Raw genomic sequence first — 262,209 nt, 5'->3', positions numbered from 1 at the left:
TGGCTGAAACTCTGAACTTAGGCATGACCGATGGGAAGAAAAATAACCCATGGGTTTCAGAGTGTTCGCTAATTTAACTTTTCCAAAGTAGCTTTTTCCTTTGGTTGGCCTTTGCCTCGGTACCAGGGACGCCCCATAAACCTAATGTGGTCTCAATCACTGATCATACATTTGATTAATGCTGAAAAGAAAGACTCATTGCCGATATTTTAAATTCATTCTCCAAACCCACGACCATTTCCATTGAGAAGGACAAGGGCAGCAGATACATGGGAACACCGCCACCTACAAGTTCCCCTCCAAGCCACTCACCATCCTGACATGGAAATATATCGCCATTCCTTCGTAGTCGCTGGGTCAAAATCCTGGAATTCCCTCCCCAATGGCATTGTGGGTCAACCCACAGCATGTGGACTGCAGCGATTCAAGAAGGCAGCTCAGCACCACCTTCTCAAGGGCAATTAGTGATGGACAATAAATACTGGCCCAGCCCGCGACGCCCATGTCCCACAAATGAATTTTTAAAAAATTCTCAGGAGGTGGGCATTGCCAACAATCATCAGCCACCCCTAATCCTGAGGCGCTGATAGGGAGCAGTTTGAACATTATCCAAAGGAGGGGCCAATGAGCAATAAACATTTATTCAATTATCTCCACATCCTGGTAATATGTGATGTAATATCGATTATTTGCTGAAAAAGGGTAGGACTGTTTGATTCAACATTCCTTTTTCCTGTGTCCCAGGAGCTCCGTATTTTCGACCAACAAGCCAGTAGAATCAGATTCCCTCTCCTCCTCTGCTGGGACGTGAGGGAAAAGCTTACTGACATGATTCCCAGACTCTTGGCATTCCTGAGGGTCCCGCAACCTGTTCAGAACCCGGTACTGATTGACGCTGGAGAAGGGATTGAAGGGGTGCTTCTTCCAATGCTTCTCACACTGTGCTGATGACTGAGAGGCAATGGCTTCAGGCTTCTCCTGGAATGGTCGGTGTTGAGTCCAACACTGTCGGGATGGCAGTTGGATTCATCAAGGCAGTTGCTGTTAGCCGGCTCCCTCACCCTTGTCGCTTCTCAGTGATAGTCTATCTGCTGTGTGCTCCCCGTTTCAGCATTCACAGCTGAATAGATATTTTTCGGACCTTGCTGGTTATGCCAGTTGATGAAATATTCCACCTGGCACTGCGGGCACTTCAATTTGATGTTAGTCCTCCTGATCTTTCTCAATGAAACAGGTCTCGCACACAATGTGCTCGCAGGGTAAGAGGTATTGGTCGATGTGAGACTTTGCACAGCCGATGCAGATGGGCATCTGGCAGGAAGTTAATTTTGTCTCTCTTAACTTGTCCACAAGCTTCAAGTAATCATCAGAGCTGTAAGAAACAAGACTTAGGTTAAAAGGTACTCAAAGCACACATACTGACCAAAAATAGGACAATATTATTTTTCTCACCCATAGGATCCCTACAGTGCAAAAGAATCATAGAATTCTAAATGGAGGTCGGTCACCAGTCGAGTGCCCCAGGGATCTGTTCTGGGACCCTTGCTGTTTGTCATTTTCATAAATGACCTGGATGAGGAAGCGGAGGGATGGGTTGGTAAGTTTGCCGACGACACGAAGGTTGGTGGGGTTGTGGATACTCTGGAGGGATGTCAGAAGTTACAGAGGGACATAGATAGGATGCAAGACTGGGCGGAGAAGTGGCAGATGGACTTCAACCCAGATAAATGCGTAGTGGTCCATTTTGGCAGGTCAAATGGGATGAAGGAGTACAATACAAAGGGAAAGATTCTTAGTACTGTAGAGGATCAGAAGGACCTTGGGGTCCGGGTCCATAGGATTCTAAAATCGGCCCGGCAGGTGGAGGAGGTGGTTAAGAAGGCGTATGGTGTGCTGGCCTTTATCAATCGAGGGATTGAGTTTAGGAGTCCGGGGATAATGATGCAGCTATATAAGACCCTCGTCAGACCCCACTTGGCGTACTGTGCTCAGTTCTGGTCGCCTCATTACAGGAAGGATGTGGAAAAGATTGAAAGGGTGCAGAGAAGATTTACAAGGATGTTGCCTGGATTGAGTGGCATGCCTTATGAGGTTAGGCTGAGGGAGCTCGGTCTTTTCTCCTTGGAGAGACGTAGGATGAGAGGAGACCTAATAGAGGTATATAAGATGTTGAGAGGCATAGATCGGGTGGACTTTCAGAGGCTTTTTCCCAGGGTGGAAATGGCTGCTACGAGAGGTCACAGGTTTAAGGTGCTGGGGGGTAGGTACAGGGGAAATGTTAGGGGGAAGTTTTTCACACAGAGCGTGGTGGGCGAGTGGAATTGGCTGCCATCAGTGGTGGCAAACTCAATAGGGTCTTTTAAGAGACTCCTGGATGAGTACATGGGACTTAATAGGATGGAGGGTTATAGGTAGGCCTAAAAGGTAGGGATATGTTTGGCACAACTTGTGGGGCCGAAGGGCCCGTTTTGTGCTGTAGTTTTTCTATGTTTCTATGTTCTATGTTCTAATTCCTACAGTGCAAAAGGAGACCATTCGGCCCATCGAGTCTGTACCGACCACAATCCCACCCAGGCCCTATTCCCATAACCCTCATTTACCCTGTTAATCCCCCTGACACTAGGGTCAATTTAGCACAGCCAATCAACCTAACCCGCACATCTTTGGACTGTGGGAGGAAACCGGAGCATCCGGGGGAAACCCACGCAGACACGGGGAGAATGTACAAGCTCCACACAGACAGTGACCCGAGGCCGGAATTGAACACGGGTCCCTGGCGCTGTGAGGCAGCAGTGCTAACCCACTGTGCCACCCTAAAGTAGGCCAGACGGCCCATTGAGCCCGCATCAACTCTCAGAGAGCATCCCACCCAGTCCGCTCCCATAACCCCACACATTTACCATGGCTCACTTACCTAACCTGTACATCTTTGGGCACTAAGGGACAATTTAGCATGGCCAATCCACCTAACCTGTACATCTTTGGACAATAAGGGACAATTCAACATGGCCAATCCACTTAACTGGCACATCTTTGGACAATGGGAGGAAACTGGAGCACCCGGAGGAAACCCACACAGACACAGGGAGAACGTGCAGACTCCACGCAGACAGTGACCCAAGCCGGGAATCGAACCCGGTTCCCTAACGCTGTGAGGCAGCAGTGCTAACCACTGTGCCACCCTCCGATTAATTATCAATGACTTAGATAAAGAATGACCCCCTCCTATGATTGTCTGCTATTTCCATTTGAAGTTACTGACTTACAGGCTTCTATTGCTCCCATTGTGCATTGTTCTGCGGGAGACAACACAACTGAGACCAAAAGGAAGCTTATGGTTGGTGTCTGTGCTGAGGAGGCTTGTTTTCTCCCCTCTCTTTCACCTTAAGATAGTGTGGCTCGGGTAGTGTCAAAGCCCTAGAGGAGAGCTGCTTTCTCAGTAAGATGAGGGAACTCTGGCACCTTCTGACTCAGCATTGGTTGGTTCAATGCCAACATAAACATCCTCATTAAATACGTGATCAAAATTCCAAATGTGATGATTACTGGAACAATGGCTTCTCTTTCTGCCCCTATACTGTTACCCTGAGAGCCTCCAAGGTTTCTTCCACTCCTTCCTCATTTCAGCTTACCATCAGCAGGCTTGAGGACAATGACATCCAGGTTTACATCATCACTTTCTGTTCTACTGCTTTTCCGACATCCAATTGTGGATGAATCACAATATCCTTTCATTGAACATTGGGAAGATTGGGACCATCATCATCTTCTACCCTGCTCATTAATACTTCCCAGGAATTCCATCCCCAAAACCAGCCACTGTCCCAACAGCAAACTGCTCACTAAAAGTCCTAATCAACCTGGAACTGACCTCTTTACCCTATATTCTCTACAGTGGAAAGACCAGCTAGCTCTACCTCCATAACACCTCCATAACAAGCCTCTCTGCACCTACACTGGTCAGTTTGCTGCTGAAAGATTCATCCATGACGTTGTCACCTCCAATGTCGATTCCAATGTTAATTGAACAACCTCCTATCTTCTTCTGAACTCTTCACTTCATCATTATCCATACCCTAACTCAAACTGATCCACTACCCCACCTTCCCACTCCCACTCCCTTTCCTCATCGACACACATTGGCCCCAGGCTCTGAACTCCTCCATCCCAGATCTTGGCCTTTTGTTCAATTCCCCCCACTTCAGCCCACCATTTATGGTGGTGTCCTCAGATACCTTGGTCCAAAGTTCCTGAATTTAGTCACTAAACCTTTCTCCCTCATGCCTCCCCTCCTCTTCCTTCATGATCCTTTGGTCCCCTCTCCTGGTATCTCCATCCTGGACTCGGTGTCTGTTTTGTGCTTCTGTGAAGTACCTTGGGATGCCTTTTTCCACCAAAGCTGCTATTTAAATGCGAAGGTAGTTGTTATTGCTGTGGAATTCTGTAAATGTCATTTTTTCCATATGATGGCATGAAATAATTTGGGCCCTAACGTCCGAGCTCCAGGGCAGTGTGGAGATGGATACCCCCACTTTCACCCCCCACCCTCCCACTCCCCCCGCAACCACCACACAGTTTCCCAGGTAAAGATTACATAATCACCTTGGAAATTTAAACTTCCATCGAGCAATTGCCCTGCATTGAGAACCAACCAAAAATGTGATTTTAATCGCAAACTTTTTAAGTTTATTTGTTCGTCACAACTAGGCTCACATTAACATTGCAATGAAGTTACTATGAAAATCCAATAGTCGCCACACTCCAGCGCCTATTCGAGTACACTGAGGGAGAATTTAGCATGGCCAATCCACCTAACCAGCATGTCTTTCAGACTGTGGGAGGAAACCCACGCAGACATGGGGAGAACATGCAGACTCCACAGAGATAGTGACCCAAGACAGGAATCAGCTTTGGATAGTTCCAACTATCTTATAGCAATAGTTACCCAGAAAAAATAAGAAGAATTAAAAACATTTCTAGTTTCTGGGTGCCATGATGTGGAGATGTCGGCATTGGACTGGGGTGGGCACAGTAAGAAGTCTCCCAACACCAGGTTAAAGTCCAACAGGTTTATCTGGAAGCACGAGCTTTCGCAGCGCTGCTCCTTCATCAGGTGAGTGAGTTTCTACCTGACGAAGGAGCAGCACAGCGAAAGCTCGTGTTTCCAAATAAACCTGTTGGACTTTCACCTGCCCAGCGTCTGGGTGACTATAACACTGACCCATCCTGGATCCACCAAGGGACTCCCACCAGCTGCACCCCTGCTGGCCTGACCCAAGCCCCCCCACCCCCTCCCTACTTTGCCTGGCCCACTCTGAAATGATCTGAACCGGGTGGGAGGCATCACGGCTGCACTGATTACCATCTCCAGTTACACTGCGTACACTCGGAACCAAATCCACAGTCCGGGCTCAGTATTGTGTGAAGGGCAGATTGCGGAAGGCTGGCTCATTCTTCCCCTAAAGGACATTGCTTTTCTGGAATGCAAACTCAACAGCTTCTCGTGGGTCAATATCAGACGTAAGTTTACAATTGGCCGGACTTACTGAACACAATTTCATGACTTTCACACCTTGTGAATCTGAAGAGGGCGGAAAGTAAATCACTAGGTTGGCATGGGCACCCAACTGCCCATTTTATACCCACTTACTCCACTGAAGTGAATGGAGGGTAAAACTGGGCAGGGCGTAAAGGAAGGCTAATGCCCGATCCCAGTGGGTGAGAGGGATTAAAACTTACCCCCATGTGTCCAGTTATAACTGGAGTTGGGGGGGGGGTGGGGGGAGGGGGGGGCAGGGGGGGCTTCGCAATATCTCAACAACAACAAATTGCATCTAGATAATGGCCAGAATTCTCCGACCTCGCCCACGGCTGGGATTCTCCAGTCCCGCTGCACTAAATGGTGTTTTGGCTGAGTGCCAAGTTCTTCATTCTCGCTGGCAGCAGGGGCAGGGCGAATGAGATTGGGGAATCTTGGCACATGTCCTTAACATAACAAAATATTCCAGGGTGCTTCACAGGAATATAATCCAACAGAATTTGACACTGAGATACATTAAAGGACATTACGGCAGGTGATCAAAAGGTCAGACAAAGAGGTTGTTTTTTAAGAAGTGATCTCGAGTGACAACGTTGAAATGCAGGTCTAGTTTCAGAGTGAACTGAGAGGAGTTGATGCTCAGTGAAGTCTGTGTTTAGGAGTTGGGTTCTTCCCCCATAGCGGAGTTGAACAGCATTGAGGGCAGAGAGATCTTGGGGTTCAAGTCCATAGCTCCCTGAAAGTGGCCACACAAGTAGATAGGGTGGTGAAGAAGGCATATGGCCTGCTTGCCTTTATTGGTCAGAGCATTGAGTCAGGGTGACGTGTTGCAGCTTTATAAAACTTGGGTTAGGCCGCACTTAGAGTATTGCGTTCAATTCTGGTCGCCACATGACAGGAAGGATGTGGAGCTTTGGAGAGGGTGCAGAAGAGGTTTACAAAGATGCTGCCTGGATTAGAGGGTATGAGCTATAAGAAGAGGATGGATAGACTAGCGTTGCACTTAAGGTGAGGGGGGGAAAGTTCACAGGAGATGTGAGGGGCAAGTCTTTTACACAGAGAATGGTAAGTGTCTGGAACACGCTGCCAAGGGTGGTGGTGCAGGCAGATACAAAGGGGCATTTAAGGGGCTTTTAAATATGCAAGGAATAGAGGAATATGGAGCAAGGGCAGGCAGAAGGGATTAGTTTAATTTGGTGTCATGTTTGGCACAACATCGTGGGCCGACGGGCCTGTTCCTGTGCTGCACTGTTCTGTGTTTTATGTTCTATGCTTCTGGACAGGGAGAGAATTGAGAAGAGAAATGTGGAAACGAGTATTTGTGCTGAGTAATCGTATCACATTATGAATGTCTGTCGCTGCCTAATCCGGTAATATTCAGCTGTTTAATATAGAGCAGGAGTGGGAGGTGCAGAAATGTTTAGTGAAGATATTCCAGAGAAGACACAGTCACCAATGGTGAAGCGAAATGCATCAAAGCAGTTTTTTCAAATAAACTCTGCCAATTCCGTCCTGATGTTACGGCAGCAGAGACTGCTCGCTACTGATAGCCAAAGTCTTTGGCCGGGATTTTCTGGTCGTGCGCGCCCCAAGACCAGAAATTCTCACCCGAGGTCAACGAACCTTTAAATGGTCCTCTGAATTTTTTGTCTCCCCCGCTACGATTCCCACGGCAGGCGGGAAGGGAGATTTCCAGCCTTTCAAACTCGTTACTTTCAGAAATCCTAGGTCGAAGAGAGGAGGCTCGTAACAACAGAGGGAAAGAGACAAAATGGATCTGGAAGTCACGATTAGGTTATAACCCCGAGCACTGCTGCCTCACAGCGCCAGGGACCTGGGTTTGATTCCCGGCTTGGGCCACTGTCTGTGCGGAGTCTACACATTCTCCCCGTGTCTGCGTGGATTTCCTCCGGGTGCTCCGGTTTCCTCCCACAGTCCGAAAGACGCACAGGTTAAGTGCATTGGCCATGCTAAATTCTCCTTCAGTGTACCCAAACAGGCGCCGGAGTGCGGCGACTAGGGGATTTTCACAGTAACTTCATTGCAGTGTTAATGTAAGCCTACTTGTGACACAAATAGATAAACGTAAAAGCCCCAGTCTCTGGGAGTTTCAAAGCTTCAGAAATTGCAGGAGGAGTTGCAATTATGGGCCCTATTTTACCGTTTTGATTCTAAGTGCTGGGAGGACTTGAAACTGGGAGATCCAACTTTTAGACCTTTTCTGAGGAGTTCCCATATACACTTTTCCTGCAAAAATATCAGCGATTCCAAATCGCGCTGCACAAGCCTGTGGCCGGGGCTTAATGCGCCCGAAATCCTGCAGCTCCGATCGGCGCTTCCAACTGCGCATGCACAGAAATAAATGATAGAATGCTGCTCCCCTGCCACATCTCTCCTGGGCCGGCTAATGGCCCCCCACAGACATTGCCCCACCCCCACAACATTACTGACCCCTTATCCCCCCCACACCCCTGCCAGACTGATTGCGGGCCCCTTCACCCTTCCCTCTCACCGACCTCAGGCGGAGTGGCAGCGACCCCCTCCTTTCACCCCACTGATATCAGGCAGAGTGGCAACAGACCTCCCCTTCCCCCTCACTCATCTCAGGCAGAGTGGCAGCAGACCCCCGCCCCCCCCCCCCCCCCGCACCCCGACAACTGATCTCAAGCAGAGAGCCATCGGACGCGCGGCACTTACCTCCTCACTAACCCTCATAGGTGGAGTGCCCGAATCAGACTTTTGTGGAGCATGTCTGTTCTACGCCGATTCCGGTTGGGCGAACGCGGTGGTAAAAGAAGGAAGTGCTGGTAAAGCTGGGCATGCAGCTCATTAAGTCAATTTAAATGCATGCAGATGCATCGGAATGGTTGTTGTGCCGGTTTTGGGCGAGGTCTCGATCATGGCCATTTTCAGGCTTTGTTAAAGGGGGAACCGGTACGGAGGTGGTTGCAGATCACGCTACTCGCCTCACGCCTGACTTTACCAAGTTTTTACGATGGAAAACAGGCGCAACACGATGGTAAAATTGGGCCCTATTATATCACCTTCCACGGCCTCAGTCTGTCTCCAAACCTTTTGGCTGGAACTTTCCAACCGCCCCCCCTCCCAAACCTAGCCCCCACTGGCAAGCCATTGAAATCTCCATTCACATCAACAGGACTGGAAGATCCCACTGGAATGAAAGGCTGCAAAATTTTGTTTTTTCAGTCAGTGAGGTACTTTTAAGTATACCTTACCCACTACCTCCTAGCTATCTTATTCTGGAGTTTGAGATTGTGTGGAGTTGTTCAGCATCTCTCAGCCCTTAGTTCAGCTGGTTGGACTCGTGTGTCTGAACCAAAGGGTTGTGGGTTCAAGTCTCGCTCTAGAAACTTGAGAACAAAAATCTCGGCTGACACTCACATGGGGCTGCAGCACTGTTGGAAGGGCCGTCAATCAGACGTGATGATAAAGCAAGGTTATATTTGCTCTCCAGGATGAGCATAGCACAACCCATGGCACTGCTTTAAAGAGGGGCTGAATCCCGGCCAACATTTGTCCCTCCACCATTATCAATGAAAATAAACATCAAATAGTCAGATAGGTATGTTTTGATAGGTATGTCCCTGTCAGGCAGGGAGGAAATGGCCGAGTGAGGGAACCATGGTTCACGAAAGAGGTGGAATGTCTTGTGAAAAGGAAGAGGGAAGCTTATGTAGGGATGAGGAAACAAGGTTCAGTTGGCTCGATTGAGGGTTACAAGTTAGCAAGGAATGAGCTGAAAAAGGGGCTTAGGAGAGCTAGGAGGGGACACGAGAAGTCCTTGGCGGGTCGGATCAAGGAAAACCCCAAGGCTTTTTACTCTTATGTGAGGAATAAAAGAATGACCAGGGTGAGGTTAGGGCCGGTCAAGGACAGTAGTGGGAACTTGTGTATGGAGTCAGTAGAGATAGGCGAGGTGATGAATGAATACTTTTCTTCAGTGTTCACCAAGGAGAGGGGCCATGTTTTTGAGGAAGAGAAGGTGTTACAGGCTAATAGGCTGGAGGAAATAGATGTTCGGAGGGAGGATGTCCTGGCAGTTTTGAATAAACTGAAGGTCGATAAGTCCCCTGGCACTGATGAAATGTATCCTAGGATTCTTTGGGAGGCAAGGGATGAGATTGCAGAGCCTTTGGCTTTGATCTTTGGGTCCTCGCTGTCCACGGGGATGGTGCCAGAGGACTGGAGAGTGGCGAATGTTGTTCCTCTGTTTAAGAAAGGGAATAGAAATTACCCTGGTAATTATAGACCGGTTAGTCTTACTTCAGTGGTTGGTAAATTGATGGAAAAGGTCCTGAGAGATGGGATTTACGACCATTTAGAAAGATGCGGATTAATCCGGGATAGTTAGCACGGATTCGTGAAGGGCAAGTCGTGCCTCACAAATTTGATAGAATTTTTTTGAGGAGGTAACTAAGTGTGTTGATGAAGGTAGGGCAGTTGATGTCATATACATGAATTTTAGTAAGGCGTTTGATAAGGTCCCCCATGGTCGGCTTATGATGAAAGTGAGGAGGTGTGGGATAGAGGGAAAGTTGGCCGATTGGATAGGTAACTGGCTGTCTGATCGAAGACAGAGGGTGGTGGTCGATGGAAAATTTTCAGATTGGAGGCAGGTTGCTAGCGGAGTGCCGCAGGGATCAGTGCTTGGTCCTCTGCTCTTTGTGATTTTTATTAATGACTTAGAGGAGGGGGCTGAAGGGTGGATCAGTAAATTTGCTGATGACACCAAGATTGGTGGAGTAGTGGATGAGGTGGAGGGCTGTTGTAGGCTGCAAAGAGACATAGATAGGATGCAAAGCTGGGCTGAAAAATGGCAAATGGAGTTTAACCCTGATAAATGTGAGGTGATCCATTTTGGTAGGGCTAATTTAAATGTGGATTACAGGGTCAAAGGTAGGGTTCTGAAGACTGTGGAGGAACAGAGAGATCTTGGGGTTCATATCCACAGATCTCGAAAGGTTGCCACTCAAGTGGATAGAGCTGTGAAGAAGGCCTATAGTGTGTTAGCTTTTATTAACAGGGGGTTGGAGTTTAAGAGCCGTGGGGTTATGCTGCAACTGTACAGGACCTTGGTGAGACTGTGGTGAACCATCGTTGGTTCCCACTGGATAGTGCTGAGCCTGGGGCTGGCCAGTACTACAAGGATGTACATATGTTACTGTTGGATTGTGCTATTGTTGCTGTTGGGGTTAGGGTGGGGTTGTTACACCTTTGTATTGTAGTGTTGTGGCACAACCCAGTCGGGCTCCGCCTCCTGGGAGAGGTATAAGAGTCCCTGCTCTGGCCAGGACCCCTTCAGTCTGGGATAGTGTATATAAGTTCTGGTAGCTTCGTTAACAGTAAATAAAAGCCTTTCATTTACTGAGCTTCAAGCCTCGTGTCTGAATAGCGCATCAATTTTATTTACTGTCGTTAAACTCTCGTCGAGAAAAAAAAAGAGAGAGAGTATGGAGCAAATTCTGAAGCCGGAACGCCTTACGCTAGATCCACGTGCGGTGGGCGCTTCTAACACCTTCGACCACTGGCTGAAGTGTTTTGAAGATTACCTGGCAGCCTCCGCAGCGGTCACCACAGATGATGACAGACTCCGGGTCCTCCATGCGAGGGTAAGCGACACTGTCTACCTCGCGATCCGTGCGGCCACCAATTATCCTAAGGCCCTTGAGCTTCTAAAGAAGCACTATACCAAACCACCTAATGAGATACACGCTCGTTACCTCCTAGCCACTCGACGACGGCAGTCTGGCAATACGATGGAGGACTATGCGAATGAGCTCCTACAGCTAGCCAGGGGCTGTGACTGCAAAGCTGTGTCGGCAGAGCAGAGCATGTACGACCTCGCCCGAGATGCGTTTGTGGCCGGGGTCGGATCGTCATACATTCGACTTAAACTGTTGGAGAAGGGTAACCTTGATCTTACCCAGGCAATCGAGCTAGCAGAGATGCTTGAGTCGGCCTCCAAAAGCTTAGTTTTATATCCGGAGGACCATGTGGAGACAACGTGGCAGGAGCAGTCGCAAATCCCTCCTTGTCCCTCGGGTTCGAAATGCTGTGTAATGGCGTGCTCCCATTCGGGCCAGACGACGGCAGCAGCCCCGGGCGGCCCGCGGTGCTATTTCTGTGGAAGAGCGAAGCATACTCGGCAAAAGTGTCCCGCTAAAGCTGTGTTGTGCACCGCATGCGGTAAAAAAGGGCATTATTCAAAAGTGTGCCGATCTAAACCCAAGAACAGCAGTGCGGCCTGCGATTCTTCAGAGCTCGGGTCTTCGTCATCGAAGTCGTCGCGGGGTTCGTCCACGTGCGAGACCAGGACGACGCCATTACGGTCGACGGAGTCGGAGGAGTATGACCACCAGGGGTCGCTGAGTTTGGCACCCTCACCCACGTGCGATACATGGGGGCAGCCATGTTGGTCGACACTGACCACGAACGACCAGCAGGGGTCCTCCTCATCGACTTCAGCTGCCTGCAGTGGCGCTCATGAACCAACCGTGGCGTCGATCATCCTGGACCAGGCCAAGCCCCATAGACTTGACAAATCTATGATGAATATCCAGGTAAATGACCACGTGATTTATTGTCTGTTTGACAGCAGGAGCACTGAGAGCTTTATCCACCCAGACACTGTGAAGCGGTGTGGACTCCAGATGCAACCTGCCAAACAGACAATCTCTATGGCATCAAGGTCCCGGTCTGTTGCCGTGCTAGGGAGTTGCGTGGTAACCTTGAAGGTGCAAGGCACAGTTTACGAGCGTTTCAAGCTCCTTGTGTTGCCGTATCTTTGCGCGCCAATACTTCTCAGACTAAACTTCATGGTCCACTTGAGGAGTGTAATCCTACAGTACGGTGGGCCACTCCCTTCACTGGCAGTGGGAAAACAGCAGCAGCCTCCAAATTGCCCAACGCGCCCCGCCTGTAGCCTCTCGACGCTGAAGATCACCACACCCTCCTTGTTCCAGAATCTTGTGCCAGGCTGCAAGCCCATCGCGACTAAAAGTAGGCGTTACAGCACTGAGGATCGGATCTTCCTTAGATCTGAGGTTCAGCGGCTCCTCAAAGAAAGGATCATACAACCCAGTGCTAGTCCGTGGAGAGCACAGGTCGTGGTGGTCAAGAGCGGGAACAAACCCCGGATGGTCGTTGACTACAGTCAGACCATTAACCGATATACGCAGCTGGATGCGTATCCTCTCCCGCGCATATCTGTCATGGTCAATCAGATTGCGCAGTACCGGGTGTTCTCCACCATAGACCTCAAGTCTGCCTACCACCAACTCCCCATTCACCCAGAGGACCGACAATACACGGCTTTTGAGGCGGATGGTCGCTTGTATCACTTTCTCAGGGTTCCCTTTGGTGTCACCAATGGGGTCTCGGTCTTCCAGCGTGCTATGGACCGAATGGTGGACCAGAACGGGCTGCGGGCTACCTTCCCGTACCTGGATAATGTCACCATCTGCAGCCATGACCAGCAGGACCACGACACAAACCTCCTGAACTTCTTACGCACTGCATCTCGCCTGAACTTGACCTACAACAGGGAGAAGTGTGTGTTTCGTACGCGCCGTTTAGCCATCCTAGGATACGTGGTGGAAAACGGGGTCATTGGCCCTGATCCAGACCGTATGCGCCCCCTTTCTGAACTTCCCTTACCTGCTAGTGCAAAAGCACTAAGAAGATGCTTAGGCTTCTTCTCTTATTATGCGCAGTGGGTTCCCAACTACGCGGATAAAGCCCGTCCGCTCATTAAGTCCACGACTTTTCCCTTAACGCCAGAGGCCCGATTGGCCTTCGATAAATTGAAAGCCGACATCGCGAAAGCTACGATGCACGCTGTAGACGAGTCCATCCCCTTTCAGGTGGAAAGCGATGCATCTGATTTCGCCCTGGCCACCACACTGAACCAGGCGGGCAGGCCCGTCGCATTTTTTTCCCGCACCCTCCAAGGCCCCGAAATTCGGCATTCAGCGGTGGAAAAGGAGGCCCAGGCCATTGTGGAGGCCGTCAGGCACTGGCGCCATTACTTGGCGGGAAAATGGTTCACCCTGATCACGGACCAGCGATCCGTGGCGTTCATGTTTAACAACACGCAGAGGGGCAAGATCAAGAATGACAAGATCTTGCGGTGGAGAATTGAACTCTCCACCTATAACTACGACATCATGTATCGTCCAGGGAAACTCAATGAGCCCTCGGATGCCCTCTCGCGTGGAACATGCGCTAGTATACAGGAGGACCGTTTGCACGCCCTCCATAATGACCTGTGCCATCCTGGGGTCACGCGGCTCTACCACTTTATAAAAGCCCGCAACCTGCCTTACTCGGTGGAGGACGTCAGGTCAGTAACAAGGAGCTGTCGGGTTTGCGCGGAATGCAAACCGCGCTTTTACCGACCTGACCGGGCACATTTAGTCAAGGCCACTCGTCCCTTCGAGAGACTGAGTGTCGATTTTAAGGGCCCCCTTCCCTCAACAGATCGGAATGTGTACTTCCTTAACATCATTGACGAGTACTCTCGATTCCCTTTTGTTGTTCCCTGCTCTGATACATCCGCTGCCACGGTTATCAAGGCATTCCGTGATCTTTTTACCCTGTTCGGGTACCCCGGCTACATTCACAGTGACAGGGGCTCGTCGTTCATGAGCGATGACTTGAGGCAATTCCTGCTCTCATACGGGATTGCCTCTAGTAGGACCATGAGCTACAACCCTAGGGGTAATGGACAGGTGGAACGCGAGAATGCTACAGTCTGGAAGGCTGTCTTACTAGCGTTGAAGTCAAAAGGTCTTCCAGTCTCCCGTTGGCAAGAGGTGCTCCCTGATGCGCTCCATTCTATTTGCTCGCTCCTGTGTACGGCAACCAATGCTACTCCCCACGAGAGGATGTTCTCATTCCCTCAGAAGTCTTCCTCGGGGACCTCATTACCGTCTTGGTTGACGTACTCACGACCCGTCCTCCTGCGGCGACATGTAAGGGCCCGCAAGTCCGACCCGTTGGTTGAACAGGTCCATCTCCTCCACGCCAACCGTCAGTATGCCTATGTGGCATACTCTGACGGGTGAGAGGACACGGTCTCGATCCGAGACCTGGCGCCAGCAGGGGACGTAGCAACCCCTGTCGCTCCCATACCCCCTGTAACAAACCCTTTACCTCTTGTTTCTTCCCCGGACACGGCGCGGGCAGCATCGGGACCATTGCTTAACCATTTTACTCCCATGTACAGCTTGCCTGAGCCCAGAAGATGGTCGCCACCGCAGGGCGTGTCAGGATCCCCTGGACTACCATCACCTCAGGGTCAACCGGCCTGTGAGTCCGTGGAAGAACAGCTGGACGCCGCTTTGGGGAGAACGCCACCGCAAGTGCCTACTCCGGTGTCACCGCCGGTATTGAGGAGGTCACAACGATGGTGCGGTCCCCCTGACTGTCTGAACTTATAGACTGCTGACACTTTATTCTGTTTTTTTGTACCCCGCCGGCCTTTGTTCTCAAAGGAGGGGTGAATGTGGTGAACCATCGTTGGTTCCCACTGGATAGTGCTGAGCCAGGGGCTGGCCAGTACTACAAGGATGTACATATGTTACTGTTGGATTGTGCTATTGTTGCTGTTGGGGTTAGGGTGGGGTTGTTACACCTTTGTACTGTAGTGTTGTGGCACATCCCAGTCGGGCTCCGCCTCCTGGGAGAGGTATAAGAGTCCCTGCTCTGGCCGGGACCCCTTCAGTCTGGGATAGTGTATATAAGTTCTGGTAGCTTCGTTAACAGTAAATAAAAGCCTTTCATTTACTGAGCTTCAAGCCTCGTGTCTGAATAGCGCATCAGCGACCACATTTGGAATATTGTGTGCAGTTCTGGTCACCTCACTATAAGAAGGATGTGGAAGCGCTGGAAAGAGTGCAGAGGAGATTTACCAGAATGCTGCCTGGTTTGGAGGGTAGGTCTTATGAGGAAAGGTTGAGGGAGCTAGGGCTGTTCTCTCTGGAGCGGAGGAGGCTGAGGGGAGACTTAATAGAGGTTTATAAAATGATGAAGGGGATAGATAGAGTGAACGTTCAAAGACTATTTCCTCGGGTGGATGGAGCTATTACAAGGGGGCATAACTATAGGGTTCGTGGTGGGAGATACAGGAAGGATATCAGAGGTAGGTTCTTTACGCAGAAAGTGGTTGGGGTGTGGAATGGACTGTCTGCAGTGATAGTGGAGTCAGACACTTTAGGAACATTTAAGCGGTTATTGGATAGGCACATGGAGCACACCAGGATGATAGGGAGTGGGATAGCTTGATCTTGGTTTCAGATAAAGCTCGGCACAACATCGTGGGCCGAAGGGCCTGTTCTGTGCTGTACTGTTCTATTAACTATTAAAAAGCAAATTATTGCGGATGCTGGATTCCGAAACCAAAATAGAAAATGCTGGAAAGTCTCAGCAGGTCTGACAGCATCTGTGGAGAGAGAGAATAGAGCCAACGTTTCGAGACTGGATGACCCTTCATTATTATATAGTCATGTTGCTGTTTATGGAATCTTTCTGTGTGCAAGCACAGGCGGCACGGTGGCACTGTGGCTAGCACTGCTGCCTCACAGCTCAGGGACCCGGGTTCGATTCCCGGCTTGGTTGACTGCCTGTGTGGAGATTGCACATTCTCCCCATGTCTGTGTGGGTTTCCTCTGGGTTCTCCGGTTTCCTCCCACAGTTCAAAGATGTGCACGTTAGGCGGATTGGCCATGCTAAATTCTCCCTTAGTGTCTCAATATGTGTAGGTTAGATGGCCATGGGAAATGTGTGTGCGGGGTTACAGGCTGAAGAGGGCCTAGGTAAAGATATTCTGTCCGAGAGTCAGTGTAGATGGGCCAAATGTCCTCTTCTGTACTGTAGGGATTCTATTTGATTGGTTGCTGCATTTCCTACATTAGCACAGTTCAAAGATACTGAAGTTATAAAACACTTTGAGGTTTGCCTTGGGCCTGTGAAAGGTCAATAATTAGGGCTGGCCCTTCCTTTCTTGTGCTTTGAGGGGAGAGGGCAGAGATAGCCATTTGTGAAATGCGGGTGGAACTGATCACTATCATTCTCCATTCTTTTTAGCTCATTTAAAGCAAAAGTCACCCGGTTTGAATAGTTTTGTGAATGGTGCGGATTGGATAGTGGAGGATGAAAAGAACAGAATTCTGTGGAGAATAGCGATCGATGGGAAATACAGACAGCATTCGGGATCATTTCATGCTTAAACAATGAAGACATCATTCACCCATCTTCTGTCTTATTTTTCGACCATTTGCAGATCCTCGTGAAAATAGAAGAGAATTCTCCTGATTAAGTTACTCTTCTTGGATTGGCTCTCTGTTTGAACCATCCTGTCGAAATATGTAACTTCCTAATCCCCGCCAATGTTAATCACGCCTTCTCTTTATATTCTCGCCAAACTATTGCAGCCTGTTACCAGGGCAACCAGTTACTGCGGTGTCACACAGGGATGACACATTCAGAGGGTGTGAGGGGCGGTCTGGCTCATTTATATTCAGGGTTTGAGAGATTCATAAACTGAAACTTCACAACCGAAGACTGAGAAAATGGAAAACCTCGACTGCTGCGCTGGTGGCGTTGATAATTTGATACTTTTGCAATGTGAGCTTGCTTAAAGTGCCCCTTTTCAGCAAATAAGTTCTGATCCAGTTCCTGATTAATGTTCAGCATTGAGAGCAACCCTCATTCATGCTCTGGCAAAGGTTAATGAACTGCCTACTTTCAGTACTGTTAACCGGCAGAACAAAACCAATGCCTTCTTCTACTAACTGAGAAATATTAAATATTTGAGTTGTTTTGATGACAATTCAGACAGGAGCACTTTGCTGATAGTACTGAGTTCACAGACACTGTATGTTAGGTTTCCCATGAGATATCCATGATGTCATAGGATGTTGCAACATGAGAGTTTCCAAGGGAACAAGTATGAGGCGATAAATCATAGAATCCCCACAGTGCAGAAGAGGCCATTCGGCCCATTGAATCTGCACCGACAACAATCCCACCCAGGCCCTATTCCCATAACCCCATGTATTTACCCTAGCTAGTCCCCCTGACACTAAGGGGCCATTTAGCATGGCCAATCCACCTAACCTGCACATATTTGGAGAGTGGGAGGAAACCGGAGCACCCGGAGGAAACCCACGCCGACACGGGGAGAACGTGCAAACTTCACACAGACAGTGACCCAAGGGCCAGGGTCAAACACAGGTCCCTGATGCTGTGAGGCAGCAGTGCTAACCACTGAGCCACCGTGCCGCCCCACAGGTCGCAGACTGTCATATGGGATTACACAGCAGACCTATCAGCCCCTGTCAGGAGATTTGTGTCTTCGTCAGAACTGACAGAGCTTCAGGAAATGCCCTCAGCATTAACCTGCCATTTCTCTTGCAGATGCTGGTGTGACAAGGGGAGATTTGCATTTGAAATTGTGGGCAGGTTTTAGCTAAACTTGCCCAGTGGAAAACTGACGAGATTGGATTATCCGCCTGCTTTATCCGCCATGAAATTAAGAGACGGGGAAGTGACCTTCTTTCCAAATTGAAATTGCTCTCAACTCAAATTCATTATGTCATTATCCATTTAAACTCTTCCCCCTGTAGTCCACATTATTCTACTTTTTAAAGTAATTTTCTCTGAGGTACATTATTGGCCATTTTATAGGAGGCTGTAAAAGATTTAGGGTGGCACGGTGGCACAGTGGTTAGCACGGCTACCTCACAGCACCAGGGACCCGGGATCAATTCTGGCTTGGGTGCCTGTCTGTGTGGAGTTCGCATGTTCTCCCCGTGTCTGCTTGAGTTTCCGCTGAGTGCTCCGGTTTCCTCCCACACTCCAATGATGTGCAGGTTAGATGGATTGGCCATGCTAAATTGCCCCCCACCCCCTCCCCCAAGTGTCCCAAGATGTGTAGGTAAGGGGGACGGGTAAATGTGTGGGGATAGGGCTGGAGTGTGGGCCTGGCTAAGATGCTCTGTCAGAGAATCAGTGCAGACTAGATGGGCTGAGTGGCCTCCTTCTGCACTGTAGGGATTCTAAGTTTAAGTTTATTTATTTGTGTCATAAGTAGGCTTACATTAACTGCAATGAAGTCACTGTGAAAATCCCCGAGTCACCACAATCTGGCACCTGTTCGGGTACACTGAGGGAGAATTTAGCACGGCCAATGCACCTAACCAGTATGTGTTTCGGACTGTGGGAGGAAACCGGAGCACCCAAAGGGAACCCACGCAGACACGGGGAGAACATGCAGACTCCGCACAGACAGTGACCCAAGTGGGAATCGAACCCGGGTCCCTGGCGCTGTGAGGCAACAGTGCTAACCAATGTGCCACTACCATCAACCGATATCACTAAAATAGATCAGATTGCAATTCATTTCCTTGTTGTTTATGAGGCCTTTCTGTGGGCTGATTGGATGCTGCGTTTCCCTCTGTTCCATCATTGGCTGTTCCACTTTGGGACATCCTGGTGCCAGGAAAAGCACTTTAAAAATGTAAGTTCTTTCTTTACGTCACCCTCGGCTCAGCTCAGATTAACAGATCCCTGCTTAACAAACTGTGACATCCCCATTTCACACCCCAAACTATTCTTGCAGCTGCTGAGGCTGAGGATGCTAAAATGGGGGCAATTCTGTAACCCCCTAGCTATACAAAACTGGATCAGGATTTCTCAAACATAAGTCACCCACCGCCAGCTGATAGAGGCAACTTACATCCCAACAGTGCTGGCCGGATTCCGACCCAAATCTCAAAGTGTTATAACCCAATGCATCGGATTAACATAACTCTGCAATTTCTCTACTTTGTGAGCAAGCCTTTCCAGATATTGCATAACCTCTAGCAACAGAGCACATGAATGCAGTTTAAATTTAAGTTTATTTATTAGTGTCACAAGTAGGCTAATATTAACACTGCAATGAAGTCACTTTGAGAATCCCCTAGTTGCCACACTCTGGTGCCTGTTCGGGTACACTGAGGGAGAATTTAGCATGGCCAATGCACCTAACCAGCACGTCTTTCGGACTGTGGGAGGAAACCGGAGCACCCGGAGGAAACCCACACAGACAGAGGGAGAGCGTGCAGACTCTGCACAGACACTGGCACTGTGAGGAAACCGTGCTAACAACTGTGCCAACCCAATTCTGGGGTTGTTTGTTGAAGTGTGCATGTTTATCCTTTCAAATGAAATTTGTTGATTTTTATTCCCATCACCATGCTTGGTTTTGCCTTAGCCATTGTCACCAAGGTGCATTTAGGTGTGCCTGATTAGGTGAAATCTTACCGACCGGATTCAGCATTCCCGAATTCAGCATTCCCATAAAGCACTGAAGCTCCGTGAGATTGCGAGCTGGCGAAAAATCCTCCACTGCCTTGGTTTTCAGCACTGATGTCTGCTGCATGAACAATGTGTCCCTGAAATGTAATGGCTGGATACAAGAAGGGTGGCACGGTGGCACGGTGGTTAGCACTGCTGTCTCACAGTGCCAGGGACCCGGGTTCAATTCTGGCCTTGGGTGACTGTGTGTTTGGAGTTTGTATGTTCTCCCCGTGTCTGCGTGGGTTTCCTCCGGGTGCTCCGGTTTCCTCTCACAGTGCAAAGATAAAGTTTATTTATTAATCATAGGTAGGCTTACGTTCACAGTGCAATGAAGTTACTGTGAAAATCCCCTGTAAGGGGATTGATGTGCGGGTTAGGTTGTTTGGCCATGCTAAATTGCCCCTTAGTATCAGGGAGATTAGTAGGGTAAATACGTGGGGTTATGGGGATAGGACCTGGGTGGGATTGTTGTTGGTGCAGACTCGATGGGCTGAATGGCCTCCTTCTGCACTGTAGGGATTCTATGATTCCATGAAGAACTCACATTTACTAGTAAGGGTTAGCCCAGCTTCTCACAAACATTGTGACACCGCTCTCACTCTGGCTTTGCTCTCAGATGTTATGGGCCAGTGAATCAGGAAGTCACCCATGTGACGGATTTCCCCTTCTAGTCTTTCTAAAATACTCGTCACCATCCTCTGAAAATATTCTAATGTTGATGTAATGTCAAAGGTAATGTGATTGAAGCAATCCCTCCCAAACGGCGTGAGGAATCTTGGATTACTAATCCAAAAGTCATTGCCGAAAGCCACCGTTTGCACCGAGTTTGGTAAAAATTGTGCTTTTTGCTAACTTTGCCAGACTGTCATCCACAGACACTCTCCAGTGGATCTCCCCTTCCACAGCTTTGTTTCACAGTAAGAAGTCGCGTAACACCAGGTTAAAGTCCAACAGGTTTATTTGGTAGCACAAGCTTTCGGAGCGCTGCTCCTTCACTCACCTGATGAAGGAACAGCGCTCCGAAAGCTCGTGACTCCAAATAAACCTGTTGGACTTTAACCTGGTGTTGTACGACTTCTTACTGTGCCCACCCCAGTCCAACGCCAGCAACTCCACATCTTGTTTAACTGTGTGAGGTTAACACCAATTGTCAGTGAGCCATTTGCTTTCAGTACTGGAATCATATCTAAACAGCAACCGGCCAGTTTCACCGTGGGTGAGGTGACTCCCTGATGCGCCATTGACTCAATATCATGTTGCACCTGTTGTAAAAGTGGGCCTGGAACTTTCCGAGGGGTGAGCTAGCAGACTGGTTTGGCAATGTGATCTCAGTGTGATGACAGGAACTGTTTTCACCTTCTCGGGACCTCTGAATATGTTTGGAAATTCTGTTCTGAGTTCCTTTGGCTTGTCTTGGTTCCCAATTTGTCTACTTTATTGATGAGTTGTAGATCTGTGCAAGCTTTTAAGCTTAACAATGGACACTCTTGGTTTTGGATCTCATACTAAGGGCAGGATTTTCCCATCCCACTTGCCACTGGAATTGTCCAGTTTGCCAAAAGTCAATAAACCTTTGGCTAGGCCTTCAAAACTTCTAATCGTTAATTCCACAATGGGACCAGAAAAGTCCAGCCTAAGTTTCTTCCTTTTACTGAAATTTTCCTTTGACCTTCAATTAAATGGTTCGATTCCCAGCTTGGGTCACTGTCTGTGTGGAGTCTGCATGTTCTCCCTCTGTCTGCGTGGGTTTCCACCGGGTGCTCTGGTTTCCTCCCACAGTCCGAAAGATGTACATGTTAGGTTCATTGGCCATGCTAATTTGCCAGTGTCCCGGAATGCGTAGGTTAGAGGGATTAGTGGGATAAATATGTGGGGTTATGGGGATAGGGCCTAGATGGAATTGTTGTCGGTGCAGACTTGCTCGGCTGAATGGCCTCCTTCTGCACTGTAGTGATTCTATGATTCGATGAATAATAAAAGAACTTAAAATGCCTCCTGGACCATGGAGCTTCATGACTGATGGCTGGAGGAAGTCTTGCTTTAGTTACTGTTCTGAAAGGACTGAAACCCCTGCTCCAGTGTCTAATTTGGAGAGTGTTTTATGTCCATTGACATAAAATTGCGCACCAATTGTTCCCACTAGAACCTGTAATTTCTCCCAACACGGGACTTCATTGCCTTTTACATCTTCAATTTTTATGCTTTATTTGGATTCTCTTTGCATTTCTGAGTTAGTTTTTTTTTGCAGTAGAATACAGTTTTAGAACATTCTATCATCTTACAGGAATGGCACTCTGCATCTTTGACTGGACATTCTTTGTGCAGATGCAGCCTTTTCCCACCACAGTAAGAACACTGAGTAATGGTGGCTCTTGCAGCCCCTTCACTCTTCCCCAGTTTTTGAGTCAACATGCTGCTACTTCTGTGTCCTACAAACTGCAGTGTGTCAGTCAATTTTATCCATGAAATCTCTCTACACTAGTCTAACTTATAAATTGCATCCTTGTGTGTGCGAATGTGGGTCATGAAAGTTTGAGAAGCCAAAATTTACTTAATGTACTTTGCTATCTTTACCTGGGTGGGTTTTGAACTCAATAAAATTCTTTTTAATTTAAACCTCAATGGTTAAACACAGACATTAAGTAAAGCATGTTCTTCCTCCTAAATCTTTCAACAGACCCTATTACAGAATTTGGGTGGTAAGATAAGGTAGTCATGTTTTACCTGTCCTCATACAGCTATAACAGTACATCTATTGAACTCTGCCCTTTCCATGATGGTGTTCCCTCTAAGGCTAAAATGTGTATCAAAACTTTTTATATGTCATTGTTTCTTCATTTATGCCCTATCTGAACATTATGTCATTTGCACTACTGCCTACGGTGTAGAGAAGAGTACTGACCTCATCCTAGCTAGGCTTGTCTGCTAGTCACAAAGCAGTTCACAAACAACTCCAGTTCTTCCTCTTCTCAACTTGATCCAGTGGGTCACTGTTTAAAAATAAGGGGGTCACCCATTTAAAATGGAGATGAGAGGTTAAGGGGTTAATTTCCTATGATCTTGGCCGTTTGAAAAACTTAACTACATCTTGTTGTTTTGAACAAATTGTGAACAATCAGCACATATTCCCTATTCTGAACTCCTCCTGATCTTGTAGATAAACTCCTGCTCGAATAGACCGGTCTAGCCTGGACTCTGCTAATGTGTCCTTGTTTGAAGGAGATAACATTCGCTTTATGTGCAAAGTAGCGTCCCAAGATATATGGGAAATGGTTGCTATCTCACACTCGGGCAATGGTGGATGTGCAGTCTCGATGGCAACGGGGGATGGGTTTTCGACATTTTTACTCACATACTGTCTTTGTATTTACTGTTGCTAAGCACGTGATCTGGGTGAAGTTATACTGTGTACATGACTAATTGCTGTAAAAAGAGTATAAAAGGGTTGAACTCCCCCCTGTTCGGAGGAGTATCACTCGGCTAAACTCAGAACACTGTGCTGAGTTAGAAAAGCGATTCTCCAAAAAGCTTGTACTTGCTTGAAAATAAAGGACTGGGTTTTCTTATAAAGATCAGTGTCTTGCTCTTGCATCAAGTACGTAAGGGTCTCTGAAAACGAAATTGACAGAGATGAGGCAAAAACTTTCTCTGAGGTTCAGGAATCTTTGGATCTCTCTACCTGAAAAAGTGGTGGAAGTGGAGTCTTTGAATATTTTTAAGGCAGGGGTGGATAGATTTGGGGTGGATAGATTCTTGGTAATCATAGATTCCTACAGTGCAGAAGGAGGCCATTTGGCCCATCGAGTCTGAACTGAACACAATCCCACCCAGGCCCTATCCCCATAACCCCATGCGTTTACCCTAGCTAGTCCTCCTGACACCAAGGGGCAATTTAGCATGGCCAATCCACTGAACTCAAGGCAATGATAGGTAGGCAGGATGCAGATTTGAGGTTACTATCAGAACAGTCATGATCCTATTAAATGGCAGAACAGGCTTGAGGGGCTGATTGGCTACTCCTTGTTTGTATGTTGTACGATCTGGGCCATCCACGTATTCAAAGCACTCTTGTAAGGATAAGATTTTCTCTACAGCTTATTTCCACTCTTACCTTTCTTTGAGTTCTGTTGGCATTTTCTATGCAATATCCTTTCCTCACAATTATTTTGCTTGCTGTTTTTTCAGTCGCTGGCCCTTTTCCCCTTGGTCGCTGGTCTTGCGGGGGTTTTGATGATTTTGCCATTGTTGTTACTGCTGCCACCATCTGTTATCATCATTGTGGGTCTTAGCCTGGGTTACCCTCGGTTAGGACCCACTAACCCCTCTAACCTATGCATCCCGGGACACTAAGGGGCAATTTAGAATGGCCAATCAACGTAGCCCGCACATCTTTGGACTGTGGGAGGAAACCCACGCAGACACGGGGAGAATGTGCAAACTCCACACAGACAGTTCTGCCATTTAAGAACAAAAAATAAAGAAAAGTACAGCACAGGAACAGGCCCTTCGGCCCTCCAAGCCTGTGCCGATAATGATGCCCTAACTAAACTAAAAAAACCTTCTGCCCTTACTCGGACACATATCCCTCTATTCCTTCCCTATTCATGTACCCATCCAGATGCCTCTTTAATGTACTTGCTTCCACCACCCCCTCTGGCCAGCGCGTTCCAGGCACCCACCATTCTCTGCATGAAAAATAGTTCACACATCTCCCTTAAACTTTCCCCCTCTGACCTTGAACCTGTGACCCCTTGCAATTGACACTTCCATCTTGGGAAAATGCCTTATGGCCAATATGGATTTGAACTCCACATACCCACCTTTGGTTCTGTAACCTTCATAACTTTGCCCAACAAAAATTAATCAATCCCAGTTTCGAAATTTTCAGTTGGCCTCATCGGCTTTTTGGGGAAGGAAATTCCCATTTTCTACCATCCCTACGGGGAAGAAGTACTTCTTACTACTGCCATAGAATGATCTTACTTGAATTTAAGGTTATTCCTCCTTCTTCTAGATTCCCGCAGCAGAAATAGCATCTATCTATCAAAACTGTAATGAACCAATGAACTGATTTGACAGAGGAGATGGTTTGGTTGCAGCTGAGGTACCTGCCTGCGAGTGGGAAGGGAAACTTAACCGAAACCAGAATTCCCTGGATGACAAAGAAGATGGCGGTATGGAACAGACAAAGGGTGCACAATACAGATGTCAGGTTAATTTTACAGGCAAGAACTAGGCTGGATGTAGAAAGTTCAGAGAAATAGTAAAAAGGGAAATGAGGGAGGCAAAGAGAGAGCATGAGAAGTTACTGGAAATTAACATAAAGAGACTCGTAGAAGAATAGAAAACAGGAGCAGGAGGAGGCCATTCGGCCCTTCGAGCCTGCTTCGCCATTCACTATGATCATGGCTGATCATCCAACTCAATAATCTGATCTCACCTTCGCCCTTAATCCTTCTATCCCCTTCGCTCCAAGCGCTAACTCCTTCTTGAAAACATAAAGGGCCGAATTTTCCCATCCGGCCTGCCATGGGAGAGGGGGAGGGGGGGGGGGAGGGGGGTGAGGGGGAGTGTGTGCGGGGGAGTGGTTTCCAGAAAGGCTGCCGATACTTAAAGTAAAAACCGAATGAAATGCATCCAAGTAAAGGGGGAAATTGCAGAGGCACTGGCAAATCTTCCAGTCCTCATTAATTACAAAGGGGGTGTCAAAAGAATTAGAAATATTACAAGCTTTGTTCCAAAAAGGGTGTAAGGAACTGCATTAATTGCAAGTCGTGAACAGGCAGACACGTGGCAGATTCAATTTATGATGTGGAGATGCCGGCGTTGGACTGGGGTAAATACAGTAAGAGTTTTAACAACACCAGGTTAATGTCCAACAGGTTTATTTGGTAGCAAATGCAAACTTGATGGCAAATGCCATCAAGTTTCTACAATGGCAGTTGCCAACAAATAAACCTGTTGGACTTTAACCTGGTGTTGTTACAACTCTTACTGAGATTAAATTTAATGCAGGGAAATGTGAAGTGATACATTTTGGTCGGAAAAGCGAGGAGAGGTGAGTTAAAAAAAAAGGATACAATGCTCAAGGGAACAAGAGAAAACAATTTCCAGCGGAGGTGGGGAGGGAGATGGGTGAAGGGGCGGGTTGCTGGGCAAGGGGGGTGGGGGGGGGGGGGGGAGGGGGGGTGTGGGGTTGTAAAAGTGCATAAATTGTTGAAGGTGGCAAGTTGTTAAAAGGGCCCTCAGGATCTCAGGCTTTATAAGTCGAGGCAGAGAGTGCAAAAGCAAGGATGTTTTAATAAAACACTGGTTTGGGCTCAGCTGAAGCCTTGTGTCTAATTCTGGGCATTACATCTGAGGAGTAGGTGTAGTGATTTGCTTTAGGGAGGATATAGCAAAATGATTTATGAGAATGATGCGAGGATAGTTGGAGGAGCTTGAGTTGTTCTCGTGAGGGAAACGTGAGAGGACATTTAATAGAGATGTTAAAAAATCATGAATGGTCAAGACAGGGTAGATAGAGGGAGAGACACTGGCCGGAATCTTACTGCCTCGCCCGCCCCAGAATCAGGGTGGGCGAGGCTCGCGGAAAGGCATTCTCCATTGGCCTCTGGCGGGATCTTGCGAGCCTCGGGCAGGTGAGGTGGTAAAATTCTGGTAACTATTTCCATTAGCAGAAACGTCAAAAACCAGAGAATGCCGATTTAAAGTGATTTGCAAAAGAGCCAATAGTGACATGAGGAAAGCGCCTTTTACACAGTAAGTGGTTAGGATGTGGAGTTCACTTCCTGAAAGGCAACATTGGAGGCAAATTCAGTCGTGACTTTCAAAAGAAAATTGGATAAACACAAGAAGGGAAATAATTTGGCGGGACATAGGGAGGGAGCAGAGGAGTGGGAGGAGCTAGTGCTGGCATAGGCTGGATTAGCCAAATTGATGCTGTTACCATTCTATGATTCTATGATCTATTCTGTCAAATGCTTTAATCAGATTTATACATTACCTTCTGGACATTCCAAAACAGCCAAAGAAGTATCTCTTTTGAAATAAGAACATAAGAACATAAGAACTAGGAGCAGGAGTAGGCCATCTGGCCCCTCGAGCCTGCTCCGCCATTCAATAAGATCATGGCTGATCTTTTTGTGGACTCAACTCCACTTACCCGCCCGCTCACCATAACCCTTAATTCCTTTACTGTTCAAAAATTTATCTATCCTTGCCTTAAAAACATTCAATGAGGTAGCCTCAACTGCTTCACTGGGCAGAGAATTCCACAGATTCACAACCCTTTGTGTGAAGAAGTTCCTCCTCAACTCAGTCCTAAATCTGCTTTCTCTTATTTTGAGGCTATGCCCCCTAGTTCTAGTTTCACCCGCCAGTGGAAACAACTTCCCTGCTTCTATCTTATCTATTCTCTTCATAATCCTATATGTTTCTGTAAGATCTCCCCTCATTCTTCTGAATTCCAATGAATATAGCCCCAGTCTACTCAGTCTCTCCTCATAAGTCTGCCCTCTCAACTCTGGAATCAACCTAATGAATCTCCTCTGCACCCCCTCCAGTGCCAGTATATCCTTTCTCAAGTAAGGAGACCAAAACTGTACACAGTACTCCAGGTGTGGCCTCACCAGCATCTTATACAGCTGCAATATAATCTCGCTATTTTTAAACTCCATCCCTCTAGCGATGAAAGACAAAATTCTATTTGCCTTCTTAATTACCTGCTGCACCTGCAAACCAACTCCTTGAGATTCCTGCACAAGGACATCCAGTTCCCTCTGCACAGCAGCATGCTGCAATTTTTTACCATTTAAATAATAGTCCATTTTGCTGTTATTCCTACCAAAATGGATGAACTCACATTTACCAACATTGTACTCCATCTGCCAGACCCTCGCCCATTCACTTAGATTATCTATATCCCTTTGCAGACTTTCAGCGTCCTCTGCACATTTTGCTCTTCCATCCATCTTAGTGTCATCTGCGAATTTTGACACACTACACTTGGTCCCCAACTCCAAATCATCTATGTAAATCATAAACAACTGCGGTCCCAATACTGATCTCACTAGTCACTGATCGCCAACCAGAAAAACACCCATTTACCCCCACTCTTTGCTTTCTGTTAGTTAACCAATCCTCTATCCATGCTAATACATTACCCGTAACAGCATGCACCTTTATCTTATGTAGCAGTCTTTGGTGCGGCACCTTGTCAAATGCCTTCTGGAAATCCAGATACACCACATCCACTGGTTCCCCATTGTCCACTGCACACATAATGTTCTCAAAGAATTCTACCAAATTAGTCAAACATGACCTGCCCTTCATGACCCCATGCTACATCTTACCAATGAGACAGTTTATATCCAGATATCCAAATGTTTTCACTGCATGGGAAAAGAAACCTAGTGGTAGCTTCCCACATACAGCACCCCCTCAGCTGATGCATAGAAACATAGATGTGGAGATGCCGGCGTTGGACTGGGGTAAGCACAGTAAGAAGTCTCACAACACCAGGTTAAAGTCCAACAGGTTTATTTGGTAGCAAATACCATAAGCTTTCGGAGCTCAGCTCCTTCGTCAGATGGAGTGGATATCTGTTCTCCAACAGTGCACAGACACAGAAATCAAGTTACAGAATACTAATTAGAATGCAAATCTCTACAGCCAGCCAGGTCTTAAAGGTACAGACAATGTGGGTGGAGGGAGCATTCAACACAGGTTAAAGAGATGTGTATTGTCTCCAGACAGAACAGCGAGTGAGATTCTGCAAGATCAGGGGGAAAGCTGTGGGGGTTACTGATAATGTGACATAAATCCAACATCCCGGTTTAGGCCGTCCTCATGTGTGCGGAACTTGGCTATCAGTTTCTGCTCAGCGACTCTGCGCTGTCGTGTGTTGTGAAGGCCACCTTGGAGAACGCTTACGCTGAATGCCCGTGACTGCTGAAGTGCTCCCCCACAGGAAGAGAACAGTTTTGCCTGGTGATTGTCGAGCGGTGTTCATTCATCCGTTGTCGTAGCGTCTGCATGGTTTCCCCAATGTACCATGCCTCGGGACATCCTTTCCTGCAGCGTATCAGGTAGACAACGTTGGCCGAGTTGCAAGAGTATGTACCGTGTACCTGGTGGATGGTGTTCTCACGTGAGATGATGGCATCCGTGTCGATGATCTGGCATGTCTTGCAGAGGTTGCTGTGGCAGGGTTGTGTGGTGTCTTGGTCACTGTTCTCCTGAAGGCTGGGTAGTTTGCTGCGGACAATGGTCTGTTTGAGGTTGTGTGGTTGTTTGAAGGCAAGAAGTGGGGGTGTGGGGATGGCTTTGGCGAGATGTTCGTCTTCATCAATGACATGTTGAAGGCTCCGGAGGAGATGCCGTAGCTTCTCCGCTCCGGGGAAGTACTGGACGATGAAGGTTACTCTGTCCACCGTGTCCCGTGTTTGTCTTCTGAGGAGGTCGGTGCGGTTTTTCGCTGTGGCGAGTCGGAACTGTTGATCGATGAGTCGAGCGCCATATCCTGTTCTTATGAGGGCATCTTCCAGCGTCTGGAGGTGTCTGTTGCGATCCTCCTCATCCGAGCAGATCCTGTGTATTCGGAGGGCTTGTCCGTAGGGGATGGCTTCTTTTACGTGTTTAGGGTGGAAGCTGGAGAAGTGGAGCCTCGTGAGGTTATCTGTGGGCTTGCGGTACAGTGAGGTGCTGAGGTGACCGTCCTTAATGGAGATGCGTGTGTCCAAGAATGCAACCGATTCCGAAGAGTAGTCTATGGTGAGCCTGATGGTGGGCTGGAACTTGTTGATGTCATCATAGAGTTGTTTCAGTGATTGCTCACCATGACTCCAAAGGAAGAAAATGTCATCGATGTATCTAGTGTATAGCATCGGTTGAAGGTCCCGTGCGGTGAAGAAGTCTTGTTCGAACCTGTGCATGAAGATGTTGGCATATTGAGGTGCGAATTTTGTCCCCATGGCTGTTCCGTGTGTCTGGTTGTTGAAGGTGAAGATATTGTGGTCCAGAATAAAGCGGATGAGTTGTAAAATTGCATCTGGAAACTGGCAGTTGATGGCATTGAGTACCGAGGCCGTTGCAGCAATGCCATCCTCGTGGGGGATGTAGAAACATAGAAACATGGAAATTAGAAGCAAGAGTAGGCCATTCAGCCCTTTGAGCCTGTTCTGCCATTCATTTTGATCATGAGTGTTCATCGAATTCAATATCCTGATCCTCCTTGTGAAGCTAAGGGGGAGAGTAAAGGAGTATTGTAATATAATCCAATTTTTCCATGTTCAGTGAATGGTTTTCCTTGCTGTTAAAACTAATTAGCAATCCTGAGACTCTGTTGAAGAAAGAAAGTACAGCACAGGAACAGGTCCTTCAGCCTTTCGAGCCCATGCTGTTCCTCCACCTTTCATTAAAAAGAGTAAAAGTTACAGGCTTCCGTTCTGGAATCTTCAAGTCCAGTTATAAGATCAACTGGGATTGTAACTAAAAACAATTGATTTGGAAGTGAGGGTGTAACTCAGCCACAGCAATCACAAGCAAGGTGAAACTCTAGTGACACTTGTAGGTGGGAAAAATGAGGAGAGGCAACATAAACAAAATAGTCCAATTCGAAAGTGGGTGCACAATCTATAGAATCCTCTCTGAAGGTGGCAAGACAAATTGATAAGACTGTTTAAAAAAGGGATTGGCGTCCTTGGCTTTATTAATAGAGCAACACGTGGCACAGTGGTTAGCACTGCTGCTTTGCAGTGGCAGGGACCCGGGCTCAAATCCCGTCTTGCGTCACTATCTGTGTGGAGTTTGCACGTTCTCCCCGTGTCTGCATGGGTTTTCTCTCACACTCCAAAGTTGTGCAAGTGAGGTGTCTTGGCCATGCTAAATTTCCCCTTAAAATGTCCCAAGATGTGTAGGTGAGGGGGAATTAGCTGGATAATTATGTGGGGTTACAGGGATAGTGCCTGGGTGGGATGCTCTGTTGGAGAGTCGGTGCAGACTCCACAGGCCTCCTTCTGCACGCTGGGGATTCTATGAAAAAAGTCAACTCTGAACACGGTGCAGCAACAGGGAAGTTATGGTAAACATTTATAAAGTGCTCAGCCCCGCCTGGAGTATTGTGTTCAATATTTCTGCAGGGCACCACACTTTAGTAGGGATATTGCTCCCTTGGAGAGAGGGTACAGGACAGACTTACCAAGGGTGATGCCAGGAATGAGGGGAGGCTGAGGTTTTGTGGGAATGCTGAGGTTCTTCTTAGAAGAGAGAAAGTTAAGAGGAGAGTCTGGGAAAGGTGTTCAAATCCTGAATAGTTTGGATTGAGTAAATAAGGAGAAGCTGTTTCCAGTTAGAGAGGTGTCAGCAGCTATCGGACACAGATTTCAGATGATCTGTGAATTAATCAGTGGCAACACGAGGAAGGATATTTTTCCACAATGTATTGCTGAGATCACAAATGCACTCTGAGAGGGGGGAGTGCAGTGTGTGTGAGAGGGGGGGAGTGCAGTGTGTGAGAGGGGGGAGTGCAGTGTGTGAGAGGGGGGAGTGCAGTGTGCGTGAGGGGGTGCAGTGTGTGAGAGGGGGGAGTGCAGTGTGTGAGGGGGGGGAGTGCAGTGTGTGAGAGGGGGGGAGTGCAGTGTGTGTGAGAGGGGGGAGTGCAGTGTGTGAGAGGGGGGCCGTGTGTGAGGGGTGGGAGTGCAGTGTGTGAGAGGGGGGCCGTGTGTGAGGGGTGGGAGTGCAGTGTGTGGGGGGGGGGGAGTGCAGTGTGTGAGGGGGGGCAGTGTGTGTGAGAGCGGGGCAGTGTGTGAGGGGGGGCAGTGTGTGTGAGAGCGGAGCAGTGTGTGAGGGGGGGGCAGTGTGTTAGGGGGGGCAGTGTGTGAGGGGGGGCAGTGTGTGAGAGGGGGCAGTGTGTGCAGGGGGGCAGTGTGTGTGAGGGAGGGCAGTGTGTGAAGGGGGGCAGTGTGTGAAGGAGGCAGTGTGTGAAGGGGGGCAGTGTGTGAGGGGGGGCAGTGTGTGAGGGGGGGAGTGCAGTGTGTGAGAGGGGGGGAGTGCAGTGTGTGAGAGGGGGGCAGTGTGTGAGGGGGGCAGTGTGTGAAGGGGGGCAGTGTGTGAGGGAGGGCAGTGTGTGAGGGGGGGCAGTGTGTGAAGGAGGCAGTGTGTGAAGGGGGGCAGTGTGTGAGGGGGGGCAGTGTGTGAGGGGGGGGAGTGCAGTGTGTGAGAGGGGGGGAGTGCAGTGTGAGAGAGGGGGGCAGTGTGTGGGGGGGCATTGTGTGAGAGGGGGGGCAGTGTGTGAGGGGGGGCAGTGTGTGAGAGGGGGGAGTGCAGTGTGTGAGAGGGGGGGAGTGCAGTGTGTGAGAGGGGGGGAGTGCAGTGTGTGAGGGGGGCAGTGTGTGAGGGGGGAGGAGTGCAGTGTGTGAGAGGGGGGGAGTGCAGTGTGTGAGAGGGGGGCAGTGTGTGGGGGGGGCATTGTGTGAGAGGGGGGCAGTGTGTGGGGGGGGCAGTGTGTGAAGAGGGGGGCAGTGTGACGGGGGGGGGGGGCAGTGTGTGAGGGGGGGGCAGTGTGTGAGGGGGAGCAGTGTGTGAAGGGGGGCAGTGTGTGAGGGGGGCAGTGTGTGAAGGGGGGCAGTGTGTGAGGGGGGCAGTGTGTGAAGGGGGGCAGTGTGTGAGGGGGGCAGTGTGTGTGAGGGGGGGCAGTGTGACGGGGGGGGGGGCAGTGTGTGAGGGGGGGGCAGTGTGTGAGGGGGGGGCAGTGTGTGAAGGGGGGCAGTGTGTGAGGGGGGCAGTGTGTGTGAAGGGGGGCAGTGTGTGTGAGGGGGGAGTGCAGTGTGTGTGAAGGGGGGCAGTGTGTGAGGGGGGGGCAGTGTGTGAAGGGGGGGCAGTGTGTGAGGGAGGGCAGTGTGTGAGGGGGGGGCAGTGTGTGAGGGGGGGGCAGTGTGTGAGGGGGGCAGTGTGAGAGGGGGGGGTCAGTGTCTGAGGGGGGGCAGTGTGTGAGGGGGGCAGTGTGTGAGGGTGGGGGAAGTGTGTGTGAGGGGGGGGGCAGTGTGTGAGGGGGGCAGTGTGTGAGGGTGGGGGAAGTGTGTGTGAGGGGGGGGGCAGTGTGTGAGGGGGGCAGTGTGTGAGGGTGGGGGAAGTGTGTGAAGGGGGGGCAGTGTGAGGGGGGGGGCAGTGTGTGAGGGGGGGCAGTGTGTGAGGGGGGGGCAGTGTGTGAGGGGGGCAGTGTGTGAGGGGGGGCAGTGTGAGAGGGGGGGGTGCCGTGTGTGAGGGCGGGGCAGTGTGTGAGAGGGGGCAGTGTGTGAAGGGGGGGGCAGTGTGAGGGGGGGGCAGTGTGTGAGAGGGGGGGCAGTGTGTGAAGAGGGGGGGCACTGTGTGGGGGGGGCAGTGTGTGAGGGGGGGCAGTGTGTGAAGGGGGGGCAGTGTGTGAGGGGGGCAGTGTGTGAAGGGGGGCAGTGTGTGAAGAGGGGGGGCAGTGTGAGAGGGGGGGCAGTGTGAGAGGGGGGGCAGTGTGTGAAGAGGGGGGGCAGTGTGAGAGGGGGGGCAGTGTGTGAAGAGGGGGGGCAGTGTGTGAGAGGGGGCAGTGTGTGAGAGGGGGGGCAGTGTGAGAGGGGGGGCAGTGTGTGAGGGGGGGCAGTGTGTGAGGGGGGCAGTGTGTGAGGGGGGGCAGTGTGAGAGGGGGGGGTGCCGTGTGTGAGGGCGGGGCAGTGTGTGAGAGGGGGCAGTGTGTGAAGGGGGGGGCAGTGTGAGGGGGGGGCAGTGTGTGAGAGGGGGGGCAGTGTGTGAAGAGGGGGGGCACTGTGTGGGGGGGGCAGTGTGTGAAGAGGGGGGGCAGTGTGTGAAGAGGGGCAGTGTGTGAAGGGGGGGCAGTGTGTGAAGGGGGGGCAGTGTGTGAAGAGGGGGAGGCAGTGTGAGAGGGGGGGCAGTGTGTGAAGAGGGGGGGCACTGTGTGGGGGGGGCAGTGTGTGAAGGGGGGGCAGTGTGTGAGGGGGGGCAGTGTGTGAAGGGGGGGCAGTGTGTGAGGGGGGCAGTGTGTGAAGGGGGGCAGTGTGTGAAGAGGGGGAGGCAGTGTGAGAGGGGGGGCAGTGTGTGAAGAGGGGGGGCAGTGTGAGAGGGGGGGCAGTGTGTGAGGGGGGGGCAGTGTGTGAAGAGGGGGGGCAGTGTGAGAGGGGGGGCAGTGTGTGAAGAGGGGGGGCAGTGTGTGAGAGGGGGCAGTGTGTGAGAGGGGGGGCAGTGTGAGAGGGGGGGCAGTGTGTGAGGGGGGGCAGTGTGTGAAGAGGGGGGGCAGTGTGAGAGGGGGGGCAGTGTGTGAGGGGGGGCAGTGTGTGAAGAGGGGGGGCAGTGTGTGAGAGGGGGGGCAGTGTGTGAGAGGGGGGGCAGTGTGTGAGAGGGGGGGCAGTGTGAGAGGGGGGGCAGTGTGTGAGAGGGGGGGCAGTGTGAGAGGGGGGGCAGTGTGTGAGAGGGGGGGCAGTGTGTGAGAGGGGGCAGTGTGTGAAGAGGGGGGGCAGTGTGAGAGGGGGGGCAGTGTGTGAAGAGGGGGGGCAGTGTGTGAAGAGGGGGAGGCAGTGTGTGAAGAGGGGGGGCAGTGTGTGAGGGGGGGCAGTGTGTGAAGAGGGGGGGCAGTGTGAGAGGGGGGGCAGTGTGTGAGGGGGGGCAGTGTGTGAAGGGGGGGCAGTGTGTGAGGGGGGGCAGTGTGTGAAGGGGGGGCAGTGTGTGAAGAGGGGGAGGCAGTGTGTGAAGGGGGGGCAGTGTGTGAGGGGGGGCAGTGTGTGAAGAGGGGGGGCAGTGTGTGAAGGGGGGGCAGTGTGTGAGGGGGGGCAGTGTGTGAAGGGGGGGCAGTGTGTGAAGAGGGGGAGGCAGTGTGTGAAGAGGGGGGGCAGTGTGTGAGAGGGGGCAGTGTGTGAAGAGGGGGAGGCAGTGTGAGGGGGGGCAGTGTGTGAGGGGGGGCAGTGTGTGAGTGGGGCAGCGTGTGAGGGGGGGCAGTGTGTCGGGGGGGGCAGTGTGAGAGGGGGGCAGTGTGTGAGGGGGGGGCAGTGTGTGAGGGGGGCAGTGTGTGAGGGGGGCAGTCTGTGAGGGGGGGCAGTGTGTGAAAGGGGGCAGTGTGTGAGGGGGGGGCAGTGTGTGAGGGGGGGGCAGTGTGTGAGTGGGGCAGTGTGTGAGGGGGGGGGCAGTGTGTGAGGGTAGCAGTGTGTGGGGGGGGGCAGTGTGAGGGGGGGGGGCAGTGTGAGAGGGGGGGGGGGTAGTGTGTGAGGGTGCACAGCCAGGATTGGATAAACACGGATGATTGCATTTGGACGGTATGGGGGATTAAACCCCATAGCAAAGACTGACAGGATTATGGGAAGAGAGCAAGGAGATGAGACTAATTACAATTGGACAGCCTTTTCACGGTGCTATCATAAGCACTATGGATCTAATGGCCTCTATACATGCTCTGTGACTCTTCCGCTTGAGTCATTCTCTGGGTTGAGAGGTTTTGCCTCATTTATGTCCCCTAGTTTAGGATTCCCCGACAAACAGGAACATGTTCCCTGTGCTGACCCTATCAAACTCCATCATAATCTTGAAGACCTGTGGAGGTTACCCTCTCAGCCTCCTACTCTTGAGAGGAAAGAACTGCAGTCTTTTAGAAGAAATTATAATGAGGTACTGCAGCTGAACGAGGCAGCGTCTCTGGTGGAGCTCTGGTTCTCCCCATACTCTGAGCACTACCCACCTGTCTATGAATATCAGGACCTTATTTTCCAAACAGTAAATGACCTCCTTATTCCTCCACCAGGCGGCAATGTAAGCACACAGTTTGCAATCATGTCGGCTTGGTTATTTTTCTGCTTTGTGAATGGGAATAATTAATTGATTTGTAAAACTGATGACTCCTTGTTTTTTTGTAATGTTTTGTGAGTCTTTTTTTGATGAAGGCTTTGTTTGCATCCTCACAAAATTGCCCCAGGGGACCTGGGTTCAATTCCGGCCTTGGGTTACTGTCTGTGTGGAGTTTGCACGTTCTCCCCATGTCTGCGTGGGTTTCCTCAGGGTGCTCCAGTTTCCTCCCACAGTCCAAAGATAAGCGGGTTAGGTTGATTGGCTGTGCTAAATTGACCCTAGTGTCAGGGTTTCAGCAGGGCAAATATGTGGGGTTACAGGAATAGGGTCTGGGTGTGATTGTGGTTGGTGCAGACTCGATGGGCTGAATGGCCTCTATCTTCACTGTGGGGATTCTATGAAAATAAAATATCAGACCAAGCGAATGGGGAAAGGTTTTCTTTTTATTCATTCACAGGGTGTGGGTGTCGCTGGCTGGACTGGCATTTATTGCCACTCCCTACCTGCCCTCCATTTCAGAGGGCATTTGAGAATCAACCAGATTGCTGTGGGCCTGGAGTTACACAGGCCAGGGAAGGACGGCAGACTTTAACAAAGAACGAGAGGGAACCAGGTGGGCTTTTCCGACAATCGACAATGATTTCAAGGTCATCCTAGACTTTTAATTCCAGATTTTCATTGAATTCAAATTTCATCATCTGCTGTGGTGGGATTTGAAACCTCGTCCCCAGATCTTGCCCTGAGTCACTGGATTACTGGGCCACTGACTGTACCGCGCCATCAACACCTCCCTTTAAGGTATGTTACGATATGTTGCAGTTGGTTCTGATATGGTCTCTGAAAGATGCATTGCAGCAACAATACTACATCCGTGTGACTCGCCTTTCCGATGCTGATTCACCATGCAAAACATTCCCACTCAATGATCCCCTTTGCCCAAGCAATGTATTTGAGGCTGATTCCCAAAGTGAGGTGGATTAGTACTTGGTGTGGGCACGTTTATTATTCAATGTGTGCAGGATGAGTTCGGAGACGCAGTGAAAGAACAAGCGATGCTTAGTGAGTTTGGATCGATACTCAGTGTGAGAGGATCAGTATTCAGTGAGTTTGGATCGATACTCAGTGTGAGAGGATCAGTATTCAGTGAGTGTAGGATCGATACTCAGTGAGAGAGGATCAGTATTCAGTGAGTGTAGGATCGATACTCAGTGAGAGAGGATCAGTATTCAGTGAGTGTAGGATCGATACTCAGTGAGGGAGGATCAGTATTCAGTGAGTGAAGGATCGATACTCAGTGAGAGAGGATCAGTATTCAGTGAGTGTAGGATCGATAACCAGTGAGAGAGGATCAGTGAGAGAGGATCAGTATTCAGTGAGTGAGGGATCGATACTCAGTGAGAGAGGGTCAGTATTCAGTGATTGTCAGATCGATACTCAGTGAGAGAGGATCAGTATTCAGTGAGTGAAGGAAGATACTCAGTGAAAGAGGAGTAGTATTCAGTGAGTGTAGGATCGATACTCAGTGAAAGAGGATCAGTATTCAGTGAGTGTAGGATCGATAACCAGTGAGAGAGGATCAGTGAGAGAGGATCAGTATTCAGTGAGTGAAGGATCGATACTCAGTGAGAGAGGGTCAGTATTCAGTGAGTGTAGGATCGATAATCAGTGAGAGAGGATCAGTATTCAGTGAGTGAAGGATCGATACTCAGTGAGAGAGGATCAGTGTTCAGTGAGTGAAGGATCGATACTCAGTGAGAGAGGATCAGTATTCAGTGAGGGTAGGATCGATACTCCGTGAGGGACAATCAATGCTCAATAATTGCTTGATCATCTACTGTGTGAGCTTGTTATTGATGCTTGACTTGGTTTCTTTACTGTTTCTCTAAAGCAGACACTGTTCTGGTCATCCAGGACTGGCTGGTTTAACTATCATTTCCCCACAGGTACACACCTCGGCTTTCGGGAAATAATCATCCACATTCTGAATCTGCTCCTTCACTTCCATCGTATTCCAACTGTGCTGATTTCAGTAACTTAGTTGTAAAATATTTTTGTACATATTTTTCCTTCTTCTCTGCTTGTGGGCGGCACGGTGGCACCGTGGTTAGCACTGCTGCCTCACAGTGCCAGGGACCCGGGTTGGATTCCTGGCTTGGGTCACTGTCCGGGTGGAGTCTGCACATTCTCTCTGTGTGCCCTGGTGCTCCAGTTTCCTCCCACAGTCCAGAGATTGGATAGGTGGATTGGCCATTCTAAATTATGCCTTAGTGTCAGGGTCTAGCTCGGGTAAATGCATGGGGTTATGGGGATAGGGCCTGGGTGGGTTTGTTGTTGGTGCAGACTCGATGGGCCGAATGGCCTCCTTCTGCACTGTAGGATTCTATGATTCTATGCTCATGTTATTTTTCTTATCCTTCCCCCATGATAGATTGAGGACTACCTTTGGAACATTTTCTTGCAGAGATCTGTCGCAGCTGGGTCATTAAGTTTGTTCAAGGCTGAGAGACAGATTTTTTAACCAGTTTGGAATCAAACGTTAGGAGGATAAGGTGGGAAAGTGGAGTTGAGGATTATATCAGATCAGCCATGTTCTCATTGAATGGCGGAGCAGACACGATGGGCTGAATGGCCTACTTCTCCTCCCATGTCTTCTGGACTTCCACTAAAAGGGCAAAGGATGATGACAGGAGGGTTGTTTGGATTTGTGCTTCTTTGCCACATACGCCTATTGGAGCAAAGGAACATCATTCAGAAGAATTATGGGTTGAGATGGTAGTTTGGTGATATTGTCACTGTGTTGGCAATCCAGAGGCCCAGGTTAATGATCTGGGGACATGGGTTTAAATCCCACCATGGCAGCTGGTGGAACTTTGCGTGGGATTTTCCAGCCGCACACGCCCCAAGACTGGAAATTCCTGTCTGACTTCAACGGACCTTTAAATGGTCCCACTGAATTTTGTTCTCCACCTGTTATGATTCCTGCAGTGGGCAGGACCAGAAAATCTCACCCTTAAACTCAATTAGTAAAATCTGATTTGAAGGCTTGTTTCAATAATGGAGACCAAACAATCATTGATTGTGGTAAAAATACATCTATTCACTCATGTCCTTTAAGGAATGAAATCATAGAATAGAATAGAATCCCTAGAAACAGTACAGAAGGAGGCCATTCGGCCCATCAAGCCTGAACTGACAACAATCCCATCTGAGCCCCACAACCTCATGTATTTACCCAGCTAATTCCCCCTGACACTAAGGGGCAATTTAGCACGGCCAATCAACCTAACCCGCACATCTTTGCACTGTGGGAAGAAACCGGAGCACCCGGAGGAAACCCAACCAAACACGGGGAGAATGTACAAACTCGACTCAGACAGGCCGGAATTGAACCTGGATCCCTGGAGTTATGAAGCAGCAATGCTGTGCTTACCTGGTCTGACCTACCTGTGACTCCAGATCCACAGCAATGTGCTTGACTCTTAACTGCCTCTGAAATAGACTAGCCAAGCCAATTAGGGATGAGCAACAAATGCTGGCCTTGCCATTGATGCCCACCTTCCATCAAAGAATGAAAAAAAGGGCAAGTTGATAAGTTGTTAAAAAAAGATTGAAGGGCAATAGATTAAGACTCAGGCAAGTTGATTCATTTAATGAACTGGCATCAGATTCCTTCGGCTGCACTTTCCAAACCCACAACCACTCCCATCTAGAAGGACAAGAGCAGCAGATACCTGGGAACACCACCACCTGGAGCATCCCCTCCAAATCATGCACCATGCTGACTTGGAAATATATCACCGTTCCTTCATTGTCGCTGGGTCCTGGAATTCCCTTCCTAACAGCACTGTGGGTGTACCTACACCACAGGAACTGCAGCGGTTCAAAAAGGCAGCTCCTGAAGGATGGGCAATAAATGCTGGCCTAGCCAGTGACACCCACATCCTATAAATGAATATGTAAAAAATCAGCATAGGCCTGATGGAATGAATGGCCTTATTTCTGTGGTAGATGTTGTATAATTCACTGACCAAAAGAGAAAATGCTGGAAAGGCAAAGGGTGATCTGGACTCGAAACGTCAGCTCTTTTCTCTCCTTACAGACGCTGCCAGACCTGCTGAGATTTTCCAGCATTTTCTCTTTTAGTTTCAGATTCCAGCATCCGCAGTAACTTGCTTTTATCCAGTGTATAATTCAATGATTGTGCGGTGTATTGATAAACGGAACTGAAACCCACTCTAACAACTGTTGGAGGCAATAATGACTCTTTCAAGCAGATGGGCCTTTGCCATGATGATTCTTCAGTAAATGCACTGTATGTTTCATACTGAATGAACCAGAATGGAAGGCTGATTGCTCTTAGTCTATCTTGTGTTAGGTTACTGGAATGGATATATGATATGATATAGATATGATGCCACCATTGGCATCAATGTTCCTCGGCTAGTGAAGGGAGTGGTAAATAATGGGGAGTCTACCTGCTCCTGTCATCTGTGTTGATAAAATGGGGTCAGATTTGGCTGTCCAGACTCCCAGCACTCAGTGTTCAGACTCTTGAATGAAGAGTAGCTACCAGGCCACAGGACGGGGAATTCTCACTGTTCCATGCACCTTACGTATTGGGGAGGTTAAGGTGGAATGATAATGTCTGCAGCCAATTCTGTTTCACCCAGACACATGACCCATTCCGACATGAACATGTGCAGCCTTTTTCGGTCAAAGTCAGGATGGTCAGAATCCAAAATCCACTTCAGACAGTTCCGGTGAAATTTGGCTTGACATCCAGTGGAATTACCCTCTGTGGGTGTTCATCAAACTCTCTTGCCCCATAGGATTAACCGACCTTTTTGCAGGTAAACAGCAAAAGAAGCAATGGTGGCATGAGGAAAACCATTTTCCACTCAGCGAGTGGTTACCATGTGGAATGCACTGCCTGAGAGAGGGGGTGGAGGGAGTTGGGTGGGGGAGGGGGAGAGGGGGGGAGACAGCTTCGATCCAAGTTAGAATTGGATTATTGTGGGGGAAGGCAAGGGAGTGGCGCTGGGTGAATTGCTCTGTCAGAGAACCAGCACAGGCTCGATCGCCCAAATGGCCTCCTCCTGTGTTGTAACCATTCTATTGGCTACTCTAAAGATGGCCAGATTCCAGAGAAGGAGTCTGGGAGGCTTTTTTTAAATTCATTCGTGGGATATGGGCAGCATTTGTTGCCCATCTCTAGCTGCCCTTGTTCAGAGGGCCATTGAGAGTCAACCACATTGCTGTGGCTCTGGAGTCACATGTAGGCCAGGCCAGGTAAGGACGACAGGTTTCAGAGAATCATAGAATCGCTACAGTGTAGAAGGAGGCCATTCGGCCCATTGAGCCTGCGCCAACAACAATCCCACCCTATCACGATAACCCCACGTATTTTACCCTGCTAGTCCCCCTGACACTAAGGGGCAATTGAGCATGGCCAATTAACCTAACCCGCACATCTTTGGAGTGTGGGAGGAAACCGGAGTACCCGGAGGAAACCCACGCAGACACGGGGCAAACATGCAAACTCCACACAGACAGTGATCTGAGGCCGGAATCAAACCCGGGTCCCTGGCATTGTGAGGCAGCAGTGCTAACCACTGTGCCCTTCCCTAAAGGACATCAGTGAATCAGATGGGTTTTCCCAACAATCGACAATGATTTCATGGTCATCAGTAGATTTCTAATTCCAGATATATATATAGAATTCAAATTCCACCATCTGCCTTGGCGGAATTCGAACACAGGTCTCCGGAACATTAGCTGAGTTTCTGCATTATTAGTCAAGCGATAATACCACTAGGCCATTGCTTTCCACTGATTCAATCTGTTCTTAAAGGGAGTAATGCCAAGATAGGAAAACAATGACCAGGCTATCCTGTCGGCTTGTCAATCCTTCCCTTACCTCAAGAGCTTGATTTTTCTTCTGCTGCTACAATAAACGTGGTTTTAGACGGGCATGCCGAATGTAATTACAGATGGCAGACAGGGTACATATTTTGAGGGGGTTGGGTGGGGATGGGGGAGTGGCGGAGGATTTGTGGTGGCCAAAGAGTGGAGGGAGATATGCAGTTGAACCAAAGAACAGGATCCAAACAGCAGTGATGGCTTCTTGGGCTTGGAGTCGGCGGAGGGAAGAAGAGCCTTTAAATTATTCTCTGCGGCTTCACCTCGTGGCTCCTCCCTTTCCCAACCACTCCTCCGGCCATCTGCCCTATAGCCATTCCTCCCCGAGAGGCTTCTGCACAAACATTAGCTCATAGCATTCCTTAATCCGTGATAAATGTTGGGAAAAATGCCTGTACGTGTGGTGAAAGGACAACCAGCTTGGGTAAAAAGAACTTAATGAGTCAGTGCCAATCCTATTAGTTCCGGCCTGTGTGTCTGGATAGGACCGTAACTGTGTTTTTAAAAGAGCAATTTGAATGGCAGCCCCCTCAGAAACAGGATAGGAGCCGGGACGCACTCAGCTGTACCATCTAACTCCAATCTATTTATTTGTTGTCTCCCTTGCATATTGAAGGGGAAAGAAACTTTTCTTTGAGCGCATTTTCCTTCAGTAGGCCTCTCGTTCACTTCTCTGCCTGAAGGTAAAAACAACTTGTCTCTGGACACTCTCCTACTGTTGAGTGACTTCCGATGAAGGAACAAAGGTCCCTCAGGACATCCCCTAAGGAGGGAAATAGTCAACAAGATAGGGTCAATCCAACTGTGACAAGGTGACACTGAGCAGGTTTTTTTCTAAGCAACTTTAACATTGTAGCAAGATGGGGTTGCCCGAGACGGGTAATGGATTTTATGGCCTCGAGGTTCCAGGATTGGAATAGGAGTTGGGGCTTGACTGTAACAGGTCAAAAATGTAAAAAGAACAAAGAATATGCATGGGCGACAAGAGAATCCTATCAGTGAAGCACTGCGATTGGCCAGATCAGAAACAAAGCAGGATGGGTAAAGCAGTCGATGTCCATTTCTCCCACCCCTGTACTCCCATGAGACAATGGCTGGCCCTTGTCAAGATGGTGCCTGGGGGGAAAGCCATAGGAACCTCAGAACAAAGGATTCAGGAGCAGGGAGAGGCCATTAAGCCCCACGTACCTACTCTGCTGTTCAATAGGATCATGGTTGATATGGTTGAGGGCTCAACTCCACTTTCCTGTCTGCACCTCACCCCTCCCAAAAACAAACCTTTGACTCCCTTGTTTATCAAAGATTTATCCAACTCAGCCTTGAATGAATTCAACGACCTAGTCTCCGCTGCTTTCTAGGGAAGGGAGCTCCGCAGAGAAAGAGTGGCTTGTTTACTGCGGTGCTACACTCTCTGACAATCTGAAAAATGTACAGGCTTATACTCTATTAAACATCGCAGGCCCCAAGGCTGTCAAAACATGTGAGTCATTTGTTTTCCAGATGGAGGAGGAAGAAGCGCGCCCTGAAATAATCCTAAGAAAGTTTGAGAATATCTGCTCCTGGTAAAAAACATAATCCTTGATAGACATACGTTCAATTCAACAAATTGTAGAGTGGCACGGTGGCACAGTGGTTAGCACTGCTGCCTTACAAACCAGGGACCCGGGTTCAATTCCAGCCTCGGGTCACTGTCTGTGTGGAGTTTGCTCGTTCTCCCTGTGTCTGCGTGGGTTTCCTCCGGATGCTCCAGTTTCTTCCCACAGTCCAAAGATGTGCTGGTTAGGTTGATTGGCCATGATGAATTGACCCTAGTATCAGGGGGATTGGCAGAGCAAGTATGTGGGGTTACGGGAATATGGCCTGGGTCGGATTGTGGTCGGTGCAGACTCGATGGGCCGAATGGCCTCCTCCTACACTGTCGGGATTCTATGATTCTATGAAATCAAAGAGAGGATGAATCAATAGAATCTTACACGGCCATCCTGAAAAGAAATGTGTATTTGGATCTCTCACTGAAGAACTAATCAGGGATTGAATAGTTTGTGGAATTCATAGTGATTTAGTCCGCAAGCAGCTGCTACGGGAAAAAGACCTAATGTTACAAACAGCCATTAGTATCTGCATGTTAAACAAGCAATCGGAAAAAAAGCAGGGATTTTAAATGGGAGATGGAAGTATTCACAGTAGAGGGCGCACCGTGCGCTAAGTGCAGCACCCAGCACCCTCCAAACAGAACAGCTTGTTTTGCATATGGTACAAGATGCAACAAATGTGGGAGATGGAATGACTTTGCTAAATGCCGCTGATCCAAAGCACAGCAGCCTTCCCCTGCCATCAGCAACATGGCAGCTGTTCGATCCTCCACGGGTAAGTGTGTCAGTAAAGTGAATCAATTATACTCAGCCAAAGCAGCAAAGCTACAGAGCCTTCAACAGCATTCTACAGCGAGAGTGTCAACACCATCACAGGAAAGGATGAGGTCCTCACCGCCCTCAACATAATTGGCAGTGCGTGATTTGATTTGATTTGTTGTTGTCACATGTATTAATATACCGTGAAAAGTATTGTTTTTTGTGCGCTATACAGATAGAGCATACTGTTCATAGAGAAGGAAAGGAGACGGTGCAGAATGTAGTGCTACAGTCATAGCTAGGGTGTAGAGAAAGAGCAACTTAATACAAGGTAGGTCTTTTCAGAAGTCTGATGGCAGCAAGGAAGAAGATGTTCTTGAGTCGGTTGGTATGGGACCTCAGATTTTTGTATCTTTTTCCCAATGGAAGAAGGTGGAAGTGAGTATGTCCGGGGTGCGTGGGGTCCTTGATTATGCTGGCTGCTTTTCCAAGGCAGTAGGAAGTGTAGATGGTATCAATGGATGGGAGGCTGGTTTACGTGATGGACTGGGCTTCATTCACGATTCTTTGTAGTTTCTTGAGGTCTTGGACAGAGCAGGAGCCATACCAAGCTGTGATGCAACCAAACAGAATGCTTTCTAAGGTGCATCTGTAAAAGTTGGTGAGCCATAGCGGACATGCCAAATTTCCTTTGTCTTCTGAGAAAGTAGAGGCATTGATGGGCTTTCTTAACTATAGCATCAGTGTGGAGGGACCAGAACAGGTTGTTGGCGGTCTGGATACCTAGAAACCTGAAGCTCTCGACCATTTCCACTTTGGCCCATTGATGTAGACAGGGGCATGTCTCCACAATGCTTCCTGAAGTCGATGATTATCTCCTTTGTTTTGTTGACATTGAAGGACAGATTATTTTTGTCACACCAGTTCACCAGATTCTCTATCTCTTTCCTGTACTCAGTCTCTTCATTGTTTGAGATCAGACCCACTTGAAAATTGAGTTGGAGGGGAATTTGGCCACACAGTCATAGGTGTCTCAGGAGTATAGTAAAGGGCTGAGGACACAGCCTTGTGGGGCACTGGTGTTGAGTATAATCATGGAGGAGGGTTGTTGCCTATCTTTAATGATTGTGGTCTGTGGGTTAGGAAGTCTAGGAACCAGTCACAGAGGAAGGAGCTGAGCCCCAAGCCACGGAGTTTGGAGATGAGTTTTGGCGGTATAATGGTGTTGAAGACTGAGCTGCCATCAAATAGGAGTCTGACATAGGTGTCGTTGTGATCCAGGTGTTCCAGGGTTGAGTGCAGGGCCAGGGAGGTGGCATCTGCTGTGGAGCTATTGTGGTGATAGGCGAACTATAGTGGATCCAGGCAATCCGGGAGGCTGGAATTGATTCGTGCCATGACTAACCTTTTGAAGTACTTCATAATGATGGATTTCAGAGCCATCGGATGATCGTCATTAAGGCACACTGCCTGGTACAGGGATGATGGCCGTATTCTTGAACCAGATAAGGACCTCAGATTGGTGCAAAGAGAAGTGAAAGATGTCTGTGAATTTTGCCGCAGAAGGCTGTGGAGGCCAGGTCATAGAGTGTCTTTAAGACAGAGATAGATAGGTTCTTGATTAATAACCCCTCATAACCCCTGATCCCGTTATTAGAGTCATAGAAGAATCATAGAAACCCTACAGTGCAGAAGAAGGCCATTCGGCCCATCGAGTCTGCACCGACCACAATCCCACAATCCCTGCCCCCACATATTTACCCGCTAATCCCTCTAACCTACGCACCTCAAGACTCTAAGGGGCAATTTTTAACCTGGCCAATCAACCTAACCCGCACATCTTTGGATTGTGGGAGGAAACCGGAGCACCCGGAGGAAACCCACGCAGACACGAGGAGAATGTGCAAACTCCACACAGACAGTGACCCAAGCCGGGAATCGAACCCAGGTCCCTGGAGCTGTGAAGCAGCAGTGCTAACCACTGTGCTACCGTGCCGCCCATAAGATTGACATTGGAGCAAAATGTAACATAATATCCAGCTGAATGCTATGTGAATTAGACCCGTATGCAGCATTGGACCCCAGGGCCCAGGCAGACATCGTGGCTAATAACGGACAAACCACCTGCACCGAAGATGTAGCCTTTCTCCACTCCACACAAGGAAATGTCAAGTTTCATGTAGTTGACCAGAATGTACAAATGTAGGGACAGCATTATTTTGGGGCTTATTCAATTTGGTCCAGAAGTGCATGCTCAACAACACCAAGTCTGAGAGATGACAGCGTATAGAGACCTCTTCAACTGTAACATCATTGGTGAGCTTACACCACACGAGACTAGATGACTCGATACCATCAATACTCTGTGCTTTGGGAAGAATACAAGCAGCCATAAAGCAGAAAGTAGTTAACGAGCTGCATCGGATGCTTCACTTGGTGTCGTACCTCCTACAGGTGAGGCCACAGAATGGGTTTCAGCAATGGTGGCTGGAGTGAAGACAGCCAACACGGTCAGGATATGCATCGACCCAGTGAACCTGAACAAGGAGCTGCTCAGGCCTCATCACCCGGTGGGTCAGGTGATAGCAGACATGCCAAATGCTAAGGTGCTCAGCATTCTTAATGCAAAATGTGGGTTCTGGGAGGTTTCGTTAGATGAGGAATCCTCACAACTAACCACATTCATGTCTCTGGTCAACCAGGTTCTTGACATGGGCCACTTCCTCACAGCTGATGAGGATCATAGAATCATAAAATCTTACAGTGAAGAAGGAGGCCATTCAGCCCATTGTGTCTGCATCGTCCACAATTCCACCCAGGCCCTATCCCCATAACCCCATGCATTTATCCTAGCTGGTCCCCCTAACAGAAAGGGGCAATTTAGCATAGCCAATCCACCTAACCAGCACATCTTTGGACCGGAGCACCTGGGGGAAACCCATGCAGACACGGGGAGAATGTGCAAACTCCGCACAGACAGTCACCCAAGGCCAGAATTGAACCCAGGTCCCTGGTGCTGTGAGGCAGCAGTGCCAACCATTGTGCCACCATGCTGCCTGAGTCCAATTCAGGCAACAAAACCATGGCTATGTGACTGATGGCCATTCCTGTGAACTAGCACGTCTTATAAAGCTTTCTTGAGATGACAAATTATCTTTCTAGGTTTATCCCATGTTATAATGAGGTCACTAAACTTCTTTGTTAACTCTCCACCAAGATGTAGAATGGTGTTGTTTGGAGAAGAATACAGCGGTCTTCAACAGACTCAAACAGGCGTGCACTCCCACTGTTGCGAGAATACTTTGATGTTGAACACCCCTACTCATATCAGCTGGTGTCTCCCCGCATGGACTTGGCACAGTATGCACCCAGAATGACAGATCAATAGCCTTCACATCAAAGACTCTCAATGACACGGAGAGCCCGATTTTACCATCGTGTTGTGCCTGTTTTTGGGTACGAGAACTTGGTACAGTTGTGTGTGAGGCAAGTAGCACGATTGCATGCATTTAAATTGACTTAATGGGCTGCACGCCCATTACTGGCACTTCCCCCTTTACCACCGCATTTTGCCATCCAGAATTGGCGCGAAACAGACATGCTCTACTGAAGTCTGATTCGGGCACTCCAGTTAGTGAGGAGGTAAGTGCCGAGCTTCCGATGCCACTCTGCTTGAGATCAGTGGCAAGGCGGGGGGGAAGGGGGGTCCGCTGCCACTCTGCCTGAGATCAGTGGGGGCGAATGGAGCCCACCGCCATTCTGCCTGAGATCAGTGAAGGGGAAGTCCGCCGCCGCTCTGCCTGAGATCAGTGGGGGAAAGGGGGGAGGGGCCTGCGATCGGTCTGGGTGGTGGGGGATAGGGGGATAAGGGGGTTAGTAATGTTGTGGGGGTGGGGCAATGTCTGTGAGGACAGGGAAAGGCGTTATCCAGCCCGGGAGGGATGTGGCAGGGGAGCAGCATTCTATTATTTTTTTCTGCACATGCGCAGTTGGAGGCACCGATCAGAGCTGCAGGGTTTGGGCATGGTAAGCCCTGTCCACAGGCCTTGTGCAGCGTGATTCAGAATCACTGATATTTTTACAGGCAGATTGCGTATGGCGGCGCCTGAGAATGGATCTAAAAGTCAGATCTGAAACACTCCCAGTTTAAAGTCTATCCAGCACTTAGAATCAAAATGGTAAAATAGGGCCCTGCGACTCATTAAGCACTGGTCAAAAAGGAACTCCTCACTTTAGGCTTCACCTGTCGGAACTGTCATGACTTCATATCCGGTCATCCTGCAACTATTGAAGCATCACCAGCCACTCATTAATCTTAATGAATCTTCTTCACACTGCGCCTGCTTGGCTGCAACGCATGATGCTAAAGCTGCAACGTTACAATCTCAGCATCGTCTACAATTGTGGCAAGGAGCTGTACTTGGCCGATGCCCTTTCCAGAGCCTTGTTACCCACAACTGACCAGGCAGATCATAAGCAAGGCATTGACATCATGACAATAGAGATGTTGTCCTCTCATAGCCTTGGATTCTCCCAGTCCGCTGCGCCACTTGAGTAGAGCAACGGGCCGAGGGCCTTTAACGAGATTCGCGACAGGCCAAATATGAGTCTCTGAGGCCCTTTTTTTAGTGCCTGAAATCGACACGGAGCTGATTATCATATATATGCAAATTACGCAGACATGGAGAGGGAAATCTCCATGTATGCTTCACTCAAACCGCATCAAGCTAAAGAACCACTGTAATGATATGAAACCCTGGAGCTCCCAGGGTCATTCACAGCTAACTGAATGGAATGGTAAACACCATCTAGTCTTAATTGATTTGTATTCCAGGAGGCTTGAACTCAACTACCAGCTAAACATGATGAGTAACACCAACATCATCAAACTCAAGAGACACTTTGCCACACATGGCATCCCGCAGAGATTCATGACAGATACGCTTGCCAATTCATCTCCATGGAATTTCCCTACTTTGTGCACACATGGGCCTTTGAATATATCACAGAGCAGCCCCCAATATCCACAGCCAAACAGTCTGCCGGAATGGATGGTTCGCTCAGCCAAGCATCTTCCAGAGAAATGTGCCCTGGATTGCACAGATTACTATACTGCAGTGTTTTATTTTTGTTTTAGTGTTTTATCCAATGCCATTTCCCTTCCAGGAATGACCCCTTGAAGAAATTGGGTTCTGTCCAACAGGATTTCCGTTTGTCTCGATTGTCTGATTCACCTTTACTAATTTTGCTTCATGTGTTTGACTCACTCTGGCAGCCGCATCTCCTCCAACTGTCTCCGGTTCAGACTTATTCCTTCTGCATTCTGTCTGAAATCTACCTTTCATGTTCCTGATTCCGGTTGAGAAGCTGCTTCCAGGAGCTCCATCGAATGAGGTGAACCAAGGAAGCAGGAGGCCTCATCATCAGGAGGCCTCACAGCCTTGTCTGGCTGGTAGCCCTACAGGGAGAGATGGGCAATGCTGAAGCAGGCACAAGACCACAAGGGACTCTCAAAATGGAGGCACTCTCTGCCGCGTTGTGAAAAATTAAAACATTCCTCTTGGTCACAGCTGTCGGGGTCTAATTGTGAAGTGGGAAACAACTCCACAGGATGGCTTGTGGTTGCTGGGACATGGGAAAGGAGATCTGCCCCGAGCCTGTGTCCAGTCCCATTCCAGGCTCCAGCCTCAGCGGGAATCCCAGTAATCTCTGGGAAGATCTCTGCACTGGGAATGTATCTCCTCCAAGTAATCCACTAATGGGTGTAATTGGCATCCCCAAAATTGGCTCCCCAAAACTTCTGTAGAAATCCCTTGTAATTAAAAATAGAATTCGATTTTACTCAGTCTGGTAAACCAGTGACCCTGTTGGCACTGGAAGACAAATGGTCTGAGACTGGTTAACTGAAAAGTGAACCTCAGGCCTCATCTCTATTACAGCACCAAATAATGGACACTCAATTGCCCCAGTCTTGGCCTTAGCATGAACCAGCCATGCTAAAAGTGAACTGGCCTACATGTTGGTCCTGGGAGGGGAAATTAAATGTTGGGGGAGTCAGAGTGGTGAGTCAAGACCTTCAATGATCCACAGTATTGATATGGAGTCAACGGGAGCACTTTAAGACAAGTGAGCTTACCATTGTGCCTACACCCACATGGTCCCTTTAAGTCATAGAGTCAGAGAGGTTTAGAGCATGGAAACAGGCCCTTCGGCCCAACTTGTCCATGCCATCCTTTTTTTTAACCACTAAGCTAGTCCCACTTGCCCGCATTTGGCCCATATCCCTCTATACCCATCTTACCCATGCAACTGTCTAAATGCTTTTTAAAAGGCAAAATTGTACCCGCCTCTACTACTACCTCTGGCAGCTTGTTCCAGACACGCACCACCCTTTGTGTGATAAAATTGCCCCTCTGGACCCTTTTGTATCTCTCCCCTCTCACCTTAAACCTATGCCCTCTAGTTTTAGACTCCCCTACCTTTGGGAAAAGATAGTGACTATCTAGCTGATCTATGCTCATCTCTATAAGATCACCCCTAAGTCCCTACGCTGCAGAGAAAAAAGTCCCAGTCTATCCAGCCTCTCCTTATAACTCAATCCATCCGGTAGCATCCTGGTAAATCTTTTCTGCACTCTTTCTAGTTTAATAATATCCTTTCGATAATAGGGTGACCAGAACTGTACACAGTATTCTAAGTGTGGCCTTACCAATGTCTTGTACAACTTCAACAAAAATTCCCAACTCCCGTATTCAATATTCTGACCAATGAAACCAAGCATGCCAAATACCGTCTTCACCACTCTGTCCACCTGTGACTCCACTTTCAAGGAGCTATGAACCTGTACCCCTAGATCTCTTTGTTGTATAACTCTCCCCAACACCCTACCATTAACTGAGTAAGTCCTGCTCTGGTTCAATCTACCAAAATGCATCACCCCTCGCACTTATCTGAATTAAACTCCATCTGCCATTGTTCATCAGCCCACTGCCCCAATTGATCACGATCCCATTGCAATCCTAGATAACTTTCTTCACTGTAGTAGTCCTGGTTAGGCCTGGTTATGGTAGATCCATAAAGCGCAGGAGCATGTGCGTCATGTTTCCATGGACAACAGAATCCAAAAACAGGCGTTAGACCCTGCGTAATAAATTCAAGTGGCTGCCCGGGACACTCAACAATGGGCATCTTCCACTTTGCCATCTTCAATGGAGCATTGGGCATCGGAAACCACCCTTAAAAATTAATTCTCCAGACATTCATTTAAAACCCAAAATCAGCAAGGACATGGAACCATTTTCTCCGTTTTTCACCGAACTACTCGATGGGCAACTTAAAGCTGATCTGATCTGCAGGGAACCTGTGCAGCATGAGCAGGAACTGGGAGGGTCGGGTCACGTACCCAATAGTTTATCGAACTCTTTAATCTGTTTGCCTTTGGGAAAATTGTGCTAAAGTTCCACATTCTGGAATCACCACGAAAACAAAAACAAGGCCTCTTACTAGGACCAGATGGCAAGCTATCTGCTAATAGACATGTCGGCAGAAATGTTCCTCTCTGATCATACATTCTGGTGAAATTGTAAAGCTTCATGAGACAAAACGTTCCAATGGTGTTAAAAAAAACCTGACAAACAAAGAAAATGATGTGCCTGCAGCGTGTGCGATGTCAGTAGCATATAGTGATCAGAGGGAGACTTCTGTCGTATGAATATTTAGGTTTAGAGATCGCAAAATAATTAAAATGCTGTAGGATTGAAATTCTACTCAGGCTGTTTTGAATGCAAATTAACAAGCTTCCTTTGCATTTCCTGCAATCAGTAAGGACAGGTAACAACACCTCCTCCATTATCATCCTCAACACCGGTGCCCCACAGTGCTGTGTCCTCAGCCCCCTACTATACTCTGTGGCCAAATTCCCCTCCAACTCAATTTTCAAGTTTGCTGATGACATCACCATAGTGGGTCTGATCTCAAACTATGATGAGACGGAGTACAGGAAAGAGATAGAGAATCTGGTGAACTGGTGCGACAACAATAATCTCTCCCTCAATGTCAACAAAACGAAGGAGATATTCACTGACATCAGGAAGCGTAGTGGAGGACATGCCCCTGTCTACATCAATGGGGATGAAGTGGAATTGGTCGAGAGCTTCAAGTTTCTAGGTGTCCAGATCACCAACAACCTGTCCTGGTCCCTCCACGCCAATGCTATAGTTAAAAAAGCCCACCAAAGCTTCTACTTTCTCAGGAGGCTAAAGAAATTTGGCACATCTGCTACGACGACTCTCACCAACTTTTATAGATGCACCATAGAAAGCTTTCTTTCTGGTTGCATCATAGCTTGGTATGGCTCCTGCTCTGTCCAAGACCACAAAAAAACTACAATGGTCGTGAACGAAGCCCAGTCCATCACGCAAACTAGCTTCCCATCCACTGTCTACGCTTCCTGCTGCTTTGAAAAAGCAGCCAGCATAATCAAGGACCCCCCACACCCCGGGCATACTCTCTCCCACCTTCTTCTGTCGGGAAAAAGATACAAAAGTCTGAGGTCACGTACCAACCGACTCAAGAACAGCTTTTTCCCTGCTGCCATCAGACGTTTGAATGGACCTACCTTGTATTAAGTTGATCTTTCTCTACATCCTAGCTATGACTGTAACACTACATTCTGCACTCTCTCCTTTGCTTCTCTATGTACGGTATGCTTTGTCTGTATAGTGCACAAGAAACGATACTTTTCACTGTATACTAATACATGTGACAATAATGAATCAAATCAAATCAAAAGAGAGTACTGCTTTCCAGAATATCAGTTAGTTCCTGTAAAAATATACAGACATGGCACATACATGTTCAGTGTTTACTGATCAGAACTTATACCTTTTTTTATTCATTCGTAGGACATAAGCGTCGCTGGCTGGCCAACATTTATTGCCCATCCCTAGTTGCCCTTGTCCAGAGGGCAGTTGAGAGTCAACCACATTGCTGCGGCTCTCGAGTCACATGTAGGCCAGACCAGGTAAGGGCGGCAGATTTCCTTCCCTCAAAGACATTAGTGAACCAGATCGGTTTTTCCAACAATCATCAATGGCTTCACGGCCTTAATTCCAGATTTTCTTTTTAGTGAATTTGAATTCTACCATCTGCTGTGATGGGATTCGAACCTGGGTCATGAGGGATGATATACAGTATGTAGTCCTCTCAAGTGAAAGAACAAGTGTGAATAATAGAAATCTGACATAAAAGCAGAATGTTTTAGTGTTGTGTCCAATGAAGGCATGTCGTATCCATTACCCTAAAACACAAAAGTTTGAAAACTTCCAGAGCTGATCTTTTCTAAAAAAGGGACATTAACAGATGGACAAGATGACTGATGGGGGTCAGGTGACTTTTTAAATTTAAATTCCTGATTGAATAACCATAAGAAAAGGCCACCCCCTTTGAAGTGACGCACCGAATGGATTTACACCTAGCTATTGCTTTTGGTTACCCAAAACCATAGACTCCTAAACTGGCTCTGAGCTCAATATTTAATAAAAGACAGCTGCAGAAACCAGTTAATCACAAATGGTGTGAATGGCCACCGTCAATTTCCTATTGTGTAACAATGACTCCGGAGTTCCAAACTATTCTGCATTAACCAGCTTCCAACCACAAATCCTTTTATCCCAAGAACCAGAGAGAAACTCATCAGTCCACACTGAACACCAGCTGTAGGATATCAACGGAAAAGGGCAGTAGACTCATGCCTTTTTAAACTTGGAGACTGCTACTTCTTAAAAGCCTCAGGGCCTCCTTGCTATTCCAAGTCCACCTGTACAGAAACTTGACCTCCTGGTAAGAAAACCACAAATAACCAACTTTGAGTCTGTTGGAAAAGTCCAACTCTTCAAGGGATTCCTGAAACAACTCTGACATGTGACTTGAAGCTATCAAGGTAACACTTCAGGAGTGAGCCAAACACCTATTATTTTGTTTATAATGTGCAAAACTACACAATTCTCTCAAACTATAATTTATCCCTTACGTGCTTGTGTGTGTATGTGTGTGTGTTTGTGTGTGTGTGTGTGTGTGTGTGTGCATGATGAGTGATTGTCTGAATAAATAACCCTCTATATCTAAACCCACAAAAGCTTGCTGCTGTTGTTAAAAATGACAACACACTCAAGGGTTGAGAAACATAAATGTTTTCCTTTCCAAAAACACACTGATTACAGACAATAAAGGAAGGGAATTAAGGGTTCAGTTCTCTCTCACCCTGCTTGTAACAATTAGTGAAAAATAAGTTAATACCTTATGATGTAATTATTATCATGATCTCATTGCCATTCTTTCCTTCGTTGGGACATTCCCCACGACCTCCCTTTTGGATCAACATTTTTATCATTGACTTTAACAGCTTCTCCCTGGGCTGAATGGCAGTGTTGTTTGATTATGCACCTAAGTACCTAGGATGATTTTCTATATTAAAATTAGTGTTGCTATTGTAGAATCAAATTTAGGAAAATCCGAAACTTCCCCTTTCTCTCAGTCTAGCTCTCTTTCTAATTCAATTTTAACAGCTTTTACCATTAGTTTTACATTAATAGGTCCCTAGTTTTAGCTCAGACAGAACAGATTAAGATCCAGCTGGAATACCAACATGCAAGTGGGATTCTCCCAAAAAGATTGTCAGTGCCCAATTCAAGTAAAACCTGGAGGAACTCCTGTTGGTTTTTTCAATGGGATTTTCAAAATGAATCTTCCACACTCTGTGCACTGCAGAGTGCCCTAGTGTGAATCTCATTAAAAATCATAGGGCAGGGCCTATTCCCGCTGGAGAGGCCGGCAGCATAGTGCTGAGTGGGCCACTGCGCTGCGTTGATCTGTCATAGCGGAGATTGGCGCATGCGCAGTAGGCCCAGTCTGCTGGTCTCCCAATTGCTGGCCAACTCAATCGCTGGCCATGCAACCCCCCCCCCCCCCCCCCATCCACCGATTGCTGGGCATCCGGGCCAGTCCCGACCCCTTTCCCCCAACCCCCCCACCCCCAGCCCATCTCGACCTCCTCCCCACGCCCCCAGCAATCACGGTCTCCCGATCCTCCCCCTCTCCCCTCCCCCACCTAGCAGCGCAGCGGGCTGGGAGAAACGCCCCCGTGATTTTTTTTTAATGAATGCCCATTTTTTTCCAACCTTGTGTCTCATTGGGGGGGAATTTAAATTCCCCAAAACAGGTGTGTCTGGGTGAAGTTGGATGAAAATTTTAAACTCCAACCCAACCCGCATTGAACCTGTCCACTTCTGGTTTTAATTGAGGCAAGACGCTGGGAGGGTACTAAACTACTCCCAGGAGGTCAATCACTCATTTAACAAAGAGGGGAAAGATTCCCCGGCCTCCCAGCCACATGTTTCCCACCGGTGGGAGGTGGCGCGTTGTTTGCTAGTGGCGGAATTCTCTGATCCTGCTGCTGTGAATGGGAATTCCCATTGACGTTATCCCACGCTGGTGGGAAACCCACGGACAGGCCTGCACTGCGAACGGGACCAGAGAATCCCGCCGGCGTGAATGGCCGGAGAATTCCGGCCAAGATTTTCTTTCTCTTAATCAGTTTTACTGCTGGCTGGTTTGGTTTCCTAGGCCTTGGGAAACAATACAGTTAAAGTGAGCCAATGATGTGAAAGGTAAGTGGTTTTCCAGCAGTGCTTGTGGGTCAGGAGAAGTGGGAAAGCTTTGCTGGCAAACCTCCCCAGTGAATAAACCTCTCCTACTGATGACCTGTTGACCTTCTGATGTCCAGAATGGCTCCTCCACAATCATCTGTCCTCCACACCCGAACTCCCCAGCCTCACGTCAACTTCTAATAATCTCCCTGGGTTCCCTATTGATGTACCATCTCCTCCCCAACCCCCATCTCTCCACTGTGCTCCTTGACTGTGCCTAATGTTGAAGGCCTACCCACTTGATAACCAGTCAGCCTCTCAATCTGGCCAATGGATTTCAATAACAGTAACCGTAAGAATATAAGCAATAGAGGCAAGGCCGAAACAGAGCCTTGAGCCCGTTCCACCGTTCAATAAGATCATTGCTGATTGTCACTCTCTCTGCTGTCCCCAATGACCGCTGACTCCCGCAACACGGTTCAAAAATTTGTCTATCTCAACCCCGAATATATTCAATGACCCAGTCTCCACAGTTTTTTTGGGGAAGAGAATTCCAAAGATTCATGACCCTCTGACAGAAGAAACCTCTCCTCATCTCCATTTTAAATTGGTGGCCCCCTCGGTCGGACCTGAGGGAAACCCACTCTTTGCTGAACTTAACAATCACTCCTGACTCATCCTACGCTGGTTACGAAGGTTTTCAGCTCATTTCATCTGCAGGAAAATAACCTGAGCAAATCCATGTAGGTATAGTTCACAAGACCGAGGCATAGGGTTTGAGGATCTTGTCTTCGTGCAGTCTAAGCACAGCTTAATCGTTGTGATATGTCCCTTTCGTTGGGTGCGACAAATTGAACTTCATACGATGTGAAGGAATTCTACTCGCACAAATCAATTAAAACTTGCACAAAAGGTTAGAATGATCAGGCTCATCGAAAATAAAGGCAAAAACTCAGTATAACAGCACACTAGCACGACACACTAGCACCACAGCTAAAACTCCATTCCACAAAAAGAGCTTTCACGGCAGGACAATGGGCCTAACCATCGACTCAATTTCATTTTGCATGGGTCTCAATTATCTTGACGAGCACCCGGGACAATGGCTCATTAATCGGAGCGGATCGAGTTTACGAAATGAATGGCCTGTTCGCGTTACAGAGGGTTTTTTAACCAGCGTCCTGGGGTACAACAGAAGATTTCGGTGCTTGATGCAGCGAGATTCTATCCAACGCTAACAAGGGGACTCAGCAGGAGAATTCCAGCAACCCTCATTGGGAGGTAAAGAGCTTAGGTTCCCCTCTCCCCCCCACCCCACACCCCCCTGCCTCCCCCCTTCATCCCTAGGAGAAAGTTGTACTGTGTAGCACATTGAATAGGAATGTGGGAGATTTGGAATGGGGAGGTGGTGCAGGGGGGGACGTGACACATGGTTTAAAAAAAATCGGGTCATTAGTGAGCTGAGTGTTGCCATGGCGATATAGTAACTACATCCTCAGTGTTTTCTGTGGCAATTCACTGACAGCTAAATTTGTAATTGTTATTTTCCCAGCTTCAGCTAAAATCTCGCAGCAGTTATGATGCTTTTTACCGAATGTGCTGAAAGAGTGTGGAGTTCATTCCTGTGGATTCATCAAGTTGATTAGGGTTAGAAGACACATATAATAGGGTGTGGATTGGCAAACTAATGCCAGTAAAATTTAAAGTAAAAGTTTATCATCACAAGTAGGTTTACATTAACACTGCAATGAAGTGACTGTGAAAATCTCCTAGTCGCCACACTCCAGCACCTGTTCGGGTACACTGAGGGAGAATTAAGCATGGCCAATGCACCTAACCAGCGCGTCTTTCAGACTGTGGGAGGAAACTGGAGCGCCCACACAGACATGGGGAGAACGTGCAGACAAGTGAACCAAGCCGGGAATTGAACTCGAGTCCCTGGCGCTGTGAGGCAGCAGAGTTAACCACTGTGCCACTGTGCTGCCCTAAAGCAACTGAATCCTTTGCTTCTCTGCTATCTCTCTGGCTATGCACCTTATCTAGTATTGTGCTCAGCCAGATAGACCAGCTAGAACGCGAGTTCAATCTCTTGAGTTATGCTAAATTAGGTAATCTCACCTGGCCCGTGGTGAGGGGGAGAGATGGGGGCACAACCACAAGTAGCCCGAGTATCAACTTAGGTATAAGGGAAAATTGAAAATTCTGCCTTTTTGCGGTTAGTATTGGATGAACCCTGCTGGAATAAAAATGTGTTCGGATTGCTGGGTAGAAACTCGGATCGTGATCAGCTGTGTTGCGCCCTCTGGACAAATATATTTTTGAATCAAAAAAGTTAGAAGCTGTGGTTAATGCAAGATTGGCTGCAAAATCTAAGTTTAAAGTTTATTTATTGGTGTCACGAGTGGGCTTACATTAACACTGCAATGAAGTTACTGCGAAAATCCCCTGGTCACCACACTCCGGTACCTGTTCGGGTACACTGAAGAAAAATTTAGCACCTAACCAGCACATCTTTCGGACTGTGGGAGGAAACCGGAGCACCCGGAGGAAACCCATACAGACACAGGGAGAACATGCAGACTCCACACAGTGAACCAAGCCAGGAATCAAACCCACCCAGGCCCCTGGTGCTGTGAGGCAGCAGTGCTAACTTTACTAACCAATATATCAGCCAGGGCAGCATAGGGATAGGCAATTCCATTTGGCTGGTACAGGGATCGAACCCATGGCCTGGGGCATTATTAGCACCACGCTCTAACCATCTGAGCTAACCGGCCACCACGGTCACAGCTCATCACTTGGCTAAGTGATGAGACTCTTGTCTCAGAGTCAAAACATTGTTGGTCCGGGCTGCCACTCCAGTGAAGTATGATCGAAGTGCTGCATTGTCATGTAAGATGCTAACCCAAGGCCCTGCCTTCCCACTCACTGATCCCAGAACAACGAGAGAGAAGGGAATTTTCCATGGTGTCCTGACCACTACTTACCCCTCAACATCGCTAACTGATTATCTGGTCATTATCACATTGCTGTCTGTGGAAGCTTGTTGTGCACAAATTGGCTGCTGTGTTTCCCACATTACAATAGTCGCTACACTTTATTGTAAAGTGCTTTGAGATGTCCTGTAATTGTGAAAGGTGCTATATAAATGCAAGTCCTTTTTAGTTGCTTGGTGAGATGTTGGGGGTCACCAGGATACAGACAGCTGTACCCCAGTATGAGTGGGCGAGTCATCGATTTTAGTGGTAGTCTGCTCCAGATACCCATGACAATATGGAGACAAATTCCACCCACTAGTTGTATCTAGATTCTTCTCATCATTGTATGCTCATTCTCTCCTTGCAGTCCAAGCTAAACAGGTGACTTACATCCACAATACCTTGTGTTTATATAGCAATTCTAATAGAGTAAAGTGGTCCAGGGTATCAGAGAGTCTGTGCGACGGTGGAATATTAAGGTGCCGTGACCAAAAACATTATTGAAGAGGAAGATTCATGGAAGCAATGGGACTTTGTAGCAAAATGTCAGGGAGAGTGAGTTTCAACCCTATCCCAGGAACACCACATATCTACCCTAACTAGTCCCCCTGGCACTAATGGTCAATTTAGCACGGCCAATCAATCTAACCTGTACATCTTTGGACTGTGGGAGGAAACTGGAGCACCCGGGGGAAACACACGCAGACACGGGGAGAACTGCAAACTCCACCTAGACAGCCACCCAAGCCAGGAATCAAACCCAGGCCCCAGTTGCTGTGAGGCAGCAGTGCTAACCACTGTGCCACCGCGCCGTCCCAAACATCTCCTTCAAACTATTTCCTCCATTGAAGCTAGCTTCAGCTATCTGACAAGAGTTTTAATAATATAAAGTTGTAAGTCACAGGTTAGTCCTTGTCATTTATTTGAACTGCCCCCAATGCACTGATATCCACTTGTGTTTAATATTGCATCAGTCATTATCTTATCGAATGGCAGAGCAGCCTGAAGGGGCCGAGTGGTCTACTCCTGCCCTGATTCGTATGATCACATTTTAAAATGTAGGATTATTGTAGGCTTTGCTGATGTCTCAGGGAGCTTATATGGAGAATAGTTGATCTGTACAGAACAGGTTTGATTTTTTGTTTGTTCCGGGTCATCTGATTTCAGTTAACAGTCGGGACTAGTTAGGAATGCAGTAGTATAGTGATTATGGGTTGGATTTTACACTTGCTCATTGCCAGGTTTGAAGTGGTGAATTTTTACTTTGCAGGGGAACATAAAATCCAACAATTTGTCTTCTTGCCATCCACACCCCCACCCCTGACTGTCTGAAATTTTACAGGATGCGGGGAGGGTTTGAGTGACTGCCCCTGGGCCTTTTGACGTCCTTAAGTGGCTCATCAATGGACAATTAAGGACTTCATTCTGCCCCTCCCTACGCACCCTCCCTTGCTGAGATGCCCATCCTGAACTTATTTGGGCTCCTTGGCATGTTAGGCCTGTAATTCCGGCAGTAGTCTCCACTCCAGTCTGGTGATGCTGAGACTAAGGGGCGGTACGGCGGCACAGTGGTTAGCACTGCTGCCTCACAGAGGACCCGGGTTCAACTCCCAGCGTGGGTCACTGTCTGTGCGGAGTCTGCACATTCTCCCCGTGCCTGCCTGAGTTTCCTCTGGGTGCTCTGGTTTCCTCCCACAGTCCAAAAGACATGCTGGTTAGGTGCATTGGCCATACTAAATTCTCCCTCAGTGTACCTGAACAGACGCCAGAGTGTGGCAATTAGGGGATTTTCACAGTAACTTCATTGCAGTGTTAATGTAAGCCGACTTGTGACATTGATAAATAAACTTTTTAAAGAGCGTCAGGCCATCTGATTGGCTGTCCGCTGCCTAAGGTAGGGCTTCCTCCCAAAAAAGGCTGCAAGTCACACCTTTGGAATTCTCAAACTCAGGAGTGTTGTGGGTGCACCATCGTTGAATATATTTACAGCTGATGTTGACAGATTTTTGGTCTTTCATGGAATCAAAGGATATAGGGAATGGACAGAAAAGTGGACCTGAATTCAAAGATAAGCCATTGAATGAGGGAGCAGGTTGGATGTGTCATATGGACTATTGTTCCTATTCCTCATGCTCTTATCATGACGAGGAGAATAGACAGGTTCTTGCCACAATTCTATTCCATGTTTAAGTAATTTTTCCATGGTTTCTGTGGCAGTGGATATGAGGACACAATCCCTTCGAGATTCAGTCCCCTGATCCTCAGTTAGACTTTTATTTTTAGTTCTTTCCACTTTACCTAATTTTCTCTCTGTGAGACTTCCTTCTCTTTCTCTCACTACTTCTATCTCAACAACTGCCGCTAAACTATAAAGGGTTGTGAACGTAGCCCAGTCTGTCACGCAAACCAGCCTCCCATCCATTGACTCCATCTACACTTCCCGCTGCCTCAGGAAAGCAGCCAGCATAATCAAGAACCCTACACGCCCTGGATATACTCACTTCCACCTTCCTGAAAAAGATACAAAAGTCTGAGGTCGCGTATCAACAGACTCAAGAACAACTTCTTCCATGCTGCCATCAGACTTTTGAACGGTCCTATCATATATTAAGCTGATCTTTCTTTACACCATACCTGTATCTGCAACATTATATTCTGCACACTATCCTTTTCCTTTTCCCCTATGTACTCTATGAACATTTTATTGTCTGTATAGCGCGAAGAAACAATCCTTTTTATTGTATCCCAGTACATGTGGCAATAAATCAAATCAATCAATCATCCTCTTTCTCACCTTCCTCCCACTATCTCACTGAACTTCACACCAATCATTCAAATTGGCCTGTTCCAATTGATATTCGAGTCTCCTGAAGGTTTATCTTTTTGGATAGATCCAGCCTGTTGACAGTTTCATGCTTGTTTTTATATCGATGGCAAATATATGTTGTCATCTTGGACTCCTGAAGCATGGATATCAGTCAACCTCGAGAATTTCCGACGTTCAGCAAGTCCACCGTCCAGGTAAACTCACTTTCTGACACAGCTATTGTGTGAATACATGGTCAACAGTCACAATCTAATCATTTTGGAGTTTGATGCACTGCCAATTTGATGCCAATTCCATTTGTGCTGAATTATGTCCAGTTTTCTACAATTGTGCCTGCTAAAGCCTGTATTGGAAATCATTTCATTCCGTGCTTGGACTCTTAACAGTCATTAATGAGGGAAGACTTTCATCTATTTGGGCTACTTCTGCAAGGCTGCAGAACTAAAAGTACAATTCCCTACTCTATCCCATCCCTCCCTTTCAACTGCCTTAGCTTTGTGTCTTAAACAAACCAAGGGGGACTATCTCCTGCAGAATCAGGAGCCAATGGAAAATAACATTGAGATGTGAAATATATAAAATACTCAATGGGATTGATAAAGTAAATGTTCACCAAATGTTCCCCTTTCTAGAACAGTCTAGGACAAGAGGTCCTAGAGTAAGAGGAGGGATGTTCAAGACAGAGATAAGGAGAAGCTACTTCTCACTTCTCACAGTGAGAAGCTACTTCTCACTGCCCCAGAGTGCAGTGAATGCAGAATCAATCAATAGATTCAAGAAAAGGATAGATAAATATTTGACCAAAAGCGGGATAAAGAGCTATGTGGAAAAGACAGGGAAGAGGAGTTAGGATGAGATGGATGATCATATAGAATGCCGGAGCGGGTTCGAAGGGCCGAATTGCCCACTCTCACTCCTAATTCCTTTGTTCCTGCGAAATGCTTTGAACAACTCCCAGTTTTAGGATTTGCACTTCTCACAAGTCTCAGAAACACCTCAAGTGTCTTTGTATAGAGCAAATGTGCAGTTGCTGTTGATATGTGGACAAGCTTCGCTGTGTGAATGTTAACAAAGTTGCGGTTGCTTTCCAAACTCTGCCTCTAATGGTGTATTGAGGCACTGGATAGAGTTCAGAGAGAAGGCAAAAGAGAGATTTTTTAAAAAGCGTGCCCACTGTGGTGAACCCAGGAGATCCCAAGGAAATAAGAAATAGGAGCCTTGTTGTAACTCTATTCAGGCTTTTTTTTGAGCAGTTTAAAACGTGCCAACCTCTTCTAGAGAGATTCTCATCGCTGACACCTCACAAGAGTGCTGTTTATTGTAAACATTGTGACAGATTTTCACATCACTTGCAAAGCGGAGACTGTTGACAACAAAGTACGTTCAGAAGATTGTCACTCACTGCAGAAGGTCAACTGCACTGTTGTGCTGATCAGACACTGGAGTCTCAACACATTGAATTGCTGTTTCTGTAGCTGCAGTAACAATGTTTGAGATTCACAACTGCAGACACTCTACTAACCAGCATCGCAACTGACCTGGCCTTGGAATATTAAACTCAATGAAGCATTACAAAAACTGGCAACTCCACAATCAAGCTAGACGTCTTTATAAGTATTTACAGAAGAGTATTAATTGTAATCAAGCTTTAAAAACAGTGGCTTATTTTTCTTTCTCTTTTGAAATCCAGCTATGTTCATGAACAAGCATAATATTGCCTCTATTATAATCTGAATGAGATTCAGGCAGTCACTGTGACATGAAGGGGCAGATATAGACAACAAATTTAGCCACAGCTTACTTTGTTTAAAGCAGATTAGCAGAAGAGTTTTTCTGTACAACAAAATAAATTGTAAACACATTTTGTTAACGTTTATTTATTCATGTCACAAGTAGGCTTACATTAACACAGCAACGAAATGACTGTGAAAATCCCCTAGTTGCCACACTCTGGCGCTTGTTCGGGTACACTAAGGGAGAATTTAGCATGGCCAATGCACCTAACCAGCACGTCTTTCGGACTGTGGAAGGAAACTGGAGCACCTGGAGGAAACCCACGCAGACACGGGGTGAATGTACAGACTCTGCACAGAGAGTGACCCAAGCCAGGAATTGAATCCAGGTTCTGGTGCTGTGAGGCAGCAGTGCTAACCACTGTGCCACTGTGCCACCCACATTTACATCAAGAACGATTGTCCTTGCCTATTCTGGGATGTCTTTTTTCAGGAACCTCATTACAAATGAAGATGGTAGCGTCATAATACATGTGCCAGCCCCTTATGTCATCACTTCCACAACAACTTGCGTTCATATAGCACCTTTAACAGGTAAAACTTCTCAATGTACTTCACAGGAGCATTAGCGAACAGAATGTTACCCTGAGATAATAGCACAGGTGAGTCAAAGCGAGCATTTCATAGAAAGAGCGAGAGAGAGAAACATTGAGGGGCAGAGAGATTTAGGGATGGAATTTCAGAGCTTGGGGCTTGACAAACCAATGTCTACACACCAATGCTGGGGGGTCAACCACTATTGCCTGAATTTGAATAGATAAGTTACCTGACTGGTGGGCAACAAAGGAAGATCTGCTGAACTTTTTTTTACAGTGCAGAAGGAGGCCATTCGGCCCATCGAGTCTGCACTGACCACAATCCCACCCAGGCCCTATCCCCATAAGCTCATACATTTACTCTAGCTAATCTCCCTGAGGCTAGGGTCAATTTTTGCATGGTCAATCCACCTAACCTGCACATCTTTGGAGTGTGGGAGGAAACCGGAGCACCTGGAGGAAACCCAAGCAGACACGGGGAGAATGTGCAAACTCCACACAGACAGTGACCCAAGCCGGGAATCGAACACGGGTCCCTGGCGCTGTGAGGTGGCAGTGCTAACCACTGTGCCACCGTGTTGCCGTGAACTTGGGTCCCATGCAGTCCCAGTTTCACACTCTATTCTCCATGAGGTAATCGTCTGAATTGCACTTGGAGTAAAATCATTGTTGCCCATGAAATACAGGAGTTAGCTATACCCTCACACTTGTATGTTGAAAGATATAGGCCCCAAATTTGCTGCCTGCTTTTGCTGACTTTCTGGCAGTTTTGGAGACATTTCTAGGGCATGGTCCATCAATGCCAAGCTTCCGTCCGCTAGCGGTTGTCCTGTAACTTGCTTGTTAACACTAGGCCTCACAACCAAACACTAGGCTTCTCTTGTCCTAGGCTCCGCCCCCCCCACGCCCCACCCACCTCATGTTGTATTGAAGAGGCGGCACAAAGAGAATTAGATAGAGAGAAATCATTGAGCACTGGGTGGCATTTGATGAACATTAATAAAACTTTTGGGACATATAAGACAAACGGAGAAAGAGCCCATGATCTGGAACGAGGCCAATAGCATTGCAGGTCAGAGGTAAAGCGGCAGCAAATTTATCGGAGACGCAAAACAAAAAAGCCACCCTCTATCAGAAATCGAAGCAGAATAAATGTTGGAAATATCCAACAGGTCTGGCAGCATCTGTGGAATGAAACAGAGCTAATGTTCCAGGTCGATGGGCTTTTGTCAGTCATTAGTTTAGTTGAAAGGCCATGACGTGCGGCTTCACATTTCCTATGGAATCCTCTTGGCTCCAGCCACTATGGCACACCGGGTGGCATGGTGGCACAGTGGTTAGCACTGCTGCCTCACAGCGCCAAGGACCTGGGTTCGATTCCCGGCTTGGGTCACTGTCTGTGTGGAGTTGACATATTCTCCCGTGTCTGGATGCTCCGGTTTCCTCCCACAGTCCGAAAAATGTGCTGGTTAGATGCATTGGCCGTGCTAAATTCTCCCTCAGTGTACCCGAACAGGCGCCGGAGTGTGGCGACTAGGGGATTTTCACAGTAACTTCATTGCAATGTTAATGTAAGCCTACTTGTGACACAAATAAAATAAACTTAAAAAAAAACTTAAACAACCTCCTCTTCAGAGGGCATCTTTATGAAAAGTGATGTCCAAACCTCTCTTATTGCAGATCTTCCTTCTCACCCTTTGCCAATCAGGGCAGCATTCTGGCATAGCGGCACGGGGGCACAGTGGTTAGCACCACTGCCTCAAGGGGCTAGGGAGCTGGGTTCAATTCCAGGCTTGGGTGACTGTGTGGAGTTTGCACGTTCTCCCCGTGTCTGCGTGGGTTTCCTCTGGGTGCTCCAGTTTCCTCCCACACTCCAAAGATAGAATCATTGAATCATAGAAACCCTGCAGTGCAGAAGGAGGCCATTCGGCCCATCGAGTCTGCACCGACAACAATTCCACTCAGACCCTATCCCCGTAATCCCACATGTTTACCCTGCTAATCCCTCTAACCTACGCATCCCGGGACACTAAGGGGCAATTTAGCATGGCCAATACACCTAACCCATACGGAGATGTGCGGGTTAGGTGCATTGGCCATGCTAAATTGCCCCTTTGTGTCAGAGGGACAAGGTAAATGCATGGGGTTTAGGGGATTGGGCCTGGGTGGGATTGTTGTCGGTGCAGGCTCGATGGGCTGAATGGTCTCCTTCTGCACTGTAGGATTCCATGAATTATTGAGATCCTGTAAATATTGAAACAATCCTGAAGATTCTCAGTCCTAGCTTCTCAGAGCGGGTGTTGATTAACTAAAGGTCATCACTGCAAAATTTATTTTATATATATGGCAGGTATAATGTGCTGGTAAATCAGCAAATATAGAAAGCTGGAGGGTTGACTTTGGGGATTGACTCAGTAATTGTAATTGATTCTGCACTCTGTCAGAGGCCCCTTGAAATCTGAATTTCCATGAAAGTAAAGTAAACATTTACAATATAAAATATTTATAAATTCAAACCTCTTAAAGCACTTAAGAAAAATTCATTATTCAACTCTAGCAACAGTGTGAAAGAAAGTGTGACACAAGCAATAGCTTGCAAAAAAAACAGCCACAATTCAGCAAAGACCATAAGACTATAGGATATAGGAGCAGAATTAGGCCATTCAGCCCATCGAGTCTGCTCCGCCATTCAATCACAGCTGATATGATTCTCATCCCCATTCTCCTGCCTTCTCCCCGTCACTCTTGATCCCCTTATTGATCAAGAACCTATCTATCTCTTGATCCACTTTCGAGTCCTAGGTTCTGTGATGTGCAGTTGGTTAGCCAGCATTACAACAAATCTGGAATATGGAAGGGATATATTTCAGCCAGACGTCCCAATGGTTCTCATGGTTCCTGATGGGAGCTGGAGGTATAAAAATGTATCAGACCGGAATCAGGCTCAGCTTTGTTGGCTGACTTTTAGGGGTCAACTAACACTCTCAGGTGGGACACATATTGCCCAGCTATAGACAGCAGCAGGGAGACTGGGCTGATTTTAACAGACATTCTCATTTGTACAGCTCTTTGAGAATGAAAGCATCTCATGTTGAAGTTGCAGATCAGTCCCAATCATATCATCACTGCGCACTTCAAAGGGACAGGAAGATAGTTTCATAGAACAGAATCATAGAATCCCTACAGTGCAGAAGGAGGCCATTCGGCCCATCGAGTCTGCACTGACTCTCTGACAGAGAATATTACTCAGGCACACACCCTGCCCTATCGCTGTGACGCCACACATTTATCCCTCTAATCCCCCTTACCTACACATCTTGGGGGTCAATTTATCCAACCTGCACATCTTTGGACGTGGGAGGAAACCGGAGCACCCGGGGAAACTCATGCAGACACGGGGAGAACATGCAGACTCCGCACAGTCACCCGGAATTGAACCCGGGTCCCTGGCGCTGTGAAGCAGCAGTGCTAACCACTGTGCCACCGTGCTACCCTTTTTATTTACATTTTCATTTACATAAAAGCTTTAGGACCTCAGATATCCCAAAGCACTTTACAGCCAATGAAACATTTTTTACAGTATAGTTCCAGCTGTTCTGTAGGAAATGCAACAGCCAATTTGCTCTCAGAAAGATCCCATGCACAACAATATGATAATGATCAGATCATTTGTTTCCTTGTTGATGTGGGTTGGTTAAAGATTGACCAGGACATTTTGGAGAACTCCCCTGCTTTCCTTTGGAATAGTGCCATGGAGTCTTTGACATCTGGCTGAGAGGGTAGACAGGGCCTTAGTTAATCTCGGCTGAAAGAAAGCACCTTCCTCAGTCCTGAACTGAAGTTTTAGCTGGACTTTGTGCTCCCTAGAGGGATTTGAACCGAGAAAATCCTGGCTCACAAGTGTGGGTGTTACCACTGAGCTGTCACAAATAATGGAAGGAGGTTCCCCGCTCCATTTTACCTGCTCCCTCTGCCTGTTTTGTCAGGTGGGTGAAGTTAAATTTGCCCCCCTCAGTGTCTAGGGTTGAATATGCAGAATGGCAATTTGAATAAGGTAACAGGGACTGACCACGGCCAATGGAACCATTCCTCCACAGTAGTATGTGCCTTCAAGAGGATAGATAGAGTTGGAGGGAATGAACACCCCTATCAAATCTCCCCTTAACCACTGCTGCCTCACTGCACCATGGACTCGGGTTCGATTCCCGGCTTGGGTCACTGTCTATGTGGAGTTTGCACGTTCTCCCCATGTCTGTGTGGGTTTCCTCTAGGTGCTCCAGTTTCCTCCCACAGTCCAAAGATGTGCAGGTTAGGTGGATTGGCCATGCTAAATTGCCCCTTAGATCCAAAGGTGTGTGGGTTGGGGGGATTAGTGGGGTAGATGTATGGGGTTACAGGGATAGGGCCTGGGTAAGATATTCTTTTGGAGAATCAGTGCAGACTCAATGGGTCAGATGTGCTCCTTCTGCACTGCAGGGACTCGATGATTCTCTACTCTAAGGAGAACAATCCCAGCTTCTTCAGTCTTTCCAAATAATTAGGTTCCTCATCCCTGGTGCAATTCTACTAAATCACTTCTGCAGTCTCTCCAAGATTTTGATATCCTTCCTAAAAGGTGGGACCCAGAACTGAAAGGTGATTTACAAAGGTTGAGCATAACTCCCTTGCTTTCCTACCTGATTTATAAAGTCAATGATCTCATATGCATTTAACAGCTTTATCAACTTGTGCTGCCACCCTTAAAGATTTGTGTACATGATCTCTATAAAACTGTTCCATTTAGTTCACATTGCCCTTCCTCAATTTCCCACCTAAATACTCAGGATGGAATTTTCCCGTCCCACCCGCCACGGGAATCATAGCGGGATATGGATCATGCAAAGGTTGGTTGACCTCGGGCAGGATTTTCCCATCTTGGGGCAAGCGTGGCCGGAAAATCTGGCCCACAATTTCAGATATCTCTCCCCAGTGTATCTTCCTATTTCACCAGTCTGTCTATGTCCGTCTGAAGTCTGTCACTATTCTTTCAGCTATTTACTACATTCCTGAGTTTCATATCAACTGCACACTTTAAAATTAGGCCTTGTAGGTCGAAGCCCAAGTCATTAATATATAGGAGTGGTCCCAACATCAACCCCTGGGGAACACCATTGTCTCCTTCCCTCCTATCCAAAATAACAATTGTTAGCGCTACTCTCTGCTTTCTACCCCTTAGACTTTATATATTTGTGGGACATGGGCATCGCTGGCTGGCCAGCATTTATTGCCCATCCTAATTGCTCTCATTTAGAGGAACAGTTGAGAGTCAACCACATTGCTGTGGCTCTGGAGTCACACGTAGGCCAGACCAGGTAAGGATGGCAGATTTCCTTCAAATAGACAATGTTGTTTTTATGCTTCCATTGTCCCTTTCATCCCATGGGTTTTACTGTCGCTCACAAGTCTAAAGAATTTCCAGCACACTGCTGTGAGAAATATCGTACGTGTACTAAAAGAGATGCTGTGAACAATGTTTATTTGTCATGAAAATTTTGGAAATGGAAAAAAATGTTTGATTGGTAATCAAAAAATCATCTAATCAGGGAACTTCACTTTCTGATTGGCGTAGACAGCCTGTGCACCATGAGGATGGACATGTCAGCCAACCAATGGTGGAAGTGTAGAGGCGGAGCACTTGGAGGCAGGTGATCATGTGATTACACCTCCAGGAAGATGTCTAACCACAGTTAGCAACCCTAGTCTGGCACTGATTGGCTGCATTAAGAATGTGCTACTCTAATGCATTTGCTACACTATATCAACATTTTCAGGGTGGATGGAGTGAGTACTAAATCAAATATTTTTTGTTGCTCTTTCTTTGATTGACAAGTTGTGTTCTTTTCAGCCCTTATCCATCCACTGATGTTCTTCCGATCCTTATTTTGAGAATGCTGATTGCATTGAAATATGGGACTTTGGTGTCGTGTGGCCCTCTTATCTCACCCCTGTGTAAGCTTAGAGAGTGGTTGCATTGAGTCGATTAGGATAGTGTCCTAGGCCCATATGCACATGCCCACAATGGGACAGCACGATGGCACAGTGGTTAGCACTGCTGCCTCACAGCACCAGGGACCCGGGTTCGATTCCCAGCTTGGGTCACTGTCTGTGTAGAGTTTGCACGTTCACCTGTAGATTTCCTCCGGGTGCTCTGGTTTCCTTCCACAGTCTGAAAGGCGTGCATTAGGTGCGTGGTTAGGTGCATTGGCTGTGCTAAATTCTCCCTCAGCGTACCCGACTAGGTGCTGGAATGTGGCGTCTAGGGGATTTTCACAGTAACTTCATAATGTAAGCCTACTTGTGACACTAATAAATAAACTTTAAAACTTTATACCTTTTACTGGTGACAAATATTTATTTACTCATAGTCCCTCTAGGCCAAAGCAGTCGACTTGATTGGCATCCCTTCCACAAAATTCACTCCCTCCATCACTACCGCACAGTGGCAGTTTCATAGAATCCCTATAGAACAGAAGGAGGCCATTCGGGCCATCGAGCCAGCACTAACAACAATCCGATCCAGGCCCTATCCCCGTAACCCCATGTATTTATCCTCCTAATCCCCCTGACACTAAGGGTAAATTTATCATGGCCAATCAATCTAACCCACATATCTTCAGACTGTGGGAGGCAACCGGAGCACCCAGAAGAAACCCACACAGATACGGGGAAGACGTGCAAAGTCCACAGTTCAAGCCACCACCTTCTCAAGGCTGATTAGTGAGGGGCACTAAATGATCAGTCCCAATCATAGCATAAGAGCCAATTTTGCACACTTCCAGAAAGTAAGAAGATATTTTCATTTCGGAGCTCAGGATGTCCCAAAGCACTTTATAGCTAATGAAATGATACTAACTGGAAATGTAAGAAATGGCAGCAAGAGTTTCTACAGGTATTTAAAAAGGAAAGCAGTAAGTTAAGTGAGTGTTGGGCCCCCAGAGAGTGAAAATGGGGAGTTAATATTAGAGAATAAGTTCATTTATTCTTCGCCGTTAATCATATTGAATTTTATTTTAATGAACCCGACAGTGTTTTACGAGATTTTCCTCGGACAGATTGCAGCGAAGCGTTGAATTGTGTGATGGCATGTGTCCAGGCTTATAAAAAGGGTTCAGCTAGAATGGACAGCTAACGTTTTTCTAATGAGTGAGACTGACTCTGAATTGGCAGGGGAGAGGAGTGTTTCAGTTCAGTTTGTTCCAGTTGCAGTAATATTTCATTAGGGATTTGTTTAAGTGGCAGTGACTTGTGCTAATTTGCCGAGACGATTCCTGTGTTGGAGCATGAAAGGAAGACTGTCCATCAGGCCAGGCGCCAGTGCTGCAGCTATTGGAACTGGCGCATGCTCAGAATGAAACAGCCCCCTGGTTTTTTTCTTCCTCTCTTTTTTTTTTGAGCATCACACGCTTCTGAGGGATCTTGCCTAATCAAGGCTTCCCTTCCTTCTGAGCAGCCACTTTCTCCCATAGTGGGAAAATAATTGAAACAAAACAAGGCTTCAGCGGCATGTCATTTCCAATCCAGAGCGGCCTCTTTGTGGACAGCCAGCTGGACCCTGTCTCAATGAGAGTGCAACCCAGGGCTGGGGCCACTTCCATTGAGCTCCAGTCAGGCAGAAGTCCATCATAGCCCAGCAGCCCTTTGTCCCAGTACAAAAAACACTTTCAGGGTCTCACATTTCCAATGTGCCTCCTTTTCTTTGCGGCTCGCCGGAGTAGGATGCACTCTGAAATTAACTAACTCGCAAAAACATCCAGGGACTCCATCCTCGATTCAGCCGGGGAGAAAAAAAAAAACCGGAGAGGTCTAGGGGGAAGGATGCCTGTACCTTGGATTTGTAAGGGAGGGTTGTGTGTGGTCCGGCACTCTGAACGCTCACCTGCCGAGAGGCAGCATAAAGGTTTTCCACTGGGGCCCCCTGACTCACTCCATTTCACACATTGTCAGCGCCAGGCCTGTCAGGTTCCATGTTGGATTGGCGGAGTCCCGCGGTTCAGGAAAATGGCAGCCCATAAGCAGGGGGGATTACAAAGTGCTGTTCCCCTACGGGGATGATTAGGGTCTAATTTAAAGGTCAAATCGCGAGAAAATGGACCCCCGCGGCTCGGGCCTGCTCCTGAACTACCTGACAGACAGACCAGAACGTGTCAATGCTGCCCCTGCTGCGCACAGGCCTGCAGGTGAAGGATCAGCCCAAACAATAGGCCGCCTGCAATCCCTGTCTCCCAGCCTGAAACAGTTCACTATAGCTGAGACGCCAACTTCCTTCAGGAAGTATTTATATTCATTCCGCAGTCATCTGTGAGCGGCACATACGTCATCCTAATCCTCTGCCTGTGGGGTTGAATCCTGAGACCTGCCAGAGCCTTCAATCCACTTTTATTGGTGAACGGTCAAAAGCGAGAATTGCATTTGCATAGCACCTTTTATGACCTAATTTACATCCCAAAACACTTTGTAGCCAATTAAAATACTTTTATGATGTGTAGTCACTGTTGGAAATCTGGCAGCCATTTTTCCACACAGTAAGATCCCATAACCAGCACAGAGAGCATGGACATAGAACATAGAATCAGAATCCTACTGTGCAAAAGGAGGCCGTTCGGCCCATCGAGTCTGCACCGATCACAATCCCAACCAGGCCCTAACCCCATAACCCCATGCATTTACACTGATAATCTATCATCTATGGATGATATTGGAATAGTGTAGATTAGAGGGGCTTTAGATTGGTTCCACTGGTCGGCGCAACATCGAGGGCCGAAGGGCCTGTACTGCGCTGTAATGTTCTATGTTCTATGTTCTAATCCCCCTGACACTAGTAATTTAGCATGGCCAATCAACCTAACCCGCACATCGTTGGACTGAGGGAGGAAACCGGAGCGCCCGGAGGAAACCCACGCAGGCACAGGGAGAATAATGGATGGCCAATCTGCTTTTAGTTTGTTGAAGGATGATCAGGACACCAGGGAAAACACCCTTGATCTTCTTAAAAAATGGTGCCGGGGCATCTTTTACAGCCACCCAGGAGGGCTAATGGGGCCCTGGTTGAATCAATGTGGGATCATACTTCTGTGGGTGCTACACTCCCTCAAGCCCTTGGAGTGGGACTTGAATCTCCAAATTTCTCATCGTGATAATGAGCAGGAAGAGCTCCCAAATTTCCTTCAGGCATGTAATTAAAGCTAATTCAGCACCGACTGGGGACTGAACCTGGCTTCCTTGTTGTCTGCATGGCTCACACTAGATGCCCATTGAGAAAACCAGGCATGTCCACTTCAATAATATCAAATGTTATGGGCCCTTGAGTTTAAGTGCTGCCTTTGCTGAGTTAATGGCAGCACAGGCTGTTTTGGAACTGAGTCCCAGGGCAGAGCCCATTTCCTCAGAGTTGAAGGTCCCGGAGTGTCTACGCGGTTACCTGTGGCTCCATCTGGGGTTCATGTGCTCACTGATGTTGCTGGGAACTCAAAAATTACAATGAGGTGACCTGCTCTCATAGGCATAGGCTGGAATTGTACCGCCTCGCCCGCCCCGATTCCGGGAAGGGTGAGGCTCGCAGAACGGAAATCTCTGTTGGCCTCGGGCGGGATTTCACGATCTCATCCGAGTGAGGTTCATAAAATCCCACCCATCGTGTTTGACTGGCTGGTCCAGTTGAATTTCTGGTCAATGAGGCAGAACAGAATTGGAATGTCCATGTGTTCCACTGTAACCGAGGATTTTTAAAGTCAGTCCTGGGATATGGGAAGCTATGGAAAGGTCCCTATTCCTAGTTGCCCTTGAGAAGCTGGTAATGAGCCTTCATCTGAGATCACTGCAGTCCATGCTATGCAGATACTGTTTGGTAGGGACCTGCAGGATTTTGATCGAGTGATAAGGAAGGAACAATGATACATGCCCAAATCAGGACTGGGTGTGACTCGGAGGAGAACTTGGAAGTGCTGGTGATCCCATCCCCCTGCTGTTCTTGTCTTTGAATAATTGTGTTGTACAAATACTTGTTTGGCAGTGCGGAACTTGAGTATTGCTGAAAAAAGACATTATGTCGAAGCTTTTCATCTTGCACTCATCAGGACAATTGCAAGAATACTAATGTCAGGGAAAACAACAATGTTATATTGTATGACAAGAGAGTGCTGATTGGTTGGCAATCAGCACTACCAATCAGAATCACTTGCTAATCAATCAGCTCTCTCTTCTCATACAATGGGATTCTTGCAAAGTGTTCTGATGGGTGCAAGATGAAAAGTTTCGACATGTCTTTTATTTTAGCAATGGTGCTGTAAAGGTTCTGTAAGATGAAGGATAGATGAATGTTTAAGGTGATAGATGGGGTTGCCAATAAAACGGAATTCTTTGTTCTACATGAGTGCTCCTTGAGTATTGTTGCAGTTCCGCTCATCCAGGTTGGCAAAGAACATCCCATCACACTCCTGATTTGTGTCCATTAGATGGTGGAAAGGCACTGGGGAGTGCCCAGTCTGACCTGCTCTTGTAGCCACAGTGTTTATGTGGCTGGTCAAGTTGAGTCAATGGTGACACCCAGAATGCTGTTGGTGGGCAATTAAGTCATAGTAATGCCACTGAATGTCAAGGTTGCGTGGATTGGATCTTTTTGTTGAAGTTGTCCATTGCCTGGTCCTTGTGTGGCATGAATGTTACTCACCGCACATTGTATCTACTCTACTAACCTCACACGATCTGAAAGAGGTGGAACTTTTGCTAATAGGAGCCAAACTAGGGGGCATTAGGAGGGATGACAAAAAGCTAAGTGAAAGAAATGGGTTTTAAGGGAGAGAGGGATATAATTTTAGAATGGGAATTCTAAAAGTAGATCCTGGCAGCTGAAGGCGCAGAACAATTACCTCAGCAAGTACCACAGCACTTCCTAAAAATACTAAGATTCTCCAGTTTTTCTCTTTTCTGGTAATAGTGATCAGCCTTGTGGTTTCTCTCTCAATCAGTTAAAGGTTTGAATGGGCAGCACAGTGGCACAGTGGTTAGCACTGCTGCCTCACAGTGCCAGGGACACCGGTTCGTTTCCGGCTTTGGATGATTGTGTGGAGTTTGCACATTTGCCCATGTCTGAATGAGTTTCCTCCGGGTGCTCTGGTTTCCTCCCACAGTCCAAAGATGTGCTGGTTAGATGGATGGCCATGGTAAACTGCCCCTTAGTGTCAGAGGGATTAGTAGGGTAAATACATGGGTTAAGGGATAGGGCCTGGGTGGGAATGTTGAGGGTGCAGGCTTGATGGGCCAAATGGTCTCCTTCTGCACACCCAAAAGCCACACAAACTGAACTGAACCCAGTTCCCTGGTGCTGTGAGGTAGCAGTGCTAACCACTGTGCCACCATGCCACCCATTTGAATATGTAATCCTGTCTGACACTCTAGTGCGGTACTGAGGGAGTACAGGACTGTGGGAGATGCGGTCTTTCAGATAAGACATTAAGCCGACGCTTTGTTCTCTCGAGTGGAGGAAAGATCCCAAGACATTGTTTTGAAGAAGGGAAAGATGTTCTCCTTGGAGTTCTGACCTGGCCAATATTTATCCCTCAAGCAACATCATCACATCAGATTATCTGATTTTTACCTCGCTGGTGCGACCTTTCCGTGTTATCCACTACGTTTCCTCCTTTACACCTTGGACCACATTTCAATATGTACAGGTTGAGTATCCTTTATCTGAAACACTCGTGACCGATTTGCATTTGGGATTTCAGATCATTTTGGATACTGCGTATAAACTTACATTACAATAGCTGAAGATTAGATTAGCTTTAGGAATAAAATGGTTAGAAAAATGATTTGCAGCACTAAATAATAGATACAGGGCAGCTGTAATAAGTTTTGTTTTGACAGCTTCACCACAAAATTATTTTTTTAAAAAATTCATTTGTGGACATTGGTTTCTTTGGCTGCCCAGCATTTATTGCCCATCCCTAATTGCCCTTGGAGGGCAGTTGAGAGTCAACCACATTGCTGTGGCTCTGGACTCACATGTAGGCCAGAACAAGTAAGGACGGCAGATTTCCATTCCCTAAAGGACATTAGTGAACCAGATGGGTTTTTCTGACAATCGACAATGGTTTCATGGTTATCAGTAGAATCTAAAGTCCAGATATTTTTTATTGAATTCAAATTCCATCATCTGCCGTGGCGGGATTCGAACCCTGGTCCCCAGAACATTAGCTGAGGTAGACAGCTTAGACAAACATCTAAGCTTCCCGAGCTAAAGTTCAATGAGGTTCAAAAAAAGTACGGCTTTTGGATATATTTGGTTTTCAGATAAGGAATACACGACATTAACTTCTTTGGCTGCCAGGCAGTTTAAGGTATCCTCGAAAGTTCATAGAATCCCTACAGTGCAGAAGGAGACCATTCGGCCCATCAAGTCTGCACCAACCACAATCCCACCCACGCTCTATTCCCGTAAACCTCACACATTTATCCTGCTAATCTCCCTGACATTAGGGTCAATTTAGCATGGTCAATCAACCTAACCCACACATCTTTGGACTGTGGGAGGAAACCCGAACACCCGGAGGAAACACACGCAGACACGGGGAGAACGTGCAAACTCCACACAGACAGTGACCCGGGGCCAGAATTAAACCCAGGTCCCCAGCGCTGTGAGGCAGTGGTGCTAACTACTGCTAACAACATGCCACACTGTGTAGGTTATGAAAGGTGTTATATAAATGCAGGGCCTTTCTGCAGTGATACTCTATGCACAAAGGGGAGAGTTGGGAAGGAAGGAAACTGGTAACAAATTGCTGATTGTGTCTCCTATTTCATAAGTGATTGGAATATAAACAGCTCCCCGTGTTTATTAGAATACTTGCTGCACAGCTGAATTTTAAGAACAAACTCCAGCATTTGTGCTTGACTCAGATTTTTTGTAAGTGGCTGCTTATAAATAAGATATAAATGAGGAATTTGTAATGTTAATCGCTCAGCTCTTTCAATTGTTGCCTGCAGCTGCCTCAGAATTAAACACTGCTGACACTCTGTGGAAAATGAGTGACAGGTGCTGAACTGATAATATTTCATCTGCTGAGCATAACGATCATTAATAATTAGGTATTTATTCTACTTGGATCAAGGAAAGGAGGAGGTGCTGTTCACGCACAGGAGGGTAATTGGCAAGTCAATGTGAGAGCCTGGGAATGAGCGAGAGACAGCAGGGAGGAGAGAGCTGTGTGAGGATAGACCATCAAGGGAGAGTGCTAGAGGGTAAGCTAGTGAATCTCTGGGAATGCCTAGAGAGAGAAACAAGGAGAGAGGGTGGGAGAGATGTGAGAGAGTGAGAGAGTAATTGAGATAGAGAGCAAGGACAGAAAGAAACAGAGTTCAGGAGAGAGATCAGCTGGAATTTTCCGGACCCTCCTGGAACCTGCTCCAAGGGGCCAAGTCCTCCATTCCAGAGCACGCCACAGCCCCTGGAGGGCCCCTCTCATTCTCCTCATAGCAATGAATGTCGTTGTGGCCACTTGCCGCAAGTGCGCAGCAGCACCCCCCACCCCCCCTCTCCCCCCCCCCCTCCTGACAGGTACCCCCAGGTCCCCCTGTTCCTCTGAGCTTCCTACTGTTCTGCCATTTATTGAATACTCCTTGTCTTGTTACTCCTTCCAAACTGCGTCACCTCACACTTTTCAGGGTTAAATTCCATCTGCCACTGGTCTGCCCTTCTAACCAACCCGTCGATATCTTCCTGCAACCTAAGACCTTCTTCCTCACTATTAGCTACCCTGCCAATCTTTGTGTCATCCGCAGACTTACTTATAGAATCATAGAATCCCACACTGCAGAAGGAGGCCATTTGGACCATCGAGTTTGCACCAGCAACAATCCCACCCAATCCCACCCACCCTGTAACCCCACATATTTACCCTGCTAATCCCCTGATACGAAGGGGCAATTTAGCATGGCCAATCCACCTAACCCACACATCTTTGGACTGTGGGAGGAAACCCACGCAGACACGGGGAGAACGCGCAAACTCCACACAGACAGTGACCCAAGGCCGGAATTGAACCCAGGTCTCTGGCGCTGACCTGACCTGCCTGTCCAAGCTGATTTACCTGTCTTCACGGGTGCCTAGCCATTGAAGAACCTGTTCCTTGGAGCTGCAGCCTCAGCATTGACATAAACCATATAGATGAGAATGTGGGGGTATGTGGGTGGCACGGTGGCACAATGGTTAGCACTGCTGCCTCACAGCACCAGGAACCCGGGTTCAATTCCGGCCTTGGGTCACTGTCTGTGTGGAGTTTGCACATTCTCTCCGTGTCTGCGTGGGTTTCCTCCGGGTGCTCCGGTTTCCTCCCGCAGTCCAAAAATGTGCAGGTTAGGTGGATTGGCTGTGCTAAATTATCCCTTAGTGTCAGGGGATTAGCAGGGTAAATACGTGGGGTTACAGGGATAGGGTGGGATGTTGCTGGTGCAGACTCAATGGACTAAATGGCCTTCTTTTACAGTGTGAGATTCCATGATTTTATAAGTAAGTTTGTGGATGACACAAAGATTGACAGGGTAGTTAATAGTGAGGAAGAAGGTCTTAGGTTGCAGGAAGATATCGACAGGTTGGTTAGAAGGGCAGACCAGTGGCAGATGGAATTTAACCCTAAAAAGTGTGAGGTGATGCAGTTTGGAAGGAGCAACGAGACAAGGGAGTACTCAATAAATGGCAGAACAATAGGAAGCTCAGAGGAACAGGTGGACCGGGGGTACCTGTCCACAGATCCTTGAATGCAGCAGGACAGATTATTAAGGTAGTGAAGAAGGTATACAAAATACTTACCTTTATCAGTTGTGGCATTGATTCTGAGAGCAGGTAGGTTATGTTGGAGCTGTATGAAACTTTGGTTAAGCTACAGCTGGAGTACTGTGAGCAATTCTGGTCGCCTCACTATAGAAATAAAATGATTGCACTGGAGAAGTTGCAGGGGAGGTTCACCAAGCATTTAAGCTATGAGGAGAGGCTGGATAGGCTGGGGTTGTTTTCTTTAGAGCAGAGAAGGCTGAGGGGAACCTGATTGAGGTGGATAAGATTATGAGGGGTATGGAAAGGGTGGAGAGGAAGTAGCTGTTCCCCTTGGTTGAAGGGTCAATAACGAGGGGACATAATCTTAAGGTGAGGGGCAGGAGATTTAGAGGGAATCTGAGGAAAATATTTTTCACCCAAAGGGTGGTGGGAGTCTGGAATACATTGCTTAGGAAGGTAGTAGAGGCAGAAAACCTCACAACCTTCAAGACTATAGGTCAAATGTTGGAAAGTGGGATTAATGCAGGTTTAGTGTAGTTTTGTCAGTGCAGGATCGATGGGCCGAAGGGCCTCTTCTATATTGTATGACTTTATGACCACTAGATAGTGTTATCTTTCAGATGAAACATTAAACTGAAGCCCCATCTGCTTGGATAAAAGTAAATTACCGCGGACTGCTGATGTGTCATCCAGACTCGAAACATTGGCTCTATTCTCGCCCCACAGATGCTGTCAGACCCGCTGAGATTTTCCAGCATTTTCTGTTTTTTTGTTATCTGCTTATTTGGGTGGTACTATCTTGAAGAACAACAGAGGGGGGTTATCCCCGGTGTCTTGGGCAATATTTATACTTGTCTTGGGCAATCAACATCATGAAAATGGGTTGTCTGGTCATTATCACATTGCTGTTATCCTACATTGCAACAGTGATTGGACCTCAAAGTGTATTTCATTGGCTGTGAAACGCATTGAGACACACAATGGTTGTAAAAAGCACCATATAAATCCAAATCACTCTTCATTTACGACCTTTTATACATGTCAGCTGCCAACACTAAAATCCCTTCCCCTAAGCCATCAAGTTCCGACCCTCCCTCTTCTCCTTTAATACTATCCTTAAAACCCATTTCCTTAACTTCACATTTGTTCGCCCATCTGAATATCTCCTTCCTTTCCATTTTATTGATTGCGGTTGTGGAAAGTTCATATTAAGTTTTCCTACATTGAAAGTACTCATAATTCGCCGTTAGTCAGTTTGTGCCTCTGATCCCTTATCGTTGTTTAGTTTGAAGCTATTTAATTTTTCTATTATATTTTTTTTATTATATATCTTTCCATGGGGATTGTTTAAGCTTGCCCTCTTTCTTGGTTGCACAGCTTAAGATCCCCCCCCACACCCCCCTGGTCTTCTTTCACTGCTCAGTCTTCTGATGCCAGGGGGACCCATCTTGTGGTTCAAGAATGATCTATGCTTTGAATCATCAAAGTGAACTATTTTACATAGTTCATCCAAAGATGTGCTAGTTAGGTGGATTGGCCATGCTAAATTGACCCTTAGTGTCAGGGGGATTATCACGGTAAATACGCGAGGTTTTGGGGACAGTGCCTGGATGGGATTATGGTCGGTGCAGGCTCGCTGGGCCAAATGGCCTCCTCCAGCATTGTAGGGATTCTATGATTCTACGTAACCTGAGTAACATCAGAAAAACTCTTAATGCCATGTGTCACAGGGACGTTGACGAAAGAAATCACCAATTGCAAGGTTGGTGCACACCAAGGCAGATAGATGACGGGCCTGAGCACCTCTCCTCCCACACAGAAGTGGGAGATTGTGCTAATAACCAAGAATTATTGTCTTGGCCACTTCTTACACATTAACACTTCTCACTGACTTGCCCACTGTAACCAGCAGTGCCTGTAACAGTTCTTTCTTACTATCTTCTCCTTCTTAGGCAGTCCCTTGGGATCAAGAGCGACTTGTTTCTCCTCTGGTTCAATGGGTCCTGAGGTGGCTGGTAAATCCAATGCTCCAATCTGCAGACTCTGCCACATGTGGGTCAGAAGATGGTTGAAAGGCTAGGTTGGCATGCTCCCTTTGACACCTCGACTTCCCTTTGCATGTTCCTGACAAAGTCTTGCAATGTGTTTGGTGCCTTCCTGAATGAACCTTCTCCATTTTGGTCTGTTAGAAGCCAGGGTATCCCATGAGTTAGCAGAGAAGTTTGACCTCTTCAGGGAGGCTTTGAGGATACACCGCCTATAGATGTCACTACAGGATGGGTCTGGTAAAGTAAATGGCCCTGCTTTGTCCTCTTTTCATACAAAGGAAGTAACTATAGAACCATAGAATCCCTACAGTGCAGAATAAGGTCATTCACTCCATCGAGTCTGCACCTACTCTCCGAAAGAGCACTCCACCCCTCCACCCTATCCCCATAACCCTACAAATTTCCCATGGCTAATCCACCTAACCTACACTAAGAGGCAACTTAGCATAAGGACATATATGGTCACAGAGTAGAGTACGGATATCAACACACAAATGAGGAAAGAGGAGGAAAAATAATGGACACCAGGACTGGAATTTTACCGGTTTGCCAGCCCTGGAATCGGGACAGGCGAGGCTCGCAGAACGGCATTCTCCGTTGGTATCGGGCAGGATCTCACAAGCCTTGGGCGGGCGAGGCCCTAAAATTCCAGCATATAGGAAGCAGGCCCATTCGACCATTTCTTTTCAGTAACCTATTTTGACCTGCATCATTAGGGAATTAATTAGTCAATGAATTTTAATGTATTGAGAAAATGTTTGCAAAGCTATTTCTTGTTCCCCAACGATCGATCAACTAAAACGCCAGAATATCTTCCGAACACTTCGATTCTACTTCAGGCCTTTTGCTCCATGGAATATGTTATACTTGGAAAGGTGCAGCGAAACATGATAGATGGGGAATGTGGCTACATTTACTGAGGCTTTGGGGGCTGTTTTAAGCCCTAAAAAAATCACAGAATCACAGAATTGTTGTAGCACAGAAGGAGGCCTTTTGGCCCATCGTGTCTGCACCATCACGCCAAACGAGCCTCGCTTGTCCTGAAACAAGTGATTGGAGTCCAGAATGCACTGCCTGGAAGTGTGGTGGAGGCAGGTTCAATCAAGACATTCAAGAGGACATTAGATGATTACTTGAATAGAAACAACGTAAAATTCCGCCTGAGATCAACGGACCTTTCCATGGTCCGCCCATCGCCTGCTGCAATTTCCGTATCGGGTGGAACGGTAAAATTCCGACCTATGACGCAGTGCCATTCTCCTGCCTTTTCCCTGTACCCCTGCGCATTGTTTCTATTCAAGTAATCATCTAATGCCCTCTTGAATGCCTTAACTGAACCTGCCTCTACCACACTTCCAGGCAGTGCATTCCGGACTCCAATCACTTGTATGAAGATGTTTCTCACATCACATTTGCTTATTTTGCAAATCATTTTAAATCTGTGCCCTTTTGTTTTCTGATCCTTTTACAAGGAGGAACAGTTTAGAATCATAGAAGAATCATAGAAACCCTACAGTACAGAAAGAGGCCATTCGGCCCATCGAGTCTGCACCGACCACAATCCCACCCAGGCCCTACCCCCATATCCCTACATACTTACCCACTAATCCCTCTAACCTACGCATCTCAGGACACTAAGGGCAATTGTTTTTTTTAGCATGGCCAATCAACCTAACCCGCACATCTTTCTCCCTATCTATTCTGTATCTAGATATTGCAAAGCTATGTTCATGATATTGAACATCTCTATCAAATCTCCTCTCAGCCTTCTTCCCTCCAAGGAGAATGGTCCCAACCTCTCCAATCTATCCTCATAACTGAAATTTCTCATCCCCGGAACCATTCTTGTAAACCTCTTCTGCACTCTCTCCAAAACATTCATATCTCCCCTCAGAACTGTACATCACATTCCAGCTGAGGTATAACTAGAGTCTTGTATAAGTTCAGCATAACCTCCATGTTCTGTTACTCTATGTCCCTGTTAATAAAGCCCAGAATACTGTATGCTTTATTAAGTGCCCTCTCCATCTGTCCTGCCACTTTCAATGATCTATGCACATGTACACCTTGGTCCCTCTGCTCCTGCAACCTCTTAAGAACTTTGTCCCTTATTTCATATTGTCTCTCCTGGCAAAATGTATCATATCTGGCTGTCACAAATTCTCAGTTCATCTTGATTGACACATAAAATGCCAGGATACTAAAATCAATCTGCGTTTATTGAATAATATGAGTGGCTATTCAGCAGTGAGATGTCATCCTTGGAATGATCTGTGCTGATGGGTCTGTTGCGTCACACATCAAGATATTCCCATAGCTCAAGTAACCCGGACTCTATTTCACAGTATATTCAAGTACCATCTCAGTCCTGTCCCCAGTCAGACATCCACTTTTGTCAGATATAACCTAATTCTAAGTCTAGGAGCATCATAATCCTGTGGGGTGCTTTTCTGGGGACTTTGTATGAAAATTCCAAATAAGTACTTCACTTATGATCGACAATGATCGATGGCATTCTAGACTGCCAGTTTACAGGGCAACATGCCTGCCACAGTACATATAAACTGTACCAGAATGAATCAGTGATTGATGGTAGAGTTGTGGCACTTCCTTCCAGATTCAGTACAGGATACATTAGCAGGTTCACCATGACACAATGAACTAGATTGATCTGGGATTGAGTTGGATACAATCCCCAACTTCCTGTAGACAGAAAAATGTGTCCTTGCTTCAGTCTGGAATGAAGACAGACTTTGGATTCAGTTCAGATGTCGATCAACTCCCTAGATATACGGAAAGAATGGAAATAACTGAATTGAACTGAAATACAGTCCCCAAAGTATAATTTAAGCTTTCAAAATAAGTCAGAGACAAACAAAAACCAGCATCGTGAGCATGTTTGTCTTGGCTTTGGACACTAGCCAGGAACATACAAAGATGATGCAAAAGGGCTACTTTTCCATCCAGCCTGTCCCACACAGTCTTGTACTCTTATACACTTTCCACCCACGTGGAGCCTCCTGGGAGGGGTGAAAAAACAGATAAAAGAAAACTAGAAAATTCCTCCCCAGTTTGCTGCGCGGTGAAGCCAGTCAAATTGGCTCTAATTTACATCATGGAATATCTAGCTTTTGCACAAGGTGACCTCCACCTCAAGCAGAAGCAGATCCAGCTGCCGCTTGAAGGAATTCAGAGCATGAAACTGACAACTTGCTCCATAGGTACACTCTTCTCTGAGAAAAGAACCATTTTCTTACATCCAACCTGATCTTGCCCGTATATAACTGTGACCCACAAGTCTCAAGAAATTTCATTGAATGTTTAAGAAGGCATCTGATGAGGATGACACCACTGCAGCATTACATGTTGTGACCTTTGCCAATCAGGATATAGATTCAAAGATTCATAAAACACTGAAGGAGGCCATTCAGACCATCATGATAGTGCTATTCATTCTTTTTTTTATACTTTCGTGGGACATGGGCATCGCTGGCTGGCCAGCATTTATTGCCCATCCCGAGTTGCCCTTGAATTGATAGAATTGAATGGTTTGCTAGGCCATTTCAGAGGGCAGTTGAGAGTCAACCACATTGCTGTGGCTCTGGAGTCACATGTAGGCCAGACCGGGTAAGGATGATAGATTTCCTTCCCTAAAGGGCATTAGTGAAGCAGATGGGTTTTTCTGACAATCGAATCATTAGAATCGTAATTCCAGATATTTTTTATTGAATTCAAATTCCGCTATCTGCCGTGGCGGGATTCAAACCCGGGTCCCTGGAGCATTAGCGGAGTTTTGCATTAGTAGTCCAGCGATAATACCACTAGACCATTGTCTTCCTATTGCTGGTTCCCTGAAAGAGCTATCGAATAATCCCATTCTTCTGCCAATTTCCCAGAATCCAGCAAATTTTCCTGTTTCTTTTTCAGAGCATGGATCCTGAAATTTAAAATCATTTGAACTCTTTTGGTGTAGATATCATGTGGATTACAAAATCTTCCCCATATGTTGCTGCCAAAGGAATAACTGGAACCATTTGAAATCTCAGGCAATTGGAGCAAACATATTGGATATTGACCTGACCATCAATATTAATTCTCCTTAAAGAATTTGCATCAGCAGTTTATACAGTCCCATATCATGAGTATACAGAATGATGCCTTGATTAATGAGTATTTCTATTCAGTTAATTATCAAATGAGAACCTATGAGCTGATTTTTATTAATTAAGATAAAAGCAAATTACTGCGGATGCTGGAATCTGAAACAAAAAGGTCACCCAGACTCAAAACGAAGGCTCTATTCTCTCTCCGCAGATGCTGTCAAACCTGCTGAGGCTTTCCAGCATTTTCTGTTTTTGTTTTTATTCACTCTTGGGATGTGAGTACTATTGGCAAGGCCAATATTTATTATTTATGTCCTGTTGCCCACCTTCTTGAACTACTGCAGTCTGTGTGCTAAAGATACTCTCATGGGCTGTTAGGTAGGGAGTTCTAGGATTTTGAACCATTGATGATAGTGGAATGGGTGATATGTGTTCAACTGAGCACTTTATATGTTTAACCAGGTCTATACTGCATTTTATTTATTATTTTATGGGATTTGGGCATCACAAGGTCAGCATTAGTTGTCCATTCCTAATTGCCCTTGAATTGAGTGGCTTGCTAGGCCACTTCAGAAGGCAGTTATGAATCAACTACATTGCTGTGGGTCCAGTGACATGTAGGCCAGACCAGGTAAGGATGACAGATTTCCTTCCATAAAGGACATTAGTGAACTAGGTGGGTTTTCATGGCCCACCATTACTGGGACAAGCGTTTAATTATTAATCAATTGAATTTAAATTCCGCTAGCCACTGTAATGGAACTTGAACCCGTAACCTCAGGACAATAGCCTGTCTTCTGGCTTACTAGTCCAGTGACATTACCACTACCGCTGTCTCCGCTATTCCCACCCTGCTGTGATCTCTGGACTCCACCAAAGGGCAGCACTACAGAATTAAAGCATAGCAGTCAGCATGGTCACAAGTTCAACTCTCAGAGGAGCTAGATAATCTTAGCTTGTACAGTGCTGAGGCTGTATTCATGGAATAGGAATGAGAAAACTTAGCCAAGATTTTAACTCGTATTCACTATCCAGGGATTCTTGCTTAAAAAGAAAATGTACTTGGGGCGGCACGGTGGCACAGTGGTTAGTACTACTGCATCACAGTGCCAGGGACTTGGGTTCAATTCTGGCCTTGGGTGACTGTGTAGAATTTGGACATTCTCCCTATGCCTGTGTGGGTTTTCTCGGGGTGCTCCGTTTTCCTCCCACACTCCAAAGATGTGCAAGTTAGGTGGATTGGACATGGTAAATTGCCCCTTAGTATCCCAAGATGTGTAGGGTAGGTGGATTAGCCAGGGTAAATATGGAGCAGGGGGGAAGTGGTGGGGTGGTTACATGATAGGGTCTGCATATCATTGTAGTCGGAGAGAGCTGTTGGAAGCTCAGAACTTACCTCCTCAGAAGCTGGAGCGCCCAAATTGGACCTTTGCGGATCATGTCTGTTTCGAGTCGAATCTGGATGGGCGAACGCTGTGGTAAAGGGGGAAGTGCTGCTAAAGTTGGGCGAGCAGCCCATTAAGTCAATTTAAATGCATACGCATTTAAATTCTTGTTGCACCCGTTTCGGGTGCGATCCCGATGGCAGCCCTTGGTAAAAGGGGGAATGGGCGCGGAGGCGGTCGCGGATTGCACTACTCGCCTCACACCCGACTTTACCAAGTTTTCACGCTCTTCATTAATTTTTTTTTGGTTTTTCATTCGGTGTGAGCTCAAGCATAGTGTTACAGCGATAGTCTAGATATTCCACTCATGCCCTTCCCGGATAGCATACTGCCGTCCAATGAGGGGTTGCTCAAGGAACCTCCCTCCATGCTTGCTGAATCTGATCTTAAATTCTAGGGAAGTGTTGAGACAGACACTGAACTGGGTTCAGACTGGACATGCCAACCGATCACACAAACAAATATTCAACAAGTTTAAGTTAAAACTTTAAAGTTTATTTATTTATCAGTGTCACAAGTAGGCTTACATTAACAATGCAATGAATTTACTGTGAAAATCTCCTCATCACCACACTCTGGCATCTGTTTGGGTACACTGAAGGGGAATTTAGCATGGCCAATGCACCTAACCAGCATGTCTTTCGGACTGTGGAAGGAAACCAGAGCACCCAGAGGAAATCTACGCAGACACTGGAGAACGTGCAGACTCCACACAGACGGTGACCTAAACCAGGAATCGAACCCGGGTCCCTGACACTGTGAGGCAGCAGTGCTAACCACTGTGCCACCATGCCGCCCGTAAGGGAGTCATTGGGTAGCAATCAGGAGGCCCAGGCAGCACAAGTAATGATCTTCAACAAAAATTTTCACTACATAGAGTCATTGAGTCCCTGCAATGCGGAAGGAGGCCATTCGGCCCATCGAGTCTGCACCGACAATGATCCCATCCAGGCCCTATCCCCGTAACCCTGCGCATTTACCCTGCTAGTCCCCCTGACACAAAGGGGCAATTTAGATTAATATGCCGGAATTTTATCGCCTCGCCCAAGCAAAGTCATAAAATCCTGGCCATAACGTCTTAGGGCCCGATTTTACCATCGCATTGCACCTGTTCCCCCTTTACCAATGGTTGAAAATGGCCGCCGTCGGGTCTATGACCGAAACAGGCGCGACAATAAATTTAAATGCATTTGCATGCATTTAAATTTACTTAATGTCCTGCATGCCCAAACTTACTGGCATTTCCCCCTTTACCACCTCGTTAGCCCGTCCAGATTTGGCATGAAACAGACATGGTCTGTAAAGGTCCAACTTCTGAGGAGGTAAGGGAGGTGGGTTAGATGACTCTCTGGTGGGGGGTGCATGGAGAGAGGCAGGGACAGGGAAGGGTCCACTGCCACTCTGCACACCATCGGTGGGGGAGAGGGGGGGGGGAAGGAGGGGGTCCGCTGCCATTCTGCGCACGATCGGTGGGGGGGAATGGGGGTAGGGGGCCGCGATCGGTCTGGGTAAAGGAGGGGGTGGGGGGGTAAGAGGGTCAGTTATGTTGTGGGGGTGAGGCAATGCATGTAGGGGCCAGGGGGAGCCATTATCCGACCTGGGAATGAAGTGGCAGGGGAGCGTTTTTCTATTTTCTTTTACTGCGTATGTGCAGTTGAAGGCTCCGATCGGAGCTGCAGTGTTTCGGACGCGTTAAGCCCCGCCCACAGCTTTCTGCAGCGTGATTCAGAATTGCTGAAAGAGTGCGTATGGGGGCACCTGGGAAGGGTCTAAAAGTCAGCTCTGGAACACTCCCAGTTTCAAGTCCGCCCAGCACTTAGAATCCAAATGGTAAAATAGGGCCTTTAGAATCATAGAGGTTTACAGCATGGAAACAGGCTCTTCAGCCCAACTTGTACATGCCTCCCAGTTTTTACCACTAAGCTAGTCCCAATTGCCTGCATTTGGCCCATATCCCTCAACACCCATCTTACCCATGCAACTGTCTAAATGCTTTTTAAAAGACAAGATTGTACCTCCCTCCACCACTGCTTCTGGCAGCTTGTTCCAGACACTCACCACCCTCTGTGTGAAAAAATTGCCCCTCTGGACACTTTTGTATCTTTCCCCTCTCACCTTAAACATATGCCCTCTAGTTTTAGACTTCCCTACCTTTGGGAAAAGATATTGACTATCCACCTCTTCTATGTCCCTCATTATTTTATAGACCTCTATAAGCTCACACCTAAGCCTCCTGCACTCCAGGGAAAAAGGTCCCAGTCTATTCAGCCTCTCCTTATAACTCAAACTATCAAGTCCCAGTAGCATCCTAGCAAATCTTTTCTGCACTCTTTCTAATTTAATAATATCCTTTTTATAATAGGATGACCAGAACTGTACACAGTATTCCAAGTGTGGCCTTACCAATGTCTTGTACAACTTCAACAAGACGTCCCACTCCTGTATTCAATGTCCTGACCAATGAAACCAAGCATGCCGAATGCCTTCTTCACCACTCTGTCCACCTGTGACTCCACTTTCAAGGAGCTATGAACATGTACCCCTAGATCACTTTGTTCTATAACTCTCCCCAATGCCCTACCATGAACTGAGTAGGTCCTGCCTCGATTCGATCTACCAAAATGCATCATCTCACATTTATCTAAATTAAACTCCATCTGCCATTCATCAGTCCACTGGCCCAATTGATCAAGATCCCGTTGCAATCCTAGATAACAAATCATAGAATCATAGAAACCCTACAGTACAGAAAGAGGCCATTCGGCCCATCGAACCACAATCCCACCCAGTCCCTACCCCCATATCCCTACATATTTTACCTGCTAATCCCTCTAATCTACGCATCCCAGGACACTAAGGGGCAATTTTAGCATAGCCAATCAACCTAACCCGCACATCTTTGGACTGTGGGAGGAAACCGGAGCACCCGGAGGAAACCCACGCAGAAACGAGGAGAATGTGCAAACTCCAGACAGACAGTGACCCAAGCCAGGAATCAAACCCATGTCCCTGGAGCTGTGAAGCAGCAGTGCTAACCACTGTGCTACCGTGCCGCCCCACTATAACCTTCTTCACTGTCCACTATGCCACCAATCATGGTGTCATCTGCAAATTTACTAACCATGCCTCCTATATTCTCATCCAAATCATTAATATAAATGACAAATAACAGTGGACCCATCACCAATCCCTGAGGCACACCATTGGTCACAAGCCTCCAGTTTGAAAACAACCCTCTACAGCCACCCTCTGTCTTCTATCATCAAGCCAATTTTGTATCCGATTGGCTACCGCACTCTGGATCCCGTGAGATTTAACCTTACGCAACAACCTACCATGCGGTACCTTGTCAAAGGCCTTGCTAAAATCCATGTAGATAACGTCAACTGCACTGTCCTCATCTACCTTCTTGGTTACCCCTTCAAAAAACTCAATCAAATTTGTGAGACATGATTTTTCAGTCACAAAGCCATGCTGACTGTCCCTTACCAGTCTTTGCCTCTCCGAATCCCTGTAGATCCTGTTTCTCAGAATACCTTCTAACAACTTATCCGCTACAGACATTAGGCTCACCAGCCTGTAGTTCCCAGGCTTTTCTCTGCAGCCTTTCTTAAACAGAGGCACAACAATTGCTATCTTCCAATCTTCAGGCATCTCACCTGTGGCTGTCGATGATTCAAATATCGCTGCTAGGGGACCCGCAATTCCTCCCTAGCCTCCCACAATGTCTTGGAATATATTTCATCAGGTCCCGGGGATTTATTTTCCTTTAAGACTTCCAGCACCTCCTTTTCAGTAGTACGTACACTCCTCAGAACATCCCTATTTATTTCCCCAAGTTCCCTATCATCCATACCTTTCTCAACAGTAAATACCGATGAGAAATATTCATTTAGAATCTCACCCATCTCTTGTGTCTCCGCACATAGATGGCCTTGTTAATCCAATGGCCAATCAACCTAACCTGCACATCTTTGGACTGTGCGAGGAAATCGGAGCACCCGGAGGAAACCCATGCAGACATGGGGAGAACATACAAACTCCACACAGGCAGTGACCCACGGCCAGAATTGAACATGGGTCCGTGATGCTTTGAGGCAGCAGTGCTAACTGCTGTGCCACCGTGCTGCCCTATGGAAGTTTTGACATATCATGTGTCTCACCGAGCTTGAAAATGCCAGTGCTAATTGTGCAAGGGCTCGAAATATTGGACAGGAATTCACCCTGGGCTTTATCCAATGAATTGTCTGTTATGTTCCCCATCTGAAATCCAGGCTCTGTTAACATAGTTGACTTCACTTGTGCATCACTTGACAATTTAAGATAATCGGTTTAACACTAACAACCAAGATTATGGGGCGGCACGGTAGCACAATGGTTAGCACTGCTGCCTCACAGTGCCAGGGTGCCAGGTTCAATTCCCGCCATGGGTCACTGTCTGTGTGGAGTTTGCATGTTCTCCCCGTGTCTGCATGGTGTGCTCCGGGTGCTCCAGTTTCCCCTCACAGATGTGTGGGTTAGGTTGATTGGCCAAGCTAAGTTGACCCTAGTGTCAGTGGGATTAGTAGGGTAAATGTGTGGGGTTATGGGGAGAAGGCTTGGGTGGGATTGTGGTCGGTGCAGCCTTGATGGGCCAAATGGCCTACTTTTGCACCATAAGGATTCTATTCTATTAATTTCAACTGAATTGCACTCAAAATTGATCTGAGGAACACTGAACACACTTTGAATCCAATTTGGTATCATTGCAAGGGTTTTGCAGTAATTGTGGAACCTGCAGTTGATTCAGGTTGATATGAGCTCAAACTGGTTCGCGGGGGCAATTCTTGGAAATTAATGCAACTTGAATATAAAGAAAAACAAATTTGTTGGAAGCCTGAACTCGTCTGGCTATCTCTGGCAGTCATTGCGATGGGTCGTACTTTTTTCCATTTATTTTTGCCATTGTCAACAAACAGAAAATGTTTCACTTTTGCTTCTCAGTTCCCTGAATCTGGGCAGCAGCCTCACAAAGGCAGCATAGACAGGCGGTAAAATCTATCACAGGATAGTCAATACTGTTTGAAAACAGCATTTCTAAAGGGTTGACATCCTTTATGTGACAATCTTTCAAGGATGGCAAACTTACACCTCCCTGATCCCGGAGAGGGGGGAAAAAACATTAATCTGGGCACAAAACCTGTTTACTCCTGCAAAATCCACAAGTAGAAACAAAATGCAGAGGATGCCCTTGTGTTGGGAATGTTTCTCCCCTGGCAGTGTTGTTTAAAGTTATGTTAGAAAATCCGCCTTTTCCCCCCCCTCTATTTCCCCCTCTCTGGATGTCACAGATGTTGCAGTCAGCTCTGGTCCCCTGCTCAGCCCTGGTCTCAGCATGGTGCCATCAAGCTTTTCTCCCCTATTGTTCAACAACTTAGAAAAAGAAGAGGAAAAGCACAAAAGCAGTTGCAAAGATGCATGATAACAAATTCCAATAATTTACCAAGGAGCCGGAATCAGGCAGGCACTAGGCAGGCACACAGACCTAAATGGGTTGCTGCTGATGTTGGCGTTGTTACCAGCCACGGGAGAAGCTTTGCTCCCAGAATCATTCCCTGTATGATGCCTGCCCTTGCTTCCCTTTTGCTTTACCTTGTCCTTTGTGCTGGGGCAAAGACTTCTAAAATCTGCCAGTGTCAATGTACCTGTCCACTGGACAAGCCTATGAGGGGGTCAAGACATCTGCACTCCTTCAAGCCCAGCTACAGATCTCGAAGTAAGTACCAAAACCTTCTTCAAATATCCCCCCCACCCCCTCCCTTTTTTTAAAATTGCATTTCTGTAACAATCAAGATTGGGATAACAAGAGGCAAACACCAAGCATCCTTCTCCCTCTCCTCTGTTCTCAAATAAACACTTTAACTTCGATACAATGGGACTGATTACAAATTTTAATGACCTTTTTTGATATGTAATTCCGCCTTCTCTCCCTTGACTTGAGTTAACAGCGCCTCTTCTTTGCCCCGTTAAAATAAATATGTAAAACTAGTTAAGTGTCTCTTTGTCGACCCATTGGAGCATCCTGTGTAGAGATAGCTCTTGGGGTAAGTCCTTTATTTATTTACCATTGAATACAAGCCCGGGTCAAATCGCAGACTGCAGTGTCTGAGAGCAAGAAACAAGTAGAATTCCAATTGAGTTTCATTTAAACTAATGTTTAATTTATTAATTGGAAATTATTACTAGTGAATTTAATCTCTGAAAACAACATTTTGTGAGAATATGTGGCTACTTTTTAAAATATATATAGCTCATCGGACGCCTCAATTTGAAGTTTACACAATGCCTTCCATCAAGCAAAATAATATTTTAGATCTCGACACATTTCGTTCCCTAAAACGAGAGGTATTTTCCTCTAAAATAGGTTCTATTTTTAAAATTGTTTGTGAGTGTAAGGGACATGGTGAAACTTTTTAAAAAATATCAAAGCCTTTTGCCATCTATTTCCACACAATCCGAAACTGGCTAGATTTCCCCGGGACAGGTTTGAGTTGTCTTTCGTTTCAATAATCCAGCAAACGTCTATCGCACTGCACAACTTAAACCTTTTATTTGTTTTGGCAACCAGACGTCGGTTTTAATAATTTTGCATAACCGAGGGTGAAATAAGCTTTACAGTGGAGTTGGAATAAATGACAAGAATCGTGTTTTAAAAAGAACATAAATATTAACAAGCAGTGTTGGTGTAAGCCTGTTTGTGGCACTAATAAATAAACTTAAGCTTCAAGAGCGGCATCGGCCAGATAGAGAATATTTTTCTGTTTGGGGGAAGTTTATGATCTCTCAGTTTCATGTTAACATTTCTGAATGTTCCTCTTATCACAGTTCGTTTATATTTTAACAAATACGAGGGGACAAAGTGCACAAAACGTAGAGCAAAGTTTAAGAAATATACATGTACGGTTGCGTGTGCTTATACATGTGTTCCTATTAAATATGCACGTATGGTGTATTTACCCAAAGGTGTGCATGAATGCGCACATACATCAGTATTCCCTCTCTAAAAGTATGGGAATAATTGAAGGAAGTATGAAAAGTTAAAAGGACAATGGGCCACACCAGACTCTGGGTTTCCTGTTCAGGCTGGGGCTCCAGAACCGAATGAATGTTTCCATAATAATGAAAAAGACCGGTTGCTGAAGTATGAAATGTTTACTTCCTGCGGGCAAGTACAGTCAAACACGATCCCACCATCAAATCGGCTGTCTGAAAATAACACTTTTGTGCTCAGCTCCTCAAATTACTGCAAGAGAGTTACAAATCCCATCATCAGAAAGTGAGCTTTCCTTCAGAAACTTGTCTCCTGAAATCTTGGACTGTGCTGTTCACTTTGACTAACCAACTGTACTGCACCAGGGAGTTGCAGAACAAAAACACTCCTTAACTTGTCGATTTATTTTCCTTCAGTTGCTTTTGCAGGCAGTTTTAGTTGAAAGTTTTTTAAAAAAATGAAACACTAAGTATAATTACCACTAGCAAGGATTGTGGTCACAGGTTAACAAATAGTTAAAGATTCCCTTGGTTAATGAACAGAATGAACCCTCATTCCTAAGGTCATTTATCTATTTGTGTGGAGTCCTGTCTCAGCTGGATTTGAAATTGTCTTACAATGTTAATTTTGTCTGTTAATTCCTGAAATTGTTTTAACATCGAGCACTGCTTGGTTCATGCTGGTTCCATTGGATTGCGTTTGATTGTATTAAATTCCCACTGGGACTGGGTCATTTCACGGGGTACTCCTACTGGGTTATTCTTGTTTCATGTCAAACCTCCACTGGATTTGTCTTGTGTTAAATCCCACCATTAGATTGTGCTTGTTCCAAGTATAACTTGCACTGGATTCCGGTACGAGTATTCGTCAGAGCAGCAATTTAGGGTTTTTAATTAATTAACATTTCAGGATGGAAAACTGCCAACCGCATCCAGCCCAACCTACACGTGACTCCAGTCCCACACCTTGGTGGTTGACTCTTAACTTTTTTTTAAATTTAAGTTTTTTATTAGCATCATAAGTCGGCTGACATTAACACTGCAATGAAGTTACTGGGAAAATCCCTGACTGGCCACACTCCGGCGCCTGTTCGGGGACACTGAGGGAAGATTTAACATGGCGGATGCACCTAACCAGCTTGGGCTCTGATATTGCCCCTGACACTAAGGGGCAATTTAGAACGGCCAATCCACCAAACCGGAATGTCTTTCAGACTGTGGGAGCACCCGGAGGAAACCCACGTGGACTCGGGGAGAACGTGCAGCTCCGCACAGACAGTGGTGACCCAAGCCAGGAATTGAACCCGGGTCCCTGGCACTGTGAGGCAGCAGTGCTAACCACTGTGTACCATGCCGCCCATCTGTAGCTTGTCTCATTAACAAATTAGTCATAAGAATCAGGGCAAATAAGGATGAATGATAAATGTTGTGCTTGCCAGCAGTGATCACATCCCAAGAATGTGTTTTAAAATAATTCATCTGCTAGATCACTTGTTAATGCATCCTTGTACATTTCCATTACATTTTAACACGATTGTTAATTCATTAATAAACAAGGTTACCAATTGCGTTAAAATAGCACATAAAGGAGTCACCAGCATGCTACCAGAGGGAGAGACACAGGCAAGTGAATTTATGTTGACTGATGGATGTTGTGTGACTCTTTTGTAGCATTATCTCAGTGAAAGGCTTAATACTTTATTGGTGGATCTGAAGAGATTTCAATTCTTTTGTGATACGTCTTGGGCTTATTACTCTCTGACTGACTGTCGTGAAACAACATAAAGTAATAGATGCTGCAGTTCAAGAATCAATCCACACACTTTAATGTGGGAAAATAAATCTGTCCCTATTATCATATACAATTTATATGCTTCCTAATTCAACGCTGCCTTATTCAGATAGTTGCATCATTCAGAATTCTTTTTCGCACATGAAATGAACCTAAATTCTCAGGAGTCAACTGTATCGGAGAGCTGAACATTCATTAGAATTGTTTGTGATGATGGAGGATGCAGCAATAAGCAACAACTAGCACAGGATAAGGAGACAGGAGTTTGGGAATTACAGATGCTCTTTATCAAAACTATACTGTGTATTTCGAATTATAGGAGATTTCTATTTGCCCCTGATATGCTACCAATGTTAATGTGTACAATTATGCATATTTTTTGGAGAGCACTTCATGCTCAGAGAGGCATTTCAGAACAGATAATGGATTACTATTGATTACCATAGATTGCCAACAGATAAACAGATTACCATTGAGTAGCAGGGGAAAAAGAGGAATGAAAGAAAAAATTAGGACAAGTCACTAAAAATTCGGACAAAGAGTTTGGTTTTAAGGAATGTCTTATGGAAGGAGAGAGGGGTTGAGAGCTGCCAGAGGAGGTGGTAGAGGCGGGTACAATTACAACATCTAAAAGATATTTGGACAGGTTTAGAGGGATGAGGGCCAAACACAGGCAAATGGGACTAGTTCAGTTTAGGAAACCTGGTCAGCATGGCGAGTTGGGCCAGAGGGCCTGTTTCCGTGCTGTATGCATCTATATATGAGTTCAGGGAGGGGGTCCCAGAACTTGGGGCCTTGACAGTTGACGAAACAGCCATCAATAATGGGTGACTGAAATGGGAAATGCACAAGATGCTGGAGCTTGGGGAATATGGAGCACCTGGAGGGTTTTAGGACTGGAGGAGGTTACAGGGGTAACATGGGTAAGTAAGGCAATGGAGAACATAGAGTTCAAGGATTAAAGTTTAAATTTTGAAGCAAAACAGGGAAGAAAATGACAAACATCAGTCTTGATTGTAGTGGGCTCTTATTTATAGGCAGTAAATACTCAGATAACTGGTGGTAGCTCAGTAAAAGAGTGCCTCTTTATTTCATTTTCTGCTCCTCAAGGTAAGGAACGTTAACACTCAAACTTTCTAATCCCATACATGGATATCAGCAGAGAAACTTCCTAGCTGGTTATGGCTCAGTTAGAAGTCTTTTATGTCAGTGTTTTAAGTCAGGATCTAGGAGCTTGGCACTTAGCTGACTCTAAAAGTGGTTTTAGAATCCAGATTTAACAGCACAGAAGGAAATGTGTGAACACGATCTAGTGGCCCCACTCACCGTGGGGGCAAATTTCGCACTGGCTGCTCATGACAGCGACCGAAACCAGGATTTGCTCTGGCATGATCTCAGTTTGAGATCTCCTGCACTCCCCGCTGGTGACATGGTCAAGTTAATGTGCAGGATGGACCTGATTTCCATGAATTTACATACATTTCAATAACATTTAAGGGCTTTCTGCACCTTGGCTTCCACTCACAATGTATCCTCCCCACCTCGGCACCATGATGTCACACCGACGCAAATGGCGACTGGTTTTCAAAAATTAAAACCCGTCGTGTTGATCATGCTGGAGGCGCTGATGTTCCTGAAGGCACCGGGAGTTCAGCATTGCCCCTGGAACCATTGCTGTGTCACTGGCAATGCCCTCTGGCAGTGCCAAGGGGGCACATGAAGGGGCAGTGTCAAGGATGCTCTGGCAGGTAAGATAACCCTCCTCCATTGGCAGGAAGGGGGGAGGGGGGTAGGGCATGGCTGTGAAGGGGGAGAGTGTCCGCAATATTGCCACGATGATGGAGGTTGGGGGGTAGACTGGTCTCCGATACTTGTGTGGTGGTGGTGGGGAAGGGTAGGTGGGAGTGCCAGTGATACCTCTGTGGTAGGGGTGGACGGGGGTGGGGATCACCCTGATTCTTGTGGGGGTGGTGGTCCTCTGTGTCCGTGGGGGTATTGGGAATGATCTCTTGAATGCAGGTCGGGGTGCTCTTTAGAGATGGCGCCCCAATCTCTGCGAAGCCGGCCTTGCTGGCTCTACCATGCCCCGCCCTGCCAGAGTGACATCAACCTCGCCTCCAGATTTACCGTGCACTCAGTGCCAGAAAATCTGATCTGAAAACTTGGCCATGTTTCTGGAGATAAACATGTTGTTCTTCAGTGGGAGCCTGACACTCGGACAAATCTTGGGAAAATTACACCCAAGATTCCTCAATTCCAATTTTAAAAGATCCTACAATCTAGAACTAGGGGTTAAAAATAAGAGGTCACCCATTTAAAACACAATTTGCTTTCTAGATGCCTTCTGCCTGAGAGAGGACTCCACCCCCTGGGGTGATCACCCACTCTCAGTCCCAGTTGGTCCCTCAAGCCAGGTAACACTCTTCTGCTGTGTTGCCCTTAAAGGGTCATTTAAAACACAGTGAGGTGGAATTCTTTTCTTTCAAAGGTTCGTGAGTCTCTGGAACTCTCTTGCTGAAAAGGTGGTGGAAGCAGAATTTTCCAATGTTTTTAAGGCAGAAGTGGATATATTCTTGGTCAACAAGGGGGTGAAAGGTTATCGGGGGTACAGGTGTAGGCAGGATGTAGATTTGAGGTTACTATCAGAGCAGCCATGATCTTACTAAATGGTGGAGTAGACTTGAGGGGCTGAATAGGCTACACCTGGCTCCTTGTTTGTATGTTTGTAATGATAGCGGCATGGTGGCACAACGGTTAGCACTGCTGCCCCACAGCGCCAGGGACCCGGGTTCAATTCCAGCTTTGGGTGACTGTGTGGAGTTTGCACATTCTCCCTGTGTCTGCGTGGGTTTCCTCCAGGTGCTCTGGTTTCCTTCCACAGTCCAGTGCAAGTTAGGTGGATTAGCCATGCTAAATTTCCCTTTTAGTGTCAGGGTGATTAGCAAGAGAAATACGTGCGGTTACAGGGATAGGAGGGATTGTTGCCAGTGCAGACTCGATGGGCCGAATAGCCTCCTTCTGCACTGTGGGATTCTATGATTCTACGATGATAGAGAAGGAGGTCATTTGGCCCGTCAGGTCCAAACTCCCCTGGCCAATTTAAAATAAATTTCCTCTACTCTGTCTAGAAAAAAATACTTTAACCCTAAACTTAGAATAATTTCCCAGTTCTGCCATTCTGGTGGTCTCTAGTGGGATTATCAGTGCTGACGGTGATGGATAAATAGTTATGTGTAGAGATTTTGTGCTCTGAGTTGAGGCTGCGTGAAACACATTTCACACAAGGCCCCAACAACCTCCGGAGGGAGAAAACATTTCCTCTGCTCTATCATGTCAAGCTCATCATGAAAGGACTTTGGGCTGATTCTGGAATTCCAACAACAACAACGTATTTTGTGGGTCATATGGCAAAACCCCGAGTTTCCATCTATTAAATTCATAGATTCACCTCAGATTCACCAAACCTATTGTAGCTACCAGTCAGCCATCTTATATTTCTTCAAATGTATCACAGTTGTGTCTGTGCTACAGCCTATCTTGATTGATGCATAGCATGTTAGAGCATACACACCAGCTGCATTGACGACTGTGGTCCTGTGATGCATGACCCTTTAAGGGCAACACAGCAGAAGATGGTCACTTGGCTTGAGAGACCAAAAGGGATCAAGAGTGGGTGTTCACCCCAGGGGGTGGAATCCTCTCTCAGGCAGAAAGCATCCAGAAGGCAGTCTGAAAACCGGCAGAGACTGGGGCAGCCGGTGGTCTGCTCCAGGGAGGCTGAGAGGGGTTCCCGGCCTCCGTACAGTTTTCCTAATTAATAAATACCTTTTGTGTTCCTGACAAAGTCTGTGAACGTGCATTATTACAGGTCCCCACCTATAAACATTCACGCCCTTGGTATATTGAGCACAAGGATGAAAAGAGGGATAATGAGTCAAAACGCAGGCTTCTCTCCCACAGGGATTGTGAGGCTGTGCCAGTGCATGCGAACAAATTGCCCCTCCCTTCACTCAACATGAGGATGAAATTAATCAAAGTAAAATGAGGTTGAAAAATATCTGTATCTTATGATAATCCATTGATATTTCCGTAAAGTACAAATGGCAACCTGTGCATTCAACCAAGTGCAGTAATTCCTTTCAGTCCAAACAATTATTATTCATCAATCAGCCCCTCATTTCCCTTAATTGGCTAATTAACCACTCGAGGGCTCCAGGCCTTAAAATTAATTGAATTCATTATTTTCTTTTATCTAAAAAAAAGTTTAATTCCGCTTGACGAACAAGCTGGAAGGATATCGTTTGCGGAAGGGTGCAGTGTGAAGCTGTTCTACAGAAAATGAGTTTGCAGCATTAAGAGGCACTCTGATATTGGCCCATCTCCAGATGCCAGCCCTACCTCAGTTACAGCAATCACACCTCCTGCGTATTAAAGCCCCCACTCCAGATACTTGAGCAAATATCTGATGCTGATCCTCCGGTGCAACATTGAGGCAACAAGTCCCAAAGATGCTGCTGTCTTTTAGGTAAGGTCCCACTTGCCCTCTCAGCTTGGGATAAAGGATCCATCCTGTAATAAATCAAGGGTGACTTGATGTGGCTTAGAGGGTTTATTGGCAACAATAAATAATTATCTCCAACAAAGGGTCTGAAAAAACAAACAATGAGACTATTCTCCACTCCTCCCTGGCTTCAAGTGAGGATTGTCCCCGACCTGGGACATGTTCCTTAGCACCCAGTTAGCTCAGATTCCTGCCTCAACATTCTATAGTGTCCATCCCCCACACCTTGGGGGCCATACTGTCACACGCTACTTCCCACCCTAATTCCTGAAATCACCTATGGATGAAAACAAAAGATAGTCATTAACACAGGCAAGCAAATGTTTTGTTTTTATTAATTCGTGGGACATGGGCATTGCTGGCTGGCCAGCATTTATTGCCCATCCCTAGTTGCCCTTGAGAAGGTGGTGGTGAGCTGCCTTCTTGAATCTCTGCAGTCCATGTTCTTTGGGTTGACCCACAATGCCGTTAGGGAGGAAATTCCAGGGTTTTGACCCAGCGACTGAAGGAACGGCGATATATTTCCAAGTCAGAATGACAAGTGACTTGGAGGGGAACTTGCAGGTGGTGATGTTCTCATGTATCTGCTGCCCTTGTCCTTCTAGATGGAAGTGGCCATGGGTTTGGGAGGTGCTGTCTAAGGATCTTTGGTGAATTGTTGCAGTGCATCTTGTAGGTAGTACACACTGCTGCTACTGAGCGTCGGTGGTGGAGGGAATGATTGTTTGTGGATGTGGTGCCAATCAAGCGGGTTGCTTTGTTCTGGATGGCGTCAAGCCATCCAGGACAAAGTGTTGTTGGAGCTGCATTGATCCAGGCAAGTGGGGACTGTTCCATCACACTCCTGACTTGTGCCTTGTCGATGGTGGATAGGCTTTGGGGAGTCAGAAGGTGAGTTACTCGCAGCAGTATTCCGAGCCTCTGACCTGCTCTTGTAGCCACTGTGTTTATGTGGTGAGTCCAGTTGAGTCAATGGTAACCCCAAGGATGTTGACAGTGGGGGATTCAGTGATGGTAACACCATTGAATGTTAAGGGGCGGTGGTTAGAGTGTCTCTTATTGGTGATGGTCATTGCCTGGCATTTGTGTGGTGTGAATTTACAAAGGACATCAGGAATATTCCAGGAAATCTCATCCTGGGGACTTCCAGAGCCTGGAAGAACATCACAATTCTGTGTTGTGTTCTCCTGATAATGAAGAATTTGCTCAAGCAGTGGCAAAAGGTGAACTCATCAACCTGGCGTCGCGATCCTCCTCTGTAGCTGCTGTCTCCTCTGTAGCTGCTGTATCCTCAGTTACAGAAATTGCTGGTTGTTCCAATTCCACATTTACAACCAGGATCACTGGAACCAGTCCTGGTCAACCCGGATCGATTGCAGGTGTTGCAGTATCAAGCCCTGCTCTCCTTCACGGATGGTCCACATGTTGGCCCTGGGGTTTTTCACTCTGGGTTTTCGCCTCTCCCTGGAGATCACATGGTCTGGAATGGGGGGGTGGGGGTGAGTTAATAGGTTGTAATGAACAAAGCATCGTAGCTGTGAGGGACAGCTCAGTGGATAGGATATTGGTATGTAGATAGGCTGGAAAATTGGGCGGGGATCCTGGATTCAGGATTCAATCCTGGACCGGGGAGCGGCGCGGGCTTGGAGGGCCGAAGGGCCTGTTCCTGTGCTGTATTGTTCTTTGTTCTTGTTTGTTCTTTGTTTCTTGACAGGACAACCTTGTATCTCTATGATATAGGAGACTGGTCCCATTCTTTTAACAATCTTTCCAGCCACACATGTCAGTCCTGCTGCAAAATTTCTGACCAGGGATTAATCATCAACTTGGAAAATTCTGGGCGGGATTTTCCGGCCACACACGCCCCACGTACAGAAATTTCCGCCCGAAGTCAACGGATCTTTGCATGGTGCACCCCCCCACCGCACCCTGTACGATTCCCGTGGGGATGGGAAAATTCCGCCCTCTATCTTTTTTCCTTAAGTAGTGATTTTCCTTCTGGGAGTACTTGCCTAGCCTCCACCCTCCCTGCCAAATCTGGGAATATAATATCCAACTGTGTCCGTAAGCGTTGTCCCATTCGCAGCTCAACTGGCATCACCACCGTGGTTGCATTTGGTGGTATTGTATGCCAACAAGAAACTGGCTCGACATAGAGGGAGGGGCCTTCTTTTTCATCGATGATTTGAACATCTGTACAGTGTGTTCTGCTCACCCATTGGAGGCTGGCTGGAAAGTTGCTGACTGAACATGTCGAATACCATTTTATTTGACAAATTTGTGAAATTCCTCCGTTGTGAATGATGTGCCATTGTTTGACACTAAGACCTCTGGGATGCCATGGATGGCAAAAGATTTTCCTCAATTTGTCAGAGTTAGCAGTGTCATTGTGGACTTCATCAATTGGACATCCAATCATTTTGAATGTACATCTAATATAATTTGATCTGATTTATTGTTGTCTCATGTATTAGTATACAGTGAAAAGTATTGTTTCTTGCATGTTATGCTCACAAAGCATACCATTCATAGAGAAGAAATCGAGAGAGTGCAGAATGTAGTGTTACAGTCATGGCTAGAGTGCAGAGAAAGATCAACTTAATGCAAGGTAAGTCCATTCAAAAGTCTGATGACAGCAGGAAAGAAGCTGTTTTTGAGTCGGTTGGTACGTGACCTCAGACTTTTGTATCTTTTTCCCGACGGAGGAAGGTGGAAGAGAGAATGTTCAGGATGTGTGGAGTCTTAAATTATGCTGGCGGCCTTGCCGAGGCAGCAGGAAGCGTAAACAGAGTCAATAGATGGGAGGCTGATTTGCGTGATGGATTGGGCTACATTCACGACCTTTTGTAGTTTCTTGCGGTCTTGGGCAGAGCAGGAGCCATACCAAGTTGTGACACAACCAGACAGAATACTTTCTATGGTGCATCTGTAAAGATATGGCCCATGAACAGCCCTGTAAAGTCTATATGTAGTCTTGCCCAGGGCCTGCCTGGTCGCTCCCAAGGATGCATATTTGCTGATGGCGGAATGCCTTTTGAGCTTCACTATTATACATATTCATTAGTGCCACAAATAGGCTTACATTAACACTGCAACAAAGTTACTGTGAAAATCCCCTATCTGGTCGGGCACGCTGAGGGAGAATTTAGCACCTAACCAGCACGTCTTTCAGACTGTGGGAGGAAACCGGAGTGCCTGGAGGAAACCCAGACACGGGCAGACTCTGCCAAGACAGTGTCCCAAGCCGGGAATTGAACCCGGGTCACTGGCGCTGTGAAGCAGCAGTGCTAACCATTGTGCCATCGTGCCACCTAGGGAACTAAGGCAGTGGCTGACCATACATTCAATTTCCTTATCGATGCCTGGCCATCAAACATAACTTCGGGTGAATGCTTTCATCCTGCTTTGTCCCAGATGTGAGTAGTGCAATTCCTGTAATAAATGTCATCTCCCCTGTGGTGGGATGATCACACAAGGGCCCCCCACAAGAACACCGTCCTCACACATTATTTCTGTTCTGCTTTATTGGTAAAATTTAAGTAGCTCTGGGTTTATCATTCACCACCCACCCTCTTAACTTTTGATAACACCGGGTCTCTTTCGGTCCACATCTTTATATGTTTAGCAGAGACCAGCAAAGTCTGCATCATGGGCAGTGGCAGCACTATCTCTTGTGGGACTGGTGGTGATGCTACTGTCTGTGGTAAGTGTCTGCAGCAAGGGAAACTGGCTGAGTGCATCTGTATTCGATATTTATGTCCCTGGGCGATGCTGGAACGTATAACTGTAAAGTTTAAAGTTTATTTGTTAGTGTCATAAATAGGCTTACATTAACATTGCAGAGAAGTTACTGTGAAAATCCCCTAGTCACCACACTCCTGTTCAGGGACATTGAGGGAGAATTTAGCATGGCCAATGCACCTAACCAGCATGTCTTTCAGACTGTGGGAGTAAATTGGAGCACCCGGAGGAAACCCGCACAGACACGGGGAGAATGTGTAGACTCTGCACAGACAGTGACCCAAGCTGGAAATCGAACCCGGGTCCCTGGCGCTTTGCCACCTTGCCACCCTATAAACTGTACCCTATATGGTGCTAACAATAGAGCTTATCTCTATACCCTTGCAGAGGCAATTGGTGACACTGGCTTATCTTCTCTGAATAACCCTAACAATGGTTTGTGATCCAATACTATTGTGAAATGTCACCTGTAAATATACTGATGACATTTTTTGACTGCATAAATCACCGCCAAACTTTCTTTGTCTATTTGAGAATACTTTTTCTCTGCACCTGATAATGTCCTCGATACAAAGGCAATTGGCCTTTCTACTCCATCTTGTGGGACAAAACTGCTCTCACTCCATACGGTGAAGCATCACAGGAAACTACCAATGGCTTGGTTGGATCAAAGTACACCAACAATACCGATGACTGCAAAGCCTTTTTGTGAATGCATAATCAAGGACCCCACGCACCCCGGACATACTCTCTTCCAACTATTTCCGTCGGGAAAAGGATACAATAATCTGAGGACCCGTACCAACCGACTCAAGAACAGCTTCTTCCCTGCTGCCATCAGACTTTTGAATGGACTTACTTGCATTAAGTTGATCTTTCTCTGCACCCTAGCTATGACTGTAACACTACATTCTGCAACCTTTCCTTTCCTTCTCTATGAACGGTATGCTTTGACTGTATAGCAATACGTTTCACTGTATCCCAATACATGTGACAATAATAAATTAAATCAAATCATTGTCTGTATGAATCATTGCAACTACTGCAAAGGGTGCTTGTGGCTACTGAGCCACCAGAAACAGTTCCAAATCAATGATATTGCTGCATTACTTTGGAGGAAAACCATTTACTGAAGTGCCACTAATTGATTCAATGCTGCCTGGTTATGAAAGCTGCCAGTAATTCCTGGGTTTTAAGATACATTATATATTTTAATATATCAATGGCCAGTGAGTCATAGGTCATGAATTTCTAGGGTTGTATAAATATAGTTATCCTATGGTCCTAACTTATAGACTTATAGACGTCCCATTGCTCAATATTACTCTCTTGAGGCCTGGCTATTTCTTCCCTGGTATTGTAGAGTCTCCAAGGATAGATTTTCCTGTCCCTGTGCCTGGGGCTTTGGGTCTTCTGGGAAAAGAGGATTGTGGAAAACTATGGGGTCTCCATTCCAATCAATCAGCTTCCTGAATTTGCTGCATTCTTGACAATTCCAGGTGCAAGAACAGGAAAACCTGCTCCTTAAGTTGCTTTCCTCTCTCAGGCTTCCCCTCCCCTTACAACCTCGGAATGACTTTACCAGCAACTCGTCTTCTTCCCTGCAACTCAGTTTAACCTTGACGATGTCCTTCGCTAGGAACCCTGAGCCTTTATCCCAGCTCGTGAATAAACAAATGTTCGCATTGGATTGTTCAAATCTAAGGAGAATGGTATGAGCCATTTTTAGCCATCCTGTTTCTCTCGGTGTTCTGCCAGTCTCCCACCTGAGGATCCCAAGGGAATCTCCTTTGTTTCTGATGAAAGCCTTCAGCTAGAGCTATTATAATTCTGTCTGCTCCAATTTTCTTCCAGACTTCTTCATTGCAGCAGGCTCAAGAAGAACAGTGACTTTGCAATTGTGGTTCCGCATTTTTCCATCAAGGGGGTTTTCCTCGATTCAGGTCTTAGTCTGTTGTAGTCTAATTGATAGAGATTTATTGCTGTCATAAGGCAACAGCTATATTACAGGTGGCATAGTGACACAGTGGTTAGCACTGCTGCCTCACAGTGCCAGGGACCTAGGTTCGATTCCCGGCTTGGGTCACTGTCTGTGTGGAGTTTGCACTTTTTCCTTGTGTCTGCGCAGGTTTTCTCTGGGTGCTCCGGTTTCCTCCCACAGTCCAAAGTTGTGCAAGTTAGGTGGATTGGTCATGCTAAATTGCCCCTTAGTTTTCCAAGATGTGTAGGTTAGATGGATTAGGCATGGTAAGTGTGCGGGGTTACGGGGATAGGGCGGGGGAGAGGGACTGGGTAAGATACTCTGTCTGAGAGTAGGTGCAGATTCGATGGGCCAAATGGTCTCTTCTGCACTGTAGGGATTCTATGTGCTTATTGAGATGGTGAAAATGAACTGCATGGACCTTGGTCATTTTTCTCTGGCAATTATATTTTCCTGGATGTTTAGGTCTCATAATAACAGCAGCAGAATCATCTGAAAAACAGCAGAGGAAATAGTTGTGCTAATTTAATGATATTGTGGACTGCTTTGTATTGAGTGTAATCTTGTTTGCCCTCTTGCAAGGCAGATGATATCAGGGATGGCTGGACATGGTTACACAGTCTGGTTGGTCATATTCCTGGAGTTGTCATCACATGACCTGCTGCACCCACCACCCTCTACCCCACCCCTCCACCCCCACCCTCACATTCCTACCATTGGTCGTACAACACAACGCTAGCCATGGTGCCACACTTTGTCACGCCCAATTAGGAAGTGAATAGACTCTTGATTACCTGATTAGATCATTTGCAACTAACATCCAGTCTTTTCCCCCATATCCAATAATTTTAAAAAGCTAGTTAAAAAAATTCCCGAAGAAAATCTTCTAAAAATCATAGCTTGCAAAAAGGCATTTCGGGCGGAATTTTACCGACAGGTATGCCGAGGTTCGTACGATCTTGCCCGAGGCCAACGGAGAATGCCGTTCTCCGAGCCTCACCCACCCCCGGAATCGGGGCGGGTGTGGCTGGTCAAATTCCAGCCATGATGTCCAATATTAGATGTGATTTTGTAATTGGACAGCACTTATTGAACAATCTTGAGTGTGCTAAGAATTACACTAACAACCAATTTAAGACTAACAATCAGACTTGGAATATAGCTCACTTATGCCTCACTGACTCCCGGTCAAGAATTCCATCCGAGTTCTCAAATCCCCCCATGGCCTTGCTCCTTCTTCTCCAGCTCCATAACCTTCCTGTATGTCTGTACTCCTCTACTTCTGGCCCATTCTGTGCTTTCAACTATAATCACTCCACCATTAGTAGCCATGTCTTCCGCTGCCTAGGCCCCAAGGTCTGGAATTCTCTCCCTACTCCTCTCCACCTCAGTACCGAGCTTTCCTCCTTTAAGACACGCCTTAAAACAAAGCTTTTTGACCAAGATTTTGGTAATCTGACCCAATAACTCATTGGCTGGAATTTTCCAGCCCGTCATGCCTGCGGGATCTTCTAGTCCCACTGATGTGAACAGAGATCCCAATGGCCCCATCGCAGGAAAAGCGGAAAATTCTGGCCCTTCAGTGATTTTTTGGCCCTTTTTGATTTTTAATTTGATTTGATGTATTATTGCCACATGTATTAGTATACAGTGAAAAGTATTGTTTCTTGCATGCGATACAGACAAAGCATACTGTTCATAGAGAAGGAAATGGGAGAGTGTAGAATGTAGTATTACAGTCATAGCTAGGGTGTAGTGAAAGATCAACTTAATATGAGGTAGGTCCATTCAAAAGTCCAATGGCAGCAGGAAAGAAGCTATTCTTGAGTCAGTTGATACATTACCTCAGACTTTTGTATCTTTTTCCTGATGGAAGAAACACAGAAACATAGACATAGAAGATAGGAGTAGGAGGAGGCCATTTGGCCCTTTGAGCCCGCTCCGCCATTCATTATAATCATGGCTGATCACCCAACTCAATAGCCTTTTCTTGCTTTCTCCCCATAACCTTTGATCCCATTTGCCCCAAGTATAGAAAAGGTGGAAGACAGTATGTCTGGGGTGCATGGGGTTCTTGATTATACTGGCTGCTTTCCCAAGGCAATGGGAAGTGTAGACAGACTCAATGGATGGGAGGCTGGTTGCGTGATGGACTGGGCTTCGTTCATGACCCATTGTAGTTTCTTGCAGTATTGAACAGAGTAGGAGCCATACCAAGCTGTGATACAACTGGAAAGAATACTTTCCATTGTTCATCTGTAGCAAGATCAGTTACCCTATCATCCCTGTACTTGCTGACCTATGGTGGCTCCTGGTCAAACAATGTCTTGACTTCAAAATTCTATTCATGGCCATTCCTCTTCCTTTCTTTGCCAACCCCACAAACCTCCCATATACTCTTTTACTAAAACTAATAATCAATAGATTAATTAGGATGGCATGGTGGCACAGTGGTTAGCACTGCTGCCTCACAGCGCCAGGACCCGGGTTCAATTCCGGCCTCAGGTGAATGTCTGTGGACTTTACACATTCTCCCCGTATCTGCGTGGATTTCTTCCGGGTGCTCTGGTTTCCTCCCACAGTCCAAAAATGTGCGGGTTAGGTTGATTGGCCATGGTAAATTGCCCTTTAGTGTCAGGGGGATTAAGAGGGTAAATATGTAAGATTATGTGGTACTTGGTGAGTTCAAGCCCTATGGAGAGTCCCAGTTACTGTAAGCCACTGGACAAAATTTTACGGCCTCGCTTGTCCTGAAACCGTAAAATCCCGCCCGAGGTCAACAGACTTTTCCATGGTTCGCCCCTCGCCTGCTCCGATTCCCGTGGCGGGCAGGACGATAAAAATCCGGCCACTGTGTCACAGTAATATTTAGATCCTTCTTCAATTTCATAACCTGAGTTTGGACTTATCTTCACAATTGGACTTGAACTAGTTTGCTAAGTTGTTCCACATCATCTCTCTATCCTTTCTATCTTCCTACCTCATGAGATAATCTCTTCATTTTTCTGTGTCACTGTCTGTCTCTCTCTTGCTCATCCTATCTCCTCCTCTCTATCCCTCGGCTTCTCTTAATGTATTGCCATTACCCCAGGAATGATCACATCATTAGGCTTCTTGTAAGTCTTCTTAACATAACACACTGATTCAAACTCTCCAATCCCAGACCAATTTGTATTCCCATCTGATTCTCAGATTTCCATTGATTCATCTGATACATGTTTTCAAATAGAATTGATTCTAATAACATTTAACCCCTTTTTGAAGTGGAAAACCTTTCATATATAATTGACTTGAGATCAGTTTTTTGAAAGTGTTTGTTGTTTTGATATAACAACCCTACCTCGCTGTCCTTTCAAACAATCCCTTTAATTATTTGCACGTTGATTTATCTGTTGCCAACATTCCTTTATGTCTGTTCACCAGATTTTCTTCTCAAATTGTTCTTACTAAAATTACGCAGCATTCCTCTTTGCAGAGCATTTTACATAAATACGATGAAATACATTGGAAAGTAAATACGTACAAAAGTAAAAGTTAATAGTAAGAAAAACCTCGATATTGCCATGTTTGATCCTTCTTTACTCATACATTTGATTGATTCAACCTGATCCCATTTAGTTTAGTTATCTTTGTCTTTTAACATGGGACCACAGTTCAAACCGTTAGAACTATCAATAAATGTTAACTTATTTGCTTTCATAGAATCATAGAAACCCCACAGTGCAGAAGGAGGCCATTTGAGTCTGCACCAACATCAATCTCACCCAGGCCCCACTCCCGTCACTCCATATATTTACCCCACTAATCCTTCTAACCTATGCATCCCGGGACACTAAGGGGCAATTTAGCATGGCCAATCAACCTAACCCACACATCTTTGGACTGTGGGAGGAAACCAGAGCACCCGGAAGAAACCCACGCAGACATGGGGAGAATGTGCAAACTCCGCACAGACAGTGACCCAAGCCGAGAATCGAACCCAGATCCCTGGCGCTGTGAGGCAGCAGTGCTAACTACTGTGCCACCGTGCTGCCCCTTTGATGTTGTTGTTGAAAAATGTAAAGTGTTGGGTGGTTCATTCCTACAGGTAAATATCAATCCATTGTGAACCATCTATTTCCATGAGTTAGAGACATATTCAGGTCTTTTTAAAGTTTATTTATTATTAGTCACAAGTAGGCTTACATTAACACTGCAATTAAGTTACTGTGAAAATCCCCTAATCGCCACACTCTGGCGCCTGTTTGGGTACACTGAGGGAGAATTTAACATTGCCAATGCACCTAACCAACACGTCTTTCGGACTGTGAGAGGAAACCGGAGCACCCAGAGGAAACCCATGCAGTCATAGGGAGAATGTATAGACTCCGCACAGACAATGACCCAAGCTGGGAATCAAACCCAGTGCCTTGGTGCTGTGAGGCAGCAGTGCTAACCACTGTGCCACTGTGCTGCCCTATCTTAATCTATCTCAGTCACTGTGGCAGCATAGAGGTATTTCAGACGTGGCTTTACATGACTTATTATGGCTTTAAAATTCAAACAACATTAGTTTTTTGAAGCTCAATTCCTCCGCAGCTATCAATATTCAAGGTAGTTTAATATATTGATCTAACTAGACTCACTGATCATTTTCTTCATAAGTTGTAATCATTCTACTTAATTCACACTTCCTTCATAAATGAATCCACAGATGATGCTTTATGCTTGCTAGCAATCACCCTGCTCTCACCTTCTCTAAAGAACTTGCACCAATGTACTGTTGTGGCAGTAAGATGCTGATATCATTGAAGCCGACACTTATCCAAGAAGTAATGTCTTTCATTCGGCAGTGTAATTTGGAAAACAACAATAAGGGGTGAATAACTCCTTCACTATATCAAAAAATACATTGGATTGAGGAGCCATTCAGCACAATGGTAGTTTCAGGCAAGTTTACAAGTCAACTGCAAAAAACCTCAGTTCAAGCTATAACTTTGTAATTCTCCAGCTTTTACTTTGTCCAGTAAAGAACTCTGTTCATTTGGGCAGTGATATGTTGCGGGTGGCACAGTGGTTAGCACTGCTGCCTCACAGTGCTGGGGACCCCAGGTTCGATTTCCGGTTTGGGTCACGGTCTGTGCAGAGTCTGCACCTTCTCCCCGTGTCTGCGTGGGTTTCCTCCGGGTGCTCTGGTTTCCTCCCACAGTCCGAAAGACGTACTGGTTAGGTGGATTGGCCATGCTAAATTGCCCCTTAGTGTCAGGGGAAGTTGCTAAGGTAATTGCATGGGGTTATGGGGATAGGGCCTGCGTGGGTTTGTGGTTGGTGCAGACTCGATGGGTCGAATGGCCTCCTTCTGTACTTAGGATTCTATGACATGACGTAAATTACAATCAAACAAAATCCATACCTCACGGCTTTAATCTGTATAACCAAACACTTCTTACCAAAGCACAAATGCCTCCTTAAATCTCTCATTTATTTGGGGGCAAAATCTTAAATGAAAATGTTCCTGGTACCTCAATGATTCTTCATGGTTAAAGGCATTGTTGTTCTCGTCTGCCTCAATATATTGATTTCTTGTTATCGATTGATTAGCCCAAAAGTGCAAAATTTAATGCAACAATCCCAACTTGTAAGAATAAGGAATACCAACATAGTTTAATTGGCTAGCTGTCCATAATAGACATCCCATAAAAACCAGCATTCATGATTTGACCGTTTGATCCCTCGATCTGTTAATTTAAGTTTTCAAACCTAAAATCAGAAGCTCTCAATAATACAAAAACATCATATTTGTGTCCATGTATGAGAGAAAAAAACTAACTACAGAAGTCAATCCTCGTAAAAAGAAGACTAAGGAAATTTGGCATGTCCGCTACGATTCTTGCCAACTTTTACAGATGCACCAGAGAAAGCATTCTTTCTGGTAGTATCACAGCTTGGTATGGCTCATGCTCTGTCCAAGACTGCAAAAAACTACAAAGGGTCGTGAACGAAGCCCAGTCCATCACTCAAACCAGCCTTCCAGCCATTGACACTGTCTACTGCCTCGGAAAAGCAACCAGCATAATTAAGGATCCCACGCACCCCGGACATACTCTCTTCCACCTTCTTCCGTCGGGAAAAAGATACGAAAGTCTGAGGACACGTAGCAACCAACTCAAGAACAGCTTCTTCCCTGCTGCCATCAGACTTTTGAATGGGCCTACCTCGCATTAAGTTGATCTTTCTCTACATCCTGGCTATGACTGTAACACTACATTCTGCACTCTCTCCTGCAAGTGCACAAGAAACAATCCTTTTCACTGTATACTAATACATATCAGCATGATAAATCAAATCAATCCTTATACTGTAGGTTAGCTCACTTGCTTGGATGGCTGGTTTGTAATGCAGGGCAAGGCCAACAGTGTGGGTTCAATTCCCGTACTGGCTGCAGTTATCTATGAAGGCCATACCTTCTCATCCTTGCTCCTTGCCTGAGGTGTGGTGATCCTCCGGTTAAATCACCACCAGTCATTGCCTATGGCCATCTGGGACTATGGTGACTTTGCCTATTTGCTACCAATAGCACTTGGCAGCCAGACTGCAATGGGTTAAACCATTGTTTATTCTGTGGAACACTAAAAAACACATATTTAAAGAGATGGTGCATTTAAAGTACATGAAAAGAAAGCTTGTATTTCCTGTTTTCTCACAATAGTCTTTAATATTCACTGCGGACTTTCCATTTCTTTCTCTTCCTAAGTCTGTTTTTATTGTTTGTGTAATTAACAAAGGAATTTCTACCAAGCTAGCTTGTTTGGTGCAAAACCGCTAATTGTCTTCTTTTGCTCTTAGTTCAGTGAAGGTCCCTTTTTACAGAGACTTTAAATTCTCCTCAACAAATATAATTTAGGGCATTAGCGGGGTAAATGCACGGGGTTATGGGGATAGGGCCTGGGTACAGATCCGTTGGGCCAAATGGCCTCCTTCTGCACTGTAGGGATTTGATGATTCTATAAACCATCGCTGCTTATCAACTCCATCTTCCAGATTCAGAATTTCCTCTTCCTGATCTTCGACAATGTTTCTGTTCCTGTTATTCTCTACTTTTAAAATCCTCCTAAGGTATATATGGATAGGGAATTTTACACCTTGATCTGTTTATCTATTCATCGGGAACTGGTTTCCGTGTTTAAAAATAGTCTCAACCTTGATCTTTGAACTAGTTCTGTTTTATTCTGAACAAGTTTCCTCTTAGCCTTGAACTGGTTAATTTGGCCTTGTTCCCGGTGCTATGAATGTGTCTCCATTGTTGAACAGATACCATGGTGCCACTACAACAGACAAAATGCTTGGCCAGACAAAGTTTCAGCCTGCACGGTTGGTTGAAAAGTTATGTGATTAATTCTATCACTTGCGACTGGCATTCCAATGATACCTGAGAAAAATTCCACCCAGGGAATACCCGCAGAGGCTGGCTGCTGAGAAAACAGAAAATATTCCCGAGACTGAATTGTCTAAGACGCTGTTGTGATAAGGCTACCTCCCGGGGCTCTGGGGTAAAACACCTCTTCAAGTGGGTTTTGGTATCTCCAGCCACCAAATTCGGGCCGACATAGCCAGGAACCACCCTCAGCAACAATCCTCGACATCAGCATCCTTCCATTTACATCAGATGATGGACATGGAGCAACTCAAATCCCTTTCTTGTGGGGTGCAATACTACAGAAGAGACAAATCTTTGGCAGGCAGCTCCTGACACAAGTGTCGCGTATGAATTGGTTGTCAGATATCATTGCGGGATGTTGTTTTCGAAGCTGTTGCCTATTGCAAGGCCACTGTAGCCACTGGTCATTGTGGTGGCTAATGCCAGCCCACAGTCTCTGTCACCAATTCTTCTCTGTTGTCAGCTAGTGTCACCCAGATGCGAATCTGGAGTTTAGGGCCTTCACGTCGCGCTTGCAAGCAGCCTTAAACCAGAGCTTTGGGCGTCCTACTGATCGTCTAGCTTTGGCTATCTCTCCATCTAGAAAGTTCTTGGCTATGTGACCATTCTGTGAATGGGCTCGAGTCAACAGAGTCACCTCTGCCCAATAAGAGCCAATATACTTGGGAGCTTTGCCACTAGGGTTAGAGCGCTGCTGCGTTTGCGATTTTGTCCTTCCCTCAGATGTCCAGAATGTGCTGCAAATAGCAAAGTTGTTGAGCTTTCTTTCTCGATAGCTATTCACAGCCAGATAACAAAGTGCTGGGAGGACAGGCCTCATTAACCCGTGCCATAGTCCTAAGTTAAAAGTAAATTACTTATTTATTGTCACAAGTAGGCTTACATTAACACTGCAATGAAGTCACTGTGAAAATCCACTAGTCGCCACACTCCGGAGCCTGTTCATGTACACTGAGGGAGAATTTAGCATGGCCAATGTACCTAACCAACATGTCTTTCCGATTGTGGGAGGAAACCGGAGCACCCCGGAGGAAACCCACGCACACACGGGGAGAATATGCAGACTCCACACAGACAGTGACTTAAGCAGGGAATCGAACCCGGGCCCCTGGCGCTGTGAGACAGCAGTGCTAACCACTGCGCCACTGTGCTGCCCATGCCACTGAGTGGCATGTGTCAGGATGTGCTGTATAATTGTGGATACTGGAATCTGAAACAAAAACAGCAAATGCTGGAAAATCTCAGCAGGTCTGACAGCAACTGTGGAGAGAGAATAGAGCTAATGTTTCATGTCTGGATGACCCTTTGTTTAGTTCTGTTCTCTTTAGCTCTGACGAAGGGTCATCCAGACATGAAACATTGGCTCTATTCTCTCTCCACAGATGCTGTCAGGTCTGCTGAGTTTTTCCTGCATTTTCTGTTTTTATTTCATGGTCCTAAGTGTCAGCTCAATGCTATTCTATGTACATTATAAGACCCTCGTCAGACCCCACTTGGAGTACTGTGCTCAGTTCTGGTCGCCTCACTATAGGAAGGATGTGGAAAAGATTGAAAAGGTGCAGAGGAGATTTACAAGGATATTGCCTGGATTGAGTGGCATGCCTTATGAGGATAGGCTGAGGGAGCTCGGTCTTTTCTCCTTGGAGAGACGAAGGATGAGAGGAGACCTAATAGAGGTGTATAAGGTGTTGAGAGGCATAGATCGGGTGGACTCTCAGATGCTTTTTCCCAGGGTGGAAATGTCTGCTATGAGAGGACACAGGTTTAAGGTGCTGGGGGGTAGGTACAGGGGAAATGTTAGGGGTAAGTTTTTCACACAGAGGGTGGTGGGCGAGTGGAATCGGCTACCGTCAGTGGTGGTGGAGGCGAACTCAATAGGGTCTTTTAAGAGACTCCTGGATGAGTACATGGAGCTTAATAGGATGGAGGGTTATAGGTAGGTCTAGAAGGTAGGGATGTGTTCGGCACAACTTGTGGGCCGAAGGGCCTGTTTGTGCTGTAGTTTTTCTATGTTTCTATTTCATGAGTCAGCCAATGGTGATAACTGCTTTCCCGATGCATTCACCAAAGGACAGATTGCCAGTCATCGAGGACCCTATGTAGCAGAAGTTACTGATTGCTGCCAGTGGGGTGTTAATTAGTGTGATCAGGGGTGGAGATGTGGCTCCCAATCCCATGACCATGGTCTTTTTGATGCTTATTGTCAGGGAGAACAAATTACAGGCATTGGACAGACAGTCCTTGAGTCTTTGTTGCTGAGGCTCCTTGTGAGCGACTCGCATGGATTCATCGATAGAGGAGTTCTTTGGTCAGGATGTGCTGTATTTCTGTCTTCACTTTCTATCTGGATAGACTGTAGGTCCTGCCATCTGACTGAGTATGCAGGTAACCTCCTTCCAGGAAAGTTAAACGTCAGGGCCATGAAGAAGAAGGTGCTTAACAAAGTGAGGAATAAGACAGAGTCCTGCTTCTCCCCATTCTTCAGCCTCAGGCTGTTTTGGAAGTGATGCCAGACTGTACAGTGCAGTCCAAGCTGTCACAGAAGGAACAATGAAACTGAGTAACTTCAGTAAACAATAAATTTTCCCCAAAATGTTATAGAGTCATGCCCTATATCAGTAGGCTTTGAATGCTTTAGTGAGATCCAAGACAGTACGGTAAAGAGGTATATGCCATTCTTCACACTTATCTTGTAGCTGTTGCATGTAGAAGTCCACTGAAAATCTGCCAGTATGGAAGTCACGCTGTGCTTCTGGGCAGACTCAGTCTGCAAGTTGATTATGATAATCCAGGTGGAGGCCTTTGTAGTGATGCTAATGAGTGAGATTCCCTTGTTGTTGTAATCTCCTCTGTTGCCAAATTGGCATTGAGCCGGGGGAGGTGGGTGCAGGAACAGTCTGAACTGAGAAGTACTACAAATTATAAGAAAACCTTGGGAATGGGCATGTAATTGGTAAATTAATTTCCACATAGCTAAATGTGATGCATTGCATTTTGGCAAGAGAAATAAGGAAGGCACATGTCAGGAAACACAAATCTAAATGAGGAAGAGGGGCAACAGGATTGGGATTACAAAAACACAAAATGACTAAAAGGAGCAAGGTAAGTTATTATACTCAAGTTCAATGCTGTTGGTGACAGCTGCATTATTGGAGATGTTGTCCTTTGGACAGGAAACAAGGTTAAATTTTCATCAGCCTGTTCAGGTGAAGGAACAGGAAGTTCTCCCAGATTCTTGGCCACCATTCCCCCATCAACTAACATCTATATAAATGAAAGCAAAATGTCTGTTGGCAAACTCCTCTGAGGTCCTCGACCAAATTTGGCGGTATGATACCTTGGAGCAAGGGGCATGTTGTCAGGGGATTGGGGAGGGGTGGGAGAGAGCAATCGTGACATTGTTGGTCACCAAATAATACCCCATGAAATATGAGTGTCACCATGCAGCTAAGGACAAAACTCCTTAATGATAAACTTTGCAGAATGACAGAATGTACAGCAAATTCATTCGAATCCTAATGAAGAGTGCGACCATAGTAGGAGATGGGGATAAGGGGCTGGGATGGTGGGGGATAATGTATGATTGCATCCTTCCCAACATGACCTGGCTTACATCTTCCTTCTTTATGATGCCATGCTTAGCTGGGTTACTGATGGTGAGATATATTTTTTCTAGCAATGTCGCAGCAACAGAGTGCAGCTGGGTGGGGCCAACTGTAAAGAGGACAGGTGCCTCCTGAAATTGACCCTGCTGGCTTGAGTGACCTCTGTGTCCTGTTCCCGCCATTTACACACTGGTCTCTATGGATTTTCCAGCTTCTTGTGTGAAATGCCAATCTCAGATGGCAGAGGAGTGTGAACACCGGGGATGGTGGCATCACGTGGAAAAGTCCTAACTTCTCCAACCTATCTAACTGAAGTTCCTTTTCCCTGCACCCACACTCATGAATCTTTTCTGCATCTCTCCAATGCCTTTACATCCATTCTAAAGTACTCACCCTGAACTAGACACAATACTCCAGCTGAAACTAAAGTAGTGACTTATACAAGTTCAACAAAATCTCCTTGTTGTTGTTCCCAATGCCCCTATCAATAAAGCCTATGATACTGTATGCTTTATAAACCACACTCTCAACTTGTCTTGCCACTTTCAGTAACTAATGCACGTATACACCCAGGTCCCTCTTTAGAGTTGTACCCTTTACGATCCCAACCGTCTGGTGCCAGAAATTCCCATCTGAGGTCAACGGACCTTTTAATGGTCTGTCGAAGTGTCCACCCACGATGGTTCCCACAATGGGTGGGATCGGAAAATTCACCTCTTTATTTTATATTGTCCGGAATTTTCTGGCGTTTGTGCCAGCGGAATCTTCTGGCCCCATCAATGGCGCACCCTTGCCATGGGTTTCATGGTGGCGAGGGGTTCTTTCAACAGGAAACCCCATTGATAACAGCTTGACCAGAGAATCCCACTGCCAGTCAATGGGGGGCCACCTCCACCGTGTGGTGGGTTGCACGGAAATTCCGGCCCTTCATCTCTCCCTGTCCTTCCTACCAAAATAAATTGCTTCACATTTCTCTGCACTGAACTTCATCTGCCACTTGTCCTCCCATTCCACCAACTTGTCTTCACAGCTCACTATGCTTCCAAATTCTGAATATTGTCCACAAATTGTGCCCTGTACACAAAGGCTTAGGTTATTAATATATATAATGAGGTCAAGCAAGAGTCCCAACACTGACCCTTGTGGAACTTCACTACAAACCTTCCTCCAGCCAAGAACCATTCATTAACAACTTTTTCTGTCTTTATCCTGTCACTCAGTCAATTTCATATCTGTGTTGTTACTGTGTTTCTATTCCATGAACTATCACCTTGCTCACAAGTCTGTTCAGCAGCACTCTATCAAATGACGTTTGGAAGTCCATGTACACCACATCAGCAGCATTATCCTCATCAACCCTGTTGGTTACCTCTTCAAAAAAACTCCAGCAAGTTAGTTTAACACGATTTTTTCTTAACAAGTCCATTCTGACTTGCCTCAATTAACCTGTATTTGTCTACATGACTATTAATTTTGCCTTGAACTATTGCTCCCAGAACCTCCCTCACCACTATAGTTAAACTGACTCAGCTGTAGTTGCTGGCCTTATCTTTTTTTTTATTCATTCGTGAGACATGGGCGTTGCTGGCTGGGGCCAGCATTTATTGCCCATCCCTAGTTGCCCTTGAGAAGGTGGTGGTGAGCTGACTTCTTGAATCGCTGCAGTCCATGTGCTGTAGATTGACCCACAATGCCGTTAGGGAGGGAATTACAGGATTTTGACCCAGCGACTGTGAAGAAACGGCGATATATTTCCAAGTTAGGATGGTGAGTGGCTTGGAGAGGAACTTGTAGGTGGTGGTGTTCCCATGTATCTGCTGCCCTTGTCCTTCTAGGTGGAAGTGGTCGAGGGTTTGGAAGGTGTTGTCTAAGGATCATAGAATCATAGAAACCCTACAGTGCAGAAGGAGGCCATTCGGCCCATCGAGTCTGCACCGACCACAATCCCACCCAGGCCCTATCCCCACATATTTACCCGCTAATCCCCCTAACCTACGCATTTTAGGATTCTAATGGGCAATTTTTAACCTGGCCAATCAACCTAACCCGCACATCTTTGGACTGTGGGAGGAAACCGGAGCACCCGGAGGAAACCCACGCAGACACGAGGAGAATGTGCAAACTCCACACAGACAGTGACCCGAGCCGGGAATCGAACCCGGGACCCTGGAGCTGTGAAGCAGCAGTGCTAACCACTGTGCTACTGTGCCGCCGATCTTTGGTGAATTGCTGCAGTGAATCTTGTAGATAGTACACACTGCTGCTACTGAGTGTCGGTGATGGAGGGAGTGGATGTTTGTGGATGTGGCACCAATCAAGCGGGCTGCTTTGTCCTGGATGTTGTCAAGCTTCTTGAGTGTTTCTTTACATTGTCTTTTGAACAAAGGTGTACCATTTGCAGTGCTCAGTCTTCTGGTATAAAACCTGAGTCTAAGGAAGACTGAAACATTATGGGTCAGTACATCTGCAATTTCCACTTTCACTTCCCCCAGCATTCCTGGATGTACCTCTTCTGGTCCTGGTGCCTTATTAACAAGTCTCGACAGCCTATCAAATATTTTCTCCTTATTAATTTTAAACCCTAGTGTCTGAATTACCTTCTCTTTCCCTGTGGCCTGAGTAGCATTTCTTTCCTTGGGAAAGCCAGACGCTAAATATTTATTTAATTTTTAAAAATTATTCCTATCTCAGAGTTACAAAGCCAGTGCAACCCATCTCCTTGCTTGCTCCAAAAACCAATTCAAATTTCAATTGAATCCAATTCATGGTCCCCAGAAAAGAGACATTCTAGATCCAAGCTGACGGGAACAGGCATTACACCTGATCTTGGACTTGAGGTTAGCCAAAAGGCTCATATGATACAGATGCCTAGAGAAGAGTTTAGATTCCCTTTCATGTTAGCTGCCAGTTACACATGGAAGCTCAATGGCACACTGGCTAGCATTGCTGCCTCTCAGTGCCAGGGACCCGGGTTCGATTCCTGGATTGGATCACTGCCCGTGTGGAGTTTGCACGTTCTCCCCATGTCTGTGTGGGTTTTCTCCGGGTGCTCTGGTTTGCTCCCACAGTTTGAGAGACATGCTGGTTAGGTGCATGGTCATGCTAAATTTTCCCCCAGTGTACCCGGATAGGTGCCAGAGTGTGGCAACCAGGGGGTTTTCACAGTACCTTCATTGCAGTGTTAATGTAAGCCTACTTGTGACAGAAATAAATAAACTTTAAACAGTTTATTTCCATACTTCCCCTTTGCTGATCTTATTTGTTCAGCACTGGAACCTGGACCCCCTCACTGTGGAAGTGCTGACTGCACCCATGGGATAGACATGTTGCAATAGACATGTTCTGCCTTGAAAGGGTTAAGTGCCAAGGGGTTGGGGGCGATGGCGGTGAGGGAGTAGTGTGATAGGGGTCTGTGGATGCGGGTCCCAGCACCTGCGGCCGGGGTGAAATGGCAACAGGCGGTTCAAAGAAATGTAATTCTCCAAACAAAAAAAAGGGGGAGGTGGAAAGGCAAGAGCATAGGGCTGAACCGAAACTTCAAATAAACCACAGCAAAGCAGGAACCGGGATTTACACAGACTGACTCTTCGAGGATGCTGGAGACTGCAAAAGTGGGAGCTGCACTGACAACTTTGCTGAGGGTTTGCAAAAGTTTACCTAGAGCTTAGAAAAGTTTCCTGGGAGTTTGCGGAAGTTTCTTTGGGCTTTTCCTTTGCTGAAAGCGGGGCAGGCGAAGGGTTTTTTTTTGTTTTCTCTCGGATGCTTAATGAAAAAAAACCAATGGAACCCAGAGCAGAGCTACTGTTGTTCAGAGTCCTGATTCTTTGGAATCTTTTCCAGTCCTTGGAAGGTAAGCAGAAAGTTTGAAAACTTTAGTCTAACTTTGTTCTCCCAAGTGCCATGTCTGTTACTATTTCAGACCTGTTTAAAACTTTAAATGCAGTTAAAGAATACATAATTTCTGGGGAAAAAACATTGATATTTAAATTATATAGAGAAAATTTGATTTTAGGATACTGCATTTTAGAGCCTAACTTGCTGTTTGGGTCAATTGTCAGATGAATTTAATTATTCACAAAATACATTTTATTAAAGGGATTGTAGAAATTCGCCCTCTCTCCCGGTCAGGTTTGTGTTATTTTAATATTAATTTAATTATTAATTTTGTGTTCCAAATTCCCCTTCTGTTTTATTGGGAATAGGAAAAAAAATGAAGCTCTTTTAGTCTCAGTGTATGGATTTATGAAGCTATCTGACTGCATTAGTTCACTGAAGAATCTGTCCTGTAAATAATCTGATGCCTGCTGTACATCCCCACTCCGGCTTCGCAGCCACTTTTAATAGCTTGTTGGTGGGCTGTATTGAAAGGCAACCAAAAAGAAAACCCCGAGCTGGTGTCAACAAATCTCAGGTTCTGTAAACATTGCTTTGAAGCCGCTGGAATGAACCTTTTCTGTGTGTTCTTTGGTTCAAAGCTGTACATCTTTGTGATGAGGGTGGGATAGTTTAAGAAGCCGGTATTGTGTGGCTTTGATTCATAAATACAATAGCGTCTAGCCACAGAACTTCTTAAAAAAAGGGGCATGGCCAACTACAACAGGACCGTTTGAAATGCCTTCTGTTTAGCGTGCCCACCCCGACACAACAAAATTCCGCACAAATACCGGCTCTCAGGAGCCCAAACAAACCTGTAATTAAGTCAATTTACATTTTAAAAGGAACATGTTATTTTGTTTGATTGCCTTTGCACTTTATGGAAACAAGTTACACATTTAGTCAGGATTTAATTACAGTCCCTTCTCTATCCCCCCCCCCAATGCTATTCCTTGGCAGCATGATGATTTTCCCCTCTGGTCTGTGTAATGTATTCACTTTTAATATTGCTGCTTTGTAGTTACCCCCTTCCAATGGCCCAGTGTATAAATGCAGAGGGGATTTGGGGTCCGGTCCTCAGTGTGTGCTGATCTCTGATGAAGTTGGTAGTGGGTCGCTGGAATTAGCCGCAGTGCCCACTGGTGGGAGGAGAAATCAGCCAGGTTCCCCACTCTTGTTGGGTTCTGCTGGGGTGGCACAGTGCTGCTTCACAGTGCCAGGGACCCGGGTTCAATCCCCGGCTTGGGTCACTGTCCGTCTGGAGTTTGCACATTCTCCCCGTGTTTGCGTGGGTTTCCTCCGGGTGCTCTGGTTTCCTCCCACACTCCAAAGATGTGTGGGTTAGGTGGATTAGCCATGCTAAGTTGCCCCTTAGTGTCAGGAGGACGTGCTAGGGTAAATATATGGGGGTAGGGCGTGGGTGGGATTGTGGTTGGTGCAGACTCGATGGACTGAATGGCCTCCTCCTGCACTGTCAGATTCTATGGTGCTCAGAGTCACTGCTGCTCCCATGCTGAATAGCAAGACTTGCGTTTATATGGCGCCCCGTGACACAGTAAAGCATCCTTCATAGGATTGGTGGCACGTCGGGCAGCATGGTGGCACAGTGGTTAGCACTGCTGCCTCACAGCACCAGAGACCTGGGTTCAATTCTAACCTTGGGTCCCTGTCTATGAGGAGTTTGTAAATTTTCCGTGTCTGCATGGGTTTCCTCTAGGTGCTCTGGTTTCCTCCCACAGTCCGAAAGACGTGCGGGTTAGGTGGATTGGCCATGCTAAATTGCCCCTTAGTGTCAGGGGGATTAACAGCATAAGAACATGGGGTTACAGAGATAGGGCCTGGGTGGGATTGTTGTCAGTGCACACTCAATGGGCCGAATGGCTTCTTTCTGCACTGTAAGGATTCTATGATTCCATGATTGCCATCAGTCAAATGTTGACAGTGAGCCACGAAAGGAGATATTAGTATTAAGAATAGCTTGGTCAAAGAGGTAAATTTTTAAGGAAGGTGTTATCAAGAGAAAGAGAATTCCAGAGCCTATGGGCCTAGGGAGTTGACAACATGGCTGCCAATGGTGGGACAATGAAAAGTAGGGAATATGGAGTGAGCTGTGGATCACGTGCATTCCTGGGGGGAGGGCTTCATTCAGAGAGGGAATAATAGCTTGCAATCCTCGCCTGCAGAAGGACAGCTCTGAGCACTTTACAATAAGGAGAGAAAGAAACGAAGGGGAAGAAGAGAGAAGGGACTGTAGATGCTTTGCGGAGGTTATTAATCACACCATGGGTGCAGTGATCCCCGACATATTTCAGAAAAATAATTTCTTCATCAGAGAATGGTCTTGCTTCTTGTTGGAGCGTCATTAGTTATTTGATTGTTGATGCAAGCCTTGGGCTAGAGTTGGTAATGGCTGCCTCAGGAATAGCTATCCATGCTTGATGTGTATGCTGTGTGGAGGGGTCAATGGGTAATAACCAAGTATGGGATACTTGGTTCATTTTATACCCTGTCCCATAGCCTGTGGTATTCGTGGCACTGGAGCTCACATTGGCAGCTGCTGCAACTTGGGCTGAGACTCTGTCCGGACTGGGGGCCTGAAGCCTTTGGGCCTATATTGCTCTGAATGTTAACAACAGAGTCACTGAAGGAGCACGGTCCTGGTACTCATACTGCACATCAAATGAGCTGTGTGATTGCAGAGCTAGAGATGCAAATGTAAGGGTAGGAATCTGTATGGAGATGGGATTTTGGAAAAGTATTTTTCTCATGGAGTCATGGAATGGCTGCCGGCAAGGATTAATTAACACCTCGTTGACACCACAAGCAGCAAAGAGCTGGCTAATTATCTGTATACCAAGTGTTCAAACTTTAAAGATAGACCCTGATGCTCAAATATTCCAGTAGACAATAATGAAGGGATGTTGTAAAGCAACTGTTCAGAGACAAGGATGTACACAGGAAGATCTTGACCAGACCGAAACTTTTCAGAAAAGGAATTCCTCCTTGAGCCACATTCTGTACACAGATAGTGTACAGAATGTGGCTCAAGGAGGAATTCCTTTTCTGAAAGTTTCGGTCTGGTCAAGATCTTCCAAACTGAGAACAATTCTGACTATAATTTAAGGACGATTGGTTAGGCCGCAGAGACATTGGGTTATCCAATTGCAGCACAATGCCAGCTGCATTCGTCAGAAACCAAAATCCTAAAGTCTACATCAACTCCCTTCATGATCTATCCAAGGGGCAAACGTCCATTTTAAGTAGTTAGTTTAGTTTATTTATTAGTGTCACAAGTAGGCTTATATTAACACTGCAATGAAGTTACTGTAAAAATTCCCTAGTCGCCACAGTCTGGCACCTGTTTGGGTACAGTGAGGGAGAATTTAGCATGGCCAATGCACCTAACCAGCACATCTCTTGGACTGTGGGAGCACCTGGAGGAAACCCATGCAGACACGGGGAGAATGTGCTGACTCTGCACAGACAGTGACCCAAGCCAGGATTTGAACCTGGGTCCCTGGCGTTGTGAGGCAGCAGTGCTAACCACTGTGCCACCCTGGCAATGTGCCAGCTGCGTTCATCAGAAACCAAAATCCTAAAATCCACATTAATCCCCTTCATGATATATTCAAGGGGGCAAATCTCCATCTTGTGTAGTCACCCAGGAGACCGCCACTGCAGCGACGAACCCAATATAGAGCCTGATATGCTTTTAATGCTGTTCGTATGTGGGATTTCAGTCTCTCAAATCTATCTCCTTACACCCACTTTTCCCCTCCGAGATCCAATATTAACCACACGTTCCAGAATTACTATCAAACATTTACTGTGATTGCATCCGTCTCAGTTCGATAGTAATTGTTATTTTAATGCTGTCTTGTGCATTCTGTTCTGTTTTGGAATGCAGCGATCCTGTATATAGCTGGGGAGCAATCTGTCTCCGGTGCCAGTAAACAGTTATTACTGTACAAGCCAGGTGAAGAACCAAGCTAAGATGAAAAAGCAACCCCTGATTGCTTGGTGGGTAAATGCGCCACCGCGTAAGGAATGGAGGCAGCGGGAGATCTCCAGCTCAGCCTCTGGGGCGTGCTTTGTTGGCTGATATCAGAGTGGGTGGAAAGGGGCCTGCCCATAATTGCTATTGAGTGACCACGGCGGTGACTCTCGAACCAGCCCCAACGATGGTTGCTGTCTGGGCCTCGCATTTGGGTAGGGTGCTGAAGGTTGGAGAAAGGTGGAAGAAAGAGTTTTCATGCTGCACCTTTCAGGATGTACCAAAGGATTTCACAGCCAATGACAGTGTAGATGAAGGCAAAATACCGCGGATGCTGGAATCTGAAACAAAAGCAGAAAATGCTGAAGAAACTCAGCAGGTCTGACAGCACCTGTGGAGAGAGAACAGAGCTAACGTTTCGAGTCAGGATGACTCTTCGTCAGAGCAGACCGATGGCAACGGTCTCTGTTGCAATGTAGGAAACATGGCAGCCAATGTGTGCAAGGCAAGCTCCCACAAAGAGCAATGTGATGATGACCAGTTAATCTGCGATTTAGTGTTGGCTGGTGTGATAAATGTTGGCTCTGGGTGGCACAGTGGTTAGCACAACTGCCTCACAGCACCACGGACCCAGATTCAATTCCCAGCTGGGGTCACTGTGTGGAGTTTGCACATTCTCCCCGTGTCTGCATGGGTTTCCTCTGGCACTCTGGTTCCCTCCCACACTCCAAAAGATGTGCGGTGGATTGGCCATGCTAAGTTGCCCCTTAGTGTCAGGGGGACTAGCTAGGGTAAATGCATGGGAATAGGCCCTGGGTGGGATTGTGGTCAGTGCAGACTCAATGGACCGAATGATCGCTGTAGGATTCTATGAAATTCTCTGTTCCCGTTGCAGTGAATGGAGATTTGGCTGGGCGCCAGATTCTCCATCCTTCCTGACAGGGTGTAAATGGTCGGCAAATTCCAGCCTCTGAGATCTCAGAACCACAGAATTGTTGCGGTGCAGAAGGCGGCTATTTGGCCCATCATGTCTGATCTGGTTCTCCAAATGACTTAGTGCCATTCCTCTGATGGTCTTCCGAATAGTGGCATGGGATGCATCATGTCCACCTGACAGGATAAACAGGGCTTCAGACTCATCTGCTTGGAGGCATCTCCAGTGCTGCACTGAAAGGTTAGCTTGTTCCAAAGACACTGGCGGGGGATTTCAATCCTGACCTTTGAACTCAGAGGCAAGACTGAGCCACAGCTGACACAGATGAACTGTATCTTGGCATGAATTGTCAGAAGGGTTGAGAAAATGGAATGAGTAGAAAAATGGTGAGGTTATTTCAGTGAAGTGAGGTGCGGAACAGGATGCCATTATTAAATCAAGCGAGCCTGTTCTTGGTCCTGCCAAAATTCCTTCAGAATCTCTGCTTTTTCTCCTCCTGAAAATGGTGCTTGTGTTTACAGCTGTCACATTGTTCTGGCAAATATTTGGGAAATTTACATATTAGCCACGGATCCAAGGTTACGCATATCATTTTTCCAGGCACAGTGCTGAGTCGGAAACTTGAAATGAGGAGGTAGGCCTCAGTATCATTACAGAAGTTCTGACCGGCATGTCCGTCCCATGGGACCCCGAGCTAAATTTACACCCTGGATGATAAAACAAAACCAGCTTTAATGGTCTCAGGTATTTTACACAGTGATTACTTTAGCTGTCCTATGGGAAGAATTGACTTTCCTTCCCTGCATTGGATGCAGTGCGTGAGCCACTAGTGCAATAATCATGTTAATAAGTCCCTGGGCTGAAATACGGTCAGTTTTGCTCAGCTTAGCACCATTATAAATGTTACTTTCTGCTGAGTGCCCACCTGCTTATAGGTGCCAGTGCGATCTTGCGGGAACAAATGCTTTGGCGCCACTGAATTCCCCATCATTCAGCACCGGAGGCTTTATGCATTACTCAGCCCTGTGCTTTGTGATGACTGGCATGAAGGCATCACAGAGGAACATCACTCGTCCTGCGGTGCCAACAGGGAAGGGTTTAAAGTTTATTTATTAGTGTCACAAGTAGGTTTACATTAACACTGCAATGATGTTACTGTGAAAATCCCCTGGTCGCCACATTCCGGTGCCTGTTCGGGGAAACTGAGGGAGAATTTAGCATGGCCAATTCACCTAACCAGCAACGTCTTTCAGACTGGGAGGAAACCGGAGCACCCGGAGGAAACCCACGCAGACACGAGGAGAATGTGCAGACTCCGCATAGACAGTCCCAAACTGGGAATCGAACCCGAGTCCCTGGTGCTGTGAGGCAGCAGTGCTAACCACTGTGTCACCATGCTGCCCCAACGGTGAGGGTACAATTGTGACACGGTTCGGGGAATTGTACCCTCACATTTTCAAGAAGATGGTTCTTTGTACGCCCAAGATAGAATCCCTATAGTGCAGAAGTAGGCCATTTGGACCATCAAGCCTGCACCGACAACAATCCCACCCAGGCCTTATCACCATAACCCCACATATTTACTCCACTAATCCCCCTGACAACAAGGGGCAATTTAGCATGGCCAGTCAACCTAACCTGAACATCTTTGGACTGTGGGAGGAAACCGGAGCACCCGGAGGAAACCCACGCAGACACGGGGAGAATGTGCAAACTCCACACAGACAGTGACTCAAGGCTGGAATTGAACCTGCGTCCCTGGTGCTGTGAGGCAACAGTGTTAACCACTGTGCCGACAGATAATGTTTAAAAAAACCCTAAATATATGATGAGCTGGTGTGTGGTCAAGTGGTATAGTCCAGGGAAGCGCCAGGTTTGGGTCCTGTTCCTGAGATAGTTCCAACCATTGGACCCAGCAGCACAGCTTGGCAAGGGAATGCCTGGCCTTGGAAGAGAAGGAAACAAAATTCCAGGTTTTGTATCCTTACCCGACACCCCCGGGGCTGACGGCATTTCGGCATTCGAAAGGTTTTGGTTTTTAGATGTGATGTGCCTCCAGTATTGGGTATAGTTGGAGCAAATAAATATTGACTTGTGGGAGCCAATAATGAAGGGCCGGAGAAAAGGTTTTGAGTTCCTCAGTGGGATGTTAAGCAGTTTGTGAAGGAAGGGAAATCAGCCACTAGCAGATGGGATTTGGCACTCATACCTCTGCTTCCAAAGTCTTGCTGACTCCATTTGGATCGGATATCATTATTTGCCTGAGGGGGTACCATTTTCTTGGTCAAACTTAGATAGGGTTCGGGTCAGAAACAAAAGATTCTTACAGCAACTGGGTACAAGGTAAGGCAAATAACTAGACTTCCCATGCTGAAGGTCGGGTATGGTTGGTGTGGTTCGTGTTGGCTCAGGACTTCCCGCACACACGTTGTTTGGTTTTTGGTGTTCGAATGTAACCGGTGATAACATTGGATCTGTTGTAATGTGACCAATGGTAACAAGCAGTAAGGCTCAGCATTCAGTAAACCATGTAACCAATGACTGAATGATGTGATGATCAGCTGACTCAGTATAAATTAGAACATGTTGGGAACTGAGGGGAGCTTTGAATGGCCCAAGGTGAGGCCTCATGTTTGGAGTAATGAAGTTTCTTTATTAAACCTTTTCTTTGATTTATAAGTTGGAGTAAGTTTTTTGTTATATTTTTACTGTCTACGTTTGAAGAGTTCTTTTTGGATGAACATAGGGATCTGTTCAGTTATCAGATGCATGGATAAAGGATCCTCATCCTGCATCATCGAGGGTGCCCAAACCTGATCATCACCCATGTGGATACTGGAGTCCCAACGATTCTTATAGAATATAGACAAATTCTTGTTTCCCATTGGCTGTCCAAGTAACCATGTGCTAATCAATGGCTTTGGTGACTTGAGCGCACTAGAAAGGTAAGAATTAGTTAGCCTACCAGCCGAGGTTGAAGTCCTAAGTCAGTGATGTCCACTGGAATATGCGCGATTAAACTTGGTCAACCCATAATTGCAATCCATGTTCACAAATTGGGAAGTAGCAGTGTTGACAAAGTAACTTACAGTAAAGTTGTTGCCTTATTGCTGGAATCGTAGCCTGGTCCACTCTTCTGCTATTTTCATTCACTGGGGCATCCGCTACTCAACATCAACTTGAATTTATATAATTCTCTTATGTAGCAGAACATACAAATACCGTAGCTACAAGAGCCGGACAGGGACTAGGAATTCTGTGGCATGAAACTCACCTCCTGACTCCCCAAGGTTTGTTCATGATCTACAAGGCACAAGTCAGGAGAGTGATGGCATACTCCCCACTTGCCTGGATGGGTGCAGCTCCAACAACACTCAAGAATGCCGACACCATCCAGGACAAAGCAGCTGCTTGATTGGCACTCCTTCCACAAACATTCACTCCCTCCGTGACCAAAGAACAGTGGCAGCGTGGTGTACCATCTACAAGGTGCACTGCAGCAACTCTCCAAGGCTCCTTAAGCAGAACCTTCCAAACACATGCTGCTGCCACCTAGAAGGACAAGGGCAGCAGATGCATGGAAACACCACCATCTGCAAGTTCCCCTCCAAACAACTCACCATCCTGACTTGGAAAATTATTACCGTTACTTCACTGTCGCTGGGCTAAATTCCTGGAACTGCCTCCCTAACAGCACTGTGGGTATACCTACACCTCCGAGATTGCAGCGGTTCAAGAAGGCAGCTCACCACCGTCTTCTCGAGGGCAATTAGGGATGGGCAATAAATGCTGGCTAGCCAGTGATGCCCACATCCTGTAAATGAATAAAAAGGCCCGTCATGAGAGCATTATGAAAAAAATTGACACTGAGCTACTTATGAAGATATTGCGTTAGGTGATCAAATGAAGTAGATTTCCCAAAGCATCGTAAAAACGGAAAGAGAGGCGCAGAGGTTTATGGTGGGAATTCCAGTGCTTGAGGCCTTGGCAGCTGAAGGCACAGGTACCCTCTGCTAAACTTGAGTGTCAAGTTATTCACAAACGATATGGGAATGGCAATGTCCTGGAACTGGCTTCTCTTTCTTTGCACCCCAGTTCACATTGGCTTTTGCCTTAATCCCCAGAGTCCTGCCCCATTCACCAATCATCATCAAAATTAATTAAGTGAGCCATATGAGAAACTAAGTTCCTTTTTAAAAAAAATCACAACCTAAACTCGAACAAATGAAATTTCATAGCCTCCATCTCCCCATGTCTTCAAGGTACAACCTTTGAGTTCTAGTCAGCCTTTCCTTGCTTCTTATGAGGTTCTGAAGGTTGGTTCCCAAAGGGTTATGGATCCAAGATGGGTAAATGGCGATAACATAAGAACATAAGAACCAGGAGCAGGAGTAGGCCATCTGGCCCCTCGAGCCTGCTCCGCCATTCAATAAGATCATGGCTGATCTTTTTGTGGACTCAGCTCCACTTACCCTGCCCGCTCACCATAACCCTTAATTCCTTTACTGTTCAAAAATTTATCTATCCTTGCCTTAAAAACGTTCAATGAGGGAGCCTCAACTGCTTCACTGGGCAAGGAATTCCACAGATTCACAACCCTTTGTGTGAAGAAGTTCCTCCTCAACTCAGTCCTAAATCAGCTTCCCCTTATTTTGAGGCCATGTCCTCTAGTTCTAGTTTCACCCGCCAGTGGAAACAACTTCCCTGCTTCTATCTTATCTACTCCCTTCATAATCTTATATGTTTCTATAAGATCTCCCCTCATTCTTCTGAATTCCAATGAGTGTAGCCCCAGTCTACTCAGTCTCTCCTCATAAGCCAACTCTCTCAACTTCGGAATCAACCTAGTGAATCTCCTCTGCACCCCCTCCAGTGCCAGTATATCCTTTCTCAAGTAAGGAGACCAAAACTGTACACAGTACAGATCATGGTGCAGCCATGATCAAATTGAATGGGTGACAAAGCTCGAGAGGCTGAATGGATTTCTGTTGTTCTTAGCAGGTCCGGCAGCATCTGTAAGGAGAGAAAAGAACTGACGTTTTGACACTTTGACAAAGGATCATCTGGACTCGAAACGTCAGCTCTTTTCTCTCCTTACAGATGCTGCCAGACCTGCTGAGATTTTCCAGCATTTTCTCTCTTGGTTTCAGATTCCAGCATCCGCAGTAATTTGCTTTTATTCTTTTGTTCTTTGTCCACTTTGATCATCATGAGACAACAAAGCTCGAGCGAAAAAGTAATCTAAGGCCTATTTGTGGGACTGAAAATATGTAAAAATAAACAAAGGGGAACATAGAACCGAACAAAAGGAACCAGTGTGTGTGAGCGACCAGAGAAACACAATTTAATCCAACTAATGCTACTTAGTCTGAGCTGAGATGTCTGATCCCAGCCAAGGTGCCTATAGTCCAGTTGATTTTGGTGGCCTGTGCTGGGAGGGTAATGCCAGCCAAGATTCCTGCCCTTGATTGTTTTCCTGCTATCCATGTTGCTATGATCCATGTTGGAAAGTTGGGACGGGCATCTAGTCAGGACAGGAATTCATCTCGTCGCAAAGGCTGTATTAATTTAAGGTAAACCAATCAAACAGGAGAGGAGCTAGCTGGATGGCCATGTAGCAATGATGGCAACTCGCTCACATCTTACCATAAGCTGTGGAACTGAGTTCACTGATCTGGTAGTTTATGAATGGGTGCCAGGAATGGAAAATGCCAACAGCAGCGACCCCAGGGGAAAAAAATCAATTATCAACAGGTCCAATTCCAATGGAAATTGTAACTGGTCCAATTGAGCTACTGTGGATTGTTGTGAAAATTCAACTGGTTCACTATTACCCTTCAAGGAACAGAAACTGCCACTTCTACCTGGCCTGTCCATTGGTTCCCTCAGGGTAACTAGGAAGGGGAAATAAACACTGCGCTGCCCACCACTCCAACAGCAAGAACAGCAATCCAGTGTTGCTGACACTGTTCGTGAGAATGTGACACACAAACAAATATTGACACTGCAACAGGTTAGAAAGTCTTCGAAAGCCTGCCGGGGTTTGGATTGGGTGCTGGAAGGTGGCATTCGAATGGGCGGCTAGTTTGTTTTCAGCCAGTGCAGACATGATGGACTGAATGGCCTCTTGCTGTGCTGTAACTTTTCTATTGCTCACTGGTCTGCAACTTTGGCATGGTGGCCCAGTGGTTAGCACTGCTGCCTCTCAGTTCCAGGTTCGATTCCAGCCTTGGGTGACTGTCTGTGTTTGCACATTCTCCCCGTGCCTGCGTGGGTTTCCTCTTGGTGCTCCGGTTTCATCCCACACTCCAAGGGTGTGCAGGTTAGGTGGATTGGGCATGGTAGATTGGCCTTTAGTGTCCAAAAAATGTATAAGTTAGGAGAATTAGCAGGGTAAATATGTGCGGTTACAGGGATGGGGCCTGGGTAAGATGCTCTGCCGGAGAGCCGGTGCAGGCTCAATGGACCGAATGGCCTCCTTCTGCACTGTAGCAATCCTATGATTCACTAGTGAGGCCTTTTCCTGATTATCTGGCAAACACATTCTTCAAATATCTCTTCACCTAGAAGGCCAGAACAGTGGAGTGGCACAGTTCAATTCCAGCCTTGGGTCACTGACTGTGTGGAGTTTGCACATTTTCCCTGTGTCTGCATGGGTTTCCTCTGGGTACTTTGGTTTCCTCCCACAGTCCAAAGATTTGCGGGTTTGGTTGATTGACCATGCTAAATTGCCCCTTAGTGTTAGGGAGACTGGAAGGGTAAATATCTGGGGTTAAGGGGTAGGGCCTGGATGGGATTGTTGTCTGTGCAGGCTCAATGGCCCAAATGGTTGACTTCTGCACTGTGGGGATTCTATGATTCCAGGTCCACGTACTGCATTTAAGCACAATCTTGCATCAATAAGCCAGGCTAAATGGTCCACGTAGCCTCAGATGCAAAAGCACCAATAACAATAGCCTCACGCAAACATCACTCTTTCAGAGGCCCTGTAGAATAAAAAGACAGACATCCTGCCATCAAGTCTGAGTTGTTGTTTAGAATGGACTGTCATGGCTTCCAGAGCCAGCCACTGGCTCCAAGGCCCAACCCTCTGACATCCTGTCTGTGGTAGGAATGCCCAACGTTTATATTGACTGACTTCCCACCTCGCTCCACTGCAGCGACTGAACATGGAAGCAGCTTTCCAATTGGAATTGTTAATGAAAAGGGAAGTGGTGGAACCGATATCCTCACGCAGGATGTCCAAGGCTGGGATTGTGTCACTACAGGAAATTCCAACCAAACTGGTATTTCTGGAGTGAATAGAATGGAACATGTTTTGTCCACTCCCCAATTTCCCGATAGTCGGCAGCCTCTCAACAGCAAAGCTAATCTCAATCTCACAGTCCAAGAAAGATTTAGGCCTGTATTACCGTTTCCAAAGCGCAGACGGAAAAGTTCCCGGCTCCACAAAGCTGACTCGGGAGAAAGCATCCTGAACAGTCGGATTTTTATTTTCGGGCAGTGCCGGAGGGAGCGGGGAGATATTGGACCCCCTGTCCCCAGAAACAGTGTGAAGACAGCCACAGGAGTTACCAGGTGCAGAGGCAGGCTGTCTGAAAGGCCTGCCTCAGTTCTTCTGAACTTTATTTCAGCTGTTTTATAAAAAACAGTAAAACAAAAGATAGCTTTCCAACTCTCACCTCTCCACACACACACTCCATGCCGCCCCCCCCCCCACCCTCTGTATCAATCTGTGCCCCTCTACCCACCCCATGGCCATTTATAGCCCTTTTGCCAACTTACGCCATGCCATGCCACCCTCCCCACCCACCACCCTTTGCCCTTATACCCTTCATCCCACTCTATCCACCATGGGCAGACCTCAGGATCCGTACTGAGATTAAATCAATTACAGACTTTATTCTTTATAAAAAATATTTTCATTCATAAAGCACATTCGCTACATTTATATTCCTTCAAGAGGTAATCCCTTATAAAAACAAATGTTTTATGCAAGTACTTAATCTCTTATGAAAACAAGTATTGTATTCTTGGCCCCATATCCAGGACTTCATAATCACTAGGAGCTGTCAAACTATGAACTGACAGACACCCCACTCTGATAATCAGTCACAGCATAAATTTAAAAAAAAATCATTCAAGGGATGTTGGCATCTCTGGCAAGGACATCGTTTATGACCCATCCATGCTTGCCTTTGAGATGATGGCATTGTCTTGCCGCCTTGAACCACTGTAGTCCACATGGTGTAGATATGCCCACAGTTCTGTTAGGGAGGGAGTTCCAGGATTTTGACCCAGTGACGGTGAAGGAACAACGATATGGTTCCAAGTCAGGATGGTAAGTGACGTGGAGGTGAATCTGCAGGTGGCAGTATTCCCATGCAGCTGCTGTCCTTGTCCTTCTGGATGGTAGTAATTGGGTTTGGAAGGTGCTGTCCATGGAGCCTTGGTGAATTCCTGCAGTTCTTCTTGTAGATGGTACACACTGTTGCTCCTGTGCATTGGTGGGCGAGTGAATGAATGTGTGTGGAAGGGATGCCAATCAAGCGGGGTTGCTTTGTTCTGGATGGTGTCGAGCTCCTTGAGTGTTGTTGGAGATGCACTCATTCAAGCAAGGGGAGAGTATTCCATTGCATCCCTGACTTGAGCCTTACACATTGTGGACTGGTTTTGGGGAGTCCAGAGGTGAGTTACTACAACATCCCTATCTGGACTCGAAACATCAGCTCTTTTCTCTCCTTACAGATGCTGCCAGACCTGCTGAGATTTTCCAGCCTTTTTTCTTTTGGATCCCTAGCCTCTGACTTGCTTTTGTGTTTGTAGTATTTATATGGCTAGCCCAGTTCAGTTTCCGGTCAATGGTAATCTCTCTTGTTAGAGATGCCTGGCACTTGTGTGGCGTGAATGTTACTTGCCACTTGTCAGCCCAAGTGTGGATATTGCAGTGCTGCCCTGGGACAACACAGTTTAAAAATCTAAACTGTTTTGTGATGTCCTGAGGTGAAAGGTGAGATTCAGGTTAACTTTCTTATGCGTTACTGTGTTTTTGAGGTCTCATTCACATGGTGTTGCCCTCATGGTGTTGTGCCTGTGTGTGTTTTTGGAAGTTGCAGGTTCCATCTGAACCATGTGTTAAGCCTGGTGTACACATTCTGTAGCTTGATGACCGAGGCACCACTCTCAATGGGGCATTGAGAAGCGCCACCTATGGAGACAGTACTGGTGATTATATCCCAGCTTTCATAGTTAACTATACAAATTCTAAAACTTTGACAATTAATTACCTAGCTGGGGAATCAACATTTCCTTGAATCATCTGATTTCCTTTCAAACTGGTGCAAAACTGATGGATGATATCGAAACTTGGAATCAGTTCTTATCTCCCAGTTTAAAATAAACTCGTCCTGTAGAACAAAGTATTAAAACATTTATTGATATCAAGACTACAAAGGCTTCCTTTCCTGTATGACATTATAGTGAGTCATACTATAGAACTCTTCCCCGTCTAGCACAATGTCCGTGTTTGGGCCAAAGGTGATCGGCACAACAAGTTCTGTGTGTGTGGGGTGTCTGATTTGAAAAGCTTTCCTGTTTTGTTAGCTCTGCGAGGGAAGCAGTTGGGATGTTTCTCATCCTTTCTGGCTGAGCGCAGCATTGCACAGGAAACTTGTTATTAAACAGCGCAGTCCTTGAATCAGCGTGCGCACTCGTGCACACACTACGCACTCAATCGCGCACTCACACTCCACACTCTCTCGCACACTCACACTCCGCACTCTCTCGCACACTCTCACTCCGCACTCTCTCGCACACTCTCACTCCGCACTCTCTCACACACTCTCACTCTGCACTCTCTCGCACACTCTCACTCCGCACTCTCTCGCACACTCTCACTCCGCACTCTCTCGCACACTCGCACTCTGCACTCTCTCACACACACTCCGCACTCTCTTGCACACTCGCACTCTGCACTCTCTCGCACACTCACACTCCGCACTCTCTCGCACACTCACACTCTGCACTCTCTCGCACATTCTCACTCCGCACTCTCTCGCACTCTCTCGCACTCTCACACTCTGCACTCTCTCGCACACTCACACTCTGCACTCTCTCGCACACTCACACTCCGCATTCTCTCGCACACTCTCACTCTGCACTCTCTCGCACACTCGCACTCTCTCGCACACACACACTCACACTCCGCACTCTCGCACTCCGCACTCTCTCGCACACTCGCACTCCGCACTCTCTCGCACACTCGCACTCTGCACTCTCTCACATACTCATACTCCGCACTCTCTCGCACACTCGCACTCCGCACTCTCTCGCACACTCACACTCCGCACTCTCTCGCACACTCACACTCCGCACTCTCTCACACACACACTCCGCACTCTCTCACTCCGCACTCTCTCACACACTCACACTCCGCACTCTCTCGCACTCCGCACTCTCTCGCACTCTCACGCACACGCACACTCACACTCCGCACTCTCGCACACTCACACTCCGCACTCTCGCACACTCTCACTCCGCACTCTCTCGCACACTCACACTCCGCACTCTCTCGCACACTCACACTCCGCACTCTCTCGCACACTCCGCACTCTCTCGCACACTCACACTCCGCACTCTCTTGCACACTCGCACTCCGCACTCTCTCGCACACGCACTCTGCACTCTCTCACACACTCACACTCTGCACTCTCACGCACACTCGCACTCTGCATTCTCTCGCACACACACTCCGGACTCTCTTGCATACTCTCACTCCGCACTCTCTCGCATACTCTCACTCCGCACTCTCTCGCATACTCTCACTCCGCACTCTCTCGCATACTCTCACTCCGCACTCTCTCGCACACGCACTCTGCACTCTCTGGCACACGCACTCTGCACTCTCTCACACACTCACACTCCCTCGCACACTCCGCACTCTCACGCACACTCACACTCCGCACTCTCTCGCACACACACACCGCACTCTCTCGCACACTCGCACTCTCTCGCACACACACACTCTGCACTCTCTCGCACACACACTCCGCATTCTCTCACTCCGCACTCTCTCGCACACTCGCACTCCGCACTCTCTCGCACACTCGCACTCTGCACTCTTTCACACACTCACACTCCGCACTCTCTCGCACTCCGCACTCTCTCGCACACTCCGCACTCTCACGCACACTCACACTCCGCACTCTCTCGCACACTCACACTCCGCACTCTCTCGCACACTCCGCACTCTCACACTCCGCACTCTCTCGCACACTCACACTCCGTACTCTCTTGCACACTCGCACTCCGCACTCTCTCGCACACTCACACTCTGCACTCTCTCGCACACTCGCACTCTGCACTCTCTCGCACACTCGCACTCCGCACTCTCTCGCACACCGCACTCTCTCGCACACACACTTCGCACACTCGCACTCCGCACTCTCTCGCACACTCGCACTCCGCACTCTCTCGCACACTCACACTCCGCACTCTCTCACACACTCACACTCCGCACTCTCTCACTCTGCACTCTCTCGCACACTCGCACTCTGCACTCTCTCACACACACACTCCGCACTCTCTCACACACACACTCCGCACTCTCTCGCACACTCGCACTCCGCACTCTCTCGCACACTCCGCACTCTCACGCACACTCACACTCCGCACTCTCTCGCACACTCACACTCCGCACTCTCTCGCACACTCCGCACTCTCACCCTCCGCACTCTCTCGCACACTCACACTCCGCACTCTCTTGCACACTCGCGCTCCGCACTCTCTCGGACACGCACTCTGCGCACTCTCACACACTCACACTCTGCACTCTCTCGCACACTCGCACTCTCTCGCACACTCACACTCCGCACTCTCTCGCATACACGCACTCTGCACTCTCTCGCACACGCACTCTGCACTCTCTCGCACACGCACTCTGCACTCTCTCGCACACGCACTCTGCACTCTCTCGCACACACACTCCCTCGCACACTCCGCACTCTCACGCACACTCACACTCCGCTCTCTCTCGCACACTTGCACTCCGCACTCTCTCGCACACGCACTCTGCACTCTCTCGCACACTCACACTCCGCACTCTCTCGCACACTCACACTCCGCACTCTCTCGCACACTCTCACTCTGCACTCTCTCGCACACTCACACTCCGCACTCTCTCGCACACTCCGCACTCTCACGCACACTCACACTCCGCACTCTCTTGCACACTCACACTCCGCACTCTCTTGCACACTCACACTATGCACACTCACACTCTGCACTCTCTTGCACACTCACACTCTGCACTCTCTTGCACACTCACACTCTGCACTCTCTTGCACACTCGCACTCTGCACTCTCTCGCACACTCACGCTCTGCACTCTCTCGCACACACACTCTGCACTCTCTCGCACACTCACACTCTGCACTCTCTCGCACACTCACACTCTGCACTCTCTTGCACACTCACACTCTGCACTCTCTCGCACACTCACACTCTGCACTCTCTCGCACACTCACACTCTGCACCTCACGCACACTCACACTCCACACTCTCTCGCACACTCACACTCCGCACTCTCTCGCACACTCACACTCTGCACTCTCACACTCCACACTCTCTCGCACACTCACACTCTGCACTCCATTGCACACTCACACTCTGCACTCGCTTGCACACCCTCCCTCTGCACTCGCTCGCACACGCACACCCTGCACTCTCTCGCACACTCACTCTCCACTCACTCATGTGCTCACAGGCCACACTCACCTGCTCACAGGCCACACTCTCACACACATCCCACACTCACTTACATGCTCAGGAGGCCACACACTTTCACTCGCCAGCTCATGGGTCACACTCACACGCTTGCGGATCATACTCACTTGTGTGCTCAGAGGGCACTAGGCCGACAGCCAATTAGCCATTTTCCCAAAGCCGTTTTGTTTCTGCATTTGGACCATCATCAGCTCCGTACAGGCTGACAGTAGCCATGGAGGGATTTGGGAGATCGGGATAAGAAATTCAATTCAGATCTCCCAGATTTCCCAAATCCGTCCATGGCCACTTTCAGTCTCTCTGCAGCTGATGATGGTTCAGTAATGTCCTTTAGGGAAGGAAATCTGCTGTCCTTACCTGGTCTGGCCTACCTGAGACTCCAGAGCCACAGCAATGTGGTTGTCTCTCAATTGCCCTCCAAGGGCGAATAAGGATAGGTAATAAATGCTGGTCAGCCAGTGATGCTCATGTCTCATGAATGAGTTTTTAAAAAATGGGTGAAAGTTTCTGCTCATTTAGATAAGAGACAACAATAAGTGCAATGCTTTATGCTTTTGACAACTAATTCATGTGTACTCCTAATCAAATGCAGAGGAAGTCAATCACTATTTGGTTCTCTGAAACAGGTGTGGCACAGGTAAGTGGAAAAGGAAACTTCTTTTCATTGCTACATCAGGGTAGAGTGCAAGGTCGATGCAAGTTAGGGGCAAAAACAATTATTTCTTCAAAGAAAGGAAATGGCGTTTTTGACACCTTAGCAGAAGTGAAACTAAAACATTGATTGGCTGCCCCACGAGAGAATCGAGAGGCTCTCGAACTGAATGACAACACCTCCCTTAAAGAGAGTAATTTGTGGAATTCTTGCTCACAGAGTTTGTATTGATTACCCTCCTCTAGACACTGGGCCATTTGCAGCGAATCCATTTGGTGAGGGACTGTGGTAGCTGCTAGGCTAGGTTTCCTTCTCTGAAGAACAATAATAAAACCAGTTGAGCTTCCCCGACAGCTCTGTGGGCACTTGAACTGAGACCAACATTTTATTTCCAGAGATTTTTAGAAATTGAGTTCAAATTTTCTGATTTCTTGAAACTGACATGTGGAATTTGAATATATTTCCTCCAGATTACTATCGGTCCAGTAACAACCATTACACTACCAAACCTGGATGGCGCAGTAGTTAGCACTGCTGCCTCACTGCTCCAGAGACCCGGGTTCGATTCCAGCCTCGGGTGACTGTCTATGTGGAGTTTGCATGTTCTCCCCTTTGTCTGCGTGGGTTTTCTCCGGGTGCTCCGGTTTCCTCCCACACTCCAAAGGTGTGCAGGTTAGATGGATTGGCCATGCTAAATTGCCGCTTAATGTCCAAAGATGTATAGGTTAGGTGGATTGGGCCAGGTTTAATTGTCCCTTAGTCTCCAAAGATGTGCAAGTTAGGTAGATTGGCCATGGTAAATGCACAGGGTTATGGGGATAGGGTAGGGGAGTGTTCCTGGATAAGATGCTCTGTTGGAGAGTCGGTGCAGGCATGATGGGCTGAAAGGCCTCCTTCTGCTCTGTAGGGATTCTATGCTTCACAGCTCTTCTGCAATTTTAAGATTCAGTTGATGAAATAAACCTGGGTTTGAGGTGATTATATCTCAGCCATGCTGTTGGTTTTTAATAATTTGCCGTTATAATTTATTATTCAGGTTCCAGACCACGGTTGGATGAATCCCCCCCTTTGATAGTGGAACATCCGACTGACCTGGCTGTGTGCAGGGGAGAACCGGCTACCCTGAATTGTCGAGCGGAGGGTAAGCCCCAACCGGTCATCGAGTGGTACAGGAATGGTGAGCGCGTGGAGACCAGCAAGGATGATCCTCAGTCCCAGCGCACTCTTCTGCCACACGGCTCGCTGTTCTTCTACCAGCTGAACCAGGGGCGCAAAGGGAAGTCCGACGAGGGTGTATACACGTGTGTGGCACGTAACCACCTGGGTTATGTCGTAAGCAGGAATGCATCGCTTTATGTGGCATGTGAGTAATCGGCTTCTTTTGACCACTTTACAATTTTCCCATGACGCCGTTGGTAAAAGTAGTTCCCACAGCGATTCTGAGGAATGTAGAGTGAACGGTATGTTTTTAAACGGGAACAGTGAGAGCTAGCAGTTCCCACCCATAAATCTTTGAGCAAAGTAAAGTACAGCACAGGAACAGGCCCTTCAGCCCTAACTAAACTAAAAAAAACCTCTGTCCTCGGTCCGTATCCCTCTATTCCCTCCCTGTTCATGTATCCATTCAGATGCCTCTTAAATGTTGCTAATGTGTCTACTTCCATCACCTCCTCCAGGCACCCACCACTCTCTGAGCAACCAGATGCGTGGCCTATATACCTGGCATCACACTGGCTCTGATATTCATACACCACATTAATTATTTCTGTGGTAGAAAGAAAGCCTTTCATACAGTGAGATATTATGGCTTGAAACGCTCTGTCAGACAGGGTGGTGGAAGCAGATTGATCAATAATGTTCAAAAGTAAATTGGATTAATTGAGTCAAAGGGCACAATCTTACCGGCCGTTCACGCCGCAGTCCCGTTGCACCAAGGTCAGAGAATTTGGCAGCCAGCCAAATCTCCGTTCACTGCAGTGGGATGGGGAAACTCCTGCCGGCGTGAATGGTGATAAGATTCCGGCCATAGAGTCGTAGGGCGGGACTTTCTGGCCGCATTCACCCTGAAACCGGAAAATCCCACCCGAGGCCAATGGACCTTTCCATGGTCCGCTCCTCGCCCGCTCCGATTCCTGCGGTGCGCAGAACGGTAAAATTCACCCCATTGAGTCAGAGAGATATACAGCATGGAAACAGGCCCTTCACCCCAACCCGTCCGTGCCGACAAGGTTTCCTCGACTGAACTAGTCCCATTTGCCTGCGTTTGGCCCATATCCCTCTAAACCTTTCCCATCCATGTACCTGTCCAGCTGAGTATTAAATATTGTAATTGTACCCGCCTCTACCGCTTCCTCGGGCAGCTCATTAAATATACGCACCACCCTCTGTGTGAAAAAGTTGCCCTCGGGTCCCTTTTAAATCTTCCCCTCTCACCTTAAACCTATGTCCTCTAGTTTTGGACTCCCCTACCCTGAGGAAAAGACCGTAGCTATTCACCTTATCTATGCCCCTTATGATTTTATAAACCTCTATAAGGTCACCCCTTATCCTCCTCTGCTCCAGGGAAAAAAGTCACAGCCTATCCAGCCTTTCCTTATAACTGAAATTTTCCAGTCCCAGTAACATCCTTGTAAATCTTTTTTGCACCTTTTCCAGTTTAATAACATCCTTCCTATAACAGGGCGACCAGAATTGTATGCAGTACTCCAAATGTGACCTTACCAGTTTCTTGTACAGTTGTAACACAATGTCCCAACTCCTGTACTCAATGCTCTGACCATGGAAGGTGAGTGTGCCAAATGCTTTCTTTAGCGCCCTGTTTTCCTGTGATGTCACTTTCAAGGAACTATGTACCTGCACCCCTCGGTCTCTGTGTTCGACAACACTCCCCAGGGTCCTACCATTAACTGTATATGTCCTGCCCTCATTTGTCTTACCAAAGTGCAACTCCTTGCATTTATCTGAATTAAACTCTATCTGTCATATCTTGGCCCACTGGACCAGTTGATCAAGATCCTGTTGTAGTCTTAGATAACCTTCTTCTTGAAAAGGAAAATTTTGGCAGATTATCGGAAAGAAGCATATGAGTGGGATCAATTGGATAATTCTTTCAAAGCAGCAACATTAGCATGCTGGGCTGAATGGTCACCTTCTGTTCTGCAAGATGCTAAAATAGAGGCCAGGGAAGTTCCAGCCTGAAGTATTAGTTCTGAGTCTACTGATGCAGCAATGGGATGGGGTACACACACTATCCAGAGCAGGAATGGTAAAAAAGCCAGGGCTACTATGCACAATGGTGTTCAATAACTTCTACTGGAGAGTGTGAGAGAAGACGCTCGAGAGAAAGGGAATGTGTGTAACTAGTGACCATCTCCAATCAGACAAAGCTCAGGGACTTGCTCTGGCCTTTTTATTACCTGGTCTTGTTGGTCAAACCATCGACTTTCTTCCTATTAAATCACGCCGAGCTTTGATAAATATGCAAATGTCCTGCAGTATCTACTTCTTTATATAACGTGATCTTCACTGGACTAACTCTCACTCACAGGAATGCAGCAAATCAGCTTCCACTCCATGAGCTGCCTGTCCCACACTTTCACTATTCTCTGTGACAAGGATAACCTGATATACAACCTAGTTCTACTCTTACAATAACATTGAGACTGTGCCTTAGTAGCTCCTGTCACTCTAGAATCATAGAAACTCTACAGTGCAGAAGGAGGTCATTCAGTCCATCAAGTCTGCACCAACTCTCCAACAGAGTATCTTAAGGTGGGGGTCCTTTCCCCCACCCTATCTCCATAACCCCACACATTTCCTATTGCTAATCTATCTAACCTACACATCTTTGGACTAAAGGGCATTTTACCAGGACCAATCCACCTAATGCTCTTTATCTGTATGGCTTCCTTCTACTTTAGTCAATGCAGTTACAGGTGAGCCATTGGGACAATTTCTGTTAAAGAGCTAGTTTCACTGAGCTAGTGTTTTGGGTTACCAGCACTTTTTAATGATGTATTGCATTACATGGAATGTACAACACAAGAACAGGCGTCCAACTGCTTCAAGCCCATGATTCAAATAATCTTCCTCTGACTCTCTTCATCTAACTCTAAAAACATAACCTTCCACTTCTTTTTCCTTGTTTTTTAAAATTCATTTCCAGGATGTGGGTATCGCTGGCTAGACCAGCATTTATTGCCCATCCCTAATTGTCCTTCAGAAGATGGTGGTGAGCCGTCTTCTGGAACCACTGCAGTCCATGTGGTGTAGGTACGCTCTCAGTGCTGTGAGGGAGGAAGTTCCAGGAGTTTGACCCAGCAACAGTGAAGGAATGGCCAATATATTTCCAAGTCAGGATGGTCAGTGACTTGAGGAGGAAACTTCCAGTGGTGGTATCTGCTGTTGTCCTTCCAGAAGCTAGTCACTGTGGGTTTGGGAGGTACTGTCTAAGGAGTCTTGGTGAGCTCTCGTAGATGGTACACACTGCTGCTACTATACATCTGTAGTAGAGGGAGTGAATGTTTGTGAATGGGGCGCCAATGAATCGGGTTGTTTTGTTCTGGATGGTCTCAAACTTCTCGAGTGTTGTTGGAGCTACACTCAACCAGGTGAAGCGAGTGTATTACATTACACTCCTGACTGGTGCCTTGTAGATTGTGGATGTGTATTATCACTGGACTAGTAATTGAAAGACCAAGGCTAATATCCTGAGAACCTGCATTCAAATCCTACCATGGCAGATAGTGGAATTTGAAACCAATAAAAATCTGGAATTAAAAGTTTAATGTCAATTATCATAAAAACCCATGCAATTCACCAATGTCTTTTAGGGAAGAATATCTGCTGTCCTTACCCAGTCATGTGACGGCATTATGGTTGACACCTAAATGCCCTCTGAAATGGCCTAGCTAGCCAGTCAGTTCAAGGGTGATTAGTGTGGGCATCAAATGCTGGCCCAGCCAGTGAAGCCCACATCCTATGAAATAATTTTAAACACCCTGCCACTTGATAGCACTGTCGATCACCCCTTCCATCACTTCACCATTGGGTCAGTAATTGGCTAGGTTGGATTTGTCCTGTTTTCTGTATACAGGATAAACCTGGGCAATTTTCCATGTTGCCAGGTAGATGCTAGTGTTGTAGCTGCACTGGAACAGCTTGGCTAGGGCCACAACAAGTTCTGGAGTACAAGTCCCTGACTGGAATATTGTCAGGGCCCATAGTTTTTGCAGTATGCAGTGCCTTCAGCCATTTCTTGATCAATTGCATGGTGAATCAAATTAGTTGAAGATTGTCATCTGTGATGCTGGGGAGCTTTAGAGAATCCCAGATGGATCATCCACTCGGCACTTGTGGCTGAAGATTGTTGCAAATGGTTCAGTCTTATCTTTTGCACTGATGTGCTGGGCTCCCCCATCACTGAGGATGGGGACATTTGTGGAGCTGCCTCCTTCAGTGAGTCATTTAATTATCCACCACCATTCATGACTGAATGTGGCAGGACTGCAGAGCTTAGATCTGATTCATTGGCTGTGGAATCGCTTAGCCCTGTCTATCACTTGCCATGATGTGGAGATGCCGGCGTCGGACATGTAGTGTGACATGAACCCAAGATCTTGGTTGAGGCCGTCCTCATGCTTGCAGAACTTGGCCATCGGTTTCTGATCTTCGGGTAAGCGTTCTCCAAGGCGACCTTCAAGACACATGACAACACAGAATCGCCGAGCAGAAACTGATAGCCAAGTTCCACCTGCATGAGGACGGCTTCAACTGGGGTCTTGGGTTCATGGTCACATTAACTGTAACCCCCACCATTTGGCCTGGACTTGCAAAATCCTACTAACTAGAAATCATAGAAATCATAGAAACCCTACAGTGCAGAAGGAGGCCATTCGGCCCATCGAGTCTGCACCGACCACAATCCCACCCAGGCCCTACCCCCACATATTTACCCGCTAATCCCTCTAACCTACACATCTCAGGGGCAATTTTAACCTGGCCAATCAACCTAACCCGCACATCTTTGGACTGTACTAACTGTCCTGGCTTGAGACAATTCATACCTCTTTAACCTGTGATTATCCCTCTCTCCACTCAAACAGTCTGTACCTGTAAAGACTTGATTACCTGACTCTCATTCCAACCATTATCTTGCATTGTGTCTTTGTCTATATGTGCCGTGTTTGTGAAACCTACCTCTCCACTCACCTGATGAAGGAGCAGCGCTCCAAAAGCTCATGATTCCAAATAAATCTGTTGGACTTTAACCTGGTATTGTAATACTTCTTACTGTATCACTTGCTATTTATGCTATTTGGCACATAACTAATCCTGTATTGTAGATTGACACCTCATCTTTAGGTATGCCTAGAGCTGCTGCTGGCATGCCCTCCTGCATTGCTGACTGACCCCTGGCTTGATGGTAATGGTAGAGTGGTGGATATGCCAGGCGGGAGGTTACAAATTGTGGTTGAGTACAATTCTGCTACTACTGATGGCCCAGAACGCAGTGTTTAGGAATACAGGAACAAGGGGAGGCCATTCACTCCATCTGGCCCTTTGAAGGGTCATGAGACCTGATTGCCCCGAGATCCCCACTTTCCCCATTGGCCAAAGTGTGGGTTTTTGCAGTTAGATTGATCTGAGAGCTCAGAATGAGAACATCGATTGCAGCACCCTGAACATAATTGTAAATAGTAATAAACCTGTCGTTGTTTGTTAGCTAACTGGTGCTTGCCAATTATTGCATTTACTAGACCCTTGAGCCTATTTAACTAATTAATGAAATCATGGCTGATCTGTAATTAATTCCATCCACCTACCTTGACTCAATATCCTGTAATATTCTTGATCAATCAACATCTGTTAATCTCGGATTTATTAATTGAGCCGATACAAGCTGCCACATGCAGGAAGTCACCAAGGTTCCTTAGGTAGCACCTTCCAAACCCACTTCTACCTAGAAGGACAAGGGCAGCAGATACTGGGACCACCACCACCTGGAAGTTCCCCTCCAAGCCACTCACCATCCTGACTTGGAAATATATCGCTGTTCCTTCACTGTCGCTGGGTCAAAATCCTGGCGTTCCCATCCTAACAGCACTGTGGGTGTACCTACACCTCATGGACGGCAGCGGTTCCAGAAGACAGCTCACCACCACCTTTCCAAAGGCAGTAAGGGATGGGCGATAAATGCTTGCCTAGCCAGTGACATTCATATTTGGTGAAATGATTAAAAACATTTTGGGAGTGATTCCACAATTTCTTAACTCTTCTGAATGGCCACGCTCTGTTTTGAGGGCTTCTCCTGGATTCATTGACCAGCTAACAAAGTTCCTCTCAAACCTATCAATTCCTTCGTAATTCTAAATAACTCCATCAACTCACCATTCCCCCACCCTTAATCTCTACTTTCCAGGGAATGCAAACTGAGTTTATATAATCTCTCCTTCCAATCAGACCATTGGAATGCTGGTAACATTCTGGGGAATCTGACCTGCGCACACTTCCAAACCCATAATCTTTCTAAGTTGTGATGCCCAGAACGGTACACAGTACTCCAGCTGTGGTCTAACCAAGACAGCTGTGGCAAAACTTGCTCCCCTCGATATTTCTATCCGTCTAGTTATAAGAGGTAACACTCCATTAACCTGTCTATCTAGCTTCCCCTGAGTTGAAATCCTATCCACCTCAACTAATCCTTGTGGTAGTGAGTTCCACATTGTAACCACACTCTGGATAAACAAGTTTCTGTTGAATTCCCTATTTATTTTTTATTTGTTTACAAAATATGGCGTCACTGACTAGGCCAACATTTATTGCCCATTCCTAATTGCCTTTGAGAAGGTGGTGGTGAGCTGCTGCTTGAACAGTTCTAACCTATTTAGTAATAGCTACCTTATGCGGACCCTAACTTTAGATGCACCATAAGTGGAAACATATCCTCCACAGTAAATGCTTCACGTGCACCTCCTTTAATCTGATTGATTGCATTCACTGCTCCCAATGCAGTCTACTCTACATTGGAGAGACTAAATGCAGACTGAGTGACTGCTTTGCAGAACACTTTTGATCTGTCCGCAAGCATGACCCAGATCTTCCTGTCACTTGCCATTTTAACACACCATACTGCTGTCATGTCCACATATCAGTCTGCGGGTCTGTTGCAATGTTCCAGTGATGCCAAATGCAAACTGGAGGAACAGCACTTTCTGATTAGGCATTTTATAACCTTCAGGACTTATCATCGAGTTCAACATCTTTAGACCATGAACTCTCTCCTCCACCTTCACCCCATCGCCATCAATCTGTTTATATTTATTTTAATTTTAAAAAATTTTTATTTCCATTTCTGCCATTTACCACTGTCTCTCCCCCACCCCCGGCCCCCACCCCATCCCACGAGGGCCACCTGTTACCTGTCTGCCATTTACACATTCTGATCTCAATGGCTGCGATCAGCACTCTTCCTCACCATGATCACCATCATTTACGTTTCCTTTGCATTTTTGTCTATGGCATCCTTGTCAATCTCTCCCATCTCCATCAACCACTCTCTATCCAGCTCCACAGCTTTCTCACCTGCCTCCTTCCATCATCATCACAACAGTATAAATCTCATCCTATTTTCTATTGTCTTCAGCTCTGACGAAGAGTCATCCAGACTTGAAACATAAAAACAGAGAAACTAGAAGCAGGAATAGTCCATTCGGCCCTTCGCGTCTGCTCCGCCATTCATTTTGATCATGGTTGATCATCAAAATCGATACCCTGATTCCCCCTTCTTTCGTATTCCTTTAGCCCCAAGAGCTATATATAATTTCATCTTGAAATCAGATGTTTTGGCTTCAACTACTTTCTGTGGTAGTGAATTCCACACATTCACTACCTTCTGGGTGAAGAAATTTCTCATCACCTCAGTTCTAAAAGGTTTACCCCTTACCCTCAAACTATGACCCCTAGTTCTTGATTCTCCCACCATTGGGAACATTCTTTCTGAATCTACCTTGTCTAACCCTGTTAGAATTTTATAAGTTTCTATGAGATCCCCTCTCACTCTCCCAAACTCCGGTGAATATAATCCTAACCGACGTAGTCTCTTCTTTTATGACAGACCTGCCATCCCAAGAATCAGCCTGGTAAACCTTCGCTGTACTCCCTCTATAGCAGGGACATCCTTCCTCAGATAAGGACACCAAAACTGCACGTTATACTCCAGGTGTGGCCTCGCCAACACCCTATAAAATTGCAGCAAAACATCCCTATCCCTATACTCAAATCCTCTCGCTATGAAGGCCAACATACCGTTTGCCTTCTCTGCTGCCTGCTGTACCTGCGCACTTACTTTCAGCGACTGATACACGAGGACACCAAGGTCTCGCTGAATATCCACCTCTCTCAATTTACACCCAGTCAAGTAATAATCTGTCTTCCTATTATTGCTACCCAAGTGGATAACCTCACATTTATCCACATTATACTGTATCTGCCATGCATATGCCCACACACTCAGCCTGTCCAAATCACACTGAAGCATCTCTGCATCCTCCTCACAGCTCGCCCTTCCACCCAACTTTGTATCATCTGCAAATTTGAAGATAATACATTTACTTCCCTCTTCCAAATCATTAATGTATAATGTGAACAGTTGGGGTCCAAGCACAGTTCCCTGTGGAACCCCACTAGTTACTGGCTGCCAATCCGAAAAAGACCCATTTATGCCAACTCCTATCTGCTAACCAGCTTTCTATCCATCTCAAGACATTACCGGCAGTCCTATGTGCTTTAACTTTACATAGTAGTCTATTATGTGAGACCTTGTTGAAAGCCTTTTGAAAATAAGCCACATCCACAGGTTCTCCTCGGTCAACTCTACTAGTTACATCCTCAAAAAATTCCAATAGATTCATCAAGCATGATTTCCCCATGTAAATCCATGCTGACTCTGTCTGATTATACCTCTGCTTTCCAAATGCTGAACGTGAGCTCTCTTGTCTTACCGCAGATGCTGTCAGACGTGCTGCGATTTTCCAGCATTTTCTGTTTTTGTTATTAAGTACCTTGCACCTTCTTCTCAGTAAAACAACCTGGGTCCCCTTTAATCTCGAACAATCAAACCACCCTCGGCTTGCTGTCGGGCTCCAGAACAAATCAGTTGACCCCCTTTAATTTTCCCTTAAATTAAAGACTGTGCCAAAAAGTAATAATCTTATAAACCTCGTAATTGTAACAACACTTTAAAGTGTTGACGCTCTGACTTGCACTGTCTCAAATTTGGGTGGTGGTTACCAGCACATATAGTAACTGTTGCTGACGCACATTCGCATTCTGCTTTGCATTTGGATTCTTAAAGTACCCTTACACGTGTATTTCTGAAGTCACACTATGTGCATTGTTGCATTTGGGTGACACAGTGGCACAATGGTTAGCACTGCTGCCTCAAAGCACCAGGGACCCGGGTTCAATTCCCGGCTTGGGTGACTGTCTGTGTGGAGTTTGCACATTCTCCCCATGTCTGCGTGGGTTTCCTCCGGGTGCTCCGGTTTCCTCCCACACTCCAAAGATGTGCAGGTCAGGTTGATTGGCCATGCTAAATTGCCCTTCCGTGTCAGGGGGATTAGCAGGGTAAATATATGGGGTTACAGGGATAGGGCCAGGGTGGGATTGTTGTCGGTGCAGGCTCGATGGGCAGAATGGCCTCTTTCTGCTCTGTAGAGATTCTATGATTAAAGCGAGCGAACATTTCCCAACCACAAAGCCACCTCAGCACCCGGGGGAAACAAGACAAATTGTTAGCCCCATGTAGTAAAGACGATAGCTAATTCCTCCGACTCACTTGTCAAATATCTTGTGAATAGGCTGGTGTGGAGCTTAAACACAGTAAGAAGTTTAACAACACCAGGTTAAAGTCCAACAGGTTTATTTGGTAGCAAAAGCCACACAAGCCTTCGGAGCCCCAAGCCCCTTCTTCAGGTGAGTCACCTGAAGAAGGGGCTTGGGGCTCCGAAAGCTTGTGTGGCTTTTGCTACCAAATAAACCTGTTGGACTTTAACCTGGTGTTGTTAAACTTCTTACTGTGTTTACCCCAGCCCAACGCCAGCATCTCCACATCGTGGAGCTTAAACACAGTGAGGGGCAGAATGGCCTGAGTTGTGCTGTCGATTAGGATCTGGCTGGAGTTGATGGAGTACAGGCTGTCCGGGTAACCAATTGCAAATACCCCACCAGCTCAAAACTGCCGAGATTTCTCATTTGGTGAAAGAAAATCAAAGCACAGAGAAACGTTTGATTAAAATTCACAAACGACAATACAAGCTGTCAGGAAATCTGATCAGCAGCAGCTGGAAGCAGTTAATAAATCTTTTGATCTGCTTTAGTTTTTACATGGGCCCAATGTTTGTTCTCCATATGTTAAGCACTTGATTAATCACATCAAAAGATTTTCTTCTTTCCCCCTTTCCGGATTCGATTCTAATCTTTTTCGTGTTTCATTGTTTAGGATTTCCTGATAAAGCGAGCCATTGTCCTTTCAATGAGTGTCCAGGTAGTGACCATAAATCTCTGCCAAGCAACTGCTGGTGCATGCAGGTCATGCTGACTGATTTGATCCCACAATCCCGTGTGAGTGGCACCCTCAGTGGAATGTTCTAGAATGAACTCGACTTTCCCTTGGCCACCTGTGTAATTTATCTGTGGTCCAGGCTGTGCTTTTTATTTTCTGTTTTCACGTTTACCAGTGAAGCATTTAGACTCCCCAAGCCTCTCACTTCATTCTCGGAGAAGCTACAACAGGACAGTGCCAGGGTCCCAGGTTCAATTCCGGCCTCGGGTCACTGTCTGTGTGGAGTTTGTACGTTATCCCCATGTCTGCGTGGGTTTCCTCCGGGTGTTCCGGTTTCCTCCCACAAAAGTTATTTATTAGTCACAAGTAGGTTTATATTAACACTGCAATGAAGTTACTGTGAAAATCACCTAGTTGCCACACTCCGGCGCCTGGTCGGATACACTGAGGGAGAATTTAGCAAGGCCAGTGCACCTAACCAGCACGTCTTTCAGACAGTGGGAGGAAACCGCAGCACCCGGAGAAAACCCACTCAGACATGGGGAGCACTGTGCCGCCCTTATCTGTGCTTTGGACCTTAGTCCAGCAGCTCCCGACTTCTTCCTGGTTGGGAAGAACCACTTGAAAAGTGCTGGAGCCACAATGCAGCCATGTTGGTGCTTTTGACCACTGTTGTGGCCAAGTTAAGAAGAACTGAGTAAAGGGTGGCATGGTGTCTGAAAGACGTGCTGGTTAGGTGCATTGGCCATGCTAAATTCTCCCTCAGTGTACCCCAACACGCGCCAGAGTGTGGCGATTAGGGGGTTTTCACAGTAACTTCACTGCAGTGTTAATGTAAGCCTACTGATGACACAATTTTAAAAAACTTCAACAGCGATCCATGCAAAAGCTGGTAGACTTTGGCGGACCAGAAGGTCCTGCTGGTGGCCAATGGCTTGCCGCATCCTCAATGGGGAAACGTGCCGTGGGGGTAAGGGCTGAGTTCATCAGGTCAACTTGCCCACATTACGAATGAAAATAATTCCCCTTTTGACTAATTGTTTAGAAAGCTCCCCGCAGAGACAGTTACTCTGCAGGAGAAATGTCTAATTGTGCTGTTCGTATTTGCCACAGTTTCAATGGACACAATAGAAAAAAATTGGACCAAGCATGAGGGGAGGAGTGGTGATGCTACCCCGAAAATTTTAAGTGTCGAATTTGCGTAAAAACTGGAATAAATTACGCTGGTTTTTTCAGCAGGATTTTCAAAATGAATCTCCTACACTCTGAGCACTGCAGAGTGCACTAGTGTAAATCTCGCGGAAAATCAGTGGACGGGGCCTATTCCCGCAGGAGAGGCCGGCAGCAGAGTTGAAATCGGTGCATGCGCAGTAGCCCCGCACTGCCGGCCCTCGATCTCTGGCCCCACTACAATTCCGGCCCAGCCTCAACGCCACCCTCCCGCAAACAAAAACCAGGCCGATCCATCCCACCTCTCACCCCGATGGCCAGCCCTGATCGTTTGCCTCCCTCCCTCTGCTCATGCCAGCAGGAGCCCCCCCACCATCACCGATCTCCCCCCAGAGGCCCTGCCCCTTTAGGCCCAGCCGCCTTGATATTGTCCGATGCTGGGCAGTGCCAAGGTGCCCCCGGACATTGACACCTTGCCTCTTGGGCATGCCAGGGGACCCAGGCTGGCCTGCTTAGGTGGCAACATCTGGGGGCACCCTCACATCAACCTTTGACCTTCTGGGGGGCCTCAGTGGCCCCCCACTTCACTCCAGCGGGATCAGGCCACCAGCTCACCGCGAGTGGGGAACTACTCTAAACCCTGCTGGAGTGGAGGTGGGGGGAGAGGCTAGCAGGCCCAGACGTTTCCCTCCCAAGCTTGCTGATGATATTTAAATACTCGATTAAATAATTTATGCAGCTCTAAGCCGATTTCTGGCACGGACCTGACAACGCTGGAAATCCGGCTGTCGAAGACTCATGGAGGCCATGGCACCCAACGGGAAGCCCGCTACACAGCCTCCACTTCAGTCTCCCGAAGCAGTGCAGTGGGCTGGAATAATCGCTCCCATGAACTTTTACTGAAATACTACGGACAGCAGAAGTATATCACCATCAGCTTTTACCGTCACAAAGACCCCTTTCTGAGGTTCAATTCTTAAATTACAAAAGGGTTCTGCACTCATATGAAATGAGAACCTTATGGGGTTAGTGGACAGTGACCACCATCGGGTTGCCAACTGTGATTAAATCTAATCCTGGAGGTTTCATCACATGACTTGCCCCCACACTTCAGCCATTAGCCCGGCAACACATTTATCCTCATGATATACTACCTCCCTACGCCAATTAGAAAACAAAAACTTATTACCCAATTGGGTGATGCTTGACTAGTGGCCCAACCCACCTTTTTCTGCCATTTTCGAAATGTTTATATCTGGTAAAGGGAAAGGCTCAAGGAAAATGACAAAATAAAAAGTGTCTTTTTTTTAACATCTCGATTCTTCGTCAGGGTTACATACAGCAATATCCGAGAAAAACCGTATTTGCCAAGAGCAGTGCACTCTGTAAAGGAGAGTGAGGACTATGTTAGTGATATTTATAGCCATGTTTCTTTCAAGGCCTTAATTTAGCTGCTTTTCAAGTGTCCTTAGCACTGAAAATTTACTGCCCGACTGGTATTGTCTGTTCACCATCTTCAGGACACTCTGTGCTCGCATTTTCTTTTCCCTGAGGTACAGGGTGACAGAGTGTTGCTGCCAACAGTGCTCATTAAGAAAAATAATTTACACTTAAATTGTGTTGCAATTAAATAGCATCCGGTATGCATGAGCAGGCCTTCAAATGAACAATATGTTAGTGATCGCAGCTCTGAAGAGGCTACAAGACCCTCATTAACATTACAGCTTCCCAGAGGCCTTGTTAGTCATTTACTGTGTCAGGCCGATTGTCCTGAAGAATTGTGGGACAGCGAGAGGCCCTCTCTGTTAACTGAGGCGGCAAATCGTACCATGGTGACATTTGAGAGTGCGGGACAGGAGTCCTGGAAGGTGCAGTAATCAGTCAGGACTTCAATTAATTAAATACAGAGAAGCTGCTGCCATCCCACTGAGAGGCTGGGAGGTGAGAGTCACTGCAAAGGCCTGAACTGATAGACACCATCCAAGGTATTGGACTGCGAATCTGCCACTTCATATTTCAATCTGACTGTCTTTGGCGAGGTTAAACTGCACCTGGAAGAAAGTTTACCATTAAACATTCACTGATCTGCAACTGTTCAAAGACTGAATAGGTCTGGGTCCTTTCTGTTCATAATTGTGAAGGGGTTCATTATGGTCGACATAGAGAATGGGCGGGACGATGCCACAGTGAACAAAGAACAATACAGCACAGGAACAGGCCCTTCGGCCCTCCAAGCCCGCGCCGCTCCCTGGTCGAAACCAGACCATTCTTTTGTATCCCTCCATTCCCACTCTGTTCATGTGGCTATCTAGATAAGTCTTAAACGTTCCCAGTGTGTCCGCCTCCACCACCTTGCCCGGCAGCGCATTCCAGGCCCCCACCACCCTCTGTGTAAAATGCGTCCTTCTGATATCCGTGTTAAACCTCCCCCCCCCCCCCCCCCCTCACCTTGAACCTATGACCCCTCGTGAACGTCACCACCGATCTGGGAAAAAGCTTCCCACCGTTCACCCTATCTATGCCTTTCATAATTTTATACACCTCTATTAGGTCACCCCTCATCCTTCGTCTTTCCAGTGAGAACAACCCCAGTTTACTCAATCTCTCCTCATAACTAAGCCCTTCCATACCAGGCAACATCCTGGTAAACCTCCTCTGCACTCTCTCTAAAGCCTCCACATCCTTCTGGTAGTGTGGCGACCAGAACTGGGCGCAGTATTCCAAATGCGGCCGAACCAATGTTCTATACAACTGCCAACTTTTATACTCTATGCCCCGTCCTAAAAAGGCAAGTATGCCATATGCCTTCTTCACTACCTTCTCCACCTGTGACGTCACCTTCAAGGATCTGTGGACTTGCACACCCAGGTCCCTCTGCGTATCTACACCCTGATTAGCACTGCTGCCTCACAGCACCACAGACCCGGGTTCGATTCCCGGCTTGTGAGTTTGCACATTCTCCCAGTGTCTATGTGGGTTTCCGCTGGGTGCTCCGGTTTCCTCCCACTGTCCGAAAGATGTGCGGGTTAGGTGGTTTGGCCATACTAAATTACCCCTTCGTGTTGGGGGGACTGTCTAGGGTAAATGCATGGGGTTACGGGGATAGGGCCTGGGTGGGATTGTGGTTGGTGCAGAGTCGATCGGCCAAATGGTCTCCTCCTGCACTGGAGGATTTCTAAATTCTAAAGAAGATGTGTTCACTTGTCAGGGGGTTCAAAATTAAAGCCAATAAATATAAGATAGTCACTGATAAATTCACCTGGTGAAGGAGCAGCGCTCCGAAAGCTCATGATTCCAAATAAACCTGTTGAACTTTAACCTGGTGTTGTGAGACTTCTTACTGTGCCTACCCCAGTCAAATGCCAGCATCTTCACATCACTGATAAATTTGGTCAGGATCTGAGGAGAAGTGTTGAGTATGTGGAGCTGGCTACCACAGGTTGTTTGAGGTGAACAGCGCAGATATTTTTCAGGGGAAACTAGATAAATACACGAGGGAGAAAGGAATGGAAGGATGGGCCAGTAGGGTGCAATGAAGCAAATAGATTGGGATGAGCGTGCTTAAACACCAGCTGAGTGAGGTGTTTCTGTGCTTTGAATTCCATGTAATATTGCACCAGGGAGCTATTCAAATAATTTTAAAACAATTATACATGGTGGGAAATCTCAGTGAAGATGTGGGGGTAATGAACGTAGATGGCTTAAGTAGATGTGCAGAAACCTTTACAGTTTTAATTGTATTCTTGTAAAATAAGATGGGTGATGAGCTAGCTTAGACCAGTGGAACTCTATGAGGAAGATTGTCCTGTCACCCATTTAGGTCTATTGAATTATCTGGACACAATGGAAAGGGAGTTGGATCAGCAGAATGCACATCCGCAGGGATCCAAATCTGTACCGAGAAAGCTGCTCAACTAGTTTTTTCATTATTTACAAAATTTGCTCCTATCTGTTAGTCCACGTATCTTGTCCCTGCCCCATCTCCTGCCCTCACTTGACTCCAGGGACATCTCACAACCGGTGGCCCATGCTAATAGATCCTAATATGCAGCAGGGCAGACTATAAGTATAGGTATAAGTTTGATAACTTTTGATCGCAATTGGGTGGAATCTCTGCCCACTTTGAGCCAAGTCTATCACACGGATAAGTTTTTGGGTGGATGCATGCAAATGAAGCTTACAGCGCGTACTAATGTAATATGCTCACCATAATTTCTGGCTTAGCAATGCAAATCCCCTTTCAGTACTTAATCATATAAACTGGGCTTTCAGTGTTGCTATATGCTGCAATGTGTACAAGATTAAGTCTAAAGAGCTCAGTAAAAAGATGATTACTTTGTAAGGTCATTACGCTGTTTTGTTGGATTCTTTTCTGTTTTCACTGCGCTTTTAGAAAGCTTTTATGGTGAATCATAGAATCCCTACAGTACAGAAAGAGGCCATTTGGCCCATCGAGTCTGAACTGATCACAATCCCACCCAGGCTCTACTCCCGCAGTGCTGATAACTGTGCCACCGTGCCGCCCACTTCCAATAGAGTCACTTTGGGTTGCTTCTCTTCTACCTTTGCAGCCTGGTAGAAAATGCAGGTACCAGGCACCCTACACCCTCTGGTACACCCACACCCGCATCCATAGACAGGGGTTTAGTTTGTCAGTAGAGCAAATGCATGTGGAGGCTGTTAACCAATTCGCGATGAATCATAGAATCCCTACAGTGCAGGAGGAAGCCTTTGGACCATTGCGACTCCACCCACTCTCCAACAGAGAATTCTACCCAGGTCGTATCCCCGTAACCCCATTTATTTACCCCGTTGATCCCCTTAGCCTACACATCTTGGGACACTCGGGCAACGTAGCCCCTAATTCACCACATTTGCACATTTTTGGAATGTAGGAGGAAACCCACACAGGGAGAACGTGCAAACTCCACACAGTGACCCAAGGCCAGAATTGAACCCGGGACCCTGATGCTGTGAGGCAGCAATGCCAACCACTGTGCCATTCTGCCATACGCAGTATTGAAGAGCATCATTTGAGCACAGTTATAACATCCAGCATCCACCACTGAGCTCGCATTGGCATGTTGCGACTGGATTGATTTGGAGGCGCCAGCAGTGTAGCCTGGCAGGGGTTTCATGGATTGTCTTTTCATGCTGCTCAGTTTTGTCCTGCTAGTAGGTATCATGAGGGGAGGAAGGGCATCGGGGCAACAACCAATCCGAATATAGGCAGTAAGAGCCATTCAGGAAACTTTCACCCGAGAGGCCTCTTGATTCTCTCAATACGCTCCACAAGCATTCCTTCAGCTACCGAAACTTTACATCTGCCATCCAACTTGCCCTTGCTGAAATCGTAACAAGCGAATCACAATGCACTTCACATGTGAGGGAGTGTGGGCGGCACAGTGGCACTGCTGCCTCACAGCGCCAGCCCCTCGGTTTAGGTTATAGCCTTGGGTGACAGTCTGTGTGGGTTTCACCCGGGTGCTCCGGTTTCCTCCCACAGTCCAAAAATGAGCAGGTTAGATGGATAGGCCATGCTAAATTTTCCCTCAGTGTGTAGGTTCGGGGAATTGATGGTACAATACGTGGATTTATGGGGATAAGGTCGGGGTTGGGCCTGGGTACGATGCTCTGCCGGAGCGTTATTACAAATGTGATGGGCTGGATGGCCTGCTTCTGCTCAGTAGGGATTCTATGTATATCAATCCCCTATGCTACCAGCCAGGCCTTGTACATTTTGCTTGCTGTACATTCAGAGTAGTGAGGCTAAGATGGTTCACCTCCTGGCAGCAGAATCCACAAAGGGATCCACTGCTGGCCAGTTCACTCTGTAACTACATGGTCAGCCTGTGAAGCTATCACAGGAGTGCTTGGCCATGTTGGCATCATCTGTGCCCATTCCAGCCTTGCCCCAGTTACTGGGGGGTGGCACAGTGATTAGCACTGCTCCTTCACCGTGCCAGGCGATCCGGGTTTGATTCCACCTTTGGGTCATTGTCTGTGTGGAGTTTGCACATTCTCCCCATGTCTGCGTGGGTTTTCTCCGGGTGCTCTGGTTTCCTACCACCGTCCGAAAGACGTGCTGGTTAGGTAAATTGGCAATGCTAAATTCTCCCTTCGTGTACCTACTAGGGGAATTTCACAGTAACTTAATTGCAGTGTTAATGTAAGCCTACTTGTGACACTAATAAATAAAATTTGATTCAGCATGGTCAAAGAAGCAATAGCACTGATATGTTTGTTGAAACTTTCTCTCCCTCTCTCGTGGTTCTATTTATTTGATCACCAACCCTGTTGTTAATAGAGATTGTTTTCACTACCTGAGCCTCCTCTCTCTTTGTGGCCACAGGTGAGGCAGACTATAGGACCACAAGACTTCAGAGCAGAAGTAGGCCATTTGGTTCATCCAGTCTGCTCTGCCATTCAATGAGATCATGACTGATCTGATATGATCATCCTCAACTCTGCTTTCCTGCCTCTCAGCTTCTACCCTGTCAAGCCCCCTGAGAACCTAAATGGCTCAAGAAAGTCACCTCTCATTCTTCTAAACTTCAATAAGTACAGGCCCAACCTACTCAACCTCTCCTCATAAGAAAATCCCTCCCTATCCCGGATCAACTGATTGGGGCAGCATGGTGGCACAGTAGTAAGCACTGCTGTCTCACAGCGTCAGGGACCCGGGTTCAATTCTGGTCTCGGGTCATTGTCTCTGTGGAGTTTGCACGTTCTCCTCGTGTCTGCGTGGGTTTCTTCTGGATGCTCCGGTTTCCTCCCACAGTCCAAAAATGTGCAGGTTAGGTTAATTGGCCGTGCAAAATTGACTCTAGTGTCAGGGGGTTAGCAGGGTAAATATGTGGGGTTATGGGAATAGGGTCTGGGTGGGATTGTGGTCAGTGCAGACTCAATAGGCTGAATGGCCTCCTTCTGCACTGCAGGGATTCTATGTTCTGTGACCCTCCAGATCCCTCTGTGCTGCAGCTTTCTGCAGTCTTTCTCCATTTGAGTAATATTCAAGTTTATTGAATCCAAATATGAATGGGACTGTGGGCAAATAACTGGGATGTGGGCTTCAGGTTAAGCCATTTGTACAACTCCTTGAAACATTAAAAGTTGAATGAATGAATTGGTGGAGGGGCAGAAGTTGTCCAAGAATCTTCCAGCCTCGGACTTAATCAGGGTAGAAATGGGAAGGTGGAGGAGCCCTCACCCAGTATTGCCCCCCCCCCCTTCCCCACCCCCCTACCTGATTAAATGGACCTTAGCCATCAAGCCGCCTCTGGAGAGGGCATTCAATTCCGCCCAGTGAGTTACTTTTGAAAGGCAGGGTGGGATTTTCCGGCTCTGTGTGCCCCAAGAACGGAAATTCCCACCCAAGCTCAACGGATCTTTAAACGGTCCCACCAAATTTTCGCTCCCACCCATTGTGACTCCCGCAATGGTGGGGGGGGGGGGGAAGGGAATGGGAGACTTTCGGCCGTAGTCAACTGTTCTGGAAAGGAACCTGTGGTCAATTTGGGCAGAGTGAGGCCCCACAGACAGTAAATGATGGGACCAAAACAGAAAATGCTGGAAAATCTCAGCAGGTATGACAGCGTCTGCGGAGAAGAGCTGTCAGACCTGCTGAGGTTTTCCAGCCTTTTCTGTTTTTGTTTCCGGTTCCAGCATCCACAGCATTTTACTTTTATCTCCGTAAGCGACGGGGTTGGTTGAGGAAGCACTGCTGGCTGACGGCACACGGAAAGAACCGTGAATTTTTTACATCTTACCGCGCGGGCTGCCATTGGTCTTGCACTCCAGTTATTTGCCGATTTGGTTTCAACCTTCAAATCTGACCTACTGTATGGACACTGGAAACCCTGGATCATATCACAGGGTGACCTGCCGTTTGAAAATATAAATAGGGACACAATTTCCAGCCAGTTGCAGTGGAAGTATTTACCTTGCATCAAAACTGCCTGTGAGGTATCATCTGTTCTGGGGAAGATTGGCGATTGAAATGGTTTTTCAAGTCTTGGGAATTATCACCATTCATCAGGACTGAGAATCCCTCTGCTGGCTCCTGGCACTCATTACACCTTAACTCAGAAAGGAAAGAAAAAGGGGTTTATTTTGGCTAAAGTGTGAAAATAAGAGTATACTGTCTTTTTTTAAAGTCTGCATTTAGCACATTTTTGCTCCTAATTGCTGATAGCCATAATTTGATTAGATTTTATTATTGTCACATGTTACATTAGGGCAGCACAGTGGTTAGCACTGCTGCCTCACAGCACCAGGGACCCGGGTTCGATTCCCGGCTTAGGTCACTGTGTGGAGTCTGTGCGTTCTCCCCATGTCTGCGTGGGTTTCCTCCGGGGGCTCCGGTTTCCTCCCACAGTCCAAAGCTGTGCAGGTTTGGTGGAATCACTGTGCTAAATTGCCTCTTAGTGTCAGGGAGACTAGCTAGGGTTAAATTCATGGGGTTATGGGGATAGGGCGTGGGTGGGATTGTGGTCGGTGCAGGCTCGATGGGCCGAAAGGCCTCCTTCTGCCCTGTAAGGATTCTATGTATCGGTATACAGTGAAAAGCATTTGATTTTGCCTGAAGGCACTGAATCAGAAATCCATAGCTTTGGCAACGAGGCTGATTAGACGCTATTTTCATCGATCTTTGCACCCATTTCCACTGGAGGTGAGGAGTGCTCTGACTGGCATGGAGCGGCCCATTGCAGGATGGCTCAGGCATTGAAGAGAGAGGGGGCAGATCTTCTCGCTGAGTTGCAGCAGATCCCGGGGAGGAGGTGTGTCCTGTAGCTGTTGCCTTGTCTTTCTGTTCCTCCCACCTGCTGCCCTGCCTGGCCTGAATCATCTTACAGCCCTCCGCGCCCGCCATCCAGACCCTAGGGGACCCCCAGCAAGGTGCTCATGATCAAGCGATCTTTCTTCTTTTGACTCCTGGAGATTAGAGTAACACCGCTGTTACTTTTTTTTGTAAGGTGAAGTCCTCAGGAAGTTTCCAGAATAAATATCGCTCGAGTGTTGGTGAAATCTTGACTCCGAGCAGGATTTATTGTTTGGGGTCAGGAACCTGACGTCGGGATCAAAAGCAGATTACGGCTCTGTCTTCATAATGCAGATGCAGGCCATTTGGCCCATCGAGTCTGCATTGATGCTCTCCATTAGAACATCTTACCCAGACCCTATCCTATAACTCCACGTATTTACCCTGCTAATCCTTCTAACCTACACATACTGAGACATTAAGGGGCCATTTAGTATGGCCAATCCATCTAACCTGCACATCTTTGGAGTGTGGGAGGAAACCAGAGCACCTGGAGGAAACCCACGCAGACACAGGGAGAACGTGCAAACTCCACACAGACAGTCACCCGAGGCTGGAATTGAACCCGGAGCCCCTGGCACTGTGAGGCAGCAGTGCTTGCCACCGTGCTGTCCCAAAGACATTGGGAATTGTTCCCCGGAAACGATCTTTGTATGATTGATCAATTAATGGCTTGAGGCCACACTTGCTATCCAGTTAAGGATGGTGGATGGGCTGCCAAGCTACAGGGTCAATAGGAGCTCTTCTAGTGATGGCACATTGGCAGCCCCCCTATCCGTGGTACAGCACTTCTTCAAAATAGTAGTTTGGGATCTTTTACGACCACCCTTTCAATACAGCCTTGGAGAGTCAACCTGGATTTGAAGCCCAAATCATAGAATCCCTATAGTGCAGAAAGAGGCCATTTTGGCCCATCTAGGCTGCACATACTCTCCCGGAGGGAAGTCAAACACACAAGTTTTCGAGCTCCAATTTTAACCCAGGTCTCATCCAGGCTGTACAGGGCGGCTGGGAATTCCCCTGTGCATAATTCAGTCTGTGGCCTGGGCTTTCAAAGGCCTTTGGGCCTTATTTGCACGTTAACTTCCACCTGAATCATGTTTCTCCGGGTGAATGAGAGTTGAAAATCAGAGAGTGGTGGATGTGGGGAGTCGCCCACAGTTACTTTGTGGTGAGTGTCCAAGGTAGGATGGGGGATTGGTTAAGGAGCGATTGGGAGGGATGAAGCCTGTGGCAGAGTCACAGTGAGTGGGGTGTGTTAGTTGCAGTCATATCTCATGAGTGTGCTGTGCTGAGCAAGTACTGAAAAATATAACTGGTCTTGTCCTGGCTGTGACCTAAGCAAATATTCGAATGGTGAGTTCAGATCATAGAATCCCTACAGTGCAGAAGGAGGCCATTCGGCCCTTCGAGCCTGCACTGACAACAATCCCACTCAGCCCCTATCCTTGTAACCCCACGTATTTACCCTGCTAATCCCCCTAACCCCCTACACATCTGGGGAAACTAAGGGGTAATTTAGCATGGCCAATCATCCTACCCAGCACATCTTTGGACTGTGGAAGGAAACCGGAGCGCCTGGAGGAAAATGTGCAAACTCCATGACAGTCACCCAAGGCCGGAATTGAACCCGGATCCCTGGCGCTGTGAGGCAGCAGTGCTAACCACTGTACCACCCTGATCGTCTGTCATTAGAAGGCTGATGGTCGCTAGGCATCATTGTTTAGCCGTCTTGTGCATTGTCTCACTCCTCAGAAGCATTTCACCAGGTGCACCTGGAGATTAAGTCGATTATGCTCATGATCTTGTTTCCTTTCAGCCCTCCGGGAGGAGTTCAGACAACATCCGAGCAACGTGGTGGTGGCATTGGGAGAACAGGCAGAAATGGAATGCTTGCCACCTCGAGGCTATCCGGAGCCAACTGTCACATGGAAGAAGAATGGAGCTCCGCTAAATGAAAAGGACGAGCGTTACAGAGTGAGTCCACCACTTGTTTCATACCTGACCTATTCCAGCTGGCAGCAACAGTAAGGTTTCTACGGGATGTGGGTGTCGCTGGCTGGGCTCAACACTTATTGCCTGTCCCTAACTGCCCTCCATTTCGGGAGGCATTTGAGAGCCAACCACATTGCTATAGGTCTGGAGTCACATGTAGGCCAAACCAGGTAAGGAGGGCAGATTTCTTTCTCTAATAGGAAAAACCAGATGGACTTTTACAACAGTTGGTTTCATGGTCATCATTAGACTTTTAATTCCAGATTATTTTTCTTGCATTCAAATTTCACCTTCTGCCACGGTGGGATTCGAAGCCAGGTCCCCAGATCCTCTCTGGATTACCCAGTGACAATACCACTGCGCCACAGCCTTTCTGATAAGAATGATTGGTTAATTGGCCACCTGGTGTGTTTGGGAATCCACTGTGATGCTTAAGATTCTCCAGCCTGACTTACTGAGGAGGCTAATTGAGAAGAGTTTCCTCTGACTGAGATGGGGTGCAACTCTCTCCATCGAATGGCATTCTTACTTACTTACTGACAACAATCCCACTCAGCCCCTATCCTTGTAACCCCACGTATTTACCCTGCTAATCCCCCTAACCTACACGTCTTGGGAAACTAAGGGGCAAATTAGCATGGCCAATCATCCTACCCAGCACATCTTTGGACTGTGGAAGGAAACCGGAGCACCTGGAGGAAAATGTGCAAACAGACGGTCACCCAAGGCCAGAATTGAACCCGGGTCCCTGACGCTGTGAGGTAGCAGTGCTAACCACTGTGCCACTGTCTTTTGTCATTAAACCAGAGAAATTTGTAGAGCATAGACCCCAACAAACAGTCTGTGCTTGCAGGACTCAAAACAAAGGGCCCGATTTCACCATTTTCATTCTAAGTGCTGAATCTGGGTGCAATTCAGATCCGACTTGGAAACCTGCTTTCAGGCACCCGCCATTAGCACTTAGCCTGAAAACAAAAATCACGGGCCTGAATCGCGCTGTGGGCCTGAAATGATCGGAGCTCTGAACTGCGTATGCGCAGTGAGGAAAATAATTTGAAAATCGCGCTGCTGTCACATCGCCCCCGGGCCGCAAAAAGCGGATAAAGTGGCCCAGGAGCGATGCCCCCACAGACATCACCCCCACCCCTACAACATAACTTTCCCTCTTATCCACCCTCCCCCCTTCCCCCCCCCCCCCCCCCCCCCAGACCGTGATCCCAGACCGATCACGACCCTCTGCCCCCTTTCCCTCCCAGCAATCGCCCGCAGAGTGACAGCGGTGCCGCCTTGCCCCCCCCCCCCCAACCAGAGAATGATCGGGCCTCCTTCCTCCTCTTCCCCCCCCTCCCCCCCCCCCACCAGACAACAATCTGGCCTCCCTCCTCCCTCCCACCCCCCCTTGCCCCCTCCCCTGCACCAGAGATACATCTGACCCGCCTCCTCCTCCCCCCTTCCCCCACCAGAAAATGATCGGGCCTCCCTTCTCCTGCCCACCTGCCACCCCCCCCCCCTCCCCCGCCCTGCCACCAGAGAATGATCTGACCCACCTCTTCCTCCCCCCCCAGATGACAATCTGGCCTCCCTCTGCCCTCCACCCCGCAGCAGAGAGCGATCTGTCCTCCCTCTCCCCCCATCCACCAGAGTTACATCTGACCCGCCGCCTCCTCCACAACCCCCCCCCTCACCAGAGAATAATCTGACCCGCCTTTCCCCCCCCCCCCCCCCCACCCCCCCGCATCACCGATCCAAGTCAGAGAGCCATTGGAACCTCTGAACTTATCTCTTCAGAAGCTGGAGCGCCCGAAACAGACCTTTTGCCGAGCATGTCTGTTTTGCGCTGAATCTGGATGCGTGAATGTGATGGTAAAGGGGGAAGTGCTGATAAAGTTGGGCGGGCAGTTCATTAATTCAATTTAAATGCATGCAAATGCATTTAAATCGCCGTTGCGCCCGTTTCAGGCGTGAATTGGATTGCGGCCATTCCCGGGCCTCGGTAAAGTGGGCATCTGCGCGGGCACGGATCGCGTTAATGGCCTCATGCCCAACTTAATAGTAAAATCGGGCCCAAAATATCTACTGTTAGATGTGATTCCATGGGCAGCATCTGCTAAACAATCCTGACTGTGCTGATAGCTACAATGACAATAATTTTAAGGAAATCGGTTGAGTTAATTTACAGTTGCTAGAGGCAACATACTACTGTGCAAACAAAAGGAATATTTTCAAGTCTTATTTGAATTACCCAGTAGTTTGGGGGAGCCAATAGTTCCCCATGGCTATCTCCTTGGCAACATCTTGACTAATCAGAGATGATTTGCAAACCATTCACCATCCTTCTCTCCTGTTACAATTTTTGTGATCATTTGAAATTTGGCATTTTTGCATTTGTTCTGTTGAGTTCCAGATAAAAAGTTTTAGCAACATGTCTCTCTCTTCAGAAATACTCAAATTCTTTACTGCCAAATGACTGCCAGGTGGAAATATAAGCTGTGAGGCGAACACAAAGAGGCAGCAAAGAGATATAGACGGGTTAGGTGAGTGGGGAAACAACGTGGCCGATGAACCAAAACTTGGGAAGTGTGACATCAGTATAGGAAAGCAGAATATTTTTCCAAGGTGTTAAAAAGGGGGTGGCACGGTGGCACAGTGGTTAGCACTGCTGCCTCACAGCGCCAGGGATTCGGGTTCAATTTCTGGCTTGGGTGGAGTTTATACGTTCTCCCCGTGTCTGTGTGGGTTTCCTCCGGAAGCTCCGGTTTCCTCCCACAGTCCGAAAGGCGCGCTGGTTAGGTGCATTGGCCATGCTAAATTCTCCCTCGCGTACTTGCACAGGTGCTGGAGTGTGGCGACTACGGGATTTTCACTAACTTCATTGCAGTGTTAATGTAAGTCTACAAGTGACACTAATAAGTAAACCTTAAAACTTTATAATTGTGTTCAGAAGACTTGTGTATGCTCATGCAAGGAGCACACAAAGTTAGCTTTCAGCTACAGAAAGTTTTTAGGAAGGCAAATGGCAGGCTGACCTTTATTGCAAGTAGATTGAAGGACAAGGATAAAGACGTGTTGCTACAATTGTACATGATTTTGGTGTGACCACACCTAAAATAGTGTGATGCGGGAAGCATGCACTTTTATTGGAGGCAATTCCGTGAGAGTTCATTAAACTGACCCCTGGGATAAGAATGTTGTCCTATGATGAGGGAATTTTGTTTCCATTCTCTGCAGCTTAGAAGAATGAGAGGTGATTCCATTGGATCTTTCAAGATTCTGCCAGGGTAGACAATGAGAGGTTGTTTCCCCTTACTGGGGAATCTGGAACATGGGGCACAGTCTCAGGACAACGGAACAATCTTTTAGGATTGGGATGAGGAGGAACTACTTCACTCAAAAGGTTTTGAATCTTGGGAATTCTCTATTTCAGAGGGTTCTGGCTGCTCCATCATTGAACGTATTTCAGGTTGAGGTAGATAGATTTTTGGTCTCTTAGGAAATCATGGGATATGGGAGAGCACTTGGTAACTTGAAGTTAAAGCTGAAAATCAGTCGTGATTATATTAGGAATATAGGGACATAGGACTTAGGAGCAGGAGGAGGCCATTTGGCCCGTCAAACCTATTCTGCCATTCAATAAGATGATGGCTGATTTGGTTGTGTCTCAATTCCACTGCCATCTCCCCTCCCCCATAATTCCTGACTCCCTTGTCTATCAAAAATTTGTCCAACTCAACCTTGAATAAATTCAACACCCCAGCCTTCTCTGCTTTCTGGGCAAGAGAATCTACAGACTAATGAGTGTGCTAATAACTACACAGACTTATGACCCTTTGAAAGAAAAGATTTCTCCTTATCTGTCTTCAAAGGGAGACCTCATATTCTTATCCTCTGTCCCCTAGTCCGAGTCTCCCTCACAAGTGGAAACATCCTCTGGCATCCACCCTGTCAACTCACCTCAGGGTCCAGTATGTTTCAATAAGATCACCACTCATTCTTCTAAACTCCAATGGGTACAGACCCAACCTGTTCAACCTTTTCTCATTGGATTAGCACCTCAGAGAGTCATAGAGGTTTACAGCATGGAAACAGGCCCTTCAGCCCAACTTGTCCATGCCGCCCAGTTTTTGCCATTTAAGCTAGTCCCAATTCCCTGCGTTTGGCCCATATCCCTCTGTACCCATCTTATCCATGTAACTGTCTAAATGCTTTTAAAAAGACAAAATTGTACCCGCCTCTACTACTACCTCTGGCAGCTTGTTCCAGACACTCACCACCCTCTGTGTGAAAAACCTGCCCCTCTGGACCCTTATGTATCTCTCCCCCTCTCACTTAAACCTATGCCCTCTAGTTTTAGACTCCCCTACCTTTGGGAAAAGATGTTGACTATCTACCTTATCTATGCCCCTCATTATTTTATAGACCTCTATAACGTCACCCCTCAGCCTCCTTATGCTCCAGAGAACAAAGTCCCAGTCTATCCAGCCTCACCTTATAATTCAAACCATCAAATCCCGGTAGCATCATAGTAACTCGTTTCTGCACTCTTTCTAGTTTAATAATATCTTTTCATCTCAGGAATGAGACAAGTGAATCTTCCCTGAACTGCTAACACAATTGTATCCTTTCTTCAAATAAGGAGACCAAAACTGTGCACCGAATCCCAGATGTGGTCACACCAAGGCCCTGTACAGCTGCAGTAGAACTTCACTCCTTTTATATTCCATACCCGTTGAAGCAAATGGGAACATTCCATTTGCCTTCCTAGTTTCTTGCTGCATGCTGACCTTTTTGCGATTCACGTACCAGAGCACCCAAATCCTTCTGTCCTAAACCCTCTGCTGAAATAGCATACTGCTTTCCATTCTTCCTGCCAAAGTGGTCAAGTTCACAGTTTTCCATATTATACTTCATTTGCCAACTTCTTGTCCATCCTCTTGACCATTTACTTTGCAGACTCTATACCTCCCCATCAACAGCTTACTTTCCTGCTTATATTAGTATCGTTGTCAAATTTAGCTACCATAAATTCTGTCCCATCATCAAAGTGATTAATGTAGATTGTAATAGTGAGGGCGCAGCACTGACCCCTGTAGCATTCCACTAACTTCAGCTTGCCAACATGAAAAATACCATTTATCCCTTTCTGCTTCCTGTTGGCTAAATAATCAAGGAGATTAGCAGGGTAAATACATGGAGTTATGGGGATATGATCTGGGTGGGATTGTTGTTGGTGTAGCATTAGATGGGGTGAATGGCCTCCTTCTGCACTGTAGGGATTCTATGAATCATTTATCCATGCAAATATGTTACCTCATGCACCATGTAATCTTATCCTGTGAAGTAAGCTTTGATCTGGCACCTTTCTGGAATGCTTTCTGGAAATCCAAATACATCACATCTACAGGTTCCCCTTTATCTACTTGGCTTGTAACTTCCTCAAAAAAACTCTACTGAATTAGTTAGACTTATTTCCCTTTCACAGAGCCATGTTGACTCTGCCTGATTGAATCATGATTTTCTAAGTATCGTGCTATAACCTCCTGAATGATGAATTTGAGCAATGATGATTGGCAATGCAATTATTGAATGGTGAAGTAGATTCGAATGGGCTGCATGGTCTACTTCTGCTCCTCATAAGTTTACAACAACAAACATGCACTTTCCACACATTGGGTAAAATTTTGTCTCTGGACTTGTGGTTAAATACATATTGAGACAGTGGGAAAGATTTGACACAATGAACTTTATCTCTTCAAAAATACCAAGTAGACAACTACGCTTCAAATAAAGAAATAAGACCATAAGACCATAAGACATAGGAGCGGAAGTAAGGCCATTCGGCCCATCGAGTCCACTCCACCATGGTTGATTTCAACTCCATTTACCCGCTCTCTCCCCATAGCCCTTAATTCCTCGAGAAATCAAGAATTTATCAATTTTTGTCTTGAAGACGCTCAACGTCTCGGCCTCCACAGCCCTCTGTGGCAATGAATTCCACAGACCCACCACTCTCTGGCTGAAGAAATTTCTCCTCATCTCTGTTCTAAAGTGACTCCCTTTTATTCTAAGGCTGTGCCCCCGCGTCCTAGTCTCCCCTGTTAATGGAAACAACTTCCCTACGTCCATCCTATCTAAGCCGTTCATTATCTTGTAAGTTTCTATCAGATCTCCCCTCAACCTCCTAAACTCCAATGAATATAATCCCACGATCCTCAGACGTTCATCGTATGTCAGGCCTACCATTCCTGGGATCATCCGTGTGAATCTCCGCTGGATCCGCTCCAGTGCCAGTATGTCCTTCCTGAGGTGTGGGGCCCAAAATTGCTCACAGTACTCCAAATGGGGCCTAACCAGTGCTTTATAAAGCGTCAGAAGTACATCCCTGCTTTTGTATTCCAAGCCTCTTGAGATAAATGACAACATTACATTTGCTTTCTTAATTACGGACTCAACCTGCAAGTTTACCTTTAGAGAATCCTGGACTAGGACTCCCAAGTCCCTTTGCACTTTAGCATTATGAATTTTGTCACCGTTTAGAAAATAGTCCATGCCTCTATTCTTTTTTCCAAAGTGTACGACCTTGCACTTGCCCACGTTGAATTTCATCAGCCACTTCTTGGACCACTCTCCTAAACTGTCTAAATCTTTCTGCAGCCTCCCCACCTCCTCAATACTACCTGCCCCTCCACCTATCTTTGTATCATCGGCAAACTTGGCCAGAATGCTCCCAGTCCCGTCATCCAGATCGTCAATATATGAAGAGAACAGCTGTGGCCCCAACACTGAACCCTGCGGGACACCACTTGTCACCGGTTGCCATTCTGAGAAAGAACCTTTTATCCCAACTCTCTGCCTTCTGTCTGACAGCCAATCGTCAATCCATGTTAGTACCTTGCCTCGAATACCATGGGCCCTTATTTTACTCAGCAGTCTCCCGTGAGGCACCTTGTCAAAGGCCTTTTGGAAGTCAAGATAGATAACATCCATTGGCTCTCCTTGGTCTAACCTATTTGTTATCTCTTCAAAGAACTCTAACAGGTTTGTCAGGCACGACCTCCCCTTACTAAATCCATGCTGACTTGTCCTAAATGTGACATCCTGTATCGCGTTCTGGGAGTCCCAGCAAAAGAGAATTGGATTGCTGTTCCACTATTGTGTAAATGACTGTTCCACGATTGTGAAAGTGGTACATAGTGAAGCTCTGTCTTTATTTTAACACATCTTGGTCTGTTTAGCAAGGGAGCATAATCGACAAAGCCTTTGTCCATATGGATTTTGTTTCAGAACTGTGTCTTGTCTTTTCCTGTAGGTCACTGTTGGCAAACTCATCATTTCCCACACTCACTGGAGTGACTCGGGAGTGTACATCTGTGTGGCGGAGAATAAAGTGGGACGGCGAGAGAGCAAAGCTGCCCGTGTGTCTGTACTGGGTGAGAGAAACCTTACTATTATTCCCAGAGCACAAACCTCCCTCACTAAAGGTTGAGGACAGAATTGGAGATTACAAGAACATGTAGGGTCCATGGGTGTGGTATTGTGGCTGGTCCTGCCAGCGGGTTATTCCCCCTATGTGTGTTCCTTGTGGCAGAGGTCGCGAACAACAGGAATCCCATTAACAGCAGCCAGACCGGTAGATCCTGCCACTGGCCAAGGACGGACCACCTCCGCTGCCACAAAACACACAGTGGGGGTGGGGGGGGGGGGGGGGGGGGGGATGAAATCCCACCCTGTGTTGATCGTATATTCCATGAAACATGAGGCGGATGACTAGTTAACCTGTTTTTGGTGGCTCGATGGAATGTTGGCCAGGGAATTCCTTGCTCAACTTTCAGTAATGCGGTGGGATCCTTTGTATCTTTTCAGATGATTATTTAAAACGAAACAAGGCACAAGGTGGGGAGAAGTCAGGCGAATGGCACTGGATAAGTGGTCATTCAGAGAGCTGCTGCAGACACGATGGGCTGAATGGCCTTTTTCTGTGTTGTAACAATTCTGCGAAAATATTCTATTAAAATAACAAGGGGCATAGATCAGCTAGATAGTCAACGTCTTTTCCTAAAGGTAGGGGAGTCTAAAACTAGAGGGCATAGGTTTAAGGTGAAAGGGGAGAGATCAAAAGGGTCCAGAGGGGCAACCTTTTAACATAGAGGGTGGTGAGTGTCTGGAACGAGCTGCCAGAGGCAGCTTTTTGTTTTGTTTTTAAAAAGCACTTAGACAGTTACATGGGTACGATGGGTACAGAGGGATATGAGCCAAATGTGGGCAATTGGGACTAGCTTTGTGGTTTAAAAAAAAAGGGGGCAGCATGGACAAGTTGGGCCGAAGGGCCTGTTTCCATGCTGTAAATCTCTGACTCTATAAATATCCATTTGAGCAATGTAACACTGCCTCATTACTATCCTTTGAGTGCTGCACTGCAATCCAATTGGCCAAACCCACGTTCTGCTCTCATGAATGGAGATAAGATTTCTGTGCTGCTTCTAATTCATGGACTGTCTGGACTTGCCATTGGCACATCAGTCCTGCCATAGCTCAGCCTTCTGAAATTTGAACTACACTCCCGGTCAGCCATCTTTCATTCAGTCTGGGGTCATGAAATGGGGGAATGTCACATGGTGACACTCCCAACGTGGATACGCTTCCTTCTTCGAATACACACGGAATCCCTACAGTATAGAAGGAGGCCATTCAGCCCATTGAGTGTGAACTGGCTCTTCTGGCGATGACGTAGCTCCAGCTGCTTCTGTCTTATTCCAGAAAAGCCAACCTTTGTCCAGGGGCCGATCGATACAACGGTAACAGCCGGGGAGACGGTGAAGCTTTCCTGTGAGGTCCATGGTGATCCAATGCCACGCGTGCACTGGCGTAAGGAAAATGGAGACCTTCCCTCGGGCAGGTGAGTAAAAAGGGAACAGCTGAATAATCCATGCAATTCACCAGCTGCAACATTATCCTGGAACTAAAACATTCTCTCTGTTTCTCCAGAGGAAGTATTTTGAAAAGAAACAAGGAAGGAAGTTGCATTTATGTATCATAGAATCCTACAGTGTAGAAAGAGGCCATTCAGCCCATTGAGTCTGCACCGCCCACAATCCCACCCAGGCCCCATTCCCATAACCCCATGCATTTACCCTAGCCAGTCTCCCTGACACTAAGGGGCAATTTAGCATGGCCAATCCACCTAACCCTCACATCTTTGGACTTGGGAGGAAACGGGAGCACCCGGAGGAAACCCTCGCAGACAAGGGGAGAATGTGCAAACTCCACACAGTGACCCAAATCGGGAATCTAACCTGGGTCCCTGGCGCTGTGAGGCAGTAGTGCTAATCACTGTGCCACCCCATATCATCTTTCCCATCCTCTGGACATCCCAAAATGTTGTTTAAATTAATTTTTAAAGTTTATTTATTAGTGTCACAGGTAGGCTTAGATTAACGCTGCAGTGAAGTTACTGTGAAAATCCCCAAGTCGCCACACTCTGCTGCCTGTTCGGGTACACTGAGGGAGAATTTAGTATGGCTAATGCACCTAACCAGCACGTCTTTCGGACTTTGGGAGGAATCGGAGAACCCGGAGGAAACCCACGCAGACACGGGGAGAACGTGCAGACTCCGCACAGACAGTGACCCAAGCCGGGAATCGAACCCGGGTCCCTGGGGGTGTGAGGCAGCAGTGCTAACCAACGTGCTGCCTCAGCTGACGTACAGCTAATGAAGTATTTTTGAAGTCTGGTCACAGTTGCAATGTTGGAAACAAGGCAGACCGAATGACCAAGGGATTAATATTGTTCATGACACCAGGAAGAACTTCCCTGCTCCTTTTCCAAACCATTCATGGAATATTTTATGCTCCCTTGGGAAGGTTGATGGGACTTAATGCAGCCCTCCCTCAGTAGCTACACTGAAATAGAAACCATTACTCTTAATATCGGACTTTCAAGTATATGGATTCCTTCATTTATCTGAGAAATTCTATTTTATTTCACAAACTATGGGGAGCTGCTGGGTTACGAGGTCAGGCATGAATTATTGCTGATCAGTCAGGAGAGGATGAAAATTGAATTTGCTCTTTTTGTGCACTGACCATTGCTTCGATTCAACAGGTACGAGGTGAACTCTGATAACACGATAATGATTCACTACGCAATGCTCAGTGACGCAGGCCGCTACACCTGCCTGGCGGAGAACCTGGTGGGCTCGATCGCTGCCTCTGTCTCCCTCATTGTACGAGGTTAGTTTCGAGTTTGAAGTGTTTGGTTCAGGACAACAGGAAGGTTTGGTTAAATGGAAAAATCCAAGAGTTGGGTTACCTGAAACCACATTCAACCAGAGATAGTGATGGAAAGGTGGCATAAATCATTTATAAGTTCAAAATACTAAAAAATAATGGTCTAACTTATGAGGGTGAAAGTGGATGTTGGTGATGTTTATTAAGATAGTGGTAGAGAGAGATCTGATGCTTTGCGTTGCATTGGTGACAGTTATTTCTGGATCTTTGATCTTGATTTTTTATTTGATTTATTTTTGCCACGTGTATTAGTATACAATGAAAAGTATTGTTTCTTGCGTGTTATACAGACAAAGCATACCGTACATAGAGAAGGAAAGGAGAAGGTGCAGAATGTAGTGTTATGGTCATAGAAAAGTTTGGAACGAGAGTAAAACATAGAATTAGAGATGTATTTATACTTATATCTATGAACAGGAACTTGCTTTCTGTTACATGATACAAATGGGGTATCCTGGCCTAGAAAAATGATGATTCTCCTATCTCAGTAACGATGCACTGGAGATTATGTAGCATATCCATCACGTTCTCCTGTTTGCTTTGCAAGGTGCTAACTTAAATATACTGTCTAACCATACTATTCAAGCTTAGGGAAGGGAGTCGAGGATTATAGAGGGGCAAAGCAGGAAAGTAGAGCATATACCACAGCCAAATCAGCCATGATCTTATTGAATTCCCAGGATAGAAATGCTAATTACTTGAGGAGATAGGTTTAAGATAAAAAGAGGAAAGTTTAAAGGAGATGTGAGAGGCAGGTTTTTCACACAGGGTGGAGAGTGCCTGGAATATGCTGCCAGAAGGGAGGGAGAGAAAAAAAAGGAGAATGACAGACCAGTTTGCCTGACATAAGTGGTAGCGAAGAGTCAATTATAAAAGATGTGATAAGAGAACATTGTTAAGCATACTTACAAATGGAATTCTTTGAGGATGTAACTAGAAGACCAGATAAGGGTGAACCAATGGATGTGGCGTATTTGGACTTTCAGAATCATGTCCCACTTAAGAGTTTAGTGAGCAACATTAAAGTGCAAAGGATAGGGAATTGATCAAGAATGCGCTGCCAGAGGAGGTGGTAGAAGCAGATACAATAGCAATGTTTAAGAGGCATCTTGACAGACACATGAATAGTCAGGGGATAGAGGGATACAGACTGCGTAGAGGCAAACGGTTTAGGAAGGCACCATGTGTCAGCGTAGGGTTGGTGGGCTGAAGGATCTGTTCCTGTGCTGTACTGTTCTTTGTTCTTTGAATGGTGGAGCAGGTTTGAATGGCTGACTGACACTCCTGCTTCTATGGGCAGACATGGGGAGTGTAAAATTGCAAGGATGGGATTCCCTCCAGGATCTCAGCCGTCCCGACCCAGATGTAATTTTATAGTCGGGTGAGCAGGGCCTTGGGTGGGAAACTGCCCTTTCACCTATTTAATAGCCACTTCAGGGCCTTATCCTGCCCAGCAGGAGCGCGAGTAGGGTGGAAAACAGAGAAAAAAGCTTTTCTCCATCTCAGGCAGGAGGGAAGGGGAGGGGGTGGCACCTCAGACTGAAGACCCCTTCAGATTTGGTGTTCCCTCCCCTCTGGGACCTTGGAGCTCAGGCTCTTCCTCTCCACCATGGTCTAATATCTCCCCCACCCCACCCCCGATGCTGCAATCACCTCTCTCCCAACACCCCCCCCCACCCCCCTCCCCAGGGCATCCGCTACATTCCCACCTTGAGAATGGTTCCATGACTTAGTTCCAGGCAGAGAACTGCAGTACCTCTTCTGACCACTGCAGCAGTGTTCCTGGACAGGTTGGAGAGCTGACGACAAATTTGATTGGTTGATAGCTCTCAGGGGCAGGACCTCCTTCAAGGTTGGACAGAAGTCCCGCCCACTGCCAATCAACACTCAAGTGAGCGTTAAATGGCTTCCGAGAGCCAATGGTAGCATGTTTCTATCCTATGTTCCTATGGTCCTCAAATATAGAATTGAATTTATTGAGCCAAAACATTGCACAGAAGCAAAGCAAACAAAAAGAAACCATGGACGTTAACCAACTTCTTCAAAATAGTGTCATAGGATCTTTTATATCCACTTTAGAGAGCAGGCTGGGGCCTATTTAACATTCTGATTTGATTTATTTTTGTCACATATATATTAGTATACAGTGAAAAGTATTGTTTCTTGAGCACTATACAGACAAAGCATACCGTTCATAGAGAAGGAAACAAGAGAGTGCAGAATGTAGTTTTACAGTCATAGCTAGGGTGCAGAGAAAGATCAACTTAATGTGAGGTAAGTCCATTCAAAAGTCTGACAGCAGCAGGGAAGAAGCTGTTGTTGAGTCAGTTGGTATGTGACCTCAGACTCTTGTATCTGTTTCCTGATGAAAGAAGATGGAAGGGAGAATGTCTGGGGTGCATGGGATCCTTAATTATGCTGGCTGCTTTGCCGAGGCAGCGGCAAGTATAGACAGTCAATGGATGGGAGGAGGCTGGTTTGCGTGATGGATTGGGCTACATTCACAACCTTTTGTAGTTTTTTACAGTCTTGGGCAGAGCAGGAGCCATACCAAGCTCTGGTACAACCAGAAAGAATGCTTTTTATGGTGCATCTGTAAAAGTTGGTGAGAGTCGTAGCTGACGTGCCAAATAAAGTAGAGGCGTTGGTGGGCTTTCTTAACTATAGTGTCAGCATGGGGGGGGACCAGGACAGGTTGTTGGTGATCTGGACACCTAAAAACTTGAAGCTTTCGACCATTTCTACTTTGCTTCCTGAAGTCGATGACAATCTCCTTCATTTTGTTGACATTGTGGGAGAGATTATTGTCACCGCATCAGTTCACCAGATTCTCTGTCTCATTCCTGTATACTGTCTCATCATTGTTTGAGATCCGACCCACTACAGTGGTGTCATCAGCAAATTTGAAAATCAAGTTGGAGGGGAATTTGGCCACAGGGCCCAGTTTTACCATCAAGTTGCACCCATTTTCAGGCGTGAAAACTTGGTAAAGTTGGGCCTGAGGTGAGTAGCGCGATCTGCGACCATCTCCACACCCGTTCTCCATTTACCAAGGGCCTGAAACAGCACACCGTCAATTTAAATGCATTTGCATGCATTTGAATTGACTTAATGGGCTGGACGCCCAATCTTACCGGCATTTCCCCCTTTACCACCATGTTTGCCCATCCAGATTTTGCGCGAAACAGACATGGTCTGATTCAGGCGCTCCAGCTTCTGAGGAGTACGTTCAGAGCTTCCAACAGCTCTCTAACGCAGATCGATGGTGGTGGGGTGGGGGGGGGGGGGGGGGGATGGGTTGGGGGGGAAGGCGGTGGGTCAAATGGGTCTCTGGTGGTGGGGGAGGGAGACGGGTCAGGCGACTCTCTGGTGGGGGGGAGGGAGGCGGATCATATGGCTCTCTGGTGGGGGGGGGCAGGGGGATCAGATGGCTCTCTGGTGGGGGGGGGGGCAGGGGGATCCGCTGCCACTCTGCGTGCAATCGGAGGGGGGAAAAGGGGGGTCTGCTGTCACACTGCATGCGATCAGTGGAGCGGGGGAGGAGAAGGGGGTATGCTGCATGCAATCAGTGGGGGGGAAGGCGGGCAAGGGGCAGCGATCAGTCTGGGTAGTGGGGGGGTGGGGGGATAAGGGGATCAATAATGTTGTGAGAGTGGGGCAATGTCTATGGGGATCAGGGAGGAGGCATTATCCGGTCTGGAAGTGATGTGGCAGGGGAGCGATTTCTATTTTTTTTACTGCGCATGTGCAGTTGGAGGCTTCAATCGGAACTGCAGCATTTTGGTGATAACCCCACCCACAGGCTTCTGCAGCGCGATTCAGAATCGCTGGGGTTTTTTTCAGGCAGTATGCATATGGGGGCACCTGAGAACGGGTCTAAAAGTCGGATCTGAAACTCCCAGATTCAGCACTTAGAATCAAAATGGTAAAATGGGGCCCACAGTCATCGGTGTACAAGGAGTATAGTCGGGGGCTGAGAACACAGCCTTGTGGGGCACCGGTGTTGAGGATGATCGTGGAGGAGGTGTTGTTGCCTATCCTTACAGATTGTGGTCTGAGGGTTAGGAAGTTCAGGATCCAGTTGCAGAGAGAGGAGTTTGGAAATGAGTTTCGTAGGAATAATGGTGTTCATGGCTGAGCTATAGTCAATAAATAGAAGTCTGATACAGGTGTCTTTGTTGTCTAGGTGTTCCAGGGTTGAGTGCAGGGCCAGGGAGATGGTGTCTGCTGTGGATCTGTTGCAGCATCTCAGCAGCTTTTGGAAATCATAGAAATCATAGAAACCCTACAGTGCAGAAACAGGCCATTCGGCCCATCAAGTCTGCACCGACCACAATGCCACCCAGGCCCTACCCCCATATCCCTACACATTTACCCACTAATCCCTCTAACCTACACATCTCAGGACACTAAGGGGCAATTTTAGCATGGCCAATCAACCTAACCCGCACATCTTTGGACTGAAATCTGAAATAAAAAGAGAGAGTGCTGGAAAAACTCTATAGGTCCGGCATCATCTGCAGAGAGAGAAACAGAGTGAACATTTTAAAAATTAATTTATGGGATATGGATGCCGCTGGCCATGTCAGCATTTAATGCCCATCTATAGTTGCTGATGGTACTGTGGCATAATGAGAGAGCCTTGATGGAGCAATTAGTATTTTCCTGTCTTCCATTTTGTCTGTTTAAAATGGATGACCCCTCATTCAATGGGCAGTAAAGGAATATGAAACAGAGATAACTAAATTTGGTCTGCACTTGGTGTAACACGTGCTATAGATAGAGGGGAGCCTGTAGATGTACTGTCCTTGAATTTCCAGAAATCATTTGATAAAGTGCCATATCAAAGGTGAAATGGCTCCTCAGAGGCCGGTGCTCCTTCAACAGATTCCCTTTATTTACAAACTTATCTCCACTCCTAAGAGTGCTTCAGGTACAGTCAGAATCTGGGGTGTCAGTAAACCTGACATTCCTCATTTTATGCACAGGTGAGAATCGCTGATTAGGCAGGCAATTATTACCTCAATCAGGGAGCTAGCACTCCAAGTGGCCAACCTCATGGTCTGGTTGAGGTCATTACAAAAGGTTATTGCAAAAAATAAATGCTCTTTGTGTAGGGGTAACATATTAGCCTGGATTGAAGATTGGCTGGTTGGCAGAAAACAGAGTATGCATAAATGCGTCTTTGTCTGATTGGCAGGATGCAATGAATGGAGTCCCGCAGGGATCTGCGTGGGGAGCGAAGGCATGGCAGCTAAATTTTCACAAAGATAATTAGAAAGTATGTTGTAAAGACGACATGTGGGGTGGAATTCTCCCGTCCCGCCCATCATGGGAATCGTAGCGGGCAGGACATGGATCTGTTGACCTCGGGTGGGATTTTCTGGGCTTAGGTGATCGCGGCCGTAAAATTTCGCCCATGGAGTTTGTAGATGGATATAGATAGGTTGAGGGAGTGGGCAAAAATCTGGCAGATGGAGTATAATGTGGGAGAATGTGAAGTTGTTCGCTTTGGCAGGAAGAATAATAAAGCAGAGTATTACTGAAATGGAAATGATTGTGCAGTGCAGAGGTGTGGAGGGATTTAGGTGCTCTTGTGCATGAGTCACAATGCAGGTACAGCATGTAATCAAGAAAGCTAATGGAATGCTGTCAATTATTACAAGAGGAATTGAACATAAAAGGAAAGATATTATACTTCAGTTATACACATAGTCTTGAATACTGTGTGCAGTTTGGTCTCCTTATTTAAGGAAGGATATAAATGTTCAGGCGGTTCAGAGGAAGTTTACTAGACTGATACCTGGAATGAGCGAGTTGTCTTATAAGAATATATTTGAAAGATGGGTTGTTTCCACTGGAGTTTAGAAGAGCAAGGGGTGATTGATTGAAATATCTAAGATCAGGAATGGTTCTGGCAAGGTGAACGTGAAGAGAATGTTTCCCCTGGTGGGCGAGTCCAGAACTAGGGGGCACTGTTTTAAAATTACGGCCGCCCTTTAAGGACAGAGAGAGGAGATTTTTTTCTCTGAGAGTAAACATCCTTTCCACACCCACCTGGTCAAACTGTTCAGGATCTTATATACTTCACCCAAGTCACCCCTCACTCTTCAACATTTTTTCCCTGAGGGTTATGCGACTGAATATTTTTAAGGCATGGGTAGATAGATTCTTATTGGGCAAGGGATTCGAAGGTTATCCAGGGTAGATGGGAATGGAGAACTCAACGTAAACAGATAAGCCATGATCTTATTAAATGATGGAGCAGGTTCAAGGGGCCGAATGGCCAACTTCAGTTCCTATTTCATATGCTCATATGTTTGTATGTAAAAGACAGATGGATAATTGTGCCTGCAATGGATGCCACTGTCTTACTAGTTCACGATTTATTTTTATTATCATCAGATGCTCTTGACACTGGCCAAGGAGACAGGCAGAAGGACACTCATCAGGGACTGTTGGATGTTAGGATTTACCTCGATAACGTTACTGTCCTTCCATCATCTTCACACGTTTATCTCCACTGGAAGGTAGTTCTCTGCACTTTCTCTGTAACTTTCAAGCAATTACTGTTTTACTCTGGACATGATTGCCACTAAGCTCACCACATACTTGCTTTGTATAATGCTCTGCTGATTTCTTGAAGTGAACCCTTAATTATTTGGAAATCATTGAACGTTTTTTTCTAAATGAGAAGATTATATCTGTAGTTCATCAGCTCCCTCAAGACGTTAGATAAATGAGAATGATTCAATGACAGTGTAAGATAAACGCGGTGAGTGTTTGGGGGAATTGATAAAAGAGAGATTATTCTATTTTTAATTATAAGACAAGTCATTACGATAGCATATCATGACCTTAACCCTACATTTAGTTCATACTGTAGTTAATTTAGGAGCGCATTTAATCAAACCTGATGTTCAACATTGACAATTATATATCCAGCATGGAACCTCACATTGTGCTTGGGATTGCATAGAATGATAGAATCCCTACAGTGCAGAAGGAAGCCATTCGGCCTATTGATCCTGGACTGACAACAATCCCACCAAGGCCCTATCCCTGGAACGCCAGTGATTTACCATGCTAATCCCCCTGACACTAAGGGACACATGGTTAATCAACCTAACCTGCACATCTTTGGAGTGTGGGAGGAAACCGGAGCATCCGGAGGAAACCCACACAGACACAGGGAAAATGTGCAAACTCCACACAGACACCCGAGGCAGGAATCAAACCCAGGTCCCTGGCGCTTTGAGACAGCAGTGCTAACCACAGTGTCACCATGTTGCTGTATCTGGAGACGGGTTTACAAATTCTTGATATTCGAAGTCAATAAGCTGCCACCTGCACCAGGAGCCCATTTGTAAAAGTCAACCCACAATGCCAACAGTGAGAAGCTGATGCCCAATAACTGCAACCACTGCCCTGAGAATATGTTGCATGATCTTTTGAAAGTCCCTGTGTTCTGCCAACAGTTAGTCAGAACAGTCACATTCCTCTCAAGCAGCTTCAAAGAGGTGGGGTTTTTTTGTGGGTGGCATGGTGGCACAGCGCCAGGGACCTGGGTTCAATTTCGGCTTTGGGTCACTGTTTGTGTGGAGTTTGCACGTTCTCCCCATGTCTGCGTGGGTTTCCTCCGGGTGCTCCGGTTTCCCCCCACAGTCCAAAGATGTGCGGGTCAGGTTGATTGGCCATGCTAAATTGCCTCTTAGTGTCCCGGGATGCATAGGTTAGAGGGATAAGTGGGTTAAATATGTGGGGTTATGGGAATAGGGACTGGGTGGGATTGTGGTCAGTGCAGGCTTGATGGGCCAATTGACCTCCTCCTGCTCTGTAGGATTCTATGATTCTATAATACTGAGGCTTGAATTGAGACTTGCTTAGACTGACCACGGTGTAACATTCAATTCCATTAGACCATCTAGACTCTAACACCAGAAGATATTCACACATGAAAGGAGTGGTAGGATAAAGATCAGGACTTGGAAATTGTAGGATATTGATGGGAACTGTAGCAGGCTTTACCATGCTGCCTTTAGCAAGGTCAACTCAGTTTTGCTAATCCCAGTCGTTCTATTGAATTTTCCCATTTGAGGTAATAAGCCATTGGTCAAAGTGGAGCTCACTCATCCACACACAACTCATTCAGTTTCCTCTCCTCGGTCTCTGCAGGTTACTCCGCCGACTCCATACATTGAGGGATATCACGTTTTCTTTCGTTCCTTGCTGCCCCCGAGTGCAGCGTGGAGGGAGCAGCAGGTCACACACCCCCTCGAGCGGAACACAGTGCTGACCACGCTGCGAAGGGGCTACAAGTATGAGTTCAAAGTTCAGGCGTACAGTGGAAATTTCTACAGTCCAGACAGCAACACAAAGCATGGAAGGGTTCCCGAGGAAGGTGAGAGATGAAGACAGTAGATTGCGCCCTGCAAGGGTTTCACCTGTTGGAAAGGGAGGGATAGACTAGGCCGGGTCAGGGCCAGAACAGTGGTACTTGTGATATAGGCCCAGACTATCTTGTGTTGTCCTTTATAGATTTTGCTGCTTTCAGGTTGCTCGGTTGGTGCCAATCTTGGCTCTGAGTCAGAAGGTTATGTGTTTAAATCCCATCTCTGGATACTTTAGACTAACTCTTCAATGAGCAGTGTGGGAGTTCTGCATTGTCAGAGGTGCCTTTTTCAGATGAGAAGTTAAACTGATGCCGTGCTCCCCATCTTGGGTCGACTTCAAGAGAAAAAGGCTTGGAGTTAGAAAGCGCTTTTCACGAGCACTGGACATCTCAAAGCATTTTATGGCCCATGAAGCACTTTTTGAAGGGTAGGCTCCATTGTAATGTAATTTGCATTCAGCAAACCCCGCCATCAGCAATGTGATTGTAATGGACATTCTGTGGTGTTTTTTTTTGTGATGTGTATTAAGAGATAGATATTGACCGAGACGCTGGACGAACCCATCTGCTTTTCTCCCAAACAACACCATGGGGTCTGGTACATTCACCCAAGCTCACCACCATCTTCTTGAGGGCAAATAGGGATGAGTAGAATAAATGCTGGCCTTGCCAGCGACGCCCACATCCCGTGAAAGGATTTTTTAAAGGCGGACAGTTGGGGCCTTGGTTTAATGCCTCAGCTGAAAGACAGCACCTCCAGCAATGCAGCACTCCCTCAGCGCTGCACGAGGGTGTTTGCCTAGATTTTAAGCCTAAGATCTGGAGTGGGACTGAATCCATGGCCGGAATTTTCCAGCAGTCCACGCCCTGCTGCCACTGCAAGTGAGGACGGAGAATTTGGCACTCAGCCGAATCTCCCATCACTGCAGCGGGACCAGAAAATCCTCCTGACATAGATGACCGGAACGTTCCGGTCCATATCTTTGGGGCAACTGCGTTATCAACCTAGTCACTTACTTTGCATGCTGCAAAGGGTTCTTTTAAAAGTAAAACATAATAGTTCTCCCTCAACCGACGTCACAAGGACAGATGATCTGATCGTCATCACATCACACTTGAATTTTCTCTTTGTGAATTGCTGTAAATTCTTTCTCTCCATCTGTCTGGCTTTCCCTTCATTTTTATGGGATGTCACTAGGATTGTCATTCAGTGCCGCTCATTTTACCACACTTGCAATCTTATGAGGGAAAATGAAAGTTCTGTTCGAGACGGGTGTTGTATGAATATCTAGAGAGTAAATGAAGGGTCGGCACAGTGGTTAGCATTGCTGCCTCACAGCGCCAGGGACCTGGGTCGATTCTGGCCTCGGGTCACTGTCTGTGTGGAGTTTGCACATTCTCCTCATGTCTGCGTGGGTTTCCTCCCACAGTCTAAAGATGTGCATGTTAGGTGGATTGGCCATGCTAAATTGCCCCTTAGTGTCAGGGGGAACTAGCTAGGATAAATGCATGGGGTTAGGACCTGTAGTCAGTGCAGACTCGATGGGCCGAATGGCCTCCTTCTGCAGTGTAGGATTCAATGATGAAGGTCGAAGGTACAGGATCTATAACTTTAGTAGCTCAAGACTGGGAAATCTGCAGTGAGTAACTTACCTCCTGACTCCCCAAAGCCTGCCCACCATCCACAAGTCAGGAATGTGATAGAATACTCCCTACTTGCCTGGATAGGTGCAGCTCCAACAACGTTCGAGTAGCTCGACACTATGCAGAATAAAGCCGCTGACTGGATTGGTAACCCATCCACCACTTTCAACATTCACTTCCTCCATCACTGACGCACAGTAGCAGCATCTACAAGGTGCGTTGAAGCAACTCTGCAAGCTTCTTTTGACAGCACCTTCCAAACCTGTGATCTCTACTATCTAGAAGGACAAGGGCAGCATATTCATGGGAACACTTACCACCTCCAAGTTACCCTCCAAGTCGCACATCATCCCGACTTGAAACTAGATCGCCGTTCCTTCACTGTTGCTGGGTCAAAATCCTGGGAACTCCCTTCCAAACAGCATCAACACTGCATTGGTTCAAGAAGGGGGTCTCAACAGCACATTCTCTAGGGTAATTAGCGACGGGCAACAAATTCTGACCTTGCCTCGGAAAGAATTTTTTTAAAATCAGAAATGTCGGTCCGAGATGGTTTGTTTCCCTTTTTTATGGGCGGGTTGTTGGCATGTGCTCAGTAACTGCTATTAGGAGCTCAGCATGTGGTGAACTGTGGGCGCTGGCACCCATTCAACGTGAGGGTTCTGGAACCTTCCGAGGAGTGAGCCAGGTGCATTGCATTTTTAGAAATAATTTTCTGGTGTGGTGGGCATTTCTTGTCCATCTCTGTCCTCGAGAAGATTGTGGCATTCTTCAACATTCCAGCTTATGTTTATATGTCCGAGAAGTCCTGGACTGGAATGTCATCATCCCAAATGGACTTTCTTTCCTTAAACCTTACAAGATTTTGTGGACACGAAGGTTGCGAGAACTTAAATGCAGAATGGCTTTGATGTGAGTGCTTGGCATCTTCTCTTAATCTGCCCTCTTTTATGCCTTCTTGTTTAGTGCCGAACGCAGCCCCTCACAGTGTGATGGTTGCAAGGGGAGAAAGTAGGAATGACAGCGTTGTAGTCAGCTGGGAACCCCCTCCTCCCGAGTCCCACAATGGCATCATTAAAGGTTACAAGGTACGCCTACAATCAGATAAGAATGAAATGTATGCAGTGAATGGTCATGGAAACCTGAGAATTCAAGTCAAATGAGGTATGGTACCACAATGGCTACATAACTGGGCTAGTAACCCAAAGACCTTGAGTAATGATCTGGAGACATGACTGTGCCATCAAGGACACACATTATCAGGAGCAAGCCTGTTGCAAAATGATACATAGAGTCATATGATCATGAGAGTGGCAGACTGGCCCCTCTAACCTATCGCACGCAATGTGCATCATAAGCAAAATCCACGCCACCTCACCAGAAAGCTACGCAACTTGTGAAGTCCCTTTTTGGGAATGGTTTAAATTCACCTCTTCCATTAGCTGTAGGATGCAAATCATCTCCTGCATTCCACTTTTGCAACCCCTGCTTTATGGGTTATAAACTGAGACAGGTCTCTATCAGTTATGTCCTCAGACCCCAGATGTTTACGTTCTATTAAACACAACTTGTATGTTTCCTTTTCATAGCCAACAGTCATATAAAAAGTCACATTCTCTTCTCAACATATGTTACCCAAAGTTACGCTAAATCTAATAAAATAAAGCGTTAAGATTATTTCCTATCTTAATATCAGAGAATAAAGGATTCCTCTAGAATAGATCAATTAAAACAATGCGCGGTTTGCTTAAGCATAAGGTTCCCAAGTTCAATGTTGTTAACTATTCTTTCAAAGCAAAAACAGCCTTGAATTCAGACTTTGGGGCACCATTGGAGTTATAAATTTATCAAGTATAATTTCTCCCAAACAACTGCCTTCCTGTTCAAAAACAAAATGCTGGAATATCTCAGCAGGTCTGACAGCATCAATGGAGAGAGAATAGAGCCAACGCTTTGAGTCTGGATGACTCTTCAGCAGAGCTGCTCTGGGGCGGCACAGTGGTTAGCACTGCTGCCTCTCAACACCAGGGAAACGGGTTCGATTCCTCGCTTGGGTCACTGTCTGCGTGGAGTTTGCACATTCTCCCCGTGTCTGCGTGGGTTTCCTTCGGGTGCTCCGGATTCCTCCCACAGTCCAAAGATGTGCTGGTTAGGTGGATTGGCCATTTTAAATTGCCTCTTAGTGTTAGGGGGACTAGCTAGTCTAAATGCATGGGGTTATGAGTATAGGGCCTGGGTGGGATTGTGGTCGGTGCAGACCCGATGGGCCGAATGGCCTCCTTCTGTACTGTAGGATTCTATGAAATGTTAACTCTGTTTCTCTCTCCAAAGATGCTGCCCAGGGTTTTCTGGGTTTTTTTTTTTCAGATTCCAGCACCCACAACATTTTGATTTTATTATCAGGAGCAAGTCTGTTGCAAAATGATACATAGAGTCATATGATCATGAGAGTGGCAGACTGGCCCCTCTAACCTATCGCACGCAATGTGCATCATAAGCAAAATCCACCCCACCTCACCAGAAAGCTACGCAACTTGTGAAGTATAAGTTGTTTGTGAAAGATTCCCATATGGTCCCAAGTGCTGGAACGGCACCATCTTTGAACTTGAGCACTCCGCAATGCTGAACATTTGCCATGGAACCCTCATTTAAACCCCGTTCAGTATCTGTGGCAATGCTGCCAGAACTGTATGAACAGCATGGTCGATGTCTTGTTTCGAACCTTGTTGAATGTTGGCAGGTATCCTTGGAAGCCAACATTCCAGGAAACCAAAGTGAGAACAAAAACATAATTATGTGGGCCAATAATATAACTGAGGGCTAAGGCCTGTCTTTCGGAACCACCCTGAGATTGAAAGACAGAATGAAGAAGATGCAGTAATGTGATTAATGAGGAGTGAAATCAAGCCAGTGCAGGAAGAAAGGGAGATGTGTTAATTAATCCAACGTCCCGAGATCCTGTGAATAAATGAAGTAGAAAGAAGTTATTGCCATGAATCTTAATTTCAGCACAGTGTGGAATAGTGATTGACAGTGAACAGAACTGTCTTCCATAGCAAGTGTCTGCCAATCCCGAACTGGTTCCAGGCCAGGTGATTGTTGGTAACATGCCCTCATGCTTAATATGCAGATATTTCGATGATTGAATTTTTGATAAACCTTTCCAGAGCTCATTGGAGTTTGGGGTAGGGGAGTGAGGGAGATCGATGCAGTACATATTTCAATTAGTACAACTACTACATTGGAGGGGGGGGGGAGGGGTGCGCGATCTGACCATCGTGCCCCGCTGGCCGATTGATAGGGCTGCCAGTAAGATCCCGTGGGAGCCCAGAAATCAGGTTTGCGCCCGATTTCTCGCCTCTCGCAATCTTACCGGTACCGGATATCCGGCGAGGTCAGCCTCGCGCCCATTTCTGGTGTTATTTAAACTAAATTAACATATAATTTCAAAGTGATTAGTGAGCTTGGGATGTTATTGTCTCTCCGAGCAGAGGGACCTGCGCATGCGCGGTGGTGCCCTCTGCTGCTCTCAGCCAGCATTTGGGTGATTTAGTCCCTACCCCCTCTCCCTATAGGTGAGAAACAGTTTTTGATGTTTTTTTCATGCACTGAGTGCATAAGATCGCAGATTTTGATTCACCCAAGAATTGGATCAGAAATTCTCCCATTTTCAAGCTGGTTCTGGACTTAGCATTTTTTTATAAGATCACCCCTGAGATGTTTGTTAAGAATGTTGGGCATAACCCCTTTAAGGGGCTGGGTCATGTGACTCTGGGTATCTTTGTATCTGCTGGGGACCTCCCTGGGAGACAGTAGGAGTTGGAGAGCGGAACGAGTGAGACGTGCCTATGGAGTCAGTTCTTGGGATATACCTCAGCAGCCGAATACACAATGATGTTAAGAACTGAATATTGATATTTGAGTTAATAGAAAATACTGGAACCACAGTCTGGTTCAATCGTTAAAGTTGTTTTTAAAGTTTAAAGTTTATTTATTAGTGTCACAAGTAGGCTTACATTAACACTGCAATGAAGTTGCTGTAAAAATCCCTTAGTCGCCACACTCCGATCTGCCAAGTGTTCGGGCCAATGCACCTAACCAGCACGTCTTTCAGACTGTGGAACCGGAACACCAGGAGTAAACCCATGCAGACACTGGGAGAGTGTGCAAACTCTGCACAGACAGTGATCCGAGCCGGGAATCGAACCTGGGTCCTTGGCGCTGTGAGGCAGCACTGTGCCACCATGCCGCTTGTCAGCAGTGAAAAAGATGGGGGCCCAGCATTGGTTCGAGCATTACTGGATAGTCATCAGGAACCCTGTCTGATTTTCTAGGTGTACCAAGTCCAATTGTAGCGCCACCTTCCTACCCAGCACAGACTGGGACTTTCCGAGAGTCTGACTGTTTCCACCGCTGAATTTCTCAAGGGCAGTTAGGGATGGGCAATAAATGCTGGCCCAGCTGGTGACCCCTACTTCCCCATGAATGAATAAAAAACCTAAATCATTGGATAACCTGACTCAAAGCCACTGCAACAAGTCACAGAGAGAGAGAGAGACAGGCCAACCTCTCTAAGGTCTTCATTAAAGTCAATGATCATGGGCTTCTCTTAAAGCAGATGCCACTTTCTCCCAGATTATCTGAGCTCATAGTAGTTTGTGCTTCAATTTCAGATCCCAGCTTTTCCATTTTTAGGCAGTAATTTCACCAATATAAAGGACCTCATAGGGACAATTTCCTTTGCCGATTGCCTGTTTATGAGCACAAAGTCCCTGGACTTCTGCCCACTCATTGAATAGAGACTCACGGGCTTGGAGCTCCAATCTGTACAGTCAGCAGTTACAGCTCCATCAATAGTGAAAACCTAGAAACTTATTCCTTCATCAGTCACAATTTAAGGCCCCCAGTTTCTGAGTACTCGCCCATTAGGGCGGCACGGTAGCACAGTGGTTAGCACTGCTGCTTCACAGCTCCAGGGACCTGGGTTCAATTCCCGGCTTGGGTCACTGTCTGTGTGGAGTTTGCACATTCTCAGTGTGGGTTTCCTCCGGGTGCTCCGGTTTCCTCCCAAAAGACGTGCTGACCAGGTTGATTGGCCAGGCTAAATTGAGCCTAGTGTCAGCGGGATTAGCAGGGTAAATGCATGGGGTTCCAGGAATAGGGCCTGGGTGGGATTATTGTCAGTGTAAACTTGATGGACTGAATGGCCTCCTTCTGCACTGTAGGGATTGTATAATTCTATGTGTAAGTTCCCAAGATTCCTCCTGTAGTGATGCATTAAGAGTTAGAGCCCCAGGGCTTCAATGCTGCGTTTTTCTAAACAAATCAATGCATGAGTGAAGATTCTAAATTTAGAAGACTTTTACTGTGCGTGCTGTGACTTTGTAATTGATGCTGGGGCGAGGTTACTGATTAGTGGAACTGTGCTGTATGCAGTAGATTTGAGCTGCCCCTGGCTGAGAGAGGCAGCTCATGCCTCCCGGAATTATTTCCAGGAGGATTTCGTCCCTTTTCACCCTCTCACCCTTTACCCTCAAAATCCCAGAATTGCCCCCCTGCTCACCCCTCTGAAGTGCCTGCAGCTTTTGGTTGCTGCTAATGACCACAACAGGTTGGGCACGTCTCCAAGGCCACAAACCCAGGAGAAAAACTTAAATCGCAGCTTTTCAATACAGTTCAGTTTTTAAAGTTTATTTGTTAGTGTCACAAGGAGGCTTACATTAACACTGCAATGAAAATCCTCCATTCACACATCAAATATGAAGAAAATATGTATCAGTAACGTTGCTGATATCAGTCTATGAATATTTCACTGTTTATAAAGTAGTAATTTTTCCCCTGTCTGACATTTGTGTGCTGTAAGTATGTTCCTGTGCTGATTCCTGTATCTGTGTATGTTGCAGTGTCCTCTCCGTCACTATGACTGTGGGATACACTGGGATAAGTAATGCAATAAAGCATTACTTTACACATTCCATGCTGTAAACCTCTATGGCTCTGTGACTCTATGTGGTCTGCACGCCCAAACTGAGCCCACCTCCCCACGTGAAACCGATTTATATATTTGATGTTTTGGTGCACTGGGTGATTTATTCATGGTCTACAGACTATGCCAGTATTCAGTGGTGGCAGCCAGGGAAGGGATGCTGGCTGCTTGATCTATACTGGATAATTATCTTACATTTGGTGGTATTCCCTTGAGTAAGGGTTTACTGGGCTATGATTACCAGGTGTTTTACTGTGCACAGAAAGCTCCCATTTGAAGTTGCCTCATTTAGCGTCATTCTAATTTAACATTGCGGATATAACGGGGCCGCTATGGGCACTGAGCATCCACTTCAGTGTTGTTTCGCTGATGTAGAATGTGTGATCCGATGGGTGCCATTTTGGGAACACTCTTTCCCGCTCTCCAGCTCTCCCCCACTCGCCAACTCTCTTCCATTCCACAATCCTTCCAACCGCTGCTTGCCTCTCTGAACCTCCCAGGGTCTCTCCGGCTCACCAACCCTCCCCCGCCCCTGCCCCCCTTGTTCCTCAGCTCTCTCCTGTTTCTGGACTCACTTCCACTTCTTGACAGTCTCCTGTTTGCCAACCCTCCTCTCATCGCTTTCTAGTCTGACCCTCCCGCTTGAAGCCCCTCTTGCCCCCTCTTGCCTCCCCTCTCTCACTGCCCCTCTGGGAAGAGGGAAGCATATGGGAGAGTTAGCAAGCAGGAGGGTCAGACAACGAGAGAGACAGTGAATGGGGTGTGAGTTGAAAGAGTTAGCATTTTTTTTTTCTATTTGTTAAAGTGCTTTATTTCCTTTGTGCGTGTAGGAACTTCCAGGTATAATATTTTAATAATATTTTCTGATGAGAAAGATCCTACAGAAACCGCTTTTATATTGGTTGTAATGGGAAAATCTGATCTGCTTCATTTAGAGATGCACTTTTCAGGAATGCAGCTAGGATGTTAAGTGAGGAATTATTGATTGTCAGTAGAGGCTGCCATTACAAGCAAGCACTCATAAAATTTAAAATTAGAATCCCTACAGTGCAGAAGGTGGCCATTCGGCCCATCGAGCCTGCACCAACAACAATCCCAAACAGGTGAGGTACCTGAAAATTGGAGGGTGGCAAATGTTGTGCCTTTGTTTAAAAAGGACTGCAGGAAAAAGCCTGGGAACTGCAGGCCGGTGAGCCTCACATCTGCAGTGGATAAGTTGTTAGAAGGTATTCTGAGATCAGGATCTAGAGGCATTTAGAGATGCAAGGACTGATTAGGGACAGTCAGCATGGCTTTCTGAGTGGAAAATCATGTCCCACAAATTTGATTGAATTTTTTGAAGGAGTAATCAAGAAGGTAGATGAGGGCAGTGCAGTTGATGTTGTCTACATGGACTTTAGTAAGGCCTTTGACAAGGTACCGCATGGTAGTTTGTTGCGTAAGGTTAAATCTCATGGGATCCAGGGTGAGGTAGCCAAATGGATACAAAATTGGCTTGATGACAGAACACAGAGGGTAGTTGTAGAGGGTTGTTTTTCAGACTGGAAGCCTGTGACCAGCGGTGTGTCTCAGAGATCAGTGTTGGGTCCACTGTTATTTGTCATTTATATTAATGATTTGGATGAGAATTTAGGAGGCATGGTTAGTAAGTTTGCAGATGACACCAAGATTGGTGGCATAATGGACAGTGAAGAAGGTTATCTCGGATTGCAACGGGATCTTGATTGATTGGGCCAGTGGGCTGACAAATGGCAGATGGAGTTTAATTTAGATAAATGTGAGGTGATACATTTTGGTAGATTGAACCAGGGCAGGACTTACACAGTTAATGGTAGGGTGTTGGGGAGAGTTATAGAACAAAGAGATCTAGGGGTACATGTTCATAGCTCCTTGAAAGTGGAGTCACGGGTGGACAGGCATTCGGCATGCTTGGTTTCATTGGTCAGAACATTGAATACAGGAGTTGGGACGTCTTGTTGAAATTGTACAAGCCATTGGTAAGGCCACACTTGGAATACAGCGTGCAGTTCTGGTAATCCTATTATAGAAAGGATATTATTAAACTAGAAAGAGTGCAGAAAGATTTACTAGGATGCTACTGGGATTTGATGGTTTGAGTTATAAGGAGAGGCTGGATTCTACACGCACTTTTTTCTCTGGAACGTAGGAGGCTGAGGGGTGATCTTGTAGAAGTTTATAAAATAATGAGGGGCGCAGATCAGCTAGATAGTCGATATCTTTTCCCAAAGGTAGGGGAGTCTAAAACTGGAGGGCATAAGTTTAAGGTGAGAGGGGAGAGATACAAAAGTGTCCAGAGGGGCAATATTCTCACCGAGGGTGGTGAGTGTCTGGAACAAGCTGCCAGCTGTAGTGGTAGAGGCGGGTACAATTTTGTCTTTTAAAAAGCGTTTAGACAGTTACATGAGTAAGATGGCTATCGAGGGATACGGGCCAAATGTGGGCAATTGGGACTAGCTTGGTCATTTAAAAAAAGGGCGGCATTGACAAGTTGGGCTGAAGGGCCTGTTTCCATGCAGTAAACCTCTATGACTCTATGATCTATTCCCATAACCCCAGATATTTACCCTGCTAATCTCCATGACACTAAGGGGCAATTTATCATGGCCAATGAACCTAATGTGCACATCTTTGGAGTAGGAGGAAACCGGAGCACCCGGAGGAAGCCCACACAGATACAGGGAGAATGTGCAAACTCCACACAGACAGTGACCCAAGGCTGGAACCGAATCCGGGTTCCTGGCACTGTGAGACAATGTTGCTAATCACTGTGTTGCCCTTTAAAGACATTAGTGAACCAGATGGGTTTTTACGACAATCATTAGAGTTTTAATTCCAGGTCTTTTTTACTTAATTTTATTTTCACCATCTACCATGATGGGACTTGAACCCAGTCCCCAGATTACTCGTCCAGTGACAATACCAATATGCCACCGCGACCCCTTGGAGCAACTTATAGACTTTCTGGTCAGAGGTAATAGCAATTGAGGTTGGGGTTTACAGAGAATAAGGGGAAGCTAGTGGAGAGAATCATAAGCAACCCTTGCGCAGGTAAGATCCCTGCCTCGATCTAGTTATAGACCTCCGTACCCAACAATGCAGTTACTGTCTGTCTAGTGATGTCACATTATCGGCCCTCTGCTGGGTCACAATACACGTTTAAATGACAGAGTGTTTTGTCTCCTTTTTCAAATGACAGGTTTGGTGTTACGGAAACGAGACACATCACAGAAATTGGACAGTAGATGGGAGCACACACCAGCTGGAGATACCCGCACTGAATTCTGGCATCGAATACCGTGTGCAGATTGCCGCAATCAATGGTGCTGGCGTAGGGGTACACACCAAACCACAGTCCGTCTATCTAGGTCAGTAAGGAGACTTCAGAACCTGAGGGGAAGGGAAGACCACAGGCTGTGGGATGATTGTGGTGGAATTGTAATATCACTGAGCTAATAATCCAGAGGCCGAGGCTAAAGTTCTGGGGGCACGGGTTCAAATCTCACCTCGCCAGCTGGTGGCTTTTAATTCCCTTTTTAAAAGATATGAAATTGAAAGCTAGACCCAGCTATTGGTGACCATGCAACGATCATCGATTTTGCCATGATCCCATTGAATGGGGGAGTGGGCTCGAGTGGCCAGGCGCTGACTACTGCTCCTAATTTGCATGTTTGTACTGCACCCAGTTCTATTTCCCATTTCCCTCCAGTTCTGTGGGTTCTCAGAAGCTTCTTCAGTGTTGTGACTTGTTTAGGTCAGGCCGAGGTGTGTCAGTCAGCTTCCTTCTCTTCATGGGAGAGGTGGGGGGAGGCGGAAATGACAGACCCACAGAAAACCCACCCATACCACAAGCTGCATTTCTGCTGTTAATCCAGTTCTGGTCCCGCCCGCCGCAGGAACCGTAGCAGGCAGGGGGCGGACCGTGATCAGGACCGTTGAGCTCGGGCAGCATTTTCAGTTTTGGGGTGAGCACAGCTGTAAAATCCTGCCCTTAGTCTCAGGAAGCCCTCCCAGCCCACACCCTGAGCAGGATTTTGGGTTCGGGTCAGGACCCCCCGACATTGGGGTCAAATGAGGGTCACAACCCTGCGCCTTGTGGGGAACCATCGCCTGGCAGTGAGTTTCCTTGAATTGGCCAATGTGTGGCCAGAGGGCAGTTCGCCATCCAATTAAAGATGATGATGCGTAGGCTCCCAATGCTGAGGAGTGCTCAGAAAGGGATGAAGCCTGAAGTTCCGGTCATGCAGAGGTATGGCACCTCCATATTGAGGTCTATGGCCACAGCTGAAGAGGAAACCGGGATAGGCCTCATAGCCTGCCCAGAGCGCTGGCCTCCTGGTCTCGCACCAGGAGATGTCTTCAGTCTGCCGACCTAGTCTTCCATTGCCTCAAGGGGCCCATTGGCGAACTAGAAAATTCCATTTGGCCTTGGGATGTAGACCTTGGATAAACAATTTATCCTGCTTAGTTGACTACCAGCCACTATGTGGGCAGGTAGCTCTGCCTCGAGGAACCTGGCTCGGGGGTGGGATAGAGCTGCAAACTTGCGTACCGGCCCCTGGTGTAAACTTTCACATCTGTCCACCCCCAACGGAGGTGAAAATCCCTGCACCGTCACTGACTGTATCTCTACTGTAAACCTCTATGACTCTATAAATGCGGGAAATTGGGACTAGCTTCGGGTGTTAAAAAAAGGGTGGCATGGACAATTTGGGCCGAAGGGCCTGTTTCCATGCTGTAAACCTCTATGACTCTGTGATGTTAATCCAGTTCCCTCACACTGTAAACTCAGTAACTCCTCTCAGTCACAGCCTGTGGTTAAAAATCTACTGAGTGTCGCCTTTATTGTCGTGGCTAATGATTTTGTCTACAATTTCCTCCCCGCGCTATTTAAATGAAAGTAAACAGATTAATGACATTAAAACAGCGAACCTGGAATATATGAGTGCATAAAGTATTGCTCAGTGGAAACTCAGCCACTGCATCTCCATGAATGGTTATCTGGAGGTCTGTAACTTCTCCCAGCCAAGCCCATGGGTTATTGATGTTGAACAGTCTGTAATTGAGGTAATAAAGGCCTTTGTGACGGTTTTCAGTTCCTCTGCTTCCTGAAAGAGACCGATACTGTATAGAATCTGCTCCACACTTCACAAGGCGAGAGTAGAATAGAATCCTTTTCATAGAATCCCTATTTGCAGAAGGACGTCATTTGGCCCTTCGAGTCTGCGCTGACTCTCTGACAGAGTATTATACCCAGGCCCACCACTCCACCCTATGCCATAGCTAATCCATCTAACATACACATCTTAGGACACTAATGAGCAATTTAGCATGGCCAATTCACCTAAGCTTTGGAGGGTGGGAGGAAACCGGAGCACCCGGAGGAAACCCATGCAGACACATGGAGAACATGCAAACTCCACACAGATGGTCACCCAAGACTGGAATTGAACCTGAATGTCAATTGTCCCTGCTGTGTTTTCTCCATTAGCCAATTCTATGAAGGAGGAGGGTGATTTTAGTGAGGCAATGAGCCCTCGAGAACAAGGTGATGGTTTATCCATTGGCACGATTGTGCTGAATGTGTAAGATATTGGATCAGCTGTTAAAGCGGATCCAAAAACATTTAGAATGGATGAACAAATGTGTTTCCTTCATACCTTGTCTGGTAGAAGGGTCTCAGTTTAGCATTTCCTCTCAAAGATTCTACCTCTGACAATACAGCACTTCTTCAGTACTGCACTGCATTGGAATTGGCTTTGGTTGTGTGCTCAACTCCCTGGACCCGGGCGACGGAAATACTCAGAGGTATTGTGTACATATAACATTCCAACGTTACCAATCTTTCCAATGTTGTAAACTAACAGGGACAAAGCCCCCCATCCCCCTTGCCCTAGAACTTTTTCTGAATGATGACGTTGCCCTGGTTAGCAGAGGAGCACACTGTGGAGAATGCAGGGCAGATTTTGCTGGGTTGGCTGGTTCTGGTTGGGATCCAGTGCTAGGGAAATGAGGAGGAATGAATTAACCAGCATTCCTAAAGCTGGTTGTTATCCTGTGATCACTGCTGGGGAGTGCTTACATTGGGTAAGGACAGGATCAGGTTCAGTGGTGATAAAGAACAGAAGAACACAAGAACTGGGAGCAAGCGTAGGCCACTCGGCCCCTCAAGCCTGCTCCCCCATTTTACAATATCATGGTTCACAGAATCCCTACAGTGCAGAAGGAGGCCATTCGGCCAATCGAGTCTGCGCTGACAACAATCCCACCCAGGCCCTTTCCCCATTACCCCACACATATTCACCCCGCTAATCCTGCTAACCTACGCATCCCAGGACACTCGGGGACAATTTAGCATGGTCAATCAACCTAACCTGCATATCTTTGGACTGTGGGAGGAAACCGGAGCACCCGGAGGAAGCCCACGCAGACACGGGGAGAACATGCAAACTCCACACAGACAGAGATCCAAGGCTGGAATTGAATCCTGATCCCTGGCGCTATGACACAGCAGTGCTAATCTCTGTGCCACCGTGCTGCCCTAAGGCCCTATACAACTGTAGCAATATCTTCCCACTTTTATACTCGACTGCTTTTACGATCCTTCTGTACTTTTCCCTCCCTAATGACATTGTGGATCAACCCACAGCACGTGGACTGCAGCTTTTCAAGAAGGCAGCTCACCACCACTTTCTCAAGGGCAACTAGGAATGGGCAATAAATGCTGGTCAGCCAGCGATACCCATGTCTCAAAATGAATTACAAAAAAATGACTGCAGCTAACTGCAGTCTCCCTCCATTTAAATAACATACCGTTTTTCTATTCTTCATGCCAACTTGGACAAATCATATTTTCCCATATTGTATTCCATCTGCTAAATGTTTGCCCATGCACGTAATTTATCTAAATCCTTCTGTAGACTCTGTCCTCCTGCAACTTACTTTCCTGTAAGTAAGATATATTTGTGTCTTCAGCAAATCTGGTTACCATACATCTGGTCCCTTTATCCAAGTATCATTAATATAGATTTCAACTTGTGGAGCATTGATCCCTGTGGTATTCCACTAGTTACAGCTTGCCAACCTTCTATGGTTGAATGGCCTTGCTGTCAAAGATAAAAGGGGAAGAATGACTAAAGGAAAACTGAGGAGAGAAAAATGCCAGCACATGAACCCAATGCTCTCAGAATTGGAATACACAAAGGTAAGCTCCAGAAAGAGACCAATTGGTTAAGGTTTTATGTGGGACTTTTCATTTCCATTGGCATTCTGTCTATTCAGTTGCCTGAGTTGTCCCTGAATTGTTCCCCACTTGTCTCTGTTGGGTCCCTTCTCAGAGGTCAATCAGGGAGTTGTGAAGTAAAGCCTCAAATCAGGAGCTTGAGAACATAGTCCAGGCTAATGCTTTGACTGAATACTGAGTGAGTGCTGCATTAGCAGGGGTGCTGCTGTCTAGGTGAGGTGCTACATTATGGTCCTGCCCACCTGTTTCAGTGATCTATGTGGATGCTATAGATTCCATGGCAGTAGTGGAAGAGCTGATGTGGAGATGCCGGCGTTGGACTGGGGTAAACACAGTAAGAAGTTTAACAACACCAGGTTGGACTTTAACCTGGTGTTGTTAAACTTCTTACAGTAGTGGAAGAGCAACAGGCCATACTCTGAATGTCCGAAACAACAACCGCATCCTCCTCCCTTGGCCCATGCCCCCTCGGCCCATTCTCCCTCCTCTCTCCTGTGGCCAGTGTACCCATCTCCTTTAGCCTAGCCCCTGGGCTTGCTTAACCCCATTCAACCATAACCCCTCCTCCCTCATTCCACAATTCCGCTCTCAACCAACACTCCAGGGCGGCACGGTAGCACAGTGGTTAGCACTGCTGCTTCACAGCTCCAGGGACCTGGGTTCGATTCCCGGCCTGGGTCACTGTCTGTGTGGAGTTTGCACATTCTCCTCGTGTCTGCGTGGGTTTCCTCCGGGTGCTCCGGTTTCCTCCCACAGTCCAAAGATGTGCGGATTAGGTTGATTGGCGATGCTAAAATTGCCCCTTAGTGTCCTGAGATGTGTAGGTTAGAGGGATTAGTGGGTAAAAATATATGGGGGTAGGGCCTGGGTGGGATTTGGTCGGTGCAGACTCGATGGGCCGAATGGCCTCTTTCTGTACTGTAGGGTTTCTATGATTCTATGATTCCTTCCCTGGGCAAATAGCACAAAAACCAACGAATTGCTCACTGATGACTATATTTGGGGTCTTGTGCACTAGAACAGATGTCATCCTTGCCTACATAACAACAAAGCAATTCATTGCATGTAAAATACCTGGAGGCATTGTGAAGATATTCAGCAAGATGCTGTAGTCTTTCTTGATATCTGATCTGTTCAGCCTCTTGCCCTGGGCATTAGACACTATCTGCACAACACACTTGAAGCATCCTAAGTAAGTAATTTTGATCTCTCGTAGGATAGATTGTAGCCCTGTGCAAGTCACCCAAAGGTCATCTTGGGTGATTATGAAATACAACAATCTCATTTTTTTAATAATGAAAAATCTATTCATTTATCCATTGTAGATTCTTTCTGTGCTGGTGTTGTAATGAATTGAACAGAAAACAATCATCTATCATTCGCCCTGTGCTGCAGAATTGGGACAGAGTTATTTCACATCATGTCGGGTACTTGATTGGAAACGGGAAAACAGGAATTGCGTACATTACACGCTCAGCTCCCACATTCATCCACATCAATCACCCCGGGTCACAGGCCGCCAGACTCCAGCCCCTTTTGACAGACGCAGCCCAGTTACAAACACGCCACAGTAAAAACAAAACAACAGAAGGACAGAGTAATTTCAGAGATGGGAGATTTTTATAGAGTTGAGAGCAATAAAATCATTTTATGAAACCAGTCAGGAAAAATTATGGTACTTTAGCAGAGCGCCAAATCGCTTTTCCAGTTAAGAGAGTCTGGGCTGCTTCAAAAAAAATTGCAAGACGAAGGCACCTATCACAACCTCCAGACATCCCAAGGCAGTTTACACCCAATTAAATACTTTTGAAGTACTGTTGTAATTGTAGGAAACAAGCATCCAATTTTTGCACAGCAAACTTCCACAAACAATAATACAAACATACAAACTAGGAGCAGGAGTAAGCCTCTCAAGCCTGATTCGCTATTCTATAAGTCAGAGTCATTGAGTCATAGAAGTATACAGCACAGAACAAGACCCTTTCGCCCAACAAGTCTGCACCAGTCAAAAACAAACCACCTCACAATTCCAATGCCATTTTCCAGCACTTGACCCTTGTATGTCTTGGCATCGCAAGTGCATATATAAATACTTCTTAAATGTTATGAGGGTCTCTGCCTCCACCACCCTTTCAGACAGTGAGCTCCAGACTCCCATGACCTTTTGGGTGAAAAAGTTCTCCCTCACATCCCCTCTAATACTCCTGCCCCTTAACTTATATCAATGCCCCCTGGTTATTGACCCCTCTAACAAGGGAGAAAATTCTTCCTGTTTATCAATGCCCCCCCCCCCCACCCCCCCATAATTTTATACATCTCAATCATGTTCCCCCTCAGACTCCTCTGCTCCAAGGAAATCAACCCCAGTCTACCCAATCTCTCTTCATAACTAAAACTCTCCAGCCCAGCAACATCCTGGTAAATCTCCTCTGCACCTTTCCAATTCTGTCACATCCCTTCTGTAATGTGGATGTCAGAACTGCACACAATACTCTAGCTGTGGCCTATCCAACATTTTACACAATTCCAGCATAACCTCCCTGCTCTTAAACTCTATGCCTTGGCTATATGTATTAAGCTAATGCCTTGGCTATATGTATTAAGCTATGCCTTGGCTATATGTATTAAGCTAATGCCTTCTTAACCACTTTATCGAGGATCAGAGGGACCAGTATACGTGCACACCAATGTCTCTCTGATCCTCGATGCTTCTCAGGGCCCTGCTGTTCATTGTGTATTCCTTTGCCTTCTTTGTCCTGCCCAAGTGCATCACCTCCCACTTATCCAGATTGAATTCCATTTGCCACTGTTCAGCCCATCTGACCAGCTCATCTATGTCCTCCTGTAATCTAAGGCTATCCTCCTCATTATTTACCACCCCACTAATTTCCATGAACTTACTGATCAACCTTCCTATATTCATGTCTAAACCATCATCCTCTGCTTCCTGCCACTCTGGATCCAATTTGCCAAATTTTCTTGGATCCCATGGTCTCCTCGCTATTAGTCTCCCATGTGGGATCTTATCAAAATCCTTGCTGAAGTCCAAGACTACATCAAGTGTATTGCCCTCAACTACACGCCTGGTCACCTCTTCGAAAAATTCAATCAAGTTGGTCAGACATGACCTCCCCTTAACAAACTCACGCTGACTATTCTTGATTATTCCCTGCCTCTCCAATTCTGTTTCTCAGAATTGCTTCCAATAGTTTCCCCACCACTGAGACTGACTGGCCTGTAGATTCCGGGTCTATCCTTTCTTCCCTTCCTGAATAATGGTGCCACATTGGCTGCCCTCCAGTCCCTGACCAACTCTCCTGTGGCCAGAGAGGAATTGAAAATTTTCAGTGCCTCTGCTATTTCCTCCCTTGCTTCACTCGGCAGCCTGGGATACATTCCATCCGGCCCTGGAGATTTATCTACTTTAAAGTCTGCCAGACCACTCACAACCTCCAGTCTGTCTGTGTTTACTTCTTTAATTGTATCACAGTCCTCCCTCTATACCTACATCATCTCTCTCACTAATGAAAACCGACAAAGTATTCATTTAGAACCCTACCTACATCCTCTGGCTCCACACACACATTACCACTGGGGTTCTGAACAGACCCTACTCTTTCGCCATTTATCCTTTTACCCTTAATGTACTTGTAAGACAACTTAGGATTTTCCTTTACTGAGACTGGAAGGCTAGCCAGAAGATGAGATGCTGTTCCTCCAGTTTGCGTTGAGCTTCACTGGAACATTGCAGCAGGCCAAGGACAGATATGTGGGCATGGGAGCAGGATCGTGTGTTAAAATGGCAAGCAACCGGAAGGTCAGGGTTCTGATTGTGCACAGACCGAAGGTGCTCGGCAAAGCGATCACTCAATCTACGCTTGGTCTCTCTGATATAGAGGAGACCACATTGGGAGCAGCGAATACAATAGACCAAATTGAAAGAGTTGCAAGTGAAACACTGCTTAACCTGGAATGAGTGTTTTGGACCTTGGATGGTGAGCATCGAAGAGATAAAGGGGCAGGTGTTACACCTTCTGCGATTGCATGGGAAGGTGCCATGGGTGGTGGGAGAGGTGTTGGGTATAGTGGAGGAGTGGACTAGGTTATCCCGGAGGGAACGGTCTCTGTGGAATGCTGACAGAGGGAGTGAGGGGAAGATGTGTTTAGTGGTGGCATCATGCTGGAGTTGGCGAAAATGGCGGAGGATTATGCTTTTGCATGTGGAGGCTGGTGGGGTGAAATGCGAGAACAAGGTGGACTCTATCCTTGTTTTGGGAGGGAGGGGAGTGGGTGAGGGTCATGGCGTGGGAGATGGACTGCACGTTGTTGAGGGCCCTGTCAACAACTGTAGGTGGGAAACCACGGTTGAGGAAGAAGGAGCACATATTAAACTAGAAAGAGTGCAGAAGAGATTCACTAGGATTCTACCGGGACTTGATGGTTTGAGTTATACAGAGAGGCTTGATAAACTGGGACTTTTTTCTCTGGAGTGTAGAAGGCTGAGGGGTGATCTTATAGAGGTCTATAAGATAAGGAGGGGCATAGATCAGCTAGAAAGTCAATATCTTTTCCCAAAGGTAGGGGAGTCTAAAACTAGAGGGGAAAGGTTTAAGGTGCGAGAGGAGAGAGATAAAAGTGTCCAGACGGGCAATTTTTTCACACAGGATGGTGAGTATCTGGAACAAGCTGCCAGAGGTAGTAGTAGAGGCAGGTACAATTTTGTCTTTTAAAAAGTGTTTAGACAGTTACATGGGTAAGATGGGTATAGAGGGATATGGGCCAAATGTGGGCAATTGGGACTAGCTTAGGGGTTTAAAAAAAAAGGGTGGCATGGACAAGTTGGGCCGAAGGGCCTGTTTCCATGCTGTAAACCTCTATGATTCTATATTAGAAACACTACTTTGGAAAGTGGCATCATCGGGAACACACTCTGACATAGTCCCAGATGGCCATACACTGACTGGTGATGATTTAACCTGAGGATCACCACACCTCAGGTGAGGGGTAAGGTTGAGGAGGTAGAGCTTTCATGAATAACCTCAGCCAGTATGGGAATTGAACCTGCGCTGTTGCCGTTGTTCTGCATCATGAACCAGCTGTGCAGCCAACTGAGCTAAACTCTGATATATATATATGTACCTGTCCAGTACCAGCATAAAACTAGCCAGACAGCCTCAGGCTTAGTTACAGAATTGTACCATCTGCTTCAAGAATATCTGGAGCTAACAAAGCAGCAAAATGCTCGAACTGCTGGTAACCGTCTCCTGTGACCTCAAGTCCTCTCTCTCGCTCTCTCTCGGAATGCTGCACTGCTACCTGTTCGGGATAGTACGGACACACTTCATGTTACCTTGCTCTGAGCCATTTGCACCAAGAAACAGGAAACTAAAGTGCTGCTCTCTGCATTTATCAGAAGCACCATCGGGATCTGATGATTCTTGATACCCAGAGAAACTTTGCAGAAGTTGAAATACGTGGTGAAAATAATAGTCATTTTTTGCATTGTTATGAACATTTTAACTCCAACAGATGCAACCACTTACTCCTTTAAATGACCCTATCCTCTTCAGTTTTCCTATAACCTTTTACACATGATTTCCAACACTAGTTGCCTCCACCCTCACACACACACACACACCTCTCTCTCACTCTCCCTCACTCTCTCCCTCACTCTCCCTCCATCTCCCTCACACTCCCTCCCTCACCCTCCCTCACCCTCCCTCACTCTCTCCCCCTCACTCTCTCTCCCTCACTCTCTCTCTCCCTCACTCTCTCTCTCACTCACTCACTCGTTCTCACACGCTCGCTCGTTCTCACACGCTCGCTCGTCCGCCCGCCAAACGGGGTCAGTATATGAATGGTTGAACAGGCTCCTATTACACAGTGGCCAGTAAGTCACTTGCCCGAAAATCCCGCCATCGAGTTCAGCAACAGCTTCTGTGGATTAATTTTTAACGAAAAACCCATTTTTCACCCTCATCTGGAGAATCCATGGCTCCAGTGGGTGGGAATGATGCACAAGTGAGCTGACATGGCCTGGATGGACTCCTTCTGTGCTGTACCGACCGTAAGACTGGATGGAGCATAGACCTTTTCCGGCCCATCATTTTCATCTGTTTACATGCTGTTTCTTTAAGTGACAATCAGGGTCTCTGCTCCATATCGGGACCTGTACTTGAACTGTTTGAGGTGTTACATTTTTATTTGCTGTGAACCTTTAAATTTCAGATCCTTCAGCTCAAGAGGAGTCAACGGAATCCTCAATCCTCGGACTGGTGCTGGAGTTTGTGAGGCAGCCAATTTTCATTGCGAGTGCTGGGAGTTTGATCTGGGCCATCCTCATGGTGCTCAGTGTGTGTTTGTACTGTCGCCGTCGTACAAAGCGCTGTAATATTCAAAAGAAACACAGACTAAGCAAAGGTGAGAGAGACCTGTTGGCAAGTTATCAAAAGCACAGGGCCCTTTAAGAAAGTTGGAGACTTGCCAAAGTTGTAACAGGGAGCTGAGGGCAAGCATGTTGATACACACTCATGGGGCCACTTGTTGAAGGGGCCCCATGTTTGGCACATGCCCCATTTAAGTAGATCATAGAATCATACAGTGCAGAAGAGGCCCTTTGGCCCATTGGGTCTGCACCGACATGCAAGAAACACCTGACCTCCCACCTAATCCCATTGAGCAGCCCATAGCTTTGAATGTTATGACGTGCCGAGTGCTCATGGGGCATAAGTCTACCCACAAAGAATTCTTGGTCGAGGACATACATACAAATTATTTATGTATGTTCTTCGAGCCTGTTCCACCATTCAATGAGGTAATGGTTGATCTCATTGTAACTTCAACTCCACATTCTTGCCTATCCTTGATAACCTTTCAACTCCTTGCTAATCAAGAATTTATCTAGCTCTGCCTTAAAAATATTCAAAGATTTTGCTTCCACCACCTTTTAATGAAGTGAGCTCCAAAGACTTACAACCCTCTGAGAGAAAAAGAAATTCTCTTCATCTTCATCTTAAATGGGTGACCTCTCGTGGTCCCTCGCACTAGATTCTCCCACAGGAGGAAACAATCCCTTCCACATCCACCCTGACAAGACCCCTCAGGATCTTTTACGTTTCAGTCAAGTTGCCCCTTGTTCCTCCAAGCTCAGCAGAGACTAGCCCAACCTCTCCAACCTTTCCTCACAAGCCACCTGAATGGCTGTGAAGAAAGGCCAGTGTTGGGAATTACATAATCACTTACTCTCATTTTCCATTGGTCACACGGCAGTACTTACTGAAAAGTAGGACAGGGTACGCAATAATTTGGGGGAGAGATTAAACTGAGGGAAATGGAAGAAAAATGGAATAGCGAAGGAAGGAGATAGAGATAGTAATGGAGGTGAGGGAGCAGCAGAACAGAACAAGATAGGAATGGAAGGCAAGGGAGGGAGATAGTAATGGAAGCTTGAGAAACACACAGCACACAATGAGGCCCTTCAGCCCACCCTGTCGGTGCAGTTGAAAAGTGGCTATCCAGCTGAATCCAGCCTAGTCTAGGGTTCTTCAAGGCTAGACCATTACCCCATTCCCCCATTTAAGGGCTTCATCGTGCCACCATGAAAATGTTATCGGTGGGGGTGGAGTGGGGCTGTAAGAGTTATGCCAAATACTGAAACTGCCAGTATACTCTGGCAGCCTGCCTGTGGGCTCGGGGGAAGGGCATCCTTCCTAATTGGATATCCTGTACCCCATGGAGAACCTGCCAAGTGGCAAGAACAGCTCCTGCTTCAAGACTACCCAGGCCTCTCAAATACCCACCAACCCTACCCCCTCCCCTCAACCATTGTAATATGCCTTTCAGGGATAGCAGCATGACATCACCAGAAAGGAAGTTGTCATGTTTTGGTTTTCACCTTTGCTTTTGAGCAGAACAGAAACACACAGCTCTGCTGCTGATGTCTTCAATCTTTCTCTCCATGTATACCTGTCCTCTCGTGCCTAGTTTTAATAAAGGAGCCCGCATATGTTGAGGTTGTTTTCGTTAGCGAGAAGAAGGTTAAGAGGTGACTTAATAGAGGCATACAAGATGATCAGAGGATTAGATAGGGTGGATAGTGAGAGCCTTTTTCCTCGGATGGTGTTGGCTAGCACGAGGGGAGCTTTAAATTGAGGGGTGAGAGATATAGGACAGATGTTAGAGGTAGGTTCTTTACTCAGAGAGTAGTAAGGGCGTGGAATGCCCTGCCTGCAGCAGTGGTGGACTCATCAACGTTGAAAGCATTCAAGTGGTTATTGGATAAACATATGGATGATATTGGAATAGTGTAGGTTAGAGGGGCTTTAGATTGGTTTCACTGGTCGGCGCAACATCGAGGGCCGAAGGGCCTGTACTGAGCTGTAATGTTCTATGTTTATCTAATCCTTTAAGAGTGATTGGTGCATTTACATTATTATAAAATCACAACCCCCCCCCCCCCCCCCCCCCCCCGCCCAATCACTGGAAGTTGCCTGACTGCCCTCTCTTCCAGGCCTCCAGCGATGCTTTTGTTGCAGTCCCAGAAGTGACCACTGCTCCCAGTGGCACTGCTGGCAGCTCTTGGAAGTGGGAAATCCTACCTCAGCGAGGCGTGGGAGCAGAAACCACGACACCAGGCAACTAATTGCCTGAACCACGTAAAATAGAGTCATGGCTTCCTGGATAAGCAGATGAGGACTCGCCCCCTACTGTCTAAACAGTTTACTGCCACTCTTAAATCCATGGCCAAGTGCTTAGCCAAGTTAGTTTTACATATGATGAGACTTTCTGCCTCTACCAGGCTTAAGGCAGTGAGTTACAGATCCTCACCAAAGGTTCTCTTTAACTTCCCTCTAATCTTGGATATATGTTCTGTGCTGTAGGTTCATAAGATTCTAATTCCTTCCGCCAGTTATTTTAGATCTATGTCCTGTGTTTTTTAAAAAGTTTACTTATTTATTAGTGTCACAAGTTGGCTTACATTAACACTGCAATGAAGTGAAAATCCCCCAGTCGCCACACTCTGGTGCCCGTTCGGGTACATTGAGGGAGAATTTAGCATGGCCAACGCACCTAACCAGCACATCTTTCGGAGTGTTGGAGAAAACCGGGGCACGCGGAGAAAGCCCACGCAAACACGGGGAGAACGTGCAAACTCCGCACAGACAGTGACCCAAGCCGGGGATTGAACCCGGGTCCTTGGCGCTGTGAGGCAGCAGCACTAACCACTGTACCACGGTGAGGACTCTGTGCTAAAGGAAATAGGTCCTACATATCTGACATAATTTTACACATTTCAATTAAATCTTCTCTCAGCCTCCTCTGTTTCAAAGAAAGCAACCCCAGCCTCTCCAATCTTTTTCCATTATTAGAATTCCCCATTCCCGGCAACATCCATGTAAATCTCACCTTGTAGCATCTCCGATGTGACTCACGTCCTTCCTGCTATGCAGGGGCCAGGGCTGTATGCAACAGTCTAGCTGTTTGTACATTCTTATTGAAGGTGAGGGAGATGGGCAGAATTGAAAGGTGGGGAAAGGGAGAGAGACAGAAGTGGAGAGAAGGAAGGAAGAGAGGTGAAGAGAATTGCATTTTCTGAACACCATAGCTAATGGAGCAGAAGAAGCTGAATGAACTTTTGAGAGATTTGACCCAAGAATCTCTGAGACCCACTGATCGCTGTTCATTTCTAGCCCTATGAGCCTCATTACTGATCCTAACCAGATAGGCATCCAACTGCTTTTAAAGGGATTAATTATCCCAGCATGAAGTGCCTTTGTTAAGAATCTGTTCTACATATTAGTTGGCCCATGGGGAGCAATATTAGCCATGTTTACATGAAATAAGAAATCAAGAATTACAGTGTTGGCTTCAGATAGGAGGACGTGGCTTTTGCTTTTCAGCCACGCACCGTGTTTCACCTGTATTTTATACATCAGAAGCAAAAGAATTGCTCTACCAAGTCAAGGTGGGGCAACAAGGTAAATTTAGGTCTTCCTGGTACGCAGCTGTGAAATGCTGGGAACCCCGATTCCCAAATCCTTTCCACGACTGGCTGATTTGTACTCACACTTGCGAGGCTTTGCATCCGGAGTGGATCGCTGTGCAATTCTTCCGACCTTTTCTTGTCACATCTACAATTCACCCTATCTTCAGCTGAAACACGTGCAAACATGACCGAGCGACTGTCTGAGACACTTCAGAGCGCTGAGGCCTCAGTTCTGTCTCATTAATTCATGTTATTTTATGCACTGCAGGCTTGTACAGACTGGCCAATGAAGACGTTATTATCAAGCACAGGTAAGCTGAGGTGCGATGGGGTGAGCGTTTGCCCTGGTTCATCACAGGACAGCAGGCCTGACGACCTTTTTTTTGTGCTCTGTTCCAGGATGAACCTGACCGATTCTCCCTGGCTGTCAAATTCCTGGAAATCCAGCAGTTGCTCCAAGAGCTTCAATCCCGGGAATGGGCAGCCCCTCTGGCTCCATGGCCAGGAGGGAATGACATACTGGAAAACAGGTGAGGTGGGAATGACGGAGTGGCACAGAGCTCATGGTTCACAACAAAGGCTGCTTTTATTATCTGGTTGACTCAAAAGAGGTGTTGGGATTGGGTCTTCTCTTGTTTTCCTTACAGAAGCGAGGGGAAAATTTGATGGATGCATCCACAATGATGAAGGGTTTTGGTAGACTGGATTAGAGAGAAAATGGACGCAATGTTTTGGCTCTTCACACTGGTGGGATCTTCTGGTCCCGCCAATGAGGCACATTGCCATGTGTTTCTTGGTGGCATGGGTGGAATCAATGGGAAATGCCTTTGACAGCAGTGGGACCAAAAGCGCCGTGGAGAGGCCAGAGAATCCCGGCAACTGTTTCCACCAGTGGGATGGTCAGTGACCGGTGCACACAGGCTTAGCTTGATTAGTAAAAGGAGCAGAGTGGTTATCTCATCGAATGGCAGAGCAGACTTGGAGCTGAATGACCTGCTTCTGCTCCTATTGTCTTATGCCATTGTGGTGATGGGATTTTTTTTGGCGTCGCAAGTTATCATGATCCAGAGACCGAAGGGCTGGTGGAAGCAGATTCGATATATGAGGAGGCTGTGGACTTAAATAAGAATACCTGGAGTGCCACAGGGAAAGAATAAGGAGGTGAGGCTGACTGGATAACTCTTTCAAAGAGACTGTACCAGTGTGATGGACTGAATGGCCTCTTCCTCTGCTGGTGATTCTATGCACCATTTGTGTCCTTGTGGTGGTGAAGTTCCCACAATGGAGTTGGTGGAATCCAGACCATATTGAAGAGTTATAGTTCATGTTTTAGATGATGGACCCGCTCATCTCCCATCTCCGAGCTTTGAATTAGTTGCAGGTTGATCTCTCAACCAAATGAAAAATCAATGGTGAACTCTATCTGGTGCCCCTGATGTCAATTGGACTTATGAAGACTATAAGATATGGGAACAGAATTAGACCATTCAGCCCATCGAGTCTGCTCTGCCATTCAATTATGGCTGATATGTTTTCAACCCTATTCTCCCGCCTTTTCCCCATAACCTTTGATCCCCTTGAACCTATCTATCTCAGTCTTAAATACACTCAATGAACTGGCCTCCACAGCCTTCTGTGGCAATGAATTCCATAGTTTCACCAACCTCTGGCTGAAGAAATTCCTCCTCATCTCGGTTCTAAAGGGTTGCCCCTTTACTCTGAGGCTGTCCCCTCAGGTCCTAGTCTCTCCTACTAATGGAAACATCTTCCCCACGTCCACTCTATCCAGGCTGTAGTCTGTAAGTTTCAATGAGATCCCCCCCTCATCCTTCTAAACTCCATCGAGTACAGACCCAGAGTCCTTGGATGCTTGGTGAAGGTGATAGTGAAGATAGATGGTTCAACCCAACGAGGTGACATCCTAACATAATGCGAGAGTTTGGCTGCTAAACATATTAGAAGTAAAAGTTCCATGGGGATCCCCTAAGGGAAAGAATACAGCATTTTTACTATACATTCCATCTCTCATATATTAGATGTGATGCTTTGTTTCTGAGCTGGATGCAAGGAGTGGGAAGAACCTCATTCTCCATCACCAGGTTAATCCCTGGGGTGCCGGGATTGTCTTTTAGGACTGAGGTGAGGAGGAACTTCTTCACCCAGAGAATGATGAATCTATGGAACTCACTACCACAGGAAGTAGTTGAGGCCAAAATGTTGAGCGATTTCAAGATGAAATTAGATATAGCTCTTGGGGCTAAAGGGATCAAGGGATATGGGGAGAAGGTGGGATCAGGATATTGAATTAGATAATCAGCCATGATCAAAATGAATGGTGGAGCAGGCTCAAAGGGCAGAATGGCCTACTCCTGCTTCTAGTTTCTATGTTTTACGAGGAGAGATTGAGGAAACTGACCCTGTATTCTCCAAAGTTTGAAACAATGAGAGATGAACTCACTTACAAAATTCCTACAGGGCCTGACAGGAGGGCTGTAGATGGGCTGCTTCCCCTGGCTGGTCAGTGAGAGAGGACATTGGGGCCGATCTTACTGTTGCGCCCTGCTGGCCGATGGGCGGGGCGAGCTGGTAAAATCACGAGAGCCGAGAAATCGGGTTCGCGCGCTATTTCTCGCCTCTCGTGATCTTACCGGCACCGGATATCCAGCAAAGTCAGCCCATTTCCGATGCAAGACTGAATCATTTATTCAAATATATTGAAGTCAGAATTTACATTGAATTAATGAGCCCGGGACCCTATCGTCAAGGGGACAAGTCGTGCAGGCCTCGCTGATAGAACCGGAGACCATTGAGGTCCCTCGGGGAGGTCAGGGGCAAGGGGAGGGTACCCCTTTTGTACTGCCAGCCTGGCACCTGGCACAGCCCACTGGGAATTGCCAAGCGGGTGGGGACAGAGGGGGCAGGGCCTACTGGGGCGGGTGGGGGGCAGACCAGGGATGGCCAGTCGACGGTGAGGGGTGGGGCTATGGGGCGCAGTGCATTCCGCGCAGAAATAATGGAAGGATGTAGGGGGGACCCTTTGCCACTCTGCACTGGGATCAGTGGGGGAGGGGGGGATGATTCGCCATGTGGAGAGAGTCGAGTCGAGCAGGCAATTGCTGGGGTGGGGGGGGTTTGGCCAGCGATTGCAGTGGGGGTGCGTTGGGCAGGTGATTGCAGGGTGGTGGGGGAGGGAAGGGGGTATCCCAGGCGGATGGGGTTGCAATAGACCGCAGGCCCCTGTAGTGGCTAGGGGGAGTTGCTGTGCTTTTCTCAGGGAGGTTGGCTGAGAGCAGCAGAGGCTGAGTGACGGGTCTCTGCTGCTAAAGACCCGTGCGGAGCTTTAATATAGTGCTGTTTTCGTATAGTGTACGTCACGTTTTGTGTCGACAAGTGTTGCAAGATTACAATGTTAAGTAAAACCTCTTTTGTACTAAGTGAAAAAAAAAGACCCGTGCATGTGCAATGGCGCCCCCTGCTGCTCTCAGGCAGCATTCAGGTGACTTCAGCCCCACCTCCCTCCCCCTACTAGCGAGAAACTGTGTCTGCTTTTTTTTTCATGCACTGAATGGATAAGATAGCCGATTTGAACTTGCCCAAAAAAATGGCTCTGAAACTTTCCTGTATTCCTGCCTGATCTGGACTCGAACTTTTTGGTAAGATTGCCCCCATTGTGTCAGAAATGGGGCAGACCATTTAAGACTGAGATTAGGAAGAATTTATTTACCGAGAGGGTGGTGAATCTTTGGAATTCTCTACTCCAGAGATCCGGGGAAGCTCAGACATTCAAGACAGAAACAATATATTTCTAGAGATGAATGACATCAAGGGATATGGAGAGAGCGTGGGAAAGTGGCATTCAGATAGATAATCAGTCATGATCTAATTGAATGGAAGAGCAGGCTCGATGGGCTGAATGGCCTACTCCTCTTCCTATCTTCCTAAGCATTCAATAAATCTCAGAATCAGATAACAAACCAACGGTAACTCACAAATGTGTAATTATTTCATTTCTTGATAGAGGCCTGAGCAGATTTATTTAAGATGTGAAATTAAGCTCTTCATGAAGGATGCTGCAATGATTCATTAGAGCTGTCTATATTTTAGCTCCAATTAGATTACTTCCTCATTGATTAGACAGTAAAGACCTTCCAGATGAAGTAATGGGTAGAGGCAGTAGCTTTTGACGTTGATTTTACTCAAGATTCAACAGCGCACTGTTAGTTTTAATCCTATCAAAAACAGTGTCACCAAGCTATCATCATCATACTGGCCTAAAATAGTTAAGTTCCACTCACTTATGCCACTTTGTTGATTTTTCTTTTGCTTTATTCATTCATGGGGCACATCAGTGGCTGGCCAACATTTATTGCCCATTCCTAGATACCCTTGAATTGAGTGTCTCACTCAGACATTTCAGAGGGCAGTTGAGAGTCAACCACATTGCTGTGACCCTGGAGTCACATGTAGGCCAGACCAGGTAAGTATGGCACATTTCCTTCCCTAAAAGACATTAGTGAACCAGATGGGTTTTTGCAACAATTGACAATGTTTTCGTTCATGTCATCAGTAGACTCTTAATTCCAGATTTTTTCTTATTGAATTCAAGTTCCCCATCTGCTATGGCGGGATTTGAACCCGAGACCCCAGAGTTTCTGGATTATTAGTCTAATGATAATACCACTAGGCCATTGCCTCCCTGAACAAGAAGTCTAGGCCCCTCATCTCTGAAGCTTCTTTTTTCCTTTGTAGGTCCATCGATTGAGAAGGCCCAGGCTTTGAAAGACCAAAACCCCTTCATAGTGCCCGATAACAGCCTGTATGGGACATTCAGCGTTGACATTAAAGGAAAAGACTTGAAGACGTTTAGTACTCCGCTCTCGCAGAGGTCTGCCATCTCCAACTACAACATTCAGCCGACTCCAGACCAAAGTCCGCTGCCACTGCTGAAAAATAACATGAATAAAAACAACGTCAACAGCCTTGGTCAGGCTGTAAAGTTACCGTGGAAACCAACACCCTACCTACAGCCAAACCCAGACTTGTGGGACAAAAACTGCAATAATGGTGAGAATTTAAATCACCCATTAGCTCTAGAAGATTCCATTTTTCAAAAAATCTCAAGAATGGTTCCTTTGTTGATAGTGTTGGCACCGTCACAGTGAAATGGTTCCATGTGTGATCATTTGTCTTCTGGCACTTTATCCAGTTCACATGTTTTGAGCCTTGCTGGCGTTTGTCAGCAGGTCATTCAACTCAGGGAGACCTCTCATTTTCCTCCAGCCTCACAGCAATCACAAAGATTAATTTACAGATGCGAAGCAGGAAATTTGACTGATTTCTGCCTTCCCCCTCTTCTCCCTCTCCCTCTTGACACCCCCTGCACCCTCCTGTGCCCCAACCCCCCGAACCCTGCTCTGCCCCAACCCCCCGCACCTTCCTGTGCCCCAACCCCCCGCGCCCTCCTCTGCCCCAACCCCCCGCGCCCTCCTCTGCCCCAACCCCCCGCGCCCTCCTGTGTCCCAACCCCCCGTGCCCTCCTGTGCCCCAACCCCCCGTGCCCTCCTGTGCCCCAACCCCCCCGCGCCCTCCTGTGCCCCAACCCCCCGCGCCCTCCTGTGCCCCAACACCCCGCGCCCTCCTGTGCCCCAACCCCCCGCGCCCTCCTGTGCCCCAACCCCCCGCGCCCTCCTGTGCCCCAACCCCCCGCGCCCTCCTGTGCCCCAACCCCCCGCGCCCTCCTGTGCCCCAACCCCCCGCGCCCTCCTGTGCCCCAACCACCTGCGCCCTCCTGTGCCCCAACCCCCGCGCCCTCCTGTGCCCCAACCCCTGCGCCCTCCTGTGTCCCAACCCCCCGTGCCCTCCTGTGCCCCAACCCCCCGCGCCCTCCTGTGCCCCAACCCCCCGCGCCCTCCTGTGCCCCAACCCCCCGCGCCCTCCTGTGCCCCAACCCCCCGCGCCCTCCTGTGCCCCAACCCCCCGCGCCCTCCTGTGCCCCAACCCCCCGCGCCCTCCTGTGCCCCAACCCCACGCACCCTCCTGTGTCCCAACCCCTCGCGCCCTCCTGTGCCCCAACCACCCGCGCCCTCCTGTGCCCCAACCCCCGCGCCCTCCTGTGCCCCAACCCCCGCGCCCTCCTGTGCCCCAACCCCCGCGCCCTCCTGTGCCCCAACCCCCGCACCCTCCTGTGCCCCAATCCCCCGCGCCCTCCTGTGCCCCAATCCCCCGCGCCCTCCTGTGCCCCAATCCCCCGCGCCCTCCTGTGCCCCAATCCCCCGCGCCCTCCTGTGCCCCAATCCCCCGCGCCCTCCTGTGCCCCAATCCCCCGCGCCCTCCTGTGCCCCAATCCCCCGCGCCCTCCTGTGCCCCAATCCCCCGCGCCCTCCTGTGCCCCAATCCCCCGCGCCCTCCTGTGCCCCAATCCCCCGCGTCCTCCTGTGCCCCAATCCCCCGCGCCCTCCTGTGCCCCAACCCCCGCGCCCTCCTGTGCCCCAACTCCCTGCACCCTCCTCTCTCCCTCCCCCTTTTCCCCCTTGCTGCCATCTTCCCTTTCCTCTGAGTAAAGAAAAGTTTATTTATTAGTCACAAGCAGGCTTACATTAACACTGCAATGAAGTTACTGTGAAAATCCCCTAGTTGCCACATTCTGATGCCTGTTGAGGTCAATGCATCTAACCTGCACGTCTTTGGGACTGTGGGAGGAAACCGAAGCACCCGGAGGAAACCCCCGCAGACACGGGGAGAATGTGCAGACCCCACACAGACAGTGACCCAAGCCGGGAATCGAACACGGGTCTCTGGCGCTGTGAAGCAGCATTGCTAACCACTGTGCCACCCTGCCACCCCCTCCTACCTCTCCTCTCCACTCCTCTCCTCCTTACCCTACTCCCTCCCCTCTCCAACCTCTCCCCCCCTCTCCCTCTCCCCCCTTGTCTCCCTCTCCCCCCCCTTGTCTCCCTCTCCCCCCCCTTGTCTCCCTCTCCCCCCCCTTGTCTCCCTCTCCCCCCCTTGCCTCCCTCTTCCCCCCTTGCCTCCCTCTTCCCCCCTTGCCTCCCTCTTCCCCCCTTGCCTCCCTCTTCCCCCCTTGCCTCCCTCTTCCCCCTTTGCCTCCCTCTTCCCCCTTTGCCTCCCTCTTCCCCCCCTTGCCTCCCTCTTCCCCCCCTTGCCTCCCTCTTCCCCCCCTTGCCTCCCTCTTCCCCCCCTTTGCCTCCCTCTTCCCCCCCTTTGCCTCCCTCTTCCCCCCCTTTGCCTCCCTCTTCCCCCCCTTGCCTCCCTCTTCCCCCCCTTGCCTCCCTCTTCCCCCCCCTTGCCTCCCTCTTGCCCCCTTGCCTCCCTCTTCCCCCCGTTGCCTCCCTCTTGCCCCCTTGCCTCCCTCTTCCCCCCTTGCCTCCCTCTTGCCCCCTTGCCTCCCTCTTGCCCCCTTGCCTACCTCTTCCCCCCTTGCCTCCCTCTTCCCCCCTTGCCTCCCTCTTCCCCCCTTGCCTCCCTCTTCCCCCCTTGCCTCCCTCTTCCCCCCTTGCCTCCCTCTTCCCCCCTTGCCTCCCTCTTCCCCCCTTGCCTCCCTCTTCCCCCCTTGCCTCCCTCTTCCCCCCTTGCCTCCCTCTTCCCCCTTGCCTCCCTCTTCCCCCCTTGCCTCCCTCTTCCCCCCTTGCCTCCCTCTTCCCCCCCTTGCCTCCCTCTTCCCCCCCTTGCCTCCCTCTTCCCCCCCTTGCCTCCCTCTTCCCCCCCTTGCCTCCCTCTTCCCCCCCTTGCCTCCCTCTTCCCCCCCTTGCCTCCCTCTTCCCCCCCTTGCCTCCCTCTTCCCCCCCTTGCCTCCCTCTTCCCCCCCTTGCCTCCCTCTTCCCCCCCTTGCCTCCCTCTTCCCCCCCTTGCCTCCCTCTTCCCCCCCTTGCCTCCCTCTTCCCCCCCTTGCCTCCCTCTTCCCCCCCTTGCCTCCCTCTTCCCCCCCTTGCCTCCCTCTTCCCCCCCTTGCCTCCCTCTTCCCCCCCTTGCCTCCCTCTTCCCCCCCTTGCCTCCCTCTTCCCCCCCTTGCCTCCCTCTTCCCCCCCTTGCCTCCCTCTTCCCCCCCTTGCCTCCCTCTTCCCCCCCTTGCCTCCCTCTTCCCCCCCTTGCCTCCCTCTTCCCCCCCTTGCCTCCCTCTTCCCCCCCTTGCCTCCCTCTTCCCCCCCTTGCCTCCCTCTTCCCCCCCTTGCCTCCCTCTTCCCCCCCTTGCCTCCCTCTTCCCCCCCTTGCCTCCCTCTTCCCCCCCTTGCCTCCCTCTTCCCCCCCTTGCCTCCCTCTTCCCCCCCTTGCCTCCCTCTTCCCCCCCTTGCCTCCCTCTTCCCCCCCTTGCCTCCCTCTTCCCCCCCCTTGCCTCCCTCTTCCCCCCCTTGCCTCCCTCTTCCCCCCCTTGCCTCCCTCTTCCCCCCCCTTGCCTCCCTCTTCCCCCCCTTGCCTCCCTCTTCCCCCCCTTGCCTCCCTCTTCCCCCCCTTGCCTCCCTCTTCCCCCCCTTGCCTCCCTCTTCCCCCCCTTGCCTCCCTCTTCCCCCCCTTGCCTCCCTCTTCCCCCCCTTGCCTCCCTCTTCCCCCCCTTGCCTCCCTCTTCCCCCCCTTGCCTCCCTCTTCCCCCCCTTGCCTCCCTCTTCCCCCCCTTGCCTCCCTCTTCCCCCCCTTGCCTCCCTCTTCCCCCCCTTGCCTCCCTCTTCCCCCCCTTGCCTCCCTCTTCCCCCCCCTTGCCTCCCTCTTCCCCCCCCCTTGCCTCCCTCTTCCCCCCCCTTGCCTCCCTCTTCCCCCCCCTTGCCTCCCTCTTCCCCCCCCTTGCCTCCCTCTTCCCCCCCCTTGCCTCCCTCTTCCCCCCCCTTGCCTCCCTCTTCCCCCCCTTGCCTCCCTCTTCCCCCCCCCTTGTCTCCCTCTTCCCCCCCCTTGTCTCCCTCTTCCCCCCCCCTTGTCTCCCTCTTCCCCCCCCCCTTGTCTCCCTCTTCCCCCCCCCCTTGTCTCCCTCTTCCCCCCCCCCTTGTCTCCCTCTCCCCTCCCCCCACCCCCACCCCCTTGTCTCCCTCTCTCTCTCACTCTTCAGAGATCTGTGTCACTATCTGAGTGCAGTCACTATAATGGACAGTTTTATGAGGTACCAGAGGTCTCTGTTAGATGGCGAGTACAATTAATTCAGGGAAGGAGGGAAAGAAAGAAAACTGGAAAATAAAAAAATAAGAAAACATAACCTTAAGAATTCAATCTGGGGAATGTCACAAATGTTGAGGAAGACAAAACACTCAAGGTAGAGGGTTACTGCACAGAACAAGAAAGGTCCCAAGTTTAATCATTGGTCTACACTGAGGTAGCTGATTGCAGCCAGTGCTTTAGCAGTAGTCTTATTTTCGGCCTCACCACTAACTGATTAAGAAAGTGAAGAATAGTTTCGGGTTCCTCATCACTGTGCAGCAATTCTTGTTGGACATATATGGGATTGGACATGAGATAAGGACAGAATAGGGGCTGTGACCACCTGTCACAGTTGCAAAGCCTCCCCACACTCGATGTCATAAATTGTCCGCCTTTCCCCTCACGTGTGTGTGTGTGTGTGTGTGTGTGTGTGCGCGGTTCAGGGGAATGGTTATATATATTCCTCTTGTTTGAGCCCACGGCAGTTTATCCAACAGGACCCTGCCTTTCCTATCCTCAGAGCTAATGGAGTCGATTGTTTTCCCGTTCTGCCTGCCACGGGAAGCAGGCGGGACAGGATCATGCAAAGGTCCGTTGACCTCGGGCGGGATTTTCCGGCCTTGGGGTGAGCGCGGCCGGAAAATCCCCATTTCAAATCCTTCTCCCTTCCAAAAAATGTTCTTGATTTGTGTTTCCGTAGTAACTATGAGTCACCTTGAACTATGATTTAGGTTATTAATGGAGCTGGTTGGAATCTTGCTTTGTGACAGAGTACCAAACTGCTACTGAGTTCGCCTACAGTTAACTAAGATATTAGTCAATAATTATCATAATCATTTTAACCAATTTATCTGTTTTAATCTTAGACTCTTAGAAACCCTACAGCACAGAAAGAGGCCAGTCGGCCCATCGTTGATCTTAACCCATTATGTTAAGCTATTTATATTGACTCATTTATTTACTCTGTTTATTTTAGCCTGTTTGACCTGTTTACTTCCCTTGTGGTATTTAATGTGTTAAAGCATCTTCTTCTTATCTGTTTATCTTCTTTTTAACTCATTTCTTTAATTCATTCTATTTTAAACTGTGCAGTTTAGTTATTCTAATCCGGTTAATTTAAAATGTTCAGTTTAACCCATTCATTTTTTAACTTTTCTATTATAACCATAAGACCATAAGAAATAGGAACAGGACAAGGCCATTCGGTCCCTCGAGGCTGCTGCCCCATTCACTAGGATCATGGCTGACCCGACATTCCTCACATCCACTTTCCTGCCCTTTCCCCGTAACCCTTGATTCCCTTCCTGATCAAAAATCTATCTGGGGGCGATCTTGAACCCACGTTTGATGTCCGTGTGAATGCTGGTGGGGGCTTACTTAAGTAGATTTTAATATAATTAACCCACCCCCCCTTGCCAAATATTGATCCACCTGGCATATATTGACGCTGCGCTGACGTGACGTCACGGCGCAGGTTACAACAGGTTCACCCAGACTTGGGTGGGAGTCTCCCTGGGGGGTGCAAAGGTATGTATTGCCCCCAGGGGTGAGGGACACGGTCGGACAGTGGCAATGCAACTTTCTGCAGTTTTTCTCCATTTAAATAATACTCTATTCTTTTGTTCTCCCTTCCAAAATGAACAACTTTAACCCATTTATTATAACCTGTTTATTTTATCGGCTCTTTTAAATGCCCTTTATTGAGACTGGGTGGAAGACTTTCGTATGAACGCATTAACTAATCCAAAAATTACAGGATTTTGACCTCTTCTCCCAGTTAGAGTGCCTTAAGCTCAGTTTCTGAGCTGGAAGTCTTTGCCTGAGCTGCAGTTTGTAGAATATTTTCATGGCAGGGTAAGTATGGAACTCCTTGCAATTCTCAGAGAAAAAGGATGAGGGTGATGCTAAAACAGCATCAGGCACCGTTCACAGGAGATTTGTGAAGTGGCCCCAATCTCCCATTTTGCTAACTCTTTGCAGAACCTAGTGTACACGATGTGAAGCCAATTACTCTGGGATTCTGTTTGATTTAAATTGCAAATGGAATGAGGAAAAGTTTTCTAGATCCGTGGGAAGGTGGGGGTTTGGACATTTTGTAGACCCTTGATCCACGAAACAAACTCTAGCAGCACGTGCTGGGGGTAAATTCTATGACTGGCTTGTGTGTGTTCTGTGGAAGCATGAACACTGATGTGCTTTTAGCACCAATATCTTTTCACGGAATTCTTTTGATTCCGTTTCTAGAAAATAATGGATCCGTCATTACTGTCAATCGGAACCTGGTCACCAGCCCTGGATCCAGCCGCAAAGGTAAAACACTGCCTCTATCATGGTGAAGTTACTTTTCATTTTGGGGATCTTGGCTGAAAGGGACTGCAATATCCCCGGGGAGGATGGAAAATTAAGGTCTTACTCTAGAAGTGGAAGGGCACATACTATATTATGGTACAATGTCTGTAGCTGCAGTTTCTCACTCTCCATTGGAGGAGTGGGATGGGGTTACTGGGGTAGACATCACCGAATGAGATGGGAGGGACAATTAGGAGGGGAGTGGCTCCAATTGCTTGGTGACTCCTTCCCCATCATTAGTTAGAATGACTCTATTAGAGATTGTACAGATTGTAGAGGTGGGGAGTGTTATTAAATATGAATGAAAAGAAACTTGGTTCCGCCAAAACTGAATAAAATGGAGAGTGCGCAACATCGTTAATTCAGTTAAAGCTCACACGGCCTATGAACAGGCTTCTCGCCTCTCTATCAACTGTGAAGCAAGAGCAATCAGTGTCCAGGTTTGAGTGAACACTGTGTAGAGAGGGATGCATTCTTCATCCGACCTCGAATATACCTGACCTGGGAGTGCTCTGAGAGAACAAAGGTACATTCACCATTTGTTGTCAACTGAAACTCTCACCTTATCCCCCCATCATGAAGGTAAAGACCTGGGAGTGAAAGTGAAATATCCATCAAGCGGTGATCACAGCTTTCTCCCAAATTCTGCTCTGAATCCTATTTGACATGGCACGGAATTTTATATTTGATATCATTTCAATGTGTTTTTACTAATCTCCTGAGGCATTGACTCATGGATGTTACCAGCCCTCAATATTACACCCAAGATTGCCACTCTTCATGGGTGATTTGCAAAGTGAATCAATTGTCTTCTTTAGCAGTTCTTACTTTCCAGAAGGGTTATAGAATCAAAGAATCCCTACAGTGCAGAGGGAGGCCATTCAGCCCATCGAGCCTGCACCAACCACAATCCCACCCAGGCTCTATCCACATAACCCCACACATGTACCCTGATAATCCCCCTGACACTAAGGGACAATTTAGCATGGCCTAAAGCCTAAACCTCAACCTAACCAGCACATCTTTAGACTGTGGGAGGAAACTGGAGCACCCGGAGGAAACACACACAGACACGGACAGAACGTGCAAACTCCACACAGACAGTGACCCAAAGCCGGAATTGAACCTGGGTCCCTGGAGGTGTGAGGCAGCAGTGCTAACCACTGTGCCACTGGGTCACTGGATATTGATTAGGAGTTGCACTGCTGGTGAGATTTTCCTTCCGTCCAACTCAAAACCTTTCTCACCCAGGCTAAAATAGCAGTTTCAAGTGTAAACATCAAGGTTAACTGGGCAACTGCGCACAAGCACACACACACACACCCTTCTCTCACAAAGCTCATCATTAACTATAGTGTTTAGTTGTTGTGTTTTTGTTTATTTGAGTCTGGTAACTGTGCTTGTTTGGTTAAGTCTCACTGTGGTCTCAAGAACACTAAGTAAAACTGTAGAAAGCAGCCTGAAGCAGGGAGCAGACAATTTAAAACACTGTGATTAAAAACCCTGCTACACACATAGAAGTCATGATGTGGAGATGCCGGCGTTGGACTGGGGTAAACACAGTAAGAAGTTTAACAACACCAGGTTAAAGTCCAACAACCTGTTGGACTTTAACCTGATGTTGTTAAACTTCTTACACACATAGAAATCAGTGTCATCTCTACATAGCTCCATGATGTAAACATGCAACACTAATAGTGACTGGCACTCAGTCCCAGTGCAAATCATCTGACCTAGACCCTGGAAGCTGATGTACCTCCACTCATCAGCCTACCAGCAGGCATGACAAAACTGGGTCCCGCAGAAGGCTTAGGTTGAGGGAGTCTCCACCCCTGGTCCTGCTCCCTGCCATCATTTGTCCTGGGAAGGATGTAAGTCATTTATATATCATTCTGCCTGAGCTCCAGCCTTGTAGGATCTGAAACCACTTGCTTTTCTTTCTAAGTCAGTTAGTTGTGTCCCTCACTTTGGGGCCAGTGCAGATGATGGCTTCAATCTCCAATTCACAATCGAAACACGCAATCCAGATCAGCGACGGGAAACCTAGGCCAGTGAGTGGGCAACATGGCTGGTCCTCCTTCACCTCAGTGGGCCACAGGGTTGAAATCGGGCTTGTTCACTAACCATGACTCCATGAATAAGATTAAATACATTTAATACGCGGCGGACATCTCATTACAAGTTATAGAAAACGCTTAATAATCATTCACATATTGATAGAACTGTCATCAAGTTCAAATGGTAAAAGCAAAAGAAATATTGACACTTTGGACACAGAGGGAACGCACGGCTCTCACAGTCAATGCTGTGAGCAATCAGCACCCACCTCTCTTCACTTACCCTTGCTTTACGTGAGGATCACTTCAGTCACACCGGTAGGAAAATAACGACTGGGATGGAAATCAGTGGAATTTGGCAACCCTGCACATGGGCAACGGTCAACAAAATATCTGATGGGGCCGCACTCAGAACCCAGATGGGCCGCATGTGGCCCCTGAGCTGCAGGCTGCCCCCCGCTGGTCGAGACTGACACTGCAGTGCAGTTCTAGGCCGCTCACTGATATTGGAGGGTGCCGTCTTTAGGAAGAATCAGGTGAGCTGTGCTTGTGTGTACTGCACGCAGGGGTTTGTCCTGAAATTAACTGCCCCAAAGATATTCAGCGCTGCTCTTTATAGGATGTTTCTGAGATGTGTGCAATCAGTCTTTCAAATGTCTTCATGTCCAGCAGTTACTGGGTTCCGCCCCTAGAGAGCAGCACCAATTCACAGTTGATCCATTCGCCTGATACTTCACGCTCCAGTCTCCAAAAGTGACTGGACTTACAGTCCCACAGGAACTACAGCTCTGCAGTCATTTGTACATCGAAACAGCGAATGTCAGCAGGATATTTGACCACAGGCTCAGCGCTGAGCCTGTGCCTAAGGGGTCAGCCCGGATCCAGTCTAAGTGAACTTTGACCTGGAGTTTGAATGATGCCCCGTCCTTCCCTCTCTTTGTTCACATGCCACCCCGTTTAAATATTTACCATTTTCAGATAGAACTCCTTCATTATTTCAGATATAACTCCTCCTTTACCTCGTTTGCTTTTGAGTTGTCATAGAGTCTTAGAGGTTTACAGCATGGAAACAGGCCCTTTGGCCCAACTTGTCCGTGCTGCCCAGTTTTTACCACATTTGGTCCATATCCCTCTATACCCATCTTACCCATGTAACTGTCTAAATACTTTTTAAAAGATAAAATTGTACCCGCCTCTGCTATTACCTCTGGCAGCTTGTTCCAGACACTCACCACCCTCTGAGTGAAAATATTGCCTCTCTGTACCCTTTTTTGTATCTCTCCCCTCACCTTAAACCTATGCCCTCTAGTTTTACACTCCCCTACCTTTGGGAAAAGATATTGACTATGTTGCTGATCTATGCCCCTCATTATTTTTGTGACCTCTGTAAGATCACCCCTCAGCCTCCTACGCTCCAGTCTATCCAGCCTCTCCTTATAACTCAAACCATTAAGCCCCAGTAGCATCCTAGTAAATCTTTTCTGCACTCTTTCTAGTTTAATAGTAGCCTTTCTATAATAGGGTGACCAGAACTGTACACAGTATTCCAAATGTGGCCTTACCAATCTCTTGTACAACTTCAACAAGATGTCCCAATTCCTGTATTCAATGTTCTGACCAATGAAACCAAGCATGCCGAATGCCTTCTTCACCTCTCTGTCAACCTGTGACTCCACTTTCAAGGAGGTTGAACCTGTAATCCTAGATCTCTTTGTTCTATAGCTCTCCCCAATGCCCTACCATGAACTGAGTAGGTCAACTCACCTGAACACAGGTTTTTGGATGCTGTCAAATGAGAGACCAAGAATGATAGAGAAGAGGAGAGAGCGAGGGCGAGGGAGAAGAGGAGAGAGCGAGGGCGAGGGAGAAGAGGAGAGAGCGAGGGCGAGGGAGAAGAGGAGAGAGCGAGGGCGAGGGAGAAGAGGAGAGAGCGAGGGCGAGGGAGAAGAGGAGAGAGCGAGGGCGAGGGAGAAGAGGAGAGAGCGAGGGCGAGGGAGAAGAGGAGAGAGCGAGGGCGAGGGAGAAGAGGAGAGAGCGAGGGCGAGGGAGAAGAGGAGAGGGCGAGGGAGAAGAGGAGAGAGCGAGGGCGAGGGAGAAGAGGAGAGAGCGAGGGCGAGGGAGAAGAGGAGAGAGCGAGGGCGAGGGAGAAGAGGAGAGAGCGAGGGCGAGGGAGAAGAGGAGAGAGCGAGGGCGAGGGAGAAGAGGAGAGAGCGAGGGCGAGGGAGAAGAGGAGAGAGCGAGGGCGAGGGAGAAGAGGAGAGAGCGAGGGCGAGGGAGAAGAGGAGAGAGCGAGGGCGAGGGAGAAGAGGAGAGGGCGAGGGAGAAGAGGAGAGAGCGAGGGCGAGGGAGAAGAGGAGAGAGCGAGGGCGAGGGAGAAGAGGAGAGAGCGAGGGCGAGGGAGAAGAGGAGAGAGCGAGGGCGAGGGAGAAGAGGAGAGAGCGAGGGCGAGGGAGAAGAGGAGAGAGCGAGGGCGAGGGAGAAGAGGAGAGAGCGAGGGCGAGGGAGAAGAGGAGAGAGCGAGGGCGAGGGAGAAGAGGAGAGAGCGAGGGCGAGGGAGAAGAGGAGAGAGCGAGGGCGAGGGAGAAGAGGAGAGGGCGAGGGCGAGGGAGAAGAGGAGAGGGCGAGAGAGAAGAGGAGAGGGCGAGAGAGAAGAGGAGAGGGCGAGAGAGAAGAGGAGAGGGCGAGAGAGAAGAGGAGAGGGCGAGGGAGAAGAGGAGAGGGCGAGGGAGAAGAGGAGAGAGCGAGGGCGAGGGAGAAGAGGAGAGAGCGAGGGCGAGGGAGGAGAGGCGAGGGCGAGGGAGAAGAGGAGAGGGCGAGGGCGAGGGAGAAGAGGAGAGGGCGAGGGAGAAGAGGAGAGGGCGAGGGAGAAGAGGAGAGGGCGAGGGAGAAGAGGGAGAAGAGGAGAGGGCGAGGGAGAAGAGGAGAGGGCGAGGGAGAAGAGGAGAGGGCGAGGGAGAAAAGGAGAGGGCGAGGGAGAAGAGGAGAGGGCGAGGGAGAAGAGGAGAGGGCGAGGGAGAGGGAGAAGAGGAGAGGGAGAGGAGAAGAGGAGAGGGCGAGGGCGAGGGAGAAGAGGAGAGAGCGAGGGCGAGGGAGAAGAGGAGAGAGCGAGGGCAAGGGAGAAGAGGAGAGGGAGAGGGCGAGGGAGAAGAGGAGAGGGAGAGGGCGAGGGAGAAGAGGAGAGGGCGAGGGAGAAGAGGAGAGGGCGAGGGAGAAGAGGAGAGGGCGAGGGAGAAGAGGAGAGGGCGAGGGAGAAGAGGAGAGGGCGAGGGAGAAGAGGAGAGGGCGAGGGAGAAGAGGAGAGGGCGAGGGAGAAGAGGAGAGGGCGAGGGAGAAGAGGAGAGGGCGAGGGAGAAGAGGAGAGGGCGAGGGAGAAGAGGAGAGGGCGAGGGAGAAGAGGAGAGGGCGAGGGAGAAGAGGAGAGGGCGAGGGAGAAGAGGAGAGGGCGAGGGAGAAGAGGAGAGGGCGAGGGAGAAGAGGGAGAAGAGGAGAGGGCGAGGGAGAAGAGGAGAGGGCGAGGGAGAAGAGGAGAGGGCGAGGGAGAAGAGGAGAGGGCGAGGGAGAAGAGGAGAGGGCGAGGGAGAAGAGGGAGAAGAGGAGAGGGCGAGGGAGAAGAGGAGAGGGCGAGGGAGAAGAGGAGAGGGCGAGGGAGAAGAGGAGAGGGCGAGGGAGAAGAGGAGAGGGCGAGGGAGAGGGAGGAGAGGGCGAGGGAGAGGGAGAAGAGGAGAGGGCGAGGGAGAGGGAGAAGAGGAGAGGGAGAGGGAGAAGAGGAGAGGGCGAGGGAGAGGGAGAAGAGGAGAGGGCGAGGGAGAAGAGGAGAGAGCGAGGGCGAGGGAGAAGAGGAGAGAGCGAGGGCGAGGGAGAAGAGGAGAGGGAGAGGGCGAGGGAGAAGAGGAGAGGGCGAGGGAGAAGAGGAGAGGGCGAGGGAGAAGAGGAGAGGGCGAGGGAGAAGAGGAGAGGGCGAGGGAGAAGAGGAGAGGGAGAGGGCGAGGGAGAAGAGGAGAGGAGAGGGAGAAGAGGAGAGGGCGAGGGAGAAGAGGAGAGAGCGAGGGCGAGGGAGAAGAGGAGAGGAGAGGGCGAGGGGGAAGAGGAGAGGAGAGGGCGAGGGAGAAGAGGAGAGGGGAGGGAGGAGAGGAGAGGGCGAGGGAGAGGGCGAGGGAGGAGAGGAGAGGGCGAGGGAGGAGAGGGCAAGGGAGAAGAGGAGAGGGCGAGGGAGAAGAGGAGAGAGCGAGGGAGAAGAGGAGAGAGCAAGGGTGTGATGAAGTGATTGAGGGTTTAAAGTGGTTAGCACACACCCAATGCTGATGCCCCATGTGTTGGTCGTGTGTGACATCCCTGTGCACTCTGACCTTCAGGCTGTCTGATGCCTGTATGAGAGTGTCAGTTCACAGTGAGTAGCTGGTGTACTTACCCTGGTGAGTAGATCATTCATCCTCTTCTGTTTTTGGGCGCTATGGGTGCTAATCCACCCCTGTAACCTGCAACGTCTCCCAGGCTGCCTGCGGCCTCCTGCTGCCATCTTGGGGAGACAGCACCTCCCACCTTTTCTGGATGGCCCATAGGAGAATCCCGGGAAGGCATCGCTGGACCGTGCGTCCGAGGGCTGCTTCCTTCTCCTCAACATTGTTGAGGATGCAGAATGCAGAGCTCCTGGCCGGCACTGAGTGAATGGTTGTCTGGGTGCCCAATAAATATGGTGCGCCATGAGATTCGCCAGGCTCTGTACTGCCCGGAGGAGAAGATGGTAAAACAGGGAAATGAGAATACTGGTCTGAATGTTTTTTCCCTTCTGGGTGATGAATAATGACTGGAATAGCGCAAGATCACATGTGTTCAGCTAACCTGCACCCCCAACCAACCACCAGTTGGACTCACTCCCACTTCTGCGCGTGCCGGCAATCTCAGGCTTCACAGGGGAAAATTCCACGCTTGGTGTGGAGAGGAATTCACAGGGAAGCCAATAGGAGGAGCTTTGCTTCCACCAGTAATGAATGGGCTCACTGCTCAGTAATACTGATAACATTCAAGTTTTCACCCCTGGCCAGCTGTAATACAATAAGCCGCTGATGTACACCGAGTAGTATTAGGTAATATTATATCAGTAGGTAGTTGTTCTACAGCCTGGTAATATTCAGTGACTGCAGCGTAACTCTCTCTGCTGTGCTATTAAAACAGACAGGTTGTGGCTGGAAATGGGCTTTCATGTTGATATATTTTGCTGCAAACAGTGGCCATTTCCCCCCCAGTTTTGACTGGTTCTGTTTCATTTGCCAACTCAGGAAATGCTGGAAAATCTCAGCATCTGTGGAGAGAGTTAACATTCTGACAAAATTCATTGATCTGAAACATGAACTCTTTGATTTGATTCATCATTGTCACTTGTATTCCGGGGAGGTAATGGCCTAGTGGTATTATCGCTGGACTATTAATCCAGAAACTCAGATAATGTTCTTGGGGACCTGGTTCAAATCCCACTACGGCAGATGGTGCAATTTGAATTCAATAAAAAATATCTGGAATGAATAGTCTACTGATGACCATGAAACCATTGTCGATTGTCGGAAAAACCATCTGGTTCACTAATGCCCTTTAGGGAAGGAAAGTTGCCGTCCTTACCTGGTCTGGCCTACACGTGACTCCAGAACCACAGCAATGTGGTTGACTCTCGGGCAACTAGGAATGGGCAATAAATGCTGGCCAGCCAGCGACGCCCATGTCCCATGAATGAATTGTGTTTGGATGCAGTGAAAAGTATTGTTTCTTGCGTGCTATACAGACAAAGCATACCGTTCATAGAGTACATAGGGGAGTGAGCATGTAGAGAAAGATCACGTAATGTCAGGTAGGAATTAAAGCATTGTTACAGAATTTAAAAGTTAGAGTTTTAAAAGCACAGAACGAAATTAAAAGATAGAATTTGAGGGAACGTTGGGCACAGTTCGCAAGAAGTTGCCTCGCTTTGGCGCCATCTTGAATTTCATTAATGTGTTTCTCTTTCTATTTCTTTCTCCACAGCTGCTGGCAGTCCTGAATACTTCCAGCATTTTCTGTTTTTATTTCTGATTTCCAGCAATATTATTTTTTGCGTTGCGAGGACAATATGCACAAAGTTAGTTATATATGAAGCCTATAGTCATATATGATACTTGGAGTATATGATTACATAGTACAATACGTCGTCGGACAGTCTGTAGAATAATGAAGTTACATAGGTTAATGTATCATTATACTATGATTGGATCAAGTCAAAAACTGTACAAAGCAAGTGATTTATTTTAATCTGCACGCAAACAGGGAATTAATCATGCCAGTCGGACAGATGGAGCTATTAGCTTTCCTTTTAAGTGCTCCTTCCCGTTGTAAAACTACCATTGGCACTGACCTCTGTTTTGCAGTTGACACTGTAAGATATGAGTTTCCCCTGCTCCCCCTGGCATTGCGGTGTGTCATGGTGAGATGTGGTCTCTACAGGTACTCAATGGCAACTAGAAACAGACCCACAGAGAGTGCAACCCGCCATCTGTTCTGGCCCACAGTTTGCATGGCATGCACTTGGCTGGATAGACCTGCTCAATCATTTGTCGGTTGCTATGGTGCTGTGGCCTGAGCCCAGAAATGTAGATGGAATGGAGTCACTGCAGTTAAAACCCTCAACATTTTCAGGAGTATAGTTGCAGCTATTGACAAGCTAAGGGTAAGATGATCATTACCTGTCGCAATATATTGACATAAAAAATGTGTTGTGTTTGTAAGACTAGGAAAAGGGATATGAATAGAAGCAACTTTTGGATAAAACTTGCCAATCACTAGTTAGCAATCAAATTTTATTGATATTCCACAATTCAAGGGGTGTGGGTGAGAGAGAAAAGAGCGGGATACTTACATTGCCACGTACTCCTTCCGTTAAAGACACGATAAGATCACTGTCAACATCTGGGGTTGGTGGGAGGTGAACTCAACTAGCTATATAAGTACTGTGGATGCAAGTCAAAGCTAGGAATCTTGTGCAGAGTAACTCACCTCCTGACTCCCTAAAGCCTGTCCACCATCTACAAGGCACAAGTTCGGAGATGGAATACTTGTCCACTTGTCTGAATGAGTGCAGCTCCAACAACACTCAAGAAGCTCAACACCATCCAAGGACAAAGCAGCCCACCTTATTGGCATCCCATCCACAAACATCCACTCTTACCACCACCGACACAGTAGCAGCAGTGTGTACTATCTACAAGATGCACTGCAGGAACTCACCAAGTTCCTTTGACAGCACCTACCAAATCCATGATTACTATCATCTAGAAGGACAAAGGGAGGAAGATGCTTGGGAACACCACCAACTGGACATTCTCCTTCAGGCCATTCACCATCCTGACTTGGAAATATATCGCCGTTCCTTCGCTGTCATTGGGTCAAAATCGTGGAACACCTTCCCTAACAGCGCTGTGGGTATACCTACACCATATGGACTGCAGCAGTTCAAGACTGTCACCATCACCTTCTCGAGGACAATTGGGGATGACCAATAAATGCTAGTCTAGCCACATCCCTATGAGTGATCAGTGGGAAGCACTCTTGCCTCTGGGTCAGAAGGTTGTGTTCTTAGTTCCCACACCAAAGACTTGGGTGGAAAAATCTAAGCTGATTTTGGTGTAAAACGGAGGTGTTGCCTTTCAGATGAAACATTAAAGCAAGTCCCCATCAGTCATTTTGTGGATGGAAAGGAATCCATTGTGCTATTTGGAAGGGGAGTTATCCCCAGGTATATCTTGGTCAATATTTATCCCTCAACCAATCCCATCAAAACAGATTACTTGGCCATTATCACATTGCTATTTTTAGGACCTTGTGCTGCCAGAATTAGTCGCTGTGTTTCCTACGTTATAGCAATGACTACACTTCAAAAGTAGTTATTGGCTATAAAGAGCTTGGGTACATCCTGAGGTTGAAATGTGATCACTATAGATAGCTAATGTCATGAGGTAATGGAATCAAAATATAACAACTTTTCTTTGTATAGCATTCTTAGTGTAATAAAATTTCCCAAGGCCATTCGAAGTTCAGGTATCCCTCGTTCAAAGCATGTTCTAATAGTTTGTTTTCACATTAATATGGTTGATAATTTAGGAATGTTCCTCACTGCCTCGCACGGTACTGGACATGTTCAGCTTTTTAAAAAAACAAACTGCCTACTTCCCTGAACGGGCCTGGTGGCCTACCCCTGCTTCTATTCGACCCGCCTGTTCGCTGCTTCCCTCCCGCCGACCCTCTCATTCACCACCTCTCCCACCCTCATGTTGGCTGCTTCCCTCCCAATTGCTAACCCTCCTGTTCGCCCCTCCCTCCTCCCGTTCACCGACTCTCCCACTCACTGCCTCCATCCCCAACACTCTCACCCAAAATTTCCCCACTCTCTGTCCCGTGCTCCCTCTCATTGTGACACGGTGGCACAGTGGTTAGCAGTGCTGCCTCACAGTGCCAGGGACCCTGGTTTGATTCCCAGCTTGGGTCACTGTTTGTGTCGAGTTTGCACATTCTCCCCGTGTCTGCATGGGTTTCCTCCAGGTGCTCCGGTTTCCTCCCACAGTCCGAAAGACGTGCTGGTTAGGTGCATTTTCCATGCTAAATTCTCCCTCAGTGTACCCGAACAGATGCCAGAGTGTGACGACTAAGGGATTTTTACAGTAACTTCATTGCAGTGTTAATGTAAGCCGAGTTGTGACAAATAAATAAAAACTTTAAAAACTCATAGCCTTTGCTCACGGCAAGGATTCAGGAGAGGATGGTGATAGCCAAAGAGCCATAAGAGTTGTACAGTGGAAATAAGGCCCTTTGGCCCATCGAGTCTGTGCTGACAATAGCTACCACTAAAGCCAGACGGAGACTGGAGGGAAGTTATAAGCTGGAAAGTGAGGGATGGAAGTGATGAGCTGCAGGGTCAAAATAGAAGCAGCGAGTTGGGAAAGGCAGTGAGTGGGCAGGTGACTGAGCCCGAGGATCAGCAAATGGGGGGAGAGGGGGATACAGGAGAGGTGGTGAGGTGGAGACTCAGAAGAGGTGGCCCAGAAGAACTGGGGAGGGAGGCGGTGTGTGGGAGAGGTGGTGAGCTGGAGATGGGGAATGGCAAAGAGGAGCTGAGTTAAAGAATTGGTTCTGTAAGTTATTAAGAGTCACTTAGGAAGAGTTGGTGAGAGGATTTTTGAGTTGATTAGGTTAAAGGTAAGCAGTCGGTTTTTCATGTGAATTTATAGGTCAGGAACCCATCATTATGACATGTTTTCTTGTGGAGAGGTGATTTTTGTTCAGCCCTCTGTCTTTTAGAAACACATTAAGGTTGCTACACAAGGGATAAACGTATTATAAAACAAAATGTGACACCGCGTCACGTAAGGAAATATTAGATCAGATCAGAAGCTTGGTCAAAGAGTTAGGTTTTCAAGGAGTGTCTTAAAGGTAGGAAAGTGAGGTAGATTTGGGGAGAAGGGTAAGGTGGGAATTTCAGATCCGAGGAAAGTCAGTGCTCTTTGTCAATCATAGAATCCCTACAGTGCAGAAGGAGGTCATTTGGCCCATCGAGTCTGCACCGACTCTCCGACAGTGCATCTTTCCCAGGCCCTATCCCCGTAATCTCATGCAGTTACCCCACTAATCCTACACATCTTGGGACAGTAAAGGGGCAATTTAGCATGGCCAATCCACTTAACCTGAACATCTTTGGAGTGTAGGAGGAAATTGGAGCACCTGGAGGAAACCCACGGGGAGAAGGTGCAAACTCCACACAGGCAGTCACCCAAAGTTGGAATTGAATCTGGGTCCCTGGCACTGAGAGGCAGCAGTGCTAACCACTGTGCCACCGTGCCGTCCAGTGGAAAAGTCAATTTCATTTTGCAATGATTAATACTTATCATCATTACTCCAGGATGTTATAGATTTTCACTCACCCTTGGGTAATTTGAAAAATGAAATTATTCTTTGATATTTAACCTGCTGTCAACAATATATTGTTGTGTTGACACCCTGCATGTCAGAGAGCAACAGTGCTGAGGAAGTGACATAATGTCGATTGGGTCTCTGCATTTTAACGGGAGGACCAAGCTGAAAAGGTAGCCTGGATTGGTAAGAAAATGCCATTGTCTACTCCTGTCCTGTGTTCCTACCTTCTCTGTCTCATTGGCAGGTGACAGCAGAAAGGTGATGAAGACTTTCTGTTCTCCAAAGATCCAGCATCACACCTTCGGGCTCAGACTAGTGGATGCTCTCCCACCTCCCCCACCTCTCCCTCTAGCGGAACGTGGACAAGTCTGGGGCACAACGGAAGGGTAAGGACTGTTCTACATTACTAAGAAAAATGGGGGAAGATATTCATCCAAGGGGTGTGTGTCCATGTCTAATTGCCCATGAACTGAGTGGCTTACTAGGCCATTTCAGAGTCAACCACATTACTGTGGATCTGGAGTCACATGTAGGCCAGACCAGATAAGAATGGCAGATTTTCCTCCATCAACAGTGGTTTCATAGTTATCATTAGATTTTTAATTCCAGCTTTTCACTGAATTCAAATTTTACCACCTGTCATGATAGGATTCGAACCCAGGTCCCAGAGCATTACCCTATGCCGACTAGTCTAGTGACAATACCACTATGGCACTGCTTCCTCTAATTGTTCAACACCATTTATTCACATGCTAACCAAGTCACTCATGATTAAAGCTTATTTATTGGTCACAAGTAGGCTTACATTACCACTGCAATGAGGTCACTGTGAAAATCCCCTAATCGCCACACTCTGGTGCCTGTTTGGGTACACTGAGGAAGAATTTAGCATGGCCAATGCACCTAACCAGCACTTTTTTGGACTGTGGGAGGAAACTGGAGCGCCCGGAGGAAACCCACACAGACACGGGGAGAATGAGCAGACTCCTCTCAGATGGTGACCTAAGCTAGGAATCGAACCCAGGTTCCTGGTGCTGTGAGGCAGCAGTGCTAACCACTTTGCCACCCATAAAGCAAGGTTCCACCAAGATATTGTCGTGCCTTTATCACAAGCAGCTGATATTTCTTCTTGTACACTTTCTCCTACATTGTACTTACTGTTCGGGGCCTGTAGAGCACCCCCACTAGTGATAAAAGCAAATTACTGCGGATGCTGGAATCTGAAACCCCCACTAGTCACTTCTTTCCCCTTCTCTTCCTCATCTCCACTCAAATCAATTCGACATCTTGATCTCCTGAACCATTAACTATTGCTAAATGTCAGCCTTGATTAACAGTGCTACCCCTCCACCTTTACCAAGCTTCATAATCTTCTTGAATGTCAGATACCCCTCAATATTCAGGACCCAAACTTTGTCATGCTGCAGCCATGTCTCTGTAATGACTATCAGATCATATTTCGTTACTTCAATGTGTGCTATCAATTGGTTTACTTTATAATGAATGCTACCTGCATTCCGATACAGAACCTTTAGTTTTGTCATTTTGTTATCTTTGTAACATTTAGTCTTGATTCTTTGTGTATTCTTAGTTTTTTTTCTCTCTGTCCTTTCCTGCTATTTTCTGATCCACAGTTCCCATAACACTATTTTACTCTCTAACCTTGTCTCTCTTGGATATACCATACCTTTCCACATTTGATCCCTTATCCCCACTAGTTTAAAACCCTCTCTACTTCCCTTGTTATGTGGTTCAGGAAAACACTGTTCCCAGCACGGTTCAGGTGTAGACCCTCTCAGCGGTACAGCCCTCACTTTCCCCAGTACTGGTGCAGTTCCCCACAAGCCAGAACCCACTTCTCCCATGCCAGTCTTTGAGCTATGTATTCGTCTCTCTAATTTTATGTACCCTATGCCAATTTGCGCACGGCTCGGTTAATAATCCATGGATTAGAACCTTTGTGGTTCTGCTTTTCAATTTAGTGCTTAACTCCTCAGGTTCTCTACGCAGGACCTCTTTGCTAGTTCTGCCTGTGTCTTTGGTACCTGCACGAACCACCACAACTGGATTCCCCTCCTGGCAGGCAGCTCAGCTGTCTGGACTCTTGCTCTTTACTGCAGAGAACAGTATCGATCCTTATCACTATACCCGCCCCTACTACCACTATGTTCCTTTTTGCTCCGCCTACTTGAATGGCTTCCTCTACCAAGGTGCCAATGTCAGTTTGCTCATCCACCCTGCAGCCTCTGCTTTCACCCAAACAAGCTGTGAAAACTTCAAACCTATTGGACAATTGCCGAGGCTCATCCTTCTGCATTCCCGTCCTCTGGCTCCCCTTACCTGCCTCACTCGCAGTCACACTCTCCTATTCTTTTTTTAAAAGTTCATTCATGGAACATGGGCATAACTGGCTGGGCCAGAATTCATTGCCCATCCCTGGTCACCCTTGAACTGAGTGGCTTGCTAGGCCATTTCAAAGGGGAGTTAAGAGTCAACCACATAGCTGTGGCTCTGGAGTCACATGTCAGCCACACCAGGTAAGGACGGCAGATTTCCTTCCTTAAAGGACAGTAGTGGACCAGATGGGTTTTTCCGACAATTGACAATGGTTTCATGGTCGTCAGTAGATTGTTAATTCCAGGTTTTTTTTATTGAATTCAAATTGCACCATCTGCCGTGGTGGGATTTGAACCTGGATCCCTGCAACATTAGCTAAGGTTCTGGATTAATAGTCTAGCGATGATACCACTAGGCCATTGCCTCCCCTTGAACACTGACAAAATCAGAAGACCCTATCCTAAGTGGTGTGACTGCCTCCTGGTACAAAAGACCAAAGTAACTTTACCCCTCCCTGATTCAGTGTCTGCAGCTCAGCCTCCAGCTCAGTGAGTCTGAACTGAACATCCTGAAACCACAGACATTTACTGCAGACGTGTTTGCCTTGGATCACACTGTCATTCAGAAGTTCCCACATACAGCAGCATTGGCACATCACCTGTACCGCCATCCTTAGTATGTTTTAAGCTATTTACTTAAATTATTCACTTATTTATGTTGCTTTTTTAAATAAGTTTTATTAATTTTGCCACCAATTTGTGTACTCTTTATAATCTTAATGATAGAATAGAACTTACCCACTTACCAGATATTCACCAGTGAGCCCCCTTCCCTGTCGTAGAGAACCAATTCCTACAAGGTGCGAAAGATAGAAAAAGGAAACATATACCTCCTTCCCCCTTCACCAAACTCCCCCACTCACCAAACTCCCCCCTTCACCGAACTCCCCCACTCACCAAACTCCCCCACTCACCGAACTCCCCCACTCACCGAACTCCCCCCTTCACCGAACTCCCCCCTTCACCGAACTCCCCCCTTCACCGAACTCCCCCCTTCACCGAACTCCCCCCTTCACCGAACTCCCCCCTTCACCGAACTCCCCCCTTCACCGAACTCCCCCCTTCACCGAACTCCCCCCTTCACCGAACTCCCCCCTTCACCGAACTCCCCCCTTCACCGAACTCCCCCCTTCACCGAACTCCCCCCTTCACCGAACTCCCCCCTTCACCGAACTCCCCCCTTCACCGAACTCCCCCCTTCACCGAACTCCCCCCTTCACCGAACTCCCCCACTCACCGAACTCCCCCACTCACCGAACTCCCCCACTCACCGAACTCCCCCACTCACCGAACTCCCCCACTCACCGAACTCCCCCACTCACCGAACTCCCCCACTCACCGAACTCCCCCACTCACCGAACTCCCCCACTCACCGAACTCCCCCACTCACCGAACTCCCCCACTCACCGAACTCCCCCACTCACCGAACTCCCCCACTCACCGAACTCCCCCACTCACCGAACTCCCCCACTCACCGAACTCCCCCACTCACCGAACTCCCCCACTCACCGAACTCCCCCACTCACCGAACTCCCCCACTCACCGAACTCCCCCACTCACCGAACTCCCCCACTCACCGAACTCCCCCACTCACCGAACTCCCCCACTCACCGAACTCCCCCACTCACCGAACTCCCCCACTCACCGAACTCCCCCACTCACCGAACTCCCCCACTCACCGAACTCCCCCACTCACCGAACTCCCCCACTCACCGAACTCCCCCACTCACCGAACTCCCCCACTCACCGAACTCCCCCACTCACCGAACTCCCCCACTCACCGAACTCCCCCACTCACCGAACTCCCCCACTCACCGAACTCCCCCACTCACCGAACTCCCCCACTCACCGAACTCCCCCACTCACCGAACTCCCCCACTCACCGAACTCCCCCACTCACCGAACTCCCCCACTCACCGAACTCCCCCACTCACCGAACTCCCCCACTCACCGAACTCCCCCACTCACCGAACTCCCCCACTCACCGAACTCCCCCACTCACCGAACTCCCCCACTCACCGAACTCCCCCACTCACCGAACTCCCCCACTCACCGAACTCCCCCACTCACCGAACTCCCCCACTCACCGAACTCCCCCACTCACCGAACTCCCCCACTCACCGAACTCCCCCACTCACCGAACTCCCCCACTCACCGAACTCCCCCACTCACCGAACTCCCCCCTTCACCGAACTCCAAGTCTGCACAGTGGTCAGCACTGCTGCCTCAGTGCCAGGGTTTGATTCCCAGCTTGGGTCACTGTCTGTGCCGAGTTTGCACATTCTCCCGGTGTCTGTGTGGGTTTCCTCCGGGTGCTCCGGTTTCCTCCCACATTCTGAAAGACGTGCTGGTTAGGTGCATTGACCGGAACAGGCGCCGGAGTGTGGCGACGAGGGGAATTTCACAGTAACTTCATTGCAGTGTTAATGTAAGCCTCATTTGTGACTAATAAATAAATAAATTTTAACTAGTATCGGGGATTAACAGGGTAAATATGTGGGGTTATGGGAATCGGGTCTGGGTGGGATTGTGCTGAGTGCAGACTCAATGGGCCAAATGACCTCTTTCTGCACTGTAGGGATTCTATGAAGATGCTTAAAGGAAGAGAGAAAGAGATTCAGCGAGGTTTAGGGAGCCCTAATGCTGTTCCTGAGGATTATAGGCAAACATTTTCTTCAGGAAGTTATGGGAAGCAAAAGGCTCACTTGTGTTTGTGTTTTCTTGCAGGCCAAGCAAATCTAATAAGCTTTCTGACTCGAGCACCATCACACCAGGAACAACAAGGATGGAAAGCTGCTCTCCTCTGGAAGATGACGAGATGTCCTATCAGACCACATGCTACAGCCGCCTGTCCACTGCCACCCTCTCACTGTCAGCAAATGATGACCCTGAAAATGGCTGCCAACCACAGCAAGTGGCTCAGTACCTGGAGCTGACAGACGAGGGTAACATAAGGTTTGAGGAGGATCTTCCTAAAGTTCTCTGTTCCTTTCCATCAGTGCATCTCTGTCAAAGAGATGTCTTGGTGGTGGAGAGTGGGGTGAGGTGGGCATGGGGACGGGTTTGAGGGGGTTTGGTGGTGGCTGTGGGGAGAGTGACCTAACTGAGGTCTTGAAAATGATAAGGTGGATGTAGAGAAAATAGGGCTCCTATAGGGCGGCACAGTGGTTAGCACTGCTGCCTCACAGCACCAGGCACCCGGGTTCAATTCCGACTTCGGGTCACTGTCAGTGTGGAGTTTGCACATTCTCCCTGTGTCTGCGTGGGTTTCCTCCGGGTGCTCTGGTTTCCTCCCACAGTCCAAAGATGTGCGGATTAGGTTGATTGGTCATGCTAAATTGACCCTAGTATCAGGGAGATTAGCAAGATAAATATGTAGGATTACGGGAGTAGTGCCTGGGTGAGATTGTGGTCGGTGCAGACTTGATGGGCCGAATGGCCGCCTTTTACACTGCAGGGATTCTATAAAAAAATATATAAATATTGGGTTAAGTCAAAAACTCAGGTTCATGAATATAAGACAGATCTGAATAAATGCTGCAGAGAACTCAGGAGAAACCTAAGGAGTGTTCAGAATGTGGGATAATTGAGGTGAATAACATTGCTGCATTTATGGAGGAGTTACATTAACACATGGGGAAGAATAAGCTAAATTAGGGCCTCGAGGAGGCTCAATGAACCAGAAACACTAACACCAACCAATTGGACCAAGTGACTCATTTCAATGCTATGCGGGAACGTAAGAAACAGGAGCAATAGTGAATCATGTGATCACTTGAGTCTGCTCTGCCTTTCAGTTTTATCCTGACTAATCTTTGTGTCAACTCCACTTTGTGATATATCCCATATAATGTCAGCAACAACATGATGATTACCGCTCCTTCTCTTGGGTTACTGAACTTAGCTGGCTACCTTTGTATTTACACTAAAATCAAAGAATTCAAATTTCTTTCCTGCAACACAAAATATCGAGTTACCACCTTTCATAATCTCAATCAAGTCATCCCGAAGCAATTTACAGGCCATATGTACTTTCTCTCGTCTCTTCACTGTGGTAATGAAGGGAAATGCACAGAAACCTCCCCCGAACAGCAATGTTTGTCACTGGCAAAAAAAAAAGATACTTTCTTCCCAAACCGTTGAACAATGCCAGTATCGATTTCAGCGCCAATACAAAGCCAGGCACATAGGCCGTACATCCCAATGATTGGCTGATTGAATCAAATGGCAGATTCCTTCGGCTGCCTTTAATAGGCTGAGTACAGATCGTACTCAATCAACTGAAATGTATAAGCCCAAAATAAAAAGTCTACTGTTAGATGTTATTCTGTGATTGGGCAGTACTTGATGGGCAATCCTGAGTGCGCTAATAGCTACACTAACAACCAATTTAAGACAAGTGGCGTTCATATCATGGCTCATTTACACTCGCTAGAAGTGACATACATTTGTACACAGGGACCCATCAAAAGAAAAGCAAACAAAAGAAATATGTTCAAGCTTTTCACCTTTTTTTTGTGAATTACCCAAGATTAAAATTGTAACAAATTTTGGTAATGTTGGTATTCTGCATCGTGCCTGAATTATTTGATACGGAAAGGGAATTTGTAAATTTTTAGTGAATTGCTTTTTAGAAAAAATTAGCATCGACTAAATTACATATTTAGCAACAAAGAACTTTTTGCACAAATAGAATAAATCAAAAGCTGGGGCAGGCAGTGTCATGATATTAGAAAGATTGTGGTATTGGACTCTAATAATAGAGATAATACGGTGCACTCTTGTACTTTATTGGGTTACCCACCCCAGTTTGATGACATGATCTAATTGCACAGAAGAACAAACTCGAGGGGCTGAATGGCCTACTTCTGTTCTTGTGTTACAGTCGGGTCTAGGGAAGGGCAAAGCCAGCTAGTTCTTTGTTCTGTTCAGCTCGCTAGGTCCGAAGATCCAGAATTCCCTCCCTAAACCTCTCCACCTCTCTCTCCCTTCAAGATATTTGTTAAAAACTACCTCTTGGGCCAAGTCTTTGGTCATCTGTCCTTGTGTGGTTCGCTGTCAAATCCCACCCGAGGTCAACAGACCTTTCTATGGTCCACCCCTTGCCCACTCCGATTCCTGTGATGGGCGGGATGGTAAAATTTGCCCCTTAGAGTTGGGTACACTCTCAATCACAGAGATTGATGGGCAATTGCTGAAGGATAGAACTGGAGCTAATCTTCACATGTTTTTATATTTATTTACAGGGTTGCACATTGCAAGTAAATACTTCCTAACCCAAACATCTGAGTTTTAATCTATGTCAATTTATAGGGACACAAGTGTGACTCTACATACAACCAGACAGATTTAACACACGCAACTCTCAACAAGCCAAGTACAATTGCTTCTGGTGAAGGAATAAATTATTTTCTTCAGCTGTCCTTTCCTCAGGGAACCATTTTTGAATTAGTCCTTCCAACAAACTGACTATCCCAGCATGCCTTTGGTATGTCTCTGTAGAGATCTGTTTAATATTTAATAATCAATTGATATTATTTTTCCACATTACAACAGGACTACACTCCGAAAAGTACTAAAACACTTCGAAACATCTGATGGCCACTGTAGGATCCATTCATTCCTTCAGAATAGACGTAGGCACAGCTGTTCTGAAGTGAAACTTCTTTATTAAGCATCATTTAAAAGCATTTACAGAAAGCGAAGTAAGAATTACTTAGAGAGAGAGAAAAACAGAGAAAACAGCAAAAGCCAACCAGTATTGTGCTGGTCAAAAAACTCAAAACATAGGGTCCAATTTTACCATTGCGTTGAGCCCGTTTTCGGGTGTGAAAACTTGGTAAAGTCGGGTGTGAAGCGAATAGTGCGATCCGCACCCACGTCCACACACATTCCCACTTTACCAAGGCCCGAAAATGGGTGCGACGTCTTTTAAATGCATTTAAATTGACTTAACGAGATGGATGCCCAATCTTACCTGCATTTCCCACTTTACCATCGCATTCGCCTATCCAGATTCGGCGCGAAACAGACTTGCTCGGCAAAGGTCTGTTTCGGGCGCTCCAGCTTCTGAAGAGGTAAGTTTAGAACTTCCAGCGGCTCCTTGACTCAGATCAGTGGTGGGAGGAGGAGGGAGGCAGGTCAGATCATTCTCTGGTGGGGCGGAGGGAGGGGTGGGGGGAGAGGAAAGGGAGGAGGGAGGCCAGATCATTCTCTGGTGGGGGGGGGGGGGGAGGCGGGTGGGGGGAGGAGGAGGGTCAGATGTATATCTGGCGGGGGTGGGGGGAGAGGAGGGAAGAGAGAGGCCAGATCATTCTCTGGTGGGGGGAGGAGGGAGGCCAGATCATTCTCTGGTGGGGGGCTGGGGGTAGGAGGAGGGAGGCCAGATTGTTCTCTGGTGGGCGGGTGGGGGGGGAGGAGGAGGGCCAGATGTATCTCTGGTGGCAGGGGGTGGTGAGGGGAGGAGGGAGGCCAGATCATTCTCTGGTGGGGGTGGGGGTGGGGGGGCAGGGGGAGGGGAGTCAGCTGCCATTCTGCGGGCGATCGGTGGGGGGGTGTAAGGGGGGGCAGGGGGTCACAATTGGTCTGGGTAGTGGGGCGGTGGATAAGAGGGACAATTATGTTGTGGGGTGGGGCGATGTCTGTGGGGGCCATCGCTCCCACTTTTCACTCCTGGGCTGCTTTTTGAGGTCTGGGAGCAATGTGACAGGGAGCGTTTTTCAATTTTTTTTTACTGCGCATGCGCAGTTGAAGGTTCCAACTGGAGCAGCAGCATTTCTGACGTGATAAGCCCCACCCACAGCACGATTCAGAGTCGCGATTTTTTTTTCAGTCTAAATGTGTGAGAACAGGTTTCCAAGTCGGATCTGAATTCCGCTCAGATTCAGCACTTAGAATCAAAATGGTAAAATCGCGCCCATAATCTGGGTTGACCTGACTAAACATCGATCTTTGTCTACAATATAACTGAATCCTTATCTGTGTTGTTAAAGAGCTGGATACAAGCAGTCTTCAACTACACATAAACAGTTGGCAGCTGTGACCATAAAACACTATTGTTGACCTTAAGAGAAAGCCTGTTTACCTTGCATTGTACTTTCAAAGAATATGATCAATTTCTAAGCTAAACCCAGAATTCCAAGCTGAGTTTTAAAATGTGGCCAAATTAGTTTAAGTTAGCTTTAAAGCGTAACACAATTAGTCACATAGGCAGAAATACCATAAAATGAAGCCTTTTAACTGGGGCAATCCAGTCTGGGATCCCACAGTCACACACAACAAGTTTCTCTTTTGACAGCATCAAAACTATAAGTTAATACATTAATAAATTAAATTTCAAAACCTCAGGGAAGGCAGCAGCCAATGTCTGTGCAGCAGATTCCCACAAACAGCAAAGTGAGAATAACCAGATAATCTGTCTGTGATGTTGATTGTGGGATAAATATCAATCAGGACACTGGGGAGAACCTACCTGCTTGTCTTCAAAAGATCCCATTGCCATGGGATCTTTTTCCATCAACTCAGACATCCCATCTGAAAGACGGCACCTCTGACAGTGCAGCACTCCCTCCCTCCCCAGGAATGAAGATCAGTTTCTCCGGGTCCGGTTTTCAATGGAAATTGGAATTGGTCATTTGGCAGATCAAATACAATTGGTTAGTTTGAACTGGACTGCAATGGCATAGGAATTCAACTTGGAGACTCAGAAGCTAAAGTGCTGAGTCTCAACTGCCGCTATACTTAAAAAAGGCAGTTGGTAAATGCATTGTCCAGTGTCACTTTGCAACATTCAGACCAGGAAGGTGGCAGGTTTGATCCTTGGATGGTTGAGTGCACTTATTGCGGAGGTGCTGCACTGCCAGAAGTGCCTTCTTTCGAATGATATGTTAAACTGATGCCGTATGCACTCTCAGTTATGGTAAGGTTATATAAGGCATTGGTAAGGCCGAATTTGGAGTATTGTGTACAGTTTTGGTCACCTAGTTACAGGAAGGATGTAAATAAGGTTGAAAGAGTGCAGAGAAGGTTCACAAGGATGTTGCCGGGACTTGAGAAGCTGAGTTACAGAGAGAGATTGAATAGGTTGGGACTTTATTCCCTGGAGCGTAGAAGATTAAGGGGAGATTTGATAGAGGTGTATAAGATTTTGATGGGTATAGATAGAGTGAATGCAAGCAGGCTTTTTCCGCTGAGGCTAGGGGAGAAAAAAACCAGAGGGCATGGGTTAAGGGTGAAAGGAGAAAAGTTTAAAGGGAATATTAGGGGGGGCTTCTTCACGCAGAGAGTGGTGGGAGTGTGGAATGAGCTGCCGGATAAAGTGGTAAATGCGGGGTCACTTTTAACATTTAAGAAAACCTTGGACGGGTTCATGGATGAGAGGGGTGTGGAGGGATATGGTCCAAGTGCAGGTCAGTGGGACTAGGCAAAAAAATGGTTCGGCACAGACAAGAAGGGCCAAAAGGCCTGTTTCTGAGCTGTAATTTTCTATGGTTCAGGCATATGCAAAGAATCTCAGGGCACTATCTTGAACAAAGGCATGGGGGTTCATTGAACATCATAGATCATAGAATCCCCACAGTGCAGAAGGAGGCTATTCGGCCTATCGAGTCTGCACCGACCATCCAACAGAGCATCCCACCCAGACCTTATCCCCATAGCCCCACATATTTACCCCACTAATCACCCAACCTATACACCCTGGGTCACTAAGGAGCAATTTAGCATGGCAATTTCCCTAACCTGCACATCTTTGGAATGTGGGAGGAAACCGGAGCACCCAGAGGAAACCCATGCAGACACGGGGAGAATGTGCAGATTCCGCACAGTCATCCAAGCTGGGAATTGAACCTCCCTGATGTCCTGGTTAATAGTTATCCCTCCACCGATATCACTAAAAACATTGTCTGTTCATCAGCTCGCCACTATTTATGGGATCTTGCTGTGTGCAAATTGACGGCTGTGTTTCTTAGAGTGCACTTGTGTTGATACTTCAAGAGTACTTTGTTGGTTTGAAAGCACTTTGGGACTTCCTGAAGTTGTGAAAAGTGCTTTTTAAATGCATTTCTTTTTTCAGATTGGATTGTGTTGATGACATGATCTAATTGAACAGAGGAACAGGCTCGGGGGGGAGTTGAATGGCCTACTTCTGTTCCTATGTTACAGTCGGATCTAGGGAGGGGAAAAGCCAATTAGTTCTTTGTTCTGTTCAGCAGGCTAGGTCCTGAGATCCAGAATTCCCTCCCTAAACCTCTCCACCTCTTTCTCTCTTCCTTCAAGATATTTGTTAAAAACCACCACTTGGGCCAGGCCTTTGGTCATCTCTCCTTGTGTGGTTTGGTGTAAATTCTGATCGCTATCTTTGCTTGGAGTATTTTAGAGTGTTAGAGTCACTATATTGTTGCAAGTTGATATTTGTATTTGAAGCTCATTCTGATGAAAATGAACTATTTTTCTTTACAGGCACTTCACAGACATCTTGCCCTCGTTTCAAAGGCCTTTCTCGCCGCCCCACACGTATGGGTACATCTGCGGGCCTTCTGACTTGGAAACGGACACTGCGGACTATGATGATGAGGACGACGACTTAGACGTGGAGGTGGCCCGTATGAACTCTCACAGGTTCTTCCACAGACTCTGCCACACTCCAACTTCCAGCCTCAGCGAGTGCGAGAGCTCCCTCGCCGGGTCGTTGGCCAACGGCTGGGGCTCGGTCTCCGAGGACAATTTCACTAGTGCCCGCTGCAGCATGGTCAGCTCCTCGGACGGCTCCTTCCTCATGGATGCCAACTTTGCCCAGGCCCTTGCTGTGGCAGTTGACAGTTTCTGTTTCAGTCTGAAACACACAGAGACGGAGACTCCTTACACAGGTAAACCTCGGCAAGACGGGGCATTTCTTTTTATGAGGACAGAACGGGGCAATGGAATAAGAATTCCGGTCTCACCTTAGACTCATGGCACAGCCAGCAGTGGGGGCAAATGGACTAGGCACAGGCCAATGGGTGTCAGCCATGGTGCTGAGTGTTGCTGCTTTACCTCGCACCCAGAAGGTTGTGGATTCATGTCTCATTCCAGAGTTTAGGATCATATAATGCAGAAGAGGGAATTCAGCCCCTCTGTATCTGTGCTGGCCCTTTGAAAGAACTGATAATTAGTCCCAATCCCTGCTCTTTCCCCCAACCCCTGTAAATCAGTCTGTTTTGACCATCTAATCTAATTCACTTCTCGGAAGTTACTATTGAGTCGGCCTTCACTGTTCTTGGAGTGAGTGAGCCCCCGATGAAAACAATTCCTGTTTACAGAAAAATAATTCTCATCTCCCCACCAGTTCTTTTGTCAAGTATCTTAACTCTGTGTCCTCAGGTTGATGACCTTCCTGCCAGTAGAATCAGTGGTGACCATAGAATTATTACAGTGCAGAAGGAGGCCATTCGGCCCATTGAGTCTGCACTGACTCTCCGAAAGAGCAACTTACCCAGGTTCAGAGAAATTGGTCAGTTTTCTCCCCAGATTTTACCACGTTCTGCCAAAAGAATTCAAGAGGGCGTGTTTAATTCAGGGTGGCGGAGCCTCAACACCAGCAAAAACCGGCTGCAGTGAGACCAGGGCACCATCTTTAAAGAATACCCTGATCAGAACAGCAATAAACCTTCCCCCTGCACCCCCCCCCCCTCCCCACAACGCAACCCACCACGGAGGTCTCAGGAGCTCCCCCGCCACCCACCCCTCCCTCCATCGGACCCGGCTTCATCTCAGTCCACCCCCCGCCCCCCCTCCACAGTCATTGGCCCCTCGCCCCACCGATCATTAATTCCTTCTCTTCTTCCCCCCTCCCTCCCTTGCACAGTTGGAACCAGCACCCACCTCCCCCTCCCCCAACCCCAAACAGCCATCAGCAGTATCCCCAGCTCCCCCGACCGCTCCGGCCATCACCAAATATAAATGAATCCACACCCCCACCCCCTTGAGACTTCCATTGGAGGCAGCCCATTTCCATTGGTTGGCATTACCAGAATGGCATGGACATAGTGCCAATCTGTGCCAAGGAGCAACCTGGCAGTGGCAATCTGTGCCACGGGGCAGTGCCAGAATGGCCACTGCCTGGCCATGTCACTCGCTCCTGTGGACTATGCTCACCTTCATGTACTCGGGTGGGATCCCCACGCCACGTTTACTTCTGGGTCAACCTATCATAAATTGTGCCAATACGACGTCACCTTGGCGCAGTTTGAAAATGCAGGCTAGTTGTCCACATCTGGTGAGTGGGCGTGTCAATAATATTAAAATTTATTGAAATGCATGGGTGCGAATCTGATGATGTCACCGGTCAGGGGCGGGGAAGATATGAAATGGCGATCTTGCCGGTGAGATCTGCAACCCACAGATCTTGAGCCCCCACCGGCATTCCCGTAGATGGCGGGAGTGGGTTCCGGCATTCCCGTGGGCGGAGGGAGTGGGCTCTGGCATTCCCGTGGACAGGGGAGTGGGCTCCGGCATTCCCGTGGGTAGGGGAGTGGGCTCCGGGCATTCCTGTGGGCAGGAGAGTGGGCTCCGGCATTCCCGTGGGCGGAGGGAGTGGGCTCCGGCATTCCCGTGGACAGGGGAGTGGGCTCCGGCATTCCCGTGGGCGGAGGGAGTGAGCTCCGGCATTCCCATGGACAGGGGAGTGGGCTCTGGCATTCCCATGGGCGGAGGGAATGGGCTTCGGCATTCCCGTGGGCAGAGGGCGTGGGCTCCGGCATTCCCGTGGACAAGGGAGTGGGCTCCGGCATTCCTGTGGACAGGGGAGTGGGCTCCGGGCATTCCCATGGAAAGGGGAGTGGGCTCCGGGCATTCCCGTGGGCGGAGGGAGTGGGCTCCGGCATTCCCATGGACGTGGGTATGGGCTCCGGCATTCCCGTGGACAGGGGAGTGGGCTCCGGGCATTCCCATGGGCGGAGGGAGTGGGCTCTGGCATTCCCATGAGTGGGCTAAAAACCGCCCCCAAATTTGCTTCTTTTGCAAATCATTTTGAATCCGAGCCCTCTCGGTCTTGGTCACTTTATGAGCAGGAACAGTTTCTCCCTGCCTACTCTGTCCAGCCCCCTCATGATTTTGAACATCTCTATCAAATCTCCTCTTAATCTTCTCCTCTCCAAGGAGAACAATCCCAACCTCCCCAGTCTATCCTCGTCGCTGAAGTTTCTCATCTCTGGAATCGTTCTTGTAAATCAATCCCCATGTTTTGCCATGAGCTCCACAGCTTTGAGTTTCCTTGACAGCCTTTCCTGTGGAACTTTGCGGCAAGCCTTTTGGAAATTGAGGGGGAGTTAACCACTGTCCAATTGGGTCGTCACTTCCCCAGAGAGGTTTGGTTGCTGTGCAACATCATTGTGTAAATTCCTGATGCAGATTCGTACAGGAAGAGCCATTCACTCGTGTGTGTGTGTGTGTGTGTGTGCGCGCGTCCGTCCGTCCGTCCGTCCGTCCCTCCCTCCCTCCCTCCCTCCCTCCCTCCCTCCCTCCCCGCAACCCCACATTGTACCCTCCTAATCCCCCTGACATTAGGGGGCAATTTATCATGGCCAATCAACCTAACCCGCTCATCTAAGAGTTGTAGCCCAATACTGACCCCTGGGTGACAACTTTCTTCTGGTTTGATCCTTGGTTTGCTGCTCTGCCCCAAGCTTTCTGGCTCTCCTTTGCGATTAGGAGTCTGCAACTCTTGATTTAGCTAAAGTTTGCAAAGCAACCTCCAGGAAACAAGCGGCCATCTCAGCTGTAGGGGCTGGCATTGCAGGATTTCCCTTAACAAGAGCCCTTTCTAAGAGGCCTTTAGTGATTTTGTTTCCCTTTATTGTTTCCTGGGATGTGGGCATCACTGCCAAAGCCAGCATTTGTTGCATGTTTCGAATTGGCTTGAAACTGAACATTTCAGAACATTGCAGTGGGTCTGGCGTCACGTGTAGGCCGGACTGGATAAGGACGACCAATTTCCTTCTCTTAAAGGACATTAATGAACCAATTGGGTCTTTCCGACAATCGACGACAGTTACCATCAATGACACCAGCTTTATATTCCAGATTTTATTAATTGAATTCAAATTGCACCAGCCTCTGGATTGCGAATCCAGCGATGTTACTATTGAACCACTGTTTCCCCTAATTGATTGTTCCAGGTAGCACCCACCACAGTGACTGGCTCATTGCACCACCTTGGCCAACTGGCCTGTTGCCTGGCAACCTGTCATAACCAGGAACCACCTCCCACCTGCCCTCAGTGCTGAGAGGGCAGAATTGTCCATCTGCACAGCACTGATGTGGAGATGCTGGCATTGGACTGGGATGGGGTGGGGAGAGCTCCACTCGCCTTCCAAATAAACCTGTTAGACTTTAACCTGATGTTGGGAGACTTCTTACTGTGCACAACATTGGTTAGATACAGAGGAAAGGCTGCTCTACAGTGACCCTCTCACCACCCAGGGCATGTGCAGAAAGAGCGGGTCATGTCCTGAATAAAACTCCCTCTACACTGTACCTAGCAAACACACCCAGAACAGGATGGGTGTTGCTTTGATAAGGAATAAAGCTGCTTTGCACTGTCCCATCTGGCAGCTCAGGTATAGCACAGAGGCTAGCAGTGTATGCTTTTTGTCCAGTGCGATTTATACTGACACTATAATAAACAGGGTAGACAGGGGCCGCTGCACCAGTCCACTGCAGGAGGTTACTCCTGGATGATAAAACAGGTGGAAAAAAACATTTTAAATCTTGTGCAATCAGCACTATATTTGGTGGGAAGTTTATTTTGCATTAACCACATGGCCTGATTAAAACGCCTATTTCCAATCGAGCTGGAATACGATGTGATGCTCTGCCAATGCTGCTATTCTTACTTCCCTATCTCTGCTGACAATTGTTCTGAATAATCCAAGCGTTTAGATGTTGCTATAAATAGCCCTACGATGATTTGAAGCGGTTTTAATACCTTACGTCGAGGCAATTTAATAAACCAGTGTCGTACTCGGCATTGAACATCAAATCCTCGTAAATGAATTGGTGTCTGGGAAGGGAGACTGTGTCTGGATGGAATGCTTCCATCGTAAATCCCTATCTCTGGCACAGAATCTCTTTGCTTTTACGGACTGTGCTGAAAATTTTCTTTCTGAGCAGGAAAGAGGGAAAAACTTGCATTTATATAACGCCAGTCACCACATCCACAACGCTGCAAAGTGTTCTGCAGCCAGTGAAATTCCTTTGTAGTGTAGGCGTTGTAGGAACAGTGGCAGTATATTTCACACGGCAAACTCCCACAAACAACAACCAGTAAGTGACCAGATCATCAGTTTTAACAATGTTGGCTGAAGGGTAAATATTGACCAGCTAGTTGGAAAATTCCCCTGCACTTTGCTGAATAAAATGATGGAGTTTTTTTAAACCTCTTCATTTGAGGAGCTGACTTCAGTGTCCCACCAGCACTCCCTGCACTCGAGTATTAGCCTAGACGATGGGCGGGATTTTCCAACCGCCCTCGCCCCAAAACCGAAAAATCTCGCCCAATGTCAACAGATCGTTACATTATCTGGCCCCACCCGCTACAATTCCAATGGCGGGCAGGATGGGAAAGCTCCCCTGGATGTGTTCAAATCTCGTGGCGGGGGGAGGAGCGGGGGGTGATGGAAGTGTCATCCCATTGAGCCAATGTAAACCTGTCATCCCGGCAATTTTATTTGCAGAGGTTTCTAGAGCTGTACAGTGTGGGGAAGTGGCTGGAGTGTCGTCTGTGCTTCTCAGTTCCATCTAGCACAGATAATCGGGACAAAGGTCTTTCTAATGAAAAACGGGCTCAGTTGCTAGCGCACCCGCCTCTGGATTAGACAATTATTTCTTCAATACGCTACCAGGAGTTTGAGTTCATTAAACCATGATGACACTCCAGTGCAACACAATTGGTGGGTGGGAAATGAAATGGCCCTTCTTCAGGTGAGAAACCTGGTCCACCTATTCAGCTGGATGTTCTGGAAGAATTGAACACCGTGGAAGCTGAGGTCATCTAAATGCCTGCCAATAATGCTACACCTCGCTCCCAACTATTCTGCGCTCAAGCTGCTTGCTTGGAACTCTCATTTTGTAGTCCTCTCACCTCCGAGTTAGAGGGCCATGGGTTTGAGTCTCACTCCAGAGTTTGAGCACAACAATCTAAGCTAACACTTCAGTGCAATGCTGGGGGAGTGCTGCATTGTCAGAGGTGTTGACTATCGGATGAGGCCTCAAACCAAGGCCCTGTCTTCTCTCTCAGGTGGATGGGAAAGATCCCATGTCATTATTTCAAGAAAGAGCCGGTGAGTTATCCCAGTGCCCTGGCCAACATTTATTCCTCAATCAACATCACAAAGAACAAATCATATCTGGTGATGATCATATTGCTGTTTGTGGGAGCTTGCTGTGTGTAAATTGGCTGCCATGTTTCCTATGTTACAAGAGTGACTATACTTCAAAAGTATTTCATTGACTGTAAAGCACTTTGTGATGCCTGATTGTTGTGAAAGGCCATCGATGCCCACATTCCATGAATGAATAAAAAACGTATGAACCAGACCTTTTGCAACCCAAGTGTCCTCCTCAACCTGCTGCTAAGTTTCTAACTCCATAGTCTTGAGATCACATCCTTCTACATTCACATCATCACCAATTTCACGAAAGCAAAATATTACAGATGCTGGAAATCAGAAATAAAAAGAGAAAATAATGGACATACCCTGCCGGTTTGCAGTATCTGTGGTGAGAAATAAAGTTAACACTTCAGGTTGATGTTGATTCTATATCAGAACATTTTCTGTTTTTATTGCCCACGAAGTCACTGGTGATTAAAACATCCAAAGTAGGAACAGAAGTCGGCTATGCGGTCCCTTGATCCTGCTCTGGAGTTCAATAAGATCATGTCTGATCTGTTTACGTTCAGTTCTCGATTCCCATCTACCCCCGCTAACCTTTGACTCCTTTGTCTAACAAGAAGCTATCTACCTCCATCTTCAAAGTATTCTGAGGCAGTGAGTTCCAAAATTTCACAACTCTCTGAAAGAAAAAACAATCTCCTCATCTCTGTCCTTTAAGGGTGACCTTTAATTTTAAAACAGTGTCCCGAAGTTCTGGACTCACCCACAAGAGAGAGCATCTTTTCCACATCTACTTTGTCAATACGGTTAGGGGAATAGGGCCTGGGTGGGATGTGGTCGGTACAGACTCGATGGGCCCAATGGCCACCTCCTGTGCTGTAGGGATTCTATGAATACCACTCAGGATCTTATTTACTTCGATCAAGTCGTCCCTCACTCTTCTAAACCCCAGTGGAAACAAGCCCAGCTTTTCCAACCTTTCCTCATTGGACAATCTGCTCAGTTCAGATCTCAATCTCGTAAACCTCCACTGAACCATCTCCAATGCGTTTACATCCTTCCTTAAATAAGGAGACCAAAACTGCATACACTATTCAAGATGCAGTCTCACCAAAGCCCTATATAACTGAAGTGTAGCATCCTTACTTCTATGTTCAATTCCTCTCATAATAAAGGATAACATTCCATTAGCCCTCTTGATTACATACTGCACCTGCATACTAGCTTTTTGTGACTCATGTACGAGAGCATCTAGATCCCTCCCCACCTGCAGTTCTCCATTTAAGTAATACTCTGCTTTCTGTAGATAGATTCTTGGGTCACTGTCTGCGTTGAGTTTGTACATTCTCCCCATGTCTGTGTGGGTTTCCTCCAGGTGCTCCGGTTTCCTCCCACAGTCCAAAGATGTGCGGGTAAGGTGGATTGGCCATGCTAAATTGCCCCTTAGTGTCAGGGGGACTAGCTAGGGTAAATGCATGGGGTTATGGGATTAAGGCATGGTGGGATTGTGGTTGGTGCAGATTTGATGGGCCAAATGGCCTCCTTCTGCACTGTAGGATTCTATGATTCTGCCAAAGTGAACAACTTCACACTTTCCCACATTATACTCCATCTGGATTTTTGTCCACTCATTCAATCTATCTGTATCCATCTGCACATTCAGTATGTCTTCTTCACAGCATACCTGTTGACCAATCTTTGTGTTATCTACATATTTAGCTGCCACGCCTTCACTCCCCTCATCTAAGTCACTGATATAAATTGTAAAAGGTTGAAACCCCAGCACAGACCCCTGTGGGACTCCACTTGACACACCCTGCCAATCAGATCCATTTATGCATACTCTGTTTTCTGCCAACCATCACTCTTCTATCCATGCCAACAGGTTACCCCATACCCCAACTCACTGCCACTTCTCTTCCAGGAATGCCCACCCTGAAGAAGTACTGCTCTTCTCGCCAACAGAATCTTCAGATGATTTGCTCTACCCCACCTTGACCCCTTTGTTTTCATTCTATTTTATTTACTTTTTTACTGCCCTCTACCTTTTATTTCTTCGTCTTTCTTCATTTTTCTTTCCCCCTACTTTATCCCCTTTCCCTTACCTTTTTCCCCCTTTGCTTCCGCTTTTCTAAATTTTACCTCTCTCCCATCCATTCCCCCCTCCCCTCGCCACCAAACATCTTCATCTGTCACAGCTTACCCTCTCATTTTAGTTTCTTGGCCGTTTGGCCATTCACACCCTTTATTCTCTCTATGGGCTGCCATTAGCAGTCTTTTCCCCTGGTTTCTGTGGCTATGACTCATCTTTAATTCCCCCTCCCTGCAGTATAAATATCTCCCTCTTTCTATGCCTTTTAGCTTTGACAAAGGGTCATCTGGACTCGAAACGTCAGCTCTTTTCTCTCCTTAAAGATGCTGCCAGACCGGCTGAGATTTTCCAGCATTTTCTCTTTGGTTACTTACCCCATGCACCATGACCTTTTATTTTCTGCAATAACCTTTGATGTGACACCTTATCAAATGCCTTCTGGAAATCCAGGTACAGCACATCCACAGGCTCTCCACTATTCACAGCACTTGTTACACCTTCAAAGAACTCTGGTAAACTTATTAAATGTGATTTCCCTTTCGTAAACCATGCTGACTTTTCCCAATTACCTCGTGCTTGTCTAAATGCTCAGCTATAGCCTCTTTAATGACCGATTCTAACACCTTCCCATGGACTTTCTTGTGCCTGAGGTGAGAGTATCTACTTGAGAGCCCTGGTGAGGCAGAACGTGCTCTGTATGTTCAACCTGAGGCCTGACGAGAAAAAGATCTAGACCCAGGATTGGTTTTGATATGTGTTTAACACACTTCAGTCAGGGCACAGTCTTGTATATGACTGTCAAAATGTGAGAGGTGTTTGAGGTGAACTTTATGATCAATAAGTGTGACAGACTGTTAGCTATTCTGCAATATGTGGCGACCCAGTGTCAGGCAGCAAAATAGATGTTATTTTTAAACTATTTTGCCAATATAAGTGATTGGCTCTCCCACTGAATAATATTTAGTCTGTCTCTCCAATCTCCCGCGATCTTTATCCTTAATATCACACAGTCCAACTTGCGTGTTCTGCTTGTGATGTTCCCCATCCTGCGTGTTCTGTGTGTGATGCTTCCTATCCCGTGTATTCTGTCTGACGCTTCCCATCCCACATGTCCTGCATGTGACACTCCCCAACTCATGTGTCCTACATGTGACCCTCCCCCTCCACGTGTTCTGAGTGTGATGCTTCCTATTCTGTGTGTTCTGTCAGACGCTCCCCGTCCCACATGTCCTGCATGTGACACTCCCCAACTCATGTGTCCTACATGTGACACTCCCCATCCCACATGTTCTGCATGCGGTGCTCCCCATCCCATGTGCTCGCTTGGGTGACGCTTCCCATCCCATGTCATCTGTGTGTCTTGTATGTTCAGGGTCTGATGCTTCCTATCTCATGCGTCCTCCGTGTGTCATTTCTCCATCCCGCGTGTTCAGTATTGGTCATTCCCCATCTTGGATTGGGCTGGCCTCTGGCTGAACCAGACACCGGATGAACCTCGGTGGAATTCCAGGCCTTGCTCGGGAAGAGTGTTAGCTTTGTACAAGTGATTATAGATCAGCACGGTCTTTGGTCTCTCCAAATGCTCCTAGCTTTCCCTCTAGTGCCTGGATGTATACACTACGTTGTTGATGGGGAACCATTCGATTGCAGTTGCCTGTACATGGACTGCATGGGACACATGTCACAATGATAAACACCTATTCTCCTGACCTTTGTGGCGGGCCTGTTTTCTGAGTGCTGCACTACATGGATTAAATGAAACGTAAAGTCCTGTTTTATTGGATTGCTTGTCTGTTCATTTACTGGGTAATTGTAAAATGCATTTAAATTGGGGTCAGTTTTTATTGGGTTTTTTCTGTCTCTGAGGCTGTGATATTTATGGCTTGGTCCAGAATCCCGAGCTGTAGGAATGCTGATTGGGCAGAAGACACCACTTCAATTAATTAATCTGCCTCTGTATCCTAAATCTGTAAGAAGTTTAACAACACCAGGTTAAAGTCCAACAGGTTTATTTGGTAGCAAAAGCCACACAAGCTTTCGAGGCTCTGAGCCCCTTCTTCAGGAAGGGGCTCAGAGCCTCGAAAGCTTGTGTGGCTTTTGCTACCAAATAAACCTGTTGGACTTTAACCTGGTGTTGTTAAACTTCTTACTGTGTTTACCCCAGTCCAACGCCGGCATCTCCACATCATGACCTAAATCTGTCCCATCTTATTCAACTTTATCGTTGAAGAAAGTGATGATACAATTCTCACAGGAGTCGTGCCTGCTTCAAGCCACTCTGTCTGGTTTGCAGGAATAGTTTTACAATTAAAACGCCATTGAGTGGAGGGAGGACTCCTTAGCTTCCCCGAGGCCTCCCTGTGCCCTTCCTCAAGCAGCCCAGTGCTGGATCAGATAGAGAAGAGATTCCTCACTTCTACTGTTCTCTAATCTGAGCCCAGGGAGCATTTCAGATGCTGAGATTGGCTTTTAGAGCAGCTGAATAAAGGCAGTCGTAGCGTGGGTCTCCCACCCCGGCTAAACATCTAAGAGATCGTGCTGTCCGTGTCGGATGAGAATAGGCTTGTGCTTTAGCTGTGATGCCCTTCACAGGACATTCATCAGCTGAAGCTACCCGGGCTCGTACTTGGTGAATAGCCGCTTTCTGCATAGATACAAGAGGACGAGGCTGGTAAAGGAGGGGGATAATTGGGAGAAATCAGTGTTGTGACACACAATGAGGTTGGTGCATTAGTGTAACTGTCCCACGAGCCACAGGTAATCTGGCAAACTATGAAAAACCATAAGCCACAAATGTTTACAAATTTGTTTACTGTTACTTTCTCGATCTCTTTTTCTCCCTCCCATCTCCTCTCTCTCTATCTCTCTGTCTTTTTATCTCTCTCCCTGTCTCTCTATTTCTCTGTCTCCTCTGTGTGTCTCTCTCTCTTTTTGTCTCTCTCTCTATCTCTGTCTCTTTGACTCTCTGCTTCTCTCCTTTTGTGTCTCTGACTCTTTTTTTCTCTATTTCTCTGTCTCCTCTGTCTTTGTGCCTCTTTCTCCTTTTATGTCTTCAGTCTCTCTCTATTTCTCATCTCTCCGTCTGTCTCCTCTGCCTCTCTTTCTCATTTTGTGTCTTTGACTCTTTCTCTCTGTCTCCTCTGTCTCTGCCTTTTTCTCCCTTTATGTCTTTAGTCTCTCTCTCTATTTCTCATATCTCCCTCTGTCTCGCTGCCTCTCTCATTTTGTGTCTTTGACTCTCTGTCTGTCTCTATTTCTTTGCCTCTTTCTCCTTTTGTGTATTGGTCTTTCTCTCTCTGTGTTTCTCTCTATTTCTCTGTCTCTGTATATTTGCCTGTTTCTCTCTTTGGCTCTCTCTTCGGTTCTCTCTTCCTGTCGTCAGTGTACCTCACGCACACGCACACAATATATTAACAATGCAAGTATTTTTAGCAACAGGAAGTGGCCAGAAGGCACAGGCAACCTCTTGATGATAGATCTAACCATTCCTGTCTTCAGAAATACTTCTGACTGTCTCTTGTACCATTTGTACTGTGCACCATTAGCCTTCTGGGGTTCCAATTCAGCTAACCTCTGGATATTTAGCATGATACTAGAATTTAAATCTTTTGCTGTACCTTTTGGCTTTCTCTTAATTTATTGCATCTTTGTTTTATTGCTTTAGTTTTCGATACATGTTGAGTTCTATGATTTAAATGAGATTGATTTGCAGGATTATGACTCATTTATTTCTCTAATTCCAGCTCTGTCTACGACTTCCTCTCTGTCCACTGCCTTCCCTGATGCCGTTGGTTCCCACAATCCCTCAGAAGGGTCAGAGGTCATGAGTGGCTGTCCGGAATCTGAACCAGGTCGGATCTGGGATTGGAACATGTCCTGGGCTGATGAGATAGAAGACAAAATCACACGGAAAATGGGAATTGCAGCTAAGAACCTGACAATTACTGGAAAGGACTCCAACGGACCCTTCAACGAGCTCTCAGAGCAACAGCCCCAGGCCAAGTACAACACCGGTACAATCAATTCACTAACAAAACCTAATTCACTTAGTTTAGGTTGGGTGTGCTCAGAAAACACAGAGGGCACCATCTAGGGAAGGGTAACAAGGGTTCAAATGGAGTTAAACACTAAGATAATGGCAAAGTAAGGGGTGGCACAGAGGTTAGCACTGCTGCCTCATAGCGCCAGGGACCCGGGTTCAATTCCCGACTTGGGTCACTGTCTGTGCAGAGTCTGCACATTCACCCCGTGTCTGCGTGGCTTTCCTCCAGGTGCTCCAGTTTCCTCCCACAGTCTGAAAGACGTGCTGGTTAGATGCATTGGTCATGCTAAATTTTTCCTCCGTGTACCCAAACAGGCGCCAGAGAGTGACAACTAAGGGATTTTCACAGTAACTTCATTGCAGTGTTAATGTAAGCCTACGAGTGACACATAAATAAAATACTGCGGATGCTGGAATCTGAAACAAAAACAGAAAATGCTGGAAATACTTAGCAGGTATTCTGTCCACAACTTTCGCTGCCTCGGCAAAGCAGCCAGCATAATTAAGGACCCCATGCACCCCGGACATTCTCTTTTCTGCCTTCTTCCTTCGGGGAAAAAGATACAGAAGTCTGAGGTCACGTACCAACCGACTCAAGAACAGCTTCTTCCTTGCTGCTGTCAGACTTTTGAATGGACTTACCTGCATTAAGTTAACCTTTCTCTACACCCTAGCTATGACTGTAACACTACATTCTGCACTCTCTCCTTTCCTTCTCTATGAACGGTATGCTTTGTCTGTATAGCGCGCAAGAAACAATACTTTTCACTGTATGTTAATACATGTGACAATAATAAATCAAATCAAATCAAAATTAAGCCTGATAGCACCTGTGGAGAGAGAATAGAGCCAACATTCTGAGTCTGGATGACCCAGCTCTGACGAAGGATGACACAGCGTTTAAATAAAATTAAATCCAGCATTTTCTGTTTTTGTTTAAATTGAGTTTGATCTTACTGAATCTCACTAGTGCGTTTGACCAATGGCACAAATCAGACAGCCTCGTGCCAGCAGGCTGCTCCATCTTAGCATTGAGGATGAGGGCCCTACCATAGCTAAAGCAGAAGGTGGCGACCCTATCTGCCACCCAGCACCCAGTTTGTAAATACATTCATGTAAAAAATAAGCAGGACAAGGAAGGTTGAGATCTTTGTCAGGCCTTGGAGCAGCACTGTCTTGGCATTCATACTCATGGCTGACTGATAGCTAGGAGCAGACATTAACCCGGATTACCGATTCAATATCGTGCACCATTATATACAAAGATGGAATGACCCCTCTTTCATTGAAAAGTGGCAAAGTGTTGGGCATCACCAAGATTGAAAAGTGGAGCATTGGGTCCATTCAGTCCTTTGAACAGACGAGGGGCAGCACTGGTATGGGGTTTTAAAATTAATTTCTTTCATTGAACAGGACTTAAGAAAATTAACATGATAGAAGTGGAAAGAAAAAGCAAACTGGGACACTGGCTGCCAAGCCAGTCCCTGAACTGAGCTTGAACAGGATCTTGAAACTGAACTGAAAACACACACTAAAATCCAATATATCTCAACTCTTGTCTCGTTATTGTAAGTGTCCTTTGCTGGCTGTCTCTGTTTAGGAAAACAATCCTTGCAGCTGCAGTTATAAAAGGCTTGTTTTGCCTACATTGTGTATTCTTCAGGAATGCAGTCAATTTTTAACTAACCCAGCATGCCTTCTGAGTTTTAAAATGCAGTCAAGTTAGCAGCGTTAGTTAACCCCTACAGTCTAGCATTGAAATGTAATTGCATGGGCAGAAATGTCCTAAAATGAAGTATTTGCAAAGATGAAGGCTTTGCATAGACTGAAGCAAACAGGGCTAAGCGTATATAGAACAGTACAGCACAGAACAGGCCCTTCGGCCCACAATGTTGTGCCGAGCTTTATCTGAAACCAAGATCAAGCTATCCCACTCCCTATCATCCTGGTGTGCTCCATGTGCCTATCCAATAACCGCTTAAATGTTCCTAAAGTGTCTGACTCCACTATCACTGCAGGCAGTCCATTCCACATCCCAACCACTCTCTGCGTAAAGAACCTACCTCTGATATCCTTCCTGTATCTCCCACCATGAACCCTATAGTTATGCCCCCTTGTAATAGCTCCATCCACCCGAGGAAATAGTCTTTGAACGTTCACTCTATCTATCCCCTTCATCATTTTATAAACCTCTATTAAGTCTCCCCTCAGCCTCCTTCGCTCCAGAGAGAACAGCCCTAGCTCCCTCAACCTTTCCTCATAAGACCAACCCTCCAAACCAGGCAGCATCCTGGTAAATCTCCTCTGCCCTCTTACCAGCGCTTCCACATCCTTCTTATAGTGAGGTGACCAGAACTGCACACAATATTCCAAATGTGGTCTCACCATACATAGGATCTCTCAAGGAGGATAGAAACTCCGGTAAATGAATAACTAGATGGAGGCAACAATTGAGATTATATTTGCTTTTTTTTAAGTGCATTTTTAGGAAGTCACATTCACAATTTTCTCAACTGCTTTTGGAAAGATTAAACAAATCCAGTGCAATAAAAAAAATCATTGGTTGATTGGCATCCAATATCATGAAGAACCTGACCAACTGGTAGTGATGTGGGCATTTATTGCCCATCCTTTATTGCCTTCTTGAAACACTGTAGTCCCTGGGGCGTAGGTACATCCACAGTGCTGTTAGGGAGGAAGTTTCAGGATTCTGACCCAGTGACAGTGAAGGAACAGCGAAATATTTCCAAGTCAGGATAGGGAGTGGCTTGGAGAGGATCTTTCAGGTGGTGGTGTTCCCATGTGTCTGCTGCCCTTGACCTTCTAGATGGTAGTGGCTGTGGGTTTGGAAGGAGCCTCGGTGAATTCTATCTGACAGAAAAGCTCAACAAAAGCACCTCGTTGACTCTGAAATGTTACACCTTCTTCACTGCCAAAACTATCAGCTGGGAGGAGAGTACTTTAGGTTAAAGGCCCTTAAACCTATAATTCTCTTAACACCAAGTATTACAAGATATGAGTTAGGTTGAGTTTATGAATAATATTGTAATGCAATGCAACTTGATTTGATTTATTATTGTCGCATGTATTAGTATAGAGTGAAAAGTATTATTTCTTGCTATACAGACAAAGCATACCATTCATAGAGAAGGAAAGGAGAGAGTGCAGAGTGTAGTGTTACAGTCATAGCCAGGATGAAGAGACCAACACTTTTCTTCTACCTTTCGCTCTTTGCCCTACCAGTTTAGTATTCAATTTTTATAAGTTTGACACCTCTCCGAAATGCTCAGATCGGAATTCGACAAGGCAAATTGGTACACTTAAGTTAGCTCAGCTGGATGTCAATGCAGTTAACTCTGTCTTTCAGAAATTCTTCACTATGAAATATTGCAGCACACTGGCGCAGTTGTTAGCACTGCTGCCTCTCAGCGTCAGGGACCCGGGTTCAATTCCCGCCTCAGGTGACTGTGTTGAGTCTGCACGTTCTCCCTGTGTCTGTGTGGGTTTCCTCCAGGTGCTCCGGTTTCCTCCTAGATATGCGGGTTAGGTGGATTGACCTTTCTAAATTGCCTCTTCGTGCCCAAAGATGTGTAGGTTAGGCGGATTAGCGGGGTAAAGGAGTGAGGTTACAGAGATAGGGCGGAGGGTGGGCCTGGATAAGATGTTCTGTCAGAGAGTTGGCGCGGACACAATGGGCTGAATGGCCTACTTCTGCACTGTCGGGATTCTATGATTCTATTCAGTTCTATGCATACATTTCTTTTCTGTGGAAGACTGAATGACAAGTGTGATTTGAAGTGGCCATAATACAATGTAGATTGGAGCTGATTTTAGCTGAGTTTCATTGGCTGAATTACCCAGTGCCAGTTCACAATGGAAACTTTGGTTCAGATAATTCAGCTGAAATAATCTTTATTGATTTCTGCTGCACTTGGAGAACGCACTTCCCTTGCATTAATAAATGGGTTCTGAGAATGGGAAAAGATGATGACAAGTATGATATTGATTTTTCTCAGAACTACTAATGGATACAGCCACAGTGAGTTATGTAGACCCTTGTCAGGAATGCATTAATGAGAAGGCAAGAAAGAAGCTGCATTTGTATAGCACCTTTCAGGACCTAGAAACCCTACAGTGCAGGAAGAGGCCATTCGGCCCATCGAGTCTGCATCGACCACAATCCCACCCAGGTCCTACCCCCATATCCCTACATATTTTACCCGCTAATCCCTCAAACCTAGACATCTCAGGACACTAAGGGGCAATTTTAGCATGGTCAATCAACCTAACCTGCACACCTTTGGACTGTGGGAGGAAACCGCAGCACCCGGAGGAAACCCACACAGACACGAGGAGAATGTGCAAACTCCACACAGACAGTGACCCGAGCCGGGAATCGAACCCAGGTCCCTGGAGCTGTGAAGCAGCAGTGCTAACCACTGTGCTACCGTGCTGACCTTGGGATGTCCTAAATGCATCACTTTAAGACTTGGGTCACTGGGTCATCTAATTTGCAGAGTTGTGGCTGTGATTTAAACTTTACCCAAATACCAGTACCGCAGTCCCTCAGAATGCATAAAACCTCCTTGCAGTTCCTATCGAAGGTTACAGAGGAACAAGGTAGCTGGATACTGCGGCTACTAATGGGACCATGATCCAACTGAAACTGGGGGAAGAGGGGAGAAAATTGAGGCCAAAGAACATACCACACGCATTGCAACTTTCTGTCGGAGGATGCATTTTAATTGGGATTGGAGGAACTTTAAGCTACCGGAGTTAAATCCAATTTTGACTTCTGTTTTCCAGACGCACACAACTCCAAATCGGAAATCCCGGTGAACCCTGCCCTCAGTGCAGTGCATGTATCTTTCGCAACAGTCGGAGCCCCGGTGCACAAGAGTTTTGCGGTTAGGAGGAAGGTGGAGAAAGTTGGATTGATGAACTTCCCAGCGGATGCCAACGGCCTCACTATGGTTAAGGTCTAAGGATATGAGCGGATTGGAACACCCGACCCATCCCTGTGTGCACAGAAATCGATGGATACCAAGGATCCAGATCCATGAGGAAAGGAGAGGAGGATGTTTATTGGGTGCAGACGTTCCGGCAGTCATTAATGGGCTGCATGGGCACTTCATCATCTTCAGTTCCACTTGGGACAGGGCTGCACTTGGCAAAATGGAGGATGGTTCTGTGTGTAGTCTGTGTAGTTTTTATAGGAAACTCGGTAGTTTTGAACCCCAAAGGGGTCGGAAAGCTATTTCTAAACTTGCAATCTATTCAAGATCCAGGGCTGCGTACAAAACGGGCAACTTGTGTACAGCCAGATATTAGAAACCAGTAACAGCCGGTTGGATTACTGACTGAATATAGACATTGGCTTGTAGATTGAGTAGATGAGCACCTGAGCTCTGAATGCGGGGAGGTGGGATTAAACTCAAAAGCAAGGCTATTGTTCTCAGAGTTTCTGAGTACGTGTACACAGACACCCTTGTATCAGCTTTTAACTTATCTCATTACTAATTAGTCTAACAGATGCATGTAAATAAAACTGACCTTGAAAACCAGTCTGGAGCGACAATAAAAACTCAACAAAAACATCAAGGAAGCCCAAAATGTCACTGAGATAAGATCATTGGAAACAATGGCCGTTGGAGAACAGCACACCAATATCCATTGCCTAGTACTGGTCGAGCAAGGAGAGAGATCAAAGCACATAAACAGCCTTGGTTGAAAAGAATCATCACTTAATATACTTAAGAGGCCCCTCTCCCTGAAGACCTAGTATAGGCAATACGTTACTTCATTCCCTGAGTCTAACTGTACTTATTATGTTCACGATAAACAAATGACATTTTAAAAAAAAGATGTGTGTCCATCATTGTGTGGCGACAAGAAGTATCTACTGAGAGTTGCGGAATGTATAAAAGGTTAACTCTATGTTTGAATCGCAGGGCTGCAAGTAAATCAGGCAACATCTGTACAAGTCAAGGATAGAGCTCAGTGAAGAATAACTGAACACAAGCATTATAATGTTCACTTTTCTTAATGATTGTTCTGAGTTTCTTGCCACCGTATTGCGTGTGTATATGTTCAGGATATCTTTGGTTTCCATGCCATTATTGTACTGTTAGGATGGGGTGTGATGTGAGAGTCTGCTGCCCTTTATATTATAGAATCCCTACCACGCAAATGAGGCCATTCAGCCCATCGAGTCTGCACCGACTCTCTGGCAGAATATCTTACCCAAGGCCTCTCTCCTGCCCTATTCCCATAACCCCACAACTTTCCCATGGCTAATCCATCTAACCTGAGGGGCAATTTAGCATGGCCAATCCACCTAAACTGCGCATTTTTGTACTGTGAGAGGAAACCGGAGCACCTGGAGGAAACCCACGCAGACACGGGGAGAATGTGCAAACTCCACACAGACAGTTGCCCAAGGCTGGAATTGAACCTGGATCCCTGGCACTGTGAAGCAGCAGTGCTAATCACTGTGCCACTGTGCTGCTCCATGCCCTTATATCAAGGACATTTAATACTTACCGATTTGCCTATACTACCTGGCGGATGAAGCAAGTGTCAAAGCGTCAAATGAAAACATTAGCCTACATATTTAGGGCGAGGTGGTGATGGTAGGGAATACAGTTACAGGAAGTAGGGGGCGGGGAAGGGAAATCCCAGGAATGTTGATGTCCAGTCAAATTTATCGGCAGAATCCAATTATCATTTCCTATCTTCCGTTTCCCTCCCAGTCGCTGGTTGGACTGATGGGCTGCCGGGTGGGAAAACTAACGGCAACTTGGTCATTGAATCCTAGAACCTCTACAGTGCAGAAGGAGGCCATTCGGCCCATCGAGTTTGCACTGATTCTCTGACAAGCATCTTATCCAGATCCTCTTCCCCCATCCTATCCCCGTAATCCTACACATTTACCATAGCTAATCAATCTAACCTACACAACTTGGGACACTAAGTGGTAATTTACCTTGGCCAATCCACCTGACCTGCACATCTTTGGAGTGTGGGAGGAAACCGGAGCACCCAGCGGAAACCCACGCAGACACAGGGAGAACGTGCAGACTCCACACAGAGAGTCACCCAAGCCAGGAATCGAACCTGGTTCCCTGGTGCTGTGAGGCAGCAGTGCTAACCACTGTGCCACCAATTGGTCATTGCGTTGTGGGAATGAAAGCCCACTAATCAGGAGGGAGGCCATTGTTGGGCTCTTGCTCCACCAGCTTTGCTCTCAAAACATATTTACCTTGTGGATTCCTGCCTCCCTTTTACCGCCAGGTGCCCAAGGAATACCTAATACCGCTTTGAATTGTCTCAATTAGCTGGCACCCTTAATGTGTTCTAATTAAGCAGCAACTTTGGCATTGACTTCAGTAGGAATGGCAAGTGGTTCACCCCATTTGCCCCATGTAAATGTTTGCCCATTGATAGGCTTTCATGATTCAAAACAACCTCTAAGCAAAATACTGCGGATGTTGGAAATCTGAAATAAAAACCAAAGATATTGGATAAACTCAGCAGGTCGGCAGCAACCGTGGCGAGAGAAACAGAGTTAACGTTTTGAGTCCATGTGACCTCTCCAGAACTGAAGAAGAGTCCGATTGGACTCAAAACAAGAACCGTTACATGTAACATACATTCCAAAGTGACATCATCATCAACATAGGATGTGAATTTTCCATCCTGCTACGCTGATCAAGTAGCATAGCGGGGAGTGAGATTTCTTGTCTCTTCCACTATTGCCGACTTGTTCTGCCAGCAAAATCAGCCTCGCACCGGGGAAGACCGTGAGGCTGATTTAAATATGTATCTACTGATTTTAATGTTGTTCGTGAGCCCAGGACATACTGGTCCAGGTTCACTTAGCTTCCCAACCTTGCCCATGGATATCCTCACCGGCGAGGGTCACCAATGGTCCCCACCAACGGGGACCAGATGTGATGGCCTCACTGGAGGGACCGGAGGCCATTGAATCCCCTGTGTGGTTGGGGGCACCGCGGGGCCCGAGGGGGTGGGGCCTTGGAAAGGGCGGGGCCTGAGGGGGTGGGATCTGACAAAGTGGAGCCAGATGCTGGGGCACGGGGGAGGTCGGTAGGAGGGGTGGGAAAGGGGGAATCTCTGCTTCGGGGGGTAGGGGCCGGTCAGTGGGACTGCCAATCGGGAGTTGAGGCTGGCGATCGGGGGTCGGGGCCGGCGATCGGGGAGGGCTGGTGAGTTGGGGGTTGGAGGAGGTGACCGAGGAGTGGCTGGCGATCCGGGGGGGATGGTGGCCGGCAATTGGGCGTTGGGGCCAGCGATTAGGGGTGTCTGTGTAGGGGTGGTGAGCAATGTTCGTGGGGGGGGAGGGGGGCTGCTGTTTGGCAGTAGTGTCAGACCTCCTAGTATACTTTGTGTATTTGTGCACAGTGTGCTGGAGATCAGGGCGCATGTGCACTAACTCCTGACCTCAGTTCTAAAAGGCTTAGTTTATCCTCAAACTATGACCCCTAGTTCTGGACTCCCCCACCAGTGGGAACATTCTTTCTGAATCTACTTTGTCTAACGCTGTTAGAATTTTATAAGTTTCTATGAGATCGCCTCTCACTCTTCTAAACTCTAGTGAATATAATCCTAACTGACTTAGTCTCTCCTCATATGACAGACCTGCCATCCCAGGAATCAGCCTGGCTAACCTTCCCTGCACTTCCACTGTAGCAAGGACATCCTTCTTCAGATAAGCACACCAAAACCTCACACAATACTCCAGGTGTGGCCTCACCAACGCCCTACGCAATTGCAGCAAAACATCCCTATTCCTATACTCGAAACCTCTCGCTATGAAGGCCAACATGCCATTTACCTTCTTTGCTGCCTGCTGTACCTGCAGGCAGTACATGGCGAAGAAGCTGGACCCCACTCACCTGAAGAAGGGGCTCAGAGCCTCGAAAGCTTGTGTGGCTTTTGCTACCAAATAAACCTGTTGGACTTTAACCTGGTGTTGTTAAACTTCTTACTGTGTTTACCCCAGTCCAACGCCGGCATCTCCACATCATGAAGAAGCTGGAACCAGAGGTTCAAACCTACTCCAGGAATTTGAACACACAATCTAAGCTGACACTCCAGTGCTGTACGGTGGGAATGCTGCACTGTCAGAGGTTCCGTCTTTCAGATGCAAGGTCAAACCAAAGCCCCATCTTCCCTCTGAGGTGGA

General features: G+C 47.2%; 2 protein-coding genes across 2 annotated transcripts in view; both read left to right on the top strand.

The window, feature by feature from the left end:
• The window catches only part of pknox2 (pbx/knotted 1 homeobox 2), a 425,919-nt gene extending 409,131 nt beyond the window's left edge, over positions 1-16,788 (top strand). The window contains exon 12 of the mRNA XM_078198931.1: positions 16,706-16,788. Coding sequence (XP_078055057.1) covers positions 16,706-16,788 — 83 coding nt within the window. The remainder of the gene's footprint in view (positions 1-16,705) is intronic.
• A 103,074-nt stretch (positions 16,789-119,862) lies between these two features.
• On the top strand, positions 119,863-258,859 carry robo4 (roundabout, axon guidance receptor, homolog 4 (Drosophila)). The gene is made up of 20 exons (XM_078198846.1): positions 119,863-120,146; positions 139,568-139,894; positions 161,905-162,062; positions 169,387-169,507; positions 170,835-170,973; positions 172,180-172,307; positions 178,770-178,894; positions 180,540-180,765; positions 183,367-183,488; positions 191,604-191,772; positions 201,876-202,067; positions 205,901-205,943; positions 206,032-206,162; positions 210,382-210,696; positions 217,015-217,080; positions 229,348-229,489; positions 234,227-234,454; positions 240,959-241,365; positions 252,706-252,975; positions 257,811-258,859. The coding sequence occupies exons 1-20, from the start codon at positions 120,056-120,058 to the stop codon at positions 257,987-257,989; spliced, it is 3,579 nt and encodes a 1,192-aa protein (XP_078054972.1). The 5' UTR covers positions 119,863-120,055; the 3' UTR covers positions 257,990-258,859.
• The last annotated feature ends 3,350 nt before the right edge of the window (positions 258,860-262,209 follow it).

Source organism: Mustelus asterias, chromosome 27, assembly GCF_964213995.1.
Source record: "Mustelus asterias chromosome 27, sMusAst1.hap1.1, whole genome shotgun sequence".
Classification (NCBI taxonomy): Eukaryota; Metazoa; Chordata; class Chondrichthyes; order Carcharhiniformes; family Triakidae; genus Mustelus; species Mustelus asterias.
Note: the sequence above shows the minus strand (reverse complement) of the source record. Positions and strands in the feature narration are given on the sequence as shown.

Bases quoted from the DNA above. Each gene is read 5' to 3' on its own strand.
- robo4 (XM_078198846.1), top strand. From the start codon at position 120,056: ATGCTTAATGAAAAAAAACCAATGGAACCCAGAGCAGAGCTACTGTTG. The intron at 162,063-169,386 runs GTGAGTCCACCA...CTTTTCCTGTAG, and splicing joins AAAAGGACGAGCGTTACAGA to GTCACTGTTGGCAAACTCAT. The intron at 205,944-206,031 runs GTAAGCTGAGGT...GCTCTGTTCCAG, and splicing joins GACGTTATTATCAAGCACAG to GATGAACCTGACCGATTCTC.